Source organism: Bos indicus x Bos taurus, chromosome 6 (genome assembly GCF_003369695.1).
Source record: "Bos indicus x Bos taurus breed Angus x Brahman F1 hybrid chromosome 6, Bos_hybrid_MaternalHap_v2.0, whole genome shotgun sequence".
Taxonomy (NCBI): Eukaryota; Metazoa; Chordata; class Mammalia; order Artiodactyla; family Bovidae; genus Bos; species Bos indicus x Bos taurus.
In genome coordinates this window covers 93,068,391-93,356,748 of record NC_040081.1, presented here as the reverse complement: position 1 = coordinate 93,356,748, position 288,358 = coordinate 93,068,391, and the positions used below count along the sequence as shown (strand labels likewise).

General features: G+C 39.1%; 2 protein-coding genes across 8 annotated transcripts; one reads left to right on the top strand and one right to left on the bottom strand.

Moving 5' to 3' along the window:
* Positions 1-116,688: 116,688 nt before the first annotated feature.
* On the top strand, positions 116,689-149,449 carry PAQR3 (progestin and adipoQ receptor family member 3). Of its 5 annotated transcripts, none has more exons than XM_027544852.1 (8): positions 116,689-117,080; positions 122,519-122,681; positions 127,569-127,724; positions 132,175-132,372; positions 134,717-134,807; positions 138,702-138,850; positions 141,471-141,589; positions 147,315-149,449. In XM_027544852.1, the coding sequence occupies exons 1-6, from the start codon at positions 116,896-116,898 to the stop codon at positions 138,842-138,844; spliced, it is 936 nt and encodes a 311-aa protein (XP_027400653.1). In that variant the 5' UTR covers positions 116,689-116,895; the 3' UTR covers positions 138,845-138,850; positions 141,471-141,589; positions 147,315-149,449. The 5 variants fall into 5 exon arrangements, with proteins under 5 accessions (XP_027400653.1, XP_027400654.1, XP_027400657.1 ...); XM_027544853.1 differs by having other exon boundaries at positions 116,705-117,080; positions 141,452-141,589; positions 147,315-147,612; XM_027544856.1 differs by lacking the exon at positions 141,471-141,589 and having other exon boundaries at positions 116,705-117,080; positions 147,315-147,401.
* On the bottom strand, positions 141,762-265,082 carry BMP2K (BMP2 inducible kinase). 3 transcript variants are annotated; one of them, XM_027544850.1, is made up of 17 exons: positions 264,689-264,765; positions 262,189-262,322; positions 209,967-210,085; positions 207,044-207,149; positions 201,503-201,645; positions 198,514-198,635; positions 196,223-196,304; positions 192,086-192,218; positions 184,899-185,002; positions 182,005-182,084; positions 177,074-177,234; positions 172,604-172,788; positions 171,398-171,496; positions 170,413-170,597; positions 169,499-169,656; positions 162,983-163,093; positions 141,762-148,748 (listed from the first exon to the last, which is right to left on the bottom strand). In XM_027544850.1, exons 2-17 carry the CDS (start codon positions 262,310-262,312, stop codon positions 147,346-147,348), a joined length of 3,315 nt encoding a protein of 1,104 aa, XP_027400651.1. In that variant the 5' UTR covers positions 262,313-262,322; positions 264,689-264,765; the 3' UTR covers positions 141,762-147,345. The 3 variants fall into 3 exon arrangements, with proteins under 3 accessions (XP_027400651.1, XP_027400650.1, XP_027400652.1); XM_027544849.1 differs by lacking the exon at positions 262,189-262,322 and having other exon boundaries at positions 264,689-265,056; XM_027544851.1 differs by lacking the exons at positions 162,983-163,093; positions 262,189-262,322 and having other exon boundaries at positions 264,689-265,082.
* Between the last annotated feature and the right edge of the window lie 23,276 nt (positions 265,083-288,358).

The following is a 288,358-nucleotide window of genomic DNA, read 5'->3' as shown; positions in this document are numbered from 1 at the left end:
TTCCAGGAGGCACTAGTGATAAGAACTCACCTGCCAATGCAGGAGACATAAGAGACGCAGGTTCAATCCCTGAGTTGGGAAGATCCCATGATGGAGGGCAAGGCAATCCACTCCAGTATTCTTGCCTGGAGAATCTCACGGACAAAGGAGTCTGGTGGACTACTGTCCATAAAGTCGAAAAGAGTTAGACAGGACTGAAGCAACTTAGCACACACACCAGCAACCTTAAATCAAAGCTAAGTCACCTTTACACCAGCCCCCTCCTTAGGGAGCAAAGTCAGCCAGCCTCAAACAGCTAGTTGGAGATAACACTCCACCTATTTTATCACAACCCAATACTTTCATTAACATTTCATGAATATCTGTGGTTCCATAAGCAAACTCAGAGTTTAGCACTGCAGATAAAAAATGGATAGCATTTACTTCACTAGTTCCAGCTCATCCTGAAAAAGATCTTTGTTAATTTCTCTAACCAGAGAAAAGGAAAAGAAGATGAACCTCCCAAAAAAGAAGCCAAATTTAAGGGGAAAATGTAAATTCCAGAATATATTTTCAAATATCCGACTTTCTTGACTATTCCTAAGCATTTCTAAGTCCGCCTACTATAGTCCACCAGGCTTCTTTGTCCATGGGATTTTTCAGGCAAGAATACTACAGTGGGTAGCCATTCCCTTCTCCAGGGATCTCCCCAACCCAGGTATCGAACCCAAGTCTCCCCCATTGCAGGCAGTTTTTTTACCATCTGAGCCACCAGGGAAGCCCCACTATAACTACTACATGTTTTAAAGGTGAGAAAAAATGGTAAGAATGTGTTTTCCATGGTTGAAAGGATGCCACAATGCAAGTTCTAATAGGAACTTACCAGAAACTGCTCAGTAACAAAGATTTTGAACACCAAAAAAAAAAAAAAGAGAAAATAAAACAAGTACAAAGTAGCCATAAAATAAATTGATAAATAAATAATTAAACCAAGAATGACTTCAAATGTTAATTTCTTTCAAACAGAGGCTCAGTTTCCATATCTAGTGAAAAATAAAGCTTTCTTGGTTAAGGCAAACAACTGTCATCAACACCCCTAAAATCCATATTTGATTAAGGTCAGGATGACTAGCTCTTGAAATTCGGATCTCTTGAAGATGAAGATCCTTATCTCAAGAACTAAGAGAAAGGAACCCAACAGGTATTATTAGCATATTTTTAAAGAACAACTTTAGCTTTGTATAGTGACTTTCTCATCTTGGAACATCAATTTTTCTCTCAATTTGTTCAGTTTACAGCTAGGAACAAAACAGGAGGTCAAGTACAGTAATGGGTAAGAAAAGCATAAAGGAATATATTTTGCAGTGACGATTCCAACAGACACTTAGAGTCACATACGGATCATGTCTTCTTAGAAAAAATAAAAAGTGTTAGTCGCTCAGTCGTGTCCAACTCTTTGTGACCCCCTGGACTGTAGCCCGCCAGGCTCCTCTGTCCATGGAATTCTCCAGGCAAGAATACTGGAGTGGGTTGCCATGCCCTTCTCCAGGGGATCTTCCCAACCTAGAGATCAAACTCAGATCTCCTATATTGCAGGCAGATTCTTCACTGTCCAAGCCACCTGAGAGTCTTGGGGGAATACAGAACAGTGACATTTTCCGTGAGCATTTCTTTCCTCCCAGGTGGAGCCTTTAGGAACCACAGCACTTGGTAACCTACAGTGAAATCCACATTGGAGGTGCGTCCTGCCCTGAAACGCGTCTCCTTTCTTTAAGTTCCTTTTGCACAGAGCTGAAGGGAGGTTCGGAGAGGTGCAGTGTGGGACAGAGAAAGGGAAAAAACCCTTTCTTCACACTCGTGCTGCTATGAATGCGGACCATCTGTGCCCCAGCTGGAGTGCCGGCAATGGTCTGGCACTTGAACCACACCATATTTACAGATCTAAACACAAATGGCTACTGCCTGATTGTTTCATGATTCATTAGTCAGACAAGCTCTCCTCTCCCGCCAGCACAGCTGTTACAGAGTAAACCTTTGTCACTTAATAGGCCTGATTATTACTTTCCATCAAAGGTATTGATCTGTGTCACCTCTACTTAAGGGAATGGGGGAGAAGAAAATGGGGGAATAAAATGTACCAGGAAAACAGGAACATGAAAAAGAAGAAAATGGGGACAAGAGAGGGACGTTAGGCGGGGTCGGGGACAATGGCTTTCTCCCTTGCTCTCGCTTGCATGACCTGAATATCTGGACCCCGTGTCTTTGGCCGCAGTGACTGACTTTCTCAGAAAGAGGAGCCATGCCTCACACGGTGGGCAGCCCTGAGCCCCCAGACCATGGCAGTCACAGACCCTGACCACACGGATCTCCTTGCTCCACGAGAGGTACACGGTGAACTGAACCAGAAATCTGTATCAATTAATAAACCAAGCCAGTGTGCAGATCAAATACAGGCTCTGGAGGGAATTTTTATAGCTCCTTTAATTATCTCCTTTTATTTAACAAATAAAGTGCAGCTATAACCCTGGGCTGTTCCCTGTGAGGCACAGCATTCGCCCAGGTTGGGGGTGGGGTGGGCTAATGTCCTGTCTGCCTGCCAGGCAGGCACCTGGGGCAGAGCACTGGCTGGGGAAACGATGCACCAGCTCAGAACCCTGACCAGGGCTCCGCCTCGCTCTCACCTCTTCTGACCACTTTCCTCACTTTGTCTTTTTTTCCAAGAACTCAGAGGAACAAAAAGGGAGAGGACTCCCTGGGAGGGGATAGACAAAGACTATCAGAAATTACACCAACTCAGTTAAAAATAAAGGTGGAGTCCCACCAACACTACCACCACGACTATTATTTGGGAAGCAAGACTTTTAGAAAAGGAGATCAGAGGTCATCTATCTAATCTGATTTGCCTATAAGCAAAGGAAGTCCAGAGAGGTTTAGAAGCTTCCTCCTACTACGCAGTGTTTTGTGTGGGACAGCTGAGTCTAAAAGAAAAGTCCTCTGCTAACCTGTCCATTTTAACTGCCAGCCCTCCAAATACCAAAATCTCAATTCAGACGGGGACTGTTTTAAATAATATTGTACCTCTTAGAGCCTGATAGAAAGTGAAAAGTGAAAGTGTTAGTCACTCAGTCGCATCTGACTCTTTGCGACCCCACAGACTGTAGCCCATTGGGCTTCTCTGTCCATGGAATTCTCCAGGCAAGAATACTGGAGTGGGTTGCCATTCTCTTCTCCAGGGGATCTTCACAACCCAGGGATTGAACCCTGGTCTCTGGCATTGCAGGTGGATTCTTTACCATCTGAGCCATCAAGGAAGCCCCTGTTTTAACTGATATTATACCTCCTGCAGCCTGAAAGAAGATAAGATCATAAAAGAATGAGACCTTTGATCAGAGCTGGTGGAATCACCCTTAGTATAGTCACATTTGTAACTATAGAAGAATAGCATTTTATTTTATATAGTATACATACACATATGCATTGGGAAGCCTCTAAAGCAGTTATATAGTATACATACATGTATGCATAAATATCACACACAAGTAACCCCCTACATGCAACCACTTAACAACTCAGTCTTCTGAGACTCCAACACTGGCTGATTCCCTTCTCCTTATCTCCGTAACACTCACTGCAATTATTACCCAAATCTAGCATATTAAAGGGACCTTTATTACTCCTTTTCCCTAGACCTCACTCTTCAATTGTATGCATTGTCATTCCAGTTCACAAGAGGTCAACAGCCTTGCTAAGCCCCTACTGTTTGTTTTATGGTGCTCACCACAGTTGATGGATTGACAAGACTAGACACTGGGACTCTCCACTGAGTGACCAACAATAGAATCAAGAGACAAGTTCACCACCCCTCAACTCAGTCTGTTCAGAATTAAAGGAGATGGTCAGAACTTGATTTGCTTAAGTTCCTGTCTCCAAAGACATTGCTAATGAGTCTAACACTGAAAGATATCTGAAGGGATTGTGGCCCTGGGGAGCTGAACAAGCCCATTTCATACTTATTTTATTCTCAGTAGGCCCTTGGCCAAGGGTAGGATGCTAATGGCTTGAGATCACTTCTGACTCAGCCCAGATTTTAATCAGCAAACTGGCAATGAAAGACCCCTTGTCCCATTTCCATGTGTATATTTCTCCAGGTGGTTTAATTGTTCCACTTGATATCCATATCCAGGGCCATCTAGTCATCTCCCTTTCCATTCCCAGTCACCAAATGGCATTGGAAATTTTACTCTTTGAAAGCACGCAGTCTATGTTTTGGCACCCATAAAACATTTTTTAACAGAAATCATAACCCTAATTCTTCTATATAAAACAGAAATCAGACTTGGATGCAAATGAAATCTTAATGATAGACAACTTTCAGCTTTCCAAACCAGAGTTTCTTTTTGTAATTTACATCTATCAATTGACAGAACCAATATGATTTTATGTGGGCACAGTTTGGCAACTGGGAACTCCATATAATATACTATACTTGAAATTCATATAAAAAGAAAGCTGTCAGCAGTAGAATCTGATTAAAGGGCATTTGTTCTTAACAGGGTGGGGGGTGAGCTGCTGGGGGTGGCAGAGGGAAGGTACCAGCTTATAGTCATAAAAAAAGAAACTGATTGGCAAGAACTCATGTGAAAATGCCAAAGTATTAAAAATACACTTCAATGTTTTCTCTGTTTATATTCCACTTGATAATTTGATTTTGAATCTCAACATGCGTTTCTCCCAACAAATTAACAGTGGACCTTAAAATTAAAAATGGACCTTACCTAGAAATCTAGGTATGATGACAAATAGCATTTGAAAGTATCTTCTAAAAAAAAAATCCTGAAAATTGTCTCCAACATATGACAGATAGTTTGATATGCCTTAACAAATTTTAGTGAGGCAAGAAGGATACGTATATTACTTTAATTTTATAGGCAGGACAATGATGGGTTAAAAGATCAAGAATAGAGAAATATCACCAAACAATGTTTATAAAGCTCCTACTTGTCTGAAATGCAAAAGAGCTGCTGGTTATTTCCCCAGAAAGACCTATGTATAAGGCTTCCCCCATGGCTCAGCAGTAAAGAACCTGCCTGAGATGCAGGAGCTGCAGGAAACATGGGTTCAATCCCTGGGTTGGGAAGGTCCCCTGGAGGAGGGCATGGCGACCCACACCAGTATTCTTGCCTAGAGAATCCTATGGACAGAGGAGCCTGGTGGGCTACAGTCCATGGGGTCACAAAGAGTTAGACATGACTGAAGCATTAAAAAAGCTTCTCTGTTGTCTCAGATGGTAAAGAATCTGCCTGCAATGCAGGAGACCAGCATTTGATCCCTGGGTGGGGAAGATCCCCTGGAGAAGGAAACAGCTCCTACTCCAATATTCTTGCCTGGAGAATTCCATGGAAGCATTAGAAAAATGACCCGAGTTCAATGTCTTATCAACAGCTTTGTTTTGGGGGAAAGCATAAGAGAAAATCCACTCTCTGGCGTCCAGTAGTGCTCACGTGTTCTGGAGGCAGCCATGCACAGGAAGCCCTGAGTCTGAGTACTTTCTACTCAGAATAAAACAAAACATATACGTGCAGCTAATTAAAAAACAATGTGCCTTTAAAAATAGCATAACACTTGTTCTTATAGAGCTACATTATTTAACTAAATATACATGGAACAGCTGGGACTAAAACCCCTAAAATACATTCAGCAGATTGCAATGAAAACCTACGTTTGTATTTAGTTACCTACATGTTTTAATATGGTACACGCAACCAAAGCTAACAGTACTCAAGGTTGAATAATTGTGTTTCTCACTCCTAAAAATGGCAACACCAAAGTATGTTCTAGAAAATGCTTTTTTTGTTAAATATGTTTTCTTTTTTTTTCTTTAAGGGTGAATGCTCACAGAAATTTTAAAACTGGATTGTATTTATATCTGTCTTTTCTAAGTTTAAAACTCATCATAGCACATCCTAAAATGTCTCTAGTCAATGTGCTACAAATGTGGGTTGTAAAATAATAAATAAATAAATGAACAATAGCCAACACGTATGACTCACTATGTGATGGTCATGCATATATCAACTCCATCATCAGCATACCCTATAAGTTAAGTTCTCTTAGTATCCAGATTTTACAGATGAGTGAACTGAGTCACAGAGAGGTACCACAGACAGCTGATACGTGTCAGAGCTGGAATTCAAAATCAGGCTGTCTAGCTCCAGAGTTCTTGATCTTAAAGTTTACAAATAAAGATAACTCTACAGAGGAGGGGGAGAGAGTAAGAAAGAAGGAGGGAAGGGGAAGGTAGGAAGGAAAAGAAAGAGAGAGAAGGGAAGCAAGCAGTGAAGGAAGGGAGGGAGAATAAGAAATACTTTTTAAAAATTGAGTCAAAAAACAGGGGAGGTCGGGAGGGTGGGATAATTTGCCTTTATAATGCAATAGGAAAATCTGAAAAATTCTCTTGAGGAATTACAGGAAGTCTCTTTGACAACTGGAACAGGTTTTTTGGAAGGAAGGAGGGAAGTGGGGGGTGGCTGATGCCAACTGAACCCTGCTATGACCTTGGTGGAGGAGAAATGACTACAGATTCAGTCCTCCTGCGCCAGCTCTCAGGGCCTCCCTTCCAGGAATGCGTCCATCTGCCCCAGCCTCCCGAACATTGCAAACACTGCTCCTCCCCACCTGGACTTAAGAAGATGTCAAGGGATAAGACACCCGGAAACCTAAAATACAAGCGTAGTGATGCATGGTCACTTGGCAACAGTGGGGTGTGCTTTGCTTCATGCCAACAAATGGAGCCTGCCTTCTTGCCAGCAGCCCAGACTTTCAGCAAACAGACGACATGGCAGAAGCAGGGGCACAGAAGCAGAAGGGATCTGTCCAGCAGAGGAGAAATCTTCCACACATTCATGGGGAAAAAAATGCAGGAGAAAAGAATAGATTATCACTGACAGTAACAGCAGGATGTTTGTGATAAAAGAAAGTACTTGTAACTCAGCGATACTGTGGAGCATATTAACTGGGAACAGAAATATTATGTAATGATATGTCACTGAGCGAAAGCTTGGAGGACTAGTCCACAAAAATAAGCAGAGATGCCAGTCTGTATTTTGGACTTAGAGCTGGAAATGAAGGTCATCAAGAACCTTAGCAGAAATACCTTAGAGTTTTGTGGTTTGAACAAGATGAGGGTTTGTTCTATTTTATTTTTTTTTTCCTTTGGTACATTAGCCCTTTTTGGGTGCCTCCCCTGGTATTTAAAGAATAGAAACAAAGATTTGGTAAGCCATGTCAGGAAGGTCCCTGGGAGGAGGGCATGGCAACCTAATCCAGTATTCTTCCCTGGAGAATCCCATGGACAGAGGAGCCAGGCATGCTATGGTCCATAGGGTTGCAGAGTCAGACACAACTGAAGTGACTTAGCATGCATGCACGTGGCCCTATTTGGAAATTTGGAACATTTTACGTATATCTTGGGGCTTCCCTGGTGGTTCCGATGGTAAAGAATCTGCCTGCAATGCAGGAGACATGGGTTCGATCCCTGGATCAGGAACATTCTCTGGACAAGGGATTGGCTACCCACTTCAGTATTCTTGCTTGGAGATTTCATTTGCAAATAGAGCTTGTCAAATAATTTATGACCTTGAACTTCTAGACAGCCATTGTTTTCTAGTAAATGAATTAGAATGTTGAGCATATTATTAATAATATAGTTAATTTAATGAATGCTTACTGTGTGCCTTTGGGGCATGGACTACATGCTCTATGTAGTTAATCTTCACAACAATCTTGAGGGAACTGCTGCTGCCCCTATTTCACAGAAGACGAAACTGAGACTGACAGTGGTTACAGAACCAGTAAAAAAGCAGAGCCAGAATTCGACCCCAGGTTTGTGTTTCTCTGAAGCCTTTGCTCATAAAACGTGTTGCCTTAAGAAATGTCACCCAGAATATCAAAATAACTACACTCCAACCAGCAGACTGAGGTTCACCTTTAGCACACCGTTGGCTCACCAGAACATGTGACTGCTTGAACCCTCAACACTTGAAACAAACAGGAAATGATGACAACGTGACAATAGGAGTAGTGAGAAGTTCAGTTGCTCAGTTGTGTCCGACTCTTTGCAACCCCATGGACTGGAGCACACTAGGCTTCGCTGTCTATCACCAACTCCGGGAGCTTGCGCGAACTCATTGAGTTCAGTGATGCCATCCAACCATCTCATCCTCTGTCTTCCCCTTCTCCTCCTGCCTGCAAACTTTTCCAGTATCAGGGTCTTTTCCAATGAGTCAGTTCTTCTCATTAGGTGGCCAAATTATTGGAGTTTCAGCTTCAGCATCAGTCCTTCCAATGCATATTCAGGACCGATTTTCTTTAGGATTGACTGGTTGTATCCCCTTGCAGTCCAAGGAACTCTCAAGAGTCTTCTCCAACAGTTCAAAAGCATCAACTCTTTAGCCCAGTAGTGAGAAGAGCATTAGACAAATTTGAGAAGAGTTGGGTTTTGCACCTGACACTTCTTCATATTCTAAGCTTCCTTGGGCATGTCCTTCAGCTGTCTGAATCCCTACAAATTAACGAGAGAGAGAACTGCCCTGTAAGCCTCACCATTGGCTAAATTAAATTAAAATATGAAGCAGGAATGCATTTTTAAAACCTCTATACATGTAACACTCAGGTTTATGTAGCCTCAACCACGGGAATGGGGATCAGTGTTTTCCCTTTATCATTACTTGCCCTCAAACAGCAGCCTCAGAGATTAGATGCTGCCATGAGAAACATTCTCCAAATGCTAGAAATGGTGCAGAATGAGCCTAAGCAATATGACCAAAAATTGGGTGTAAGCCCAGCCCCGGTGCAAAGACAGAAGAGAATTCAGTGATTCTTCAAGTGCTCTGTGCCACTAACAAAGGACAGAAAGGGATGACTATTTCCCTATTTTCTAAATGACTGTTATTGACATTGGTATGGGATGAATGCAGGAAAATCAAATCCTATTGCCTTCTGACTTCATCATTTTACACAATGTGAATATTCCATAAATCTATGAGGTATTTAAAAATAGGTAGACTTATCAAAGGGAGAAGGCAATGGCACCCCACTCCAGTACTCTTGCCTGGAAAATCCCATGGATGGAGGAGCCTGGTGGGCTGCAGTCTATGGGGTCTCGAAGAGTCGGACACGACTGAGCGACTTCACTTTCACTTTTCACTTTCATGCATTGGAGAAGGAAATGGCAACCCACTCCAGTGTTCTTGCCTGGAGAATCCCAGGGACGGGGGAGCCTGGTGGGCTGCCGTCTGTGGGGTTGCACAGAGTCGGACACGACTGAAGCGACTTAGCAGCAGTAGCAGCAGCAGCAGACCTATCAAAATTCTATTTTTGTTCTAGTTGCAAAATTATTCGGTCTTTCTTCCTGCGTGCCTGCAAGCTATGTCACTTCAGTCATGTCTGACTCTTTGCAACCCTATGGACTGTAGCCCACCAGGCTCCTCTGTCCTAGGGATTTTCCAGGCAAGATTATTGGAGTGGGTTGCCATTTCCTTCTCCATCTTTCTTCCTAGAAAGTCAGGACTCTTACTAGATCTTGTGGCTCCATATCCTTTGAAATTGCATTTAAAAGTAGTTCCAAAATCCTCAGATTTCTACCAATGTAGTTAGAATTTTGAAGGATTTAACTTTTTGAAATAGAAACTCTTAAAAATCTGATAAAAGCCACGAGTCTGCCCCTTAGATAAAGTACATACATACACACACACATGTGACTACACAGTAAGAAGCTATCCATAGGCCTCTCAAGGTTTATGGAGCCCCAAGGTGAGAACTTCCAGAGCTCACAGCTGGTTGTGCAGATTAACACACTCCATAGACTGCACTGCTATGCTCAGCCAAGGGGTGAACTGGGGACCGAACTCCAATGCCCATACCACGGACTAAGCCATGTTGTACCTGCCTGGAGTGGGTGCTGTGGTCTAATTTGTGCAAAGATACCAAGGAGTCACAGCACTGTCCTGGGACCAGCTCACACCAGATACTAAGCTGAGTCCTTTGGGTGTATCTCATCCCAACTCCACGTTCAATGACAGACATGTTGATAGCGTGAAATCAGCCATAATGTGAATATTTACACCAAGGAAATTAGCAAACTCTACAAGGAAGGGCTGTCCTTAACAAGAGAGCCAGTTGTTAAAGAGTTACTGGCATACCACTGAATACGGTCTAATAGAGACCCCAAGAACCTCTATTCTGTATTATGATATACTTGAAATGAAAAGCAGAAAGCACTATTTAGTTGGAATGTAAATAGGTACAGAATTTTGGAGAACAGTATGGAGGTGCCTTATAAAACTAAAAATAGAGCTACCATATAATCCTGCAGTCTCACTCCTGGACATATACCAGGAGAAAAACATGGTACAAAAGGCTACATGCACCCAGTGTTCATGCAGCGCTGTTTACAAAAGCCAAGACACAGAAGCAACCAAATATACATCAACAAAGGAATGGATAGAGAAGAGGTGGTACATATATACAGTGGAATACTACTCAGCCATTAAAAAGAATGAAATAATGCCACTTGCAGCTACATGGATGGACCTAGAGATTGTTATACCCAGTGAAGTCAGACAGAAACAGAAAATAGTATGATACCACCTACATGCAAAATATTAAAAAATGATGCACATGAACTTATTTACAGAACAGAAAGAGACTCACAGACTTAGAGAAAGAACTTATGGTTACTACAGGGGAAGGGTGGGGGAGAGGGCTAGACTGAGAGTTTGGGACTGACATGTAACAAGACTATATTTAAAATGTATAACCAACAAAAACTTACTGTATAGCATAGGGAACTCTGTTCAATATTATATAACAACCTAAATGGAAAAATTTGAAAAGGAATAGATATATGTATATATATAACTGATCACTCTGCTATACACCTGAAAGTAACACAACATTGTTAATCAACTCTGTGTATGTATGTATATTAGTTGCTCAGTTGCGCCCAACTCTTTGTAACCCCATGGACTGTAGCCCACCAGGCTCCTCTGTCCATGGGATTTTTCCAGGCAAGAATACTGGAATAGGTTGCCATGCCCTACTCCAGGAGATCTTCCCAACCCGGGGATCAAATCCAGGTCTCTTGCATTGTAGGTAGATTCTTTACTGTCTGAGCCACCAAGGAAGCCCCATTAATCAACTATACTCCAATATAAAATGAAACGTTTTTCAAAAAGCAGAAAACACAATTTAAAACCTATATCCTAATTTCCTTTCAGCCTGTACTGATTGATTGCTTTTAGGATGAGGGCATGTGGGCTCTGCCTTGTTTTGAGCACAGACATAACAGTTCACAGATGCTGGAGAAGGTATTCATCTTGGAAAAATTGGTTCCTTTTGGATCGCAGGTGGGTCTAAAGACAGCACCCTGAGCTATAAACCTGTGTTTTAAATGTAGGCAGCACTGAGAGCAGTAACTGCTATAGAACCATTAAGAAAACAAAACTAATGATGGCTGCATATAATTTTTAAGATACGAATTAAAGGGGAGAACTGATGGGGAAAGTAAATCTAAAGTCTCAAGTCTCTTCGCATCGCCAAAGAAGAAAAGCCTTGCCCATAACAGGCACAAATTGCTGTGGGACTGCCGTCAGGTTTCTTCTGTAGGCTTTTTGAAGAACTGCTCCTTACAAATGAACTCTGTCTTGAGCTGATTCTTCTAGGAGGGAAAAAAAAAAGTCAGGTCAAACGATTGATTCCAGTTTTGAATTACAGAGGGCTATTGATTTTTCATTAAGGTTCCTGTGCTGCTCTCAAGAGGAGGGAGAGAGAGAGGAAAGTAATTCATTGATCAGAGCGGAGGGCCATGTTCATTTATTGGCTTCCTGCCACGTCCCATTATTCCCGATTCTAAATGTATATTGAAGTCCGTTTATTTTCATCATTGCCTCCTGTCACCAGAAATGTCTCCCAGTAACTATTAGTTTAATCATCCTTCTCTCACAATGGTAATGAGTGATAATATCCAACATGATCCTGTATTCGTGGATGTTATTCATTGGATTATAGCATTGCTCCTCCCAAGGCTCTAGTTAAGAGTCTGTCAACACTTTAATAGTCTAAAAAAAAGAACATGAACAGTTTGAAGAGTTTTTTTAATGTTTTTGAATTTTTAAAAAACCCTGCAGCCATTTTTACAGTTGTTATTTACAGTAAAAAAAAAAAAAAAAAAGCTTTCCTTCTTTCCTGGAAGATTCATAGATTCATGGATTTTAACCTATCCGTGATGATGATAATTTTACACACTGCATGAAACCCACTCAAATCAGCTATCACATATCTGCCCAAGTCACTGGAACCCACTCTAGAGAACCATCAAGCACACGCAGAATAAACCAGGCATTCCACTTAGTACCTTCATTCCATTTGCAGAAAGAATCTTCAATCCATCTGTACTGTCTTGACTCATACCTGATCCTCTGCTTTACATATTAGCAAACTGAGGTCCTGAAAGACTGAACCACTCAGATCACCCACAAAGTGGCACAGTGGGGAACAGGACCCACGTTCCCCGGCTTCCACATCACTGTTAGTTTCACGACACCATGCTGCCATTTTAATAATCTATCCCCTCAACTCACACGATGTTTATAATGCAAAAAAATCAGAAGCTAACATTAATATCAAGTCCTATAAATGCTGTTAATGATATTTTTCTTTTCCTCATCTTGAGATAGGCTATTTCTCATTAAGTGATGCCTCACATCTAGGGAGCACTTAACACACATCAGGCGCCCACAGTATATAATTTGAATGCCTGTTAGCCCTCTAAGGGTTCCCAATCTCAATCCCGTCAGATCATCTGCCAAGGGGCTTATGGACCTTAATGTTTCTCAGTGAGTTTTCCCAACACCCTGTGAGAGGTGGGAGGGATTTTCCCATTTCATAGATGATTTGATCAAGGCTGCAGGGGAAATTATTTACAGAGCCAAGACTCAGGCCTTAACACTGACAAGATCTCTTTCCACTACACCACAGCTCCCTCTGGTGCCAAAATTGATGGTGTCAACTACTAAAAGCAACTGGAAAAGCTATTTAAAAGATGTACGCCTGTAAATCAAGCTAGAAAATATAACATTCAGAGTAGCAATCAAGAGTACAAAATGATGACAATAACTATGACAAAAAATGTGTGAAACTTGTATGACTAAAACTAGACAACTATTGAAAATGTAAAATAAGATCTAACTAAATGAAGAGACACAAAATAGTTTAAATGCATGAGTTCTTTTCAGTGGGAAAAACATGATAAATTATTCTAAAGCTCCTCTGGATGAGCAGACTATATAAACACAAAGGTTTTTTGAAAAATCAAAACAGTGAACGGGCATTTCCTCCATCAAATATCAAGATGTAATTTAAAACTCATTTCAAACAAATTGAAAGTGAAAATCACTCAGTCCTGTCTGACTCTTTGCATGGACTATACCGTCCATGGAATTCTCCAGGCCAGAATACTGGCATGGGTAGCCTTTCCCTTCTCCAGGAGATCTTCCCAACTCAGGGATCGAACCCAGGTCTCCCACATTGTAGGTGGATTCTTTACCAGCTGAGCCACAAGGGAAGCCCAAGAAAACAGAAGTGGGTAGCCTATTCCTTCTCCAGGGGATCTTCCCAACCCAGGAATCAAACCGGGGTCTCCTGAATTGCAGGAGGATTCTTTATCAACTGAGCTGTCAGGAAAGCCCAAACAAATTGAGAACCTGTGCAAAAATCAACAGACAGATCAATGGAACTGTTAATAATTAACTGGCCATGAAACAGATTAGAACATATACATATGTAAAGAAAACATTAAATAATCAGAGGGAAGATTATTATATATTTGAAAAATTGAATTTGATATTCATTATACAAAGTACACCAAAATATATTTCAGATTAATTAAACAGTTAAATGATTTTTAAAATTCTGTAAAGCAGGAACATCCCCAGTGGTTCAGCAGGTAAAAAGAATCTCCTTGAAATGCAGCAGACACAGGAGACATGGGTTCAATCTCTGAGTCAGGAAGATCCCCTGGACGAGGAAACAGCAACCTACTCAGGCATTCTTGCTTGAAAAATCCCGTGGACAGAGGAGCCTGGCAGGCTACAGTCCAAAGGGTCGCAAGGACTTGGACATGACTGAGTGACCAAGCATGCACAAAGCAAGAATAAAATAAAGTAAATATTTAACTTATAAAAGTATTTTATCAGTATAAAACCAACAAAAATCATGATGGAAAAATAGATTTTACTACATTAAAATGTAAAATGTCTATTCAAACATCACAAACTACAAAAATTAGACTCAAATCACACACAAAGTAAAAATATTCTACCTCACTAGTGTACAAAATCACCAATTATATCATGATAACATTTTTATTAAATTGACAAAACTGTTGTAGATAAGAATAATCAAGGTCCTAGTGAGACAGATCCTATCACAGTACTGATGGGAGAGTAAATTGGTAACCTTTCTGAAAAGAAGAATACTGCTATGTTTCTAGAGTCTTGAAAATATTTTGAGAACTTGTAGCCCAGAAACTGTATTTCTAGAAATCTTGCCCAAGGAAATGACCAGATAGGTTTCTAAATAAGAATTTGTATAAAAAACCATTGATAATAACCAAAAATAGGAAATAATCTAAACAAAGACAAAGGAAAATTATACTTGGGTAGAATCATATAATAAAGTAGCACAGAGACACAAGCATCATGTTTTGAAAGATATTTAATAATATAAATAAATGTTCATTCACAAAAAGAGAAAAACCATGAGGTTCCAAATGTGTAAAAATTCAAACAGCAATGGGAGTGAGGAAAAAGGAATTAATAGGAGAATGATTTAAGACTTAGAGCAAAAGGATAGGAAAGTGAAAGTGTTAGTCAGTCAATCGTGTCTGACTCTTTGTGACCCCATGGACTGTAGCCCACCAGGCTCCTCTGTCCATGGAATTCTCCAGGGAAGAATACTGGAGTGGGTTGCCCTTTCCTTCCCCAGGGGATCTTCCTAAAAGGGTGTGTGGAAATACAGATATCTTCCTAAAAGGGTGTGTGGAAATACAGATGATCATGGATCATCTCAGGACACTAGTTCAGATGTTGGGGTGAGTGAGAGACTATGGCCAAACTAAGCAATATACACAAGGTCAAAAGCTGACCTGGCTGTCTTAGACATAAACACAAGCATCTGCCGTATACCCAATTCTTTTCATCTCATTGAGTTTTCGCCCCTATTACCACTACAGGGGTATAGTAGGTAAAAAAATAATAATTTTAGAAAAACATTCAGAAAATAACTAACCCCCTACAACACACATTGCACTCAATCAGATGGAAGGAGGGTTACAAATCTATAAGGAATGGTGTTTACATGTCATTCATTGGCTTTTCCCACCAAGGATCTTCAGAGTATGAGGAATAGCTTACAAAAGAGAGAAAAATAAGTCAGACAGAGAAAGACAAACACCTTATGTTATCACTTGTATGTACAATCCAAAAAATAAAATAAATAGTGAATGTAGCAACAACAACAAAAATCCAGGTTCACAAATATAGAGAACAAACTAGTGGTTACCAATGGGGAGAGGGCAAAGGAAAGAGGCAAGACACAGGTGGAGGATAACAAGGTGCAAACCACTAAGTACAAAATAAACAAACTACAGGGATATATTGTACAGTACAGGGAATACAGCCAATATTTTGCAGTAACTTTAAATGGAATATAATCTACAAAAAAAATTTTTTTGAAGCACTAATATTGTATACTTTAAACTAGTGTAATATTGTAAATCAACTATACCTCAATTTTAAAAAAGACAATGTAGCAGCTTAGAAAATGTTTTTCATACATCATAAAAAAAATAGGGGACAAAAATTGTATCCATTACAATTACAATTTTAACTGCATTAAAGTAGATTATTTGAGTAGTAATGCTCAAAATTCTCCAAGCCAGGCTTCAGCAATACGTGAACCATGAATTTCCAGGTGTTCAAGCTGGTTTTAGAAAAGCCAGAGGAACCAGAGATCAAATTGCCAACATCCGCTGGATCATCGAAAAAGCAAGAGAGTTCCAGAAAAACATCTATTTCTGCTTTATTGACTATGCCAAAGCCTTTGACTGTGTGGATCACAATAAACTGTGGAAAATTTTGAAAGAGATGGGAATACCAGATCACCTGATCTGCCTCTTGAGAAATTTGTATGCAGGTCAGGAAGCAACAGTTAGAACTGGACGTGGAACAACAGACTGGTTCCAAACAGGAAAAGGAGTACGTCAAGGCTGTATATTGTCACCCTGCTTATTTAACTTATATGCAGAGTACATCATGAGAAACGCTGGGCTGGTGGAAGCACAAGATGGAATCAAGATTGGTGGGAGAAATATCAATAACCTCAGATATGCAGATGACACCACCCTTATGGCAGAAAGTGAAGAGGAACTCAAAAGCCTCTTGATGAAAGTGAAAGTGGAGAGTGAAAAAGTTGGCTTAAAGCTCAACATTCAGAAAACGAAGATCATGGCATCCGGTCCCATCACTTCATGGGAAATAGATGGGGAAACAGTGGAAACAGTGTCAGACTTTATTTTTCTGGGCTCCAAAATCACTGCAGATGGTGACTGCAGCCATGAAATTAAAAGACGCTTACTCCTTGGAAGGAAAATTATGACCAACCTAGATAGCATATTGAAAAGCAGAGACATTACTTCGCCAACAAAGGTCCATCTAGTCAAGGCTATGGTTTTTCCAGTGGTCATGTATGGATGTGAGAGTTGGACTGTGAAGAAAGCTGAGCACCAAAGAATTGATGCTTTTGAACTGTGGTGTTGGAGAAGACTCTTGAGAGTCCCTTGGACTGCAAGGAGATCCAACCAGTCCATTCTGAAGGAGATCAGTCCTGGGTGTTCTTTGGAAGGAATGATGCTAAAGCTGAAACTCCAGTACTTTGGCCACCTCATGCGAAGAGTTGACTCATTGGAAAAGACTCTGATGCTGGGAGGGATTGGGGGCAGGAGGAGAAAGGGACGACAGAGGATGAGATGGCTGGATGGCATCACTGACTTAATGGACGTGAGTCTGAGTGAACTCCGGGAGTTGGTGATGGACAGGGAGGCCTGGCATGCTGCGATTCATGGGGTCGCAAAGATTCGGACACGACTGAGCGACTGAACTGAACGGAACTGAAAGTAGATCTGCATAAGAAAGATGATAAAAATATGTAAAAGACAATTGTATTTAATATCTGTTATGGTCACTAGCATATAACTGATTTCTTCCTCTGTCTTCCAAATATTCTATAATATTACTATAAGGTAAATTTTTATAATAATATTTTTAACAATAGTTAAAACAACAGTTTTAAAACAATAGTTTTAAAAATAGTTTTAAAGAGAAATTTTTTCATACTCTCCATAAATTTTTGATTTAATTTTTTTAAATTGAAGTATAGTTGATTTACAATATTGTGTTAATTTCTGCTCTATAGCCAAGTGATTCAGTTAAACATATATACGTATGTCTGTGTGCTTCTTAGTCATGTCCAACTCTTTGCAACCCTATGGACTGTGACCCACCAGGCTCCTCTGTCCATGGGATTTCCCAGGCAAGAATACTGGAGTGGGTCGCCATTTCCTCCTCCAGGGGATCTTCCTGACCGAGGGATAGAACGCGAATCTTCCGCATTGTAGGCAAATTTTTTTACTACTTGAGCCACTGGGGAAAGGCCCATACACGTGTGTGTGTGTGTGTGTGTGTGTGTGAAGTTTGAAGTGAAATTCACTCAGTTGTGTCTGACTCCTTGCAATCCCATGGACTATAGAGTACAGAATGTTTTCTAATATATTAATTGATGTGTTAATAATGCCTGTTTGTTATATTCTACTTATGCATCTGATATTTTATCGCATTTTATGCAGTTTTGAAATGAAGTGAAAGCTACTCAGTCGTGTTGGACTCTTTGTGACCCCATGGATAGTTCATGGAATTCTCCAGGCCAGAACACTGGAGTGGGAAGCTCTTCCTTCCTCCAGTGGATCTTCCCAAACCACTGACTGAACCCAGGTGGATTCTTTCCCAGATGAGCCACCAGGGAAGCCTGTGTGTGTGTGTGTGTGTGTGTGTGTGTATTCTCCTTTATATTAAAAAGCAGAGACATTACTTTGCCAACAAAGGTCTGTCTAGTCAAGGCTATGGTTTTCCAGTAGTCATGTATGGATGTGAGAGTTGGACTATAAAGAAAGATGAGCACCGAAAAATTGATGCTCTTGAACTATGGTGTTGGAGAAGGCTTTTGGGAGTCCCTTGGACTGCAAGGAGAGCCAACCAGTCCATCTAAAGATCAGTCCTGAGTGTTCATTGGAAGGACTGATGTTGAAGCAGAAGCTCCAATACTTTGGCCACCTGATTCAAAGAACTGACTCATTGGAAAAGACCCTGATGCTGGGAAAGATTGAAGGCAGGAGGAGAAGGGGACAACAGAGGATGAAATAGTTGGATGGCAACACCGACTCAATGGATGTGAGTTTGGGTAAACTCCGGGAGTTGGTGATGGACAGGGAGGCCTGGCGTGCTGCAGCCCATGGGGTCGCAAAGAGTTGGATGACTGAACAACTGATCTGAACTGATATTCTTTTCCATCATGGTTTGTCTCAGGATAATGAATATATTGAATATATTTCCCTGTGTTATACAAAAGAAGTTTGTTGTTTATCCATCCATAAATTATTTAATTAACCAAACTTGGTATTTACAGGAACTTAAAGTAAGATTTACTGAGGTAATACATTGGATAATCAACGTGCATGTAATTAAAATTGGCTGTAGAGAGTGTGTGTTTTTGTGCAGCATCCACGCTCAAATAATTCCTCCAAATTTCTCTAAATTATAAATTCCAACTTACCCCTCTGCATAAATTGTACACTTATGACTTAGTAATAATATTAATCCTTCCTCCCCCGAAACACTTATTTGTAGCCTGGATAATGAGTTCTTTCTGCATACTATATGATATTTGGTTCCATTAGAATTAAAAAATATTCCATGACAAATTAGGACTTAGATATTTCTATAATGTTCCCTTTTTACACTTTCTGCTAAAAAAAGGAAGAATAATAGCTTGAATCCTGAGGCAACAAAATTTATTGAAATTAATTACAGAATGGAAGTCATACACTTAGTGTTTCAATTCCCAATCTGTGCTCATGGCAAATCATTTAACTTCTCTGAGTCTCAGTTCTGCATGTATAATTTGGAGTAATTTGAAGGAGAAATTAACTTGTCAGAGTTGTTGTAAGAACTGGAGATTTTGTAAAGCATCATCATTGAAGTAATAGTTTACTATTCAATGTATTTCTGTATATTATCCCATGTAATCCTTAAAAGTTCTGCAGTCAATATGTCAGAAAGTCAGTATGTCTATGATAAACCTAGACAGTGTATTAAAAAAATTTGAGACATCCCTTTGCCAACAAAGGTCCATATAGTCAAAGCTACTTTTTCCAGTAGTCATGCATGGATCTGAGAGTTGGACAATAAAGAAGGCTGGGTGCCAAAGAATTTATGCTTTTCAACTGTGGTGTTAGAGGAGACTCTTGAGAATCTCTTGGACTGGAAGGAGATCAAACCAGTCAACCTTAAAGGAAATCAGTCCTGAATACGTATTGGAAGCTGAAGCTGAAACTCCAATACTTTGGCCATCTGATGCAAAGAACCGACTCATTTGAAAAGACCCTGATGCTGGGAATGACTGAAGGACAGCGGAGAAGGGGACGACAGAGGATGAGATGGTTGGATGGCATCACCAACTCAATGGACATGAGTCTGAGCAAGCTCTGGGAGTTGGTGATGGACAGGGTAGCCTGGCATGCTGCATGCAGTCCATGGGGTCACAAAGAGTCAAGCATGACTTAGTGACTGAACAATAACAAAAACCCTATTCTTTTTTCCATTAAAAAAAAAAAAAGAAAACCAAGGTAGAAAGAGATTAAACAACTTAGCCAAGGTCACATGCCAAGCAGAGGATTTGAGATCCAAACCTGACTCCAGAGGCTCAGTGCTAAATTATTATACCAACCTATTTCAAAAGGGCACCCTACATGCTGAAGCTGTTAAAAATAATAATTGTTTTTGTTACATCTTGCATCAACAATGCTGCTTGTCAAAAAGGTCCTTACCCATTCACTGTTATCACAAGCTATGCCATTTTATATTTATTTTCTACTCAGAACTAGAATATCATACATATGTGTGAATTGGTTAAAAAATAACTCCTTAAATGGTTAAAAGTCTTACAAATATAAATCCAGCAGTGAATGCACCTTAGAGTTCAAGGTAAGAAAGAATGGCTGATGTAAATTGTGCCGGTACACCATCAACATAAACCATCAGGGCACTATATATTACGGAGCAACCTCCAGTCTGTACATATATCTTGATACAAGCAATGCTTTTGACACCAATCACTTCCTGAGAAAAAATACAGTTTGTAGGGGAGTAATTTCCACACCACATAAAACAGCACCCTCCCACAAAGGAAATATTTATTTTCATACCAAAAAATATGCTCCCAGTGCTGAGTAATACAGTCACCCAACACAAAATAAATGCAGTTCTGTACTTCCCCCCAAATTGCTATATTTAGTCTCATTTTCCAACCTAAATATTAATTTCTTACCCACAACAGAAAGTGAATATTAAGAATCAGTTCTCAAAACTTGAAATAACTATATTTTCTCTATGCTCTTTTTCTCCTTGAGAGTCATCGGAATTTCTTGGCCAAAATAGATTATGATTCTAAACAATAGATATGAGGCTGCTTACTGGCAACAAATAAATTATTTCAATATGTGGTATCTCTTTCCCATGTCCCTAACAAGCCCTAAATGGATAATAGGTACCTAATGTTTATTGCATAATCTAAAAAAGCTTTTCATAATCACTGCATTTAACACACCTCGACTGACATCAAGATTAATGTATTTTCATCTAGTATAACACTCAACATGTGGCATATTTCAAACTTCTAAGAACTCCACAAATGATAAAGGCATACATTATTGCCATCCAGCCACTACCAAGAGGAAATGTGGTCAGGAAATTATTTTCAAAAATAGAAAATGATTTTTGCATATTTAAAATTTTTAATTTAGTTCCATTAAGGTTAAAAAATTCCATAAGAAATTAGGACTTTTATGTATTTTTATGTTGTTCCGTCTTTCAAGTTTCTCTGAAAAAAGGAACAATGATAACTCTAATCCTGAGTGAAAAAAAGATCAGGAATTTAGTGAAATGAATCAGATCATGGAAGCCAATCAGACCTAATTTAGTAGTCGATCCAATTTGTCAGTAAGGTTTTTTAAATGTTATTCCATACCATAGGCTGTATTGGTGAAGCTGAGCTCAAACTACAAATTATCACTGGATTTTATCGGAGTGTTCCTCTGATGTACTTTAAAAACGAAAGTGATAGATCTATTATTCCCATACCTCTCTCATCCTAAGAACACACACATAGGTAAAGCCAAATCAGATCAACTCTGACCACTGACCATTTGCTATGATTTATAGTAGCAATCGCAACAGCTATGCATTTGAAGCAAGAAGAGATATATTTTTAATATTTATTAAAATCAGAAGGTATTCTCAGTTTCAACCCTTTATTTTTTTTAATTTTATTTTATTTTTAAACTTTACATAATTGTATTAGTTTTGCCAAATATCAAAATGAATCCGCCACAGGTATACATGTGTTCCCCATCCTGAACCCTCCTCCCTCCTCCCTCCCCATACCATCCCTCTGGGTCGTCCCAGTGCCTACAAATGAGAATCCATATCGATTCTCACAGTTTTGCCAGAAAAGACCAGCATGAGAACATTATTTCATAAGCTACCAGACCAGGAAAGGAAAAGAACAGATTAGAAGACAGTGGGGTTAAAAACAGTCAGGTCTGACTTTATTACTAATTTATAGTATATATATGTGTGTGTATATATATATATATATATATATGAAAAAACTACAAACTTTTTAAAGGTAGGGCTCTGGAGCATACCACATGCATAACCAAGAATCTAACTAGCCTTTGTCCTTATTCCTAGGAGGGTGACTCTAAATCCTTGGAATTTCCTGAGAAAAAGGAATGTCTTTGTTATTTATGCAATCATTGACTCATACTTGTTGTGTGACTCTTTGCGGCTCCATGGACTGTAACCTGCCAGGCTTCCTCTGTCCATGGAATTTTCCAGGCAAGAATACTGGAGTGGGTTGCCATTCCTTCCTCCAGGGGATCTTCCTGACCCAGGGGTCTAACTCAATGTCTCTTGTTTCCTACATTGGCAGGCAGATTCTTTACCACTAGCGCTTACCTGAGAAGCCCTTGACTCATTTTGAGTTTATGCTAATTAAATGTTAGGGCACTTGATAGTTGGAGGATGAAGGCTGATTCTCTTATTAGAGGACTGAGACTTCAATCTGTAATATCTGCCTGACCTCCCAACCTCTGGTTTCTGGAGATTCAGTTCAGTTATGTGGGCAATCATTCAATCAGCCATGCTTACATAATGAAACCTCAATGAAAACTATCAGCACCAAAGCTTGAGGCACCTTCCTGGTTGGTAAGTGAGTTGATGTGGCAGGAGTTTGATGTGCCCTGAACCCATGGGAAGATAGCATGGAAACTCTGCATTCAGGACCTTCCCAGAGCCAGCCCTATATGTCTCTACATTTGGCGGTTCCTGATGTACATCCTTGATAATAATCTTAATCATAAGTATAGCTCTTTCCTAAGTTCTTGAAGTTGTTCTAGCAAATTATTGAATCTGAGGGAGAGTTGTGAGAATGCCTTAGATTTGTAGCCAGTTGTTCAGATGTGCAGGTGGCCTGGGACCCCTAAATTTACAGCTGGCATCTGAAGGGAGGGCAGTCTTACAGGGGACCATGCCCTTAAACCTATGGTATCTAATGTTATCTCTGTGTGGTTAGCATCATGACCTAGATGGGAGGGATGGTGGGTGGGTGGGAGAAAGGTCCAAGAAGGAAGGGATCTATGTATACATATAGCTGGTTCACTTCATGGTACAACAGAAACTAACACGATATTGTAAAGCAATTATACTCCAGCAAAAAGCAATAATAAATAATTTTTTAAAAACCATATTGCAGTATATCACTGAATGTCCCCAGCAGGTATCTAAATGCCTACATGTCTTTTGTTTTAAACTGGTTAAGGAAAAATCAAGGACAGCGCACCATCATAGTTATACAACTGGAGCATGACAGAAGGGAGAATAAAACCCAACTCTCCAAGGCTATTCTTCCACCCATAAAGATAGAATGTCTTGCCACACATCATGCAATCACTCATGTTGCTATCACCCTGCTTTTAATACCCCAAAAAATACACTGGCAATGTTCTATTACAACCCTGAAAGATATCAAGTTTGATACTTGCCTCCAAAGAAGATTGTTAACACTGTCCCTGAAGAAATCTGAGAGTAAGTAATACAGTTCCCATCTTCACATTTCAGTAAAATACTGATGGGGATGTCTGCTTGCTAGATAAAACATATCTATCTTTTTCATTACCTGGAATTCTTTGGACATATCCACTTGACCTTAGATTCATAAAAATTTTCTGCCTCTTGATTTCATTTTCTAACACTAGCAATATAAAACAAACTGAAACTTTATATTTGTATCACAGATAAATTCTAAATATAAGTCGAATTTATAATCTACAGTCCCTTAGAATATAATGCCTTTGCAAAGAGAGGGACAATATAAACAATACAGGCAGAATGAATTACATCATAATGCCATTTCTTCTGTATTCTTTGGATTTACCTCTTGAAAATTTTTTCTTTTTTTTTCCTTTTCTTTTGAAAGGTTAAGTATATTAAAAGCTAAGCTTATAGTTTAATGGTTCTGAGTGTTACACTGGATCATAATATAAAGCTATCTATACAAAAATATAGTCAATACTAAACTCTTCTTCCTATTAGAAACTACTCATTTATTTTTCCCATGTGATTCCTTTAAGGTAAAAAATTTCTGAATTTTGCATTGTTATTTATAAAATAATTTCTTCCTAAAAGAAAATCCATGTTTAAATGTTCTTTATTTGGTAAGAAAATAATAGAATTGCAAAAAATCTCTGAAATGAACAAAAGGAAATTAAATGATTTACTCTAAATGATGCTAATAATGAGGCTAGTTAAGTGCCAGAATCTGAGTGTTTTCACAAGATTTGGGGCTATTTCTATTACATTACTTCTGCTTCCATCATTGGTATTGTAACCAGTGATTTCAAGGACTATTTAGAAGGAAGCAATTATAGAATACAATCATTAAAAGTAGTGCAAAGAAATAGAGGAAAACAAAAAATGGGAAAGACTAGAGATCTCTTCAAGAAAATTAGAGATACCAAGGGAACATTTCGTGCAAAGATGGGCTCAATAAAGGACAGAAATGGTACGGACCTAACAGAAGCAGAAGATATTAAGAAGAGGTGGCAAGAATACACAGAGGAACTGTACAAAAAAGATCTTCAGGACCCAGATAATCATGATGACATGATCACTCACCTAGAGCCAGACATCCTGGAATGTGAAGTCAAGTGATGCTTAGGAAGCATCACTACGAACAAAGCTAGTGGAGGTGATGGAATTCCTGTTCAGCTATTTCAAATCCTGAAAGATGATGCTGTCAAAGTGCTGCACTCAATATGCCAGCAAATTTGGAAAACTCAGCAGTGGCTAACAGGATAGGAAAAGCTGCAGTTTTCACTCCAATCCCAAAGAAAGGCAATGCCAAAGAATGTTCAAACTACCCCACAATTGCACTCATCCCACAGGCTAGTAAAGTGATGCTCAAAATTCGCTAAGCCAGGCTTCAGCAATACATGAACCATGAACTTCCAGATGTTCAAGCTTGTTTTAGAAAAGCCAGAGGAACCACAGATCAAATTGCCAACATCCGCTGGATCATCAAAAAAGCAAGAGAGTTCCATAAAAACATCTATTTCTGCTTTATTGACTATGCCAAAGCCTTTGACTGTGTGGATCACAATAAACTGTGGAAAATTTCTGAGATGGGAATACCAGACCACCTGACCTGCCTCCTGAGAAATCTGTATGCAGGTCAGGAAGCAACAGTTAGAACTGGACATGGAACAACAGACTGGTTCCAAATAGGAAAAGGAGTCTGTCAAGGCTCTATATTGTCACCCTGTTTATTTAATTTCTATGCAGAGTACATCATGAGAAACGCTGGGCTGGAGGAAGCGCAAGCTGGAATCCAGATTGCCAGGAGAAATATCAATAACCTCGGATATGCAGATGACACCACCCTTATGGCAGAAAGCGAAGACAAACTAAAGAGCCTCTTGATGAAAGTGAAAGAGGAGAGTAAAAAGTTGGCTTAAAGCTCAACATTCACAAAACAAAGATCATGGCATCTGGTCCCATCACTTCATGGGAAATAGATGGGGAAATGGAAACAGTGGCAGACTTTATTTTTTGGGGCTCCAAAATCACTGCAGATGGTGACTACAGCCGTGAAAATAAAAGATGCTTACTCCTTGGAAGGAAAGTTATGACCAACCTAGATAGCATATTCAAAAGCAGAGACATTACCAACAAAGGTTCTTTCAGTCAAGGCTCTGGTTTTTCCAGTAGTCATGTATGGATGTGAGAGTTGGACTATAAAGAAAGCTGAGCACCAAAGAATTGATGCTTTTGAACTGTGGTGTTGGAGAAGACTCTTGAGAATCCCTTGGACAGCAAGGAGATCCAACCAGTCCATCCCAAAGACAATCAGTCCTGAGTGTTCATTGGAAGGATGCTGAAGCTGAAAGTCCAATACTGATGCAAAGAGCAGACTCATTTGAAAAGATCCTGATGCTGGGAAAGACTGAAGGCAGGAGAAGGGGATGACAGAGGATGAGATGGTTGGATGGCATCACCGACTCAATGGACATGAGTTTGGGTAAAGAGAGTTGGTGATGGAGAGGGAGGCCTTGTATGCTGCAGTTCATGGGGTCGCAAAGAGTCGGACACAACTGAGCGACTGAACTGAACTGAACTGAAAGTAATGAAATCTTGCCTTACACAACATACCATTTGACCATTTTCAAATAAGTATAACTGAAAGACAAATCCTGTCAAGTCTTTATATGACATAGAAAAAAATGTAGCAAGATATCCACCAAGTTATCGATGATGAAAAGTCATACTGGGGAATGGAAAACAACTTGAATGTTTTACCTTGCATATTTTTGTAATACCTATGTCTTACTTTTGTAATTATGTCAACTTTGAAATTCAAACATCAGACTTCCGAGATTTTTACTCTTTTTAAACTTTTTAAATTTTCTTGATAATTTCCCAAACCAGGTTGATTTACTTTCACACAATGAAAAAGGATAATTAACAAAAGACACTCTCCTCTGCCATCATGGCGTGCTAATTTCTAGGGCAATGTGTGTGGATGTGGATCAAAAAATGTGGATGTGGATCAAAGTAAACCTAATGACACTTTTAAAGTTTCAGGAATGGATACCTCAAGGGCCAGAGGCACTGGCATATTCCATTCTGTAACTAACAAGCACAGAGGACATAATCACTTAAATCTATAAAATCACAAGACGTATAAATAAGTAGGTGACCACTGATTCATTCCCATACCCTGAAAAACCAGGACTGAATCTCACCAAAGGCAAAAGGAAGACACCTTTATTATAAATAAGATACATTTCAACATAGCTAGTAGCACTGTAACCTCTGTTATTGAGAATATGCTTGGCAGAACATATGAGAATTCAATCTAAACACAAAAAACAGTTCAGATCAACTTACATCAAAAATCTCCAAAAAAGAGGGGATATATGTATACATTTAGCTGATTCACTTTGCTGTACAGCAGAGACTAACATGAACATCATAAAGCAACCACAAATGTGTGTTACTCGCTCAGTGTCCAATTCTTTGAGACCCCATAGACTGTAACTAGCCAGGCTCCTCTGTCCATAGAATTCTCCAGGCAAGAATATGGAAGTGGATAGCCATTCCCTTCTCCAGGGGATCTTCCAATCCAGGGATCAAACTCAGGTCTCTTGCATTGTGGGTGGATTCTTTTCTGTCTGAGCCACCAGGGAAACCCAACTATACTCCAGTAAAAGTTTTTAAAAATAAAATAAAATTTGTAACATGATGTAAGAGAAGTTAAATACAAAATAAATGGATTCTGAAAGTTTAAAACAATCTCTGCCATGTCTTATTGAGGATCTAAGAGCTTTGAAAAATCTTTTTAAAAAGCTAAAACAGGATTGTCATATACATATACAATGCACACATTTGACAAATTTGCACATTTAGCAGAAAAGCATACAGTGTAGACTAGGCTGGCTACAAGAGAATCAAATGATTTAATGGGATGGGGAGGGAGGTGGGAGAGGGGTTCAGGACGAGGGGGGGACATATGTACACCTATGGATGATTCATATCGTTGTATGGCAAAAATCACCACAATATTGTAAAGTAATTAGCCTCCAATTAAAATAAATAAATAATTATTTTTAAAGTACATAGGGCTTTATAGGTACTGAGGTCAGGTCAAGAGACAAAAGGCTATGGTTTGTGATGAACAGCCTTAAATCCTGTCAGCACATCTCTGAGACTCTATACAACTAATCTTGAAAACTAAATTGGGGCCTTTCATGCATGTGATGAAGAAGGCAATGGCACCCCACTCCAGTACTCTTGCCTGGAAAATCCCATGGATGGAGGAGCCTGGTAGGCTCCAGTCCATGGGGTCGCTGGGAGTCGGACACTACTGAGCGACTTCACTTTCACTTTTCACTTTCATGCATTGGAGAAGGAAATGGCAACCCACTCCAGTATTCTTGCCTGGAGAATCCCAGGGATGGGGGAGCCTGGTGGGCTTCTGTCTATGGGGTCGCACAGTCGGACACGACTGAAGCGACTTAGCAGCAGCATGCATGTGAGATCTGAGCCCAGAGTGCCCTCTTCCCACCCCTGAGATAGAGTTTGGTCTACATTTACCTTTTAAAGGTTACCGTGAGACTCTACCAGTATCCTTGACAGAGAACACCACATTAGAGTAACCATGGATCAGAGATATTTCCGTGTCTACACTCTTAGGTAGATGTTGTTAATATGCTCTTTAAGCAACAAACCTTGTTGGGGAACTCAGTGAAGTGTTACAAATTCTATCTCTATTTCATAAGCCTACTTTCTCATTTCGTAAAAAGAGCTACTTTCTAGCTCCAGAAATGGACTCACTTTAATATTCAAATATCCAGGGACAGGCATTTTCATACCATGTCTGATACTATGGTATCAGGATCCAATCATTTCAGCCACCATGTACACTGGCAAGCACAGGTGAAACAGATCCAATAGACTGTCTAATGTAGATGAATGACTTTGTATCTGAATAAATAGAAGAGAAAGAACAAGAGGTAGAGGGAAATAGACGGCACAGGATAGAGGCAGCAAGCAGTGAACGGTGCATTTGGACCAGAGAGTCAAACTGGGGATAATTCACCCCTGAACCCATCAGTCTTCTGGAGCACAAGGCTCAAAAAACCCATAGTGGACATGAGCAGTGTGATTTGGTAGAAAACGTGATTGATTTAACATCAGAAGATTTGGTTCTAACTAGCAGTGTGACCTAAGATGAGTCACTTAACCTTGACCTGAGCTTCATTTTTAAAATAAAGGCATTAGATTAGATTATCTTTATACTTCCTTCAAGATCTAATATACTGGGATTCCATCTCTCTTTTTCCTGTGTAGCAATTGTAATCAAATCAATGGACAGAAAAGAATCTCAGCAGATTATCAAATTAATGAGGATAAAATGAAATCTGAGATTTAAAAGCTCCTCAAAAAGTATTACATGTTTTATGAGAGGTAGGTATTATTATCTCCATTATTGATACAAAGTATCTGATGTAAGAATTCTAAAATAAAAAGCAGTCTAAAGTTTCTGAATATTTAACAGAGAAGCCATGTATTTCTATTTAAGCAAGTGTCAACTTCGATATGTCCTTATACTTTATTATCTTTTTCAAATGTCTACTCAGAGTTATTTTGAAGCTCCATAATGGAGTAGTAAGTCCTTTATGTTCCTGTTTACCATTTCAATTTGATTGGAAGCATCTCCAGAGTAGGAATCATGTCCTCCATCTATGTATGCATGCTGCATGCTAAGTCACTTCAGTCGTGTTCGACTCTTTGTGACCCTGTGGACTGTAGCCCATGAGGCTCCTCTGTCAATGGGGAGTCTCCAGAATACTGGAGTGGGTTGCCATGCCCTTCTCCAGGGACTCTTCCTGACCCAGGGATCGAATCTGTGTCTCTTACATCTCCTGTACAGGCAAGCGGGTTCTTTACCACTGGTGCCACCCGTATGCAAAGCCAATTTCATGGGAGAAAAGACGGACCAAAATTCCTTGGAGACTGTAAAAAGTTATACAGACTCCATATCCTGGTAAACTGTAAAGGGCTCTGTATACTGCCTTGTAAACTAAAGAACAGAAAGAGAAGGAGTAAGTGCTCAATGGACGTTAGTTAAATTCAACTTATTTGAACCAAAGGATTTGGGTTCAAAAGCTATGCAGAACAAGGGTATTACAGATATAACAGTGAGTCTACGATGAACCCCTCTCAGGTTTACTGCCAAGAGTTTGCTGAACAAATTTTAAACCGAAAAACAAAAGGAAGAATTTAACCCCATTTCTACAGTTGGGATCCAAGGAATATTACCTTGCCAAAGATGTCTGGAGTAGATAATAATCTGGTATCCCTGACCCTAATAAGAAGTGTAAAGAGAACTCAGAAAAAAAAATTGTTAATGAAATATTTTTGAAGAGAAAAACTACATTGCACAATAGATGTTTAAGCAATAGTCATTCTCTAGTTTATCAACTGCTTCATCTGTGTCTCTGAAAATGTCTTGAAATAAAACAACCAGAATATAGTTCATTTATGAGCTCCACATTCTGTAATCTCACATTTTACCATTATATCAGTATTGCAATGATATAAATCTGAATCGTTTGGCTTACCATCAATGTAAAATTTTAAAGGAAAAAAAAACTGCAATAGAAGGGAGAGTTTGAAAAAGTAAAATAAAACTTTTTTTCTTATTTACACAGACTTGGTCTCCGATCCACTCTTTACAAGAATCTCTGATTATAACATTCGGCTAAATTTATGTGAGTTTTTTTTTATATTATCAGTCCCTTCCCACAATATTTTAAACACTACAAACTTGAATTCCCTCCTACGATATTCTTGTAGTCCTTTAATTGACAATCCTTAAGTCCTTTAATTGACAATAGTCTTTTTTTCCCCTTCCTATTGTTTTTAATTCATAGTCTTGCTATTAATGTTCAAATTACAACATCCTCTAAAAATAAAAGCAAAGAAAAAAGTACATGACCCTAAAATATCACTATAGACTATTCAGCAGTAAAATTCAACTCATTGAACACTTTCACTAGTAACTGTAATATTTTCCTATTTGCTTTATTGGGCATACTTGGGTGTTCAAAGCACTTTGCTTAACAAAATGTCTGTTACAGTTAGACACAGTAAGTTAGCCTGTAATTAGGAGGTATAGGACCTCACCAGGCTTAATTGGGAATGCCTGCCTTTGATCTGTTTCTTAGATGAGAGACAGCAACCTGCATTAGGGAAGAAGTTCAAAATGTCAACTGGTAGAATGCACATAGTACCTGCGTGATGGCAATCAGTTCATCGTCAACCCCTTCATCATGATGACTTTGTCAACTCTTCATTAGTTTCTCACACACAAACACTGCAGACAGATATCGAGTCATAATAAATGCCAGTTATTTCAGAATAGGAGGGACAATGTAAATAAGACTTCCAAATCAAAAAAGGAATGTAAAAACTAGAAAATTTTAAATTTTTTTATCTTTTCCTTTTGGATTCTACAACCATTCTACAACTATCTAAAGCCTTTTGGATTCTACAACCCCAAAATCTCACTTCAAAAACCTATAACAAAATTGCTTCAGTAATTTATTATTACTAATACTATCCTGCTGATGAACCTTGTATTAATACTGTTAATCTTTATCTTCTTTACCGCCATGACTACAACCACCACTACCACCAACACCATCATTATCATCAATATCATCATCTTTACAGGATACTCCACTGAAACAAAATCTAAATAAATGGAAATGGTACTTCTAAAACAAATAGATTTAGAGATTATATCCTTTAAAATTATGATATTTACATACTGGTTTGCGGGAGGGGGGCCTGCTTTTAATAGAAAAATCACCCCAATGGATTTAGTATAGGGTTTAATTTTTAAACACTTTTAAAATATAACTTTTTAGGAAACATTTATTATTGAAACCTACAATACTAAAATTCCCAGTTTAGTCCAATTATCTACAGGTTTACTTAGCTCTGACCTAGGTCCTGTCTACCACCTTATCACTTCATCATAGCAATCTTGCCTACTTGATCAAGGAAAGACAGACAAGCTCTGGACATTTAATGAGCTCTGTCTTGTAAAGTGAGTCTGAAGGACAAAGGGCTGTTGTTATTGGGTGTGTGTGTGCACACATACATACGCTTACAAGTGTTGACTGACAAACATCTAGTGCTTATTTTCAAACTTACAAAGTATTCTCAACTATGCTTACAGAGAAGAAAAAAACATGGAATATTTTAATACATAATTTACTTCTAAATTCTATTTTAACCATGGAACGTGACCTTTGTCATCTGCTATTAATTTCTGCTAACTAGCAAAGCCAAATGTTACTCCTTATTCCGCGGTGACTAATCAGAAACAAAAGCAACACACCCTAAATGCCGGTGCAGGAGTGAAAAGAAGCCCAAGGAGCACGGATAATCCAAAACTTCTAAATAACCTAATGGTGGCCACATGTTAGTAGGCTCTCCGGAACACAGCTCTATTGAATTCTCAGCCTTCAATTAGGGGCTTTAGAAAAAGAGTGTGCATTTCCTCAAAAAGAAGGAGAACAGAAGTCCCTTATTACCTAAAACTAAAGGAAAAAGTCTTTACCTCCATCATGACAGTATGCCTTCATACGGTTTGAAATCATGACAGTCAGCATATGCACTAACTTTTCTGCCAAATTCTCACAACACCATACATTCTACTTTTTCTGAAAAACCCAAACCAAAAAACACCTGTCTCTCCTTCCAGTGATGAGGCCTAAAACAGGTATTTCCCAAAGTCATTCTGACACGCCTATTCCATCCGTGCTGTGTGTTGCTGGCCACACACACCACATAGCCTAAAACAAAATCTGCATCTCTACACATTGAGTTCAACTGAACAAGCACTTCCTAAATGCAGTGGTTAAAAGCAGGGGTTTTAAACCAGAGAGACTCGGGTTCCAAGTGTGACACGACCTTTTATTATAGTGTGAGCTTGGAAAATTTATTTAACTTCATTGAACCTCACTTTTCTCATTTATAATATGTGAATAATAATCATTGTAAGATTAGATGGAATGATGTCCATAAAGTGCTAACCCTTTAGCTCCTTGATTTCTAGTACAGAGTAATCCTATTCTCTATAGAAGCCTTTGCACCGGTTGGTTTGCTGTTGGGTTTTTTTATCATATATTTATGCTTAATTACACTTTTTCTTCTTTCACTAGTCTGCCTTTTTCTTTTCTTCTTTTCCTTATTTTTTTCACCCACTCCCAAATCTTGCTCTCCCAGGTGAAAGTGGGAGGAATATGGCAACAACGAGGAAGGTTGGTGGAAATGTTCAAAACTTGAAGAAACAGCCAATTAATTTTCCATTCCTCTTCTCTCCATCCACCACACACACACACACACACACACACGCTCATGCACACTGGATACTTCAATTCATTCAAATAAGTGACCAGCATAAGTCTGTTTTAGCTACAACACTGGCCTAGATACCAAAGCAACCAAATCTGAGTCACAAATTTTGCATGTACACCTGTCAGCAGCCTTAAACCTTTGGCTCTACCACCTTTCACCTTTAGCAACAAAACCTCAAAATAAGAAAACCAAGTGGGAAAAATCGCTTTTCAGCTACCAAGTGAGACAAAACCATGTTGTGGTTACACAGAGTATTAAAAGCCAAACATAAATATTTAAGAAATTAAATCCCTGGACCTTTATAGATTTCATTTCAGGGCACAGTAATACACAGAAAGACAGCAATATTTTTAATGTAATTTCTTAGAATGAGAGATAACAACCAGAGAAAACAATCTGCTAGTCACAAAAACAGCAGCATCTGATTCTAAAACAATTTCTACTTTCATATACAAAATATATGAATCAATGCAAATACATCTTCTGAAATATTAGTACAATACAAGATAAACATTTGTAAGACAAATATTGCTAGTAAAAATTTTCATCATGGAAATATTCTGTCCAATAACAAGGAAACAATCTAATCCCTAAAATTAGTATATTTTTTAACTTAATTGAACTATTGTACATTTTAAAAACACCAACTCTAAAAATTGTTTAGTCTGCAAAACTATGAAAGTATAGAATCAGACTTATCTAGTTTCCCTCAAAAGTAAAAATGAAAGTGACCTGATCAATTTAATCTGTTTATACCAAAGATTCTGCACAAAAGAAATTTTCTTTGATTTCAGATCACTGAAATAGGGATCATGGGAGTAATTGTTTAAATTATCTCTTTGCTTAGCTTGCCATGAGCAGACCTAGTATATTAAAATAACCTGACTCAGAAAACTTTGTCCCCTGTGGTTCCCAGAAGTATTGGACCATAAGAAGTTGTTTTTCTGATAGAAGCATACAAAAGTATCTATAATAAAACCCATAATAAAAGAATTATTTATAAATTTCATTTTGCATTTCTGTCCATGAGGGTCTTTTACTGAGGATGACGATAATATTGTACTGTGTGGATAAATTAAAGACTTTAACACTTAGGCTGCCCTCCTTATCCCCTTACTTGTTTAGTGATAAAGACTTGGGATCTATTTTGGCTTTATCTGAGATATTGAGCAAGTCTCTTTATCCCTTTGCTTCTCTCATCTGTACAACTGATAAAATACCTTCTCAACATATATCACAAAGTTGGGAATCTCACAACTCATTTTGAAAAATGTCTACCAGCTAAAGGGGTAGGAGAGCTTTAATAGTCTTGCATGTTCAACAAGAATATATCCTGGGGGTATTTGCCTAGCAAGAACCAACATAAAATCACTGTGCTTGAATTTCTATAGATCAAGGAGTACATTTTCTTTCCTATAGGAATTCTTCAAGAGCCTTCGTTGTACCATGGTATTTCCTTCTTTAATTCATTCCACATTTTGGTAAAAACAGAAGCAACAACAGATTATCTCATAGAAGACATGTGTGCATGGCACATGCTTCTTTTTTCAACTTCTTATATGTAGATCTTTTTTCTGCAATGAAATAACAACCTCCGTCTTCTATATACCATACATTTTAGTCCCTCATGTAGTTCCTGACATAAGAAGTGCTCAAAAAAATTTCTTCACCTGTCAAATATTTATTGAGCACCTACTGCATGGAATACCTTGAGCTCTGCTCAGGAATACAGTGGCCTAAGACAGTCCATAGGCTTTGCTCCGATGGACTTTACAGTCTATAAGAGGCGTGTGTCTGTGCTCAGTTACTCAGTTGTGTCCAACTCTTGTGACCCCATGGACTGCAGCCCACCAGGCTGCTCTGTCCATGGGATTCTCTAGACAGGAAAACTGGAGTGGGTTGCCATTTCCTCCTCCAGGGGAATATTCTCCACATAGGGACTGAATCTGTGTCTCCTGCAAGGGGAGACAAAGCATATATGTGTTTAGCCTTCATTCATCATTGAGAACTCATTGTAGGTCAAGAACAAACAAATACAAATATCTTTATATTTACAATGGTGATCATTCCTCTGAATACGAGAGGCACCAGGAGCTCCTCTATGAGATGCGTTTAGTTATCTCAGCAGGCGTTTATTCAGTTTATTCAGTCAAGAAGTATTTATTGAGCTCTTGTAAGAGTGAGAGCTTTCACAGAAATCTCAGATCCCACATCCCCTGAGTCTGTCCAGTATCTCCCTTCCACTATCCATGCACCCATGTTTCACCATCCTCCACGTCTCCATGACTGTTGCCTCCATGACCCATTTGTCTGCAATGAAACTATTTCCAGAACTATAAAAACAAAATTCACGTATCCGAGTCACGGAACAAAATCTTGCTTTTTAAAAAATGCTATGGGATTTTTGGTTAATTATGAAGTATGTGTGACTTAGAAATTGGTTTAGTGGCTGATATATATATGGCTGTTGAAAGCCCTTCCGAGGTCTGTTATCAAAAGAAAGTGAAAGTGTTAGCCGTTCAGTCATGTCTGACTATAACCCATGGACTGTAGCCCGCCAGGCTCCTCTGTTCATGGGATTTACCAGGCAAGAATACTGAAGTGGGTAGCTATTCCCTTCTCTAGGGGATCTTCCCAACCCAGGGATCAAACCCAGGTCTCCTGCAGTGCAGGCAGATTCTTTACCATCTGAGCCACAAGGGAAGCCCTCTGTTATCAAAGGGGGCAGTGGAAGAAATAACATCCTCTCCAGTTTCTAATGTAAGAGACTGCTTGGGAACCTGATCCACCCAGCTTTCAGATACATCTAGTTCAATGAGGGAGAGGGTGGGCCGAGGGCAGATCCCTACAGATATAAAATATGATTCTAAAGTGAGCTAAACTGCTTCTAATAAGGGCCTTCTATTAATAATCCTTCTGGATTTGATGGATCACATCAGTGGGACAAATAAAAAAGATGTTCTTGTGAATTGAGGGTGGGAGTTCTTCCTTCCCTAGAATCAAAAAAGGAGGGACCTAGTCCCACTTTACCTCCCTCTCTGGCTTATTTACTCGTGTTGGAAAGGAGCCTCCAGGGCGTCCAAAACAATTAAAGCGGAGTCTGCTCTCTCAGGAGGGGAGGTCTGTGTGTGAGAGCCGGCGGGCACGGCGAAGCCCTTCCACCAGCCAAGTGCTGGCATGAGGGCTAAGCTGTGACATTACGTGCTAGAGGACAAAATTCACAAACGCAAAGCGGGGAAAAATTTGAATCCTGGCCTCCTTCTTCCTAGTGCAGCCTCGAATCTCTACTTCAAACACCCCCAACAAATCAAACAAGAAAAGGCAAGCAATAAGCGAAACCCACCACCCAGCAGGCACAGGAAGATGGGCTGGAAGGGTAAGTCGTTTCTTTGAGCTCATCTCAAATGCAGCCAGCTGAATATAAATTTCCCTCTATCTCATCAAGCTCTCACTGTTTGGCCTCCTCTGACTGATATTGGCTCATCATACTTAATCTAGGGTGAAATTTCCTCGTCTGAGCTAAATTACTCGCAGCCATCAAGGGAAGCGATATTTATTTTTCGTGGGGCTAATGACCTGTCCCCCAGACCCACCCACTGATGGTTATTTACTGGGGCCCAGATGCTTGAGCTCAAAATGAGTGCTAATGTCAGCAGGTGCCATCCCTCATTCAGCTCAGTGATTGAATTGGAGCGATCCCATTGACATTGACTCTGTGACTTTTAAGGCCATTACCCTCAGCCAGAGATGAACCTCTCATCATGGCTATGACAGTGACAGCTGATTAGCGACAAATTACAAGCAGGAAGGTGCAGAGGCTTTAGTGGGCAGGGCAGGACCAGTGGTAAGGGTGAGAGGTGTGGGGAGAAAGAATAGTAGGGAGAGAGAGAGATGGAGGGGGAGAGCAGAGAGGAGGCAGAGGGAAAACCTCATACACTCCTCTCCAGTATGTTGTTTAATCAATTTTTAACTATGGCCCCTGAGCATACTTATGTTTTGCATCTATCCGAGTATTACTTTAAACATACAGAAATTCACATGTGTTTAACGGACACTTATGACTCAATGCACAAACCTTGAACAAGCAAGAACGCTTACCTAGGAAACTTAGGTTGTAAAAGAGAATATAATATTTTAAGAAACAATAATATATAGACTATCCAGGCATGAAGAATCTTTCACTAAACAAAGCAAATAACCATTTCTCTCTTATCTTTCTGTGTATTTGAGATTGCACTGACCAAAAAAAAAAAGTTTCCTTTGGAATTTGTTTGTTTAAAAAATGTTTTTATCATCTGTAGCCAGATGGTCTTAATAGAGCCTCATGTGGATTGCTGCTTGAAGAATATGAATGTAAAGTTCTCAATATTATCTTAAATCAAAGCTAGTTCTAGGAAGCCACTCAATTCCTCTGACTTTATTTGGTAGACTTTAAATCAAAGCTTTGGGAGGATTTTTAACTTAAGTATAAGAATTAAAAGTTAATTCCTGAACATCCTTTAAATTGAAATAGTTTTTGCTTTGTTTTCTGTTAGGGGGCATGTGGATTGGCTTGAAGTGTTTTGCAGTTAATCACATGATTCCAAAGGCTCCCTGTAACTCAGATGGTAAAGAATCCACCTGCAATGTGGGAGACCTGAGTTCGATCCCTGGGTCGAGAAGATCCCTGGAGAAGAGAATGGCAACCCACTCCAGTATTCTTGCCTGGAGAATTTCATGGACAGAGGAGCCTAGTGGGCTACAGTCCACGGGGTTGCAGAGAGTCAGACACGACTGAGCGAATAACACACACACACAAATAATTCCAAATTTCAATATCCAGGAAGGGAAAGTTTGATTGAGAATTCTAGTTAACTCAAGATTTTGAAAGTCAAAACCTGAAGACTTAAAGAACACCAACAGTTGTCATTTATACCGCAATTAAAAAAATAATAATAAAACATCAACAGAAACGCTGACACTGATGGTTGAGGCCTTGATACTTTTTAGTTAAGTAGCAGTTTAGGCAAACACCTTGCATTCTGGACACTACAGGTAACAACACACTGAGAATGGGATTCTAGCAGCCGCACCAGTGTTCTGCAGCCTCCACAGCTTCACCGAAGTTAACCCACCAGTAAGAGGGGCAAGACCCAGCACACATCCACTCGCCCCCTGGTGCAATGCAAGGCACTGTGAACAAAACCAAGGGAAAAACTGCAGCATGCTCCTGCCTTTTTTTGTTTTTTTTTTTAATCAAAGTATAGTTTGATTACAATATTGTATTACTTATTACTATACAGCAAATTGACTCAGTTATACATATATATATATATTCTTTTTCATATTCCTTTCCATTATGGTCCTTCTACCTCTTGATCTTTATTATTAATCTCTCCTCTTTCAACCTGCTTCCTTCCACAACTCCTGTTCTCCTTGATTTCACATACGTTCCCTTGGAAGTATTGAGCTGGCCAGAAAGTTTGTTTGCGGTTTTTTCTGTAACATCTTACAAAAAAACTTTTTGGCCAATCTAAGACCTTTCACCTGGCTGGGAACTACACCCAACATATTTGGGAGCAAACAAGATAAAATATGCTTTTTGTCAAAATTATAACAAAATATAACACCTCTTACAAAATATCCTATGCCAGGCTGAAGTTGACTAAAATGTCTGCAGAAATGTGAAGAGAGTGTGTAGCCGGCCCCCACCAGCTGGCAGGTGCTAATTTTACATGTCTCTTCCCAGCTCTGTGGTGAGAGAGGTCAGGCTGAAATCCTGAAATCAACCAACATAGGAATATTGATAACACAGAAATCAACAAGGCTATAAACCAAGATTTGTGTATGTGTTTTGTTGTTGTTGTTGCTGGGTTGTTTTTTACTTTAATCCCACCCCTCTAGGTCATTACAGAGCACTGAACTGAGCTCCCTGTGCTATACCATGGGTTCCCACTAGCTATCTATTTTACACATGACAGTGTATGTGTGTGCTAAGTCGCTTCAGTCGAGTCCAACTCTTTGTGACCCTATGGACTGTACCCCACCAGGCTCCTCTGTCCATGTGATTCTCTAGGCAACAATACTGGGGTGTATTTCCTCCTCCAGGAGATCTTCCTGACCCAGGGATCGAACCCACATCTCTTATGTCTCCTGCACTGGCAGGCAGGTTCTTTACCACTCAGGCCACCTGGGAAGCCAGATAGTGTATACATGCCAACCTTAATCTGCCAATTCATCCCACCCTCCCCTTTGCCAATAAATCTGTACTCTACATTTGCATCTCTATTCCCACCCTGGAACTATGTTTATCTGTAGCATTTTTCTAGATTCCACATACATGCATTAATATATGATACTTGTTTTTATCTTTTTTTCTTTTCCCAGAGAGTCGGTTGTTTAACTTTTACCAGCATACACCACTGCATGTTGTCTGTTGTTCAGAAACACATTTGATTGCTGGGGTAAGGCCAGCTTCTGGGATGTCCGAGAGGGTAGACAGGGAGAAATATGGCCCTGCCACATGCTTTTCTATCTTCTTGCTGATAAATCTGCATTGTGAGTTTCCACAACAGATATACTTTTGAAGACTGATTGCTAAAGAGCAAGAAGCATACTTCCTGCTAAGTGCTCTTACATCAGCACCCATGGTGGAGCCAATAAATACTTAATCATCATTGTCTTATGATAAAACATAAAGTTTATTCACAGCAGCTTTTAGTTTATCTCACGATTGAAAGGGGCCCTTCTTACTGTAATTCATATGTGCATGCTCAGTCACTCAGTCATGTCTGACTCTTTGCGACTCCATGGACTGTAGTCTGTCAGCTCCTCTATCCGTGGGATTCTCCAGGCCAGCTTACTAGAGTGGGTAGCTGTTCCCTTCTCCAGGGGATCTTACCGACTCAGGGCTCAAACCTGGGTCTCCTGCATTGCACGAAGATTCTTTACCATCTGAACCACCAGGGAAGCCCTTTTATTGGAACAGGCATGTTCAAAGTATTCAAATGATAAACAATACCTCAGTCATCCACAGGCAATGAAAGAAATTGACCAATAGACTCATCTTTTTGAAGCTGCATAAATCAATGAGTTTAGAGATCTTCTGTTCATAGTAAAGCACAGAAAACTTTGAAGCTTTATTCAAACAGTGACTATCACTTTTCCTTACTAAAGGCACTAAAAATTATCTTACCCCTACCAGAAACCTACTAGCTCTCCATCTTATCCACTCCTGTGACCTCAGCTGAAAGCGGCATACTCTGGATGGCACAACCCTTTCTCCAGCCAGGCCCACCTTTCAGACTCCACATCCACCTGCTTACTGCACAGGTCCATTTGCTAATCTCACAGGCACCTCACACTCAGCATGGCCCAGGCAGTACCTACAGTCATCAAAGGCCCCTCCTCCCATGCTCTCTGTCACTGGAACCACCCAGGCACCACCCTAGAAATCATCCCTAATGCCTTCCTAGCCCTTACCCTCAATTCCTGCACCAATGAACAACTGAATCCTATAGATCTTACCTTCTAAATTTTCCTGTAGTCCATCCACTGCTGTAGCCTTGCAGCTATTAATACTATGACAATTCAAAGCACTTTGTCACACCTCACTTTGACTTTGCCACAGCCTGTACCCTGATTTTGCCAGTGTCTGAACTTATATTTCTCCACTTTGCTCTCAGAGCAGCCACAGCAATCTCTCTAAAATAAACTCTGGACCAGATCTCTCTCCTGCTCAAAATCCTTCAGTGGCTTCCAGAACCCCAGACATGAGCTTCTTGCTGTCCTTCTCTCAGGGTCACTTCCCAATATCCACCACACCACACTCTATAACATCCTCAGGGAAGGACAGTGTCCTGTGCTCTCTCTTACCCTTTGGGTTCTCATGCATGTTGCCTCCAATACTCTTACTCCTCTCCCCAAACTTAGCTGACTCCTACTTATCCTGCAAATCCAAGACTGGACAACACTACCTCAAGACAGGAAGCTCTCCTTGACCTCTCAAGGACAGCTGGTTGGGTGTCCCTCCCTCCTTGGTGTCCCAGCAGGGCTCTACACTTCCAGCCCTTCCCACAACCTCTGCTGCTGCTGCTGCTGCTGCTGCTGCTGCTGCTAAGTCGCTTCAGTCATGTCCGACTCTGTGCGACCCCATAGACGGCAGCCCACGAGGCCCCCCTGTCCCTGGGATTCTCCAGGCAAGAACACTGGAGTGGGTTGCCATTTCCTTCTCCAATGCATGAAACTGAAAAGTGAAAGTGAAGTCGCTGAGTCTTGTACGACTCTTAGCGATCCCATGGACTGTGGCCCACCAGGCTCCTCCTTCCATGGGATTTTCCAGGCAAGAGTGCTGGAGTGGGGTGCCATTGCCTTCTCCAACAACAACCTCTAATCTCCCTAATTCCCTCACTGCTATATAAGTCTGTTCACTAGTGTATTGTCTACTCCCTGCAAGTGCTGTGCACCTGATGAAGACTTGACAGATTTTCATTGCTTGCCCAGATGAGCAAAATGGATTAAAATTCACAGTGAATCCTAGTCCTAGTACCTAAGTTGTCAAGATTGGGTAGAGAGAGGGCCATGACTTCAAGACAAAGTGGACCTCAGATCTCAAGAGTCTTTGGGCCTCCCCAGCTCCCCAGATCTTCTCCTCTTCATGTACCTCTGCAGACTTTGATTTTACATTTTCCAAAGCTTTGTCCTCATATTTATCAATACCACGTGAAGCAGGTTTCTCTAGGGGATCCACCAACACAGTGTCTAAACTGCTTACACCTTGATGTGGGTGTTTGGTGTCCTCTGTGTTCTCAGAACCTGACTCTGTGCTCAGATATCTCAGCCTCACCTAGATGACTTTTCCATGTGTGTTGACAGCAACTTGTGATCATCTAGGCACTTCTCTCCAAAAGTCAAAAAGGCATCCCTGAGTAGTAAAGCAAAAACTGAAAGGCTATTTCAGAGGATCACAGGATCACATAGCTGTTTTGAACACTGAATACGTAAGATTTACTGTCTAAGTCTCCTCCTTCAATGTCTGTGAATCTTATTCTTCTGGTGAGAAGAGAGAAAGAGACTAAGTTCTAAAGAACTAAAATTGCACCTGATATTTATAACCAAGATAACTGGGACCACAGAGCCAAGGATATGAGCAAAGTAAAATACTGCATGGGAAAGCCAAGGTATTAAAATGTGATAAGGAGAATTCGGAGGATCACCAAAATAGAATGGGATCAGAGGCATCTATCCAAGTCAGGATATGAAACCAGAGAAAAATAAAAGACAAAGAAAGTGTTAGGAAGTCAGAAGGAAGGTAAAGGCACTTTCAAGTTCATACCCTAGAGTGGCCTTGTGTATAAATCACCAGGGAACACTGAGCATGTGAGCTGAACCAACATAAGGAGACAGAAGCAGCATTCAGACATATGAGAAACTGTGTGGCATTAATGACCACCCATAGCAGCAAGACCCTGAGTAAGCTACCCAACCTCTCTAAACCTCAGCTTCCTTACCTGAAAAAAAAAAAAAAAAAAACAATTGGGATCAATCATCATGTATACATAATACATTTGTTGTAAGAACTGATGTAACATACAAAAAGTGATTAGGCCATTGTTTGGCACATGTTAAGTGTTTAATGAATAAGACTGAATATCATTATTAATATTGTTATTATTCAGTTGAAATTAATTCAGAAAGTAGCCCAGATAACAACCATATATTTTCTCCATGTACTAACAGTATTATTTGGGCCTCCTTGGTGGCTCAGAGAGTAAAGAATGTGCCTGCAATGTGGTTAGGAAGATCCCCTGGAGAAGAGCATGGCAACACACTCAGTACTCTTGCCTGGAGAATCCTCATGGACAGAGGAGCCTGGGGTCACAAAGAGTCAGACATGACTGGTGACTAAGCACAGCACAACAGTATTATTTAAAATTTATCCGAAGAATATAAAATTAACACACAGAAATCCCTTGCATTCCTATACACTAACAATGAGAAAACAGAAAGAGAAGGAAACAATTTCATTCACCATTGCAACAAAAAGAATAAAATACTTAGGAATAAATCTACCTAAAGAAACAAAAGACCTATATATAGAAAACTATAAAACACTGATGAAAGAAATCAAAGATGACACAAATAGATGGAGATATATACCATGTTCATGGATGGGAAGAATCAATATAGTGAAAATGAGTACACTACCCAAAGCAATCTAGAGATTCAACATAATCCCTATCAAGCTACCAACAGTATTTTTCACCGAACCAGAACAAATAATTTCATAATTTGTATGGAAATACATAAAACCTCGAATAGCCAAAGCAATCTTGAGACCGAAGAATGGAACTGGAGGAATCAACCTGCCTGACTTCAGACTATACTACAAAGCTACAGTCATCAAGACAGTATGGTACTGGCACAAAAACAGAAATATAGATCAATGGAACAAAATAGAAAGCCCAGAGATAAATTCATGCACCTATGGACATCTTACCTTTGACAAAGGAGGCAAGAATATACAATGGAGAAAAGACAATCTCTTTAACAAGTGGTGCTGGGGAAACTGGTCAACCACTTGTAAAAGAATGAAACTACAACACTTTATAACACCATACACAAACTCAAAATGAATTAAAGATCTAAACGTAAGATCAGAAACTATAAAACTCCTAGAGGAAAACATAGGCAAAACACTCTGACATAAATCACAGCAGGATCCTCTATGACTTACCTCCCAGAGTAATGGAAATAAAAGCAAAAATAAACAAATGGGACCGAATTAAACTTAAAAGCTTTTGCACAATAAAGGAAACTATAAGCAAGGTGAAAGAAAAGCCTTCAGAATGGGAGAAAATAATAGCAAATGAAGCAACTTCAGTTCAGTTGTCGCTCAGTCATGTCCAACTCTTTGCAACCCCATGAAGTGCAGCAGACCAGGCCTCCCTGTCCATCACCAACTCCCAGAGTTCACCCAAACTCATGTCCATCGAGTCAGTGATGCCATCCAGCCATCTCATCCTCTGTCGTCCCCTTCTCCTCCTGCCCCCAATCCCTCCCAATATCAGAGTCTTTTGCAATTAGTCAACTCTTCACATGAGGTGGCCAACGTATTGGAGTTTCAGCTTTAGCATCAGTCTTTCCAATGAACACCTAGGACTGATCTTCTTTAGAATGGACTTGTTGGATCTCCCTGCAGTGCAAGGGACTCTCAAGAGTCTTCTCCAACATTACAGTTCAAAAGCATCAATTCTTCTGCATTCAGCTTTCTTCACAGTCCAACTCTCACATCCATACATGACCACTGGAAAAACCATAGCCTTGACTAGTCGGACCTTTGTTGACAAAGTAATGTCTCTGCTTTTCAATATGCTATCTAGGTTGATCATAACTTTCCTTCCAAGAAGTAAGCGTCTTTTAATTTCATGGCTGCAATCACCATCTGCAGTGATTTTGAAGCCAAGAAAAATAAAGTCAGCCACTGTTTCCCCATCTATTTGCCATGAAGTGATGGAACCAGATGCTATGATTTAGTTTTCTGAATGTTGAGTTTTAAGTCAACTTTTTCACTCTCCTTTTTCACCTTCATCAAGAGGCTCTTTAGTTCTTCACTTTCTGCCATAAGAGTGCTATCATCTGCATATCTGAGGTTATTGATATTTCTCCCGGCAATCTTGATTCCAGCCTATGCTTCCTCCAGCCCAGCGTTTCTCATGATCCTTGGGTCAGGAAGATCCCCTGGAGAAGGAAATGGCAACCCACTCCAGTATTCTTGCCTGGAAAATCCCATGGATGGAGGAGCTTAGTAGGCTATAGTCCATGGGGTTGCAAAGAGTCAGACATGACAGAGTGACTTCACTTTCACTTTACAAATATTATACAGTATGGATATTGATTATTTGTTGATTACAAAGCAACTGCCAAAGAATTAATCTCAAAAATATACAAGCAGCTCCTGTAGCTCAATTCCAGAAAAATAAACGACCCAATCAAAAAATGGGCCAAAGAACTAAAAAGACATTTCTCCAAAGAAGACATACAAATGGCTAACAAACACATGAAAAGATGCTCAACATCACTCATTATCAGAGAAATGCAAATCAAAACCACAATGAGGTACCATCTCACACCAGTCAGGATGGCTGCTATCAAAAAGTCTACAAACAATAAATTCTGGAGAGGGTGTGGAGAAAAAGGAACCCTCTTACACTGTTGGTGGGAATGCAAACTAGTACAGCCACTATGGAGAACAGTGTGGAGATTCCTTAAAAATCTGGAAATAGAACTGCCATATGACCCAGCAATCCCACTGCTGGGCATACACACCAAGGGAACCAGAATTGAAAGAGACATGTACCCCAATGTTCATCGCAGCACTGTTTACAATAGCCAGGACATGGAAGCAACCTAGATGTCCATTGGCAGATGAATGGATAAGAAAGCTGTGGTACATATACACAATGGAATATTACTCAGCCATTAAAAAGAATGCATTTGAATCAGTCCTAATAAGGCGGATGAAACTGGAGCCTATCATGCAGAGTGAAGTAAGTCAGAAAGAAAACACTAATACAGTATACTAACGCATATATGTGGAATTTAGAAAGATGGTAATGATGACACTATAAGAAAGACAGCAAAAGAGACACAGATGTAAAGAACAGTCTTTTGGACTCTGTGGGAGAAGGCGAGGGTGGGATGATTTGAGAGGGTAGTGTTGAAACGTGTATATTATCATATGTGAAAAGGATCTCCGGTCCAGGTTTGATGCATGAGACAGGGTGCTCAGGGCTGGTGCACTGTGATGACCCTGGGGGATGGGATGGGGAGGGAGGTGGGAGGGGGGCTCTGGATGGGAACACATATGTGCCCATGACTGATTCATGTCGATGTATGGCAAAAACCACTACAATATTTTAAAGTAATTAGCCTCCAATTAAAATAAATAAATTAATTTTTTAAATAAAATAAAATTTATCCCAAGAATTCCTAGGTCTGTTGACCTATCTTTGAGAGGTCAATAATAAAACCATCCTGTTCCCCCTTCTGAGTTTGTAACTAAAGGAAAAATACATGTATAATTCAGACAGATGGAGATCAAAACATTTACCGTAAAACATTTACTGGTAAAATTGGGCTGGAGAACACAAGTAAGATTTTCAGCCATAACGCTGGCTGGTGTGCCCCTGAATCAGGCTCATACCCCTGGGTATGGGCAGCTGGACAAGCACAGTGTAGAGCTGCACTGCCAAGTGCTGTGAGCCAAGCGGATTGCACCCTCTGTGCAGACCTGGGAGGGTCTGGGCCATACTCTTTGCTTCTCCTTCCAAGTCACCTTTCAAGCCAGGCTCTCCTCCTTCTCCAGGGTAGAGAGGAGCCAGTAGGGATCCACAGATCCTGAGCAAGCTTCTGCCTGGAGACAGAAGTTGGGGGTAAGAGTTCCTGCCTAGCATGGCCTCAGCTGCTGCACATCCTACTTAAGAATATGTATTTCCACCAAAAACCATGGAACTACAGTATTCATTAGCCTAACTTTCCTTTCTTGAAAGACAGCACTATTATACTACTGAATTGCATAATTTGTTGTGAGAGATGCTGAAGGACTGCAGATTTTTCATGGCAGTCTTTGCATTCCTCATCTCTGGCAGTCACTCCTCCCCACCCTCTAGTACACGGGCTGAGCCCCTAACTGTGCCACTCCAGCCCTCTCAATAAAATCCAAATTGCTCAGTAATCACTGCTCATCCACAGAATAAATTCTATCTCCTCTGAGAACTGTTCTGAACCAAGCATTCCAGAAACTGGATGAACTTCTGCTAGTCCCCTCCCGCTGAAGCCCTACAAAACATTCTACATCTTTCTCCAAGTTACAATGCCCCATCAGAGTCTCTTCAAGCCGACATCCTCAATAAAGACCCAGGCCAATGATGCTCTAGTTTATTTTCCTCCACATTGGCATTCTCTATTGGATTCCATAGGCTTAAACTGGCTCATGTTCAGTATCGTTACAGTGCATTTGAAATGCAATATATGAATGTATCAAACCTTAGAGAAGTATAAAATTCTAGGGCTGAGAGATAAGGGACTATTGGCTTCACAAATAAACCAAGTTACCTTAAATGGCCCTCAGGGTCTGACACTGCTGCTGCTGCTAAGTCACTTCAGTCGTGTCCCACTATGTGCGAACCCATGGACTGCAGCCTACCAGGCTTCTCTGTCCATGGGATTCTCCAAGCAAGAACACTGGAGTGGGTTGCCATTCCCTTCTCCAGGGGATCTGACACTGACAACTGCCTATTTAACTGTGGCCTTCTCAGCAAACTCAAACAGTTCAATGTATTAACTTTAATGTGATTTTTAAGCTTGATATGGCAAAATGATGTATGTTAGAGACCCCACGCAAGAAAAACTCAAGGATGATAAATTTTTTTAAAAATTACTTCTCCAGCATAATAAAATCAACATAATCCATTGCCCACAGTACTTACTGCTTCAAACAAGTCAAAATATCACTTACTCACAACCTATTTTGTGCAGGAAAAAGATCAAACAGTAGAAAATGCCAATAGCAATGCCTTTTGTGGTGCTTCAGATGGTGGTGCAGTAAAACTGTCCCTGAGTGAGTCCAGACTGCTACAAGTCAAAGCAGTAGTGTTATCAGAGAATGAGGAAAGGGAATGAGCCTGTGACCCCATGAGGGGTCCATTCACCATAGAGTGTTTGTGAGATCGAGTATCCGAACAAGATAATGTTCTCCTCACCATTTTGACCGGTCAATTTGGATGACATATTTTGGGCATCTCTGCTGATTCCATGACTGCAACTTGTACACCGTCCACAAATCCCCATCTGCAGCTACAGATGGTCCACAATTTTTTTCCAGTGTTTATAACAGCTCTTGGAGGTGGGGGTGGGGAGAATGAAGGTTTTGCAGCCAAGCTACCCCCATCAGGTGAGCGCTTAGTCCTACTGAACTACAGTGCACCCAAAAAACAAATTCACAGGACTATACTTACTCAGTGCTGGCAAACCATGTCCCAGGAATTCTGCTGTGGATATGCACAAATGCTACCTCGTAGGAAGTCATCTTGGGTGCAGTGCACATCATTGAACTTTAAAAATTGTTGATTGAAAGGATGCTTTCCTTTCAGAAAGAATAATGCACATTTCCAATTACGACCTGGACACTATAAAGTTGTGCCCTCCAATACAATAGCCATCAGCCAACTTTGGTTATTTAAAGTAACTAGCATTAAATATACTAACAATTCAGTTCCTCCATAACACTAGATACGTAAAGTACTCAATAGCCACATGTGATTCATGGCTGCCATACTGGACCACTCAGAAACAGAATCCTTCTATTATCACAGAACTTTCTATTGGATAGCGCTATCTCTGAGGAAAATGGCTTTGTCAACAGTGAATACTTCTGCTATAATTTCATTGAGTCTTAACACCTCTGAAGTTGCCCAATGCTTTTATTCCTGTCCCACAAACATCCTACAAGATATTTTTACAGCAAGATCAATGGCTTCTGTTTTTTTAAGGGAGGTACCAGAATGACTGTCCTAAAATATCTTGCAAACCTCTGGTGACTGTCTCCACATAATTAAAAAACTGAATACTAGATTTTTAGACTCTTGATAGTTCTGTAGAATTTGCTCCAGTAACTGTCTCTACTTTGCCCAGTTCACATTTACAAACACCTGACTGAGAAGGGCTTCCTGTTCTACATTACTTAATGGACAGAATGGCTAGTGGAATGCTAAGCATCCCCTATTCTAATCCTCACAACATGGGTTTATTGCTTTTATCTTGCCCACATCCCAATTTTATTCATGAGAAAATGAACACTGAGAGAAGTTAGCTTATTAACTTATTAAAATAATTCAGCAGAGCCAAGCAAGGAGTCTGGTCTGTCTGACAACACTGCCCCTAACAACTACGGAAGACTGTCCCTTGCTGAGTTAGATGCTTTATGAAAGCTCATGAGAGCATATCCAAACAATGCATCAGTGAGCACACCTGTACTGTAATTTCTTATATTTCCGTGGAGTTTATGATGCAAGAGAGAAACATGCTCTAGAAGCTACACCAATCATTGGCTCTCAAACCTGATACTTTTAACTCTACCCAGAAACATGTGCAAGTGAGGAAGACTTCCCATAAATCCAGGGAAATCCTTAATTGTTCACCTGGCACAGCAAAAAACAATAGTTTACATTCATAAACGCAAAAATGTTTGGCAAACAATGTTTACAGCTTTATTTTTGGTTGGTGGGTGGTTTCCCCTGCTCTCGTTTAAAAAACAACTATCACTGATATTGAAAAATTATCTATAAAAATTATATATACTAAGGACTAACATGTTATGCTAAGAGACGACTGGAAGAGAAGTTTGCTATTTCTCCGTCAAATATTTAGTCATGCAGTTTTTCACAAGAAAACTGACTCACATTGTTGGTGTCATTAACAAAACTTCCTTTCTGCCAAATGTTGTACTTTTTGTTTTGTGCCAGTTGGCTGCTGTCTTCCATAACTAAGGCAGCTGCATTTCAGCAGAGAAAGAAGTACAAAGAGACGAGAAAGGCTACTGGGATTTCTTCAAATGAAAGGAGTTGTGTGTGTGTGTGTGTACACATAGAAAAGGGGTGTAAATCAACCTTCTCTTGCAAAGATAAAGGAATTGTGTCTTAAGAAAGAGTATAGACAAGCTAATGGAAACTCTTACAGAGAAAGTCTCAGAACAGTGTATCTACTTCTAGTGTTTAGGTTTGTTATCTTCAGGTGAAAAGGAGACTTTTATTATTGCTCATGTCGTTATTAAATCTGTTCTAAACACTATTACATAGGACAGCCCTGTACGACTATGAGTGTTGAACACAAGACAACATGAAGGGGAACTAGTCACATGAAAGAGATAATATATCTGTGTATTTATTTAAATAACAGAGTAATGTATCCTTTAAAAAAAGTCAGGATATTATGATAATTTTCCATCAAATAGTAGTAAAGTTTTTGAACACAGGGTGCTATTTTTAATATATTCAAAGTTGCTTTAGGAGCTAGTTAGAGATTGTTTTTTAATAATTATACATTAAGACCTTTTTTAGGATAGAAAAACATACTTGTCAACATCGTGACTGAGCCTTTTATCCCAAGAAGGTACTTTTTAACATTTAATTAAAATATAACATATTCAAGGACATGACTATTTGAGTCAAGCTATAAAACCTGTAAATAATAGAAGTGTTCATTTATTCCTTTATTTGTCCATCCAACAGGTATTTGTTAAATATCTGTTATCAGCCTGGCAACATGCTAGGTGATGGTCACTTAACAATAATTAGAATTCAAGATGGCCTTAAATTGATAAACAATACTAAGAAAAATACCAGCAAGACTTTTTATGGAACTAAACAAGTTTATATGAAACTTCACATTTTAAAAATAAGCATGTAAAAATAATCACAAACATATTGGGAAGAAAAGCTATCTGGGGAGAAGATATGAGATATTACACATACTATAAATAAAAGAGAAGACCCTAATACATGAATATTTAGATAAGATGAACAGAATAGAAATTGCAGAAACAGACTGAAATACACATGGATATTTACTATATAATACAGGTAACATCTCAAATCATGAGCACAGATATAGTTTTTAATAAATTGCTTTGGTTAAACAGAATATATGTTTGTAAAAAGATAAAATATGAATATCCAACATCATATACAAAAGTAAATTATAATAAATCAGAGAGCTAATATTGAAAAATTTAAGCTATACATACACTGCTGCTGCTGCTGCTAAGTCACTTCAGTCGTGTCCGACTCTGTGAGACCCCATAGGCTCCTGCGGCCTCCTACTAGGCTCCCCCGTCCCTGGGATTCTCCAGGCAAGAACACTGGAGTGGGTTGCCATTTCCTTCTCTAATGCATGAAAGTGAAAAGTGAAAGTGAAGTTACTCAGTCGTGTCCGACTCATGGACTCATGAGTCATGGACTCATGGACTCATGGACTCAGTGACCTCATGGACTGCGGCCTACCAGGCTCCTCCACCCATGGGATTTTCCAGGCAAGAGTACTGGAGTGGGGTGCCATTGCCTTCTAGAAAGTAAATGGGAAAAAGCTTTCTAACTATGGCTTAAAATCAAGATTCACTAAAAGAAAATACTGATAAAATTTATTTTCCACATGAGTTTAAGAAAATATCATAACAATATCAAAAACCAAATAAAAATCAGAGGAAAATATTTATAATACATAAAATGGCAAAAGAGCTAATGTCCCTAATAAATAGAGAACTCAAAATCAAGGAAAAGACCCAGAAACCTGGTGGAAAGAAATAGACAAAACAAATAGGTAAGCAATCATTTGAAAATTATTGAAAGGTGGTTCATAAACATATGAAAATATGTTCAATCTCACATATAAAGAAATAAAAATTAAAACAACATTGAATATTTCTCAAAAGAGAAAAAATTCAAAAGTTTGACAACATGTTCTACCGGTTAGAATAAGGGGAAATGGACATTCTAAGACATTACTGCCGAGAATGCAGAATGTTGCTTTATTAGAAGGTAAGTTTAACAATATTGAAAAAAGCTACATATGCACTTAACCTTTAACATGGTAATCATATTTCCAGAAACTTGCCCAGAATACACACTTCTAGCACTACAAAAATACATATATAAAAAGTTATGGCCTTACTTGTAATTGTGAAGTGTGGAAATATCCTAATTGTTCATATATAGGAAACTATTAGACTATGATAAATTCACAGAGTGTAAAAAGGAATAAGAAGGGTCTCTGTGAACTTATAGAAAGAGATCTGTTGTCTATCATGTTAAGTGGGGGAAAGATGGTATAGAATATAAAAATATAAGTTATATAAAATGTGCTGACTTTTGTGAAAAAAGATGGAGAACTATACATATATGAACACTTTGTTTTTCAAAAAGAAACAAAAGGAAGGAAAACCAAAAATTACAAGTGTATGCTAGGACAAAGGAGGGGGGTAAGCAAGATAAAGGAGATGAAGAGGGAATAACAATTTTCTAAATATTTCTTTTTGTAAAGTCTGGGATTTTTGAACCACATTAGTGTTGGAATAAACCTACCTACGTAGGCAAAAGACCTGTACTCAGAAAACTATAAGATACCAATGAAAGAAATTTTAAAATGACAGAAACAGATGGAAAGATATACCATGTTCTTGGGTTAGAAGAATTAATATTGTGAAAATGACTACCCAAAGCAATCTACAGATTTAGTGCAATGCCTATCAAATCACCAATGGCACTCTTCATGAATTAGAACAAAAATTTTGCAATTTGTATCGAAATACAAAAGACCTTGAATAGCAAAAGCAATCTCGAGAAGAAAAACACAGCTGGAGGAATCAGGCTCCCTGACTTCATGCTATACTACAAAGCTACAGTCATCAAGACAGTATGGTACTGGCATAAAAACAGAAATGTAGATCATTGGAACAAGATAGGAAGCCCAGAGATAAACCCACACACCTATGGTCACATAACCTATGACAAAGGAGGCAAGAGCATACACTGGAGAAGATGGCCTCTTCAATAAGCAATACTGGGAAAACTGGACAACTACTTGCATTAAAGGCCTAAATGTAAGACCAGACACTATAAAACTCTTAGAGGAAAACATAGGAAGAACTCTGACATAAATCACAGCAAGATCCTTTTGACTCACCTTCTAGAGTAATGAAAAGAAAAAGAAATAAATAGAACCTAATTAAACTTAAAAGCTTCTGTACAGCAAGGAAACAATACACAAAACAAAAAGATAACCCTCACAATGGGAGAAAATACTTGCAAATGAAGCAGCTGACAAGGGATTAACCTCCAAAACATACAAACAGCTCACGGCAGCTCAATATCAAGAAAACCAAGCAACCCAATCAAAAAATGGGCAGAAGACCTAAACAGACATTTGTGCAAAGAAGACATACAGATGGCCAACAGACTCATGAAAAGATGCTCAACGTCACTCATTATTAGAGAAATGCAAATTAAAACTACAATAAAGTATCAACTCACACAGATCAGAACTGCCATCATCAAAAAATCTGCAAACAATAAATGCTGGAGAGGTGTGGAGAAAAGGGAACCCTCTTGTGCTATTGATGGAAATGCAAATTACTGAAGCCACTATGGAGAACAGTATGGAAGTTCCTTAAAAAAACAAAAAAGAGAACTACCTTATGACCTAGCAATCCCACTACTGGGCATATATCCTAAGAAAACTACAATTCAAAAAGACCATGCACCCCAACAATCATTACAGCACTATCTACTATTTACAATAAATAGTCAGGGCATGAAAGCAAATTCAATGTCAAGTGAAAGATAAATGGACAAAGAATACATAGTATTTATAATAAGTGGAATAACAGCCATAAAAAGGAACAAAGTAGGGTCATTTGTAGAGACATGGATGGACCCAGAGAGTTAGAGAGTAAAATAAGTCAGAAAGGGAAAAATAAATATCATATATCGAAACATGTATATGGAATCTAGAAAAATGGTGATGAACCTCTTTGAAGGGCAGGAATAGACATAGATGTAGAGAACAGACCTGTAGACATCGGGGGAGGAGGGGTGGGATGAATTGGGAGATCAGGGTTGCCGTATATACACTATTACATGTGAAATAGATAGCTAGTGGGAGCCTGCAGTATAGCAAAGGGAGTGCTCTGTGGTGACCTAGAGGGGTGGGATGGTGCAGGGAAGAAGGTCCAAGAGGGAGGGGATATATGTACACATATAGTTGATTCACTTCATTTTACAGCAGAAACCAACACAATATTGTAAAGTAATTACACTCCAAAGCAAATGATGCTATGCAAAGGACATAACAGAAAACTGAATAAATGCATGTTGATAAATTGAATAACTAGAAGAATTGGGTGAATTTATAAAAACATACAGCCTACCAAGACTAAAGAAATAGAATAAACAGAAAATCATGAAGAAATAGAAAATCTGAACAGATCAATAACAAGTAAGGGGACTGAATCAGTAATCAAGAATCTCTTTACAAACAAACACATTGGACCAGATGGATTCACTGGTGATTTCTATCAAACATTAAAGAAAGAACTAATGCTAATTTTTTCTCAAATTCTTCCCCAAAATTAAGGAGGAGGGTATACTATGAAACTCTTTTTATGAAGCCAGTATTACCCTGTTACCAAAGCCACAAGAACACCCCAAGAAAAAAATTATAGGCCAATAATTCTAACGGAAACAGATGCAAAACTCTCAACAAAACACTAACACACTAAATTCAACAAGACGCCAAAAGGAATATATCCATGACCAAGTGGAATTCATCCCTTGGGTGCATGGATGGTTCAATATATGCAAATCAATGAATTGTGACACATGACATTAACAGGATGAAGGATAAAAATTATACAATCATCTCAAGAGATACTGAAAGGCATAAATGAAAGACTTAAACATGGAACCTGGAACCATAAAGCTCCTAGGAGAAAACGTAGGAAAAAGCTACTTGACACTGGCCTATCAGCAATGATTTTTTGGATATAACAGCAAAAGGACAGGCAACAAAAACAAAAGTTAAACAGTGAGATCACATCAAACTAAAAATCTTTTGCACAGCAAAGGAAACAATCAACACTAAGGGAAAAAAAATATCTAACAAAGGGTTAATATTCGAAATATACAAGGAATGCATGCAACACAATAGTAAATAAATAACCTGATTAAAAATGGACAAAGGACATGAATAGACATGGCTCCAAAGACATACAGATGGCAAACAGGCATATGGAAAGGTACTCAATATCACTAATCATCAGGAAACACAAATCAAAACCCTAATGAGATGTTACCTCCCATCTGTTAGGATGGCTATTATGAAAAAAAAAAAGAAAACAAGAACAGTGAGGATATGGAGAAAAAGAAATCCTGGTAAACCATTTGGTGGGAAAGTTAAATTTGTATACCCATTTTGGGAAATAGTATGGAAACTACTAAAAAATTAAATATAGAATTACCATATGAGCCAATAATCTCACGTCTGTGTATTTAGCAAAAGAAACAAAAACACTAACTCAAAAAAGATATATCCACCCCCATGTTCACTGCAGCATTATTTATAATAGCCAAGACACAGAAGAAACAGCTTAAGTGTCCATCTATGGATAAAAGAAAATGTGATAGATAGATACTATATAGCCATGAACAAGAAGGGAAAAAGAAGGCAATTTGATTATATACTCAGTGTAAAGACGAACTACAAAGAAAATCTGAATTCCATTTAGCAAAGTTGCTGTCAGTGATGGTGAAGAAGTATTCTGAAACTACTTTAAGTGTGTGATATAATTTAACAAATGTGTAAACAGAGTGTGTGTCAGTCATCCAGTCATACTCAACTTTTGCAACCCTATGGACTCTAGCCCTCCAGGCTCCTCTGTCCATGGGATTTCCCAGGCAAGAATACTCAAGTGGGCAGCCATTTCCTCCTCCAGGGGATCTTCCTGACCAGGGATTAAACCTGGGTCTCCGGCATTGCAGGAGGATTCTTTGTTATCTGAGCTGGAGCCAAGGTCCTCACGGTCAGAAAAAAGAGCTACAAATAAGGAATGTGTGTGCTAAGTCGTTCAGTCATGTCTGACTCTTTGCGATCCTATGGACTGTAAGCAGTCAGGCTCCTCTGTCCATGGGATTCTCCAGGCAAGAATACTGGAGTGGGTTGCCATTTTCTCCTCCAGGGGATCTTCCCAATGCAGGGATTGAACCCATGTCCTCTGTGTCTCCTGAACTGCAGGTGGATTCTTTACCCACTGAGCCATCGGGGAAGCCCCCACAAATAAGGAATGGGGGAAAGTAATGAATAACCTTGAAGTGGCTTGGACTGGAATTAGAAGTATCCATATGAGGAGGAAAGAAAGGAAGAAAGAGGATCATAAAGAGAGACAGAAAAAGAGATAAATAGATTTCCTATCTTATTCTGCACATACACACACACACATTTAAAAATAAGTGACACTGCAATAGCCATAAGCATAGCAAGTCCCTAGATCTTGGTGTACAAATATCTTCCTCTACTAACAAGAACCAGAGATCCTTGGAATATAGCATTCCAAGAATGCCTTTTTTGTTCCACAAAGTAAAGAAGTTCTCAAAAACTATAGAAATACGAAAAAGAAAAGAACTTAGGAATCAGCTTAAAGGGGCTCCCATCAGCCAAATCTGGGACAATTCAAGCATTAAAATGAATAGTGTTAGCAGTTGATTATAACGAATTTAACTTTAAAAATTTGTAAGATCATATTGCTAATGACATAAGATGATAGAAGGAAAATTCTTCTATGTATTAAAATGCCAGTTAATAACTATTAAAAGACTGATTTTGTTATAAAATATTATTTTACAAATATCATAGAAATGACTGATACACATAAGAACCACAAATAGATGCTAAAGTGAAAGCTTAAAGGGGAATAGAATATCTACAATGTCTTATATTATCTCCCCACAGATAAATTATTAACTAAAAGAGGGAACACCATAACTACACAGTGGAGAAATTAATAAACATCACATTAACTGACCAATTAAATTAATATCAGCAATAATGATACAAACTGACACTGTGCATCCCAGTGTGATACAGTGGGGGACACAACAACAGATATCATACTTTCGATAAAAATGCATAACTTAGACATGAGAAAACAGTCAGACAAATCTTAACTTGAGGAATATCCTTCAAAACAACTGGACTTCCGTCTTCAAAATAAATGCCCATGTTGTGATAAAGACTGAGTCCTGAATCTATACTAGGTTAAACCAAGCTGAAGGGACCTGATATCTGAATGCCACGAAAGATTTTGAATTAGATCCTGAATTTGAAAAATTAAGGCTATTATTTAATTAGCTGACAAAATGTGTATATGCTAGATAACAACATTGTTTCAACATTAAATGTACTGAATTTGATCATTGTACTGTATTTTTCTAAGAGAATTTTCTTATTCCTCAGAAGAAGAGGTTGACGTTTTAAGAAATACAGAGGAATGATAACTGCAATGTATTTTCAAATTGATCAGAAGAAACTATACAAGCAGTAATAAAATACCTGTGTGCACTTGTGCACGTGTATGTGTGTGTGTGTGTATGTGTGTGTGTGTATATGTCTGTAGACAGAGAGAGTAATAAAATAGAAGGGGCAAATGGTAACAATTGGTAAAGCTGGGGAGAAGTTCTACATGAGATTGTTGTATTATACTTACCTTTTTCAGCTTTACTGAGGTGTAACTGACAAACAAAAATTGCATATATTTGAGGTACACAATATGATGATTTAATAGACTTCCCTGGTGGCTCTACAGTAAAGAATCTGCCTGTAATGCAGGAGACACAGGTTCCATCCCTGGGTCAGGAAGATCCCCTGGAGTGGAAAATGGCAACTCACTCCAGTATTCTTGCCTGGGAAATCCCATGGACAGAGGAGATTGGTTACAGAGGGCTACAGTCCACGGGGTCGTAAGACTCTGACATGACTTAGCGGCTAAACCACCATACATTATGAAATGATTACCACAATCAAGCTAACACACGCATCCGTCACCTCAGACACTTACTTTATTTTTGGTATGTACAGCTTTAAATTTACTGTGCACTTGAATTTTTCAAAATAAGCAATTACTTTCTAAAAGAAAGCAATCACTTTCTCAGAATGATGGAAAGATGTTAAATAATTACACATGAGGAATGAGAAAGACACTGGGAAGAAAGAAGATGAAGCAAGACAGTTGTTGTTGTTTTTTTTTTTAATCCACTCCCCCCTCCCATGAAAACAGACACAGAAAATAGAATGGCAAAACCAAAGGCCTATAGACGACATCTACAACAAAACTACGTGATAAGGTATCCTCAGGGACTCCAAAAGATGAGTGGGTGTGGGTGAACACCATCACTGTAACATCCGCTACGGGATCCCTGTGGAATCAAAAACAGTCTAAGGAGAAGCAGAAGGAAGGCCATAGGGATTCTCAGAGCTTCGGATGACAAGACTCTCCGACTTTCCCAACAGTAAATGCAGTGGGGAAAGACGAGAACAGCCACTGAAACGGGAAGCGTGTGCTACAGAATCCAACTCGAGGGTGAATGCAAACAGACAGCAGGAAGTTCCGGTGGTGCTAAAACAGTCTTGGCCCAACAAACTATCAAAATTAGTATACCGGATCTCACTTTCAGGACAAAAATCCCACATCAAAAAAACTGCTTGGAGTAGAATCTAACTGAGCAGGATACAGATCATAAGGGCAAAAAATTAAGAAGGACAAGATAAAAGTGTGGCAGATGAGCAGAAGAAGAACTCAGGAAGTATGGAGAGATCACAGTAAGAAAAAACAGAATGCTCAGAGCAGTGAAGTTAGAACAGATACCAAGTACATAATAAAGTCTTGAAATTATAAGAATATACCATAAAAAAGCAGCAGTAAAGAGTCATGCTCAAATTTCTTTTATGGAAAGTTATTTTATGGAAAAAAATAATAATAAATAATCAAAGAAAGCATGCCAGAAATATATGTTGACAAAAGAGATAAAAATATAGTAGAGTAAAAGGAATTAAAAGAAAGGACAGACATATGCTTGAAAAACAAATAAGAATTAGGAAACCACACAAATGAAATGACTGAAGGAAAGGAACATTTGAAAAGAGGGGTAGCAGAATTTGGGAAAAAATTAGAAAAGGGAAAAACTGAATTTTTAGATTTTAGAACATTAGACACAAAGGCTAAATTTTAAAGGATGCAAGAGTGGGGGCTTCCCTCATGGCTCAGTGGTAAAGAATCTGCCTGCCGATACAGGAGACACGGTTCAGTCCAAGGTCTGGGAAGACCCCACATGCCTCAGGGCAACTAAGCCCATGTGCCACATCTACTGAAACCGCGTGCGGCAACCACTGAAGCCCGTGCACCGGAGTCCAGGCTCTGCAGCAAGAGAAGCCACTGCAATGGGAAACCTGCACATGGGAACGAAGAGCAGCCTCAGCTCAGCAACTAGAGAAAGCCCACACAAAGCAAGGAAGGCCCAGCACCGAAAGACTCACAAATAAACAAATATCATATGGATAAACATACTTGTTGTAAAAGTATGATGAACTGTATCGAAATAATAACCTCAGTTTCAGAACTGTAGCCACCTTTGGGATTAAGAGGAGAATGCAATGGAGGAGGGATACTCAGGATTCTGTAATATTTTATTTCTTAAACTGAATGACGAGTACAAATGTATTCTGTAAATTATCATTTTGATATAAATTAAATATTTTGCCACTCATTTTAATTTAAGAGGGGGAGGCTAGACTGAGTGATTCCAAATCCAGAGGTTACATCTGATGAACAGGCAACAGGAAGTCACTTTCCATCACAATGTAGGGATTCTGGGAGACAGCAATGAGCAGAGCTCCCCAGACAGACCTCAAACGGTGAGGTTCTTCCCTAGGGCTTGAGAAGTGAAAAAGAAGAGAAAATTCAAGACAGTTCGTGGCCTCTGTCCTTTTACTTGTACCGCTGAACTCTTCTTTACACTCAGAAGCACATTCTGAGGAAAACTCAGCCAAGGGGACACTGGATAAACTTCACATGCCAAAATCCAGCAGGGCTGTCTCATGTCATTTAAAAGTTGCCTCAAGGGAACACTAACAAATAGGAAACTTCTCTGCTCCCTCCAACCTGGCAAACCTCAAGCTTTAGACTGTGCCCTTTTTATTTGGGGTGACAAATATGTTGAGTTTTATTACTGCAGCGCATGACTTTTCTACTCTGCCAAGCACATAATATTAGTTTATTTTATACCTAACCAGTTGGTAGTGACTTCTGTTCTCAGCACGGCTGACTAAAATTGAGAGTTCATGCAGAGTATGTCTCTCCCACCCAAGCTAGCCTCTAGCATTCCTGCTGTGAATTCCCATCTATAGAGACATTTGCCTGGGTCTTTGCTTTCTCCGTATTAGAGTTGTATGTATGTGTGCGCTCAGTCATGCCCGACCACATGTGACCCCATGGACTACAGCCCACCAGGCTTCCCTGTCCATGGGATTCTTCAGGCAAGAATACTGGAGTGGGTTGCCATTTCCTTCTCCAGAGGATCTTCCCAACCCAGAGATCCCACCTGGGAAGCCCACAGAGCAGTATATGTAGTTATAACACATAGTTCTTTTGCTATGAAAAACTTAAGTGTTAGACTTTTCTCATCTTTGTAGTTAGAAGGCTGGACTTGAATTAGATGTTTTAAAAGGTTGCATCCAGCATGAAAATTATATTTATTAATTTCTGAACTCTGCAGTTTATAGTTGTCAAAACATTTTAGAATGTATTCTCTCATTAAATCCTAACAATATGCCTGACTAGGCAAAGAGCACTTATTATCTCCACGGTCCTCATGAGAAAACATGCTACAACCCACTCTGCAATGTGGACTGAATTACAGCATAGAAGAGCCTGGAGCCCACCATTTTCAGGTCCTAGACCCAGATCTTTCCACCATACAGAAATTTATGTATTGAATTCTGGGTCTATACAGAGACCCAACAATCAAGGAAATGTAGCTTTACCAGTATTCAGTGCTTGCAATTGACTTAGATACTAAGATTAGACAGTCAATAATCAGGGCTGCTGAGAGACTGTTCTGGTGGGGCGGGGGGGAAAGGTATGTGTCTTAAGGGGTGTGGGAAACGCTGTACCCCGAGGAAGAGGCTGAAATCAGAAACATGAAGCCAGATGTGGATTGATACTCAACATCATCAAATCAAGCCAAAAATTTGTACCACCGGCCCTGATGCCCTAACTGCACCTTCCTCCCATACAAACACCTGCAGACAGTGTTCTCTGTGCATCCTCTAAGCAGAGTTCCAAGACATCCTGTACAGAGGGAGGAATGAGTGAAAAGCCAAAGCTTGGGGGATGCAGGGAATAAGTAAGGAGCATTTGAAAACATTTGGTGCTCTGTGTAAGAAATACAGTGAGTACTTGCAAGTCAGTACTGCTGCAATTAAAGTTTGCTTTCTAACTGTGTCCTTAACAGCTGATGAATGTGTGAGTGCTAAGTCACTTAAGTAGTATCCAGTTCTTGCAACCCCAGTGGACCACAGCCCTTCAGGCTCCTCTGTCCATGGGATTCTCCAGGCAAGAATATTGGAGTGGGTTGCCATTGCCCTCCTTCAGGGGATCTTCCCAAACCCAGGGATCCAACTTGCATCTCTGGTGTCTCCTGCATTGGCAGGCAGGTTCTTTACCACTAGCACCACCTGGGAAGCCCATAGAGATGTATATGTAGATATAATACATTTGCCAACAAGTGTCTGTTGACAGTGAAAAAGTAGGTTGAAATTTTATGAGGTCTTTTTAGACTGCTTTTGAGATTAAAATAAACTTTTGTTATCATGAGAAGTGGACGGTTTGTTACCTGTGTTTGATTTTAAAATTTAAATAAGTAATGGGCAGTTCAGTCACTCAGTTGTGTCCAACTCTTTGAGACCTATGGACTGCAGCACGCCAGGCTTCCCTGTCCATCACCAACTCCCAGAGCTTGCTCAAACCCATGTTCATCAAGTCAGTCATGCTATCAAACCATCACATCCTCTGTCATCCCCTTCTCCTCCTGCCCTCAATCTTTCCCAGCATCAGGGTCTTATCCAATGAGTCAGTTCTTTGCATCAGGTGGCCAAAGTATTGGTGCTTCAGCTTCAGCATCAGTCCTTCAAAGGAATATTCAGGGCTGATTTCCTTTAGGATTAACAGGTTTGATCTCCTTACAGTCCAAGAGACTCTCAAGAGGCTTCTCCAACACCACAGTTAAAAAACATCAATTCTTTGGCAATCAGCTTTCTTTATAGTCCAACTCTCACATCCATACATAACTACTGAAAAACCATAGCCTTGACTAGACAGACCTTTGTTAGCAAAGTAATGTCTCTGCTTTTTAATATGCTGTCTAGGTTGGGCATAGCTTTTCTACCAAGGAGCAAGCGTCTTTTAATTTCATGGCTGCAGTCACCATCTGCAGTGATTTTGGAGCCCCAAAAAATAAAGTCTGCCACTGTTTCCATTTCCCCATCTATTTCCCATGAAGTGATGGGACCAGATGCCATGATCTTCGTTTTGTGAATGTTGAGCTTTAAGCCAACTTTTTCACTCTCCTCTTTCACTTTCATCAAGAGGCTCTTTAGTTTGTCTTCGCTTTCTGCCATAAGGGTGGTGTAATCTGCATATCTGAAGTTATTGATATTTCTCCCAGCAATCTTGATTCCAGCTTGTGCTTCACCCAGCCTGGAATTTCACATGATGTACCCTATATATAAATTAAATAAGCAGGGTGACAATATACAGCCTTGACATGCTCCTTTTCCTATTTGGAACCAGTCTGTTGTTCCATGTCCAGTTCTAACTGTTGCTTCCTGACCTGCATATAGGTTTCTCAAGAGGCAGGTCAGGTGGTCTGGTATTCCCATCTCTATAAGAATTTTCTGCAGTTTATTGTGAGCCACACAGTCAAAGGCTTTGGCATAGTCAATAAAGCAGAAATAGATGTTTTTCTGTAACTCTCTTGCTTTTCCGATGATCCAGCGGATGTTGCAATTTGATCTCTGGTTCCTCTGCCTTTTCTGAATCCAGCTTGAACATCTGGAAGTTCACAGTTCATGTACTGTTGAAGCCTGGCTTGGAGAATTTTGAACATTACTTTGCTCACCTGTGAGATGAGTGCAATTGTGCAGTAGTTTGAGCATTCTTTGGCATTGCCTTTCTTTGGGATTGGAATGAAAACTGACCTTTTCCAGTCCTGTGGCCACTGCTGAGTTTTCCAAATTTGCTGGCATATTGAGTGCAGCACTTTCATAGCATCATCTTTTAGGATTTGAAATAGCTCAATTGGCATTCTGTCACCTCCACTAGCTTTGTTCATAGTGATGCTTCCTAAGACCCACTTGACTTCACATTCCAGGATGTCTGGCTCTAGGTGAGTGATCACACCATCGTGGTTATCTGGGTAATGCAGATCTTTTTTGTATGGTTCTTCTGTGTATTCTTGTCACCTCTTCTTAATATCATCTGCTTCTTTTAGGTACATACCATTTCTGTCCTGTGTTGTGCCATCTTTGCATGAAATGTTCCCTTGGTATGTATAATTTTCTTGAAGAGATCTCTGGTCTTTCCCATTCCATTTTTTTCTCTATTTCTTTGTATTGATCACTGAGGAAGGCTTTCTTATCTCTCCTTGCTATTCTTTGGAATTCTGCATTCAAATGCGTACATCTTTCCTTTTCTCCTTGCCTTTAGCTTCTCTTCTCACTGGTCATAGCAAACACCCTCTTCCAACAACACAAGATAAGGCTCTACACATGGACATCACCAGATGGTCAACACCGAAATCAGATTGATTATATTCTTTGCAGCCAAAGATGGAGAAGCTCTCTACAGTCAGCAAAAAGAAGACTGGGAGCTGACTGTGGCTTAGATCATGAACTCCTTATTGTCAAATTCAGACTTAAATTGAAGAAAGTAGGGAAAACTGCTGGACCATTCAGGTATGGCCTAAATCAAATCCCTTACAACTATACAGTGGAAGTGACAAATAGATTCAAGGGATTAGATGTACACAGAGAGTTAGTGCAGCTAAAACCACCATCCACTGGTTGAGTAGTGGTGACAGCTGATGAAGGGATGACACCTTGAAAAGCAATTTTGTGTGTGTTCTGTCGCTCCGTCATGTCTGACTCTTTGCGAGCCCATGGACTGTAGCCTGCAAGTCTCCTTTGTCCGTGGAATTTTCCAGGCAAGAATACTGGAGTGGATTGCCGTTTCTTCTCCAGGGGATCTTCCCAAACCAGCAACTGAACCGAAGTCTCTTGTATCTCCTGCACTGGCAGGCAGATTCTTTACCACTACGCCACCTGGGAAGTCCAAAGGGCAGGTTGACCCCTAGTGACTGGACTAAGCCACACCCCACCCTGCCACCCTACACTGTAAAATATTCAGCCTTCAGCACCTCAAGTTAGTACATTGATGGTGTATTGATTATGTTGATCTAACAATCACATGAAAATAGGATGATTTTTACCATAGATGAGAAAACCAGAATCTAAAGTGTTCTATACCACCTGAAGTGATGGCCCTCATGCAACAAAATTTTGTTTTATTAGGGATAAATGCAAACTCATTTATCCATCAAACATGCATTTCCTAGATACCTTGCACCACACCCCCAAGTGCCTGTGTTGAGGGAAATCCTGATCTTCACTGCTGACATTTTCTTCCCGGTGGAGGCACATTCATTCATGTAACATCTCTGATCTCCCTCATCTCCTGCTGGGTGGCTGAGTTACTTTTCAGTCTGATGAGCTTGGAAGGAGTCTCATGTTTCCTGCATTGGCAGGCAGGTTCTTTACCACTAGCGCCTCCTGTGTAGGGAATACAGTGAGTACTTGCAAGTCAGTCAGGTGCAATTAGTTTGTTTTGTGTCCTTAAAAGTTGATGAGTAAATCCCGGAATGAATGACTGAGGGTTCAGGGCATCTTCCAAGTCAAAGGAAATATTTAGAGTATCATGATCGTGATAATATCACTAGTTTGCAAAGGATATCACCTGCAGGCCTTTCTTCTTAACCAATCCTCTGATTAAGATAAAGTTGATTAGAAAGTAAACTTACTGGACTTTCATAATGGTAAAAATAAATAAATAAAATATCAGGTTAGAGGTATATGGAAAGCAATATATGGCATCCATACCAATAAAAAAAAAAAGCTGCACATTTTTGCAAAGACTTCTATATAAAATGGGAATGCACATTACCATTTTTTAAATGTTTTCAAATACACTTCTCCCAGTGATCTCATGAAATAGCAGGCATTTGAGGGAAGTTTTTTAACTGAGCTACAAATATAACCAGGAAAGTACCCAGATTACTGGGGCATCAAGCAGGCTGAGGAATTTTCCCAAAGGAAACAGAACTGTGTAAATCACACCCCAGTCAAGTAAGAGACCACTGGCAGCACCCCAGAAGCTGCACAACAACTCAAGTGTCTACCGACACTTCCACACCCAGTAATTCCTGTCCTGACTTCTCACAGAACAGCTGCATTTTGTCTTAAAACTGAGGAAACAGGGATTCAGAAAACTGCAATGCCCTTTCCACAGCTACACAATTCTTTAGCCACCCAGACCTGTGATTCCCAGCTGCCGCTCTGCTTTTTATTCTGTCCTGCTACATTTCCCTTCAATTTCCTAAAAGAGACGTCATTCTTGTACCCTTTGTTGCTCATGTGCACTCAAAACTGAAAGGCAGCTGCAACGATTAACATCAATATGGATGTCAAAATACGATTTGTTATAATATTCCCAGCAGCAGACACCACTCCTGGTTGCCGCCTTTCTGGTGGTGGTTTAGTCGCTTTAGTTGTGTCTGACTCTTTGCGACCCCATGGACTGTAGCCTGCCAGGCTCTCTGTCCATGGGATTTTCCAGGCAAGAATACTGTGGTGGGTTGCCATTTCCTTCTTCAGGGGATCTTCCCCACCCAGGGATTGAACCTGGGTCTCCTGCACTGCAGGCGGATTCTTTACCAACTGAGCCTTTCTATTCTATGTTATAAATGGACTCATACTGAAAAAATAAAATATCTTACTAATTTTCAGCCCTAGGTCACACAGCTAAATAATTACATTCATGTCATCTTCAGAATGCCACATGTTGCCAATATATTCTTCTTTTTCAAATTCTGGTGAAATAGCTATGAAAATGTTCTAAATTTGATTGCAGTGATAGTTGCAAAACTCTGAAAATAATCGTTGAATTGTACAATTGAACTGGGTAAACTACATACTATGTGAATTATATATCCATAAAGCCATTACACCCCAAAAAATCCTGGTGAAATAACTCTAATATTTTCTAAAGAGGAAAGACTTCCTAGCAAGTACAAGAGAAACATAAAAATAGCATAATCCTGATACCTACTGATAATAATAGTCTCTATAGAGAAATAATTCATTTCTTTAGAAAAGTTAATGCAGGGATTCCCTGGTGGCTCAGTGGTAAAGAATCCTCCTGCCAGTTCAGGAGACATGAGTTCAATCCCTGGTCTGGGAGGATCCCACATGTCATGGAGCAACTAAGCCTGTGAACCACAACTATTGAGCCTGTGTTCTGATAAGCTGGGATTCCCTGATTGCTCAGTTGGTAAAGAATCTGCCTGCAATGCAGGAGACCCCAGTTCAATTTCTCGATTGGGAAGATCCCCTGGAGAAGGAATAGGCTACCCACTCCAGTATTCTTGGGCTTCCCTTGTGGCTCAGCTGGTAAAGAATCCTCCTGCAATGCGGGAGACCTGGGTTTGATCCCTGGGTTAGGAAGATCCCCTGGAGGAGGGAAAGGCTACCCACTCCAGTATTCTGGCCTGGAGAATTAGATGGACTGTATAATCCATGGGGTCGCAAAGAGTTAGACATGACTGAGTGACTTTCACTTTCTGATGAGCTGACATTTAAACGAGTTGATCTCTCTCTCTCTGATTTTCCCTCAGTGTGATGAAAAAGAATTTGCTATGACATGATGGTTTTTCAAAGTTATCACCTTACAACTTCCAAGTACAATAGATAGAGTAAGCTTGGTCCAAAAATCACTTTAAAGAACCAAAATATTTTGTTTAGAGCAATTTTGTTTGGAACCAATTTATTTTGTTTAGAGCAATTCTGATACCTCAGAATTCAGTCAACAGATCAGAATTCATCTAAGGCATAGTTTTTTAAAAAGAGAAATGATGGCTGTTCTGCTAACACATTTCACACAACCGCAGATAACAAGCCTACAATAGCTGAAGACTATTAAGACTATGCAGGAAAAAATCTCATCCCTAAAAGAGTGGGGAAGCAAAAGGCTTCACTTCCTTTTTAATGTTAGCATCAGAAACCAACTGGAAAATAGAAAAAGTCAAAACAACTTCTGAATGAGGTAATATAGAAACACCATTCTTACTATTGCACTGAATTATTCAAAAATATAATGAAATTCCAGGAAACATCAGATGCTGCAGGTACATGAAGATAATTTTGTTTTTATAACCAATTTCAGGCAGATAAATACTAGAATCCTTTCCAATTTCTCCCCTATGAAACTGAAGTGTCACCAAGATTTACAGCCCCTCAAGTTCCCTTTTCAGAGGAACATTCATTTACATAAACAGATAATCCTAGATAAAAATTTCCATTAGACAAAGGTGAAATGGATCAATTTTCTCTGCCAAGACAAATCTTAAATCTTGAACAGATAGGGTCATTATTACACCAGCCCCATTTCAGAAATAATGTATTTTTAAAAAATCAGCCGATAGCAGCCATTTCCAGCTTTCCAATTATCTTTAAGAAAAGCTTATTCTGTGGACAATAAAGCACATTACTGCACAATATGATACAGTCCATAAAGATCACAATGTTTTATGAAAGGTTAAAGAAAGCTCAGCACATTTAGGGGAATGTCATAACCCACAAAGTCTTTCAAGACTCAGCTACAGCCATGGGCAGGCTGTGCAAATATTGTGATAGGCAATGCCGTATTCCTTTTTCAGTATCAAAACAGTGAAAAAGAAAGCATATGCCAGGATGATTCTATTGTGAAACCTGGGATTCCTACAGATAAGATGAGAGAGGCAATCAAATCACAAGAAATACCTCTCCTCATTTTTGAAGCAACCAGATTGTCATAGGAGAGTTATTGCCTGACAACAAGGCAACTCCATTTTCTTGGTACCCAGTGCCCGCTTTCTTGTTTTCTCTTCAGGAAACTTTTTCATGCTGCTTCATGAATATTAATTTAAAAAAAAAAAACTATAGCTATTAAGAAACAGTCTCTGATTTTTTCCCATTCTTTAAAAAATGTCTCAGCAGTTTTAAATGACTGGGAAGTAAGGGATGTGTGCAGTGATATTCACTGTTTTAATTAAGTTGTTTTTGCAGTTTAGTCACTAAGTCATGTCTGATTCTTTGCGATCCCACAGACTGCAGCTTACCATGGGATTTCCCAGGCAAGAATACTGGAATGGGTTGCCATTTCCTTCTCCAGGCGTTCTTCCTGACGCAGATATTGAGCCCATGTCTCCTGCTTGGTAGGCAGATTTTTTTTTTAACCACTGAGCCACCTGGGAAGACCAATTATAATTAAGCAAATGTAGTCAAAAATTCTTGGATGCATCACTGAAGATGGTTTTGGTATATGAGCATGGAGATTTGGAGACCAATCCATATTTTCTTCTGTACTAACCAACAACCACATGAAAAAGTTTCAGAGGTTAACATTCTCTTAAATTGAGAGGAAGACCTCACTCTACAGACAGAACTGACCACCTATTACGGGCAAGGCTACAAGAGGGAAAGGGCATAAAGAGACTTAGTCTCAGTCCCTTGAGAAATTTACACATTTCACGGAGGGTAGGAGTGGACCACTTAAAGGAATGCTGTATTTAGCTTCAAATTAGAATGTAGAAAAGAAGATGGAAAACAATCCAGTCAGATTCATTCCATGTACAAGCACCCTAAAAACAAAGTGACCCTGCAAACACCCAAAGTTATAGTTTAAGGTAAACACTTTCAAGAATCTTGAGATAGTCATTGATACTTATTCCACATTATCCAGGGATGGGAAATACAGCAGCATCTTTTACTTTTATTTTTTATTAATGTTTATTGGCGTATAGTTGCTTTACAATGTTGTGTTAGTTTCTTGCTGCAGAGAAAAGTGCATCATTCGATTTCCTCCCCATTTAGGTCATCACAGAGCAGTGAGTAGAGTTCACTGAGCTATACAATATGCTCTCATTACTTATCTATTTTATACATAGCAATGTATATATGTCAGTCCTGATCTCCCAATTTATCCCACCTCTCCTTCCTCCTTTGGTAACCATAAGTTTGTTCTCTACTACTATGAATCTTACTTCTGCCTTCCAAATAAGTTCATCTATACTATATATCTAAATTCCACATATATGCAGTATTATATGATACTTTTTTTTTCTCTTTCTGACTTATTTCACTCTGTATGACAGACTCTAGATCCAGCCATGTCTCTCCAAATGGCACTGTTTCATTATTTCATTCCTTTTTATGGCTGAGTAATATTCCATTGTATTCAGAGAAGGCAATGGCACCCCACTCCAGTACTCTTGCCCGGAAAATCCCATGGGTGGAGGAGCCTGATAGGCTGCAGTCCATGGGATCACAAAGATTCGGAGACGACTGAGCGACTTCACTTTCACTTTTCACTTTCATGCATTGGAGAAGGAAATGGCAACCCACTCCAGTGTTCTTGCCTGGAGAATCCCAGGGATGGGGGAGCCTGGTGGGCTGCTGTCTATGGGGTCGCACAGAGTCAGACACGACTGAAGTGAACAGCAGCAGCAGCAGCAGCATTCCATTGTATTATATATATTATAGATATATATTACACCTTTATCCATTCATCTGTCAATGGACATGTGGGTTGCTTCCCTGTCTTGGCGACTGCGGTACAATGAACTTCCGGGTGCCTGTGCTGTGTGTGCTAAGTCATGTCCAACTCGGTGCAACCCTGTGGCCTGTAGTCTGCCAGATTCCTCTTTCCATGGGATTTTCCAGGCAAGAATACTGGAGTGGGTTGCCATGCCCTTCTCTAGGGTATATTCCCAACCCAGGAATCAAACCCGGGTCTCCTGCACTGCAGGTAGATTCTTTACTGTTTGAGCCACTAGGAAAGCATGGTTCCCCCTTGATACATACCTAGAAGTAGGATTGCTGGGTCATCAGATCAGATCAGATCAGTCGCTCAGTCGTGTCCGACTCTTTGCAACCCCATGAATCACAGCACGCCAGGCCTCCCTGTCCATCACCAACTCCCGGAGTTCACTGAGACTCACGTCCAATGAGTCAGTGATGCCATCCAGCCATCTCATCCTCTGGCGTCCCCTTCTCCTCTTGCCCTCAATCCCTCCCAGCATCAGAGTCTTTTCCAATGAGTCAACTCTTCTCATGAGGTGGCCAAAGTACTGGAGTTTCAGCTTTAGCATCATTCCTTCCAAAGAAATCCCAGGGTTGATCTCCTTCAGAATGGACTTGTCAGATCTCCTTGCAGTCCAAGGGACTCTCAAGAGTCTTCTCCAACACCACAGTTCAAAAGCATCAGTTCTTCGGTGCTCAGCCTTCTTCACAGTCCAACTCTCACATCCATACATGACCACAGGAAAAACCACAGCCTTGACTAGACGAACCTTTGTTGGCAAAGTAATGTCTCTGCTTTTGAATATGCTGTCTAGGGTGGTCATAACTTTCCTTCCAAGGAGTAAGTGTCTTGTAATTTCATGGCTGCAGTCACCATCTGCAGTGATTTTGGAGCCCAGAAAAATAAAGTCTGACACTGTTTCCACTGTTTCCCCATCTATTTCCCATGAAGTGATGGGACCAGATGCCATGATCTTTGTTTTCTGAATGTTGAGCTTTAAGCCAACTTTTTCACTCTCCGCTTTCATATTTCTGGACTTGCTATCTCGTTGCATTGGTCTATATTTCTGTTTTTGTGCCAGTACCATATTGTTTTAATTACTGTACTTTGTGGTATAGTGTGAAGTCAAGGAGCCTGATTCCTCCAGCTCCGTTCTTCTTTCTTAAGATTGTTTTCACTATTCAGGGTCTTTTGTGTTTCCATGCAAAGTGTAAATTTTTTGTTCTTATTCTGTGAAAAATGCCCTTGGTAAGTTGATAGGGATTGCACTGAATCTGTAGACTACAGTAGTATAGTCATTTTCATGATGTTGATCCTTCCAATCCAAGAACATGGTATATCTCTCCATCTCTCTGTGTCACCTTTGATTTCTTTCATCGATGTCTTACAGTTTTCTGAGTACAAGTCTTTTGCCTCCTTAGTAGGTTTATTACTAGGTGTTTTATTCTTTTTGTTGTGATGACAAATGAAACTGTATCCTTAATATCTCTTAGTGTATAGGAATGCAGGAGATTTCTGTGTATTAATTTTGTATCCTGAAACTTAACCAAATTCATTGACAAGCTCTAGTGGTTTTCTGATAGCATCTTTAGGATTTTCTATGTATAGTATCATGTCATCTGCAAATAGTAACAGTTTTACTGTTTCTTCTCTGATTGCTGTGGCTAGGATTGCCAAAACTATGTTGAATATAAGTGGTGAGAATGGAAATGCTTGTCTTGTTCCTAATCTCAGAGAAAATGCTTTTAGCTTTTCACCACTGAGTAGCATCATTTAAAAAACACTGAAAACAAGTTGTCATGGGAAGATCCACTGAAGCCTAAGTTATCATTTTTAAAACTTGGTTGTTAAATAAAATTCAGTTCCTTTATAACAAGTACAGTCTTTAACATTATATAATTAAAACTAGATTTGGTTTGGTTTAGGCTTAAACTAGATTAAGTTTAGGAAATAAATTACCCTTGATATCATAATCCAAGTAGATATTCACGCTATATTTGAGTATTTCATTTAGAGGAAATAGCAGAGCCAAATATGTTCAGTTTATTATTCTAATAACATAAATCACTTAGATGTACCTTAGTCCATTTTGGCTGCTATAACAAAATACCAGACTAGACAGCTTGTAAACAACAGAAATTTATTTCTCACAATTCTGGAGACTGGAAGTCCAAGACCAGGGTACCAACATGGTCAAATGAGGGTCTGCTTTCAGGTCACAGACTTCTCACTATGTCATCATATGGGAAAGGGGTAAGGAAGGTCTCTTGGGCTTCCTTTTTAAGGGCATTAATGTAATTTACAAGGACTCTGCTCTCATGACCTAATTACTTCCCAAAGACTTCACCTCCTAATACCATCATGCTGGACATGAGGATTCAAACATTTGAATTTGTCAGGAACACAAATATTCACGCTACAGTAAGATGTGAGAAGAAAACGGTAGGTATAGGAAAAATCACTCTGCTCTGTATTTCCAAAAAGCCTTGTGGATAAACTTGGACAAAAGCCTTGGACAAACTTGGACAAAAGCCTTGGACAAACTTCCAAAAGTTTCTATGTGATGGGCCAAAGTAGCAAGGGAGATAGATAGAATGAAGCCACTTGGTTGTCATTTGGATGATAGAGATTTACAAGTTTTAAAACAAAGAGAAAAAAAAAAGATGAGATTGGATTGCGTGTTTCCAGGATTGGCCCAGTAAGACTGACCAAAGACAAATCACTTCTCTTGATTGAACATTCTCACGCAGTGCTAGAGAGAGGAAACCAAAAGACCAGCATTTCCTCTTCTAACAGCTGTCCATCCGAAACTTCCTGCTAGAGTACTATTCTTCCTTCCCGCCTGCCTTCCTTTCTTCACTTGCCCAGAAGAGGTACCACCAGGGGAAAGTTCAGGAGAACTTTCCCTTCATTATAACTGGTGAATGCCTGTGAGCAAACTTCTTAGCAGGAATAGAAAATATAAGAAACTATAAGTCTTCAGTGAGAAGGGAAAAATAACTTTTCACTTAAATTGGCACCAGACTTTTTGTCTGAAGGGGAAAAAAAAAACACCTTGAAAAGTACTTGGAATAAGAGATGAGTCCCCAGGGGGCCAAGCTGTGCTCTGAAAAAGACAAGGAAAGAAATGTGTTTGTTTCAGTGATGGGGGGACACCAGGCTAGAAGGGAAGCAAGTAGAGCCAGGGAAATGGGAGAAGGCGGTAAGGTGCACAAAGTGACTTAGTCTTCCAAATTCTTAGTAAAACCCACAGGAGTGTTAGTTGCTCAGTTGTGTCTGACTCTTTGCAACCCCGTGGACTATATAGCCTGCCAGGTTCCTCTATCCATGAAATTCTCCAGGCAAGAATACTGAAGTGAGTAGCCATTCCCTTCTCCAGGGAATCTTCCCGACCCAGGGACTGAACCTGGGTCTTCTGCACTGCAGGCAGATTCTTTACCACCTAAACCACCAAAGAAGCCCACAAAAACCACACCACAAGTTTAATGTGAGCAGATTCCATATAGAAACCAGTAAAAGAACAAAATAGTAACTTGCAAACATTGAAGGCAAAGGTTGGAACAGACCATATACCAGTGAGCCAATGAAATTAGCAGATACCTTTAGGAAGCCTGAACTCTAAAGGCCTGTGGGTTTGAAGGTAGAAGGCAAGCCCATCTTGCTCTCAAGGTTGAAGAGGTCCCAAGGATCAGTATGGAATAAGTTTTGTAAGCTGCCTTTTGGTTTGTAAGGGATCTTTACAGGATAAGTCAATATGGGAAAAATGAATGAGGAACTTGTGGTATAACTTTTACAACCTCACTTTTCTAAGTGTAGGTGCACCTTAAATGTCATTTTCACTTTTTATGCGCATGTAAATAGCTATTATTTCAGTTGCTGGAATATTAGTCATAACATCTAATGATGTGGAGATTGTTGCCTTATAAAACTCACAGCTGGGTGGCTACATGGCTCAAGGCAAAAGCCTATTTTAAAACCCATTGCTTTAGGAGGAGAATGTTTATTAAAACATTATATCTATTAAAAATATATGATGCATCATTGGTCATTCTCTGTGTTGCAATGCCAACCAGTTTTTCCAGCAAGGCATTTTGAGTTGATACCTGGAAACCTGGCAAGGTCCACAGCCTCATAATTTATCAGTCCATCAAAAAATAAATAAATTCCAATAACCAGAAAGTAAATCACCAAAGGCGCCTGCATAGCAGCCCATAAACTCATGTTTACACAGCTCCAGGGGGGTAGCTCTTGCTGTCAGTCAACTATTTCTAAGCTTGTCGGGAAGTAAATGTTCACAAAGGAATAAATGTTTGATCTCTTTGTAACAGAAGTTGAATGAATTAATAATAAAGATATAGGAGATGGGCTTGATATTTGTAAAATATAGAAGTGAGATGAGAAAAAGACAAAAAGCTAACAACCAAAGTGACAAGGGCTAAAAAAACATTTAGAAATGCTGGAAACTCTGTGTAATTAAGCTAGTTCTACCTTAAACAGTTCTCACAATGTTAAGTTATGGAAGAAAATTGATTTTTCATCAACTTGACAGCAACAAACTATGAATAACTTGCATAAAATTAATTTCCAGAGAAACCCCTGACTTCCTTATTGTGCCATCATTCCAACCCAGCTGCCTCCTTGTACTTAAAAGGAGGTCTTATCCATGGATTTTCTAATACCTAAAATAAATATTTCATGAAGATGTATCTGGTCTGGACTTAGTAGGAGTTCCATAAACATGTCACACTGAATCCAGGTCCTTTAATTGCACTGATTTTCTTTCTGCTATCCAACTTTGTACAATTATGTTTGCTTAATGCTATTTCCTTCCGGATAGACAAAGGAAGGCAGAGATGAAAATGTTCAAAGAAGGTAAATGTGACAAGGCACATGGATACTTTTTTTTTTCAACAAGTTTGAAATTTGAGATTTAATGTCAGGTTTATCTTTGGCTTTCAGCTATCTCAATTCTCTATTGTACACCCTCAAGGAGATGCAGAAGCAATGAAAAGGGTTATTACTGGAAAGTGAAACTAAGTAAGTAAGCAACTTTCATTAAGCCAATGGCATAGAAACTATGGGCTTCCCAGGTTGCACTAGTGGTAAAGAACCTGCCCGCCAATGCAGGAAACATAAGAGACAAGGGTTCAATCCCTGGGTCAGGAAGATCTCCTGGAGGAGGGCTTGACAACCCACTCCAGTATTCTTGCCTAGAGAATCCCCACGGGCAGAGAAACCTGGCGGGCTACAGTCCATAGCATCACAGAGTCAGAAAGAGTCAGATATGACTGAAGTGACTGAACACGCATGCACACAGAAACTTATAAACCATTTTTCCAGAATCCAACTGAGCACTCGATATGGTGCTGATCTCAGTCCTCTGCTTTTGCTGTCTCCACATTCACTCACTGTTAAAGGACAGCTCTGGTGGACCACCCAGGTCCTTGCTTCAGGACTGAGCACTCATTTCCCCTGCTCCTTGGATGTGCTGGCTGTGCATACTGCCCTCAGAAAAAGGGAGCTGCATCACCCCAAATCAAGCAAACTTCCCTGGGACATCCACATACCCAGCAACTGGTCAATACAGGAGTACCAAGGCCCAGTCCCTTCATTCCTAGTGGTTCAGATGATAAAGAATCTGCCTGCAATGTGGGAGACCCAGGTTCAGTCCCTGGGCTGGGAAGATCCCCTGGAGGAGGGCAGGGCCACCCACTCCAGTATTCTTGCCTGGAGAATCCCATGAACGAGGAGCCTGGCAGGCTACAGTTCACAGGGTCACAAAGAGTCAGACATGACTGAGCGACTAACACAACACCCCTCACCTCAATTTAGGACCCTCTCTAAAGGGTTTGTCAAGCTTCAGAGTTTCCTGTGGCATCAGCTGAGGGCTCTGTTGAAACTGTATCACAGTTCAACTCTCTTTCTGCCCAACCCTACTTCTCAAACAAGTGTTGTTCCTATAAGACTCTTACAAAATTTGCTGCACACAAATCTCTGCCTCAGAGTTGACTCCCTAGAACCTGATCTACCTGGACTGAAACCTAGAGAGGAAAAACCTCATTGAGAAATACCCAATGGTTATTTTTTTATTCCTTACCCCCTCCTACTGTTCCATCTAAGAGGCGCCCTTTTGCTAACAGCCACCTACCTTTACCAAGGGTGAGAAATCATATTGAACTTTATAGAAAAGTCAGGTTGGGGGAAGGAGATAAGGAATAATGCAGTAGAACAGTAAATGTCTCAATATCACCTTATTCAATACTCAATAGTCTTTCTGGAGCAAGCTTGATCATATTCCTGAAACAGGAAGAGGACATAGAGCTGAAATTGAATAATTCATGAAGATTCCCAACAGGAGACAGATTCATTTCCACCAATTTCCATCTCACTGAATCAGTAACTCCCTCAAGTGAAGCTTTCTGCTTTATCTAGGACCCCACAGTGAATGAAAATTTCAAAGCTTTCATACATCAAAGTGTTGGAAGGTCAGGTCACCTCCTCCCATCAAGGCTTTTCTCCAACTACTGACTGAACCCAGGTGTCCTGCTTTGCAGGCAGATTCTTTACTGTAGGCACCACCAGGGAAGCCCACTAAGCTGTAGTGAGTAAAATTATCCTCCCATCCTTTGAGTTATTCATCCAGACTTATTTGGGAGGAAGAATAAAGGACTTAACATGTAGAGTTTTTGTTTTGGTAGTCGTGGTAGATTAGTTTCCTATTACTCTTTTACCAAATTACAAACATAGTGGCTTCAAACAATAGAAACTTATTATCTTGCCATTCTATGCTGCTGCTGCTAAGTCGCTTCAGTCGTGTCCAACTCTGTGCGACCCCATGACGGCAGCCCATCAGGCTCCTCCGTCCCTGGGATTCTCCAGGCAAGAGTATTGAAGCGGGGTGCCATTGCCTTCTCTGCACCATTCTATAGAAGACTTCATTCATTCAGAAGTTCATTCTGTAGACTTCATTCCAATTGGACTTACAGGCTAAAATGAAGGTGTTGGCAGGGCTGTATTCTTTCTGGAGGTTCTAGGAGAGAGTCCATTTCCTTACCTGTCCAGCTTCTAGAGGCTGCCTATGTTCCTTGGCTTGTGGACCCACCCTCCATCTTCAAAAAGAGAGTGTAGCATCTTCAAACCATCCTCTCTCTCTGCTTGTATCACTACATTATTATTTCCTTCCTCTGACTCTTCTGGTTCCTTCTTACAGTGACATTTATGGTTACATTAGGGTCAATAGATAATCCAAGATAATCTTCCCATCTCAAAACTCTTAACTTATTCACACACAAAATCCCTCTTGTGGTGTAAATTGGACATGTTCACAGGTTTCAGGCATTTAAAAATATGGATATCTTGGGGGAGGAAGGGCATTATGTGGCTGATCATACATGGCTCTTCATTTTTCCAAGGAAATGAAAAAGTATGATCTAAATCCTCCAAGAGAACTTGTTTTAAAGTTCAAGTCACAGTTTCACCTCATTAATACCAGTTCAGTCTCTCTCCCCAGTGCTGCAGCTGCATAATCAAACATCACTGTGCTAATGGAAAGTCATCCATTCAGCTGCCTGGATTCTGTGAACTCAGCTGGGAACCTATAAATTTAGTCAAACTGTTTTTGTGGAAATTTCTCCCAGCTTTACAGGAGTGGAAAGCTAGGGTCACAACCTTCTCCTGGACAAGCAAAAACTGGAACAATTTTGTGACTAAAATTACACTCATTTTCAGGCATAACTCAAGAATCAAAATGATGGATTATAGAATTTGATAACTTGTAGGACTTGTAAGGGGTCTCTTTAACAAATTCTTTCATTTCACCAATGAGAAAACTAAGGAGTAGAAAGATTAAGTCAAGCTCAGCAGTCTCTGGGTGTCAAACCTGAGATATGGCCTCTATACCTTCTGCTCCACTGCCAGGAGGCGATGAAGGGGCGAAGGCAGGAAAAAAGGCAAGCAGGCCAGAAGGAAGGAAGGAAGGGAGAAAGGGAGGGTAAAATGGAGAGAGGAAGGGAAGTTGGAATTTAAAATGATTTTGGTATCCACCCTGTACTAAACTTCACACAAGTCACTTTTCTGCATATTATCTATGTCATCCTTACAAACATCCTGAGTGACAGAGGTATTGCTTCATTTTTCATCAATCAAGAAAACAAAGGTCAAAGCAATCTGGTATGTCTACTCAAGTTCAGACACCATCAGCTCTTGATCAAGAAGGATAAAGGGAGAGACAAATCAAAGTCATGTATAAACCAAAACCCTGATTAAAACAGAGCTCTTCAGAACCTATTACCAAATGGATTTATATAAACATATTTCCTTGTAATCATTTCTAATATTTAGGAATGCACTTAACACTCCACAGATGTCCAAAAATATAAAAATAATTTTAGTGCAACTCATTAGGAACACTAAACACCACATGTATCACTTGATGAGAGATCACTAAAAGCTTGTTAAAAATCTAATTTCTACTTGCTTCCTAGTTAATCTCTTTTTTCTACATATTAGAACAGAATCAAGTTAGGCAGAGAAGGAGTCTCAGGGCTTCAGTCTCCTCTTCCTTCCCTTTCTGAAATTCCTCTACCCTGTCTTTGTAGTACTTGAATCCACAGCCATCCAGGCTCCCTTTGTCTCTGCTTAAACTACAGTTTCCTCTTTAAGGATCCATTGGCTAAAGATTAGGGTCCAGAACTAATCTGACTGTCTAACTAGTGGGCAGAGGGGTAGGAGGTAATGGTTACCTAACAGCTGCAAGCAATGAAAGCCTTCAGATATGCATTTTCAGTACACTTTCTATTTGATAAAAAAAAGAGAGACCACAATCCCAAATAATTATGAAACGACCATGACTATGTAGCTGACTATTAAAAGACACTTGCTCCTTGGAAGAAAAGTTATGACCAAACTAAACAGCATATTAAAAAGCAGAGACATTACCTTGCCAACAAATGTCCATCTAGTCAAAGCTATGGTTTTTCCAATAGTCATGTATAGATGTGAGAGTTGGACTATAAAGAAAGCTGAGCGCCAAAGAATTGATGCTTTTAAACTGTGGTGTTGGTTTGGAGAAGACTCTTGAGAGTCCCTTGGACTGCAAGGAGATCAAACCAGTCAATCCTAAAGGAGGTCAGTCCTGAATATTCATTGGAAGGACTGATGCTGAAGCTGAAACTCAAATACTTTGGCCACCTGATGCAAAGAACTGACTCATTGTAAAAGACCCTGATGCTGGGAAAGATTGAAGGCAGGAGAAGGGGATGATAGAGGATGAGATGGTTAGATGGCATCACCAACTCAATAGACATGAGTTTGAGTAAGCCCCAGGAGTTGGTGATAGACAGGAAAGCCTGATGTGCTGAAATTCATGGGATTAAAAAGAGTCAGACCCTACTGAGCGACTGAACCGAACTGAACTGAACTAAATGAAGCTGAGATGCGAACTTCACTTTCCAGGATTCCCAAATCTTTTCTTCTTTACAATTCACTGCCTAAAAAGCAGGAAGCAGAAGACGTATGTGCTCAACAGCTGGCTTCAAGGCACATACAAACTCAGCATCATTTTGAATCATGCAACAAAATAGAATCTGAAAGTTGTACACAAAGTGAATTTTCATTAAAAAAAAAAATCACACGTTGCCACTGACTTTGAAGATGCTTACAGAGATACTTCTCAACAAGCCCTATTAATGAGCTTCTCCCTTGGCCTGGAATGCTTCTTCAGCTTCTCTGCCAGCCAGCCCACCCTTCACACGTGCACACATACACATACACACCTTTCCTTGGCAGTGTCTTTGTAGCCTTCCTAATCACTTCATCATGCAAGGCTTCCAAGACCCTCCATATTGAGTTCAAAACCCACCTGATCCTTTCATTGTCTCTACAGTTCTCACAGATGTTAGTTGAGTCAGAATTTGTTAGTAGACTAGAACAGTATTTGGGCACCAGGTTCTGGAGCCAGTCTTTCCTAGATTAAAACATCAGCTCTGTCATTTATTAGCTGTGTGATCTTGAGCAAGTTTCTTAACCTCTGGTGCCTCAGTTTCCTCATCTGCAAATTGGAAATCAGAGTATACACCTCCTAGGATTATTGGGTGGAATATGTGAAATAAAGCAAATGGAAAAATGTTCACCAATGAGTTCAAAGTGAAGACCTTGGGAGGAATGAGAAACTTGATTATAAGGGCTGTTGGGAAAGTCATGTCAGAGACCTAATTTGCTTGTGACTTTCCAGGCTGTAATCCAGGCAAGCGCTTACGTGAGGAGACTAAGTATCAGTAGAAGTTCCCCATAGGCTGCTTGGTCAAACGAAATGAATGCCAAAGCAGCAATACAATGGAGTAGCTTAACTAAACTCTGGACAGATACTTCTCCATTATCTTAAAGGACTGGTAAAGAGGGTTCTCCAAACATATGTTGTGTTCACACCCACACACACTCTTTTCCCCACCTCTCATTATCACTACACTTTTAGATAGTAAGTACACACTGTTTCCGTCCTTTTCATGGGGCTCTGGTACAAATCCAAGGACTCGATCTGTTGCTCTGTCCCTCAATGTGACTCTTAATCCTGTTAAGACAGCATCTTGTACCAAGCCAGGCATCACTACCATCTATTCAATGCAGAATACCCGGCAGCCTCAGCTTTTCTTCTCAATTGAGGCCTACCTATGAGCATATGAGCTTTCTATTCATATTTTTTAATAAACACACAAACATCAATCATTTACCCACCTTATAACTCAATGGTTATCAAACATGAATACATCTGCAAATCTACAGAGTTCTACAGACTCCTGTTTAAGAGCCATATCCCAAACTTTAAATGAGTGAAAAAACTTCAACTGGTTTTAAAAATTAGAGCTAATTAAGATTTATAAAATCAGATTCAATTTTCTCTTTGAAATCTCTTTCATTAGTTCACTAACTATCCATTTAATGCCTCGCACATGGGCTTCCCTGGTGGCTCAGACAGTAACAAATCTGCCTGCAATGCAGGAGACCCAGGCTCAATCCCTGGGTTGGGAAGATCCCCTGGAGAAGGGAATACCTACCCACTCCAGTATTCTTGCCTGGAAAATTGTCATGGACAGAGGAGCCTGGCAGGCTACAGTTCATGGGGTCGCAGAGTTGGACACAACTGAGCGACTAACACAAACACACACTCATGCTGGTTAGTTCGCTCGGCACTGAGGATGCAATGGTAATCAAATACAGACCTGGTCTTAGTTCATGTGGAGCTAAAGGTTTACTTTGTGAAGTGGGCATGTCCAGAGAATAGTTTATCCAAGGCTACAGACAGTAACATGTAGAACTCTGTCTGAAAACCCATTCTTCTGACTTGAATACATGCTTGCTTTAAAAAAAATTTTTTAATTAATCAAGAAGATTGAAATTTAGAAATCATGGAGATGACTGTTCAAACTTAAGACTAAGGGAAAAGCCAGATAATATACAAAATCATAGCTTTTTTTAACCTATCGTGAGAACTGAAAACATAAAGCTAAATTAATTAAAAGTAAGTATGACCCTATTCTAAGAGAAAGGAGACCAATAAATGCTTTCATCTGTGGAGAAGTGGTAGGCGGCAGAATGCTTCATAGAGGGGAAAAGGAGAAACTAGCTTAAAATTAAAATAATAAAAACTATTTAAAAAAAAGTCAAACTTGGTTCTTTGAAAAGATTAATTCAATTGATATATGCTTAGCAAGTCTTATCAAGTGAAAAGGAAAATATATATTATTACTACTAAGAACTAAAGAAGGACTATCAGGATAGATGCTCTAGATTTTAAAAGAATGATACTGGAATATTATAAAAACACTTATGTCAATAAAATTTATATCCTTAGTGAAAAGGACACATGTCTTCAAAAACATGAACTTCAAAATTTACACTGGAAGAAACTGAATACCTAAACAGGCCTATATCTATTAAAGATATTAAATAATGTACTCAAAATCTTTCCACAAAAAAAACTCTAAGCAAAGTTTCCCTGACAGGTGAATTCTACTAAATATTCAAGGAAGAAAAAAATACAAATACAAAAACTCAGAAAATAGAGGTTAACATTCCCAACTCTTTTTGTGAAGAGTTGGGAAGTCAGCACAATTCTGGACCAAAAACCTGACAAATATATTACAAGTAAAGAAAACCAAAGGACTAGATCCTTCATAAACTTAAAACAAAACAAAAAAAAAAAAAACCTGAAACCTGCATCAAAAAACAAAAAACACGGTCAAGTAGGGAGTATCCAAGAAAATCAAACCTGGTTTTATATTTAAAAAATAAATCAGCATAATCTGCTACTGGCCATTACAGATTAACATTGTTAGTTACTCAGTCATATCTGACTCTTTGTGACTCCATGGACTGTAGCCTGCCAGGCTCCTCTGTCCATGGCCTTTTTCAGGCAAGAATGCTGGAGTGGGTTGCCATGTCCTCCTTCAGGGGATCCTCCCAACCCAGGGATTGAACCCATGCCTCCTGCGTCTCCTGTATTACAGGCAGATTCTTTACCACTGAGCCACCAGGGAAGCCCCAAGAGAGTAACAAGGACTAGATTTATTCTCCTACTTGAAACAAACTATAGACAAAATATATAAAATATATGAAACAATGGTTTGAAAGACACTCAACATCAGGTAATAAACAGGGACTCCTACAGGGGGAAAAGAGGCATGCCCTAGGATTCAGCTATGTCTTAAGACTCAGAATTTTTAGGAAGAGAGACCCCTGGCAGAGACCAAGAGACTCACTGAGTAGGAAGACACTGCTGAGGGGTCAAGACTCCCAAGGCAGCAAGAGTTTGCTGCAGAACACCAGAGAGGAGAGAGCTGCACAAAGAGAAGACCTAAGAGATCTACCATGAGTCATTCTTGTGTATTTATCAAAGTACTTACCAGCACAGACACATAAGGAAACTACCCAAGTTCCAGGAAAAAAAACACACTGAGGCAAAAATGCCTGGTACCTACACAGGACTGTAAATAAAAATGCCTATTCCCGCCAACCAGACTGGAAAACTTTAAGATCCATGGGGCTTTGATTAGACTATATAGAAGGTCTTACCTAAGCAGTGGTAAACAATCCTTGAATGAACACTGTTCAAGCTCACACCTAACAATTCAAGACCCAAAGGATCAAACAGTTTCCAAGTAATTTAATGACATCCCAGAACAACAACCAGGTATATTTTAAAATACCCATTATGCAACAGGATAAAACTCATACGAAATTAAAAAATTCCAGGCATATAAAAAAGTAGGAAATTATAACCCATAATGAGGAAATAGCTGAATCCTAATAAAAAATAACATAGATCATAGAATTAACAGACAAGGTCATTACAAGAGTTATTTAAAATGCATTCCATAAGTAGGAAAAGTTAAGCAGAGACATGGAAAATATAGAAAAGAACCAAATCAAACTTTTAGAGATGAAAAATACAATATGGAGGGTAAAAAATACTTTGGATTGGACTAATGCGGATTAAACATAACAGGGAATAATAAGATTAGTAAACCTGAAGGTATAGATACTATCCAAAATAGAAGTAGAGAGAAAAGAGAATTTTAAAAGACACAAATAGAGCAATAGTGAGCTGTGAGACACCTTAATGCAGTCTGCTGCTGCTGCTAAGTCACTTCAGTTGTGTCCGACTCTGTGCGACCCCATAGACGGCAGCCCACCAGGCTCCTCCATCCCTGGAATTCTCCAGGCAAGAACACTGGAGTGGGTTGCCATTTCCCTCTCCAATGCATGAAAGTGAAAAGTGAAAGTGAAGTCGCAGTCTAGTACATGTAAAATTGGTGTTCACAAAAGACAGGAGAAAGGCATGGGACAGAAAGATAGTTTGAAGAAATTATGGCAAAAATTTTCCAAATTTGATAAAACTTATAATCTTATAGCTCCAAGCAGCTCAAGAAACATAAACAAATTCAGGCATAAGTAACATGAAAAACTACACCAAGGCACATCAAAATCTCATTGGTCAAAATCGGTTTTATAGAGAAAATTAAAAAAAACACACACACACTAAATGTACACACATACAAACACACACACATTACAAAGAGTGACACAAAAATAAAGCTGATGACAGATTTTCTGTGGGAAACAGTGCGAGCAAGAAGACAATGAAGCAACATCTTCAAAGTATAAAAGAAAACTGTCAATCTAAATTCTGTATCCAGTGAGCATATCTTCCAAAAACAAAGGTGAAATAGACCTTTTCAGACACAGGAAGGAATTCATTACCAACAAACTGAAAGTTTGGTGATGAAAAAATTTATCACCAACAAACTCACACCATAAGAAATGTTAAAGAAAGTCCTTCAGGAAAAGAAAACTGATGCAATATGGAAATATGGCTCTATTAATACATAAGGGAATGAAAAGCACAAGAAAAGTAACTACTCAATTGAAGCTATTAGATATTTTTCTTATTTAAATCTTCTTAAAAGATAATAGCAATGTAGTGTGCAGTCTACAGAATACATGAGAACAAAATATATGATAACAATAGCATAAAGATTGGGGAATACAAGAAATATACTATTTTCAAATGCTTATACTATATGTGAAATGGTCGGAAAGTGAAAAAGGCAAACTTTTATAAGTTAAAGATGTGTACTATAAACCTTAAAGCAAAACTAAAATTGCAAAACAAAGAGTTATAGCCTTAAGCCCAAACAAAAGGAGATAAAATAGGTTATGAAAAAATGTTCAATTAATTCAAAAGAAGGCAGAAAAAGAACAAAGAACAGGTGGGACAAACAGAAAATATCAAGATAATAGGGTTAAATCTAACCATATCAACAAACTTAATGAAAATAAATGGTCTGGACAAAGTTTGTCAAACTGAATTAAAAAAAAGAAAAAGCAAGACCAAATTAAAACATTGTCAACAAGAAACAATTTATCAAATATGAAGACTTGAATAAGCTAAAAGTAAAAGAATGTAACAAGATAAAATTACTAATAAAAATAAAAGCTGTGTGAATACATTGATATAAGACAAAATAGGATTTAGAGGGAAGAAAATTATCAGAAATAAACTGTTATTTTGCAATGATAAGCAGATCCAATCAGCAAAAGGACATAATAATCCTAATATTTATAGATTTAATAACAGAGGCCAAAATACATAAAGCAAAACTGATGAAACTACAAGGGGAATTAGACAAATACATACTTATAGACTGAGATTTTAATACTCCACTCCCAATAACAGAAAGGGAAATTATATTGAAGATTAGGGTAAGTACAGAGGAAATTTGATCATGGATGAATTTCAAAATATACTGTATGAAAGAAGCCAGACCAAAAAAAAGAGTACAAACTATATAATTTTGTTAAAGCAGAACTTGGGGGAAACTTAAAGTAATTAATATGTATATTACAAACCAATAATCTAATCAATAATCTGAGTTCTTACCTTAACCAACAAAAAAAAAGAGTTAAAATAAAATGACTTAAATAGAAAAAGAAACACTAAATATCAAAAAGTGACATTATCAGTGATGCTATGCATATTAAAATAATAGGGGAAAGTCTAAACAACTTAATGCCAATAAATTTCTCAAGTTAGATGAAATGAACCAAAAATTTTTTAAGATATGACAACAAAAGCTCACTCAAGAAGAAGCGGATAACATGGGCAGCCCTATATCCATTAAAAAAATTAGATTTGTAGTTAGAAACCTTCTGTCTAAAGAAACTTCAGTTACAGGTGGTTTCGCTGGGGAATTTTACCAAGTATTTAAGACAGAAGAATGCCAATCCTAAATAATCTCATCCAGAAAATTGAAAAAGAGGGAATACTTCACAATTTATACTATGAGATCAGCATTACCCTGATATCAAAATTAAAAACATTACAAGAAAATTGCAGACCAATATTTTTCATGAAAAGAGATGTAAAAAATATAAGAAAACTTTAGAAACTGAATCCAATAATATTAAAAAAGATTATATACCATGACAAACTTATATTTATCCCAGGAATGTAACACTGCTTTAACATGAGAAATCTATCCATGCTATTCAGTCTATAAACAAATGAAATAAGATCTTTGCAGAATAGGCACATAAAGCATTTGACAAAACTCATCATCCATTCGTGATAAAATCAAGCAGCAAAGTAGGAATTGAAGGGAATTTTCTCAACCTTATATGATGCACCTATGAAAAACTTAGAGCTAACATCATACTTACAGATGAAAGTCTGGAACAAGACAAGAATATTCACTCTCATCTCCTCTATTCAACTCGGTAATGAGATTCTAGCTAGTGAAATAAAGTAAGAAAAAGAAATAAAAGGCATACAAACCAGAATAAATAGCATATAAAACTGTCTCTATTCACAAAAAACATGATCATCTGTGTAAAAGTTTGATGAAACGTAGAGTAAAAGCTACTAATAAGTGAGTTTATGAAAGTTTTAGGACTTAAGCTCAGCATACAAGAACCAATTGAATACCTATACACCAGCAACAAGTAATCAGAAACTGAATGTTTAAAATGTCATTTATGATAGCATTGAAAATACACAATACTTAGGAATAAATCACACAAAAATGTAGAAATCTCGAACACTGAAACCCTGAAAACATTATTGAATAGAATTAAAGAAAAACAAAATAGAAAGAGATAACACATACATTGATCAGAAAGTATCAAGACAGTGTGTTACTGACTTAAAATGAATATGAACAAACAGAACAGACAGTTCAGAAATATACCTACAACATATATGGTCAATTGATTATCAACAAAGGTGGCACATAAATTTACTGAGGAAAGAAATTCTTTTTTGCAAATTATACTGGAATGATTAGATGTCCATGTGAGAAATAAAAAGGTAAACCTCACCTCCTACCTCAATGCATGCACAAAAATTGACATGAGATGTAACACAGATTCTCACGTAGATACTACAACTACAAAGCTTCTAGAAGAAAGCCTAGGACAATATTTTCATAATCATAGACTTGGTAAAGATTTCATAGAACAAATAAAACTGCTAAAACCATAAAAAGAACGTCTTGTTCTTTTAAAGTAGGAAACATTATGTTAAAAGTCCCTTTACTGCCATCCACAATACTGTCTCCCCACTCTCTTCTTCAATACAATAAGCTCTTTATAATTAATCATTGCTGGTAGTGGCATCAATATTGTGTGTGGTGGTGGCTGTAGCACTGGTGGTACGAAAGAAAGGAGTACTACTAGAGGAAGATACAGAGGAGGAGGGCAAAGAGAGAACAGGAGTTCAGCTGTTCCTCTACTAAGGACTATGAATACTTCCAGCTTCTTATCATTGCAAACAAGCTATAATAAACAGCCTTGTACATGTTTCCTTGTACATTTGAGCTAGTATATCTTTTACAAAAGTGGGATTTAGGGATCACAAAAATTGCTCTCAAAGAGCTTATACCTAATTAAAGTCTATGAGTACCGAAGGTATTTGCTGTTGGGGGATGGAGATGGAGCTTCTGTAATACCACTGCAATTGATTCCCTTCTTAAGAGTATAATAAACGCTTAGCTGTGGTTTTGAAAAGTGAAAGTATTAGTCGCTCAGTTGTCTCCAACTCTTTGTGACCCCATGGACTGTAGCTCACCAGGCTCCTCTGTCCATGAAATTCTCCAGGTAAAGATGCTGGAGTAGGTTGCCATTCCCTTCTCCATGGGATCTAACCAACTGAGGGACTGAACCTGGGTCTCCTGCATTGCAGGCAGATACTAAACCATCTGAGCCTGTGGTTTTGAAAACGTCCACAATTGTGAGAGATAGACAAAGATGACGCTGTGAAAGTGCTGCACTCAGTATGTCAGCAAACTTGGAAAACTCAGCAGTGGCCACAGGACTGGAAAAGGTCAGTTTTCATTCCGATCTCAAAGAAAGGCAATGCAAAAGAATGCTCAAACGACCGCACAATTACACTCATCTCACACACTAGTAAAGTAATGCTCAAAATTCTCCAAGCCAGGCTTCAGCAATACCTGAACCGTGAACTTCCGGATGTTCAAGCTGGTTTTACAAAAGGCAGAGGAACCAGAGATCAAATTGCCAACATCCATTGGATCATTGAAAAAGCAAAAGAGTTCCAGAAAAACATCTATTTCTGCTTTATTGACTATGCCAAAGCCTTTGACCATGTGGATCACAATAAACTGTGGAAAATTCTTCAAGAGATGGGAATACCAGACCACCTGACCTGCCTCTTGAGAAACCTTTATGCAGATCAGGAAGCAACAGTTAGAACTGGACATGGAACAACAGACTGGTTCCAAATAGGAAAAGGAGTACATCAAGGCTGTATGTTGTCACCCTGCTTATTTAACTTCTATGCAGAGTACACCATGAGAAATGCTGGGCTGGAAGAAGCACAAGCTGGAGTCAAGATTGCCAGGAGAAATATCAATAACCTCAGATATGCAGATGACACCACCCTTATGGCAGAAAGTGAAGAGGAACTAAAAAGCCTCTTGATGAAAGTGAAAGAGGAGAGTGACAAAGTTGGCTTAAAGCTCAACATTCAGAAAACTAAGATCTTGGCATCTGGTCCCATTACTTCATGGCAAATAGGTAGGGGAACAGTGGAAACAGTGTCAGACTTTATTTTGGGGGGCTCCATTATCACTATAGATGGTGATTGCAGCCATGAAATTAAACGACGCTTACTCCTTGGAAGGAAAGTTATGACCAACCTAGATAGCATATTCAAAAGCAGAGACATTACTTTGCCAACAAAATTCTGTCTAGTCAAGGCTATGGTTTTTCCAGTGGTCATGTATGGATGTGAGAGTTGGACTGTGAAGAAAGCTGAGCACCAAAGAATTGACACTTTTGAACTGTGGTGTTGGAGAAGACTCTTGAGAGTCCCTTGGACCGCAAGGAGATCCAACCAGTCCATCCTAAAGGAGATCAGTCCTGGGTGTTCATTGGAAGGACTGATGCTGAAGCTGAAACTCCAATACTTTGGCCACCTCATGGAAAAACTGACTCATTGAAAAAGACTCTGATGCTGGGAGGGATTGAGGGCAGGAGGAGAAGAGGACAACAGAGAATGAAAAGGCTGGATGGCACCATTGACTCGATGAACATGAGTTTGGGTGAACTCCAAGAGTTGGTGATGGACAGGGAGGCCTGGCGTGCTGCGATTCATGGGGTCGCAGAGTCGGACACGACTGAGTGACTGAACTGAACTGAACTGAGACAAAGATACAAATGATCACATATGACAGAGTAAAAATTATAGTATAGGCATGTGAAGTAGGAGTAAAAAGTAGGAAACTGTCTGAGAAAGCCAGGGAAGTTTCTCTTTCTCACACACACACACACACACACGCACAGAAAGGTATCTGAACTGAATCCTAAAGAACAAGTGCAATACTGAGAAACAGAAAAAAGAAAGTCTTGGAAGAGGGAGAGGGCAGAACATGTCATGAAAAGGGTGCCTACAACTCTGTCTTCAAATGCCACCTGGATACGGGTTCCCCAGAAACTTCAGGAAAATGTTAATAGGGGTAGATATATCCTTCAACCAATTTTGCATTTTACATATGATGTGTCTGAAGCTCAAGCCCAAACTGATTTTCCCCAGATCATAAGTAAAATTGTTAGTGAAAAACTCAAGTGCAGAATTCAGGTTCACTTATTTTTAGCTCACTATTTTTCCGCTACAATGAGCTTTCTCCATTAAGCAACAAAGAGAACTTAAAAAAAAAAAAAAAAAGTACTTCTTCTGTAATAAATATCCTTTTATTCCAAATTCTTCAGATTCAAAAACTACTACTTTCAAACAACATACCAGCAATTAATACACATATGTGAAATCTAGAAAAACGGTACAAACTAATCTATTTGCAGGGCAGGAATAGAGATGCAATGTGGAGAAGAGGCCAACAGACATGGTTAGGGGAGAGGGCTGCCATGAACTGGGAGATTAGTATTGATGTACATGCACTGCCATGTGTATAAGAGATAGCTGGTGGGAACCTTCCCTGGGCTTCCCTGGTGGCTCAGACAGTAAAGAATCTGCATACAATGCAGGAGACACAGGTTCAATCCCTGACTGGGAAGATTACTTGAAGAAGAGAATGGCAACCCACTTCAATATTCTTAGAGAATTCCACTCCAGTATTCTTGCCGGGAAATCTCATGGACAGAGGAGCCTGGCAGGCTACAGGCCATGGGGTTGCAAAGAGTCAGACATGACTGAGCGACTAAACAACAGTGGGAACCTGTGGGTTCCCACAGGCAGCTCAGCTCAGTTGCTCTGGGGTGACCTAGAAGGGTGGGATGGGGTGGGGGAGGAAGGTCCCAGAAGGAGGGGATCTATGTACACATATAGCTGATGCAATTCGTTGTACAGCAGAAACTAACACAACATTGTAAAGCAATTGTATCTCATTTTTTTTTAAAGCCCTATAAAATTCTAAAAGATTTCTGATTCAGAACATGTTTTATTACTAACAATGACTCGGTTTAATTTTTAAAACTGACAATCCATGAATACTAGTAGAGTAATTTTAGGTTTACCATATTGTTAATAAGTGAAATTTTAAACTATTTATAAAATCAATGCACTGTATTGCATACAGTGTACATTTACTATGTATTGGGTTGGCTGAAAACTTCATTTGGGTTTTTCTGTAAAATGTTATGGAAAATCCCATTTGGATTTGTTTTTTTTTTTTTTTTTTTCCCTGAAAAATCTGATCAAACTTTTTGGCCAACCCCTTATAAAATCAATAAATTACTGGGTTGGCCAAAAAGTTTGATCAAATTTTTCAGGAAAAAAAAATGGGATTTTCCATAATATCTTACAGAAAAACCCAAACGAACTTTTTGGCCAACCCAATACATAGTAAATGTACACTGTATACAATACTGTGTTGGGTGCTCTGGAGCACAGATGATGCAATTTGTCACCTATTACCTACCCTGCAGTTTATTTGTGCTACTTAGTGGTTAACTCATATGACATTCGAAATATCTGGACTTGATGCTGGCTCCACTTACTTGCTATGTGATCTTGGCCAAATAACCAAACCTCTTGAGGCTTTGATTTCCTCCTCTATAAAATGAAGTAACAATGTTACCCAGTTTATGAGCTGTCATGAGTATTAAGTGAAATGAATTCAAAGCAGTCATCATATTGCTTAATACACAGTAAGTGGTCATCAATATGTAATGGCTGAGATCATTGTCATCACCATTTTTATCATTTTAATCTTGCCTGGGTGATTAAGGTCTACACCTTAGCTTGGGTCTCTAGAAGACAGATACTGGATCAAGAGTAAGTGCTGGTGCTTTCTTTGGGATGTAAAAAATTAAAACCAAGCCAGTGAAAGCCATACTGGGCTCCCTCAGATGAGCTACGTGGCTGTGTGGTTGGAATTGTTCATGGGAAAGCAGAAGAAGAGGGCAGGGATGTTTACTTTCTCCTTCCCATCTTCAGTTTCCCATGGCTTAAGTTTGTTCCATGGGAATTAGCACATCACACTTCTGGACTGTGTCACCCAGCTCTTTAGGTGGCCACTTAAGATGGGAAGCGCCACACCCAGGACAGTGGGATTCCATTCAAGTCTAAAGTGACGCGAGGAGTCAGAAACTCAGAGTTGTAGCCAGAAAACCTGATTGTACTGCAGCAACCACAGACTGTGACAGCAGTTTCTATCTGAGACTGTACATATCTATGTCAGATAATCTCTGGTTCTCACATACCAACAGGATAAAATCAGATACCTCTAATAAAAGTGCATTAGTTAGGCTTTACTGCAATAATGCTGCATAACAAATAATCATTAAAGTTTAAAACAAACAAAAAAAATTATTTCTTCCACAAGTCTGCAGGCTGGGAGTGAATTAAGTTCAATTTCCAATGGTTATGTATGGATGTGAGAGCTGGACTGTAAAGAAAGCTGAATGCTGAAGAATTGATGCTTTTGAACCATGGTGTTGGAGAAGACTCTTGAGAGTCCCTTGGACTGCAAAGAGATCCAACCAGTCCATTCTAAAGGAGATCAGTCCTGAGTGTTCATTGGAAACACTGATGCTGAAGCTGAAACTCCAATACTTTGGCCACCTCATGTGAAGAGTTGACTCATTGGAAAAGACCCTGATTCTGGGAGGGATTGGGGGCAGGAGGAGAAAGGGACGACAGAGGATGAGATGGCTGGATGGCATCACCGACTCGATGGACATGAGTTTGAGTAAACTCCAGAAGTTGGTGATGGACAGGGAGGCCTGGTGTGCTGTAATTCATGGGGTTGCAAAGAGTCAGACACGACTGAGCAACTGAATTGGAACTGGGAACTGGAAGCTCAGCTTGGCCAACGTTCAGGCTGGTTCCTTGCATCTCTGATTCTTGGACCCAGAAAAAGGGCTGTTGCTACCTATGACCTGTTCTTCTCATGACAGATTGCGGGTGCTTAAGAGAGGCAGAAGGAAGCCTGCCATGCCTCTTAAAGCCCTAGCTCAAAGCTGGCACACTGTAGCTTCTATGATAAACAGAGACGATAACTCACAAAACCAAGCTTATAACCCACATTGTCCTTCTAAAATCCCTAGCAGTGCCCCTAATCAAACCAATCCCTATCTTTGATATTTCCTATTTCTTCAGGATAATCTGTATTTATTAATACCGACAGTTGCATGGGTATTTAACAAATTTGGTTTCCATAATCACATTCTGAATCCTTTGAGGTATCGCATCATCATCTTCCTGGTACTGAAATTTGACTATTGAACACAACTTGAATTTTGCTTCATTAGCCACACCATTTGTTCTTATTAACACCCCCAGAGATAAAGGGCATCTAGAGAAATGCAGAACTCCAAGTAGGATGTATTCATGAACTGGAATTCAAAGTTCCTAAGCAATAGGGTTCTCGATACCAAGAATAGCCTAGCTGTTCCCTAGCCTTCTTCCAAGCCCCATGTGTTTGCTTAGCTAACACACTCAACTTTTTTTTTTTCTTTTTACTACTGCCAGCATTGCAAAGTCAAAATAGCTGTGGAGGAACAAGCTGTTCTGCCTCATGTCTCATCAACATTCCTTGCTCAGTGTATCAAAACACAGAGAGCACACAGCGCAGAGGCAACAACTCCAAAAAGTTCCCTATTGGGGATTTGCTTCCTGTGAAACTATCCACAGCTGCCTACTCAGAACAGAAGAAGAAAGGTGGGTCTCCCAGTTAAATCCAAATGAAGTCACAGCAAGCAAGTATGGATTAGTCTCACTGTGTCACCTGAAAAACAAAAATCATTGTGTAGGCCCGCATGAACTAACAGCAAGTCAAAACGTGCACAAAGTTTCCTTTCCAAAGAATCAATTTAAAATTATTCAATTCAGTTCAGTTACTCAGTCGTGTCTGACTTTTTGCAACCCCATGGACTGCAGTACACCAGGCTTCCCTGTCCATCCCAACTCCCAGAGCTCCCTCAAACTCATGCCCACTGAGTCGGTGATGCCATCCAACCATTTCATCCTCTGTCGTCCCCTTCTCCTCCTGCCTTTAGTCTTTCTCAGCATCAGAGCCTTTTCCAATGAGTCAGTTCTTCACATCAGGTGGCCAAAGCATTGGAGCTTCAGCTCCAGCATCAGTCCTCCCAATGAATATTCAGGACTGATTTCCTTTAGGATTGACCGGTTTGATCTCCTTGCTATCCAAGGGACTCTCAAGAGTCTTCTCCAACACCACAGTTCAAAAGCATCAGTTCTTTGGCATTCAGCTTTCTTTATGGTCCAACTCTCACATCCATACATGACTACTGGAAAAACTATAGCTTTGACTAGATGGACCTTTGTCGGTAATGTCTCTGCTTTTTAACATGCTGTCAAGGTTAGTCATAGCTTTTCTTCCAAGAAGCAAGTGTCTTTTAATTTCAGGGTTGTAGTCACCATCTGCAGTGATTTTGGAGCCCAAGAAAATAAAGTCTGTCAATGTTTCCATTGTTTCCCCTCCTATTTGCCAAGAAATGATGTTAGGGGAAGTTATATCTGAAAGTTCATTTTTTTAAAAAGTCACTGAACTAACATTCTAACCCAAATCACCTTACAAACCTCAGAAGGATGTTCATTTCAAATAGCATTCATATTGTAAGCCATCCTATGCCAAGTACATAAGTCCATTTAAAGAGAGCTAGGAAGAAAGATTGATAAGATGATCACTGCCATTTTCATTCAGGCCACAGTTAAGCTAATCAACTTTGCCTTTAAGACAGAAAAAAAATCAATGGGAGAAAGACTAATCTATTTTTCCATATTTGAACATATGCACACATGCATGCTCAGTCGCATCCAACTCTATGCGACCCCATGAACTGTAGCCCATGAGGCTTTGCTGTCTACAGAATTTTCCAGTGGGTTGCTGGAAAATACTGGAGTGGGTTGCTATTTCCGACTCCAGGGGATCTTCTTCACCCAGGGATGGAACCCACATCTCCTGCATTAGCAGGCAGATTCTTTACCACTGAGCCACCTGGATAGCCCATTTGAACATATATAAAATTAAATATTCAATTTATAGTCTTTCTCTTATACATGATCTTATAATTCAATGAATATCTATCCCAACAAAATAGTTTCTATTAATATGCATAGTTAAACATGAAATCAGAGTTAGAATTAGGATAACACTTGAACTAATACTTAATAATTACTAATACTATAATTTACAGAGGAGTCACAATGAAAATAGCCAGAGAGAACATTTGTGAGATGGCAGTGATTTTTATAGAATACTGGCAAGAAGTCGCTGCCTTCCCAATAAAAGCCAAGGTGATCTAGACCACCAGTCCCCTTTACCTCTGCTTCTATCTTCCTACATCATACAGAAGAAAACTTTCCCTGGCATTCTTTCCAAACGGCTAACGTAGACAATTGTGCTAGACACACGGGCGATAGCCACATGCCCTACATCAGTCATGCATTAAGGCCAGAAAATGAGAGAGCTATAAGAAGAACTGTATGGTAGGAAAGACAATACACTAAGCCTAAAACTTGTGCAACTGCAGATAGAGAAAATGATAATTCTCTGACCACAGAGGTCATGTTTAACACAAGAAAACATCTACTCAAAGTAGACTATGAGGATTATTATTTAGTACAGTACTCACAAGAGAAAATGGTACAGAGCCAGGTGACAAAAATAAAGAGATTATGAATAAGATAGACCTAATCGTATCCATATTCTCTCTTTGCTCTAAAATGTTTTGCTTACATTTTGGTGATGAAATATTAAGAGTCAATGCTAGTACTTCATAGTGGCTATAACAGCATTTTTGAAATTTGCTGTTTTAGTCATTATGTGGAGAATTCCTCTATTTATTATGGCTAAAAGCTATGCTGCTATAATAAAAACACCTGCATACTCAGTTGCTCAGTCATATCCAACTCTTTGCAAGTGCATGGACTCTAGGCCACCAGGCTGCTCTGTCCATGGGACTTCCCAGCCAAGAATACTAGAGTAGGTTGCCATTTCCCTCTCCAGGGGATCTCCCCAACCCAGAGATCGAACCCACGTCTCCTGCAGCTCCTGCACTGACAGGCAGATTCCTTACCACTGAGCTACCTGGGAAGCCCAATAAAAACTCCTAACAGCGTTTTTATTAACAGCGTTTAATAGCCATTTGTCTTCCATTAAACAGCTCTGAGGACAGCAATGCATTTTGATGGGACAGTTCTGTTCCATTCCATCATTTGAGTTTCCAGACCCCTTTCATTCTGCTATCTCATCATCCTCCAGGGCATCACTGTTACCTGGCATGGTTGAAGCTGGATGACCTGGGATTCCAGTCAGAGGAAAAGGAAAGGCATGAAAGAGGCGCACCCACCACTGACTTCAGGACTGGGGTAAGAGTTTAGACACCTCACCCTTCTTTATCTTCTGTTAGTGAGAACTTAATCACATACAAACGCAAAGGAATATGGGAAATGTGGTCTGATCTTGTTTTTTTAGAGTCACTGTATTATTTGTGGATCACTTCATTATAGAAACTTATCCTTTTACTCTAATTTCTGGGCATGCGAAAGAAGAGGAGAATAAATTTTGTTGAACAACTAGAAATCCCCATATTTATAAAAATAGCATCAAAACAAGATGATTTTTATTTGTACCTTTAAAATCAATAAAAAATCAATTCTATTCACAATCTATTCCTAAATCACAGGGAAAAATTCAATGGAAAGAATTTCAGAGATAACCAGGTTTAAATCTCTAACACATGAGAAATTGAGGCCCAGAGGTGTGAAGTTGCCTGCTTAACTAGCAGTTAAGAAAAACTAGACTGGAATCCATGTTCATACAGTCTCAGCCCAACATTCCTCTGAGAATGGCATGAATTAGCTAAAATATGCACTTGACTAAGTCAGGAGACTTAAGAGATGCAGGTTTGATCCCTGGATCAGGAAGATCCCCTGGAGGAGGGCATGACAACACACTCTAGTATTCCTGCCCAGAGAATCCCATGGGCAGAGGAGCCTGAAAGGCTACAGTCCACAGGGTTGCAAAGGGTTGGACACAAGTGAAGCCACTTAGTACACACACAAGTCATTTGAACACCTCTAGTCAATTAAAAAAGGTCGGGGTCCAAAGTAGATATTTTTTTCCTCCTAATTCAGTGGTTTGGCTATCTAACAAATTCAGAAGATCCAATAAATGCTATGCATTTACATATTTTATATTTTAATGTAAATAATTTACTTACATGAAAGAGGATTTGGGAAGGACTGGGGACTGTTCTCTATGCATTTAGCAGCATGCTGGCCTCTACCCACCAGATAATAGTATCAACCCTCCAACTCCCCAGTTGTGACAACCAAAACTGTGTCCAGACATTTTTAAATGACCCCTGGGGAGAAAATTACCTCCAGCTGAGAGTCACTAATTGAGCCTGTCAGAGGGGTTACAAAGAAGCAGGACATGGACAAAAGATCTCAGAGAAAGCTGTAAGAATGAACAGGAATTGAAGTAGGCTAGAAAAATAATCCTCAGTAACTGAGTAACTTAAAACAACAGAAACGTTTTCTCACAGTTCTGGAAGCTAAAGTTCTGAAATTAAGATGTCAGCAGGGCTGAAGTCTCCAGGGAAGAATCTTTTTTTTTTGCCTCTTCCAGCATCTGATCGTGGCCAGCAAGGCTGTCCTTCTTTGACTTGAAGATGCATCTCTCCAGCCTCTTCCCCTGCCCCCATATGCACGTTACTTCTCTGTGTTCACATCTTCTACTCTGCTTATTAGAGCTTCCCTAGTCTTTTGACTGCAAGGAGATCAAATCAGTCAATCCTAAAGGAAATCAGTCCTGAATATTCATTAAAAGGACTGATGCTGAAGCTGAAACTCCAATAGTTTGGCCACCTGATGGGAAGAACCCACTCATTAGAAAATACCCTGATGCTGGGAAAGATTGAAGGCAAAAAGAGAAAGGGGTGGCAGAGGATGAAATGGTTAGATAGAAGCACCAACTCAGTGGGTATGAATTTGAGCAAACTCCAGGATAGTGAAGGACAGAGGAGCCTGTGGTAGGTACTGCAGTCTACGGGGGTCACAAAGAGTTGAACACAACTTAGCAACCGAAAAACGACTAATCCAGTATGACATCATCTTAAGTCGATTATGTCTGCAAAAACCCTATCTTCATAGAGGGTTCAACTCAGTTACAGGTTATAATAGTAGTCAAGCAAGCTTTAGAAAAATGAAATTTATCTTTCATCTGCCTGAGTTTGTGGCTTACAGTTTGTACCAATCACAGTCAATAAAGAAAAAAGTAAAGGCTAAAAACTGTATATTCCAGATCTTGACTAATAAACTATGTCTCTACTATGGCTCTGAGGAAAATTTAGAATCTTCTTCCAGCATAAAAGACAGCTATATCCGAACATGTGCTAAAACCATCCACTAATAAAGGAAAACCACTGACAGACATAATTGACCCTTAAAACCTTTTTTGAAAAATTAACTAACTTGAGTTAAAATAAAAAGAAGAAAGTATGAAGAACTTTCCCTCACTTTCTAGCAGAAACTTTTCTGCTTCAATGTGCTTTTCTTCTCCTGTAAAACTGATTGGGAATATCATGGTAACAGCACTAACAGAGGGCATTCACATCTAATATGTGATTTTGAGCAAAGCCCAAAGAAAAAGAGAGAAGAGCAAGACACAGAAAATGATCCTATTAACAAAAACTACACGTTCAGATAATTCATTGGTGGACTCAAAAATATGCCCACATTTACAGAAATTCATATTTCCTTCTATTCGACTCACATCATTAAAAAAAATCATGCACTGTTGAGAATGTCAGCAATGCACCAAGCTGAATTTGATGTGAAAACTCTAATGGAAAAAACACAGGATTTATTACAGTATCCAACCTGTCTTTTTGTCTAGTTTTTAAAATTGTTTGTTGTGGTTAAAGTCACATAATATAACACATACTATTTTAACCATATTTAACCGTGTGGTTCAGTGGCACTAAGTACACTCACATGATAGAACAACTCTCAACGACATGCATCTCCCGAATTTTTCATTTTCCTAAACTGAAACTCTGTCCCCACCCATTATGCACCAACTCCCCATTCCCCCTCCCCACCGCCCATCCCCCAGCCCCTGGCACTTGCTAACGTACTTTCTGACATATACACACTACTATGTATAAAGCGGATGACTAGGGAGAACGTACTATTATAGCACATGGGGGAAAAAAAGAAGGTACAATCTGTGTGTAGGGCATATATATAGTAAGTTAACCTTAAAAAAGGTGAAAAGTGTTAGTTGTTCAATCATGTCCAACTCTTTGGGACCCTATGAACTTTAGCCCACCAGGAACCTCTGTTCCTGGAATTTTCCAGGCAAGCATACTGGAGTGGGTTGCCATTTCCTCTTCCAGGGGATCTTCCTGACCCAGGGATGGAACTTAGATATCCAGGGATCAAACGTGGATCTCCTGCATTGCAGGCAGATACTTTACCAATTGAGCCACCGGGGAAGTCCTTAAAAATGCCTTCCAATATACATTGAAAGTGCGAGTCGCTCAGTCTAACACTCTTTGTGACCCCATGGCCTGTAGCCTGCCAGGATCCCCCTGTCCATGGGATTCTCCAGGGAAGAATGTTGGAGTTGGATGCCACGTCAAACTCCAGGCGATCTTCCTGACCCAGGGATTGAACCTGGGTCTCCCACATTGCAGGCAGATTCTTTAACATCTGAATACACCAGGGAATACATTCGTTCAGTTCAGTCGCTCAGTCACGTCTGACTCTTTGTGACCCCATGGACTGCAGCACGCCAGGCTTCCCTGTCCATCACCAACTCCCTGAGCTTGCTCAAACTCATGCTCATTGAGTTGGTGATGCCATCCAACCATCTCATCCTCTGTCGTCCCCTTCTCCTCCTGCCTTTAATCTTTCCCAGCATCAGGGTCTTTTCCAATGAGTTAGTTCTTCGCATCAGGGGGCCAAAGTATTGGAGTTTCAGCTTCAGCATCAGTCCTCCCAATGACTATTCAGGACTGATTTCCTTTAGGATTGACTGGTTTGATCTCCTTGCAGTCCAAGGGACTCTCAAGAGTCTTCTTCAACATCAGGCAATATATTAGGCAGGGAATATATTAGGTGCAGACAAATACTGTTTGATTCCACTAATTCAAGGTACCTAGAAGAGTCAGATCCTTCTTCTCTATCTTTGGACACAAAGAAGACAAGGCTGAAGAAGACAACTGTCATTCCCCCGCCACCAGGCAGACAGGCGGTGCTGAACAGAACCACCTGACCAAGCCACGTGGCTGAGGGATGCAGAGATCCTGGTCCCCTCCCAGCTCTGCCCTGGCTGGCATGTGGCTAACACCTCCACCACCAAAGACACGGTACATCTGTATGTACATGAGCACAAACTACACAGAGAAGATATGCTTCACACACAGAAGTTTTTGAGTTCCTACTATATACTAGGCTCTGTTTACATAGCTGTAAAAGTGAATATCAGGATGACAGCAACATAGGAAAGAATCGGGCACAGGAGAGGTGGTATGAAGATTGAGCCAGGGACACTGTTGCTTGGCATTGACCCTGAGTCCCCTCACCATTACCTTAAAGAGTTGGGGGTGAGAAGACTAATGTTGTTGGGGGGGGTCAATATTTCAGTTGAATATGAGCCACACAAACCTTTTTTAATTAAATTATTTATTTGTATTATCATAAACTGTTAGCTGTTAAATTCAAACCTTTCATTTTTAAAAAAAATTTATTTATTTATTTTTGGCCATACCACACCACACCGCATGTGGGATTAGTTCCCCGACTGGGGATCAAACCTCTGCCGCCTGCACTAGAAACACTGAGTCTTAACCACTGAACTGCTAGCGAAGTCCCCACACAAACCTTTTAAGGACTTTTCTTCTCCCCTTACTTCTTCATCCCTGATCAGGTATTGCTCTAACCACATGACTTTCTCCCCAAAGGGCAAAGAAATATAAAGAAATCTAAACATAGATGGTTGTGGAGATCATGTCATTTGATAAACCCTAGACAGGATTCTAATAATATTTAGGAGTAATAAATCCTGGGGAACAGAGTTACATAAAATTTCTCGATCATATTACCATTTATTTTTGGTAATCCATCAATCTGGTAGATTGTTGAAAAATGTGGCAAGCTGAATCAGTTTTTAATTCATCCAATCATAACATCTAGATCAATTCCCAGCATCTAGTTGTTTGATCACCCCCAATGTGTTCTTAGTACCCAAAGTATTTACTAAATGGTAACTTAAGATAACCATCTACTCAAAAAGAGAAACACTTACATGATTTATTAATGTATCCATCAATCCAGCAAGCCAGCCAGCCAACAATACTTATTAACCACCTATTATATGCCAGACACTGTGCTAAGCAATTAGGGATATCAATAAGAAACTAATGAGCCAAGTCCATGAGGAATTCATAATATTGTACACTGGTCTCAAATACTTTTTGTCATACACCACAATCAGGAAAGGGCTTCCTGGTAGCTCAGTGGTAAAGAATCTGCCTGCAATGCAAGAGATGCAGGTTCGAGCCCTGAGTCATGAAGATTCCCTGGAGAAGAGAATGGCAACACACTCCAGTATTCTTGCCTGGAAAATTCCATGGACAGAGTAGCCTGCCAGGCACAGTCCATGGTGTCACAAAGAGTCAGACTCAACTTGAGCATGCACGGAACACAACAATCAGGAAAAAAATTTTGAGCACATATACCCAGTACCAAAAATGTATATTTCCTAATTTATAAATTATGAACAAGTATTGGAAAGACTGATGTTGAAGCTGAAACTCCAATGCTTTGGCCACCTGATGCAAAGAGCTGACTCACTGGAAAAGACCCTGATGCTGGGAAAGATTGAGGGCAGGAGGAGAAGGGGGTGACAGAGGATGAGATGGTTGGATGGCATCACCAACTCAATGGACATGGGTTTGGGTGGACTCTGGGAGCTGGTGATGGACAGGGAGGCCTGGTGTGCTGTGGTTCATGGCGTCCCAAAGAATCGAATGTGGCTGAGCGACTGAACTGAAATGAACTGAATACTATAGTAGTAAAGTATGTGTGTGTATATAATACATACTACTATATTCACAGAATGTATATCTATATGTAGCTAGAGAGATAAATTATATAAAAAATCAATTAAAGATAATGAAACGAAAAATAAATAGTTCTAAACTGAGTAAAAGAGAGTTCAGAGGAAAGAACCAGGCCCTTGAGTTAGTAACAGCAGGGGCTAGCCCTGCTCTTTCACAAAGGTAGTCCTGAGCTCTTCTAAGCACTCAGGGGCCCCAGTCTGGCTCCATCCACGTTGGTCCCAGCCATTGCTCATGCCAGTCTGCCCTGTTCCATCATGATGACTGCAGCCTATAAGATGCCCAAGTGTGGGAGGGTAGTGTCAGCCAGTCCTACATAAATGGTTTGGAATAAAATTTGGGGGACAGAGAAAAATAGTTTTGCTTTGGAAAATCCAAAGCCACCTTAATTTTAACTTTGTGCAAAAATTTAAAAGAGATTTCAGGTTACTAACTGGAAGCTTAAGTAGAAAAAAAAACAAAAAACAATTTTACCCATGAGCTCTTTTTTGTAGTCATTAATAACACAACAATGAAAAGCCAAATTCTGCCACATTATTGGCAACCATCCTTATATCACTAAAAAGAATGATCTTATCATTGACAGATGCTAAGACTCAGTGGTTTGAATCGCACCATGTGTTACAAATTAAAAGGGCTAAAACCACAATAATGCTAATCTAGAAAAGAACAGGAGAAAAACAATTGTTAGAGGATGCAGGACCAGCATTTAAAAGTAACCACAAAAAAGTTGTGCATAAACATATTAGTCCAGTATGCATTGAGCAAGTCTTGGTCTAGTCTGCACAAACCTTTCAATGGAAAAAAGTATCCATAATATGTTTCTATTTCTATTAAATATTTATAATATGTTTATACATATGAAAACGTATAAGAATATATTGTTGTTATTATTTAGTTGCTAAGTTATGTCTGACTCTTCCAGACCCCATGGACTGTAGCCCACCAGGCTCCTCTGTCCATGGGATTTCCCAGGCAAGAATACAGGAGTGGGCTGTCATTCCCTTTTCCAGGGATCTTCCCAACCTACGGACTGAACCCACATCTCCTGCTTGGTAGGCAGATTCTTTACCACTGAGTTACCTGGGAAGCCCATATAAGAATAAATACTGAACTGTTATCATTATTTGTACATGGAAGGAAGTTGGGAAAATGGAAACTTCTACCTTCTTAAATATCCATGTTTCTAAGTTTGAATTTTATAAGGATAATTTTACTGTGCTTGTAATCTGGAAAAATATGTAATTATTTTCAACAAACAAAACCTATTCAAAGAAATCATATTATGGTGTAATAAAAGACATACTGAACTAGAAATCAGTAGGGCGTGCTTAGTCACTCAGTCATGTCCAACTCTTTGTGACTCCGTGGAGGGTACCTCTCCAGGATCCTCTGTCCGTGGGATTCTGCAGGCAAGAATACTAGGAATACTAGAATAGGTTGTCGTTCCCTTCTCTAGGGGATCTTCCCAACCCAGGGGTTGAAACTGCACCTCCTGTATTGGCAAGTGGTTTCTTTACCATCTGAGCCACCAGGAAAGCTTTGGGTTCAAAAATCAATGCTGTCACTCAGCAGCCATGAAATAGATGGTCATTAATACTGGTGCTGGTGCTAGTAGTGAATGCTGTTAGAGCAAGAAAATTAAATCAATTGACTCCAAAGAACCCCTTACATTTGCCTGAGTCACTTCTTTTGTAATTCAGCCTCTTTAATATATATTGTATTCCAGCACTGCCCTCTACCCACTTATATGCTACATTACAACCTACTCGAAAAGATGGGCTTTTCTTCCACCTGTGATAGAGTAATGCATGTATTAAAGATATCATATAATGAACTTTCATCTTTACAAGACCTCATAGATTTTTCGCTAGAGTATGGGCAAGCAAAACCGCTTGGTAGAAGATAAAACAAAGTAAAAGCTTTAGTCACTCAGTTGTGTCCAACTCTTTGCGACCCCGTGGTCCAAGCCCACCAGGCTCCTCTGTCCAGGGAAGTCTCTAGGCAAAAATACTGGAGTGGGTTGCCATTCCTTTTTCCAGGGGATCTTCCCAACTCAGGGATCAAACCCTGGTCACCTGCACTGCAGGTGGATTTTTTACCATCTGAGCTGTGAAAGATGACATGTATGCACTGAATGGTCATCTCTGGAAAGTGAGAACTATCTTCAAATCCTCACTGGGATTTGAAGTCACTCCCCAGCCAGTGACTCAAGAGAGCACTGCATCTCTCTGTTCTGTTGCAGAATGGCTCCTCCAAAGACCCGAGAAACCCTGGGTTCTAGTCTTGTATCCATTTCTACCCTGTGCAGCACCCAGGAAAGTCCTTTAACTCTGCCTGGGAGAACATTCCAGGTGCATATGTAAAAGTGAGGGTAACTTTTCTGTACCACATGAGTTCATGGAAAGGGATTCCTAGGGAGCTTCTTGAATTTTATTTCAGCAAACATTTAGCAAGTGCTTTTATATGCTAGGTATCATGTCAAGAACTGGACACGAGTGAGACACAGCCCCTCCCCTTAGTGTCTATCCCCTATCATAGTATCTCAAATTGATACATGGAAACAGACATGAAAGACATGCATTTCCATTCATAGATTCATTTCTTCACGTTAAAGATGAAGCATCCCTGGGCCTTATCCTCAAGGAGGTATTTATTATTAATATTTGGTTTACACTGATTTACAGAGATAGAAGTGAGAGTGGGATTTTTGAAACATCGTTTTGTGAGTCAGCATATAGGAAGCACCTACAATGCCCGAGTCACTAGGCTCGAGGCCAGGAATACAAAAAAGATAAAAGTTACTTCCAAGAAGCTGACAGGAATCAAATTAGAGAACAAGGCAACATGTGCTGGACTCTGTGAGCAATCAACCACTCTCCTGGTAGACTTGAATTTGTCCCTGAGGAAGGACACAGGATCAGATCTTAAGAGATCATTTCTTACTCGGTAAAGAACAGAAGAGAAGAAGGGTAGCTAAGAATACCACTTGACAAACGGGGCAGAAAAGGAAAAAGGTTAAGAAAAGGTCCTGACTGTGCCAGGCTTCACCTAGCACAAGCATGCTGGAATTTAGGTTTCCCCTGACACCATCAGTTCATGGGAAATAGATGGGGAAACAGTGGAAACAGTGTCAGACTTTATTTTTGGGGGCTCCAAAATCACTGCAGATGGTGATTGTAGCCATGAAATTAAAAGACGCTTACTCCTTGGAAGGAAAGTTATGACCAACCTAGATAGCATATTCAAAAGCAGAGACATTACTTCGCCAACAAAGGTTCATCTAGTCAAGGCTATGGTTTTTCCAGTGGTCATGTATGGATGTGAGAGTTGGACTGTGAAGAAGGCTGAGCGCCGAAGAATTGATGCTTTTGAACTGTGGTGTTGGAGAAGACTCTTGAGAGTCCCTTGGACTGCAAGGAGATCCAACCAGTCCATTCTGAAGGAGATCAGCCCTGGGATTTCTTTGGAAGGAATGATGCTAAAGCTGAAACTCCAGTACTTTGGCCACCTCGAGCAAAGAGTTGACTCATTGGAAAAGACTCTGATGCTGGGAGGGATTGGGGGCAGGAGGACAAGGGGACGACAGAGGATGAGATGGCTGGATGGCATCACCGACTTGATGAACGTGAGTTTAAGTGAACTCCGGGAGTTGGTGATGGACAGGGAGGGCTGGCGTGCTGCAATTCATGGGGTCGCAAAGAGTTGGACACGACTGAGCTATTGAACTGAACTGAACTGAATTGACACTAGCAGTGGGGGCTTTATTCAACCACTGTCTTCTGGGAGAGTCTCAGAACATCTTTAGTGAATAAAGCCTCTGGGGATAAATTTCAACTGAGAACAAGGAATGGGGGAAAGCTCTGAAGATACCCACATGAACAGGGATAGCAGTGGATGCCTAGGACCAAATCAGACTTGTAATCTGGGCTCAGGAACTGAGGGGTCCTGGGAGCACTGCTTCTGAGTGTGTGTGCTCAGTCACTCAGTCGTGTCTGACTCTTTTCGGCCCCGCGGGCTGTAGCTCACCGGGCTCCATTGCCCATGGAATTTTCCAGGCAAGAATACTGGAGTGGAGACCCATTCCCTTCTCTAGAGGATCTTCCTGACCCAGGAATTGAACCTGCATCTCTTGCATCTCCTGCATTGACAGATGGGTTCTTTACCACTAGAGCCATCTGGAAGCCCTGCACTGCTTTTGAGTATTTCTCAAACTTCAGTGCAGAAAAAAAATCAATATAATTTCTTGTACATCCTCCAGAGAATCTGGTTCTATAGTTCTGGAGAGAGGTAAGTCAAAGACTTTGCTTTTTCTTTTTTCCCCTTAACTAAGATCCCCTAGAGTCCGATGCACATGATCAACAGACCACACTCTAAGAAGTACTGCCATCAGAGCTGGTCTGATGGAAGAGGTAAAATTTCCACAGCTCTGAGATATGAAACTCTACATGTTTCAAAAGTGTACAAGAAAATCAGATGCTGTCTCTGTGTATGACACACTGCCTCACCAGAGCTGCAGGGGTAAAAATATTTTGCGCATTTGCCCAGAAGCAACAAGAAAGTGATGGAAGCCTAGAAGAGTGTTTTTGTAAATACCATGGGATAGTCATTTTAAAATTGCTATTTCTGGGCATGCTGCTAACTCTGCTTTACTCTTCCATCCTGTCCTGGCATGTCTCTGAAGGGCTATACCCTGAGCATGGGGCTTCCCAGGTGGCACTAGAGGTAAAGAACCTCCTTGCCAATGCAGGTAGATGCCAGAGACAAGGGTTCAACCCCTGGGTTGAGGAGATCCCCTGAAGCAGGGCATGGAAACCCACTCCCAGTATTCTTGCCTGGAGAAACCCATGGACCAAGGAGCCTGGTGGGTCCATAGAGTTGCAGAGTCGGATATGACTGAAGCGACTTAGCACACACACATAAATCTAAGCACGACTGGTAAAGAATCCTCCTGCCAATGCAGGAGACGTGAGTTTGATCCCTGGGTCGGGAAGATACCCTAGAGGAGGGCATGGCAACCAACTCTGGTATTCTTGCCTGGGAAATCCCATAGACAGAGGAGCCTGGTGGGCTACAGTCCACGGGGTCGCAAAGAGTTGGACACAACTGAGTGACCGAGCATGCACGCACGCTAAGCATCTGCCGCAGCACACGCTGGAAGGTCAAGCTGAGGCCCAGGTGGAGGTGAGTAAGGCTGATGAACTGTGCCTCTACCCAGGAACCAATCTGATTTGACCAGTCATTTTCCCAAGCTCAGTCACACTAGCCCTTCCGAGAAAACATAAATGAGGTGGAGAGGACAGTTCAAAATGAGGCATAAGCAGAGGCCAGAAGCTTTTCATTCATCTGAGCTGGAGCTTGCCTTTCAAAAAAAGTCTTTGTTTCGGTTTTCCTAAAGAAAATAATACAACAAATTATCTTCTTTTAAGCTAAAGGTAAGGTCAAACTGCAAAGCTATTCAAAAAGTATGTGAACTTAATCATCAAGGTTTCTTTTTTTTTTTTTAATGCCGTTAATTTAACTTTCTAAGGGCTTCCCTGGTAGCTCAAATGGTAAAGAATCTGCCTGCAATGCAGGAGACCTGGGTTCAATCCCTGGGTCAGGAAGATTCCCTGGAGGAGGAAATGGCAATCCACTCTAGTATTCTGGCCTAGAAAATTCCATGGACATGAGGAACCTGGTGGGTTACAGTCCACAGGGTCGCAACTAACTTTCTTAACTTTTAATTTTACCTTACTGTCAGGCTGATTCATATGTAGGAAATCAGCTCAGATATAGGTAATAAATAAATCTTTTTTTTTTTTTAACCTTAGAGTACAAACTTTAAAAACCACTGTTTTCTCAGGCCCTATCTCAGAACAAGGCTCAAGTCAAGGGCTCAATGGGTAACATTCTGCAGGGAAAGACTGACACCTGCAGGAGTACTGTGTCACTACATGGCAGAATCCACAGGAATTCTCAAAAATCTGCCAGTTCCGCAATGTTCAGGTTTCATACTCAGCGTGCTGCCTGGCATACAATGGACTCTCAACAAATGATGGCTGTCATTTGCAAGATGGTCATGTTAGTCATAAATGCATTTTTGCACTTCTTGAAATTAAAAAACGAAAATTTAAAAATCTCAAAGATGAAAAGAGTCAGAGGTTCATCAAATTATTCTGATCATTCTTATTTTTTCATAGAAACCCTTCCAGACAGACAAGAATCTTGTTTCTAAAGATATTACAGAAAGAATTCCATAACCTCATCCATCCACACTGTGGCTCGACAATCTCCAGCAGGGCCAGGCTCAAGCAAACTTTGGTTAGGTACATAAATTTAAGAAGCTCCAGTTCTCTTTTCAGAATAGACACACCTCCCAATTTTAGAACAGGCTTCCCAGTTGGCTCAGCAATAAAGAATCAGCCTGCCAATGCAGGAGATGCAGGAGATGTGGGTTCAGTCCCTGAATGGGAAGATCCCCGAGAGGAGTAAATGGCAACCCACTCCAGTATTCTTGCCTGGGAAATCCCATGGATAGAGGACCTGGCGGGTTACGTCCATGGGGTCACAATGATTCAGACACAATTTAGCGACTAAGCACAATTTTAGAATATCTATTCAATAGATTTGCTGTGCACCTACTGTGTTCCAGGCTTCTCAGTTACCACTAGGTAAAGTACCCACTTGCTAATACAAGAGATTTAAAAGACTTGGGTTTGATCCCTGGGATGGGAAGATCCCCTGGAGAGGAAATGACAGCCCACTCCAGTATTCTGGCCTGGAAAATCCTATGGACAGAGGAGCCCGGCAGGCTACAGTCCATGGGAACAAGTTGGACACGACTAATGCAACTTTGCACATGCTACGTTCCAGGCACTCTGGTATTCAGTCTGTGGTATTCATCATGGTGTACAATGGGAACTAGACATATTTCATGCTCTTGAAAAGTTCCCAGTCTGCTGATCCTGCAAGACCCCAGGGGGCTCCTGCTTCCTTTTCCCTGTCTCCCACCTCTTTTTTTTAGCTCCTCATTTGTTTTTCCTTATAAGCACTTGATGCCAGCTTCCCGTAATCTTCCTCACTTTCAACAAAACTAAACTTCCTGTACTTCATTTTCACAGGGCTCCAATCTAGGTAGATACTAGCTGACCTGGTAAACTACTCCAGGTCAAGGGCTAATGGATCCTATCACCAAGGTGATTTGAACATATATTTTAGTGGGGTCTTCCTGCTACTGCTAAGTCACTTCAGTCGTGTCCGACTCTGTGCGACCCCATAGACGGCAGCCCATCAGGCTCCCCCGTCCCTGGGATTCTCCAGGCAAGAACACTGGAGTGGGTTGCCATTTCCTTCTCCAATGCATGAAAGTGAAAAGTGAAAGTGAAGTCACTCAGTCGTGAAGTCACTCAGTCGTGTCTGACTCTTAGCGACCCCATGGACTGGAGCCTACCAGGCTCCTCCATCCATGGGATCCTCCAGGCAAGAGTACTGGAGTAGGGTGCCATTGCCTTCTCCAGGGGTCTTCCTGAAGAAGACTAAAATCACTTAGACCTTTGTGTTGGGCTCATGGAAACAAGTGATGCAGTCCTATCTCACCCATGTGCTAACTAGTTGCCAGAGGACAGAGTCAAACCTTGATGTTTTTGGTTTAATGCCACTATTTAAATCTATTTCTTTATTAGCCTCAATAGAGTTGAAACACCCAATCACTTTTTATCGTAGAGTAGCTCCTTTCTGTTCCTGGTCAATGTCTCTTCTCATTCTTCTTTATGACATACAGAGGCCCCTCAGAGTAATGCAAAGCTGCCATTGAAAAATACAAAATGAGGTCAACTTGCATTTTTCATCAATTACACTTATTTTCCTAAATTCTGCAGAGCAAGTAGTCAGATGGAATGGCTACCACTATCAAATGTATCAATTCAAATCAGATACAAAATGATCGGAAAGCTACTATTCCTGCTTGTTATACATGGTGATCACTCCAAGCAGGTCTTGATCTGTGCTCCTGGCCATTTGCCAAGTGGGTGTTTGTTTAAAATTTTGGCTCTGTCAGTGTTGATCTTGTTTCTGATAGCATGTAATTATTCAAAATAAAAATATATTAGTCCAAATTAAGAAACACAACTCCTTCACTTAGTTGAACTGAATTATAGTGGATATATATTCAATAACAAGAAAAAGAAGTCAAGAAATATGAAAATAGAGTTTGTGTCCCAAGAAGTCAACTTTTTCAATGGTACATAATTGTTTTTCTTCATACTAATATCTACCTTTAATATTAAGAAGGCCCTTTAGCAGATTATACCAGCTACCCTTCAATATTTCCTTGGATTTGATTTTTTTTAACTTACTCTCATATCTCCTGGACAATATGAACAAAGTGTATAAATAAACCTTAGGAATTTACACCTCAGGAAATTAAAAGTGCCATAAAAGAGTCTGGGATTAGCAGATGCAAACTATTATATATAGAATAGATAAAAAAGGTCCTACTCTATAGCACAGGGAACTATATTCAATATCCTGTAAAAACCATTATGGAAAAGATATGAAAAAGAATGTATGTGTGTGAAGCACTTGCTGTATAGCAGAAATTATCACAATATTATAAATCAACTATACTTCAACAAAAAAATTTTTTTAAGATAAATCCAAATTTTTTTAAATGCCATAGGAAAAAGGAACTGAACAGTATTGATGCTTTTTACATAGTACACTTTGTACATGTTATTTCATGTTTCTCTTGAGAGCCCTGTCAAATCACGTAGATTGCTTAGAATTATCCTCACCTAACAGATGAGGAAAATAAAAGCCAGGAGAGACTCTGAAACTTGTCAGTAAGTGACATTGTTCATATTCAGCCTCATGTCCATCTGGGTCTAGATCACAAGCACCTTCCATGACACCCGAAAAACATTATTCTAAGTGCAGGGTATGAATTTCAAATGAAAAGACAGACTTGGTATGAAATGAGAATGCTATCAAGGATGTAGCACCTTATGGTGTCCAGTAGAACACAATAAAAATAGAAAAAATTTAAAGGGCTTTGTGGTTACACATTTAATGTACATTAGTGATTAACAAACTGTGTTGATCATTTGTGGAGGCTTTTAAATGTAATTTTCAAAGAACAGCCATTTAGAGATTAAACATTATAGTGCAGTGTGTGCACGTCATTGGTGAGAAATTTAACCTCACTATTGCTATAAACAGTTTAGGATAAAAACCCTGACTCTGAGAGTAATGGAGAAGCTTATCACATTTAAGCTTTATTGATTTCTGCTCCACAGTATGTTTCAGTGTATTTAGAATATCGTTCTTGTGGCTAATATGATTGATTGTGCAATTAGTTAAAAACAGATTTATTTGATCCTAATCTTCACTCTAAAGATTTTGAACAATGCTATTAGGTCATTCCTTTATCCATTAAAAATTTTTGTAAAACAGATTGGGGTTCCATGCTGCTGCTGCTGCTGCTAAGTCGCTTCAGTCGTGTCCGACTCTGTGCAACCCCATAGACGGCCTCCTACCAGGCTCCTCTGTTCCTGGGATTCTCCAGGCAAGAACACTGGAGTGGGTTGCCATTTCCTTCTCCAATGCATGAAAGTGAAAAGTGAAAGTGAAGTCGCTCAGTCGTGTCCAACTCTTAGCGACCTCATGGACTGCAGCCTACCAGGCTCCTCCAGGTTCCATATAAGCATGCAATTGCCATATGACCATGTCAAACACTGCATTTGGGAGCATTTACGCCCAGTAAACAAAAAAAATATGTTTACCTGAAAATCTGTATACTATTGTTCCTACAGCTATATTTGTAATAGCCCCAAACTGGAAAAAACTCAGATGTCCTTCAGCTGGTAGCTGGTTAAACAAACTGTGGTACATCCATACTATGGAGTACTATTCAACCATAAAAAGAAACAAATTATTGCTGGGTAAAACAATCTGAATGAATCGCCAGGGAATTATCCAGAGTTGAAAAAGGCAACTCTAAAAGGTTACACAATGTATGGTTCCATTTACATAATATACTTAAAATGACACAATTGCAGAACTGGAGAACAGATTCCTGGTTGCCAGAGGTTAAGGAGAGGGTGAGAATAAGAGCGAAGTAGGTGTGGCATTAAAAGACAAGAGGAGAGACCCCTGTGGTGATGAAAACATTCCATACCTGGACGACTTTGATATTATAAACCAGTGTTATCACTGAAGAAATAATACTATTATTTCTTACAACTGCATGGGAGTCTTCAACAATCTCCAAAAAAAAAGTTTACTGAAAAAAAAAGATGCTGAATACCTAAGGCACTGGAACTACAGAAAGAATAAAGATTCCTCAAAGGACACTAAATACCTACAAGAAAGAAGGTAATTCCACAGTTGTGTGGTAAATTCTCTATTCTGCATACATGTCATGGAGATACAGAGACAAAGCACTGTTGAACTTATACATGGAACAGGGTAAATGAAAAGATTTCCAGAGAAGGGGATGCTACAGCAGAGGCTTGAAAAATTACTAGGAGGTATTCTGGCAAAGAAAGGGGAGAAATTGGTGAAGGGCATTCCAGCCAGAGGGAGCAGCAAGTGCCAAGGCAAGGAGATTGGAAACAAAGTAATGCCTTTAGGAAACTATGAAGTTCGGGATGTCCTGTGTCTGGTGGGTCAAGTTGCCGGGAGAGACAAGGCTCGTGTCAGTCCTAAAGCACAGTCCAGGTCTCGAGATATATTATTTTAAGAGGCTTGAAGTATATCCTGTAGGGCATAGCTAGAGATTATAGGTCTGTCTGTCTGTTTATAGCAATAAATAAGATGTAGCTTTTAAAGGCCATGGAGGTGGAGACTGAACTGTGGGCTGATGGTGGGGACCAGAGGTAGCCAGTGATACATGATAAAGATTTAAAATACAGCAGTGACAGGACTTCCCTGGTGATCCAGTAGTTAAGAATCTGTCTTCTGAAGCAGGGGATGTAGGTTTGATTCCTGCTCAGGGAACTAAGATCCCACATGCTGCAGGGACAACCCGGCCCACCCGCCACAACTAAAGAAGTGCACGTGCCACCACTAGAGAGCCTGTGCAGCACAACTACTGAGCCCACATGCTCTAGAGCCCGTGGTTCACAAGAGAAGCCTGTGTGCTGCAACTGGAGAAGTGCCCGCACGCTGCAACGAAGACCCAGCACAGCCAAAAAAATAATCAGATCAGATCAGATCAGTCGCTCAGTCGTGTCCGACTCTTTGCGACCCCATGAATCGCAGCACACCAGGCCTCCCTGTCCATCACCAACTCCTGGAGTTCACTCAGACTCACGTCCATCGAGTCAGTGATGCCATCCAGCCATCTCATCCTCTGTCGTCCCCTTCTCTTGCCCCCATCCCTCCCAGCATCAGAGTCTTTTCCAATGAGTCAACTCTTCACATGAGGTGGCCAAAGTACTGGAGTTTCAGCTTTAGCATCATTCCTTCCAAAGAAATCCTAGGGCTAACCCACAGAGCTTCCCTGATAGCTGAGTTGGTAAGGAATCCACCCGCAATGCAGGAGACCCTGGTTTGATTCCTCGGTCAGGAAGATCCCTTGGAGAAGGGAAAGGCTACCCACTCCAGGATTCTGGCCTGGAGAATTTTATGGACTGTGTAGTCCATGGGGTCACAAAGAGTCAGACACAATTGAGGGACTTTCACTTCACTTCACAGCAGTGACAACAGGAATGTAGAAAAAGGGTGGATCTGAGACACTAAACAGAGACATAATCCAACAGTATATGGTCACCGAGTGTGATAAAGGAAAACTCTAGGCATGACTGAAAATGAGCAGGGTTAGAATGTTGCTTCCCAGCCAAGAACAGACATCCCTAATGAATAATCATGCAAGTGTTGAAAAGTGAAAGTGTTAGTTGCTCAGTCATGTCTTGACTCTGTGCAACCCCATCGACTGTAGGCCCCTGGGCTCTTCTGTCCATGGAATTCTCCAGGCAAGAATACTGGAGTTGGTTGCCATGCCCTTCTCCAGGGGATTTTCCCAACCTGGGAGCAGTGTGTGTCATGAGACATATCCAAGTGGAAATATGTAATAAGAAACTGGATATTTCAGTATATAACTTAGGATGAAAATTGGGACCTGGCATTGTAATAGCATATATGTGGTATTAATAGCATATATGTGGAAATTAAATCAAGACAGTTACAGTCTAACTATAGTATGTAAAAGGACAAGAAAAAAAAGATTAAGAGCAGAACCCTTAAGAACATGGATACAGGAATTTCCTTGAAGGTCCACTGGTTAAGACTCCACACTGCTAGTGCAGGGGACATGGGTTTGATCCCTGGTCAAAGAACTAAGATACCATATGCTGCTGCTGCTACTGCTAAGTCGCTTCAATCATGTCGGACTCTGTACAACCCCATAGATGGCAGCCAACCAGGCTCCACCGTCCCTGGATTCTCCAAGCAAGAACACTGGATTGGGTTGCCATTTCCTTCTCCAATGCATGAAAGTGAAAAGTGAAAGTGAAGTCGCTCAGTCGTGTCCGACTCTTCACGACCCCATGGACTGCAGCCTACTAGGCTCCTCCGTCTATGGGATTTTCCAGGGAAGAGTACTGGATACCATATAAGAGTGTGGCAAAAAAAGAAGAAAAAATGGCAAAGGCCATTCTTTCAAATAAGGTCATATTCACAGGTTCCAACAGAATAAAAAATTTATATGCTACCTGATAATAAAATTATTTTCTGTTAAGTGAATTCCATGTTTCATTTTTAAGTGAACCCATTCACTTACAAAAAAGTAATGTCTCTGCTTTTTAATACACTGTCTAGATTTGTAAGAATATACAAGAAGGAAGGAGGGAAGGAAAGGAAAGGAAAAACATCTCACTCATCCACAATGCTTCATGGAGCCCCAATGTCTCCCCATTCCAGATCACGGAAAGTCATCCTATAAAATAAGGCACAATCTGAGTTTCCCCAAACTTCAAATGCCCATGTGATACGACTTCCCATCCTGTCCCTTCGAGGGCACTGAGATTTCTGCTAGATGCAGCTACGGATGTCCCCACCAGGCATTATTCCTCCATCCGGCATGCCACTGAAGCCTTCTATCAAGCATCATAACTAAAGAGCCAGAGTCCTCAAAGTACTAAAAATCCACTGCTACGTGAGGGGAACTGTGCCCTCTCCCCTCCCTGTTGTCACTGTTAGAGGTGCTCCCAATGCAGCGCTGCTCCTGTTTCCACTGCCTTACAGACCCGAGTGAAAGAACGCTTTCCCTTTTTTTTTTTTTTTTTAATTCACAGACTTCTTTTTCTCTCTAGGATTCAGACATAGATTGTTGTATATCTATCTTTTTATATTTGTCCATTCATTTCAAAAGTGGGTGGTTAAGTATTTAGTGTTAAAGAAGGCTTAATTTAAAAATCAAAACACATAAATATTTAATTAGAACTGACATGAGTTATAAATTATTGAAGTCAGTCCAGAAGTCATTTTGCAGCAGGTCTCATGACAATCAACATAGCTTCCATTCTCAGTGTTTCATTCCAGTGGTCCCACTATTACCATGATACAGTCCTCTGCCTCTGATGATCTCTGGGCATCTTCCTACTTCTGTTTCAAATACTGGGCTGGAAGCACTCTTCCCACATCTCCAGGCCAAATTCCCAAGAAAGAAACTGACTGAAGAAAGCTAATTACCATGACACTTGCATGGACATTTGTGTTACATCTCATGGGCCACTGATCCACCTTTGGGTCAGCTGTGGCCACATGGTAATCTCAGGTGGCACCAGCATGAATACATTCAGAAGAGCCTCCCAGAAGGGGGGCGAGAGGAGAGATGGTTGGATGGCATTACTGATTCAATGGACATAAGTTTGAGCAAATTCCATGATATGGTGAAGGATAGAGAAGGCGATGGCACCCCACTCCAGTACTGTTGCCTGGAAAACCCCATGGATGGAGGAGCCTGGTGGGCTACAGTCCATGGGGTCGCTGAGGGTCAGACACGACTGAGCAACTTCACTTTCACTTTTCAGTTTCATGCATTGGAGAAGGAAATGGCAACCCACTCCAGTGATCTTGCCTAGAGAATCTCAGGGACGGAGGAGCCTGGTGGGCTGCTGTCTATGGGGTCGCACAGAGTGGGACACGACTGAAGCGACTTAGCAGCAGCAGCAGAGAAGCCTTGTGGGCTGCAGTTCATGCAGTTGCAAACAGTCAGATGCAACTTAGCAACTGAATAGCAACAATACACAGAAAACTTCAGCAGAGCTAAGGTACTGGCCACAGAGTAAGTTTTTAAATATTAGTTTTAGCTTCATGGCTTAAAGAAGATTCCCCACATTTCCTTTTACACAATGTTTAAGTCCATTTAGGATTTATTTAAATTTTTCTAGTTTTACTTATAATATATCTTCCCTTGAACCCTAATAATAGATAAAGCTTTTGGGGGCTAACAATATGTTTGGCAGTTTTCTAAGAATGTTTTATGGATTCACTGACTTAACCCTCACAACACAAAGTTCTGTTATTATCCCTATTTTACTAGTAAGAAAACTGAGACACAAAAAGGTTAAATACTTGTACAAGGACACATAGCTAGTAAATGGTTGAATTTAAATTCGGGTAGTTTATAAAGGCTTCAAAGCCTAGAAGTTATAAGTAAACCATACAGCCTTTCAAACATCAACTTATACTACTTGTACAATAACGATACACAAATCACTGGCATCATGAGTGACTGTTACCATACATGTAGCAAAACACAGGCTAAGGATTCTACAAACATGGATGCAAAACTGACGTTCTCCCCAGTTGCCATTATAACTAAACATTCGCATTATAATTTGAAGTCTGTGACGAAGATATAACATTTGCTCTAAGCATTATATAAGCTACACCCCAAATTTTGATATATTCCACCTTTTATCGTTCATTTCACTAGATTTTCTCATTTCATTGCAATTTCTTCATCAATCCACTAAACATTTAGAAGCGTTTGTTTCAATTCCAGACATCTGGGGATTTTCCGTTTTCTTGTTAATTTCTAGTTTAAGTCTATCATGGTCAGAGAAAATACTCCGTGGTTTTGGTGCTTTGAATGTGTTAGGGCTTTCTTTACGGCTCAGTGTATGCTCGATTTTGGTAAAATCCTATGTACATTAGATTTCTCTATCTCTAACTATTTCAAAAGACTGACCTTAGCCGAGAAAACCTCGAAGGTCCCTTCTGACACCAAGTGTGTGAGATGCCAAGAATAAAGTAACCGGTGAGAGTTACTTCTAGTTCTTGTTTTTCTTCCAGTTAGTCTTTTCTCTTTGATTTTCACAATGAAACATATATTGCTTCTAATTAAACACAGAATAAGAAAAAACCCGCTGTACTTGCTATACAGTTTTGCACTCTTGTCATCGATATGTAGACGCGGCCCGCCGCCCCTACGCGCTCAGGTAGCGGAGCTCCTACGGAGACCCACCTCCCCGGCACAAAGGCGCGCCCGCGCGGACCCTGGCCCCGCCCCCTTTCCTTCATAACCACGCCCCCTACACTCCCCAACCACGCCCCCTCCAGTCGCCAACCACACCGATCGAAGCCAGGGCCGAGGGGTGGAGCCCGCAGCGGCGTGCTGACGTCAGAGAGGGCTGCGACACCGCCCGGTCCGCCCGGGCGCTGACGGCGGTGGACGCTCAGTTCGCGGAGCCGGGCCTGGGTAGCGGCGGGGCCGTAGGACCTCGCGCGGTGTCCGCGGGCTCCGGGGCGGGGGCTGCGGCGGCGGCGAAGCCCCCTCCCCGGGGAGGCGGGGCCTGGGTGAGCTCCCCGCTTGGGGAGCGGCGGCGGCCGGGAAGGATGCATCAGAAGCTGCTGAAAAGCGCACATTATATCGAGCTGGGCAGCTACCAGTACTGGCCGGTCCTGGTGCCCCGCGGCATCCGCCTCTACACCTACGAGCAGATCCCTGTGTCCCTCAAGGACAACCCGTACATCACCGACGGCTACCGGGCCTACCTGCCTTCCAGGCTGTGTATCAAAAGGTACAGACTGGCCGCCTCCGCTGGGTGCGCCAGTGGGGAGCGCCGGCGGCTCCTCCTCCTCTAAACCCTTTTTGTCTGGTCCGCCTGCTGCTTTCCCCGCTGTTCTCCGCGCCCCTTGTTCCCTAGCTGCTCCATCCTTTTCTGCCACCTCTCCTCTCTTCGTGATCTTTCTTTCTCCCCCGCCGGGGTACTTGATCCATGGACTAATGACGGTAACAATGATCATAGTCACTAACTCCAGTGGGGCTTTGCTGTTTACAAAGGGTTCACATCCTTTATTCCATTCGGTGTTTATTGGGGGTACATGTTGGAATCGACCCCACTGGCAATGGAGAGGACATACTTGCTCCTATGTATACCTAAGCTTTGTTTATTTTTAAGGCAGCCGTATGGAAATTCAGATATTTGGGGCCAGATAAATGCTGGTATAATAAGAAACAAGTTCACATTGGCATAGAAATTTTTAAAAATTCCTGATTCATGCATTTAGTAGATAGTATGGAGCCCCCTCAGTATGGCCCTTGTTCTCGTGAATCTACTGAACTCTAGCCTGGATGACACACATTAAAGAGCTAATTACACTATTACGTAATAACCATTGTGAAAAACGCTGTGTGGGAAAAGCACAATGGCAGAGGGGGCCTATAAGGTGGTGCCGCCCTTCATTAGAGCACTATAGAAACATCTTTAAAAAAAGGAATGTCTTCATCTACATTCTTAAAATTGAGTCCCTTGAAAGCCTGAGTTTAAAAAGAAAACAAAACTGAAAAATTAGCGTTCTAGTTCTTAGACTAGATTTCTGTTAAAACTCACTTGCCTGCATGCTCAGTCTTTAAGTCCTATACAACTCTTTTGCGACCTTATGGACTGTAGCCCACCAGGCTCCTCTGTTCATGGACGTCTCCAGGCAAGAATATTGGAGTGGGTTGCCATTTCCTTCTCCAGGAGATCTTCCTGACCCAGGGATCAAACCTCCATCTCCTGCATTGGCAGGCAGATTCTTTACCACCGAGCCACCTAGGAAGCCCTACAACTCACTATATGTACTTAATTACAGGACCCCACTTTAAGACAATTGAGATACTGATGTTGGTTAGCTCTAGGTCAGTGTAGTGACAGACCCCACTGCTGGAATGTGAGCTATTGAGTTGCTTAAGCAGCAACCATGTGTTTGATTCTTGATCTTCTTTTTGGCACCGTCTTTCTGCTGTTCCTTCACCCTGCCTGCCTTTGAAGTTCTTCTCTAACTCAGAGTCACAAGGTGACATCACTGTCCATCTCTGCTTGGCTTCAATAAATGGCCCAGGGCATTTGACAGTTTGAATCCTGAGTGCCATTTCCTCCCCATCACCTTCTTTGCATAAGTTATTACACAAGAAATCAGAGCTAGCCCCTGCTGTGGATGTGAAGTTCCACATGGATAGAGCGGGTAATGAACTATCTTAAATAATAGCTTTAAACCCACCTCTGCATTCTTATGTTAAGGTCTAAATCTCATAGATCAAGGAGTGAAAATACAGTGCTTTAGATCTCAGGCCGTTGAGTGAAAAAGACTTGAGTATGCAGATCTGCCACTTCACAGCTGTGGGACCTTGAACAAAAGTTAACCTCTCTCTGCCTTACTCTCCCTGTTTGTAAGAATGAGGGTAATTATAGTATCTACTTCAGAAAGTAGTAAGGACTAAATGAGTCCTTGTGTATGTAAATACTACACCCAGCCTGGCACATAATAAACACTCAGTAAATGGTGACTTGTTAACACCATGACCTTTGAATTTGAAGCCGGATAGATGCTGATGAAGAAATTGATTGTTGATTTTGCAGCTGATCAGAGTATGTGTCTAACTTCTCATTGATTAAGAGTAGCTCCCCTCCTAGGGATATTCTTCTAAGTGCCCTTCCTACCAGCTTGGTGTTTTCCAGGTTCAGCTTTTGCCCTCTCTTCTTTTAGCTGCCTAGAAGGCCAGCTGTGTGTCTATATCTATATAGATACCGATATCTATCTCTTAGATATAAGGAGAGGTTTAGTAGGTCACAGCTGTTCTGCCAGTACTGTTAGTTGGAAGGAACGTGCCATGATTGTGCCTCTCTGCTCACTTAACCAGGTTACCCTGGGTTTCACCACATGAAAAGTTCTGAGGTAACGGATGTGTACTGGCTGTCAAACAGTCCTGGGCTTAGATATGTTTCCTCACATTCCTGAATCTCTTCTCCCCCTCCCCAGTATAAGTAGTGTTTATACTTGGAGCTTGTACAGGATAAAGGCTGACATTAATGATACGAGATCCACTCTATCCTTGATATAGTTTGATTGTGTGAGACTCTGCTGTGTTTATGGCATGGGAATATGGGAACCATGGTGACTGCTGCAAATTCTGTGTTAGAGTTATACATTTGCGTGCGTGCTCCCTCATGTCTGACTCTTTGCAACCCCACGGAATGTAGCCTGCAGCCCCTTCTGTCCTTGGGATTTCCCAGGCAAAAATACTGGAGTGGGTTGCCATTTCCTCCTCCAGGGGATCATCCTGACCCAAGGATGGAACCCAAGTCTCTTGCATTGGCAGGTGGGTTCTTTACCACTGAGCCACCTGGGAAGCCCTATTTAAACTCAAAACCAGTTAGGGCATATTGAAAGATGACAACAAGTACTGATACTAAAAGTTCAGTTTAGTTCAGTCGCTCAGTCGTGTCCGACTCTTTGCGACCCCATGAATCGCAGCACGCCAGGCCTCCCTGTCCATCCCCAACTCCCGGAGTTCACTCAGACTCATGTCCATCAAGTCAGTGATGCCATCCAGCCATTACATCCTCTGTCGTCCCCTTCTCCTCCTGCCCCCAATCCCTCCCAGCATCAGGGTCATTTCCAATGAGTCAACTCTTTGCATGAGGTGGCCAAACTATTAGAGTTTCAGCTTTAGCATCAGTGTTTCCAATGAACACCCAGGACTGATCTCCTTTAGAATGGACTGGTTGGGTCTCCTTGCAGTCCAAGGGGCTCTCAAGAGTCTTCCCCAACACCACATTTCAAAAGCATCAATTCTTCGGCGCTCAGCTTTCTTCACAGTCCAACTCTCACATCCATACATGACCACTGGAAAAACCATAGCCTTGACTAGACGGACCTTTGTTGGCGAAGTAATGTCTCTGCTTTTGAATATGCTATCTAGGTTGGTCATAACTTTCCTTCCAAGGAGTAAGCATATTTTAATTTCATGGCTGCAGTCACCATCTGCAGTGATTTTGGAGCCCAGAAAAATAAAGTCTGACACTGTTTCCACTGTTTCCCCATCTATTTGCCATGAAGTGATGGGGCCAGATGCCATGATCTTCGTTTTCTGAATGTTGAGCTTTAAGCCAACTTTTTCACTCTCCTCTTTCACTTTCATCAAGAGGCTTTTTAGTTCCTCTTCACTTTCTGCCATAAGGGTGGTGTCATCTGCATATCTGAGGTTATTGATATTTCTCCTGGCAATCTTGATTCCAGTTGTGCTTCTTCCAGCCCAGCGTTTGTCATGATGTACTCTGTATAGAAGTTAAATAAGCACGGTGACAATATACAGCCTTGACGTACTCCTTTTCCTATTTGGAACCAGTCTGTTGTTCCATGTCCAGTTCTAACTGTTGCTTCCTGACCTGCATATAGGTTTCTCAAGAGGCAGGTCAGGTGGTCTGGTATTCCCATCTCTTTCAGAATTTTCCAGTTTTTGTGATCCACACAGTCAAAGGCTTTGGCATAGTCAATAAAGCAGAAATATATGCTTTTCTGGAACTCTCCTGCTTTTTCCATGATCCAGCAGATGTTGGCAATCTGATCTCTGGTTCCTCTGCCTTTTCTAAAACCAGCTTGAACATCAGGAAGTTCACGATTCACGTATTGCTGAAGCCTGGCTTGGAGAATTTTGAGCATTACTTTACTAGTGTGTGAGATGAGTGCAATTATGCGGTAGTTTGAGCATTCTTTGGCAATGCCTTTCTTTGGGATTGGAATGAAAACTGACCTTTTCCAGTCCTGTGGCCACTGCTGAGTTTTCCAAATTTGCTGGCGTATTGAGTGCAGCACTTTCACAGCATCATCTTTCAGGATTTGAAATAGCTCAACTGGAATTCCATCACCTCCACTAGCTTTGTTTGTAGTGATGCTTTCTAAGGCCCAGTTGACTTCACATTCCAGGATGTCTGGCTCTAGGTCAGTGATAACATCATCATGATTATCTGAGTCATGAAGATCTTTTTTGTACAGTTCTTCTGTGTTTTCTTGCCACCTCTTCTTAATATCTTCTGCTTCTCTTAGATCCATACCATTTCTGTCCTTTATCAAGCCCATCTTTGCATGAAATGTTCCCTTGGTATCTCTCATTTTCTTGAAGAGATCTCTAGTCTTTCCCATTCTGTTGTTTTCTCTGTTTCTTTGCACTGATCGCTGAGGAAGGCTTTTTCATCTCTTCTTGCTATTTTTTGGAACTCTGCATTCAGATGCTTATATCTTTCCTTTATGGCTTCCCTGGTAGCTCAGCTGGGAAAGATACTAAAAGTAACCTCCTGTTATTCCAACAAAGAATAAACTCATGCCACCTGGAAACTAGTTTGATTTCAGAACAACCTCAGCAAAGTTGTTGGAGCATGCCTGTCTTAAAGAACATCTCCGGTGGATCCATTTGTATTTATCCTGCTTGTCTCAAGTCCATTTAACTTTGCACTTGCCTGTTATATATACTGAAGTGAAAGTGTTAGTTGCTCAGTCATGTCCGACTCTTTGTGACTCCATGGACTGTAGCCTGCCATGCTCTTCTGTCCATGGAATTTTCCAGGCAAGAATACTGGAGTGGGTAGCCATTCATTCCCTTCTCCAGGGCATCTTCCCAACCCAGGGATCGAACCTGGGTCTCTTGCATTGCAGGCAGGTTCTTTACCATCTGAGCTGCCAGGGAAACCCAGTGTATACTAAAAAGGTATTTTGAAGTATGCCTAAGCTTAGCAGGTTTTCAGATGCCTATTACTGAATGTCAGACTGTGTTAGCTAGCACACAGTTTTAATCTGTATGTTTATTTCTGTAGACACGTAGCATCTAATCTGAGCAGGACCCTGTGCTGAGAACAGTGGTATCATAAAGATTAATGGTGCCAGTTGTCAGGGAATTGATATGCTAGAGAATGAGATGGAATTTATACATAAATAACTGAAATGGTAAATATAATAAGAGATGGGAAGGGGAAAAAAAAAACAAAAAACTGTAAGATCCCAGGATTGATGGAGTTGTGGAAAAACTTAAACTAAATGGTACATCAAATTTAAAAAGGCCAAGATGGAGTTAAGGGCTTAAAGTAGCGAGTATTTGATAACGTCCGCCACCAACCAAATTGTCCCTACCCTTATAAATGCCTCCAGTGAGCCAGCAGATCTGAATCTGAGCTGCATGTTTGTCTGTTTGTTTTTCCAGTTTGTTCATTTTATCTAATGAGACAGTAAACATCTGGAGTCATTTGTTAGGTTTCTTCCTCTTCTTCACGCTGGGAATATATGACATGACATCTGTGTTACCTTCAGCAAGTGCATCCAGAGAAGATTTTGTAATTTGTTCCATTTGTCTCTTCTGCTTCCAGGTAAGTCTCGTTTCACAAGCACTATTGTTGCTAAAGAGAACTTTGGTCCCACAGGCTTGGGCAGGTGGCCTTACTCCACACCCACCACTTGCTACAAAGAGCCCCAAAGCAGCGTGTAAGCTAGCTTATTCGATTTCCTAATAGAAGCACCCAAAGTATGTTTTTCTGAGAGTGTATTTGAAATCCATGAAGTTTGAAAGATTGAGAAAATTTCTTTTTTCTTCCTTTCTCTAGACATCTGTGCTATAAGATTAATCCAGAGATAGAAATCTCTCATTGTGTTCTATTTGCCAACTGAAGTAGAACCCTATTGTGTGCTTAAAACTTGTTTGGGAACATTTCTCACCTTTTATATGTCTATGACTTTTGTACTTGTTTCCTTATTGTCTTAATTCTGTTGCCTCGTTTTGCTGGTATTAATCTTTTCTCTCACTTTAATGTTAATCTCCTTTGGGCCTTTTGCACTTTCCTGATTTGAAATACTTTGTTTCTTCTCTGTGCTGTTTCCTCCATTGACCTAACCTGTTGGTCCCTCAGCACTTTTACTTTTCTTCAGCAATCTGTAAAAAGGCCTTTAAAAGTCATGTTTAATAATTTTTCAAACACGAGTTTCTAAAGAAGAAAGCTAATATGGACCAAAATCCAGATGATATTTTTTAAATTAAAAAAAAAAAACGCAAAGTACAGATAAAACATAAAAATGTAAAGAAAAAAGTATCATCCTTCCTCCCCCAGACATAGGCCAGCACTTCCAGCAGTTAACCTGCTGCTGCCTGAAAGGGGAATCCATAAGTCAACCACACAGCTGTGCTTTCGTTGTGTGTTAATCCATTTCAGGCCTTCATCATCTGACTCAAAACTTTGGACTTAAATGATTAAGAAACACAATGGAAACATCCCCTTCTCCCTTTTCTTCTAATTCTAGTTTCTAGAATAAGATTTTAATTTCTTTGAGGGAAAGAATATTCTGTATTTTCGTGTTATTATTAGAAAATTATTTTTTCTTTCTTTTTTTTTTTACAGTATACTCATTCTCAGGTTTAATTTTTGTCCTGATCAGAGCCTAAACATCTCTTTAAAACCTATCTCTATTTTTAAAATGGAAATGAATCCATTTGCCCATACTTACCTGTCTCAGATGGTAAAGAATCCGCCTGCCATGCAGGAGACCCGACTTTGACCTGTGGATCAGAAAGATCCCCTGGAGAAAGGAATGGCAACCCACTTCAGTATTCTTGCCTGGAGAATTCCATGGACAAAGGAGCCTGGTGGGCTACAGTCCATGGGGTCTCGAGTCAGAGTCAGACACGACTAAGTGACTAACACACACGCCCACTATTAAGATGCTCTTATAATCAATAATCAGAAAAACTGGTTTATGCTCTACTGCTAGTTATATGGATACTATCTCCTTTGAGGATCCCACAAGCTTTCCTCTGACCCTCGGCCTGCCCGTTATCCCCCCAGCCACAGCTGATGTTAGTTCAGGGAATATATGTTTATTTTCATAGTGGTTTAAGAAAGTACTGCATTACAAAACTGAGAAGATGAAATAATTAAAACACCTGCCAATGAAGAAATGCCTAAAGTGTTAGAGTCACTTGCTCAAGGCTGTTCAGTAGGCCAGTAAAGTCCTGTTCTCCTAACTGCTGGTGCAGTGATCTTTCTGTTACACACAGCACAGCTTGCTGAAGTCACATGAGCACACCTGCCCTACTTACAAATACCATTTTTGTTATTTTTATGATATAACTTGTTCACCCAGTTTCTCCAGATTCTTCGAGTCAGCAGGCAGCATGGTAAATCATCAGTGTATGTATTAATACTGATATACATTTAATTTTTTAAAGACATATAACATTTTTTTTCTCTTTCCTGAACTTTTTAAATGCTCATGCTTTCCTACCAATAAGATTAATATAGTGCATTCTAAATAGTAGAGTGTAATTTCAGGGGCTTTGCGCTTTCTCAGAAATCTTTCTATCTTAGAGAAAAATAAAATTTGAGAATGCCTTTCCCTATATTCAGTTCCTTAACATTCAGTTCCAGAAATATTTTTTTCATATCTCCTGTCTATATCCAGGCGCTAAGCCAGGTATTGGGACTCTGGTGCAGAACAAAACCAGCCTGACATCAAGATCACATCCCAGAGGGAGAGTGAGGCAGGGCATTGAAGCATGAAAAATGTGTGGACAGGCCCGGAAGCAAGAGACAGCTTAGCACTTTCTGGACTTGTAGGTGGTGGTTGTCTGTCTACCTGGATGGAGTGAGATATTCCACAGAAGGAAACTTCCCAGAAAACAGACATACTCAATATGTCAGATAATTTTTCAGCCAGTTTTTTTTAAGCAACTCTAACAACATGTCCCTTTCAAAACAGAACATACTTTAGTTTAGGCTAACTCTTCAAACATTCACATGTCCTCTGTGAATACCCTATATTTTATTAATCTTTTCCACTTGATACTGTTATATTTCTCTTTCCAGTTTTACTTTCCTTTTCACAATGAAAGTAGCTTTCTTGTTGTTTCTTTTTATTACTATAAGATACGCTTATGTAGAAATTCGAGCAAACAAGTGGTATTTGGAAGAAAGTATTATAAAAAGCCATTTGAAATTCCACTTGCACGGTGGACATTTGGGGTAAAATCGCTCCAGATGTTTGTGGATGCACACGTGCCTCACACTTGCCTGCCTACCTTTCTACCTCCTCCTGAGAGGCATCGACTCTGCTTATGTCACTCAGCACTGTGGCAGTGAGGTCTTTTCCAGGCAGTGAGAAGGTACCCCTTCATGTTCTCTGGATGTATCCTTTTATCTCAAGGATAATAGAAAACATAACTTCTTAAAGTTACGTTTAATTGGGTCAGTGCACTCTGACTTGCAGTTTAGTAGCCAAAGCCACAGAGCATTAAGGATTTTAGATAGCAGAAGAAGAAATCAGACTCTAGTTAGGAACCTTGTTTTGAACGTTGATATTGAGGCTGTGGGGACTGATTTGTATATTGTTGTTTGTTTTTAGTTGCTAAGTTGGGTCCAGCTGTTTGGAACCCATGGACTGTAGCCTGCCAGGCTCCTCTGTCCATGGGATTCTCCAGGCAAGAATACTGAAGTGGGTTGCCTTTTCCTTCTTCAGAGGATCTCCCAACCCCGGGATCAAACCCGCATCTCTTAAGTCTCCTGCATTGGCAAGGGGATTCTTTACCACTAGCACCACCTAGGAACCCCATAGAATGGCTGCTGCTGTTAAGTCACGTCAGCCATGTCCGACTCTGTGTGACCCCATAGACGGCAGCCCAACAGGCTCCCCTGTCCCTGGGATTCTCCAGGCAAGAATACTAGAGTGGGCTGCCATTTCCTTCTCCAGTGCATGAAAGTGAAAAGTGAAAGTGAAGTTGCTCAGTCGTGTCCGACTCTTCGTGCCCCGTGGACTGTAGCCTACTAGGCTCCTCTGTCCATGGGATTTCCCAGGCACGAGTACTGGAGTGGGTTGCCATTGCCTTCTCCAATAGAATGGCTAGATGACCATTTATCTGGCCCATTTTCCCCATCCCCACTGTCCTTGCCTTAGTGTAGGCTCTAGTCATTGTTTCCTAAGGCTAGTGTTGTAACCTCTCATGTCAACCTTTCTATAAAGGTGCATTAAAATCTTCAGTAGTATCACAGAGTCCATAATATTGAAGTTAAGACTCCTGATGTATAGGACTTGTCCTAATCATATCATGAAGAAGACCACATGGCATTCATTGCTTAGGGTGTTGTGTTCAATATGCTGCTTTTGCTGTGGACCCACCCGTAACCCTGCGCACACCTTTGTTTCTGTCCTTGATGAATGCCAGAGCAACTGAGGTGCCGCTCAAGCGGCAGCCCTCCTATGAAATATGTGACTTTCTTCCTCCTGCAGCTCCCACCCTCCAGGGTACGCATGCACCCACAGACCCAGTTCCCTCCCTCCTCTGTTTTCTAACTGTGCTCTGCACGGTTCCTATAGGACTTCCAACATCACCATTTGCTCACTTGCCCCAAAAAAATCTCTTTGATAGTAGAGGCTTCATCTTTGTATCCCCAGTACATGACACACAGCTGGTATTTAATGACTAGAGGGAGTTCAGCTACAGAAACCTTATCAATCTTCACAGCACCCGATTGAATTAGATAAGCTTTGCTCTCAATTTGGCAACATATAGTCAGCATAAGTCACAATTATTTTTCCTTGAATGCACCAAAGCCATGTTTAACTTTAACTTAAACTCTATACAATGAAGTCTCATACAGGCATAAAAGATCTTAAATTAAGTGAAAAAAAACAAATAGCAGAGCAAACTATATAATATGATTTTATCTGATTAATTTAAAATGTGTTCTCATGTGTGTATATATAGACTTCTGTATCATAGGTGTTTGATACGTTCATTGAAAATATCTGGACAGGCACATAAAAGGTAGTACCAGTGGCTATCACTGAAGAGTAGATTGGGTGGGGCTTATTTTTTTATATCATCAAATTGCATTTTTTTCTTTTCATCTTTCTAAGGACATGCCTTACTTCTATAGTAAGTAGTTTTTAAAAGGAAACTTATTCATGGGTCAAAATAAGATGCAATAGATAGATTTCCTTCTATTGTACTACTCATTTAAATTGTTTGTCTTATAAAATAGCTATCAGTATAGATTTCTTTCTTTATGGTTTTTGTCCCCATTTTACCCATGAGGAAACTGAGGCTTAAGAAAATGACACATAGTCACGCACAAAGCCAGCGTCCTCGTCTAGGTCTGTTTGGCTGAAAAACCTGGACTTCACCTGGCCACCTCCCTGAACGTCATGCCTGAGTTGCTTTTATCATTTTGTTTGTTTCACTTTGATAATGTTTGTTTTATTTTCCCTAGGTCTGTATGCTTTGCTCCGTGGGCTATCATCTCTTTTCCTGCCATCGATCAGAAAAAACCTGTCGAAGATGGATGGCATTAGATTATGCAGGAATTTCTATTGGAATACTGGGCTGCTATGTCTCCGGTGTATTTTATGCATTTTATTGTAATAATGTAAGTAACTTAAAAACATTTTACATACTCCCTTTCAGGTATAGGTCTTTTATCTTTCCATGATTCCCTTGAACTTCTGAATAGACACATAATTAACTAATTGAAGAAACAGTAAAGTCTAGTGGAGTCATAAACTCATTTTTCAAAAGGGACCCATGATCTCTAACATCTGTTATCAGCTCCTACTCCTTTACTGATTTTCCGTGGAAAATATATATATGTTGTCTTCTGAAACTTAAACATTCAGTTCAGTTCAGTTCAGTCGCTCAGTCATGTCCGACTCTTTTCGACCCCATGAATTGCAGCATGCCAGGCCTCCCTGTCCATCACCAACTCCTGGAGTTTACTCAGACTCACGTCTATTGAGTCAGTGATGCCATCCAGCCATCTCATCTTCAGTCGTCCCCTTCTCCTCCTGCCCCTAATCCCTCCCAGCATCAGAGTCCTTTCCAATGAGTCAACTCTTCGCATGAGGTGGCCAAACTATTAGAGTTTCAGCTTTAGCATCATTCCTTCCAGAGAACACCCAGGGCTGATCTCCTTCAGAATGGACTGGTTGGATCTCCTTGCAGTCCAAGGGACTCTCAAGAGTCTTCTCCAAAACCACAGTTCAAAAGCATCAATTCTTCGGCGCTCAGCTTTCTTCACAGTCCAACTCTCACATCCATACATGACCACTGGAAAAACCATAGCCTTGACTAGACAGACCTTTGTCGGCAAAGTAATGTCTCTGCTTTTGAATATGCTATCTAGGTTGGTCATAACTTTCCTTCCAAGGAGTAAGCATATTTTAATTTCATGGCTGCAGTCACCATCTGCAGTGATTTTGGAGCCCAGAAAAATAAAGTCTGACACTGTTTCCACTGTTTCCCCATCTATTTGCCATGAAGTGATGGGGCCAGATGCCATGATCTTCGTTTTCTGAATGTTGAGCTTTAAGCCAACTTTTTCACTCTCCTCTTTCACTTTCATCAAGAGGCTTTTGAGTTCCTTTTCACTTTCTGCCATAAGGGTGGTGTCATCTGCGTATCTGAGGTTATTGATATTTCTCCCACCAATCTTGATTCCAGCTTGTGCTTCTTCCAGCCCAGCATTGCTCATGATGTACTCTGCATATAAGTTAAATAAGCAGGGTGATAATATACAGCCTTGACATACTCCTTTTCCTATTTGGAACCAGTCTGTTGTTCCATGTCCAGTTCTAACTGTTGCTTCCTGACCTGCATATAGATTTCTCAAGAGGCAGGTCAGGTGGTCTGCTATTCCCATCTCTTTCAGAATTTTCCACAGTTTATTGTGAAATATTAAATTTTACTATTTCCTCACTAAAACCATATAGCTATCTGAGTCCTCAGATGCGCATTACACATCTTTTATTTTTGTGTTGCTGGAGTTGAAGATCAAGTTAGTACTGGTTAAAATTATGAAGCTAGGTGCTACTTTCCATTTTCCCTTCTTATCCTTTATTCCTCTCTCAATGGAAAAAAAAGAAAAGTATATCTGTGAATGTGTTGACCAATATTCTTATACAAGAAATATATTTTCCTTTCCTTAGTCTTATAGTTAGAGTCAGACCTAGAGACAGACCAGATGAGTGGTGAGTGTTTTTAACATGTGTCTGCTCTGAATGCTAACATATCTTGTAGCTCAAATGGTAAAGTATCTGCCTGCAACGCAGGACACCCAGGTTCAGTCCCTGGGTTGGAAAGATCCCTTGGAGAAGGGAATGGCAACCCACTCCAGTATCCTTGCCTGGAGAATCCCACGGATAGAGGAGCCTGACAGACTACAGTCCATGGGGTCGCAAAGAGTCTAACACGACTGAGCAACTAACACTACTACTACTATCTGACTTCTTGATCACCGCTGCTTTCTGAGCCTCAAGTTAGAAAAGTCAGTTTTTGCCTTGGGTAAGCAGCATTTGAAACACTGTGATCAAATTATAGAGCAGCTGATCTGAATTTATTGGCCAACTCCCTCCTCATCTCATGTCTCAGTCAAGTCCATCTCAAGACCTCCCATTCAGAAAGTCCCCATCGACCCGCCTCTCTTTTTCTCCTGCCCCCCACCAAACCATTTTCTCTTTTCCTTTTATCCTTTTAGTTCCTTCCCTTTCAGAGCCAAAACTGAGCCACTCTCCCAGGAACAGCAGACCTGCTAGTCACAGGACGAGAGTCTGTCCTGTCTGAGCCCTCCCCTTGGAAGGAGGGGTCCAGACCATATCCCCAGCCTTCACTCCCTGGGAGGGTAGGCTGCAGCACAGGAGACCTCTGATTGTTGGGAATTCTTAAGTAGGATCTTTGTCACTCCACAGTAATGGAGAAAAATGGCAACACTGCTAGAGTGTAAAACTAGCAATGTGAAAAATCAGAATTTGGTTTGAATGTAAGAACATTATTAATGATAGCCACTTGCTCATAAGCCATTTGTTCCTCAGGCCTGATTACATTGGAATGGAAGCATATAATTAAATATATATGCCATTTACCCTGTTGTAAATTGATTTGATTTTAGTAGTAAACTGCCCATATCTGCTCACCTTTCACAACTTACTCATTTTACATGAAAATGTTGACATCTTTAAAAATAGGCTTTTGAGTATGTAATACTAGAAATGTTTTGCTTATCTTATTCTGTATTTCTCTGAAACTGGTTTTTTGTTTACCTCTTCCCAAGCATTCTGATCATCAGAGAGACTAGTGGGAGGACTGTAAATCTTTTTTCAGGAGAACCAGAACTCCAAGGTAGATTAAAGAGAAAAAAAACAAAAATCTGCTAGAACTAATATAGTCCATAATCATTTAAAGGAAAAACTGTTTTCTTACCTCTGATATCTCATCATTTAACCAAATATTCAGTTGCTCTAATGGCGCTTTACCTTTTAAGGAACACAGGCTGCTTTGAGAATGAGATTGAAAACTGTGGACCCTCCATCCCAGATAATATGCATTTGGGTGCAGACTGACCAGTCATTTTGACATGTGAGTTTCAGCAAGTTGTAATGGTCCCAGAGAAGTCCTTGCAGCCCAGGTTAAGAATTCTGTGCTAACTGAGTTGTTAGGACAACTAACAACTTTTGAGCTTTAGGACTAGCTTTTCAACCTCTCGTTTAGATACCTAAATAATTCTGTAAGCCCTTCACACTTGATGTATTTTGAAATGAATGATATTTCATGTTTCACCATTTTCTACCCCCAGTACACACACACCCTCATGCTGGGTCACCTGTTCATTTGCTCCACTAGTAGAAGCCATCTGCGTGGCCTTTTCTACAGCAAACAGTTGACCCATCCTCTGCTGCCCTATCCCATAGACAGTCAACCATTAAAATTTTAGTTTACTTCAAAAATGCCTCCTGAATCTGGTGCTCACATCTGTCTTTCTTGTTCAGCAACAGTCCAAGCCATTTTCTCTTTGAATCAAATATTTAATACCCTCCTAGCTAGCTTCCTGTCACCTCTTTTTTTTTTTCTTTCTTTACACTGATGTCAGAGTTATTCTAATAAGTTAGTTTGAAAAATAACCACATCATCTTTTTCTTCAAGAGCTCTGCTACTCCCTCAGCGCCAGCTTGGAAAAGTTACAAATACATAGCCCAACAGCGTATCTGCCTTTCAAGTTCCCTTCACAAAGCTTCCTTGCTCCATTGTGCTTCCTTTTCCTTGAGAGCTCCCTCCTCTCACAAAATCTTACATATTCCTCAGGACCCAGATTAGTTGTCATTTCCTCTATGAAGCGTTTTTTAACTCTTTCAGGTAGCAATTGCTCCCTCTTCTGTGGTCCTACAACATTCTGTTCATAACTCAACTGCAGTCCTTATCCTTTGATTATAATCATCTCGTTATACGTCTGCCCCCCTCATAGCCTGTGAGCTCGCCCATTGAGCTTTGTCTTTGTTTCCATAGGACTTTAGTTGCCCCTGGCATATAATAGGCAATGGCACCCCACTCCAGTACTCTTGCCTGGAAAATCCCATGGACAGAGGAGCCTGGTGGGCTGCAGTCCATGGGGTCGCTAGGAGTCGGACACGACTGAGTGACTTCACTTTCACTTTCCACTTTCATGCATTGGAGAAGGAAATGGCAACCCACTCCAGTGTTCTTGCCTGGAGAATCCCAGGGAAGGGGGAGCCTGGTGGGCTGCCGTCTATGGTGTCGCACAGAGTCGGACACAACTGAAACGACTTAGCAGCAGCAGCAGCATGCTTTTGTGTGAATAAATGTGTTCTTTACCGCTTCACTTTGGGGTCTGGTTTGTCATCCTAAGAGACCTAACAATTGTATGCAACGTGCATTTTTTTAAGGAAGGAAGGAAGTTAATTGTGTTTGGAAGTGAAAATACCAAAGTAAGTACAGTTTGGAATGCATTCCTTAGAAGCCAAAATTGAAAATTGCTCATTCCCTTCCCTTATTGTCAGTGATAATTGAAATGCGATGTCCTTTCATTCTAGTATTGGCGTCAGGTGTACCTGATCACCGTGCTTGCTATGATCCTGGCCGTGTTCTTTGCTCAGATCCATCCCAATTACCTCACACAGCAGTGGCAGAGGCTGCGTTCTATCATCTTCTGTTCTGTTTCCGGGTATGGAGTCATCCCTACTCTCCACTGGGTGTGGCTCAATGGAGGAATTGGTGCTCCTATCGTCCAGGTAGGCTGAGTGTGGTCAGTATGTTCCCGTTCTTTTTGTCCTTTTAATTTCATTCCTTCGGGTAAAATAGTGTACTCCGGCCAAGCGGGTGGGTCTTTGTCATTTGAGGGCACATTTATAATTGCATAATGATGCAGTAATTTTTCACATCTATAGTTAATAAATAAAACATACTCTGCAGCATAGATTCTAACTACTATTTTCTTCTGAGATGTATTTCTGTAAGATGATACATTCTTAACTGTTTTCTGTTCCCCTTGGAATGTAAATATCCAAGTCCTCCCTGTAGAGGAGGACTCCTAAGTTTCCAGCTTTGTCAGCTGGGGCAAGGTCAGTGCCAGGAGAAGCAGCTGATTTGCTTGTTTGTGGAAGGGAAGGAGTTGGGAAGGATTTATTCTTGGACCTCTTGAGTCTGCAGTACCTGTGGGGTGTTAAAGTGGAGATCAGGTGTGGATTTAGCTCAGAGATTGAGACTAGTAATAGAGATTTGAAAATCTCTTGGCAGCTAGAGCCATGGGACCATATTCTACCCCGCAGGGAAAATATATTGAGAAATAAAAGACCATTAGTTGTTACAGGGAGAGCTGGAGTACATTAGGGAGAACCTCAGAATTCCTCAGCATTCTTGAGAAGGGAGTTAGAAGTAAGATCTAAATTCTTAGAGATTTGTATATAAATGCTCTAAGTATGTGCTAGGGAGTAAACAAGAATTTTTAACATAATTATGCTGAGAAATCTAGAAGAAATTGCATACACTTGTTACAATAGGACCTTTGAAATATGGAGATTTAAATGCAGGTTTTATTCAAAAGAATTATATTTTTTTAGAAGAGAAGAGTAATGGTAGGCTTATATACTATTGCTAACAGCATGGTGGAAATCATCTGCATATAAAACTAAAAAGAAAGGAAGTCTGGTGTAGTGAATTGAGTGATATGATTTGGCTGTATTGCCAACTTGAGAATGAGGGTGATGCTTTATAAGACTAAAAAATTGGGATAAAGGTGTGATAGTGGTGATAAGTAACTTCAGTGATCCTGGTATCTGTGAAAACATCATTTTTGTGACAGTTTTGATGCCCAGGAAATAGAATGGAGAAGTGCCACTCTCTTAATAGATTCAATCCTAACCAGAAGTGAGTAATTGTTGATACAGAAGTGAATGTTTTGGGATGAGGGAAATGCATCTTTTTAAGCTTATCATATGGAGAAGGAAATGGCAACCCACACCAGTACTCTTGCCTGGATAATCCCATGGATGGAGGAGCATGGTAGGCTACAGTCCATGGGGTCGCAAAGAGTCAGACACAACTAAGCCACTTCACTTTCACTTTCAAGCTTACCATAAGCTTATCTTGTTATTAAAGAAAGAGAACCAGACCTATTAGGCCAGTAGATTTTTAAGAAATTGAAAAAAATAAGTGTGGGGGAGGGCGGGGGGACACTTTCCTGTGTTCAGCAGTCTTGAAATATGGCTTAGGAAGACTGGTTCTCTAAGATGGAAATCTAATATAAACAGAGATCATCCCAGTACAGAAACAAAGGGAGACTTCCAGAGAAGTTCTCCAGTAAGGTCTAGTTTTAAAAAGATGGAGAGAGAGGTGCTTGACCAAAGATGCAAAGTTCCAAACAGCTATCCTGGAGGTACAGTGGAGCTTTGTTCTAGAATGTTTGTAGAATCTGAGGTTGATTGTCTGAGAACATAGGTTTCAGGGGAGAGGGGCTCCATGATGGTTCTCGAATATGTGTAGAGGGGAGAAAAGTCATTTGTTTTATTTCTTAAATGGCGTCTTAGTAAATTAGGTTTATAATCAGAATTAGGAACAGGGTGTATAAATTAGAGCTGGCTGATTTTCTTAGGACAAGGAAAGCTTTCCAAGAGATCTTTGCACAGTAGTATTCAAGAGAATCATTTATCTGGGATGGTGGAACAGATATCACTGTTGGGCTGAGCCTCTTGGGTCTTTTCCAGCCACAGATCCCTGTTTAGTCTCTTTGCTTATTCAGCTGGTTACTCCATTCCCACATGTATTCCACGCAGGCACCCATGTTGTAAAAATGGGAGTTGGCTGCCCTTCGCACTTTCACCCTGTTGAAGGTTTAGCTGCTCTAGTGCCCTGACTCTTAGGGCAGTCTCTGTGTTCCACTCCTATGAAACGCTTCCTAAAGTATTGAGAGCTAGGTTTCTATTACTGGAGACTGTCTGTAAGATTCAATAGACTTAAATCCCACCTATGAATTCTAATTCTCTGTGTTTAATTATATTAATTAGATTTATAATATCAGTAAGTTGGAAGTTCAGTCACAGTCGGGAGATCTGTGAAAAACTGTGTTTTGCTTTTCAGGACTTTGCACCCCGTGTAGTTGTGATGTATGTGATTGCTCTTCTTGCTTTCCTGTTCTACATTTCCAAAGTTCCAGAAAGGTATTTTCCAGGTAGGTATATGTTTTTAGAATGGATTTATGACTTTAGTCTAAATGGTGGAGGTATATACGTCAGAGTATCAAAACAGTTTTTTTTTTCCAATATTACTGATTATAGAATGGCTTTTCTCAAATGTTATCTAAAATTTGAACTCTCTGATGGCTTTCACAAACTTTTTCTTTCATTGTCACAATAGAAGTTGAGTCCAGTAGATAGGGTTACCACCATTTCACCGCACCATTTCACGTCACCATTTCACGTCACCATTTCACTTCACCATTTCAATAGTGAGTTCTCAACCACTGCTTTTTTGTGGAGCGCTTTGTTCCACAAAAGTTGCTTATGCTTAAAAATTAATTTATATATGCAAGATTCATAAAACAAACTAGAAGCAAAGGAAAATAATAGGATAATGGAAATAAGCCAGGTTTAGGATTACTTCATAAGTATCTGTGGTAAGTTTCTATATAAGGCCCATCAGTCTGACTTTCAGCTTCCTGGCACCCAGTGGTGAGAGGAAATTAAGGATCTTCATGTCCCCAAGATTTACACAAGCCAGGAACTTAAGGACAGATTTCCCTGCTTCAGTTTAGGTAAAAAAAAGCCTTCTGATAGAAAAGAGCTAAGAGGACACTGGGTAAAGAGAATAATGTTCACCAAAGCATGTATTTGCTTGTTTCGGAGCTTCAGCTCTAGAGTCAGATGCTGCTGCTGCTGCGCTGCTGCTAAGTCGCTTCAGTCGTGTCCGACTCTGGAGTGTCCCCCTGGAGTGGGTTGCCATTTCCTTCTCCAATGCATGAAAGTGAAAAGTGAAAGTGAAGTCGCTCAGTCGTGTCCAACTCTTCGTGACCCCATGGACGGCAGCCCACCAGGCTCCTCCATCCATGGGATTTGCCAGGCAAGAGTACTGGAGTGGGGTGCCATTGCAGTCAGATGACTTAGGTTGAAATCCCCGGTCAGCCCCTCATTAGCTGTTTGCACTGAAGTCACACAAGATTTCTCAGGCCAGTTTCCTTCTCTGAAACGTGAAGATGATGCTTTTCTCTCGTGGGTATTAGATGAGAACGTGCACGTGAAACATTTAGCTCAGTTCCTCAACAGGTAGTGAGCCCTCAGTAAATGTTAGCAGCTGTAGTTCCAGTGCCCCCGCCCCAGCCCATAAATGAAGTAAGTGCCTTAGGAAGGGACAGAGTGGGGCAAGCGCAGGTGAGCTTTGGCGCCACTCAAGAATAACAGGAGACAGAGCCTATATAGTGGTTTTCTGGTGTGGGGGCTGGGAGTGGGGAGCTGTTTAAGTTCAAATTGAAAATTGTCCTCCCTCTCTCTTGGGTTAAGAACCTCTTCCACAGTGAATTGAAGATAGTGTGCCATTTGTCACATGAGTTGGGGAAGAAAAAAGGAAGAGAAACCATGAAGTAGAGAATGAATAGACCGCAGAACCTCAGGCATTCCTCTGTGCACATGACCTTTCGCTGTTTTAAATAAGGGTGGAATACAGAGAACTTATGTATAAACATTTGGATTTGGGAACATAACTCGGACATCTCCCTGAATTGAAGACCCACCCATGTTCTAGGCAGAGTCAGAATTCTCCTCAGAAAACCGTTCTGGTGAAATACATTTTCATATCACTTTATTAATAATGATTTTATTATGAATTTCTTCTTTTTCATACATACAGGTAGAAAATTAACTAACGAAAGTTCTCTACACTAGTGATTATAGCCATCATGTTTTTACGCCCTAAAATATTCAGATCAAAAGTTCTCAGTTGTCTCATACAGGACACCTATAAAAGGTCAAATGTTATGTAACTTAACTTTTCTCAAGATGAGCTTGACATAAAACGTGCCCCATGTAGCTGAGTGTGTGCTACATTTGTGCAGGGGAGAAAACAGAGTCCATGAAAAATGAAAAGTCTCTACAGATAAAAGTGTCAGGTGTTCATGAATGCATGGCTTAGAAACCTTGTCTGGCTGGTCCTCACTGAGGACCTGGCTCTAAAGAGAAGCACATTGTAGTCGTGGGGAGACGGGGGGTGAATACTGTGAAATCAAAAACCTTTCAAACCTAAGAGCTTCCTCTCAGCTTATGTCAGTTTGTTGTTGTTGTTGTTTTTTAATGTAAACATCACAGTGGCATTTGTTGGGTTCAACGATCCCCAAGTTCTCCATGGACAGAATTCAGTGAATCTGTGATATTTGCATTACAACCGATCAGGTTTATGATCCTCAGTATTTTATGCTTTAAAAATGAGTCTGCCTTCTGATGCCTATGTCAGAAGCTTTCTCTATCTCCTTTATACTTTAATAAAACTTTATTACACACACACACACAAAAAAAAAATGAGTCTGAACTTCACTAGGCTGTTAAACGGTTCCATGGCACCAAAAATAAGTAAATAAATAAAAGTCTAAGAACAGAAAGGATTCTGTTGACTTACACTTTAAAATCTACATACTATACTGATTATTGTTCTTGGTAGAGAAGACAGAAGGTTAGAGAATATTTATGTGACCATAGATGCACCAGGAATTACATTTCAATTTCTATAGTTCGGTATTTTGTTATTTTTCAGTATGCTTCTTACCTGTTATTTAATCTCCTTGGAATTTATACTGTAACCAGAGAGAAATTAATTCTCCTAAGTTGTCATTCTCTTTTCCAGGGGATCTTCCCAACCCAGGGGTCAAACCTAGGTCTCCTGCACTGCAGACCGATTCTTTACTGTCTGAGCCACCAAGGAAGCCCATAGAGAAACTAACCAGCCTTAGTTAATTAACCTATTTTTTGTTCTTGTTAATCAGTTGCTCAGTCATGTCCTACTCTTTACGACCCCATGGACTGCAGCACGCCAGGTTTCCCTGTCCTTCACTATCTCCCGGAGCTTACTCAGACTCATGCCCACTGAGTCAGTGATGCCACCCAACCATCTCATCCTCTGTCATCCCCTTCTCCTCCTGCTTTTAATCTTTGCGAGCATCAAGGACTTTTCCAAGCAGTTGACTTCGCATCAGGTGGCCAAAGTATTAGAGCTTCAGCATTACTAATTAAATTTTTCTATTTGTTCCATTTGTCTGATAGTACAAGATGCAGGTCTGAGCTGTCTCCTTACATACCTGCTTAAAATTAAAAATGCTTCAAACAGACTTACACCCAAAAACAGCTGTGTCTCTGCTTCATGCCTAATCAACTCCATGATTTGTAGCACTAATTTCCATTGCTTCTCTTACATGTTGTCTTTTCCTCACCAGATATATATGTTGAGACATGGGAGACAAAAGGTCAAATTCCTGAAATTAACCACATCTAGATTTTGAAAAGACATTTAGAATAGTATTTCTGAAATTCACCAGTACTCTTCATGAATACAACCTTAAAGTCAGACTCAATATGAATTAATCTTTTTTTTAGAAAACATTTGGGTCTGAATTAATCTCAGTTTCTGAGACTGCCAAAATCTTTTTGCTGCTCAGTCATATTTCCAAGGTGAGAGATGGAAGTATATTTTTATTTAAAGTCAAAATCAGTTCAGTTCAGTCATTCAGTTGTGTCTGACTCTTTGTGACCCCGTGGACTGCAGCATGCCAGGCTTCCATGTCCATCACCAACTCCTGGAGCTTGCTCAAACTCATGTCCATTGAGTCAGTAATGCCATCCAACCATCTCTCATCCTCTGTTGTTCCCTTCTCCTCCTGCCTTCAATCTTTCCCAGCAACAGGGTCTTTTCCAAAGAGTCAGTTCTTTGTATCAGGCGGCCAAAGTATTGGAGTTTCAGCTTCAGCATCAGTCCTTCCAATGCATCGTCACGACTGATTTCCTTTAGGATGGACTGGTTTGATCTCCTTGCTGTCCAAGGGACTCTAGCCTAATCAGTACTCTTTTCTCTTTACCTTCCCTTGCAGGACAACTAAACTACCTCGGATCAAGCCACCAAATCTGGCACATCCTTGCAGTCGTGATGTTATATTGGTGGCATCAGTCGACGGTGTATGTCATGCAGTATAGACACAGCAAACCCTGTCCTGACTATGTTTCACATTTGTGAATTCAGGTATGGCCGCCTGGGTGTATTCAGTTGTTAAGCAATATATAATGGGGAGCTCTAGACCCCACCATTTCTAAGATTCCCATTCATTTTTCCTTTTCCCTCTGATTGGGTAATATCGTGAGTAATATTTTATAAATATGGAAATATATACTTGGGGATCAGTAATAGTAACTGCTTTGTGGGCCCTTAAGACTACTAACTTGCTGCTTGTACAGAAAGTGAAAATTTTAGTTGGCATTCCCTAAGAATCATCTGAATAACCTGAATGTGAAGCCAGTACTCTCTTTCCTGAGCACCAGCTTAACTTCTTAGGAAGGGCTCACCTCTGTTATAAAGTGGAGTTCTCCTGTATGGTTCCTTTAATAGAAGACAGAGTAGATGATCAAGTTTAAGTGCCTAATCAAGGCAGTGTTTGTGATGGCCTGTGCTCAAAGCAAGCTGATCGTGATTCTGAGTAATCACTAGCCTTTCTATGGCTGGTTTGTGAGAAACCAGCACTTCAGATCTTATTTCCGGTAGGTTCTCTTCTTAGGAGCACTAGACTTTTTAGTTTGCTAGAACAAAACTTTAAACCTCTTCTTCAAGTTGAGAGAGGTGTTGAGAAAGGGAAAAGAACTGCATTGTCATTTCCCATCCAATAAAAATCATACTAAGAACCAAGTACATGACCAGGTGACAAATTCTGTGGTCTAATTACCAAGTTATTGGCCATTTAAGCTTTTCAGTTTCCAGTATTATGATTTAATCCCATATAGAAGAGTTGAGCTCCTGCCCATAGATGGCAGATTTGGGGCTCCAGAATTCCTATAACAGCAGACTTTTCACCTCTCTGTTTGCGGTCTTAATTTCTTGATTGATGGGTATTCCCAGGTATATGGTGCTACTTTCAAGGCCACAGAATCCACATGGCCCAGTTCTTGACACTGAAATGAACCTTAAGCCTTAGAACAAAGTCATGCAGATGCCCCATTTGATGACATGATTAATCCACCTGCGTTCTGGCCTTTCCCTCTGTATGCATGTGTTAGTATTGCGCTGAGAACTCAAACAGTATTGATATACACTAGCTAACATTTGGGTCTGATACTTTATTGTATATATTAAAAAATAGATCTCGCTGCCCTATACCACAGCTTCGCACCCTTGTTTTCTGGTCTTCTCATTTGCATAAGTTAAATCCCTTAAAGCAGTCATTCATAAAAACATGTTGTTTTTTGGAATATAAAATATTATCCAAGTTTCTGAATGGGTTGATATCAGCTGCTTTAATTACTGGTGTATATTCAAAACATTGAACTTTCTAAGTATCAGGAAGTGTTGATTGATAGTAAAGTTTATTCCCAAAATGCCACTTAAACATTCGATATTTAGAATGTTACTTTAATGTGCCCTAGTTTATGCATCTGTAAAATTTTGTATCTCTTTTCAGTGTAGTGTTGCTGGAATATGAATTTCCCATGCTAGTATCTCAGCAAGGCAAATTCTCCCCCAGTAGACTAAGGGCACACCACATTATACCCATTATTCTGATGGAACACCACTTTGAAAATGGCTATTTTAAAAGAACTGGCCAAAAGAAAATGGCCAGAAATTTGATCCGTATGCTTAGTGAAAGAAGATTTTGGTGAAATGATAATAGGATATATTTTCTCTAAAGTATCCCTATTGACTTACATGATACTATTGCTTTTAAATAGATATTTTGTCATTTTTGCTAAACAATATACTGAGTAGTTATAATTAATTTAAAAATGAAGGAAAAGTCTACTTTAGGTCTGGCACCATTTTTAATTACAAAATCTCAAAAACATTAAAGTTTCATTTTTTTCCAATTTTTAGAAAAAGTCCTTTTTTGTTACAGTGTATGAGTTATTTAATCCTTGACTTCTGAATTAATTGATAAAAATGACCAATTTTAAGACTTCTTGAACTTAAAAAGCATACAGGTCTGACTGAAAGGAGAACTAAATTATACCATTGTAAACATTTCATCTTTTTATGAAAATATAAAATATTTTAAGAAAGTTTTTTTTATCTTTACTATGATGTACTTACTATAAAGTAGGGAATGAACAAATGTGGATTGCTGTCAACTATAAGCACTTCTGTATATCAGCATTTATTGACCACCTACTGTGTGCACATCACTACTGGCAAAAATTTTAAGACATTGTAAACATTAAAGAATAAATATTTAAAAATTGCCTATGAATCTGAGCCTTGTAATAATGTATATTTTTGTTTTTGTAGATTTATTAAAATAAGATTTTAAAAGTACACTAGTCAGCTACAGTATTAAAAGTACTAAAAAAGACTGCTTTTAATTTTACCAATGTGTAAACTATAAAAGCTCTTTACTTATAGACTTTACATTTTAAAATTATTCATGGCTGTTTTAAATTGTCTATAGTGATTTGTAAGGTTGTAGTTAACTCATTTAAGGGAATTATCTTTCTACATAAAACCGCTTTCAAATAGCAAGGTAGTGCTTGTCTTTTTTGTTACACTAAGAGCAATTCAGTGAGCTGCATGGCAAAATGTGTAAATAAACTGGGTTTACTAAATATATAAGTGCTGTTTGTCTTTTTTTATAATACATAACAGCTTCACAATCATGTTTTAGAATCAGGAATGAAGCTTCAGGGAGTATGTGTCACATCTTTGGCATCCCACCTGGACAGAGTAACCGATTTGAAGATTGGCATTGACTGGCATAAAGCTGTACAGCTCTCCACTTGGCAGGTACCGACCTAGAGATAACCTTTGCTTGCCCTGCATTAAGTATCAAGGGGCATAGCCTGCACATCTAGATTCCTGGTGAGCCGAATAGATCTGTATTCCCTTGTAATGATCATTCTGGGCAGTTTCACCCTTGCCAGAATATGTGCAATGAAGAGTCAGCTCAGCTCTTTGGGGAGGGGCAGAAGTGTCTTTTATTTATGTGCATTATCACAGTAACTGTGTTTATACTGAGAAGAGGTACAGATGCAATTGGGTACCAACATCCCCTGAAATTCTTTACCATACTTGCTGAGTAGGAGAGTGAGAGAATGATCCCAAACTTGAAACTACCTTTGAGAAAACATTTTCAGGAAGGAGAAGCAGTAACACTGTGGGTGGGGGTCTCTTGTGAACAGTGAAACTTCCATCCTTAGAGGGCAGGCATGATAGCACTAAAGTCTAGTTATACTCTGCAACCCCGGGATCAAAAACACTGCAGAGCACACATGTAAATTCAGTAGTGTCAACAATCTGCAGCAAAAGTGAACTGTCTTTCAAATGTGCAACAAAGAAAACTTCAAAAGCTCATGCTTTCAGTAGGAAAATATTAACTTCATCTTACATACAATGCTGGAGTTGGACTTTCTTAAAACAAAATTAGCTTGCTCAAAGTAAACAGCTCTAACTGAAGCATATATTCTTCTCTTAAGTTAAAACTATAACCAAATTTGCACAGTGGCACGGTCCACACTATGCATTTTATATAACTTATATGTGATATTTTGCTCCTTTGTACCATTAATTTATTAAAAAGAAACAGGACCCTTATTTTTCCATATAACCTTAGATAAATGTTACAGTTTCTGAGGGGGAGGGGGGGGGGAGGAGTGCATATCTAACAAATAAGTTGAATCTTTCCACAAGCCACCAATCTGAAACTCCAGTTTGTGGACTAATACATAATATTGTGATCTCAACACCAAACTTAGTCCATCAATCCAATAAATAGGTTTTCTGTTTAACATGCCAAAGCCTCACATCTGTAATCAAGTTATTTTATTTAACTAAATACTTATTAACAGTGAAAAATGGTATCAGTTTTTAAAGAGTTTAAAAAATAAATTTTATATAATGCAAAAACTATGCTAAATATTCAAAAGTTACTTCAGAGTCTTATGTTTTTACCATACCTTCATCACTGTATCAGTAATTATAATCCTTGAACAAATTGTATGATCATTTTGGTTGTGCAGATGCTAGGGCAAATGTACAAACACAAAATGTATTTTCTTACTTAAATCCAAAACTGGGAGCTCCTTAGACCAGAGATCTAATCTTACTCATTTTTCTCCTCCGTTAGCTCATGCATAATAGATGCTTAAATGTCTGTGGTGTGAATGAAAGAACTGACTAGAAGTTGGCATCCAAAACTTTTAATAAGACGACAAATAATGAAAAACTCAAAGTCACTGATTATAAAGAATATGCAATCCATTTGGGATTTATTGCATTTAAAGAAAGCAGATTATTAAAACAGTAGGTATGATAAATACAGTAAGAAAATAACTTTAAATTTCAAACAAAACAAAGTGAATGAGGGATAGGATTCAGTCAATAAGAATAAGCAGTGTAAAGGCAATATAGTACTAAAATCAGTTAGTGCTTAATTAGATATAGGAAGGAGGGAAAAAAAAGCAACTGATGCTGTTTCATAACAGTTTCCCAGCTGTATCTGAGGATTGAAGTTAACTTTAGAAAGTATGATCTTAACAATTAGAAATATAATAAAGATGAAAATCAGGTTTATTAAAAGTTAAAATTATTTGCTTAGTGGTACATAAAAGGCTTCAGAAAATTCAAGTTTAACAAAAAATGGAAGTGTAATCAAAGAAAGTGCACTTAAAGCTGTTTGCCAGCAATTAAAAAGTAGCCTATTATTATTACTATACTGCTTACTATTAGATGACTTTTCAATCACAAAAAGAGCATAGTCATAAAAACAATTCTCTTTCAAAAGTAGCACAATAAATTTTTAAATAAAAATAACCCCAAATGATGGCCCTTTGCATTTTCATCTGTCTACCTTATTCTTTTAGTGGCTTTTGTAAACCCTCACGAGGAGTGAATGTTCTTTTAGCAATGATTGTGGTTGCAATTCCATTCAAAATGTAAAAATTCACATTAACTCCACACTAGAGAGATGTGACATGTGCATGCAAGTGCGGATTTATATATTTACCCTAATGTGTAAACCCCACTGTGTATAAAAGTTTTCATATAAACTATCGTTATGTTATTCTCACAGTAGATCTGTCAGTTCATTCTCACAGTAGATCTGTCAGCTCAACACTGGACCTAAAATGATAAATGATAAGTAATTTTGCTTAAAAAAAAAGAAAATGTTTACTGCACAGTCTACACATATTAAAACAAATGTACCCAAACTCCTCAGAACCAGTGATAAGAATACACATGTACCTTCTCTCAATGCTGATATGAAGTACCACAACCTAAAATAAGCTAAGCAGAGAGGAGGAAAGGGCTCTGCCTGCTGCACACCAGAGTAGAGGAGGGTTTCCCACCAGAGTAGAGGAGGGTTTCCCACCAGCAAGATGAGGACAGCGGTCTGTCCCTGTCACACGACAAATGGGAGGATCCAAAGCTGCTTCTGTCTACGATTCCAAATAATGGCATAACTGGGCCCAAGTACACACACACACACACACACACACACACACACACACACGGGGCGGAGGTCACATCAGTGGAAGAATCACACTTTCCTGATGGAAATATTCTAGTCAGTTTCACCCAGCCCACCACCTTTTCTCCTCCACCTAAAACATATATACCAAGCAACTTTTGTGTCCTAGCAGAATGTCTAACATTCCTCAGTGCCATAGAAGCTGGTCTTTTCAACACTTAACATTTTGCTGAAGTGGTAACATTAAAATAATTAAGCATATGGTCCGCTTTTTAAAAGATAATTCAAAACCAAGAAGCATGATTAAAGCTGTTAGGACAGAAATAACTTTGGCCTCAGACTTTTGCTAGCTTTGTAATATGTCACTTCCCTTTGTGATGTTCAAGTATTACAGGTTTAGAGTTATGACGACTTTACATGCTAAAAAAGCACAGAGGATAGCTGATTAATAGAGACATGATTTCTTTTCAGCGTTCCTTCCTTATACAAGAACTGGACCATCCCATAATAGAGCCAAACCGAGTGCTGTGTGCCAAGTATGCATTAAGCTCTCTCACACGTCTTGGGAGCTTTATTCTCATAAGGGAATTAGCCAGGCATCAACTGTGTAGAGTGACCTACAGTCTAACAGTAGTGGGAAAACATGATGGGAAACAGAAAGCGACCCTAATCCTATACTCCTTGGGAAAATTCCTCCACTTCAACACAAAGGAATCTCCCCATTTCTATCCCATTGGGTCCCCTATAAGTACTAAATGTTTCCTCTTGGCTGTAATCTCCAGAGGAAAGTCATTTGTGATATAACAAACGTATGACTGTCAATATTTTAAACAATGTCAAAGTGTTTCTTTAGAATTTATCCAGAATTATAAGCCAAAGTGTCTGTCAGTGTCTAAATCATTTAAAATTATTCAGTGTATTGAAAATGAGTGTAAGCAAGGCCTTGGTATCTGACAGACTCTAGATATTTCATATTACATCCCAAGGGGACCACACTGATTCATCTGTACCCCTTCTAAATTATGAAACTCATGAGGTCTAGCAGAGACAAAGGCTAATAAGGACTAAAATAGTCAAAGAAGCATCTTGTATATACATCAACCAACAGATTTTCATTAACAGACTGTTTGATACAAACCTACTGTAGTTCATGAATTAACTATGTGTAATCATCAACTCTTCACTTTTAAAAGAAAGTATCACTTGAATCTACTTTGTAAAGTTTTAAAGAACATCTACTTGAGCATTTGCATTAGCAGTATTAATCAACCTGAGAATCAGAAAGAGAAAAAAAAAGGTGCAAACATAACATTTGCCTTTGGCACAAGGACAAGTAAAACTGGTGCAGCTGGGCTCTAACGTTTACGCAGAAATGACTCTCATGATCGATCTGTCTCTGCTACACATCATTCACACATTGCTTTCCTGTTTGTCCACAAATCTGTATCTGATTTAAAACATAGAAGAGAGAAGCAAGAAAACATAAGAGGGTTTAGAGGGTTTAGTTACAGATACTTTGTTTCTTTCCAAGTTTAGACTGTGAAAACAGGCAAATAGCTCATCCCAGTTGGGGCACTATAATTGAGATTCTAATAAGATTACTGATAAAATTTTAATTGGGCTCAAAGCATTAATTTAAAATACAGCAATCAAGGAGAGTGCAAGCTGATAGGAGTTTCTACCCTTTTCTGTAAATAGCTTTAATGGTTCTAGAAACTTCTAAGTGTTCACTTGCAAGGCAGGGACAGTTGGAGACACAGGAGAAACAGACTGTATTCACATTAATGATTTCTACCTTATTAAACAACTTCTATAAAATCTCAAGTTTCTAATTAGGATTTGTAATGTAAAAATCAAAAGGCAATTTGGTAGCTGGGTTCTTTTCACTAAAGTCACAATCAGCTAACTAGCAGAGTTGAGATGCTAGCCCCTCATCACCTTGACACCTTACAGCCACTCTCAGATCTCAGGTATTAGTGCAGAGGTACTTGCGGCAGGATGTGCAAGGCCTGCCCATAAGGCTTTGTGGGATTTGCTCTTCTGTTCTCTGTATTAAAACTACTCCACCCTTCAGACCTAACTCCAACACTGCTGCTCACCAGACAACTTGGGGAATAGTTGGTGAAGGTGGTTATGTAATAAAGCACATTATTAAATGCAACATGATTTTACATTGTAAACGTCTCAGAAACTCAGGGTTTCAGCTACATATTTTTCCCTAGAATAATATTTCTCTATGAACCTTGTCCTCACTCCCAGTTTTCCCAATAATTGTTTTACTAGAGACATGATAAAAGTTTTGAGCTAGAAGCCATTCAAAATCAGAACATAAAGTGTTCCTGAAGTACTACTGAATGTTTTTTCCTCTCCTCTATATCATTCCTTTTTTCTCTCCATTTTTCTGCCCATCAACTAGCTATCTCTAGTTTTTGTTCTAGGCTTCTATGTAATAGTCCATATTAATGGCACTTGTTTTTTTTTAATGAAACAGTTTTAGGCACAACAGTCAGTGACTTCTGGCTCCTCTTTGTGGAGAAAGGTGTAAGGACAAAATCTCTGCACTCTCTGGATAACTTTCTCATTCTTTATGAGAAATGAATTTTTTTTTTTTTAACCTCGTGGAAATTAGAAGAGATATTAAAAAAAAATCCACAAATGCAATTTGTGTATATACAAGTAACCTTAGTTTTAAATGCTAGATTCTGGAATGAGCCTGGGATGTGCGCACAAAAGTGATTGTTATAAAAGTAACGCCACAGCTCCCGGTCACTTTTCAGGGGCCACACGCGTTCCCTAGATTTCTGTGCGGTCAGGTGGGGAGCTGAAACCCCAGGTTAGAACCTGCCACCTTCGCTTCCTTTGCGCCTGCGTGGAAAGACGTGGAGTCACTACCCTGTGCAGATACTTCCTTTTTCTATTTGGTTTATTTAAAAATCGCCTATTCTGATTGACCTGTAAGAATGAATGATATAAAGAGCTATACAAATAAATTTTCTTTCAAATTCATAAAACTATTCATACTTTTTTTTTCCTTTGAAACAGGAGTTAATACCAAGAGTCCGTCAGAAGTCCTCTACTGTTTAGAAGGAAACGGAGCAGCACCGAAGGGGTCTAATTCGACGGGCTGGGGCTGTTGGGGCTGATGGGAGGTGATGCTCTGCACCACGAGTTCTGTGAAGGGCACGGCACCAAAATCATCCATTTTCAACGCCTCTGCCCCATGGAAGGAGCCGTGCAGTGAATTCGGCCGGGGCCTCCCGGGCAGGACCGGGTTGTGGTCGGTGCTCAGGCCCTGGTGCGGGGAGTGCCATGGCAGGTCCGGAGGGTGGAAAGGCTTGGCCCCGAAGGGGTCCAATAGACCCTCCTCGGCTTGCAGGACGTGCCCGCGGTCCTTCCCATCGGTCAGGGCCACGCTGATGTTCTCCTTGGAGTCCGAGATGGTCAGGAACTCGTTGCTGCTCTGCGAGTCCCGGCGGCCCACCCTCCTGTGCCGGCGGGCCCGCTCGGGGGTGCGGAAGGCGGGCTTGGCTGGCTTCTTGGCACCGGTCGGGGTGCCGTGGTGCCGCTTCCCATTGCTCTTGGCCGCGTCCTGCTTGGTGCGCCTCTGCCGGGAGGACAGTTTCTGTAGGCTGCGCTGCTTGACTTTCTGTTGCGGACTCCCAGTTATCTCCTCGAAGGGCACCAGCCCAAAAAGGTCCTCGCCGCTGTCACTTTTACTGGCAGACGGAGGGAAGGGCTGGAACGGCGTGGAGCCAAAGACATCCACGCTGGGGGGGCCAGCTGGCGCGGCGTGCGCATCGCGCGCCATCACCTTCTTGCTGAAGGGTGCCTTGGTGAAGACATCGAATTCCTCCGGTTCGAGCCCCGTGGCGGGAAGCCGGCTGTGCGGAGAGAGGTCCTTCTGCTCCCCCTGGCGGGGCAGCTGAGCCCGCGCTGCGAAGAAGGGGACAGCGCCAAAGACATCAAACTCGGGTCTGGGAGTCCCTGCTCCCACATCCGAGGGCGCCCGGGCGGGCGTGAGGAGTGCTGCGCTAGGACCCTGGACCGCTCCACCGCCGGAGTCCCTGTAGCCCGGGCTCGTGTCGCTGTACTTTGTTTTGGCCTGTTCGTAGTCTGAATCAGAGCTGTGCTTCTCCTCCTCTTCCTCATCTTCAGAATCCATGAGCAGAGGCCTGTGCCCCAGGTTTTCCGGTTCAGTGTCGTCGTCATTAAAATCTCCTTGTTCTCCCTGGAGAACTTCCTCATCCTCCTGCTCTTCCTCTTCGCTGCTCTTCGGAGAAGGGGGATCGGACTCAAAATCACTCTCGGATTCGTCGTTCCCCTTTTGCACTTGAGCACGTACTAATGAATTCTCTGAGGTTTTCTTTCCAGTCCGGTGGTCTTTAGAGACTGGACTTCCTTTTGTATTCTTGATAGGGTTTGCAGTGCCATTTTCTTGATTCATGGAGGGATGTTCAATTTTCTTTTCAGGAGAACCTGCCAATTCAAACGAAAATTGTATCATCTCAAAGCATCTCAAAAACCATTTGCAGTAAACATCATGTACTAATACAAAGGCCTTACAGATCGCTCATATCAGTTCCCTTACAGGAAAACTTACTGGCACTTGGTCATTAGGCTCCGGGGGAGGGCGGGGGGATGATGCACTTGGCCCCTAGTTGATGGTTAGGTCCTTCAAGTGCAGACCGACTGACTTGTGTCTCTACCCTACACACTACCTACTCACCACAGGTGGTCACTGACAGCTGTCTTACTTATAGTACCCAGAATAGGACTCTGAATATGGTACACAAGCAAATTTTCTTCTCCCAGCTTCAAAATAAGATTTTCCAGCCAATTGCCCTGCCCAGATCCCCCCATTCACCCCAACCTTATGCTTCTATTTCGACTCTGTTATAAAGTTTTCCTGTGGAGATCAACAAGCATGAATAGCTTATCTGCTTAGATATGTTTCACTGTACTATTTATATTTGGCATTCTGGGATTTTATTGTGAACAAGTATCTTATGGGCTGGGTGAACATGAGCACATCCCCATAGTCTGATCCAAGCTGAGGTACTGAACTGAGACCGTATCGAGGACATCTGCCTTCCCAAGAGGATACATCTTCCTTTAACTGTCATACCTGTACTAGTAGACCCTGTATTAAAAGCACTCTACCTTAATGAAAATCTTAACTGTCAGTATGTTTACTGTATGGTAGGTGACAAAAATGCATCAAACACGGTGTTCTCCAATTTCACCGCATGCACATACATAGTAAAGATAGAGTGTGTTAGTTCATATGAAAATATATGGCCCTCCCAATACACGGGTGTACTGATTTTCCAGAAGTAGGAAACAATTTGAATTGATCCAATTACATATCCATTCATCCCTTCCCCTCTAACATCAGATATTTTCAAGACAATTAGCTAGGCTTGGAAGTAGTCTTCAGTCATGAAAACTAAATACCTTATGATGGATGGGCTACTACTCTCCCATGATTAAATGGTGGTCCCCATGGCACAGGACACCTCTGCGTTATTTCCTTCTCTTTGAAAGTCAGCACTGTTGTCTTCCTACCTCTCTGACTATTCCCTCTTGTTCAAATTTGTTAGCAACTTCCCTTTCACAAACATCTCCTTAAACACAGATGCTCCGCAGGGTCCTAACCTTGACTGCCTTTCTCCCTCTGTATGTCCTGCCCTGGGTCCTAACTACTTGTATGTTAATCAACGTTTGTACCATGATGACTGGATCTCTAATAGTTACCATACATACTCACCTACCCTAGTCACCTAATACTCTTTTATATATATATATATATATATATATATATATATATATATATATATATATTTTCTACCATTACTTTAAACTCAGTAATTTCAAGAGAGTTAATCTTTTCTCTTAAAATGTGCTCCTCACCAGTTCCCTCTAAAGTAATGAATAATATCTCCATCTACCAAATTCTGCAAACTAGCAGAAATCTGGAAACCATCTTCCCCTTCCACCAGTGTTTTTAAAATCTCAAGGATCTGGTCCCTCTTCTCCCTCCACCAGCTGTGCATCCCACCCACCCTCTCCTTATCTTCACTTACCAACTCCTCAGGCTCTCAACTTGCCTGCCTGCCTCCAGTCCCATATCCCTCAAATCAGATCCTCTACACTGTCACCAGAATGACCTTGCCGAAGTACTCATCACGTGGCTACTGCTGAAAACCCTTCGGTGTCTCTCTAAAGTCTCCACCCACAGCCCAACACAGAGGCCCTTCTCTACCTGGCTTCTGTCCTCTGACACCATGAGCCTCAAACCCTGATGTCTCCCATGGGTATTCCTCATTATAGCCACACCAAAACTCTCCCTGCTCAAATTCAGAAACGGAATAGCTGTGGACAAGGGTTTTGGGGCTCTTGCTACCTAAACTGTTAAGGTTTACTCTCAAAAACCAAGGAAACGAATAGAGCTGGGGATCAAGGAGCACCATGCTACTTTAGCCTCTCACACATAATACTGGCCCTTGGCGTGAACGCCCTTCTAGCACTCCACTCCCACCTGACTTGCCCAGCGTGCCTGGCTGTGTTCTAAAACCTAGCCCATGTCAGAGCCCTTTTGAGGCACCCCTCGAAAAACACCCATATTTGGTGGTCCTGATGAACCTCGTACAAGCCTTAATTGTAGCACCTACTTTAGACACAGGCCTATTTATCATTTACCTCATAGATCATTCCCTAATGCTGTGCTGAACCAATCAATATATGTTAAGCAAAACAAGTAACTACTGTAAGCTCACAGCTACGGACATACATCAAATACATTCAGGATACAATCAAGAAAGCTACATAGAAAAAGAAACTTCACGTTCAGAGTTCTTAGCTTCGAATCCAGTCACATTTTTTTGATTCAACGAAACATTCTATAGGGTAGTTGGTTATTTAGTCGCTAAGTCATGTCCCACTCTCTGCGACCCCATGGACCATAGGCTGCCAGGCTCCTCTCTGTCCATGGAATTTTCTGGGCAAGAATACTGAAGTGGGCTCCCATTTCCTTCTCCAGGGGATTTTCCTGACCCAGGGATCAAACCCATGTCTCCTGCATTGGCAGGGGGATTCTTAACCACTGAGCCACCAGGGAAGCCCTTTACTATATGATATATACTGAGCATAACACTGGTGAATAAAATAAACTTGGTCCCTGCCTTCAAGAATTTCAGAGAGTATAAAGAAACCTAAACTGTGACTAGCACTCTGAAATAATAGAGCAGAGGTGTTAAGTCATGGGGCAGGGGGCAAGGGTGCATGAAGCTAGTCTGGACAGTTGCCCAAGGCCTCCCTAAGAAGATGACAGTTAAGACAGTTATGTGAGAAGCCGGCCACACAAAGTGCAGGCAAAGAGGTGCTCCAAGTAACAGCTACGGCATGTGTGAAGACCAAGTCAAGAAAGACGGTGGCTGGCATGTTTGAAGGACTGAAAATAGACCAGTGTGCTCAGGGCACAGTGAACAAAGGCGATACTACTCAAGATGAGGAGGGAAAGAAAGGGGAAAGGACCAGATCATGAGGGTCCCTCTAAGGCCATGATAAGAAATCTGGGTTTTGTTCTAAATTCAGTGTGTAGTAGGGAACTGTCATGAATTATTTAAAGTGCAATGATCAGATTTAGATCTCAAAAAGATTAAGTGAATACCATATAGAAAAAAGACTGAAGCGGGTGGCTGCAAAAGTACCAATCAAGGAGAGGAAACTGTCATTTAAGTTAGAAGTTGGGTTTCCCTGATGGCTCAGACAGTAAAGAATCTGCCTGAAATGCAGGAGACCCAGGTTCAATCCCTTGGTCAGGAAGATCCTCTGGAGAAGGAAATGGCAACACACTCCGGTATTCTTGCCTAGGGAATTCCATGGACAGAGGAGCCTGGCGGGCTACAGTCCATGATGTCACAAAGAGTCAGATGCAACTGAGCAACTAACACCAAGTTAGAAGTTATGGTGGCAGGGAAAACACAAGTGGCAGAATCAGAGACGGGCGGAAAACTCTGGATGGATGGCAATGCCTTTAATACAGAAAAGAGTCAAGAATACACTGGGAAGTAGAGGAGAATTTGGTCTGGACACAAAGTTTGAAGTATCTGTGAGACACCTGAGTGTGAGCAAAGTATCTGTGGCTTGAGCACCACGATTAGTTTCTGGCTGGAGAAAACAGACTCGGGAGTCATCACTGTACAGAGAAAGGCACAAGTCTGAAGGAAATTGCTGATGAAGAGAGTACAAGAAGAAAAGGGATCCATCACTCAGGTATAAAACTTTCAGAAGTCAACAGAGGAACCTGCAATGCAAACAGGAAAGTGCCAGAGAGGAGGACCACAGCCAGCTGAGTGCCATGTCGCCTAAGCTGAAGAGAGGAGAGTGTTCCCAGGGGAGGGAACTGACAACAGGGCTGGGTGATGCAAAGAGGCCCAACAAACTGAGGATGGAAATGGCCGCTGGCTCTAGTCAGCTCACAAAGGTTGTTGACAGCCTTGAAGTGGGGAGTGGGGAGGAAGCCTAGTGGGGCTGAGCAGTGAGGGGGAGAGAAGATGCGGAGATTTCCATCAGTTATACTTAAACACAAATATAATCTTCATGCATTATTCATCTGCCAGTTCCCTGAAACCAGCCAAGAGCTATATGCTGTATCTTTACATATTCATAATAAGCTTATCTTAAATCCTAACAGATTAAAATCGAGTCAAATGAGGATTCTCACTTGACTTCTCCATATAGCAGACTTCTGATATTAAAAAGAAAGCTTGCTTTTAGATTAGCCAGAGCATTTATTTCCATGAATTTTTATCTCAAAGCAAAAACGTAATGGCAAAGACTTGCAACCATCCCTCACTATCTTTAGTGAGATAGTCCCTCTAAGAGACATGCTAACATATTACTCCTCAGGCGACTTGCCCACCAGAGCCACAACACGCACCCCTCATTCCTGCTCGTGGACACCTCCAGGGACAGTCCAATATCTTCCCTAAAGTGTCTTCTGCAGAATGCTATTCCCATAAGAACCTAACAGTTCTGTGGTCTCAAGCAACTGAGTGTACATTTATAATGTAACCCCCCACCACCACTCATCTGCAAAGTGCTCATCAAACCAAAGGTGCGGACGTGTCGTACACAAAAGAATGTGACTTAATGAAACCTAGTTTCCCCAACTTCCTTCACTACGAACACTTTTGTTTACACGTTAACACCTATTAACCTTTATATACAATTCTGCACAAAGCACTCAGGGAAAATGCTGCTCTGTTAATTCCCCTGGAAAATTTTCCATTTCTAGGGCACAGAGTTCTGTTCCTAGAAGTCTTCTGGAACATTTAACACAGGACAGAGGTCCTCCCACTGACCTTCTTTGGGTACTCTTACATTAACTCTAGTCTTCTAAATTGTTTCCTTTACCCAAATTGTCAACACTGCTTTCCAAAACACATTTGTCACCTACTTCCTACTCTGCCTTTTGTCAGCTTCTCAATGGCACCCCACTCCAGTACTCTTGCCTGGAAAACCCCATGGGCGGAGGAACCTGGTAGGCTGCAGTCCATGGGGTCGGTGAGAGTCTGACACAACTGAGCGACTTCACTTTGACTTTTCACTTTTATGCATTGGAGAAGGAAATGGCAACCCACTCCAGTGTTCTTGCCTGGAGAATCCCAGGGACGGGGGAGCCTGGTGGGCTGCCGTCTATGGGGTCACACAGAGTCGGACACGACTGAAGTGACTTAGCAGCAGCAGCAAAGTTGTATTGATACAGACTGTGTATTTCTTTGTTGTAAAGCGCTATACAGATCTACTTTTTAAACTATCAGTATGGATATAAATTTGTGGGGATTTCCACTTACCATTTTTAAAGCATCTTTACAGGTTTCGATATAGTCCATTAGTAATTCTGATAGAGATGTAATAAAATATTGTATAACATTTAACTATAAACCTATAGAATGAACCTCTAGGTTGTTTCTAGTTATTCTGGATTTTAAATAGAACTATGAAAGTGAAGTGAAAGTGAAGTAGCTCAGTCATGTCCGAACCAGGCTCCTCCGTCCATGGGATTCTCCAGGCAAGAATACTGGAGTGTGTTGCCGTTTCCTTCTCCAGGGGATCTTCCCAACCCAGGGATTGAACCCAAGTCTCCCACATTGCAGGCAGACACTTTAACCTCTGACCCACCAGGGAAGCGGGGGTGGGAAGCATGTTTTTACTAATAATTTCAATTTAGTGATTTACTGTTATTCCTTCCTTATGCATGTTTAATACACAGCTAATAAAGTTAACCTAGTTACCAGGTTAACTGTTAACTACTAAGACCACAGCTAAATCCTCTGGTCTGTTCCCGAGGGAACACATATTATCATATTACAAGAGAATAATACAGTAATAACAGGCTCTGTGTATAGGACTACTGTAAAGTAAGGACTTAAAATAGTGCCTGACACAAAAGCACTAAAGTGTTTAACTGCCATCTCCAGGACAAGGCCAAACTCAATAATCTCACACATCATACTCCAACTTCCCACCTACTTCTCTGGACTCAATGGTTGAAGACAGACCTAAATGAGAGGAAGAACAGGGAGAAGATACAAGAGGGTGCAATTCTATGGATAATTCAAGAGTGACTCTGGTCCAAACAAATCACCAGGCAAACAAATGTATATTCACACACCACAAGGGTACATTTCGGATCCTGGAAACATTATCTCTGGTTTTTAAATAGCTATAGTTAAGAGCACAATATAGGAAATTGAAAGGAATGCTTTCAAAAAGAACATGAAAAGACACATGCAATGATCTATACTAGCTTTATGGCTTCAGGTTACATTTCTGCAAAGTATGGGCAACTGGGGAAATTTCTGGTTGGTGTAGACAGACTGGTTTTATTTCTTTTATCGTCACCTCTTCACAAAACTAAAACAAGCGATCAAAAATATTTTCCAAATTCCTTTTTCCTCCCATATGATCATAACCCACCCTGACCCTGCTGAAATGTTTCTCTGCTTCTTCATCCTTCCATTCCTTCATAACCTAGTGTGGAGACAAGAGCAGCAACAGGCCTCTCTGCCAGCATCCTAAGAGCAACGCAAATACTAAGCATCATGAAGCCCAAAGTTAAACACAAGTGGTCACTGCTCTGCACCACCCCTTGCTAGGGAAAAGGTAAATTCCAAAGCTTCAAGTTTCAACCATCCCAGGTAAGGTTTTACTCTCTGTAACAACAGCCATCTACTTAATTGTCCTCTCTTTGATGCAAAACGATAAAAAAAAACTGAGAAAGAAATGGAAATTAAAGGAGGGAGAGATAAATGAGAGATTGGGATCGACATATTCACACTACTATATATAAAATAAATAACTAATAAAATCTTACTGTATAGCACAGGGAACTCTACTCAATACTCTGTAATGGTCTTTATGGGAAAATCTAAAAAACAGTAGATGTATGTACACGTGTAACGATTCACTTTGCTGTGCAGCAGAAAGTAACACAACACTGTAACTCAAATACACTCCAATAAAATTTTTTTAAAATCATTTCAATATATTCTAAGACTTTTAGTCCTGTTCCACAGGCACAAAAGACTCAAAATAAGAATTACCAAGTTATAAAATTGGTTACCAACTGTACAATTTACAGTACTTTAAAATGTAACTTATAGCTGAGTGCCATCAACTTTTTCAACCCATTTCTTTGCCTAAACATATTCCTGTAATTAAAAAAATTCAGATATTCCTACTGCTTGTTCTTGGTGCCAGATTGCTTTTTCCAAGTTGTTAGAGCAAATATTACACATTTGATTTGCTATAAAATTTAAATCAGGATTATTCCACTGCTTAAGTTAATTTCCCAAAAGGACAGCCTAAATATGTTGCTTTATAATTCAATATATCCCAAATCCTAATAATCCCTTTACTTACTGAGATTTGTATGATTAATGTAAAAATGGCTGGTTTTCAGGTAGGAAGAAGGGGAGTTACAGTATTTTTAATAACCACCAGGAACATGTATTTAAAGCATAAACAAATGTCTACAATGTGTTCAGTATCACATCTCAGTTACATTCTTCTTCATTAACTGATATCAGTAATACACTGTAAAATGTCATATACTGACTAATTTTTATTTTGGGCTCTGAGTAGCACAGTCTTCTTTGCTTAAACTAAATATAGTAGATTTGCTGGCTTCCAGTCAAGGTACTTTTTTCTCCGCTTTGTGCCTTGGAACTACAAACTGTAAAAATTTCAGCTTTTTGAGTAATCTTCATCTTTTGAGGTTGGGTTTGATTACTGGAACCATCTAAAATCTGACTGGAGCCCAATCCTGAAAAGAGGGTGAGTGACTAAGACAGACAGGGCAGATACAGGTAAAGTATGAAGAGCAGCAGTGACTCTATAAAGTTAAACTCTCATGTGGCATATGAACTTGTCTCCTCGGGGAAATTCCGTCCATGTATTGGGGGAAAAGAAACCATGGAAGTCACCGAAGTATCAACAGAATCAGCGCCTACTGACACATAAATTCTCACTGCTTTATGGCTTAATTATGCATCTCTGTATGAAATGTCAAAACAGTAATTCAAAGCTAACAAACCGTGCTTCAATTATTTAGTACTATGCATAAAATAACAAGTATTTACTAAGTAAGTTAAATACCAAATTAACCATTTGGCAACTGCCCATATCAAAATATACAGCATACTTCCCTCCCTTCATCAAAGTGTCATTTGATGACTCAAGTTCTCATTTGGAGTCAGGTATGACTTATTGTTTCAGTTTCCTCATCTGTAAAGTAGGGACAGCAGTAGTGTCCGCCTTAGGGAACTGCAGCAGAGATTAAAGCGAGAGTACAGGTGAAGAGCTTGCAACAGTGCCGGCACATTGCAGGCGCTCAGTAGAGGGCTGTCTTATTGTGCTGGCTTACACCATCATTTCATGAGTATGGAGTACCTACCACACACTGCTAACGGTCCTGAGAAACCAATCAGAGAAGATAGTAACTAATACTGTCCTGAGTGCGAATGAAGTGCCGAGGGGTTTTCACACATTCTCTTAACTCCCCACCATTTAAGCTCCCACAGTAACATTAGGGTGAAAATGCTCTGTAAGCTAGCTCTGCTACAATCTTTCCCCTTCAGCCTTATGAACCACGTCTTCAAAAATGTTCCCCTTGCTTTCTATGTCAGCTTACTGTCATGACTTCCTACCATTTTGAAGATACGCCACGTTACCAACCAATGCTCATTCCCTGGCTTTCTCGTTTCTCTTCTTGTTTCTTTCTTTTGGTGATCTTAATCCTATTTCATAATTTCAACTATATGTTGAAATCAAAAAAACAAGAAGAGATTTTTAAAGACAAGTCCAATCTCTTTTAACACAAAAGTAATTTGAAATTAGAGAAAAGCTGAAAGACCTGTCCAAGTTTAAGGCCGATGACACTAATCTAAAACTCTCTTCTGTAAATCCTATAAACTACCAGGAGAATATCATCACCAGCAAACATTCAGTACAGCTTAGAACCGACCCCTTTCAAAACATAACCACAGGCTTGCCTTACGTTTCTTTTGTATCCCCCTTTACAAACCTATGCCTGAACATTTTTAAAAAAGAAACAAAAAACTAACAGAATGAGAATGATATTGCTTCTATTTCAGCAAACAGTGTTTGTTGAACACTATCATAAATATCTTAATCATACAGGGCTTCCTTGGTGGTTCTGCTGGTAAAGAATCTACCTGAAATGCAGGAGACCCTGGTTTGATTCCTGGGTCAGGAAGATCCCCTGGAGAAGGGACAGGCTACCCATTCCAGTATTCTCGGGCTTCCCTGGTGGCTCAAATGCCAAAGAATCTGCCTGCAATGTGGCAGACCTGGGTTTGATCCCTGGGTTGGGAAGATCCCCTGGAGAAGAGAACGGTTACCCACTCCACTATTCTGGCCTGGAGAATTCCATGGACTATATTGTCCATGGGTTCACAAGGAGTTGGACACAACTGAGCGACTTTCACTCACCATAGGGTTAAGTTCTAGAAATACTATAAGGCTTTATCAACAAATGAAAGCACATACAACTTTACAAAATCCATGGAAGACAGACATCCAAAAAAGTCTCAACTTCCTCACATACGGAATGAGGAAATAAAGGCAATAATGGAACTTACCTGATAGAGCTAAACATTTATAAAATCCATCTTATCTAGTGAAAACTCAAATATTAGGGTATGTGATAGAAAGTTTATATTAGATTACCAAAGTACACTTCAATAGTGAATTCATTCAACAAGGTATTATACAGCATGCAAAGATATGATTAATTCCTAACTTCAAGGAACTTATCATTCATTTAAACAGTTGCGAAAGTGTGTTAAGTTGCTCAGTTGAATCAGACTCTTTGCAACCCCATGGACCATAGCCTGCCAGGCTCTTCTGTCCATGGAATTTTCCAGGCAAGAATACTGGAGTGGGTTGCCATTCCCTTCTCCAGGGGATCTTCCTAACCCAGGGATTGAATCCAGGTCTCCCACATTGCAGGCAGATTCTTTACCATCTAAGCCAACAGTTGTGAAAAACACATACTAATCTGATTCTAGTGATCTGGAAAATGACTGAACAAGGTAAAAACTATTAAAAGATTCTGGAAAACAAGCTTACCTAAACAAATGAATTTAAGAACATGAATTCATCTATTCCAAGCTTGAATTTTCATAAAAAGATATTTCTAGGTATTAAAATTTCAAAGACATCATGGTCTTTCAGTGTCCAAAAGAGGATTCCAAACTCAAAAGCTAAAATTTCTCAATTTTCATAGACTTTCATACAGTTTATTAGTATTTTTAAAACAAAAAATTTATATAAAGAATGAACTCCTAGTTAATGCCACACTATATATACATTATATATATATATATATATATATATATTTTTTTTTTTTTTTTTTTTTTTTTTAATTTCTTGACTGAGCCACATGACATGTGGGATCTTAGGTCCTCAACCAGGGATCAAACCCACACCCCTTGCATTGGAAGTGCGAAGTTTTAACCCACTGGACTGCTAGGAAAGTCCCAATGCCACACTATTTTAAATAAATATTGCAAATGTATTCCTAAATCACATAAATGAACCTTTACATAAACTGTGTCTTTAGTTTTATATATAAACTAATATATATATTTTATATATAAATGAATATATATATTTTATATGTATAGTTTATATATAAAACTGCCTATATATATATATGAATAATTTTAAAAACTTAAAATATTTAGAATACGTCCAAACCAGTGTGAGGAGAGGGGAATATTTGCATCTTACCATTCATGTTACCACTCTTTTAATCAGGTTTCCATCTTCGAGAGGACAGTTCTTTTACTTATAAAGCAGGTGGTACTTTTTAATCATATAAGAAGCTTCCAGTTTCAAGAAAATTTTGATGTTCTTTTCCTTGCTATCGGATTATAGAGGATGAATGGCTTGAAACTGCTATTGTAATTACATGCCTTCTGTTGTCTCATCATTTAGGGTATAAAGGAGGGGCTGTAAGACTTGGAATTGGAAGCATACTGCCTGCCATCATTTCTCAGCAATTTATCCCACCAGACTCAAGGATTACTGGATTAGAAGGTTTTATCAAAATCTGTACAATTTCTCAGAACACGAGCCAAGCAACAAGGCCTGAGTATAAGAAGAGAATCATACTAGAGGTGGGTAATATTTGCCAGCCAGATTAAAAATGCCATAGAACTGACATTTCTATTATGTTACTCCTCTTACTGTAGGTTTTTATTTAGAACAAGACACTTGACACTTGGGAAATCAAGATGGTGGAGAATTAGGACATGGAGTTCACTTCTTTCCACAGTACATCAAAAACTCATCTACAAGTGGAACAATTCACACAGAACAGAATATATACTGAACACTGGTTAAAAAAAAAAAAAAGTCATGCAACAGTTTCATTTTGCTATTTTTACAGAACAGAGTTTAGCATCAGACAGAGCTGGATTATAAACTATCTGACCTTAGGCAAGTCACTTGCCCCCGCTTCAGAGCCTCAGTTTCCACTGTGTGTATACAGTAGTATACACACAACAATAGTAACCACTGCTGACACTCTAGAAGAAGAAAATCCTTGATCTTCAAGAATCAGTAGAATCTACAAGTTCTAATTAGAACCTGAAGGTAGGGAGCATTCCAAGGAAGTGCTCAAAATTAAAGACTGTGCTTGATTTCTTAAAAGTTGTTCATACTTATTCATTATAGAATAACTTCATAACTCATATTCATATGTGGAGAAATTAAGAGCATCAGCCATGAAATTAAAAGACGCTTGCTCCTTGGAAGAAAAGCTATGACAAACAGACAGCATATTAAAAAGCAGAGACATTACTTTGCCAATAAAGGTCCGTCTAGTCAAAGCTATGGTTTTTCCAGTGGTCATGTATGGATATGAGAGTTGGACCATAAAGAAGGCTGAGTGCTGAAGAATTGATGGTTTTGAACTGTGCTGTTGGAACAGACTCTTGAGAGTCCCTTGGACTGCAAGGAGATCAAACCAGTCAGTCCTAAAGGAAATCAATCCTGACTATCCATTGGAAGGACTGATGGTAAAGCTCCAGTACTTTGGCCACCTGATGCAAAGATCTGACTCGTTAGAAAAGACCCTGATGCTGGGAAAAGTTTGAAGGTAGGAGGAGAAGGGGATGACAGAGGATGAAATGGTTGGATGGCATCACCGACCAGATGGACATAAGTTTGAGCAAGCTCCAGGAACTGATGATGGATAGGAAAGCCTGGCGTGCTGCAGTCCATGGGGTCACAAAGTCAGACATGAATGAGTGACTGAACAACAACAACAATTTCAAGGAAAAAACTTAAAAAAAAAAAGAATCACTAGACTCTAAAGGTATAAATGATACACCTCATCATGGCTTATATAATGATCCAGCATTTGGACTGACAATCTGTAATAATTTATGTTTCAGTAAGTATTTGCTATATACCATGTGAACTTTCCCATCCTTAAATTCAATTTAACTTCATATTAGATAACAAGATCCAAGAGGTAGGTTAAGGTTAGGGAGAGTAAAGGAAGTTCACCAAACCTAATTAAAAATGAAATGCAACACAAGAAATCCAGAATTTCATTGACAGAACTGTTCAAACTCTGTATGTTTCAGAAGTTGAGGGTGTTTATTAAAATGAGATAGTCCAAGCTGTAACTCACAGAGTCACACATCCCATGTTAGTATACAAACTAACAACCATGTCTCAGGGAGAAGGAAAGCTGGGTGCATTTCAAGACCAGGAACAAATACCATGCTTTTAACAGATATGTATATATGTATACTGTACTGAATACTGGTAGTGAATGCTTTAATAAAAATACAAATGGCACTGTTAAAACTGTCCTTGGTGGAGGAGCAGCTTCATAACCTGGGTCTACACTTTATGAAAAGATTTCATTCAGTAGTTAATTAGCTTATTATTATTGGAACTCTGTACTACTACTAGCTGGATAGCAGCTACAAAACTTACTGAACACTAAGATTTTGGAATTTAGTAGTAAGTAGTAAAAATACTATTTAATAACATACCAATAACAACAGCCACAACAGCAACCAACACGGAGGAACTTTGTGTTTTCTATAAACATGCTCTCATTTAATCCTTTCAATAATCTCATCAAGTATCTACTATCATCCCCAATATAAGATAAAGAAACCCTCCAGGAAACACTCTTAGTTACTGTGTTGTGTTCTGGATAACCAAATCTGAAAGGCCGTAACACTGCCTCGGTGCATTATCAGAAATCCTGAACACCTATATCTTATTTTGGTTTTATATTCACGTTTTTCTTTTGTTATTGCTCTCTCTTATATGAATTTTTCTAAATGGCTGTGATGAAGTCACATATGTAACTTGCCTGAGTGAGAAATAAACAAAACAGAACCAAAGAACATGGTCAACAATTACCTTGAATACATTAAACAAAATCTTTACCTTCTGGTAAAGCGTGATTTCTTCTACTGCACTTCCTTTCTCTAAGATTAAACTCAGTTTTTCCACTATAATGTAAGCATACACACAAATTCATTTATGCCAAAGTGGGATCCTATTCCATCCTTGTATTTTCAACAGTGTTAACTAGGCAATCACTTTGAAAATATTATTACAAGTATTCTTAAATGGTGAATAATAACAATATTTAAATTCTGGATTGAAATCAAAGAAGGAATAAGAAGAAAAGAATAGGTAATTTGTTACAAGTTGTGACAAACAGAAAATCACTAATACTTTTAAAATGCAGCTACAAGAGAGCATGTATCAACTAGGAAAATGGGATTTTTAAGCAAAAGCTAAGTATAAAAATGTCTTTAAAAGTATTTCAAGTATATAAAAGTGGAGACAGTTTCATGCATGAAAACAGTATCCAATGATAAAGGTAGAAAGAAAGAGTTAATATTCTACTACGCAAATCAGCATTTTTAGGTGTCAGCAAAAGGCAGATATTAAATAACCCAGTGGAAAAAACATTAGGAAAACTAGGATAGCTAGAGGCTAAAATAATTTTCTGTTCTATTTTCTGTAACTAACATCTGATTTCGACTTCGACTTTATAATAAGGGTTTTTGCCTTTGTTACTACTGTTGTTCTTGTGTGTTCTTTTTAATGATAGTGATGATGTTCCATATGTAACTTGCCTGAGTGGGAAATGAAAGGAACAGAACCAAAAGGATCCTCTGGAGGATGGTTATATGGAGCAGAAAGTGGCTCTACATTCTTATCTGAGGCTGCTCTTTCCTCGAGCCTGTCTGCAAAAATAAGATGAACAAAACAAAAAATAAAATAAAAACAAAATGATCTTTAAATTTTAAAAAAAGTGGCACACAGTACAAATAAAAGTGAAAATTAAGCAAAGCAACAGCCTTCTTGAAAAATATGAGATTCAAAGTTCATTTGTTTAAGTATCAGGGGGTAGTCCTGAGTTTAAATACGTATCTGTTTCTACAAAGGCAAGTTTAACAAAATAATCACAGTGCTAGATTTCACTAAATATAATTAACCTAACAAATAACTTAGGTTGACTTATTTAAACAACAGTTATCTTTTAACTTGTAACATATTAGGTCTGAAGTTAAACCCCAATTATTAAACAAAGACATATTTGGCAAACTTTCTCTAAAAATACACACAGAAAAAAAACAGTCATTTATTCATAAAAGAGATAAATCATATTTTTCAATAGCAATAAAATATAATTCACTGTATGTTAATTTGTGTTACTGTTCATTTCTCATATTACTTGGTTAAACCATCCTCATACATACAAATATATAGACATTTCTCTACTAAATTAAAAGACTTAACAGAATTCATTTTTTCCATTCAATAAATAGCTGAGCATCTAGTATGTGCCAGGCACTGTTCTAGAGCATGGGCATACAACAGCAAACAAAAAGAAGACTCCTGCCCTCATGGAGGTTACATGCTAGCATGGAAGAACGACTAATAAGAAAGAAACACGAGGAATACCGACTTAAAAACAAAGTGAGAGAGAAATATGTAGAGCACGATAAAAGGAAATAAGGGAGCAGGCACAGGTTGCAGTAATAAATAGAGTGAATGGAGTGATGCCAACAGGTGCCTGGTGAGAAAAGATTCCCAGGAGGTGGAAGTGGATTCCTGGGAAAGAACAGACAGGCAGAGAAAGTGCCAGAGCAGAGGCTCAAAGGTAGAAGCAGGTCTGGTATGTGTGAAGATTTAGTGTATCCTGATTCCCTAGTAGTGATTATTTTTCCCTGCCCTTAAACTCTGCACAACCCAGGCACTTTATCAGTTGACAACTTCTGGATTTCTGTAAAATGTCTCTTTATCCTCTGATTCCTGATAATCAGATCCACTCTACCCTTACAGATATTTTAAGCATTCCCAGGACTATTCTTTTCATGTTTGAGGAATTCTGTGGGTAAACTGGCTTCTTCCCAGGCCAGGTGGCTCAACAGTAAAGAATCTGCCTGCCAATGCAGGAGAAGCAGGAGACATGGATTCGATCCCTGGGTCGGGAAGATCCCCTGGAGAAGCAAACAGCAATCCACTCTGGTATTCTTGCCTGGAAAATTCCATGGACAGAGGAACCTGGTGGGCTACAGTCCATGGAGTTGCAGAGTCAGCCAGGACTAATCGTCCGCACACATGCGCACACACACACACAATGGGTAAACTATGCTGATTTCATGTGAGTTCTAAGGGATGGCAGGAGGGGAGGGGAAATCCAGATCGAATTAGACTTCTCTAAAAAGACTATTAACTGCAGAGTGAGGTAAAAAGCCCCAAGTTAAAGCAGCAATCTCTTAGGACAGCGCTTCTCAAATTTAATGTGCATTCTAAACACCTAGGGAGTTGTTAAAATGCAGATCAGACTGGGTGGTTCTGCAATGGATCTTGAGATTCTCAATTCAACAGGCTCCCAGATGCCAGGACACTGCTGGTCCAGAGAGTGCAGGTTTGAGAAGACAAGGCCCTAAAGTCTAAGGTATTTTGAAAATACTTAATTATTGCTATGGACAACTGACCCTTGGAACACCTTTATGATATAATTATCAGTTTTATGGCTAAAACTAAGTCTATTAATATACACATGAAACTTCAGGTTGTTTAAATTTTTACTTAAAATTTTGAATGAAACACTAATATTTTAAGGCAACAAACCTGACAACTGATTTATGTACAAATAAAACTTTCAAAACTCAAGAGGTTATTTTCAAATCCAATATAGAAATAGAAAGCAATGAAAATTCAATTTAGATGTTCTTTTTCAAAATAGTCATTGTATCCTTAATTCAGGAAATCAGTAACAAATGCTGTTTGTACTATGAAAAAAATATAAAGGCTACCATGTAGGAGTAATATTTTTTTATATATGGGGTCCCCACAATTTAAAATATGAAGATACTGTTCTGTACAAAGTTCATGTATCCAATTATTTCAAAACAGGAAGCAGAATAAACTCACTATCAAGTGAATCATGTTCTCATTGTTCCACAAAATAGGATAAATTTTTCCAAGAAGGATTTTTTTTTTTTAATCATTTAGATTTCTAAAGTTCTCATGATAATCTGAATCCCAGGGCACAACTATGTATAAATAAAAACTAATGAAATGGTATGTAGAGTTACTTTTCAAATACAGTCACCCCTAAAATGTATTTAAGCTCCATTTTCAAAGAACTTTTGTTTTCTTTTTCTGAATTGTTTTCTTTTCATTAGAGTAAAACTTAAGCTTGATTTGTAACTTACCTCTTCCTGCCTTCCCAAAATATTTGTGCTGAATGAAGACAGCATTTTTTCAAGAATTTTAATAGATACAGATGGCAAAAATAGACAATTTTAAAATTTTAGAATCAAATTATATTCCATAATATCATCAGAAAAATGAATATACTCTAAAAAGTTAATTCAACAGCTTATATGGATGGATAATGGCTTGAATAGCCAAAAGGTTAAAGAATAACATTTAAAAGTAGAGTCATCATCTGATACTTTGACACCATTCTAATATGCCTGAAAAGTTCTGTTATTCTGCCCTAAAAGAACAGCAATAGGTCTGAATCAGGTTAAAATGGTGAGAGGTAATGTTTTACCACAAACTAACTTTATATACTGATACTAATATCTACTTCATACTGTGGCTTCAGTCAGAGAAAAAAAACGCACATTCAGTAGAATACGCAAAGGAGCCACAGACTTTAGTTTTTTCGACTCTTCCTTTTAGTTATTTTGATGCAATTTTAAACAGAAATAAACAATAAATCCATAAACAAGAAAATATATCAAGTACTACTTGTAATTAATGTGTAGAGCTATACGACTATTCAAAGGCAAGTTAAATTTTCCCAAAGCAAACACCCATATTCTAATTAGTGCTTAATGTATTAAAGATTATGACAATTAGATTTCTAAAGTTAACATATGAATCTGAATGTTTTGATACAAAAGACCATGAAAAATACAAGTTTAAATTTTAAAAAAATATTGAGACTAGCTTTATTAATAATGCTTAATTTCAATGTAATATTTTGGTCTTAAATAGGAACAGGTTAAAAATCCCAAACCATAAATACTGTTATACTGAAAGCAAAAGCAAGAAGATTTTGACTCATATTTTATGTTAACTCCCTTGGCCAGGTGGATTCCACTGTTTTCTTAAAAATGATTAAAAAACGGGTTTTTAAATTACCAATTATGAATATCTTAGAATTGTAACATCTCAAAATTTTAGAATTACTGCCTGCAAAATACAAGTAGAGTATTTCCTAGACAGTACATCTTTTTTCTTTTTTTTTAAAATAAATAACCACATACTATTTTAAAAATAAAACTTCAAATGGCAATGTTTTATTCTGAACAATCATTATATGGGCAATGCCAGTATTTTTAAGGTCCAAACATAAAAGTATTCAGTTTCTCACTGGAAAGCTTTCATAAGCCAAATATAAAAAATCTTTAAAAAGACTTTGAAAATTTGTTGATAAATATCTGTGCTGATAAAAAAGATAAATTTGGCATTTCATATTCATTGGTAATTTATTTCTTCAATTTGGAAAATGTTGATAGAGACAGAGGAACCAACCAGTAATGACCAACAATCATTTTCCACTACACCATTAGTGTATTGAAACTCAAGGTTCTAGAAGAGATCCATCTGTGTAATTTAAATCTTATCAAGTAGATCAAATCTTAGATACCTTATTGCTTGTGAGTGAAAGGAGTGCTAACGATGACTCAGCTTTACAATTAAGTCAAATGCGGGAGGAAATCTTTCTAAACTATATTCTATACATTACTGATTTCTTCATAAACTTTATTAAAGACATTTCACTTTTTTTGAAGCCCATTACTGTGCCTATCAATTATTAGAAGCTTCCCTGGTGGCTCAGTTGGTAAAAAATCTGTCTGCAATGCAGAAGACCTAGGTTAGATCCCTGGGCTGGGAAGATCCCCTGGAGAAGGGAACGGCAACACACTCCAATATTCTTGCCTGGAGTAGTCAATCTCTTTCCATGCTGTCATAAATCACTTCTGCTGTTGACATGTTTGCCCAAAAAACCCCTTCCATTTGTTTTTTTAATTGCCAGCTGAGAAACCTGACAGCTTAGATATAATTTTTAAATGATTTTTATAGAAAAAATAACCTCAGAAATAAGACCCCAAAGACTTACACAGAAGGTAAAAAAAGTGGAAGTGGCATTTATGGAGTGCAGACTATTGAACCTTCTTGACAACCCTATGAGATAAGCATCATTATAACCAGTTTAGAAATGAGCAAGTGAACAGCAGTTAAGTAACTTTACAGAGTTACACCTAGTTAAATGGCACGGCCAGGTATCAGAATTCATGCTTTCTGCTGCTATGTGCTAACTTAAGTAAATCATCCTTGTGACAATGAGTTCAATAGCTCAGGAACCATCTAGGCGGTTTTCCAAATGGCTGAGTTGTTTCCAAGTCTGACCTTTAGATAAAGTTCCTCCTGCACTTTCATTTGGAACCTAATATCTTTTCATAACTAATACTGCAGTGAACTCTCTCTTTGGCATACACATGTATACAAATACAAACACAAATTACACATGTGAGCAGACCTTTAAGTTTGAAAGCAAATATTTAGCTGGTTAAGAGTTTTACAAGCTAAATCCAATTTTTATGAAGTATATACCTGTATGCCATTCCTGCCTGTGCAAAGTAACTAACACGTGGTGTTATCATCAATTCTAGGGAGCTTAGAATAACATTTTTATGAGGTATAGAATAATGTGAATACTTTACCCATTCCATAAACTGATTGATGTTTTTAAAACAGTGTGGACAGGAGTTTTCACCCAAAGAGTAGAAAATACTGATTTAGCAAACCTTTATTACTATCCTGCTTAGAATACATTAAAATGAATACTTTAATTTTATCTTTTGCTTTAAAAATAATCCTATAAATTACAATGATTGGTTACCCCCTATATCTCCCTACCATCTCTCTAAAGGAAAGAGATACTTTTCTTTTTTAAAAACCCTGCTTTTTAGCCAACTCAACATAAATTGTAGGAAAAATGCCAAACAAAAAATGTTGTGGTTTAAAAATAATTTTTTTAATGAAAAAATGTAAATTGGTTTTACCAAAGTTAACAAACCTTTATTAAAGGCTCAGAACTCATTTTTATATCTGTATTTAATCAATTTAATTTTTCATAATCATATAACCAATAAGTAAAATACAAATTTAAATTCCAAACAACTATTCTTACATGAATTCAGGGCATTTATAAACTTTAACATAAAATATATATCAATTTGAAACAAAGTACTTCACCTAATAAATGTTCTCATAAGGCCAGCTATCGAAAACAAAATAGAAACTAGGAACTGTAACTAATGACCTTTTCACATGCAAAATGGGGAAAAACACTTGGCACAGGCACTCATGCGCACACACACACCCAAGACTCAGAGAACTGATCATTAAAATTTCAGGAGCGAGTTTTCACTACTGTTTCGCAAGCTCCTCAAAACACTCCACATATCTCTTTTCCAAAAAATAATTTCTAAAATATGTACGGTGAGGTTTGACAAATGTATTAGGTAGTTTAATAAAAGGCAATGACTGCAAGTAAAAACATTGAGATATCTGATATAAGATGGAAAAGAATTTATTTCACTTTTGCCATACCAGGATAACAAAGCAGCCCTTTTATGTCACCACTCATTCAAAGGGCATTACAAAACATTAACATAATGTAGTAGCCCATGTTTTCTTTCAGGCACTTTCAAAGGGCATCTCAGACCCACAAAATCTTCTAATGAGTGTGCAAGAAAACAGAGCTGCAAAATGATTAGTAAGGCAAGATACTAATGTCTCCCTTTTTATTTGAACATTAACTTTCCATTTTTTGGAGGTTTCTGAATTAACATTCAAAGATATACAGTATTTAAGTGTTAGGAATCAACATATTATCAGTAATCTTAGGTTTAATAGCTACCATCAAGCAACTGATTTCTAGTGCACACAAGATAGTATGATAGTATATGTAAAAGAAGATGGCCTGAATTTTGCCCTCAAATGCGCAAAAAGAATTTTCTCTTTACCATCCCAAAACAGTCTTTGGCCTTGCTGAATAATTACAGAGCTGTTATTTTACTGTGAAGCAAAATAAGCCTTCAAGTGTCCCTTACTTGATCTGAGAAGGTCAAATTCTCTGTCCAACAGTTCCTCTTCTGTTAACTTGGAGAAATTGTCCTCTCCAAAAGGATTCCACCCTGACATATCAGGTGGGTTACTGATGTTCTTCTGATTTGTCATATTTGCAACTGCCTCTTTACCAGCAATTGACCTAGAGTAAAAATTAAAAGACGAAAAAAAATTATAACTGAAAACTTTTAAGTGTCCTGGTTCATACTTTATAAATACTTGATAAAGCAAATCATTTTATTATGATGGAGGTGGTAGATAAGGACATGCATTGGGAGAGGGACCACATGGGATTTGAATCACCTCCATAAAGGTCACTAGCTGTTCACCCTTGGGCAAGTTCCTTGACCTCTGTAGGTCTCAACTTCCTCATCTGTGAAACAGAAGAAGCAGTATCTACCTCATAGGGTTACTGAGAAGATTAAATGATTTAATACATGTAAAGCAAAGAGAACATAAATAAGTAAGCCTTCAATAAATATTAACTATTATTATCAGAGTGAATAAACCTTAAAGTGAAAATCAGCTGCCATAACAAACAGTACCACTCTAAAATCACTACTTAATAAAGTGATTTTATGCCCTGGTTGTGCTGAGACACCACAATAGCTTTGCTTTTGACAATAATTTTCCTTTTCCTTTTCTTAGCCTTAAATGCTGCTGGATGTTGCTAAGCCTTATCTGCAGATAGCAGTTAGCAGAATTAACAGATGAAAATGGAAAGGAGGACAGAGACGCACAGGGACCAGAGGAGAGGACTAGTAAGAGAAAAGGGGGAACTCGAAAAAAAGATGGGCTCCAAATTCAGGAGCCACTTGAATTGATGAAATGACTCCAACTCCATGATAACACCCATTCCCACAATGATTTCCTTTGTATTCAGTGGAAAAATACTTGCCTATTGGCACTATAAGAGGAGTCCATCATGGGTCCAACCTGAGCTGGAAGTGACGAAGAGTAGGACACTAAGGCTGGGGAGAACTCTTGAGGGGAGGTGAGATACTCTGGTGATGCCTGTGGTTGAGACTGCGGATGCTGAGCGAGCATCTGCTGCTGCAAGAAAGCCTGCTGGTACTGCTGCATCTGAAACAAAACATGCCATCATACAAAACAACGCCCAAGGGCACTAAGCACCATCAGCAGTGCACCTATTTACTTCAGTGCCCCTATTTACTTCACTCCTTCCTTTTAACACTGGCAACAAATCAGAAACTGGAAAATCAACTTTTATCTGAAGGAGCAGCTTCTGCAGAACACTACAACAAGGTAAAATAAATCTATTTAAGAAGCTGTTTAACTGGACTTATTGTAGTGATCATTCTGTAATATAGACACACAACAAATTATTACATTATCTACCTGAAACTAACATAATCTTATGTCAATTATACCTCAATTTTTAAGAAACTGGAAAGTTAGGCTCACCTAGCAGGATTCAAAAATTCTCCTTTAAATAGTTTAAGAAAAAAACAATACAGTAGTTTAAAGTCACTTGGTATGGTGGTTGCTATAAAAAAAGGTCAAACTATTTCTCTGAAGCAAATGTAATTTTCCTTTGGGCTTCCTTCCTTACTTTTTTTTATTCAACAGACATTTGTCAAATGAAAGAAACATATGACAAGATATCCTGGGTGAGCAGTCATCTCCTTATACTATGAGATAAGAGAAAAATACTATCAGTCAATTATGATCTGCCAAATCCAGGTTCAACCCAATGTAAAACTGCTTGAGCATACATAACTGGCTTTGATAAAATATACGTTCATTAATTAACTTGAGTTAATTCTGAATTATTAAATTCTAGAAAATACTATTCACACTGTGAATCCCAACACTGGAGTGTATACTCCAAAAGCAACCTCTGAAAGTTATGTAACACTTACCATTGCAGGATATTGTGATGCAGAAGGTTGTGGCTGATACACCGAATGCACTAACAACTGCTGCTGAAGCATCTGTTGCTGCTGCACTGCATGCTGATACTGCAATTTGAAAAACAAATTCAGTAATATTACTCATGCCACTTTTGTCCCATAGCCTTTTATTCTGAAGTATTGATCCTACCGTAACAATGACTTGGGTATTCAATAGTCAAACACTAATGTGAAATACCTATAATCAGTAAGTGACTGGAACTTACATCTGCTTATTGGAACTGGTTTCAAAATTATCAATGCAACATAATAGATTCAACTAAAAGCAACTTCCAGCACAGTTTAAGGATGTCTGGAAGAAACCTAAACCCATTTACTAGTTGATGAAGACCCCTGAAGTGATTTGTCTGCAGGAATTATAACGGTAAATTCCCACTCTCCTCTGTCTCCCCTTCAATGATATCTTCTGGCCATCCAATGGCACCCCTATTTAACTCCTCTTCACTCTGGGTCTATCAGTCAAGAGCAGACCACAAGTACACCCATAAGAAGTGTTATGCATACAATTGGCTCAAAAATAGTTCAGGAAATGATAGAAAGATGATAACAACAGCCATTAATTTAAAATAGCTTAGTGACACTAGAAATCTGCAGGTTCTGATGAGGCAAAGGACAAAACAGAAGTCAAGGTCATTTTTTTCTATGTCCCTTCTAAATGCTGACCCCCATACACCTACACACATACATAACACACACATAACCCAACACAGGCAAAAAAAGAAAAATATAAAAATAAGAACAAGAACCCAAGACAATGCTACCTCTGAAAGCCTAATACCACCTTTTCAACAACATTATTAGTCTATATATATATATATATATATATATATATATGAACTCAAAAGATACTGCTCATCATAAACTGCAGTACTTTTTTGTGGTGCCAAATGACTGGGTGAACATTCTTTGCTTCGTAAAGCCAAAATGCAGCCTATTTCCACAGAGCATTCTGAAGTATCTCACAGAATGCAAATAAAATGCATTTTCTTTAATAAGCAGGAAACTGAGCAAACTGTTTATTTCAGTCCACCGTTTAACGCACCCATGATACAAAAGGGAATTCACTGCTTTTTACAATTGGCAAGAATCTCACAGCTATATAAGCTATATATACAAAAGATACAGATACTTCTGCATCTCAAGTAACAGAATCACCTGCTGCATATAAGCATCCTGAAGAAGCTGCTGCTGCTGGTGAGGATGGCGGTGCTGCAGATGAAGCTGCTGCAGTCTCCAGTCTCCCTGCTGTAGCTGCTGAAGGACTCGATGCTGCTGTGGAGGCTGCTGAGTGGGCCCCTGACCCAGTAAAATCTCAGGGCCATTTCCAGGTTTCAGTGGTCCTAAAAGAGGTTTTCAAAAACTTATATGAATATAATCATGATTTCAAGGGGGTAGGATGGATAGGAAAATTGGAACTGAAATACATACACTATCACGTATAAAACAGATAACTAATGAGAAGCTACTGTATAGCACAGGGCACTCTGCTCAATGTTCTGTGCTGACCTAAATGAGAAGGACGGCAAAAAAGGGCCGATGTATGTATAGGTAGAGCTGATTCACCTCGTTGCATAGCAGAAACTAATACAACACTGCAAAGCAAATATACTCCATTTCATGGAGTAAAAATGAAAAATACTCATGATTTCAATAAAATGGTTGGATTTCAAAACACTCATTTCAGTAGTCATTAACCAAGGCATTATATCCTTATTTTATAGAAACTTCCATATGAATGTAGTCTAAATAGATTATTTACTATAGCAAAAGAATTCATGAAAGTTAATTTGGACAGTTACAACTCATGAACAAGTCGCTATCTTAGAAACACGTCATTTTCCACTCTCTCTCCATGGACACACCAGCCAGGCCAGTTTGAAACGTTCCACATTTCTCAACTGTATGATGAGTCTGAGTCTGCATCCTGAGTCTGCGTGTTTGCTGACAGGATTCTCTAACCAAAATGCCAGTTTCCACACACTGCAACTGTTGTTATCCTTTAAAATTATCTCAAATCTCTCCTCCTTGTTCTTTCATCTAAAGCTTCCACTTGGTTTTATAACATTTATTTCCGCACTGCACACATTAACTGTTTACATGGCTATTTCCTAACTAGTACCCCTGAGAGATGGGGTGAAGTCTTATTATTTATTTTAGCGCCCCAAAGAACTTTTTAAATAACAGATATTCAAAATTAAATGCTACTGTAGAAAAATCTACTAACACTGGCTCCTAAATAGGCATTTATTTATAAGCTTTATAAACCGTACCATAGGAAAACCCTACAAATAAACTTCGGAAATAACCTAAAGAGGATGAAATACACAACTTCAAAAGAGGAAATGACGATAATTTCTATATTCTCTTCCAACAAGTTACTGTAAATTCATATGTGACTATTCAATCCTAAGGGGGAAAAGGAGGGAGCATGCAAGGAGAAAGAGAAGAACTCTTTCTCATCAATGTTAATGTCCTCAAACCTCCATAGGCCTTAAATACAGCATCTCTATGAAGATAGTTTTATGACTATTTCTAACTCTTCTAAAGAAAAGTTATGACCAACCTAGATAGCATATTAAAAAGCAGAGACATTACTTTGTCAACAAAGTTCCGTCTAGTCAAGGCTATGGTTTTTCCAGTGGTCATGTATGGATGTGAGAGTTGGACTGTGAAGAAAGCTGAGCACTGAAGAATTGATGCTTTTGAACTGTGGTGTTGGAGAAGACTCTTGAGAGTCCCTTGGACTGCAAGGAGATCCAAGCAGTCCATCCTAAAGGAGATCAGTCCTGGCTGTTCATTGGAAGGACTGATGTTGCAGCTGAAACTCCAATACTTTGGTCACCTGATGCAAAGAGCTGACTCATTAGAAAAGACCCTGATGCTGGGAAAGATTGAAGGCAGGAGGATAAGGGGATGACAGAGGATGAGATGGTTGGATAGCATCACCAACTCAATGGACATGGGTTTGGGTGGACTCTAGGAGTTGGTGACGGACAGGGAGGCCTGGTGTGCTGCAGTTCATGGGGTCGCAAAGAGTCAGACACGACTGAGCGACTGAACTGAAATGAACTGAACTCTTCCAATTATAAGAAAATGCATGTTTCTTTTAATTATTCTTGAAAATGTTTATAAAATACAAGGAACCTGTATGCACCTTTGGCCACGTGATGCAAAGAGCCGACTCATTAGAAAAGACCCTGATGCTGGGAAAGACTGAAGGCAGGAGGAGGGGACGACAGAGGACAAGATGGTTGGGTGGCATCACCGACTCGATGGACATGGGTTTGAGCAAGCTCTGGGAGACGGTGAAGGACGGGGAAGCCTGCCATGCTGCAGTCCATGGGGTCACAAGGAGTCAGACATGACTGAAAAATGACTCTTAAAATTATAAGAATATGCATGTTCCTTTTAAATTATTCTTAAAAGTGTTTATAAAAATACAAGGAAGCTCTATGCACTATGCATACAGATTTATGCATAGCTCTCCAAAGTTTATTGTTGTTACTGAATCTCTAAGTCATGTCCCACTCTTCTGTGACCCCATGGACTATAGTTGGCCAGGATCCTCCGTCCATGGGATTTCCCAAGCAAGAATACTGGAGTGGGTTGCCATTTCTTTCTCCAGGGGATCTTCCCAATCCTGGAATCAAACCCAGGTCTCCTGTATTGGCAGGCAGATTCTCTACCACTGAGCCACCTGGGAGGCCCCCGCAAAGCATACTAAGTTTATAAAAAATCAAGCTGTAGAGAAGTGTATCAAGTATGAATGCATTTGTATTTAACCCAACATGAATTTTTTACATCTGTGTTGACACATGCAAAAACACAAAAAGGACTGGGAGGAGGTACACCAAACTGTTGCTAGTCTACTCCAGGAAGAAAAAGAATGGAGATATCTACAGTTTTCTGAATATTACTTCTTTGTATGAATTTTTTTTTAATTTTATTCATGTGTTACTTTTATGTAAGATTTAATGGGAAAAGAAATCTTAAGAGATGTATACATATGGGGGAAGGGGTTTTTTTTCCCCAACTTAAACTGGAAGCATGTAAGAAGAAGTACTGCCCCTGACATGGGGAGACAAGCCTGACACCCCTGCATGGAAGATTCTCCTGATAAATGTGAACAGTTTTACAGAACAGCAGCATCAGACAAGGCTATCCTGTGACAGTGATGGATCATGACAAGCCCACTCCATAATCATGTCTCAACACTGGCAAAATCAGGAACACTGTCCAAATCACAAAAATGACCAAACTTCTCTCAATCCTGGTCAATGTGACTGAATGCTGCTTCATTTCCAAATGAGGCTTTTCCATCTCTCCTTCTACATAATGATATTATATCCCTACCTCCCCCAAATTACCAAAAACAAGCCCAACCCCTTTCATAAGTCTTTTCAGATACCTTCTTACTGAGATACTCCCACAGATTTCCAGGGTATCTGAGTAATAAAATTTATTCAAATATAAGTGTGTTCCTAGTGGTCTCTGGCTGAAGGGCTGAAATAAATGATAAGTAGCATCCCCAACCCAGAAAGGTATAAAAAGGGAAATTAACATTGAATGCTTACTATGAAACAGAATTTTCCAAGATACAATACACCTTGTTATTTACTCTTTAAAACAGAATAGCTGTTTTCCCATTTTACAGAAGAGACAACAGTGAAGCTAAGAAATGGTAAAACGGGAATGAGACATAAAGACTTCGTATTTCCCTATTTTCCCTTTTCAATAGAATACTCCTCCGTCGGGTATACCTGATCACCACAGGCATATGTGACATCAGATAATATACTGTCTTCTTGAGCATATATTTTACTTAATAGTAGTAATAATAGTTAATAGTGAACATTTCTGAAGGACATATTACATGGCAAGCATTACAATGAGCAGTCATTTAATCTTCACAGCAATCCTATATTTTCATAATACATGTTACTAAAAAGCAGAAGATACAGGACTGAAATTCAGGTTCACGAGACTCCACACGTGGGTTTTTAAGCACTGTGTGTGAGTGCTCAGTTGTTTAGTCATGCTCGACTCTGCAACCTCATGGACTGCAGCCTTTCAGGCTCCTCTGTCCATGGAATTTTCCAGGCAAGGATACTACACTGGGTTGCCATTTCCTACTCCAGCAGATCTTCCCAACCCAGGGACTGAATCCACATCTTCTGCATCTCCTGCACTGGCAAGCAGATTCTTTACCACTGCACCACCGAGGAAGCCCGTTAAGAATATCCTAATTTAAAACATACTGGTTGAAAACAATTTTACACAAATGCTTTGTAAGGCTAGAGTTTCAAATTCTTCCTTTCCAATATAACACAAGAACTTTAGTATCAACTTCAAACCCTACTAGTTGATGATGACTCTAGGGATGAGCAAGTTGTAAGCTTTTTGTACCATACTTTTATACTGCCAGTAACTTAACATTGCTGAGAACATTAGGAAAATAACTAACAGAGTTTATTACACATTAGTAGCTTTATGTTTTTTAAAGTACTATGTAATATACCTGCTTCACAATAAGTCTGCCAATAATTTACACTGCTAAGTAACCAAGCCATAAAAGGTTTATGTAAACCAACTATAAAGGGGACGAGGATGGCAGGGCTGTATTACCTTTTGGTCTGTGATTACCGAATTCACCGGGAGCAGGGACTTTAACAGGTGTTGCTGAACTTTGAATGGTCAGCACACTGGGAGTGGCAGTAGTAGAATTGGCCTTTGGTCTCTGCCTTGGTGCAATTGAGGTTTCTGTTGGTCCAATGGTGTCTGTTATTCTACAACAGAAGAGGACATGTCATTCCAAATACTGGGATTATTTCTAACTTACTATTTGTTCTATGAAGCATCTATTTCAGCAGGTGCATATTTATTATTATTGATGATCATGTTAGTCCTCTTGGCTTCTTCCTAAGTCTCATTATCAAGTATTAAATGTTAATAAAGATAAGGAAGTAAATGAAATAAAATGAACCAACTTCCTCAAACCAGATTGCTTCCACTCATAGTCTGCCACTGAAGCTGGCAGGAAAAAAAGACCTCAGGATTGCTCTTAAGGAGATAAAATAAACACACAGAAGCCTTCTCAGTAAGGTTTTAGACAAAATTGAGAGCCAACTTTCTAAACCAGTCAGAAAAATAAAAATAAACAACAAGTAACAGTCTTCCTTAGCTTGGACTCGGCCTAAGAAAGAAGGAATATGCCCTAGGGCACATAAAACAAAAGAAACCAAAACTTGTAACAGGTGGAGCTACCGGCTCACCTTCATCTTTTTGAATCTTTATCGTCGCTTGACTTAAAACACTGAATGGAAATTATATAAAAGTTTTCACACTAGAACCTAGTTTAGGTCACAGATTTGAGTGGTTAAATGGAAATCAGGAAACACTAAATATAATCTGAGAAGACACTTCTTTTTCCAAAAAAGCCACAAAAAATGTTTAACTTACGTAATTATCAACTCTGCTTTTTATAAATTCAGTACAAAAACTCATACTTTTTAATAGGTCTAAGTTCATTTTTCAAAAGGACTGCAATAAAATCTCTTTACCAAGTTCCCTTAGCACATTTTCAAATGACCTGACACTTAAAATTTCTGCGTATGAATGATTCGTCAAGGAGACATCTGCGGCATGTAGAGAAAGTCCTGTCTACCTTACTAAGCTAAGTCACTTCAGTTGTGTCTGACTCTGTGCAACCCCATGGACGGCAGCCCACCAGGCTCCGCCGTCCCTAGGATTCTCCAGGCAAGAACACTGGAGTGGGTTGCCATTTCCTTCTCCAATGCATGAAAATGGAAAGTGAAAGTGAAGTCGCTCAGTCATGTCCGACTCTTGGCGACCCCGTGGACTGCAGCCTGCCAGGCTCCTCCATCCATGGGATTTTCCAGGCAAGAGTACTGGAGTGGGTTGCCATTGCCTTCTCCCCTGTCTACCTTAACAGACCTATAGATCTGTCTACTGCACAGATTTGTCATTTTCTCCTCTATCTGTAGACACCACAAGAGGGAGCCCTGTCAACAACTATCTTCTCAGAAAGAAAGGAAGTGAAATTGAATAGAAAGACTTTGGAAAATCATAGAAACACATTGCATACGGGCAGTTTTCTGAAAATAGTATTTATGTTTTAGACGGAATGCAGATGATACAATGAAAACTGAACTAAACTTAAGGCAATAAAAGATCATATGTGCATATAACCAATTATCTCATTTAATCTAAACAAGTATTTATTGAGTTCAAATTATGGATGTGGCAGGCACTAAAGCCCATGCTATACTCTCTAAACTCAAGCAATCTGGTGGAAATATTATATACAGTCTTTCTATTGTCTAACCATTCTTTATTCAGGGGTAGTATAGGCAAAGCCTCATCCTGCCTTGTTCTGATTTTATTATAAATCACTCCACAGAGGATTCACAACACACACAAGCACAACAAACCTCTAAAAACCATATCGAAAAGCTGTGCAGACTTCCCTGGTGGCTCAATTGTTTTAGTCTAGCGTTGCCTAATTTATTTCCCTAATGCAAAGAATTGATGCTTTTGAACTGTGGTGTTGGAGAAGACTCGAGAGTCCCTTGGACTGCAAGGAGATCCAAGCAGTCCATTCTAAAGGAGATCCGTCCTGGGTGTTCTTTGGAAGGACTGATGCTAAAGCTGAAACTCCAGTACTTTGGCCACCTCATGAGAAGAGCTGACTCATGAGAAAAGATTCTGATGCTGGGAGGGGTTGGGGGCAGGAGGAGAAGGGGACGCCAGAGGATGAGATGGCTGGATGGCATCACCGACTCGATGGACATGAGTTTGAGTGAACTCCGGGAGCTGGTGATTGACAGGAAGGCCTGGTGTGCTGCCATTCATGGGGTCGCAAAGAGTCAGATACGACTCAGAGACTGAACTGAACTGAATGCACCAGTATCTATTATACAATCACTGTTACTGATACCCTGCAAACATGACAGTACCCAGTCTTCAAAGAATTTATAGTCTCCCTAGGAAGATATGGCACATGTTCATGAAAATAAAACACAGAAAAAATAATTAGCACTAACACTAGTAATGTCAAGAGTTCGACAGAGGAGTTATTCTACCTTTAACCTAACTTGGCTAGAGAAGGCTCAGGTGAGAACTGGAGGTACAAAAATAAATACGACTTAATCAGATAGTAAAAGACATTAAACAGCCTGTGAAAAAAATGGGAAGAAAATGCCTAGATGAATTAGGCAAAGTGAAAATACAAATTTAACTGAAATGAAAAACTGAGTAATTATTGGTATCAACACTGCTATACAACCTCATTTGCACTATTGTAGTTGACACAGAGCTGATTTTTCTTTTGTTTTGCTTTCTTTTCTTTCCTGCTCACTAACCTGAACAATCTTCCTAAAATATAAACTCCCTCTTCTCTTAAAATCCTTCAGTGTTTCCATCTGCCAGGACAGTGATTCTCAACCCTGCCATCCTGAAGATACAAATCATATAAGTTTCACATGTGTAACAGTCCCAAGAGCAGATGCAAATTTGGGAGGATGGAAAGGAACTTTTAAGAAGTAAAACAAAAAGTTCACAGATTGAAGGTAGGGCAGGCAGATAAAAGTTTTAAAACTTCATAAAAGTTTTAAAACATGTAAATAATACTGGCTATTTAAAGACTCCCCTTCTTCCCCTCATTGGAATACGCCTTTTACATGGAAAAAAAAGATTAATTTTTTACCATTTATAATTTTTCAAGTTCTTTACTGATACTATCAATAAAAAGTAAATTTATATTATTGACCAGTAAGGATCAATGAACCCTATTATGTAGTATACATAATATATAGTTTAACATACTATGAATAGCACTGTGAATTTTTGTTAACTATTTCATTTGTTTGTAACTATATAGCTATAGCTTGTGTCATGGTGAAAAGACATTCAAAGCATTATTTTTCAACTGACTCATGCTTTTTAAAAAATTTATACTTACTTAAAGATTTAATCATTGACAAAATAATTATTTTAAAAGACAACAATAAAACTAGCTGACAAGTCTGACAATAATTCATAATGACCATTCAACTATAACAGCAGCTGTTAACTCCAGCTATATTATGAGTAAGACAGTCAGTCGTGCTGGATCCCTCCCTGCAAGTTAGATGTAACTTTACTCCTTTGTCTCTTACTCAAGAGTATTTTAAATTCAAATGAATGAGATAACAGTTTTAGAGTGATGCTATATCTTTTTTAAAAATTAAGTCATTCCCAATGGATATTTCAACAATTTACAAATAGCAGATTATTTCTAACACATCTCACAACCAAGTTCCAAAAAGCAAACTGATTATAAGGTTGAAAATTCACCTGCCTAAGGGCCAAAATCCAAACTTCTCAGAATAAAGTTGCTCATGACTGACATTCACCTACCTCCTCAGCTTCATTTCCCAACCTCCTATAGATGTGCCCTTATTATGCTCCAGTCTTGCAGCTTCACAAAGGCTATTCTCACCTGAAAGGTCTGCCTGTCATAGCTTCCTACCCATTACTCCAAATGACTATTCATTCTTCAAGAAAGAGTTTAGCAACCCCCACCCCCAGGGAAAGGATTCCCCTGTGCTCCTGTCCTCTGTGCCCAGTCTTTCCCTTCCTCCACTCTCACAGCTGCCTGATCACCTGCAAGTTGTAACTGTTCGCTGGTGTATCTTCACTTGATTATGAACTCCTTAGAAATACACTGCTGCTTTTTCTTTGTGTTCTCCATATCTAGATCCTGCATATAACAAGTGTGTGACAAATGGTTTTATGTATTTCATGTCAAAATACTTTGCATAAGTGAAATACAATACAAAAATCAGCTGTGATCGAGAAATCTCCCCAAATATAAAACTATACCTATGTGATAATCTAAAATACAGTCCTGTCTATTCACTTTTAAACTCAAAAAAAAAGCATGAGGAGAAAAAGTTATCATTAATTCAATCATTACTCAAATTTAGGCCTTAACCTACATAATCTGATCAAACACTAATGCAGTGAATAACTATAAAATTATTCAAAACACTGTAATATTCCATGAGTCTCAAAGAGTCAGACACGACTGAGAGACTGAACAACAAATATTCCTCTATTGGTCTTAAAAATGTTGCCACTGTAACTATTCATTGTAAATTACATACAGCTCTTCTTTTCGTAAATCAATAAAAGGTCATTGCAAATAAAATAAAACATAATATTTCATAAATTAGTTGTCATGTGATGAAATAATGACAAGTGCCACTCATAAGATGACCCAACATAACATCACCAATTACACAATCACCTCATGAAGGTGGAGAGGGAGAAGTTCAAGTGAAACTACTGTCAAACCCTGTTATCTCATACAAAAAAGCTTATTTCGAACTTGCTGTCTCAACATCATACCACATGCAGTAAGGAATACAGTATTTTTTGTGGGTGAAGACGCTATTTAATCAATGACATCTGCTAGGATTAAAAATGAGTACTGTTCCCCCTCCCTTTTTTTTTTTAATAAATGCCTTTTCAAATTTCAGCATAGCTTTGCCTACCTGGCTTTTATTTGGCTTTTCCTAGAAGCTGCTTCACTAGCAGTCATCGGCTCAGGAAGAGTTGAAGGAATAGGAGAATTCTTGGAAAAAAAAAATAAAACTTTTCATTTGTTTTCATTTCAATTGCAGAAAGTTTTACTGAAACACTACAAATATATTCTTAAACTTTAAGAGCACTGTCTGTGAAAAACTATTTCTTCACCTCTTCACTTTGTACAAATTGACACATATTTTGCCCAATCTAATCTGCAAACATCACTATGTGTTACACACAAATGTCACTTCCTTATTTGTGTTCCAGAGAAACCCTTGGAAAATAAACAGAACGATATTATAATATATATTTAGTATACCCACTTTACCAATGGGTATAATATATATACCCCATAATCTGGGTATAAAGGATCACACAATGACTATTTCACACACTGGAAAAAGCAGCAAACACCAAGGACATGAATAAAGTGTTGTTTCACAGACTGGTGGTAATTTTCATGACATTGCTTGTCAAGTCCAGGAAACAAGAGCAGAGGCTTCACTCATTTGCTTCTGCTCTCTAGTGTTCAGTTTACAATAATTACTCAAAAAATGTCACAGTAAGTATTCAATAAATGTTTGCAGAGTGAAAAGCTAAAAATCCAGGCAAATGTTAAATAAAATTCATTACTAGAATGTGAGCAACGACTTTCAGCTTCAACCAAGAATATATTACACTGACATAACAAGAATTTCAAAAATCGAAAAGGAAAGGCACCAAATTTCTTCTTTTTTCTTAGTGGAGTGGATTAAGTTATTCACAAAGGACACCTATAAGAAAAAGTCAGGCCACTCAAGTTGAAAACAGTTTAAAAATCAGTGTTTGATTCTAGACCTTTAATAAACTTACCAGACTTGCCACGTACTGTTAATCCAATATAGTTAAGGACAGGGTGCAGACAACAGATACAATTCAAAGCCTTTTAATGGTATCAGCTATAATACATCTTCCCTGAACTACACACTGCGTTTTATAGTTATTATTTCTAATCCTCATAATTACCATCCTTGTTTTACAGAAAAAGTAACAAAAGTAACTTCCCAAAATATACAAAACCAGTCACTGATAAACACAACCAAGCCCAGTTCAGTTCAGTCCCTCAGTTGTGTCTGACTCTTGGTGATCCCATGGACTGCAGCATGCCAGGCCTCCCTGTCCATCACCAGCTCCTGGAACTTGCTCAAACTAATGTCCATCGAGTCAGTGATGCCATCCAATCATCTCATCCTCTGCCATCCCCTTCTCCTCCTGCCTTCAATCTTTCCCAGCATCAGGGTCTTTTCCAATGAGTGAGCTCTTCGCATCAGGTGGCAAAAGTATTGGAGTTTCAGCTTCAACATCAGCCCTCCCAATGAACACCCAGGACTGATCTCCTTTAGGAGGAACTGTCTGGATCTCCTTGCAGTCCAAGGGACTCGCAAGAGTCTTCTCCAATACCACAGTTCAAAAGCATCAATTCTTCGGCACTTGGTTTTCTTTCTGGTCCAACTCTCACATCCATACATGACTACTGGAAAAACCATAGCTTTGACTAGACAGACCTTTGTTGACAAAGTAATGTCTCTGCTTTTTAATATGCTGTCTAGCTTGCACACAGCTTTTCTTTCAAGGAGTAAGCATCTTTTAATTTCATGGCTGCAGTCACCATTTGCAGTGATTTTGCAGCCCATGAAAATAGTCTCTTACTGTTTCCATTGTTTCCCCATCTGTTTGCCATGAAGTGATGGGACTGGATACCATGATCTTAGTCTTCTGAATGGAGTTTTAAGCCAGCTTTTTTACTCTCCTCTTTCACTTTCATCAAGAGGCTCTTTAGTTCCTCTTTGCTTTCTGCCAAAGGGTGGTGTCATCTGAATATTTGAGGTTACTGATATTTCTCCTAGGAATCTTCATTCCAGCTCGTGCTTCATCCAGCCAGCATTTCACATGATGTACCCTGCATAGAAGTTAAATAAGCAGGGTGACAATATACAGCCTCAATGTACTCCTTTTTCAATTTGGAACCAGTCTGTTGTTCCATGTCCAGTTCTAACTGTTGCTTCTTGACCTGCATACAGATTTCTCAGGATGCAGGTCAGGTGGTCTGGTATTCCCACCTCTTTGAGAATTTTTCCAGTTTGTTGTGATCCACACAGTCAAAGGCTTTGGTGTAGTCAATAAAGCCGAAGTAAATGTTTTTCTGGAAGTCTGTTGCTTTTTCTGTGATCCAACAGATATTGGCAATTTGATCTCTAGTTCCTTTGCCTTTTCTAAATCCAGCTTGAACATCTGGAAGTTCACAGTTCATACACTGTTGAAGCCTGGCTTGGAGAATTCTGAGCATTACTTTGCTAGCATGTGAGATGACTGCAATTGTGTGGAAGTTTGAACATTCTTTGGCATTGCCTTTCTTTGGGACGGGAATGAAAACTGACCTTTTCCAGTCCTGTGGAAATGAACCCACTTCTCTCCATTTACAATGCCTATGCTCTGTACACCAAGGGCAACCAAACTTTCTCGGTTTACAGAATACTGAGTACCTCAGCCATTTTTCATGACACCCCCGGCCCCACTATGCTCCTCAAAAATCTAACAGTCCTGCTTTTTCAATAGTTAATAATAGTCTGTGCTATTTCAGAGATGTCACTGCGATCCCCTCAATGATGTAAAGTGTCCTGCAGTGCCATCAAGTCCACTGTAGCTCCCCAGCACATATACTTTGTATCTGCAGCTTTGCATCAAAAGTACTAATTACATATATACCATTAGGTCACCTGTCATGAAACAAGTGACTTTGAAAGTATATATACCCACACATGATGAAATGGATTTTAAATTCATATATACTTATGATACTTATAATACACAAACTACTTACATTGATGTTGGAGACTGGACAATCCTTTTTGGCAAATTTAAATGCAAAATATGACACCTGAAATATATCGGGTCTCCGCTCTGGATCTGGTTCAAGCATGAACCCTACAAGAATAAATCAAAATGTTAAGAAGTTTCACTGAACACAGAAGCAATTAGAGGTACATTAAAAAGACATATACTCCCATTCTAAGATTAGTGATGCTTCCAGTAAACTTTGGGAATGTTTATAGAAAATACAAAAATGGTTATTTTATACATTATCCTAAAGATCGGAGAAGGCAATGGCATCCCACTCCAGTACTCTTGCCTGGAAAATCCCATGGATGGAGGAGCCTGGTAGGCTGCAATCCATGGGGTCGCTAAGAGTCGGACATGACTGAGCGACTTCACTTTCATTTTTCACTTTCATGCATTGGAGAAGGGAATGGCAACCCACTCCAGTGTTCTTGCCTGGAGAATCCCAGGGATGGGGGAACCTGGTGGGCTGCCGTCTCTGGGATTGCACAGAGTCGGACACAACTGAAGTGACTTAGCAGCAGCAGCAAGCTAAAGATAAATGAGTCCCTAGGACAGGTCAGTACTGAAAGCATGAATTACAAATATGAATACTCTTCTGAGACTCTGACACAAAACAAAAAGCGAGTTTAGTCAACACTGGGGAATTATTCAAGAAAATTTCTGGGCTATAGTAGGGGTCCTTATTTTCACTATTATCTAAAATAATTTTTACATATCTACTAATATTTTTAGATATCTATTAATTTTTAAGGGCTTCTGAATTATGAAGAGAAGACTAAACTGTATGCATTACAATCTATTTAACAAAGTAGTATAGGGAAGTAGCACAGGGTTGGCACTATAGTTTTCTTAAAACACATTTTCTTCCCACACTGATGACAGCAATATTCATCATAACCTCAGATATGCAGATGACACCACCTTTATGGCAGAAAGTGAAGAGGAACTCAAAAGCCTCTTGACGAAAGTGAAAGTGGAAAGTGAAAAAGTTGGCTTGAAGCTCAACATTCAGAAAACGAAGATCATGGCATCCGGTCCCACCACTTCATGGGAAATAGATGGGGAAACAGTGGAAACAGCGCCAGACTTTATTTTTCTGGGCTCCAAAATCACTGCAGATGGTGACTGCAGCCATGAAATTAAAAGACGCTTACTCCTTGGAAGGAAAGTTATGACCAACCTAGATAACATATTCAAAAGCAGAGACATTACTTTGCCAACAAAGGTCCGTCTAGTCAAGGCTATGGTTTTTCCAGTGGTCATGTATGGATGTGAGAGTTGGACTGTAAAGAAGGCTGAGCGCCGAAGAATTGATGCTTTTGAACTGTGGTGTTGGAGAAGACTCTTGAGAGTCCCTTGGACTGCAAGGAGATCCAACCAGTCCATTCTGAAGGAGATCAGCCCTGGGATGTCTTTGGAAGGAATGATGATAAAGCTGAAACTCCAGTACTTTGGCCACCTCATGTGAAGAGTTGACTCATTGGAAAAGACTCTGATGCTGGGAGGGATTGGGGGCAGGAAGAGAAGGGGACGCCAGAGGATGAGATGGCTGGATGGCATCACTGACTCGATGGACTTGAGTCTAAGTGAACTCCGGGAGTTGGTGAGGGACAGGGAGGCCTGGCGCGCTGCGATTCATGGGGTCGCAAAGAGTCGGACACGACTGAGCAACTGATCTGATCTGATCTGATCTGATCCACAACATGTTTAGAAATACAAGCATAGTTTGACGGTTCTATCATGAACCGTTTTCACACCAATCCTACAGCACTGCTTGAAAGGCCTGACATTTTTTCTAACCAAAATGGCCACTACATTTCTTGAACTACTTGCTAAATTACAATTTTACAAGAAAGCCGACATTTATACTCCATCCTATACATGAAAAAACCATATTTTGTTATGGTATTCTTCATGTTCTAACTCTGCTTCATTGATTAAATTCTTATCGTGTTCTAATCATTTGTAAACCTATTTGCAATGTAAAATTTACAGCATTAATTAGACAATATTCTGAAATTTGCTAACAAAATTGTGTTCAGAGATAAAAGTATATAAATAACTACCTTAATATTACAAATCAAAATTATATCCTCCTTTCAATCATAAGTAATATTACAAATCAAAATTAAATCCTTTCAATCATAAGTAACATTTGAACAAATAATGTGTAATACATCTCCGACAGCATGATAAGTTAACTTGGTTAAAAACACGGTTGTATGGCAAGTGACACTAAGCACAATTTATTTGGGAGATTCTGAATTCAGTTTTATTATATTCTGCATGTCACTTGGTTTTATACACTTAAAAAGGCTAACATATACCACTTATAAAATTGATATTTTATTATTTTATCATCTGTTAGAATGAAATAACTCAAAACATTTAATTCTAATATTTATTAGTTGATATTCAACCTCATTCCAGAAAAGATCTGAAAAATCTACAAGGTTTATTTTATCGGCCAAAATCATATTTTATCTTGATAGCAACAGACATTGTTTAAGAAGCAACAACAGTACATGATATGGGAATACATTTATACAAACTTTTATACATGCTTATCCATGTAATTTGTAAAAATGAAACAAATCACAAGAAACTTATAAAATTCATAAACTTATAACTTTCTATCCTAATAATTCAGTTTATTTGGCCTTTAAAATCTTATTTCAATACTAGCTAATTATAAATATTTTCCTATAGAGGACTTGAAGTGGCATACAAAACTGTAATTCTTTTTTAGTATGTGAGAAAATTAAGACTAATGAAAAAGTAATGGCTGAAAGGGAAAAAAAAAAAAGAGGGATAATGTTGTCAGTAAAGAAATTACATATGTTTGGTCCTACAATGCGGGGCCAAAACTGGCAAAACTTAGCTCTCTAGCTGTCAACACAGATAGGGCAACATGATCCATTATATGAATTGCAATATTCTTAAAAACAAACCAGGTGCTAAGAAAAAGCACCACGTCTAATACTGAAAGCAAAGCGTAAATTCTCCTTTGATTCTTTCTAAAGATGGTTCACACTGAGTGAACAATGTCCCTAAGAAGCTACAATGAGTGACATACAGTCAGGTCTTACACCTGCCTTCGTGCAGACCAGTGACACAACAACAAAATGCAGTTCAGGAGAAGAAATTCTACAGGAGTAGAGAACAGTGAGGGTATGAAAATACACTTCCCTGGCACGGCATAATCTTGGGAAAGGTTTGTTGAGTATCTAGAGAGGAATGGCAATCCTTTAGGCAATCCTATATATATTTCTTTTCTTTTACAGTAGATGAGAAGCATTGAAGAGAAATAAATAAATTTGAGCTTTTATGTTTTCTAACCAATATCTGTACAGGTAACTCTCTCTCTCAAGTTAAGCATAGCATATCTCCTAATGATCAAGTAACCAGGCTGTCGGTGGATTGACATCATCTTACAAGCAAACAAAAGGACCTCTAACTCCCCTAGCTCATGTTTTCATGTGGGAATACATTTTCTGGAGGCTGTTTAGTTTGTCTGTTGTTGTTGTTGCTGTTTACTCGCCAAGTTGTGTCCAACTCTTTTGCAATCCCATGGACTATAGCCTGCCAGGCTCTTCTGTCCATGGGATTGTCCAGGCAAAAATACTGGAGTAGGTTGCCACTTCCTTCTCCAGGGGATCTTCCTGACCCAGGGATTGAACCCAGGTCACCTGTTTGGCAGGCGGATTCTTTACTGTCTGAGCCACTAGGGAAGCTGTCCCTGGTAACAAAAAGGTTGGGGACTGCTGATTAATGAATACACACGTCTAATTGATCTAAAAGTGAATCAAGTTACTAAGTTTTTTAGAAAAGACAAAGAAGCTAGAATACACCCCTGTTTACCCAACTTAAAATGATCATGTGAGTCACCACAAGACCACTCCCATTAACTTTGCTTCTATTGCAGATATAAAATCAACTTTTAAAAGTATACATGTATGTGTGTGTTAGTTGCTCAGTCATGTCTGACTCTCTGTGACACCACAGATTGTTGCCTGCCATGCTCCTCTGTCCATGGGATTTCCCAGGCAAGAATACTGGCATCGGCTGCCATTTTCTCCTCCAAGGGATCTTCCTGACCCAGGGATAGAACTTGCATCTCCTGTGTCTTCTTGCATTGACAGAAAGATTCTTTATCACTAAGCCACTTGGGAAGCCCAACAGGTGTTGGTAGAATGCGGAAACAAGGAAACCCTTGTGCAATGTTGGTGGGAATGTAAATTGGTACAGCCACTATGGAAAACAGTATGGAGGTATGTCCAAAAGTTGAAAAAAGAACTACCATATAATTCATCAATCCTACTTCTGAGTATGTATCTGAAAGAAACAAAAACTCAAAAAAATATGTGCACCCCTAAGTTCGCTGCAGCATTGTTTACAATAGCCAAGGCAAGAAAGCAACTTGTGTCCATCAATGGATGAATGCAAATAGAAAATGTGAAGTGTCTGTGTGTGTGTGTGTGTGTGTGTACCAATGGAATATTATTCAGTCATTAAAAAAGAGAGAAAGAAATCTTGCCATTTGCAACATGAATAAACATGAGGGTAGCATAATATGCTAAGTAAAATATGTCAGACAGCACTGTGCTGTGCTTAGTCACTCAGTCGTGTCTACTCTTCGCAACCCCATGGACAGTAGCCCGCCAGGCTGCTCTGTCCATGGGATTCTCCAGGCAAGAATACTGGAGTGGGTTGCCATGCCCTCCTCCAGGGGAATCTTCCCAACCCAGGGACTGAACCCAGGTCTCCCGCATTGTAGGCGGATTCTCTACCAACTGAACCACCAGGGAAGTGGGTAGCCTATCCCTTATCCAGAGGATTTTCCTGACCCAGGAATCGAACCAGGGTCTCCTGCATTGCAGGCAGATTCTTTACCAACTGAGCTACCAGGAAAGCCCAGGTCAGACAGAGAAGTTCATTATGTGAGTAACATAATGATTTTATGTATATATGTATTATGAAATGGGTCACTACAGTAGATATAGTAAATATCTATCACCTCACAGAATTAAACATTGTTTTCCCTTGGGATGAGAACTCTTTAAGATCTACTGTCTTAGCAACCTTGAAATATACAGTACACAGTACAGTATTTTTAACTATAGTCACATGCTGTATATTACATCCTCAGGACTTACTTTATAACTCTAAGTTTATACCTTTTGACCACCTTCATCTCTTTTGCCCATCTCCCACCTTTGGCAATCAGCAGACACTGCAAGATTCTCAATAAAATCCTCAGTCCAATTGTGATAAAAACATTATACTTAACAACAAAACCATGCCACTGATAAGGTGATTTATAACAAGGGCTTCAAAGAAAGGTTAAATTTCAACTGGCTAGAACACTCAACAGCCAAAGGAAATTTCTCAATCTATTTTTTGAGCATTCCAATTAATCAGAGTTCTTTCATGCTTCTAATGCCCTAAATTTTGCAATGAAGGAAGAAAGCAACTGGTTAAGACAAAGCAGCTGATGGGTCTGATGTTTATTCATATATACTCAAAAGGTATACTTGTTCTTTAAAAAAACATTCTGCAAAATGGCAAGCTAAAAATAACAAGGCTAATGGGGAAAAGAGAGCTGGGACAAACCACTGAAAACCTATACAGCTCAATCACCAGAACACTGACAAAAACATCAATTGGTATCTGAAAAGGTAACTTGGACTGCCCAGGCAGGTAGCTTATTTGGCTGAAAGCTGTCAGAAGGACAGAAAAACATATCAAAACAAGACTAGGAGGTTCTCCACCAATCAAGATAAAAGTGCAGTTCTGAGCCAGCAAGGATGCTCTTCAGGAGGCCATCCATTAGCAGAGAGTCACACAAAAGCTGAGAGGTAGACCTCTCTGTGAAGGAAACCCCAGGTGCAAGCGCTCATGTTTAATATTCTCCAATTAGAGCTGAAAGTTCAGGCTGGCAGTGAAGCAGCCAAGCTTAGGGTTATTTCCTTTTCCCTGTAAGTTATAACACCACCTCCCCTACGCCATTACTCTGGTTCCCCTCACCTAGGAAAAACACTCTATGTGAAGCAGTGTAATTTTTGTGTTCAGTTGACGCAGTGTAATTTTTGTGTTCAGTTGACATAATCCTCTAATTTCCAACATGTATGAGCAAATCCACATTAAAGAAATGTGGATTTCTTTAAAGAAACAAAGAAGATTATGCTTTAAATAAGTTTGCCAAGTGAAGCAACATATATCCTTTTATGCTCCATTTTGATTGCTTTTCTTTTGGAGTGTTTGCTCTGTTTTTGTTTTTTTTTTCTTTTTGAGTTAAATGAGCCTCATAAATTACAAAAGTTAGTCAATCACCAAATGTATAACAAATTATCTTTTGCAGAAATTATACAATGTGCATAGTCAAGAAATTAAGTTACAGTATCTGTCAAAAAGGAAGAAAAAACTCTTAAAAGAGACTATAAGAAAAACTGAGGCATTCTTTTGGAATGAAAGGTCCACAAGATTATGCCTTCTGATTATTACACTTTAGGTTGCTTTCTTGTTTTATAATCAACAAGGAATAAACAGTAAAAAAAAAAAAAGTGGCAAATAAACTACAATTTTAAATTGGAAATAGTTTGATCTAAAGAAGAAACAGATCAGGTTATTTTGACTTCAAAAGTACAAAGACTGAATAATGAAACGTTATGCTGTTAAGTTTTTCCACAAATTCCAGTTTCCTTAATTACATAATCTCTATGTTCTATAAAAGCTTATCTAGAGCTTAAAAACATCCATATACTAATCAGTAATTAGGCTACTTTCATTCCTATAAAAATCTTATAAGCATCTTTTCTTGAAGTTTTTTTTGATGTAGATAAATTTTAAAGTCTTTATTGAATCTGTTACAATATTGCTTCTGTTTTATGTTTTTATGTTTTGGTTTCATGGCCCTGAGATATGTGGAATCCTAGCTCCCCAACCAGAGGTCAAACCAGCACCCTCTGCATTGGAGGCAGAGTCTCAACCACTGGACCACCAGGGAAGTCCCTGAACATCCTCTTCAATGTATTTCTTCACTATAGTAGTTTTACAAAATTATAATAACATGAAATTAAAAGACTAGTTTTAGGTAAAGGAACGGAAATATCAGGCCCTACAATATAGTACCTTACAATTCTTTTCATAAATTGTCCAAGTACTTACTTATTAAGCAATGTATGTTATGGGAGTAACGAGAGTTGTCTGGGATGGTAAAGCTGCCGTCACAGATGGCAACCTGGCTCTCACCAAAAGGAAGAGTGAAGAAACAAAGTTTATACAGTAAACATCCCAGGGCCTGGAAAACAAAGCAGGAATATCATCAGAACTCAAGTATCAACTTAATCACAAGAGCAAACAAACAAAAAAAAGCCACAAATGAAAAACTAAATATCTTATTAAAAAAACAAAAGCTTAATGTTCCTATATTGGCTCAATCTTTTCACAAATTACAATTTAAATTAATGCGTATGGCTAGATGGCTGAATTCATGCTCTCATAGAACACTAGATCATGAATGACAGAACTAAAATTAGAAGTGACTGCTTCCCTTTGGGAGAAAAATTACATTTTTATTTCTTTCACAAAGAAAATATATATTTAGTACACAGCTAACATGTAACAACCAACAAACCAAGCACAAAGCTCCTTGTAGTAGAATATTTTAAAAATTCACTATAAAACACATTTTAAAATTCCAGGTTTCAAACAGGAGTTAGCCAGCACAGTTAAATTTATCAGACACCCATCAACAATGATTATTCACTGTGCACATGTCATTATTTTACACTATAAAAATTAGTTCTCAACTTCTAAACATAATCCTACAATTTCCATTTGACATTATACTAGTCATATTTGTACCTGAGTAATCTATATAAAATTCAGAAAGAAAGGGCTCTGTCTGCTTTGCTTGTACAGATTCATAGTCATCACAGTGCCAATAAATCTACTTTCTGACAACGAATATAAAACACCCTAAGGACACAAATTGTGTCTGGAAAAGTAGCACAGGAAATTTTTAGCTAAACTGCCAACAGCTCAAATCTGAGATGTGGTAATAAAATGTGATTTTCTCTCAAGAGATCATTATGCTGTCACAAGAAGTGTCGCCTACAAAGCGTTATGAGTGTAAGGGACAATTCTAACTCTTAATTGATTATATAAAATTATCCAGTAGTTACTATACAGTTACATTAGCCATAACTGAAATCTAGCCTATCTAAACACTAGCACATCAGCTTTCCTTTGTTGGCTTTTTCTTCACACAGCAACCTGGCAAGCCAGTTAACAAATACACTAGTTATAACTGCTACAAAGATGACAAAATACAGAATTACCTTTCTGAGTTCAACAGTATTAATTTATAAAACATTATTTTCAATATTACAATAGTCCTTTAATGAAAAAAGTTTAAAGACTCTAGAAATTTCAATATATTAGCTCAAAAACATTACTAGATTATTTACTATGTGACTAACAAAACTACAAAGATTCTGAATGGAAGTAATGAGTTCAATGTGGCTTTAAAAAATTTATGATGCATTTTTCTCTAAGGAAGATATTCTCAGCTTCTATACTGCAAATTGAGCATAAGGCTTCCTTAACAGCACTAAAAAAATGACTATTAATGGTGTAATATCTGCATTAAATTACACCTTTCTTCTGCCCAGATGACAGTGAGGCAAAGGAGATCTGCCTTTTAGCCAGTTTTATCTTGTCAATCAAACCTTCAGTAATGTGTCTTTTGTTAAGAGTATATGTTGTGGGAGTTCCCAGGTAACAATTTTAGATAGCAATGCCAGTGTACTTCAAAAACATTCATCTAAAACACTCCACTTCACAGAGTATGAACACAAGGAGGTGTCCTAATTTTTTTCACACCAAAGGCATTTCCCTCTTTTTCCATTTGATACAATGAGAACTGTTCAGGAAACAGGAGGGAATGAATGACCTCATTTTGAGGGTTGAGTATCACCATCTTCCATTTTCCCCATTAAATGGTAACATGAAGCATCTCTCACTGAATTTCCTATTGGTCAATAAAATCAGCATCCTAGTTCTCAGGATAAAAATAACCTACAGTAGAAATTTCAAAGTAAAAAATAAATTTCTCCAAAATACACATGCTAAATGAATACTTTAACCTCAATATCGTAACTCTCTAAATACTATTCTGAAATAAGATCAAAATATAGCTCTTAACTGCTATGAACTGATTTTTTTTTTCTGAATAGTCTCAAATTCACACCTAAAATGTTGTAGGCATTTCATCTGAGCTATGACAAGCATAAAAATGGTATCATGGAAATTAAAACTCTATCTCTGTCAAGCATATAAATATACATTCTGTTTTCTGATAATTTTTCTGGCTTCTTTTTTATCTTTGAGTATCTATTTGTCATCCCACAGCTATATCCAGTTACCCATTACAGAAATGCTACTCCATATAACTAACCTGTAAATGGAATACATTTTAAACTTATTGCTGTTTAGTTGCTAAATTATGTCCGACTCTTTTGTGACCCCATGGATTGCAGCCCTCCAGGCTCCTCTGTCTATGGGACTTCCCAGGCAAGAATACTGGAGTGGGTTGCCATTTCCTTCTCCAGGGGAGCTTCCCTGACCCAGGGATCAAACTCATGTCTCCTGCATTAGCAGATGTACTCTTTACCACTGAGCCACCTATCACTGACAATTTAGCCATCCTGGCACAAATTCTAAGCCTGGGGAAAAACAAAAAAAGACTCCCTCCTTTTTGTTAAGACACTGGGTAACAAACATGTTCTTAAAAGACTTTTTAAAAACCAACCCTTGATGATTTCAAAACAGTAGTTAAGGTATGAGTCTTGTTTCCTCCACTGTTGAAATACTTTTAGGTAATGTGGGTTTCAACACTAGTCACAAAATTAGGCCAGGAAAAGACTTCCACAATCACCTCCTCTCATTAATACCTTCATTTTATAAATTAAGATTCAACTGAATTTGTTTTCTATATTATACTACAAGCCATTTACTATAGCCATTTAATGAATCAAATGTCAATGCTGAGAAGAACCAACTGAATTTGAGTCATACAAGCTGGGGATCTGTAAGCAGGAGCAAATTAACTAAATCAAACCTATCTGTGGTTTCATTAAATTACATATATGGTTAAAAATTCAACTACCACAAGATTTAAGAACCACTGATGAAAAAGTATGTATTAGTAGACAGAGGGAAAAATATTGTAGATACTCTTTTTTTATTACCTTGCAAGAATATTTCCCAATCTCTATAAAAATTCTGGCCAGGAGAGGAGCACCAAGAAGATACTCTGGTTTCACCCGTTACGCTTGACTGCTTTCTAAATATTATGCTTTAAAATGAAACCAAATGACTTTTCTTGTAAACTCTAGAAATACTTCTGAATGTTTTTCCTCAATTCCTAATATGGCCACTGGTGGCAGATATGGCTGAATGCTTGTTAAATTTAAATGAATTCACATTTAAAATAGTTTCCTGCCAGTTTATTAAATACAGACAAAACACATTTTACTTATGAAATAACCTCAAAAGAGGTATTGACATTCTAACATAAAGTTCAACTCTATAGAAACATGTGTTTGTTAGTTACTCAGTCGTGTCCAATTCTTTGAGACCCCCTGGACTGTAGACCCCCAGGCTTCTCCATCCATGGAATTCTCCAAGCAAGAATACTGGAGTGGGTTGCCATTTCCTTCTCCAGGGGATCTTCCTGACCCAGGGATTGAACCTGGGTCTTCTGCACTGCAGGCAGATTCTTTACCATCTGAGCCACCAGGGAAGCCATAGAAACATGTTATACCTCAATAATTTAATCTAGATATAGATGCTAAAGAACCTCAATATACAGAGGTTAGTCAACGGTATGTTTATATTTTTTAAAAAATTTTACTCATGTTAGTTTCCACTAAAAAGATCCTAAAATACTTGAGAAAATTATAAGCATAACCAGTTAAGAGTTATGGCCAGCTTTTCCAAAACTGCACTCAAATCAAAAAAATTTTAACAATCATATATAATTTAAATTCTAAAAAATACTGTGGTAAAAAGTTGCATTATGTGGAAACTGTTTACTTGCTTTTTTATACCTAAGTTTTCCATCTCCGGATCAAGAAGGTATATGCTAATATTTTTCTTCTGCTATTAGTAAGCTTTACTGTCCACCACTCTCTTCTACTTATTAGGAAATAACCTTGTGGAGGACAGGGGGAAGATAATCAACTGAACTCAGATTTTGTTAATTTGGTTAGTGAAAATGTCAGCCTTTCTTGGCCTTACCCAGATATCAGCCTTGGTGGTGATAGGCTTCCCTCCATAAAGGTTGATCATTTCAGGGGCTCTGTATGACAGAGTTGTATACCTGGCAGTAAATAAGTAAAATGGAGTGGAGATATAAAAAAAAAGACATACTACATTGTTTCTACATAAAATACTACAAAAACTTTTAGGTTCAATAACATTATAGAGAAATAATACTATTTTAAAAGCTCATTAAAAGCCCATCAAGGATTAAACAATACAAAGCATTATACACGTTTTTATTCAACAAGTGCAATTGCATCTTTAATAATAAACACAATTTTTAATAGAAAAAATTAAATAAAGACAATGTACTGGAAACATGGTTTTCCTTGAATTTCTTAAATGAAATAATACAATTTAACTATAAAAATATCCTTATCAAAATATTTTAGTCAACTAATTTAAAAGTAAAACTTCTACCCTCTCAAAAAATTAATTTATATGTTTATTAAGCAGTTTGCTTTTATGAATCCTAACATAATTCCTTACACATGGTAGTAAATGTCCTCGAGGTTTGTTTTTATAATTATTCTTTTAAAAGTAATCTAATTGTCATAATTAATTATTAATTACATTAAGTACACTTCCAAAACTGTTAGCATAAGTAGTCTGGAATTAAAAGATACGGTGAATAAATATTTACAAGTATAAAAACTCCAAATCCACTATGAACAGGACAAAGTATTGCTCAATTTCATGGGAGAAATTATTAGAATATCAAGGAATTCCTGTATTATGGCATAATTTAAGATTCACTTTAAGTGCTTTTATGTTTTATTTTACATGAAGTATCTTAAAACTCAATATTCTACCATCTTATTTTTTTTCAAATCACCCTAACTGTGATACATTCTGAATGATACTACTACAGAGGAGTGATCTAAGAAACCAGAATATAAACTACATAAGGACAGGCCTTTTTTTTTGTTCACTGCTATACTGTAGCATCAACAACAGTGTCTAATATGTTGTACACCCTGTTAACTGAATAAACAATTAGACCATTAATTCCTGTGAGCCACTAAGTACAAGAACCCATGAGCTTATTACGTTCATCACTAGTGTACAATTCTGCTAAACTTAAGCTATACTTCAGATCTGAACAGCAAAAAATTAAACTTTCAGCAAGCCAAAGATGCTTGAGCAGAATTCTGTAACAGTCATTATATATCACAACCCAGTAACTTTTAAAATTATATGTATATACATATACCCACAAGAAGCCAATTCAATACTTCATTGTTCTGGTGTTCTTCAGGATGTTTATATGTTTACTAAGGAATTTGTTTTTATGAAATCTTAACATAACCATCAGAGGCTGTTCCTGAGTAGAAATACACAAGTCTAGAAAACCATAGTTTTATACAAATGGACCAGAGTAAGACCAGCTCTGCTGCTGCTGCTGCTGCTAAGTCGCTTCAGTCGTGTCTGACTCTGTGCGACCCCACAGACGGAAGCCCACCAGGCTCCCCTGTCCCTGGGATTCTCCAGGCAAGAACACTGCTCTATTTGAGCCTATTTCAAAATACATGTCGTAGTTCAAACAAAAGCTCATAGGTAGCCTTAAACAAGCGAGAATCTGTGAGGAAGTGAAGAAAAGTAACTTAGAAAAAGGGAGCTACTTAGAAAATCTTATTCTTACAGATCTTTCTGCATTCTGCTTCATTTTATTAAGATGATCAAAGATTTACAAACAGTACTATTTTCTAAAACTAGAAAACAGAAAAGCCAGGGAAAAGTCCTTACAATACTCTAGCAACCATGGAAAATACAAGGTTAAGAAAACATAAGGCAGATATGATTTATATTTCTACCAAAGAGTTCTCCAAAACAGCATTAGAAAGTACCAAGTTTTCCACACAGTTTTCAATGCAATAATATCGACTTCTTAATAGTAAATACAAGGTCAAAGTTTAAATATTTTTCCTAACAAGCACAAATCCTCACTCAGTATCAATAAACACAAAGATGTTTAATTGAACTCAATAATAACTTCAAACTCCCTTTAATGAGTCCACTAATTACTACAGCTTATTTAACAAATTTGTTAAATTTGACTAATTTGTTTACAATGTAGATGAAAGTTTGCTTCCATGGTAAAATGTATTTCCTATTGAACTAGATGAGATGTAAACTAATCAATTATATCACACAGAAATATCTTAAAGAGATCTATTAATGGAATACCTAAAGTTTAAGCTAGCAAAGCTGGTCACAGACTCAAGTTACCTAAAATCCTCATGAGACAAAACAAAATTAACACTTACTTTTTAATTTCTTCTTCTACTGTATTAACTCCATCTTTTTGAGGATTAAGAAATTTATTTGTGGCACTGCCAAAGTCACAAAGTACATAGTTTCCACCATCATTCAACAAAATATTTTCTACCTTCAGAAAAGAAAATCAATAATTAGTAGTATTTTCTAAGTGAAATTGTCTTTTTACAACAATGATTTGACACAATAAACACCAAAGGACTTGTTTTATATACATACACACACACCCCTACACATACACATACACAAGTATATAGAGAGAGAAGGTACCTCAAACTGTGAGAAAGGACAAATGATTCAGAACAAAAATACATGTTACTTTATCTACTGCTTCTCTCACTAAGAACAGAGGAGTGCTTCTTCCAACCCAGGATAACTTTTGCCAAGAGTCAAGTAACCCTTTTTGTTGTAACACGTTGAGTGACTAAGTTGTGTCCGACGATTTGTGACTCTATGGACTGTAGCCTGCCAGGCTCCACTGTTCATGGGATTTCCCAGGCAAGACTACTGGAGTGGTTGCCATTTCCTTCTCCTGGGGATCTTTCCAACTCAGGAATCAAATCTGCGTTTCCTGCATTAGCAGCTGGATTCCTTACCACTGAGCCGTCTGGGAAGCCCTCAGTAACTGTAAGTCCTCTCTATAACTGCTTCGATAAGAGAGAACAGCTAGTGGGAATGAGCCTATACCCTACCTCCAATTTCCTTCTTTTCTGACACTTCAGTTTTTCTACAGAAAAAACATAAACCATTCCAATTCTACCTCTGATTAACTCCTAACTCCATTTTTATCTAAAACATTACACTGAAAAACACAGATCTAACTTTGTGTCTTAACTTAAGAGATCGCAGTCGTAATAATTTAAAAGTTATGTGCACAGTTTCTAAAACAGGAGAGTGTGGGTTCACAGCCCAACTGTGCTACTTATTACCGCATGTACCCTGGACAATTTGCTTAACCACTCTGTGCTTCAGTCTCCTTACCTATAAACTGGGGGAAATAACATCTGCTACATGACATTGTTGTAAAAACTGTAAAAGCTGAATGTATTAAAACATGTAAAAAGCTTAGAATACAACTGATACAAGGTAAGCATTCAATAAATGACACTATTATTAACTTTTTTACAGTATTTTTATGATATAGCCTTGAATGAGTAACTAAATTTCTCTCCACACTACCAAAATACATTAGTTTCTTTATAATTTTTATTCTATATTTCATTTTAGTTTACTTTTAAACATACTTGTAAAAAATAAAGATTTATACAAGAAATCTACTTAAAAAAAGCTACTTAAGCAGGTATGAATAAATTTCCACATGTAAAAAGAACTAACTCTATTCAATATGGTCTATATAAAAGTATGCAATTCAATGACTTTGTTTTAAAGCCAAGGAAGACCTGGCTGAAAACATCAACTTTACATTAAAAAAGTTAATGAGCTAAAATAGCACAAAAACATCTGACCAAATTATTAGGGAAAATATAAAAGAGCTACATATCCAGAAGAACTGAAATGAAAGATGCTACACTGATTATCCAAATTAAGTGACAGATGAGGAGTCAAACACTGTGATCTTACCTTAAGTTTGTATTCTTTAGCATAAGTTTCCCTAAAAGATGCTTTCATGGTTAACAACCTATATTATGAGTAACATCTTCTATTTTCTTGTATCTTAAGAGCATTTTATTATCACTTTTCAAAGCTGTATGTGCTAAGTGCTCAACTGCTTCAGTCGTGTCTCACTTTTTGCAACCCTATGGACTATAGCCTGCCAGGCTCCTCTGTCCATGGGGATTCTCCAGGCAAGAATACTGGAGTGGGTTGCCATGCCTTCCTCCAGGGGATCTTCCCAACCCAGGGATCAAACCCACCTCTCTTATGTCTCCTGCACTGGCAGGCAGGTTCTTTACCACTAGTGGCACCTGGGAAGCCCAAGAATAAGTCAGAACTGGGATTCATTCATTCAGTAAATATTTACTGAGACTCTGTTATGTGCCAGACACTGTACTAAATGCTTGGATACATCATAACAAAAGAGAGAAATCCCTGCTCACAGAGAGCTTACCTTCCAATGGATGAGGACAGAAAATAAAACAATAGTCTTAACACATAAGCAAATTACATAGTATCTGAGAAACTGACAAATAATAATAAACAGTAGAACAAGTAGAAAATGGAAAGATTATGTTGTAATTATAAATACGGTGGTACTAGCACAGGACTCTGAGAAAGTGAATCTGAGTGAACTTGAAGTGGGGGAAAGGTTTACCTTGGGATATCTGGGCATAGAACATTTCAGGAAGAGGAATTTTTGTAATCCTAGTGTTTGCAAGTATCAAAGAAGACACCTATGTTTCTAAAGAATGTAGTGATAGCTCAAGCAATATAATTCCAGGAATATTCAACCCCCTTTGGGCACTTTTTCCAGTGTAACAGGTGGGTACCATATACGAAAGGTCAGATTCCATGAATATGAAAGACAAAGTAACCTTAAAGTGACAATCACCACCAAATTATAAGAAATTATCTAAAACTGTAGTGAATTATAAATAAATCAGTAAAGAGACCCATTTACAGTGAGCTCCAATATCTCTGGAAAATTCCTTGATGCTTAAAATGAATTATAGGAAACAGGAGGAGTGTTGGAAGGACAGTGTGGAGAGACATCCAACCTGCGTCAGTGACGTTCATATTCTTGTTCATATGAAACCTTTTAAAGAAGCCTGCTCAGTACAACAGAAGCAGAGTAGGCAGTACAAAATCCATCTCTACAACCATGCGAGAAACTGTCAGGGTCATGGAAAGCACAGTTTCAATTCTAGAGTCAGTCTCTACATGGCCTCAGGAAACGCAGCAGAGAATGGAGAGACCGATGTCAGTCCTGGTACAAGAACTGCTTTAGATGAAGACAGTCCAAGGACATTTTAACTCTAAAGTTTAAAAGGCAGTAATCCATAAGGAGTCTGAAGTTCATACCTTGAGATCCCGGTGAATTATCGGAGTCTTACACTGATGCAACCTTGCAACAGCTTCACAGGTATCACAGAATATCTGTAACACTTCTGCTTCTGTAAAGCCAGTCTGCAGCTTCTTATTCATCTGATTCACTACCTGCCCAGCTAACCAAAAAAAGTAATTTTGATGACATTTTTAATAAACGAAGACTACCACAGACAAAGAAATTAAGAAATGACTTTATGGTCTCAGGTAATGGGAAACTGGCTTTTTAATAATTTTCCTGTAAGGATGCTTATTATACACCATATTCTGTTGATTCAATGACATACTTTTTTTTTTCACTTTTTTCATCTTTGAAATGAGAACATCTGATGTTCTCATTTCAAATAACTGATGTTCTGCTAATACCATTGGCCATATTTTAACATTTTAACAATTCCAAAATCAAGATGTACCTTGTAACTGACGGCATCATAAATTTGAAGCAACAGTTATTCAACTATGCTAATTTTGGGGGTAAACATAGTGAACGAAAATAGTCTCTACTATCACAAAATTTGTAACTGAAGGCAGAGATAAATTACTAAATAATCACACACATAAGTATTTATCAAAGTTACATACAACAAGGATAGTATAAGAAAAACCCAAATTTAAATTGGTAAAAGATAGGAAGAAGAGACTGGCAGAGAAGGCCTATCTAAGGAAGTGATTATTTATGTTTAAACTGAAGGTTAATTACAAATTAACCTGGCAGAGATTTAGGAGAACACCCTAGTGACAGCAAGTGACATGTAAAAAGGCCTCTAGTTTGGGAAAGAGTTTGATGATTTTGAATAACTAAAAGAGAACCAATGTGAGTATGGTCTAGAAAGCATCAAGAAGAGAGTAAAATAAGATGATACTGATGAGAGAGAGAAATTTTAGATTTTATCTTGAGAATCAAGAAAACTTCCTGATCTGATTTTGAAACGATCTCCTTGACTGGGGGATGGAGGAATCTCAAGAGAGAAAAAGAGATGTATAAGAGTCATGTTCTAAACCAGGTTAAGAGATAACTTACCAGGGCAGAGTAACTTACCAAAGTCAAACAGCCACACCAACAAGCCCTGAGAGAGTCGTTAAATAAGTATTGAGTGGACTACAATAACTGATATCATAATGGTGACAATTCCTATACTAAGAGAAAGTTTACTATCATATTCTCAGAATACAAATACATGATTCATTCAGAAAACATTCTAACCTAAATAAAGTTTGGAAATTTAAAAAGGCAAGCTTGTGTTTAAGTTTGAAACTTTCTTTTAATAAGTTTGAATAAATGAATGTCTGTTATTTTGTGATGTGTAAGAAGGTGCATGGAACAACACCAGGTTCCAAATCGGGAAAGGAGAACATCAAGGCTGCATATTGTCACCCTGCTTATGTAACTTATACGCAGAGTACATCATGAGAAACGCTGGGCTGGATGAAGCACAAGCTGCAATCAAGACTGCCGGGAGAAATATCAGTAACCTCAGATATGCAGATGACACCACCCTTATGGCAGGAAGTGAAGGAGAACTAAAGAGCCTCTTGATGAAAGTGAAAGAGAAGTAAAAAAGTTGGCTTAAAACTCAACATTCAAAAAACTAAGATTATGGCATCCGATCCCATCACTTCATGGTAAATAGATGGGGAAACAATGGAAACAGTGACAGACTTTATTTTGGGGAGCTCCAAAATCATTCCAGATGGTGATAGAAGCCATGAAATGAAAAGACACTTGCTCCTTGGAAGAAAAGCTATGACAAACCTAGACAGCATATTAAAAAGCAGGAACATTACTTTGCCAACAAAGGTCCCTCTAGTCAAAGCTATGTTTTTTCCAGTAGTCATACATAGATGTGAGAGTTGGACTATAAAGAAAGCTGAGTGCCGAAGAATTGATGCTTTCAAGCTGTATGTTAGACAAGACTCTTGAGAGTCCCTTGGACTGCAAGGAGATCAAATCCCAAAGGAAATCAGTTCTGAACGTTCACTGGAAGGACTGATGCTGAAGCTGAAACTCCAATACTTTGGCCACCTGGTACAAAGAACTGACTCATTGGAAAAGACCCCAATGCTCGGAAGTTGAAGGCAGGAGGAGAAGGGGATGACACAGGATGAGATGGTTGGGCAGCATCACCAAGTTGATGGACATGAGTCTGAGCAAGCTCTGGGAGTTGGTGATGGACAGAAAGCCTGGTGTGCTGAAGTCCATGGGGACACAAAGAGTCGGGCACGACTGAGTGACTGAACTGAAGAAGGGGCATACACACTTGTTCCTTCTATTATTACTATCTAAACAGCATTCTCGTATGTTTTCTGAAATAGCTAGTTTTTCCTTAGAACTTTAAAGCAGAGGGAAAAAACATTAATTTTGCCCATGAATCCTCAATTTTGAGAAAACTCAGGTCTATTTGGTTATAATCTGTTCAAAGTATCTCATATAAGACTGAGGCATCTGACTATGAAGCAATTTTCTCCATACTTTGTCAAATGTCTTGGTTCATTTTACGCAAAAATTAAACAGTAAAAGAAGTGGTTTATTGGTGTTTATTCATATTATTCAAGCTTCTCTGATGGCTCAGATGGGAAAAAAATCTGCCTGCAATGCAGGAGACCTGGGTTTGATCCCTAAGTCAGGAAGATCCCCTGGAGAAGAGAATGGCTACAGACTCCAGTATTCTTGCCTGGAAGAACTCCACGAACAAAGGAGCCTGGTTGGCTACAGTCTATGTGGTCACAAGTCAGACATGACTGAGCAAGTCACACACACACACACACACACACACTCTTAAGAGTCCCTTGGACTGCAAGGAAATCAAACCAGTAAATCCTAAAGGAAATCAATCCTGAATACTCATTCAAAGGATTGATGCTGAAGCTCCAATACTTTGGCCACCTGATATGAAGAGTCAACTCATTGGAAAAGACCCTAATGCTGGGAAAGATTGAGGGCAAGAGGAGAAGAGGGCAGCAGAGAATGAGATGGTTAGACAGCATCACCGATTCAATGGACATGAACGTGAGCAAACTCCAGGAGATGGTGAAGGACAGGGAAACCAGGCATGCGTAGTTCATGGTGTCACAAAGAGTCGGACACAACTTAGCGGATGAACAACAACATTCACGTTATTCAACTATCAGTTCACAGTTAAACAAATCATACCCTTGAATTCATTCTGCCTCTTGCAAACTTTCAATGTTTCAATGAGTAGAATAAATTTTAAACAAAGAGTATTTTTTCCCTTTAGAGATCTTTGGGTTAGAAGCCCTGAATCACAAAATCTAAGTTCCCATAAAAAGCTAAAAGCTCTATCTGAGCTACACTTCAAATGTAGAAACAAATGAAATTTAATTATTCAAAACCGAAGTCTTCTAAACAGACAACGTATTAAAAAGTAGAGACGTTACTTTGCCCACAAATGTCAAACAGTCAAGGCTGTGGTTTCTCCAGTAGTCATGTACAGATGTGAGAGCTGGACAATAAAAAAGGCTGAGCCCGAAGAATTGATGCCTTTGAACCGTGGTGCTGGAGAAGACTCTCGAGAGTCCCTTGGACAGCAAGGGAATCAAACCAGTCAATCCTAAAGGAAATCAACCCTGAATATTCATAAGAAGGACTGATGCTGAAGCTGAAACTCCAGTACTTTGGCCACCTGATGCAAAGAGCTGACTCGTTCACTGGAAAAGATCCTGACGCTGGGAAAGAGTGAAGGCGGGAGGAGAAGGGGACGACAGAGGATGAGATGGTTGGATGATAGCACCAACTCAAGAGACATGAGTTTGAGCAAACTCTTGTGAGACAGTGAAGGACAGGGAAGCCTGGTGTGCTTCAGTCCATGGGATCGCAAAATGTCAGAAACAACTGAGCAACAATAAGACATAAAGTAAAATTATTCTAATGAAAAATTTAAAAATCATATCCTAAAAGCAAATATTGCCGAAGACTGAACATCTTTTAAAGTAAGATGTGGGTAACTTCCAGATCTTCACATATTTTTCAAACAGATATCATCCCCTAAACAAAACTTTTATCCTCTGCCCAATTTCATGATTAAAATTTAAACAGTCACCATTTTTCTGGCCTCAACAATCTTCATATCTCTGAGATTGCACTCATTACCATTTAATTTAAAATGCCAAACAGTGCAACCTACCATCTTATTTAAATGCTGATACGACTTTATTTTTTACAAGATAATTAGATTTCATCTGCCACAGACTGTACCATTGCCCCCTCCCCAAATACTCACTTCCTTAAAAACTGAAGCTCATTTGGTTCCCCTTTTCAAATGTCCTCTGAATGACAATTTTAATTAAACTCATTCAGGGTTATGATTATGTTCAATTATTTTTAAAAAGTTATCAATAGTCAAGGGCTATTAGTCAACTCTAATCGAGCTAAGAATTAGTATCTTAAATGCTAGAATTCAGGAAAGTAAGGAAAATCAGTATTGTCTCCTTCAAGGGATCATAATGCTTTACAGTAGAAAAGATAAAAATAAGGAAGAACGATCACAAAAATATCTAATTGTTTATGTAAGTTACAAACATATCACAATAGATATTATAATACTGATTCACTTCATTTTCCTCTGTCCTTCCCTTCTTACAAGACTGGAGTAAAATAAGACTAAATCTTTTCAATTACTATCACCATCCTCCTCCTCTTCCAAACTTCAGGAACTGACCAGAATTCCTGGTATGATAGTTAACAATCATAACTGCTGCTGCTAAGTCGCTTCAGTCGCGTCTGACTCTGTGCGACCCCATAGACGGCCGCCCACCAGGCTCCTCAGTCCATGGGATTTTCCAGGCAAGAACACTGGAGTGGGTTGCCATTCATTGCCTTCTCTGCATAACTGTCTTAAGAGAATCTAAATATAAAACAGGTCTCCCTAGAACCCAATCTGCCAGTTACAGTCTGGGGGGGCCAGGTGTGAGTGGGGGGAAGAAGGCAAGTTTGCAGGAAAGTGACTAATTGACCCCTTCACACATGTTAAAGTTTAAAAAAAAAAGTCAAGACTTTAATTCTTAAGCATATGCTAGAAGTAAATATTTCTTTGAAAATACCACATTAAATCCAAATAAAAAGTAGTTTTCTATCTTCTGATGTTTACAAAAGACCACATAAATTTATAAAAATTATAGATCAAAATGTATCCTTTAAATTTATTATACTCAATACGCTCAAGGATAACACAGTATAATACTAATACGGACACAGCATGTTCTTCCTGGTTAGGCTGTAAATGAAATGTACAGGGATCAGGAAATGTGATTGCTTAGATTTCCTATTTTAAACCCAAAGGCATTTTTCTATTTGTCCATTTACATGTGCTCATATCACCAAAGCAATAATATTATAAATTATTTTTCAACAGCATTTCTTAATTAGGCAAATAATTAAAGCTGAGGTGCAATGAGTGTCCAGAATTAGATAACAGCTGCCCAGGGAGAGACCAAGACACCTAATAACCCATTTTATGAACAAATTCTTTTGGCATAAAACAAATGCAGAGAAATACTTACCTCGACAATACTCCATTAAGATAAGCACTTCCCATACATTATCACTAATTGAATTTACAGCACAGTCCAAATAACCCACGATATTTTTGTGACCAGATAGCTCTTTCTGCAAAAAATAAACAAAATTTTAAAAACTGGAAAACATGTATTTTAAACATCTATTGTTAATGATTTGAAGTTTAAACTAATATATTTAAAGAATTTCCAAAATTAAGATTTAAGTATGGAATGTGACATGTTTAAAAAATTTTCTGCAGTTTCAATGGAAAGTTTAGTTACACATGACTGTCATTTTCTAATAGAAAGTTAATGAATACTCATTTTTAAACTCAATAGAGATGAAAGACATCACTTTTGTTCATTCAAAACAATACTCTTCAAAAGTGAATACACAAGATAGCACTTTGGGACTCAAGAATAAAATACCAGATTTTATATGGTATTTTAAATTCATATTTTATTTAAAAATATGAATTGTTAGTTCATAAACTAACAACTATACTCTTATTTGTCTGTTTTCTCTGCAAGAGACTGCAATTTATATCCACCTAGTTAAAAGAATTTATGAATGTACGTACTTTCAACTAAATAACCTAAAAAATAAACAAGTAGCTAAATAGGATTCCTATAAAGAAACTACAGATTAAATATAGTACTAGCATAATGAGTACAAGGAAATAAGAAGAAAATGGGAAATCTGACACTTTGCTCCTAGTATAAAACAATCATCAATATACAATAAGGTTAAAAACAAAAATTATCTAAATTCATTTTGTCTTTAAATTTTAAAACTCTTAAAGAATTCTGTTTAAAATAAATTGCATCCACTATCATTAAAGAAAAATCTAGTTTTAACTATGCAATATAATTTGAGATGTTAGCTAATGGCAGTTGAACATGTGAATAATTCACAAATAAACATAAATAATGGAGGATTAGTCATCAAAAAACAGTTGGAAGACAACTGCTCATCTTACCAAACTATCTTCTTTCAAAGCATAAGATCTGAGTGTTAACTGAGATTGATGATGACTACGTCTTATATATCTCAAACTTAAACAAATTCTATTGAAGGAACTATTACAATATAATAGTAACGTATCTGGGCTCAAGCTAGAAAACATTCTAAGGTTTCCTGTTATCTCAGAGTAAATCTTTTCCCTCTGTGACAGCCTTACCTGAAAAAAAGCAAGTCTCAAAGTCTAATCAACTCTAGTCTAGCTGAGGGATAGGGACGATAAAAGCAGAATTCAGGTAAGTCATATTGTATAAATGTGCCTGTCTTAAAACACAAAGGATCAAACCACATGTGTGTTGATAGAGATGTTGATCCAGAATAAGAAAATCTCCCTCTTAGCAGTTGGGGAGGACTGACAATAACAAGCGTCTACAAGGAAGTGAAAAAACTAGAACCCTCCTACACTGCTAGTGTGAATATAAAATGGATCAACTGCTGTAGAAAACAGTTTAATGGTTCCTTAAAAAGTTACACATGGAATTATCGTATGACCCAGCAATTCCACTCTTAGATATATAGCAAATGAACTGAAAATAAATACTCAAATACATATATATACATATATATAGCAACAATCACAATAGCCCAAAAGTACAGAGTCCAAATGACCATCACAATGGTTTTTTAAAAGTCCATCAATAGATGAATAAACAAATGTTGATATATATGCATAGCATATATTATGGAATATTATTCAGCCATAAAAAGGAATCAAGTGCTAATAAGTGCTACAATGTGGATGAATCTTAAAAATATACTAAGTGAAAAGAAGCCAGACACAAAAGGTCACATACTGCATGATTCCATGGATATAAAATATCCAAAAGACACAAATCCATAGAGACATAGCATAGACTGGGTGGTTGCCAGGCCTTTAACAAGAGTGGGATGGGGAGTAACTGCTTCATGGGCAGGCGTTTCCTCCTGGAGGGATGAAATGCTTTGGAACAACAGGAGCAGTCTGTACACACACTGTGAATGCGTTCAATACCACTTAATTGTTCACTTTAAAGTGTGAATTTTAAAATGTATATTGTGTGAATTTTGACACAATATAACAAAAACATTAAATATATATATATATATATATTAGCACTTGATAAAGAATGGATGAGGAGGAGGAAGCAGAGGAGAACAGAGAGAAGGAGTGGGGAACAAGAATAAGAAACTACCCAGAGCGATGACAACAAGCAACTCTAGACAAAAAGGAAACTTTTATTCTGTAGTTTCCTTGAACTGGTTAGTCTAGTTAACTGAATTACTGAAATTTTCTTTAATGGCCTAGTAAAGTATTTTTCACTTTTCCTAATATTTAAGAAGAAATTTTTTCCTTACTGAAGCATACCTTACCACATAACTAAAGTACACACCTACACAAAAATATCAATTCTACAGCATGACTTTTAAAATGAAAAGCAAAACTAACTTTTGCCTGTGAATACAAGCACATACTTTTATTAAATACCCATGGGGATGGTAAGCACCAAATTCAGGATAAGGGCTTCTTTCTGGATGAGCATAACAGTATAAAGATGACATTGGAGAGGAATACACAGAAGGCTTCAACTGTATCTGTAAGCTTTTAATTCTTAAGTTGAGTAGGGGGTGAAGGGGTATTCACCAGTCCTCTCAATTTTTCGATCCTCAGAATATTCCATAATTAAAATGTATTTTAAATAGAAAAAAAAAGAAAGCAGAGAAGCCTCCCTGTTGAACTTCTAAAAGCAAGGAAGAAGAGGCAGGAGTTGGCTGTATTTAGCCCTGAGTGTGGCTTTAAAGAGTACACTTCAAAAGTTTTCAAGATGTGCGTGAGCCAATAAGCAGCTTGCCTAAAAGCTGGTTAATGTTATGCTGCAAAACTGAAAGAAAATACAAGTTTTTCCAAATGGAATTAGTCTCACTTACCATAATTGTAATTTCCCTTTTACAAATGTTGAGGTCTGTCGTGTTATTGACATACATTCGCTTCAATGCATAACGGTGTCCACCATGAGTCCGCACCACGAAAACAGTGGAGAAGCCACCTACGAGAACAAGTACCAATTAAATATAAAGAATTTGAAACTACCACTAAAATTATGTAACATCACTGGGGAGCTTAATCTCAGAGGGAAACAAAGTGACTGTACACAACACAAAAGTAAGGACAGTAAGCAACTAATATATTAAATTATAGCCAAAACACTGGCTTCCTATACCAATCACAAACTAGCACATATAGGATAATATGCTTCTCAGGTTACATGCTTCTCTTTTAAAGGCTAAAATATTAAAATAGCATCTGAATGGGAATATTCCTTATATGGGATATGGAAAATATTACAACATAACTATATCACTGTATCTGGCATATACTACTGATAGTCTACCCATCAGCCTCCCCCTCTCCATGATGACAAAACACTGACACGATCCGATACAAAACACCAACAGGCTCACATGAGTGGGTCCCTCATCCACTCCTAGGGGGTGAACTGACATTGTATTAAGGCGATAACGAGAACCTCATTTCCTCTTGTCAGCAACTGTTTTAGGATTGACTGTGCTAATGGGACATATGGGAAAGTCTGCTGAGGGTTGCAGGAAAGATTTTCCATCCAGGGGGTGGGGGGTGGAAGGGGGGGTTGGGGAGAGAGTTTTATGAAGAATGCCTTTCTCTTCCTTCGAGCTTTTGGATTTTGTTGTGTAAGACGGTAATGTTTAGACCTAAGGCAACCATACGTGGCTATGATGGAAAAAAGAATCAGAGAAAAAAATGACCCAGAATACTAACATAGTTAGGCTACTGAATTAGACAAGCCTTTGGGATCTCTCATGCTAGATAACAAATGCCTTCATTATTTATGCCACAGTCTGTTCACTGTACCTGAGAAAGCATCAGTATCTGAAATATACAGGTATTCTAAAGAACAATTACCTCTGTTACATTTAAACAAAGATTTCCACCTTAAGTTTTTAAAACTCACTTTGGCATAGGATATTTTATGTCACTTTCATCAATTTGATTGTCCTTCTAAAACAACGCTTCCCTTGTGGCTCAGCTGGTAAAGGACCCACCTGCAATTCAGGAGACCTGGGTTCGATCCCTGGGTTGAGAAGATACCTGGAGAAGGTAATGGCTACCCACTCCAGTACTCTGACCTGGAGAATTGCCATGGACAGAGGACAAGTAATTAATGTGTTTAGAACATAACTGTTAAGTCACTTTTGAATTAACTAAGTGCTCTGCGCAGGGGTGGTGGGGCAGGGGGGGTGGTATTTTTTAGTCCCTTGTTAAATCTAACATCTAACATTATTTAACTTACATGCAGAGTACATCATGAGAAACGCTGGGCTGGAGGAAGTACAAGCTGGAATCAAGATTGCCAGGAGAAATATCAATAACCTCAGATATGCAGATAACACAATTCTTATGGCAGAAAGTGAAGAAGAACTAAAGAGCCTCTTGATGAAAGTGAAAGAGGAGAGTGAAAAAGTTGGCTTAGAGCTCAGCATTCAGAAAACTAAGATCATGGCACCTGGTCCCATCACTTCATGGGAAATAGATGGGAAAACAGTAGAAACAGTGGTTGACTTTATTTTGGGGGGCTCCAAAATCACTGCAGATGGTGACTGCAGCCATGAAATTAAAAGACGCTTACTCCTTGGAAGGAAAGTTATGACCAACCTAGACAGCATATGAAAAAGCAGAGACATCACTTTGTCAACAAAGGTCTGTCTAGTCAAGGCTATGGTTTTTCCAGTTGTCATGTATGGATGTGAGAGTTGGGACTATAAAGAGGGCTGAGCGCAGAAGAATTCATGCTTTTGAACTGTGGTGTTGGAGAAGACTCTTGAGAGTCCCTTGGACTGCAAGGAGATCCAACCAGTCCATCCTAAGGGAAATTGGTCCTGGGTGTTTATTGGAAGGACTGATGTTGAAGGTGAAACTCCAATATTTTGGCCACCTGATGCAAAGAGCTGACTCATTTGAAAAGACCCTGATGTTGGGAAAGATTGAAGGCAGGAGGAGAAGGGGACGACAGAGGATGAGATGGTTAGGTGGTATCACCAACTCAATGCACCTGAGTTTGGGTAAACTCCAGGAGTTGGTGATGGACAGGGAGGCCTGGCGTGCTGCAGTTCATGGGGTGACAAAGAGTCAGACACAACTGAGTGACTGAACTGAACTGAAATCTAACATGCACTAATTTATTTGACGTAACCTGATTACAAGTGTAAAAATTTTCCAATCACTACCAAGAAGTCAATTCATCAGACATAATTTGTTAATTACGTCTGTCAGCTCCTAATCAGTATTTTCTTTCCAAAGAACTGAAAATCCAACTTCAAAAGTGACATAAAATTAGATACCATTATCAGTTTCCTGTAACTGAGATCCTCATTTTTTTGCCCAACACACTGATGGACCCTACTCATTCCCCAAGTGACAGAGATTGTCAATGGAATTGTGAGAAAGGCATCAAAGCTGAGAAATATGATATTATGAAACTGATTCTGCAAGGATCATCACTGTATGCTAAAATCCATGAAAGGTTTATGAAAAATAGGATATTCACATGGTGTCGAAGCATCAAAAGGAAAAGCATTTCTTTTCACAGAAGAAATTTGGGGGTCACTAATACTGGCATTAATATTGACATTACATGCTTCCTGATGTGATAGAAAATGAATTAAACAGCATCACCTGTGAAATATCTTTAACCTAATAAACCTTAAAGGCCTAAATTCCACTTTACAGATAACAGGGGCTAAAAGAATATGGAAAACAACACCAAGTGACACCAGGACAAAGTCTGGGATCCTGACTCTGGTTAGTTGTCTTGTACAGTATTCCATATGTGGAGTACAAAAATGGAGCAGAATCACATTACAATCAAGTGTAATACATAGTTCTTGATTAATTACTAGTTTTAGAAGAAACTATAAAACATGATTTTTGTTGGTCAACTATGTGAAAGTTGTTGTTGCTGTTATTGTTTAGTCACTAAGTTGTGTCTAATTCATTTGCTACCCTATGGCCTGTAGCCTGTCAGACTCCTCTGTCTATGGGATCTTCTAGGCAAGAATATTGGGAGTGGGTTGCCATTCCCTTCTCCAGGGAATCTTCCTGACCCAAGGACTGAATGCATGTGTCCTGCACTGGCAGGTAGGTTCTTTACCACTGAGCGACCAGGGAAGCCCATTTGAAAGTAAGGTCATTTTCTTCATTAGTGGGTAATGGGCACACCCAAGTCTTTCTGTGAAGGCGGCCTCTTTATTTGTTCTGGAGCTTCACCCTAAGGGGCAATCTTCAGGTGTGACCCACATTTGGTGGCCTACAAAGGAACACAGGCTTTGGATGCCATCTTAGCATTCTCCCTCTGCCCTGCTCCAGCTCACTGGTATCACCCAGAGAAGAGCTTATACCCTCATCTGGAGTCCCAGTTTCTGACACTGCTACTCAGGGGAGACTTCCAGATCACCTGGTTCTGGTGGCCAGCAGAGCTGATACTTTTAGTCTCATAAGCTTGTACATATCTGCATACTTTTAAAAGCTGGTGTCTGAGGATTTGACTTCCAGGAAGCCTGCAGCCAGGTGCTGAGATTCTGCCCTTTGGGACAATGACAAGTCATAGCACACCCACAACTACTGGTAGGTATTAAAAATGTAACAGGCTACCTGGACAAGGACAGACGTTTAAAAGATAAGCAAAAGCTGAGGCAGGATTGAATCACAAAGTTCATCTCTTACACAGGGCCACTCTTTCCAAACTGACCGGCTATTCATCTATGGTATAGAGAGACAAGCAAAATGAAGAAACAGAGGAATATGTTCCAAATAAAAGAACAAGATAAAACCTCAGGAAAACAAAAACCCTTAATGAAAGAGAGATAAGTAACTTATTTGATAAAGAGCAATAATCATAAAGATGCTTACCGAACTGAACAGATGAACTGTGAGAACTTCATCAGAGATTTTAAAATTTAAGAAAATACCAAACAGAAGTCACAGACCTGAAGAATACAATAACTGAACTGAAAAATACACTAGAGGGGTTCAACAGCAGACTGGATGAAGTATAACAGAGAGTTCAGTCAACTCTAAGACAAGGCAGCGGAACTCAGCCAATCACAGCAGCAAAAAGAAAAAAGAATGGAAAACAGTGGAGACAGTTTAAGAGGTATATGGGACAACATCAAACGAACTAAAATTCACAAAACAGAGCTCCCAGAAGGAAAAGAGATAGAAAGGAGCAGAAATCTTATTTGAAGAGATAATAGCTGAATTCTCCTTAATCTAAGGGAAAAAACAGACATGCAAATCCAGGAAACCCAGAGTTCCAAATAAAAGGAACCCAAAGATACCCACATCAAGACACATTATAATTAAAATGTCAAAAGTTTAAGACAAGGAGAGAACATTAAAAGCACCAAGAGGAAAACAACCTGTTGTTGTACAAGAGAACCTCCAATAAGACTATAAGCAGATTTTTCAGGAGAAACTTTGCAAGCCAAAGGGAGTGGCATGATATATTCAAAGTGCTGAAAGAAAAAAACTTCTAACCAATAAAACTCTACCTGGCAAAGTTATCACTTGTAAGTGAGAGAGATAAAGCAAAAGCTAAACATGCTTATTACCACTAAATGGATCTTAGAAGAAATTTGCTAAAGGGACTTCTTTCAGCTGAAAAGAAAGGGTACTAATTAGTAACAAGAACACATAAATGAACAAGTCTCACTGGAAACATACATTCATAGTAAAGGTAAAGGTTTAATTATTTATAAACTAGTATGATGCTTGAAAGAAAAAAGTAAGAAAAATAACTATGATTACAATAATTAGTTAAATGATACACAAGAGAAAAAGATGTAAAATGTAAGTCAATAATATAACATGTGGAGGGGAGGGAGCAATAATGTTGAGCTTCACAATGGGATTAAACTTCAGCGTTTTCAATTTAAAATAGACTACTGCAGATATAAGTTGTCATATGTTAAGACTTGGTAACCACAAAGCAAAGAGCCTATATAGGCATATCTTGGAGATATTGCACATTCAGTTCCAGAACACTGTAACAAAGCATACTTCAATAAAACTAGTCATACAAATTTGTTGGATTCCCATTATATAAAAAGCTATGTTTACTAAACTATAGTTTATTAATAGTAGAGCAGCATCATGTCTTTTAAAAATGTGCACACTAATTAAAAAAATACTTCATTGTAAAAATATACTAACTACCATCTCAGCCTTCAGGGAGTCTTACTAATAACAGCAAATAACACTGATCACAAATCATCAAGGAAAATATAATGATGAAAAAGTTTAAAATATTGAAAGAATTACCAAAATGTGACACAGAGATACAAAGTGAGCAAAAGATGTTAGAAAAAATGGTCCTGGTGGGCTTGCTCAATGCAAAGGTGCTACCAATCTTCCATTTGTAAAAAAAAAAAAAAAAAAAAAGGGCAGTATCTGGGAAATGCAATAAAACAAGGTATCCCTGTAGTAAATACAGACAGAAAATACAAAGAGAAATATAAGCACACCATTAAAGAAAATCATCAAACCATAAAACCATCATAGAAGAAAACAAGAGAAGACAGGCACAAAGAACAAAAAACATGAAAAAAAAAATTAGTGAGATGGCAGTAAGCACCTACTTAACTGAAATGTAAATGAACTAAACTCCCTAACCAAAGACACAGAGTGGCTGAATAAATTTTTTAAAAGACCAACCTATATGCTCTCTACTAAAGGCTCACATTAGATGTAAGGACACCCAGAATCAAAGTGAAGGGATTAAAAAAATATTCCATGCAAATAAAAACCAAAAGAAAGCTGGAGTAGCTACACTTACATTAGACAAAACAAACTTGAAAACAAAGACTGTAATAAGAGACAGTGAAGGATGCTACATGATAAAGCGGTCAATCCAATAAGAAGATATAACATTTGTAAATATTTCTGCACCCAAAATAGGACAGCCTAAATATATAAAGCAAATATTAACAGACTTAAAAGGAGAAATAGACAGTAACAAAATAATATTAGATGACTCATAGCTCAGTTGATAAAGAATCTGCCTGTAAGGCAGGAGACCCCGGTTCAATTCCCGGGTTGGGAAGATTCCCTGGAAAAGGGAAAGGCTACCCACTCCACAGTTTTCTGGCCTGGAGAATTCCATGGACTGTATAGTCCATGGGGTCACAAAGAATCAGACACAACTGAGGGACTTTCACTTCACTTCAAAAGTCAAAGAAAAGTTGAAAGCTCTTCCACTACGATCTGGAATAAGACAAGGATGTCCACTCTCACCACTCCTATTCAACATAAAACTGTCACTATTCACAGATGATATGATATTATATATATAAAAAAAAACCCTAATAAAGACTTCATTTAAAAAATTGTTAGAATAAATGAACTCAGTAAAGTTGCAGGATACAAAATCAATATATAAAAATATGCTCTATTTCTATGCACTAATAATGAATTACCAGAAGAGAAATTAAGGGAACAACCTCATTCACAACTGCATAAAAAATAAAATACCTAGAAAAAATTTTAGCCAAGAAAGTGTAATATCTGTATCTTGAAAACTACAAGACATTAATGAAAGTAACTGAAGAAAGCACAAACGGAAGATACTTCATACTCATGAACTGGAAGAATTAGTACGGTTTGAAGGTCCGTACTGTTCAAAGCAATCTACAGATTCAATGCAATCTCTATCAATTCCAGTGGCATTTTTCACAAAAATAGGACCAAAAATTCTAAAATTTGTATGGAACTTAAAAGTTTCCCATGGAGCCAAAGCAATCTCAAGAAAGAAGAGCAAAGCTGGACACATCAGACTCCTTAATTCCAAACTATATTTCAAAAGCATCGTAATGAAAACAGTATGTTATTGGCATAAAGACAAATTAAGCAGTGGAACAGAATAGAGAGCCCAGATTAATTAAATAAACCCAGACATGCATGGTCAATTAATTTATGACAAAAGAAATAAGAATATACAATGGGAAAAAGTCTCTTCAATAAATGGTGTTGGGAAAATTGAACAGTCACATGCAAAAGAATGAAACTGGACCACTATCTTACACCATATACAATAATTAACTCAAAATGGATTAAAGACTTGAACGTAAGACCTGAAACCGTAAAACTTTTAGAAGAAAACAGAGGCAGTAACCTCCTTGACATAGGTTTTGACAACAGTTTTTTGAACCTGACATCAAAAACAAAGGCAACAAAAGCAAAACTAAACAAGTGGGGCTGTATCAAACTAAAAAGTTCTCACAGCAAAGGAAACTATCAACAAAATGAAAAGGCAACATACTGAATAGGAGAAAATATCTGCACATCATGTGATAGAAGCTAATGTCCAAAATACATAAAGAATTTGTACAATTCAAGTTTTTAAAAAATCTGATTTTAAAATGGGCAGAAGATTTGAATAATCTTCATTTTTCTAATGAAGACACAGACGGTCAACAGGTACATGAAAATATGCTTCATGTTATTAATCACAAGGGAAATGCAAATCAAAACCATGAGATATCACCTCATACTTGTTAGGACATTATCAAAATGACTAGAAATAGCAAGTGCTGCAAAGAATGCAGACAAAAGGGAACCCTTGTGCACTGTTGGAATGAATAAAAATTGGGGGCAGTCACTATGGAAAATGGTATGGAGGTCCCTCAAATGATTAAAAATAGAACTACAGTATAATCCAGCAATTCCACTTCTGGGTATTTATTGGCAGTAAATAAAAACAGTAATTTGAAAAGATATAGATGGACACAACTTAGCAACTAAACCACCATACTACATGTATTCCCATAGCCACTGCAGCATTATTCACAATAGCCAAGATATGGAAACAGCGTGGCCATTGATGGATGAATAGATTTAAAATCTGAGCCACACACACAAACACAGAGAAATAGTACTCATCCATGAAAAAGAAGGAAATCATGCCATCTGTAACAACATGGAGGAACCTCAAGGGCATTATGCTGAGTGAAATAAGTCAGATGGAGAAAGGCAAATACTATATGATCTTTCTCACATGTAGAATCTAAAAATATTTTTTAAATAAATATAAAAAAAACTAAGCTCACAGACAGAATAAATTGGTAGTTGCCAGAAGTGAAGGGTGGGGGATTGGAAGAACTGGGTGAATCACTTTGGTTTGTTTTTTGTTTTTTTGTTTTTTGTTTTTTGTTTTTTTTCAGTTTAAAAAAACTGAATTTTTTTTAATGAGGGGGGTATGGTTATCCTAGATTTTAAATGAGATTATAATCAAATACATAATTCTTGATTAAACTCTATTTTGAAAGAAATCATAAAACTTGCTTCTGGCTAGCAGTGAATTACTTGAAAATGAGTTGTGGATTCATGTCATTTTATTCTTACTATTAATATTTCATGAGTATTTAAACACATATACATTCTTAAAATACATACATTATCCTATATAATATCTTTGTTCCACCTAAGAAAATGAACATAATTCTTCTAATGCACAGTCCTGACTCAAAATTATCCATGTTTTTAAAACATGTATAAAGAATGGAATGGTAAAATGTTATCAGTAGTTGAATCTAGATGATTTTCATATGCTTATTCACAGTACTACTCCTTCAAACTTTCTGTACATTTTGAAATCTTTCATAATAAACTTGGAAGAAAAAGAACAAGAGACTCAGGATGTTTTTCTCCAAGTAATTCCTCTCTCCCTTGCCACCCAACAACCCCACCACCACCACTGAGAATTATTATTTTACAAGAATAACAATGCTGCTGCTGATTAGCCAGACTCACAACTTCCCCAAAGGCACCATAAGTCTCCTGCCACAGAAAATGTTTATGGTATCTTAGATACCTACGGTTCCAGTATCCTGATACACACAAGCACTTCATGTTTATGACAGACTGGGCTTTAGCAGTGTTTACTTCTATCAAGTTTGTTTCCCTGGGGCATGGAGAGAGCTGAGAGGAATGGGTAAAATTACACATGGACTTTTTCTGTATTGTGTGTATCATCAGACATCATGCTCGTCAACAAGATAGAAAAAATACTAAGCTGTCAGCAACTTCTGGTTTCAACCACTGCCAAAGAAAACAATGTCATTTGAAAACTATCTTCAAGTTAAGTGGAACAGGCATTTATTTGGCTGCAGGATTTGAGCCAATGACCACTGGCCTATGATACATCAGACTTTCGTTACTCTAGGTTAAAGCAAGGACTCCAGAAGTTTTATTTTTAAAAGTGAAAATATCTCTAAAAACAATTACTAACTTAAATTCATGCTAAAGTTATCATATCCGTTTGTGCTATCTGGTACAAGGTAATGAAAGAATAAGTCACTTACATTTGACTGGCTGGAGAAAAAAGGGAGGGGGGAGTTGGAAAGAGAAAAAGCAAGAGCACTACATTCACACAGCCCTAACCACAGACAGCATTGCTAAGTGCACTATCTTACTTGGTTCTCGTAACGTTATGAAGCAATTTAACTTGTGCCCATTCTGCAGATGAGGAATACGCTAAACACTGAGAAAGAAGGTAAGCACCTGGCCCAGTTACACAACACTGGTAAGATGAAGCCAGAGGGGGTTTTCTCAAAACCTCACGTTATGATGTTTTTATATCCACACCTGTCTTTGTTACTCCAGAAGAAAAGTCTATGCAGGATCTGGGAATAACATTACAATTTAGGAGGAACAAGAAAAACGGGGTTACTGAGAGGAAATAATGTCCTCCCCGCCAATACCCAGAGTTTTCTTCTTGATATACCTTACTTAATAAGCAGTATTTCTTACACAGAAGAGGCTTGTGAGTCAAAACCAGGTTTGCTTTGGACTGCACAGTACCTCAGAAGGTCGGTATATTTAAGATGACAATCTTGATTTTCCTGTTTTTCTTGAAAAATGTGGAAATGAGACAGAGGATTTTTACTCCTATATGATGTCAGTCAGTTGCCACTCCTTTATACAGGGCATGTGCTCTGTAGCTCAGCATAGCTCCCTCTCTTCTTGAAGTTTCGATGAGGTACTGGCCCACCCTGCTCTTTTACATTAAGCGCCTGGCTTGTGTAGGCATCTGAGTCTGCAACCCCTGCAACATTGAACTTTTAAAAATTTACCCATCACAGTAATTATACCTATTATACTTAGTGCCTCTCCCTTCAACTGGGTCATAAGCTCTATAAGGAAGAAACTACATACACCTCACTTATCCCAGCATCATCAATGCCTACCACCTTGCCTGGCACTCAAATATTTACTGACTGAATGACTTCACATTAATAAACTGGTTCTGCTGGAAACAGTTTAACTGACAAATTACAATTACTACATTGATCTTCTGTGAATAAAAAGCAATTAACCGCTGATTCATCATTTTCCCTTGGTGTTGACTGGACTTTTAATATACACTACAAATTTAGAAAACAGAATTTCACTTCTTTACCATGTAAATCATTCATTCATTGGACAATATATATTAATCGCTCACAAGGTGCCAAGTACTGTTTTATGTGCTAGAAACAAAACTATAAGTAATTCAAAGAAATCCCTGTACCCTTTGTGAGCTTATGTCCTAGAGAGGCTGAAACAAGATATACAAGTAAAATACATGCCATATAAAAGATGATGACACATTCTGAGGAGAGAAAAAATTGAAGTCGAGATGGATGGTAGACTGTAAAACTGTGTTGGGCGGAGGGAGGGATGAGGTTAAAATGCTTAATCTAGATGCTAGATGCCTATAGAAGGCCTGGCGTGACTTTGAATAAAGATGGGAAGTGAGGGAATGAGCCACAGAGATAACAGGGCAAGTTCATTCCAGGGAGATAAAAGAAGGTATGCAAAAGCCCTAAGGAAGAAGCCTATTGATACATTTGAAAAATAGCAAAGGGACCAGAAAGCCTAGAGCCGAATGGACTAAGGGCAGTGTAACAGAAAAAGAGGTCAAGGGTTAAAAGAGAGCCAGATCACATAGGCTCTTGGCACCCAGTCCCATCACTTTATGTCAAATAGATAGGGAAAAGTGGAAAAAGTCACAGATTTTCTTTTCTTGGACTCCAAAATCACTGTGGATGGTGACTGCAGTTATGAAATTCAAAGACGCTTGCTCCTTGGAAGAAAAGCTATGACAAACCTAGACAGCATATTAAAAAGCAGAGACATCACTTTGCTGACAAAGGTCCATATAGTGAAAGCCATAGTTTTCAAGCAGTCACGTACAAATCTGACAGCTGGACCATCCAGAAGCTGAGCACCGAAAAAACTGATGCTTTCAAACTGTGGTGTTGGAGAAGACTCTTAAGAGTCCCTAGCACAGCAAGGAGATCAAACTAATCAATCCTAAAGGAAATCAGTCCTGAATTCATTGGAAGGACTGATGCTGAAGCTGAAGCACCAACACTTTGGCCACATGATGCAAAGAGCTAACTCACTGGTAAAGACTGATGCTGGGAAAGACTGAAGGCAAGAGGAGAAGTGGGAGACAGAGGATGAGATGGTTGGATAGCATCGCTGAATCAGTGGACATGTTTCTGAGCAAACTCCGGGAGACAGTGAAGGAGAAGGAAGCCTGGTGTGCTGCAGTTCATGGAGTCGCAAAGAGTCGAACACGACTCAGAAACAGAAAACACCACCAAAGGGACCAGAAATTCTGCAGCAGAATGAACAAAGGTAAGTGTAACAAAAAAAGAGGCCAAAGGATTAAAAGGGAGCCAGATCACACAGGCTCTTGGGTAGGGATGAGGGTAAAGACGTTGCCTTTTGCTCTAAGTAAAATGGGAAGCCACGGAGCAGGAGTGACGTACCTGGATCCGTATTTCAACATGGCTGCTCCAGCTATCATGTGGAAACCGAATGAGACAGGCAGCACTGGAGGTAGGGAAGCCAGCTGGTAGGCTACTACACTAATTCTGCTGAAAGATAACAGTGCTTTTGAGCAGGGCAGTGGGACTAGTGAAAAATGGAAAAAAAAAAAAAAAAGAGAGAGAGAGAGAGAAATCTAGATACAATTTTAAGATAGAGCTGACAGGATTTCTTGACAACCCTGGATGTGAGAAAAATAGGAGCTAAAAATGACTTCAAGGTTTTTGGGGCTGAGAAGTTAGAAGGATGAAGTCACCGCTGAGATGGAGAAGACTGTGCTGGAAAACAATTTAATACGCATCTCTCACATTTCTGCCTATTTGCAGGCAGAGGCACTGACTGTCTTTGCTCTGGACAATCTTTTCAAGACTGTCTACATCAGGAACAGCCTCAGAAGACAAGAGCCCACAGATAAATAGCCTGGAGACAAGGATTGAGAAGATGCAAGAAAGGTTTAACAAGGACCTAGAAGAAATAAAAAAGAGTCAATATATAATGAATAATGCAATAAGTGAAATTAAAAACACTCTGGAGGCAACAAATAGTAGAATAACAGAGGCAGAAGATAGGATTAGTGAATTAGAAGATAGAATGGTAGAAATAAATGAATCAGAGAGGATAAAAGAAAAACGAATTAAAAGAAATGAGGACAATCTCAGAGACCTCCAGGACAATATTAAACGCTACAACATTCGAATCATAGGGGTTCCAGAAGAAGAAGACAAAAAGAAAGACCATGAGAAAATACTTGAGGAGATAATAGTGGAAAACTTCCCTAAAATGGGGAAGGAAATAATCACCCAAGTCCAAGAAACCCAGAGAGTACCAAACAGGATAAACCCAAGGTGAAACACCCCAAGACACATATTAATCAAATTAACAAAGATCAAACACAAAGAACAAATATTAAAAGCAGCAAGGGAAAAACAACAAATAACACACAAGGGAATTCCCATAAGGATAACAGCTGATCTTTCAATAGAAACTCTTCAAGCCAGGAGGGAATGGCAAGACATACTTAAAATGATGAAAGAAAATAACCTACAGCCCAGATTATTGTACCCAGCAAGGATCTCATTCAAGTATGAAGGAGAAATCAAAAGCTTTTCAGACAAGCAAAAGCTGAGAGAATTCTGCACCACCAAACCAGCTCTCCAACAAATACTAAAGGATATTCTCTAGACAGGAAACACAAAAACGGTGTATAAACTCGAACCCAAAACAATAAAGTAAATGGCAACGGGAACATACTTATCAGTAATTACCTTAAACGTAAATGGGTTGAATGCCCCAACCAAAAGACAAAGACTGGCTGAATGGATACAAAAACAAGACCCCTACATATGTTGTCTACAAGAGACCCACCTCAAAACAGGGGACACATACAGACTGAAGGGCTGGAAAAAGATTTTCCATGCAAATAGGGACCAAAAGAAAGCAGGAGTAGCAATACTCATATCAGATAAAATAGACTTTAAAACAAAGGCTGTGAAAAGAGACAAAGAAGGTCACTACATAATGATCAAAGGATCAATCCAAGAAGAAGATATAACAATTATAAATATATATGCACCCAACACGGGAGCACCACAGTACATAAGACAACTGCTAACAAGTATGAAAGGAGAAATTAACAATAACACAATAATAGTGGGAGACTTTAATACCCACTTACACCTATGGATAGATCAACTAAACAGAAAATTAACAAGGAAACACAAACTTTAAACGATACAATAGACCAGTTAGACCTAATTGATATCTATACGTCATTTCATCCCAAAACAATGAATTTCACCTTTTTCTCAAGCGCACATGGAACCTTCTCCAGGATAGATCACATCCTGGGCCATAAAGCTAGCCTTGGTAAATTCAAAAAGATAGAAATCATTCCAAGCATTTTTTCTGACCACAATGCAGTAAGATTAGATCTCAATTACAGGAGAAAAACTATTAAAAATTCCAACATATGGAGGCTGAACAACACGCTGCTGAATAACCAACAAATCACAGAAGAAATCAAAAAAGAAATCAAAATTTGCATAGAAACGAATGAAAATGAAAACACAACAACCCAAAACCTGTGGGACACGGTAAAAGCAGTCCTAAGGGGAAAGTTCATAGCAATACAGGCACACCTCAAGAAACAAGAAAAAAGTCAAATAAATAACCTAACTCTACACCTAAAGCAACTAGAAAAGGAAGAAATGAAGAACCCCAGGGTTAGTAGAAGGAAAGAAATCTTAAAAATTAGAGCAGAAATAAATGCAAAAGAAACAAAAGAGACCATAGCAAAAATCAACAAAACCAAAAGCTGGTTCTTTGAAAGGATAAATAAAATTGACAAACCATTAGCCAGACTCATCAAGAAACAAAGGGAGAAAAATCAAATCAACAAAATTAGAAACGAAAATGGAGAGATCACAACAGACAACACAGAAATACAAAGGATCATAAGAGACTACTATCAACAATTATATGCCAATAAAATGGACAACGTGGAAGAAATGGACAAATTCTTAGAAAAGTACAACTTTCCAAAACTGGACCAGGAAGAAATAGAAAATCTTAACAGACCCATCACAAGCATGGAAATTGAAACTGTAATCAAAAATCTTCCAGCAAACAAAAGCCCCGGTCCAGACGGCTTCACAGCTGAATTCTACCAAAAATTTAGAGAAGAGCTAACACCTATCCTGCTCAAACTCTTCCAGAAAATTGCAGAGGAAGGTAAACTTCCAAACTCATTCTATGAGGCCACCATCACCCTAATACCAAAACCTGACAAAGATCCCACAAAAAAAGAAAACTACAGGCCAATATCACTGATGAACATAGATGCAAAAATCCTTAACAAAATTCTAGCAATCAGAATCCAACAACACATTAAAAAGATCATACACCATGATCAAGTGGGCTTTATCCCAGGGATGCAAGGATTCTTCAATATCCGCAAATCAATCAATGTAATACACCACATTAACAAATTGAAAAATAAAAACCATATGATTATCTCAATAGATGCAGAGAAAGCCTTTGACAAAATTCAACATCCATTTATGATAAAAACTCTCCAGAAAGCAGGAATAGAAGGAACATACCTCAACATAATAAAAGCTATATATGACAAACCCACTGCAAACATTATCCTCAATGGTGAAAAATTGAAAGCATTTCCTCTAAAGTCAGGAACAAGACAAGGGTGCCCACTTTCACCATTACTATTCAACATAGTTTTGGAAGTTTTGGCCACAGCAATCAGAGCAGAAAAAGAAATCAAAGGAATCCAAATTGGAAAAGAAGAAGTAAAACTCTCACTATTTGCAGATGACATGATCCTCTACATAGAAAACCCTAAAGAGTCCACCAGAAAATTACTAGAAATAATCAATGACTACAGTAAAGTTGCAGGATATAAAATCAACACACAGAAATCCCTTGCATTCCTATACACTAATAATGAGAAAACAGAAAGAGAAATTAAGGAAATAATTCCATTCACCATTGCAACAGAAAGAATAAAATACTTAGGAATATATCTACCTAAAGAAACTAAAGACCTATATATAGAAAACTATAAAACACTGGTGAAAGAAATCAAAGAGGACACTAATAGATGGAGAAATATACCATGTTCATGGATTGGAAGAATCAATATAGTGAAAATGAGTATACTACCCAAAGCAATTTATAGATTCAACGCAATCCCTATCAAGCTACCAACAGTATTCTTCACAGAGCTAGAACAAATAATTTCACAATTTGTATGGAAATACAAAAAACCTCGAATAGCCAAAGCGATCTTGAGAAAGAAGAATGGAACTGGAGGAATCAACCTACCTGACTTCAGGCTCTACTACAAAGCCACAGTTATCAAGACAGTATGGTACTGGCACAAAGACAGAAATATAGATCAATGGAACAAAATAGAAAGCCCAGAGATAAATCCACGCACATATGGACACCTTATCTTCGACAAAGGAGGCAAGAATATACAATGGATTAAAGACAATCTCTTTAACAAGTGGTGCTGGGAAATCTGGTAACCACTTGTAAAAGAATGAAACTGGACCACTTTCTAACACCATACACAAAAATAAACTCAAAATGGATTAAAGATCTAAACATAAGACCAGAAACTATAAAACTCCTAGAGGAGAACATAGGCAAAACACTCTCCGACATACATCACAGCAGGATCCTCTATGACCCACCTCCCAGAATATTGGAAATAAAAACAAAAATAAACAAATGGGACCTAATTAACCTTAAAAGCTTCTGCACATCAAAGGAAACTATTAGCAAGGTGAAAAGACAGCCTTCAGAATGGGAGAAAATAATAGCAAATGAAGCAACCGACAAACAACTAATCTCAAAAATATACAAGCAACTCCTACAGCTCAACTCCAGAAAAATAAACGACCCAATCAAAAAATGGGCCAAAGAACTAAATAGACATTTCTCCAAAAAAGACATACAGATGGCTAACAAACACATGAAAAGATGCTCAACATCACTCATTATCAGAGAAATGCAAATCAAAACCACTATGAGGTACCATTTCACACCAGTCAGAATGGCTGCGATCCAAAAGTCTACAAATAATAAATGCTGGAGAGGGTGTGGAGAAAAGGGAACCCTCTTACACTGTTGGTGGGAATGCAAACTAGTACAGCCACTATGGAGAACAGTGTGGAGATTCCTTAAAAAACTGGAAATAGAACTGCCTTATGATCCAGCAACCCCACTGCTGGGCATACACACTGAGGAAACCAGAAGGGAAAGAGACACGTGTACCCCAATGTTCATCGCAGCACTGTTTATAATAGCCAAGACATGGAAGCAACCTAGATGTCCATCAGCAGATGAATGGATAAGAAAGCTGTGGTACATATACACAATGGAGTATTACTCAGCCATTAAAAAGAATACATTTGAATCAGTTCTAATGAGGCGGATGAAACTGGAGCCTATTATACAGAGTGAAGTAAGCCAGAAGGAAAAACATAAATACAGTATTCTAACGCATATATATGGAATTTAGAAAGATGGTAACAATAACCCGGTGTACGAGACAGCAAAAGAGACACTGATGTATAGAACAGTCTTATGGACTCTGTGGGAGAGGGAGAGGGTGGGAAGATTTGGGAGAATGACATTGTAACATGTAAAATATCATGTAAGAAACGAGTTGCCAGTCCAGGTTCGATGCACGATACTGGATGCTTGGGGCTAGTGCACTGGGACGACCCAGAGGGATGGTATGGGGAGGGAGGAGGGAGGAGGGTTCAGGATGGGGAACACATGTATACCTGTGGTGGATAAAAAAAAAAAAAAAAAAGAAGACAAGAGCCCCTGTATCTCCTTTGGAGCAAAGGGAAGGTTTGTTTACTGCCCAGCATAATAATGATAATACCTGGCCCCCAACTCTCCTGGAGCAAATACAATAACCATTATAAAAACATCTGGTTCCCTAAACTCAGTGTTCCTCTCCTGTAAAACTGAGTTGGCCAAAAAGTTCATTTGGGTTTTGAACCTTTGCCAACTCAATGCAATCGCACCACATGCACAGGCATCAGCTGGCCCTTTCACGGTGCCCTGTGGGAATGGAGGCTCTACAAAGTGGAGCAAACCCTGGTAGTCTGGACACAGAAACTGCAGTAACAAAATCCTTTCTCTCATGTCTTCTGCCAGAATCTATGAAACTATAGCAGGCTAACTCAACTGGTTGTTTAGTCACTAAGTCATGTCCAACTTTTTGCAACCCCACAGACTGTAGCCTACCAGGCTCTGTCCCGGAGATTTCCCAGGCAAGAATACTGGAGTGCGTTGCCATTTCCTTCTTCAGGGGATCTTCCCAACCCAGGGACTGAACCTGCATCTCCTGCATTGGGAAGTTAGCTCTTTACTACTGAGCCACCAGGGAAGTTCCAACTTACAAGTAAGGTAAATCTCAAAATCTTAACAGTTCTTAACCGACAACAGGCAAGGTTTGAAGTAGAATAAGTTCTCAGTCTGGGACATGTTAAGTTAGAGATGCCTGTTGGACATTCAGTTGAGATGTGGAATTGGCAATTAGATTTCCTAGTATAAACTCCAGAGAAAGGATCAAAGGGAAAGAGATATATTTAAGAGCTATCCTTATTTATACCTTAGTTTTTAATCAATCTATCATTAGCTATAGACAAGGGGATAATTGTGTTCCTGTATCCTAAAAAAATTTCCCACACACAAAAAAAGGATTATTAAAAAGTAAAGCCTCATTAAACTTGTCATCAAGGATGCTCTAAAATCAATAATCTTTTATATGCTCTTGGTGGATGTGGAAATTAGTAAAATATTTCCACCATAACCATACTTTAAGATTATATATCATGTATTAAGAGCCTTAAAAATATTTATATTCTTCTTCTCATGATTTTATTCATAGAATTCTACCATAAAAAAATTATTAGTGAAGAAGCAGAAACCTGTATTTCAAGCCACATGCAAATAAATATGCAAATAATGTCATATAGGACAACAGTTTGTGGAAGCATTAAAGATGCTTGTAATAACACTAATATAATTTTAAACATATAATAGACTACACTAGGCCCTCCATATCCACAGCTTCCACATTTGCAGATTCAACCAACCACAGATTGAAACATCCCGCCCCCCAAAAAAACTCCATAAAGTTCCAAAAGGCAAAAGTTGAATTTGCCACATGCTGACAACTATTCCCACAGCATTTACATTGTATTAGGTATTATATCTAGAGATGATTTAAAGATTACAAGATGTACATAGGTTACATGCAAATGCTATCTCCCATTTTATATAAGGGACTTGAGCATCCTCAGATTTTGGTGACCCCAAGTGGTCCTGGAACCAATCTCCTGTGGGTACAAAGGATTACTATATATACAAAGCAAGCTCAATTGACTTCAGGTACAGATGCTTTCAGGACAGTCTCTTGTCTTTCAAAGAATAAAATTCCTTTTTTTAGTACACCAAGTTGAGATGTATTCAACTGTAAACTTTTGTTTGTAGTTAAGAGAGTCCTACATAGGCATCAAGTACATGGGCAGTAGGATCAAGCTTTAGAAGCTAGCCCTCATCTATAAGCTTATTTCTATAGAATGCAAAGATCATGCATTTCTCATTAACTAAGAACGATATAAAATGTTTCCAAAGCAGAAGCTTACAAACAAAAATCAGTGATTTAGCACTGTGATACTCCTGTGTTCGGGGTGTTAGGTAACAGTAAGATAAAGTGGGTTAATACCGTATGATGTGAATGAAGCTTGCTCAGTTGTTTCCAACTGTTTGCGACCCCACGGACTATACAGTCCATGGAATTCTCCAGGCCAGAATACTGGAGTGGGTAGCCTCTCCCTTCTCCAGGGGATATTCTCAACCCAGGGATCAAATCTAGGTCTCCCGCATTGCAGGTACATTCTTTACCAGCTGAGCCACAACAGAAGCCCACCATATAGATAGTTCCCTGCAATACTCAATACCACTTTAAGATCCAGCTTATACTAAACAAAAGAAATTATATTTTGCAGGTATAGACATTATATACCCAGACTCAAAATATGAATATTGTCAAAGTTACTAACAGTGATTTTTTTCCACAACTTTGCTAAAAATGTAACACAGTCCTCTAATACAGTTTGAAAAAGACTTCAGAGACCCATCATAAATTTTTTGATAACTATGAGAAATTTCCCACTTTTGAGATGGAACAGAATTTGAAAAATAGTTACAATCTGCCCCTAACCAAGTCAACTAAATTAGATAAAAGTCTTTGATAGGTTTCAATGTTTTGAGATGGAAAGAAAAAACAGTATGTGGAAGCCAGTACATGAAAGGTTAAAAAATTAATGTGTATTTTATAAAATGGTCCTAAAATTTTTAATGACTTCTGAAACATGTTAAAAGAAAACTACTTATCAATGGACGAAACATTTATTTATAATTTTCATCAAAAAGATCAAACTCATTACTTATACATATACACTAATTTCTAAACTATTTTTATGAAGTTCAGAAAGAAAGAAGCTATTATGTTTAAAATTAACTAGCCTTATATTTGGAGAAGGAAATGGCAACCCACTCCAGTGTTCTTGCCTGGAGAATCCCATGGACGGAGAAGCCTGGTAGGCTGCAGTCCATGGGGTCGCACAGAGTCGGACACGACTGAAGCAACTTAGCAGCAGTAGCAGCCTTATATTTGTCATCTCTTAATCTTATTTCACATGTATATATGAAATTCTAATAAGATAGACTTGTTTTCACCTACAAATATCTAGCAATGCATAACATTATATTACATAATCCTATATAATATTAATAGTTAAGTGCATAATGATTATATACTGCACAAATAGCAGAAGTGGGTTTTAGAAACATACTTAGTTAAGTATTTACTCTCTTACCCTTCTAGGCCTGTATCATTTATAAAATTATGTTAACAGTTACAGATAATCTCCAGGGATTCTTCAACTTTCAGGAACATGAGATAAAAAGTAGTCTCAAATACCCAACAAGCTTGTAAGAAATATGGATAAACAAACTATTGTAACAAGTGGGATAAAAACACTATGTTCAAAGCATATGGAAACCAATAAAGTTGTAGTATATGGAGAAAAATCAGAATAGCTGTCACTGTAGAAGTAATAGGGCTTCCCTGGTGCCTAAGCAATAAAGAATCCGCCTGCAATGCAGGAGACATAAGAGAACGAGGTTGGATCTTTGGGTCAGGAAAATCCCCTAGACAAGGGCATGGCAACCCACTCCAGTATTCTTACCTGGAGAATTCCACGGACAGAGGAGCCGAGTAGGCAACAGTCCATGGGGTCACAAAGAATTGGACACGACTGAAGCAACTAAGCAGAAGAAAGAAGTAATGTATGAGCTGAATATTGAAGATGTGTAGTAGTTCCCCAAAAACAAGTATAAAAAACAAGTGGGACACTTCCAAAAGAGAAAGTTAAGAACCTTCAAAAATCTATACCTCCATAAAAGCAATAAGAACACTGGCAAAAATTGTCAACACCTATATTTTCACAACTCAGGAAATTACACAAAGACTTGCAATAATTCAAAGAGTTTTTATTCAAGAAAAATGACAATCTCAGTAAAAAGAGTGAGCTTTGTGACAACTTATCCTATTCTCATTATTCTCTCCCAGCTCCACAGCAGTCTTGAAAAGAAAGCTCACAACTACAGCAAATGCAAAACTACTAGCCTTGCAGTCCTGAAGACAATGGAAGAAATAAAACAGGCTTAGGCAGGGGCACAACTGAGGGACTCTGGAGAGGCTGCTCCTCAGCATGTCCCAAGGGCGCTATCTGCTGAGCCCCAGTAGCTGTTTACCCAAGCCGGTGGGGGTTCTTCTGTCCTTTCTCTTCTCTGTGCCAAGGCTCAGACCAATGAAATTGTGAGCACCAGTCAGATGTTTAGCAAATTTTCCAGTAGGCTATGAAGGGGATTCCTTGGCATGTTTTTCCCACTGCTTTTTCCTCCTGTCCTTCAGCTCTCTCCAGGGACTCATGCCCAGCCAAAACTAATGAAACTCAGGCTCTGATGTCTCATTGCAAAAATTCATTTAGAGACAAAGCAATAAGAGGTGGATTTGTTAAGATCCAGAGAGAAGCCACTCTTCAGGGAGTGAACCATTGCTGAGGGCAAGGGCTGGGGCCATGCAATTAGGCCTGGCTAGGTTTTGTGGGTGGCTTAGATGGAGCATCTGTCTACAATGCGGGAGACCTGGGTTTGATCCCTGGGTCGGAAAGACCCCCTGGAGAAGGAAATGGCAATCCACTCCAGTACTATTGCCTGGAAAATCCCATGGACAGAGGAACCTGGTAGGCTACAGTCCATGGGGTCGCAAAGAGTCGGACACGACTGAGTGACTCCACTTCACTTCTTCAGAGCTACCAAAAAGCCCAAGACTCCTCACTATCAGATCTGTCAGGCAGCTCTCCGGAAAAGCTCCATTCTCAGGGTTTGTTTTTATTTAACCCGACTCATTCTAGTTCTATAACTAGAGAGCTTGTTTAAAACAATCAACAGCAATTGTATAACATTGCAGCCATCTTTGGCAGTGAAACAAGTTGGGGATAAGAAGAAGTTGACCAAAAATATTTACACAGAAAAATTAGAAATGAGATGTCTATAGAGGGCTTTGAAAAGCTATTACACATTCATGAGAACTGAGAAGGCCACACACATACAGAGTAAAATGGCACACCAGGGCAGAACTGAGAAGGCCCTAGCCTCTCATCCCTTATTATCCCCAACTAGCCCTAGCATTCTATAGAACGCTGAGGTTCTATAGAAGATGGAAGACCAGGTTAAAGTAGAGTAGAGTTGTAAATTGCATGAGAGAACTGAATTTATGCCAACACATACATAAAGTCCTTTGGCAAAAGCTGGAAGACTTATGGATTCCAGGTGTTTAAGGAAATATCTGTTCTATCATTATCTGACTATTTACATAACAGAGCAAAGACCAGTCTTTTTCTCATTAAAGAAAAAATAATTCAGGCTTTATACAATTACTGAAGAAAAGTCACTAAATGAAAAAAAAAAACCAGTAAATCCTAGGGAGTGGAGGAATCTGATTTCCACAATTGCCACCTATGTCATTTAAACATGTAGTTTTCAACAAAAATTTATCAGCATGGGAAGAAACAGGAAATTATGGCCCATATGAAAAGTTATGGAGTGGGTTGCCATTTCCTTCTCCAATGCATGAAAGTGAAAAGTGAAAGGGAAGTTGCTCAGTCGTGTCCAACCCTCAGCAACCCCATGGACTGCAGCCTTCCAGGCTCCTCCATCCATGGGATTTTCCAGGCAAGAGTACTGGAGTGGGGTGCCATTGCCTTCTCCGATGACAAACCTAGACAGCCTATTAAAAAGCAAAGACATCACTTTGCTGACAAAGGTCTGTATAGTCAAAGCTATAGATTATCCAGTAGCCATGTACAGATGAAAAAGTTGGATGGTAACTACAATTACTGAAGCCCATGTGCCTAAAGTCTGCGCTCTGCAACAAGGTAAGTCACTGCAATGAGAAGCCTGCACACTGCAACAAAGAGTAGCTCTGCCCACACATAGAAACGAAGACCCAGCACAACAAAAAATAAATTAAAAAAAATAATAACTGTAGCAAATAAAGATACTGCCATCCATCCATGTCCATTCTCAGTCACTAAGTCACGTCCGACTTTTTGTGACCCCATGAACTGTATCCTGCCAGGTCCCTCTGTCCATGGGATTCTCCAGGCAAGAATAGTGGAGTGGGCTGCCATTTCCTCCTCCAGTGGATCTTCCTGACCCAGGGATCAAACCCGAGTCTCTTGGGTCTCCTACATTGATTGGTAGATGGATTTTTTACCACCATACCACCTGGGAAGCTTCCAAAGATAACTGCATTAGTAATCAAAAAACATCCAACCAAGAAAAGCCCATGACCAAATGACTTCACTAGTGAATTGTGTCAAATATTTAAAGATGAATTACACCAATCCTTCACAAATTCCAAGAGGAGGAAACACTTTTAATGCATTCTATTAAACCAAACATGTCACAAGAAATTACAAGCCAATGTCCCTGATGAATACAAATGTGAAAATTTTCAACAAAACCATAGCAAACCAAATCCAGGAATGTAAAGGATTATACACTGTGACCAAGTGGGCAGGTGTGCAGAAGGCTGGATCAACATATAAAAATCACATAATAAAACATGTTAATAGAATAAACAAACAAACAAAAAGCACATGATCATCTCAATAAAAAAAAAGAAAACCATGTGAAAAATCCACTCAATAGTGAAAGATGAAAACTTTCCCTGTGCAATCAGGAACAAGACAAGAACGTTTGTTCTTTCCACTTCTATTCAATATGGTGCTGACTCTAGCCAGGGTAACTTAAGTAAGAAAAATAAATGAAAGATCATTCAAATTTAAAAGTGAAATTATCTATTTGTAAAGGACATAATCTGGTACACAGAAAAACCCGAAACACCCACACAAAAAAAGAGCTAATAAACAAGTTCAACAGGTTACATGATACCCAATCATTATTGTAAAAATGAATTGTATTTCTATACACTAGCAATGAACAATCTGAGAAATTAAGAAAACAATTCCACTGACAACAGCAGCAATAATCTTTAAAAAAAAAAAAAAAAAGTAAATTTAAGAGATGAAAGACTTGTATACAGAAGAGTACAGAATGTCACTGAAAGAAATTAAAGATCTAAATAAGTGTCAAGGCATCCCTCATTCATGGACTAGAAGAATGAACTCTTAAGACAGTAATATTCCCCAAGTAGTATCAAAATTTCTATTAAAAAAGAAAAAACAAACTCACAATATCCCTATCAAGCCCCCCCCCCCTTTTTTTTTCAGAACTAGACAAGTTGATCTTAAAATTCATACAGAAACTCAAGGGACTTAAAAACAGTCTCGAAAAGAAAAAAGTTGAAGGACTCACTCACACTTTCCAAATGCAAAACTACTGGACTTCCCTGGTGGTAGAGCTGTTGGGAATCTGCCTGCCAATGCAAGGGACAGAGATTCAATCCCTGTTACAGGAAGATTCCACATGTGGTTGGGCAACTAACCCCATGTGCCACACTACTGAGCCTGCCCTCTAGAGCCCGTGAGACACACTTCATACTGAAGCTCACACCTAGAGTCGTGCTCTGCAACAGGAGAACCACCATAATGAGAAGCCTGCACACTGCAAGGAAGAGTAGCCGCTGTTCATGGCGACTAGAGAAAGCCCACACACAATGAAGACCTAGCATAGCCAAAAAAAAAACGTTTTAGAATAAAAAAATTTAAAAACTATCTACCAAGCTACAACAATCAAAACAGTGTGGCACTCGTAGAAGGACAGACATATATAGATCAGTGGAACAGACCTGAGAGTCAAAAATAAGCCCATACATTTATGGTCAATTGATATCCAGCAAGAATGACAACAGAATAAGAAAAGTCTTTTCGATAAATGGTGCTAGGACAACTGAATATTCACATGTAAGTGAATAAAGTTGGACTTCCACCTCACCCCACATAAAAGTTAACTCAAAATGGATGAACGACCTAAACATAAGAGCAAAAACTATAAAACACAGAAGAAGAAATTCCCTGGCAGTCCAGTGACTTAGACTCTACCTTCTGACTCAGGGGATGTGGTCTGATCCCTAGCTGGAGAACATGCTGCACAGTGTGGTCAAAAAATAACTAAATAATAAATAAAATCACTTCATAAAAAAAAAAAAAAACTCAAAAAATAAAATAAGGTAATATAGGTGTATGTCATCATGACCTTGGACTAGGCAATGGTGTTAACATGACACCAAAGTACAATCAACCAAAGGGGAAAAAAATTGGAAATTTATCAAATTTTAAACGTTTATGCTTCAAAGAACACTATTAAGGTAAAAAAGACAACTGTGCTGTTAATAAAATTATTCAATTTGAAACTCTCAAAAAATGTGAAAGATAATCCAAAGAAAGGGAGAAGATACTTACAAATCCTTCACCTGATAAAAATCTAGTATCTAGAATCTATGAAGAACTCTTACAATTGAACAATAAAAGACTAATAATGCAATTAAAGAGCAAAAGATTTTAACAGCAGTTTCCCCAAGTGAAAGTCACTCAGTCATGTCTGACTCTTTGCAACCCCACGGACTATACAGTCCATGGAATTCTCCAGGCCAGAATACAGGAGTGGGTATCTGTTCCCTTCTCCAGGGGATCTTCCCAACCCAGGGATCGAACCCAGGTCTCCCACATTGCAGGTAGATTCTTTACCAGCTGAGGCATCAGGGAAGCCCAAAAGAAGACATATAAATGACTAATAAGCACAGGAAGAGTTGCCCAGGACCATTAGTAATTAAGGAAATACAAATCAAAACCATAATGAGATACCTCTTCACACCCTCTGCTGCTGCTGCTGCTAAGTTGCTTCAGTCGTGTCCGACTCTATGCAACCCCATAGACGGCAGCCCACCAGGCTCCCCCGTCCCTGGGATTCTCCAGGCAAGAACATTGGAGTGGGTTGCCACTGCCTTCTCCAATGCATGAAAGGGAAAAGTGAAAGGGAAGTCGCTCAGTCATGTCCAACTCTTAGCGACCCCATGGACTGCAGTCTACCAGGCTCCTCCATCCATGGGATTTTCCAGGCAAGAGTACTGGAGTGGGGTGCAATTGCCTTCTCCTCACACTCTCTAGGATGGCTTTAATCAAAAAGACAATGCACTGGTGAAAACACAGAAAAACTGGAAACCTTCATAAATTTCAAGAGAATACAGTCACTCTGGCAAACTCTGGCAGTTCCCCAAGAAGTTAAACATGGAGTTATCATACAATCCAGTAACTCTATTCCTAAAAATATACCCTGAAGAACTGAAAATATACATTTACACAAAAACTTGTACACAAATGTTCATAACAGCATTACTGATGATAGCCAAAAAGTGGAAACAACATGTATGTCCATCAACTGATATAAAATGTAGTATTACCCAAAGAATGTAATATGATTCAGCAGTAAAAATAAATGACATAGGATACGTGCTAAGACATGAATGAAATTTGAAAATATGCTAAGTGAAAGAAGTCAGACACAAAGGCTACATATGACCCCATTTGCATGAAATGCCCAGAACAGGCAAATCCATAAAGAAAAGAAACAGACTGCTCACTGCAAGGGTTTGGAACCAGGAAGGCAAAGTGGGAAGTGACTGACCATGAGTACAGGGCTTCTCTGGGGTTGATGAAAACAGTCTAGAATTAGACAGTTGTGGTGATCCAAATACATTAAATATACAGACAGTCCCTGACTTACTATGTTTCAACTCAGGACTTTATTTATGACGGTGCAAAAGGAATAGACATTCAGTAGGAAACATATTTCAAATTTCAAACTTTGATATTTTCCTGAGGTAGGGTTATACAGGACATTCTTTTGTGCTGTAGGACAACAGCAGGGAGTCCCAGATCCCAGTCAGCCCAATGATCACAAGAGTAAACAACCGAAACACTGAAAACCATTCAATAAATTACACGACATTCAATACTTCATTACAAAACACGTTTTGTGTTAGATGATTCTGCCCAACTGTAAGTGCACAAATGTAAGTATTTTGAGCATGTTCAACGTAAGGCAGGCTAAGTTATGATGTTTGATAGGTTAGGTGTATTAAAATGCTTTCAACTTACATTTTCAACATACAATAGGTTTACTGGGACACGGCCCTGTTGTAAGCTGACAAAGATCTATATACTAAAATTTACTAAACTTCATTAAATCATACATTTTAAATTAAATTCAATTATATGTAAATTATATTCCAATAAAGCTTTTATTTTAAAAACCAGAGTATATTCAACGAATTACAACTAGCTCCTTACAGCTGAAACACAGGTCCCAAAACATGAAGTTATGGGTGAGGCATGGTAAAGAGTCAGAAATAATCCTCATCATGAAAGATTATTCCTAAGATCATTATGCTAAGATGCCTAAACCCTGCCCTGCAGAAGATAAAGAAACCACAGAAGGATTTTAGGCAAAGGTTTCTATTCATCAGATTTACATCAGAAAGTAATTCTCTAGTAATTATATTCCTATACAGGAGCAACTAAGAGAAAAAAAGATATTATTTACGATATCAATAATATAACCAACAAAAGCACCAAGGAATAAATCAACTAGAAAATGTGTGCGAGACGTATGAGGTAAATCATAAAACATTAATACAAGACACAGGAAACTTAAGTGCAGCTTTCTATATAAGGCTCCATGTTAGAAAGCTTTCAATTTCCCACAGATGTGATAAATTCAATATCATTTAAATAAAACCTTAATAGTGTTTCATGGAACTAGATGTCCTGATTCTAAGACTCACATGAAGTACAAAGAACTAAGACTAGCTAACAATTATTTTTTAAGAAATTAGATAAAGGATTGGGGTTAATCACTTTCCCAATTATCAAAATTATAAACTCTGATGATATTATATGGTAATGGCATAGAAACAAAGAACCACTGAATAACAAACTCAGAAACAAATCTACTTATATATGAAAGCTATCTAAAAAATGCATAAATGGCATCAGAAACACTGCATATATATCACTGGGAAAAGGATACATCAATTAGAGCACTATCCCATAACACATCAAATAGAAGTTTGATAACAAAGATATAAATATTAAAAAATAAAACATTAAAAGTTTTAAAAGAATATGTAAGTAAAGGTATGTATGATTGAATTTCTTACGTTAGCTATTTTAAAGACTAAAAAGATGAAAACTAATAAATTTTACAATATTAAAATTTAAATGACAATTTCTGCTTCTAGCAACATGTTAGGCAGACTACAGAGGCAAGGTAGATGACCTTTCCTAGTTATCAGTCCACTTCAGCCGCTCAGTCGTGTCCGACTCTTTGCAATCCCATGGACTGCAGCACGCCAAGGCCTCCCTGTCCCTCACCAACTCCTGAAGTTTACTCAAACTCATGTCCACTGAGTCAGTGATGCCATCCAACCCTCTCATACTCTGTCATCCCCTTCTCCTGCCACCTTCAATCTTTCCCAGCATCGGGGTCTTTTCAAATGAGTCAGTTCTTCACATCAGGTGGCTAAAGTACCGGAGTTTCAGCTTCAGTTTCAGTCCGTCCAATGAATATTCAGGACTGATTTCCTTTAGGATGGACTGGTTGGATGTCCTTGCAGTCCAAGGGACTCTCAAGAGTCTTCTCCAACACCACAGTTCAAAAGCATCAATTCTTCGGCACTCAGCTTTCTTTATAGTCCAACTCTCACATCCATACATGACCACTGGAAAAACCATAGCCTTGACTAGACAAACCTTTGTTGGCAAAGTAATGCCTCTGCTTTTTAATATGCTGTCTAGGTTGATCATAACTTTTCTTCCAAGGAACGAGCATCTTTTAATTTCATGGCTGCAGTCACCATCTGCAGTGATTTTGGAGTCCCAAAAAATAAAGTCTCTCACTGTTTCCACTGTTTCCCCATCTATTTGCCATGAAGTGATGGGACCAGATGTCATGATCTTAGTTTTCTGAATGTTGAGCTTTAAGCCAACTTTTTCACTCTCTTTTCACTTTCATCAAGAGGCTCTTTAGTTATTCCTCGCTTTCTGCCATAAGGGTGATGTCATCTGCATGTCTGAGGTTACTGATACTTCTCCCAGCAATCTTGATTCCAGCTTGTGCTTCCTCCAGCCCAGCATTTCTCATGATGTACTCCGCATATAAGTCAAACAAGCAGGGTGACAGTATACAGCCTTGACATACTCCTTTCCCTATTTGGAACCAGTCTGTTGTTCCATGTCCAGTTCTAACTGTTGCTTCCTGACCTGCTTACAGATTTCTTAAGAGGCAAGTCAGGTGGCCTGATATTCCCATCTCTTTAAGAATTTTCCCTAGTTTGCTGTGACCCTAGTTTCCTAGTATAGTACAGTTTATAGTATGTTTAGTATACTATAGTATGTTTCCTGGTATGCTGCTGCTAAGTCGCTTCAGTCGTGTCCGACTCTGTGCGACCCCATAGACGGCAGCCCACCAGGTTTCCCCGTCCCTGGGATTCTCCAGGCAAGAACACTGGAGTGGGTTGCCATTTCATTCTCCAATGCATGAAAGTGAAAAGTGAAAGTGAAGTTGCTCAGTCGTGTCCAACCCTTAGCATGGACTGCAGCCTACCAGGCTCCTCTGTCCATGGGATTTTCCAGGCAAGAGTACTGGAGTGGGGTGCCATTGCCTTCTCCAGTTTCCTAGTATAGTAGTCCTTAAAATGCTGGAACATAATCATGGAGAAAGATCAAGACAATTCCTTGAAGCAAAAAGAAACAAGAAAAATGCATGAATCCATAAGCTTCACTGGACACAGGCCCACACTGGAATAAAGCAGAAGGCCACAATGGGACCACCACATAAAGCCTGGATCCATCCACAAAGCACCCTCAATGTAAAACAGAAACCAGTGCATCCCACAGATGATGCTAAAGAGATACATGCACTGGCCTTAGTTAGCCTCAGCTCTGAATAAAGTGGGAGAGTCGCCTGAAACTTTTCAAGAAAAAAAAATTCTAAACCAACAATTTATTAATAGCTCAGATGGGTACACCCAGAATTCTGGCAGAGAGAAACTCATATTCTCTAGAGGAAGGCACTCAAACCTCAAAAAACTCTAGCCAGTGAGATTCTACAGACTGTGAGCACAGAACAAACAAACATTTTTAAAAGAAGGAAGGAAATCACTGAGCATTCAAGAAACCAGCCACCATGAACAAAAGTCAGAAGGAACAATCAAACTACACAATGAGACCAGAAAAGATTAAAAAATACTGGAATTACCAAACATGGTATATCAAATAACAATGTTCCACTTTTTATTTTGTTTAAAGAAACAAAATAGGAAAATAAAAGTATAAAAAGGGACTAAGAGATTATCAAAATTGACAAGGCCAAAAGAACTGACCAGCCAATTTTATAATACAAATTGAATTTCTAATATGAAAAATACAGTAACTGAAAAGGGGAAACCGCAGATGAAGTACACATGAAGGAGCAGAACCGGGAAGAGAAGCTGAATGCACACAATGATGGCACTACCAAAATGCAGGACAAAGGGTCAAAGATGGGAAATGAGAAAGAGAAGTTATGAGACTCGGAGGACACGGTGAAAAGATTCAACATACATCCATCACCTAAGAGAACTGAGAAAAGGCATTATTAGAAAGGATATCATTGAGAATTGTCCACAACTGATGAAAAACACCAATCAGCAGATTCAGAAAACTCAAGGACTCCACAATAACAGAAAACCAAACTTACACCATCACAGTAAAAGAACACAGCAACAAACAGAAAATATCAAAGCCACCAGTAAGAAAATGCAGATTACCCACAAAAGTGATCACAGTGACTACCAACCTCTCAAAAATAAAAGGAAGAAGGCAGAGAAATGATACCTAAATGCTGAAAGAAACAAACTATCTGCCTATAATTCTGTATCAAGTAAGAGTCTTTTTAGAATGAAGACAAAATAAAAAATTTTTCAAGCTAACAAAATGACCTTGATTAAAATAACTTAAAAGGAAGAATGTTTCAGAGTAAAAGCAGCTGAGTCTGGATGGAAACCCCAACATACAAGAAAGAAAAGAAGAGGGGAAAAAAAAGAAAATAACTGTTAAACACTAACAGGCAAGTTTGGCCTTGGAGTACAAAACAAAGCAGGACAAAGGTTAATAGAGTTTTGTCAAGAAAACACAATCGTCACAACAAATACCCTTTTCCAACAACACAAGAGAGGACTCTACACATGGACATGACCATATGATCAATACTGAAATCAGATTTATTATGTTCTTTGCAGCCAAAGATAGAGAAGCCCTATACAGTCAGCAAAAACAAAACTTGGGAGCTGACTGTGGCTCAAATCACGAACTCCTTATTGCAAAACTCAGGCTTAAAACTGAAGAAGTTAAGGAAAACCACTAAGCGATTAAGGTATGACATAAATCAAATCCCTTATGATTATACAGAGGAGGTGACGAATAGATTCAAGGGATTAGATCTGGTAGACCGAGTGCCTGAAGAACTATGGACAAAGGTTTGTGTTGCGGTACAGGAGGCAGTGACTAAAATCATCCCAAAGAAAAAGAAACGCAAGAAGGCAAAGTAGTTGTCTGAGAAGGCTTTACAAATAGCTGAGGAAAAAAAAGTTAAACGCAAGGGAGAAAGGGAAAGACAGACCCCATTGAGTGCAGAGTTCAAGAAAATGGCAAGGAGAGGTAAGAAATGAACAATGCAAAGAAACGGGGAAAACAACAGAATGGGAAAGGCTAGAAATCTCATCAGGAAAACTGGAGAGATCATGGGATCATTTCATGCAAGGGTGGGCATGATAAAGGACAGAAATGGTAAGGACCTAACAGAAGCAGAAGAGATTAAGAAGAGGTGGCAAGAACTATACAAAAAAGGTCTTAATGACATGCATAACCACAACGGTAGGGTCACTAACCTAGAGCAGGACATCCTGGAGTTTGAAGTCATGGGGGCCTTAAGAGGCACACAGTCAGTGTGAACACAGTCAGTGGAAGTGACAGAATTTCAGCCAAGCTATTTCAAATCCTAAAAAGATGCTGCTGCTAAAGTGCTGTACTCAATATGTCAGCAAATCTGGAAAACAGCAGTGGCCACAAGACTGGAAAAGGTCATTTTCATTCCAATCCCAAAGAACGGCAATGAGAAAGAATGTTCAAACTACCAGACAATTGAGCTCATTTCACATGCTAGCAAGGTTATGCTCAACATCCTTCAAGCAAGGCTTCAGCAGTACCTGAACCGAGAACAGATATACAAGATGGGTTTCAAAGAGGCAGAGGAACCAGAGATCAAATAATCAATATTCACTGCATCATGGAGAAAGCAAGGGAATTCCAGAGAAACATCTACTTCTGCTTCATTGACTACACTTTAGTGTAGCCTTTGATTGTGTGGATCATAACAAGCTGTGGAAAATTCTTCAAGAGATGGACATACCAGACCACCTTATCTGTCTCCTAAGAAACCTGTATGTGGGTCAAGAAGCAACAGTTAGAACTGGATGTGGAACAACTGGTTCAAAATTCAGAAAGCAGTATAACAAGGCTGTATATTGTCATCCTGCTTTTTTCACTTCTATGCAGAGTATATCATGTGCAATACGGGGAAGGATGAATCACAAGCTGGAATCAAGATTGCTGGGAGAAACATCAACAATCTCAGATATGCAGATGCTATCACTCTAATGGCAGAAAGTGAAGAAGAATTAAAGAGCCTCTTGATAAGGATGAAAGAAAGGAGTGAATAGGCTGGCTTAAAACTCAACATTAAAAAAACGAAGATCATGGCATCGGTCCCAACACTTCACAGCAAACAGAAGGGGGAAAAGCAGAAACAGTGACAGATCACTGTGAACACTGCCTGAAGCCATAAAATTCAAAGACATTTGTTCCTTGGAAGGAAAGCTATGACCAACCTGCAGAGTGTATTAAAAAGCAGAAACATTACTTTGCTGACAAAAGTCTGTACATTCAAAGCTATAGTTTTTCCAGTAATCATGTATGGATGTGAGAGTTGGACCATAAAGAAGGCTGAGTGCAGAAGAATTGATGCTTTCGAACTGCAGTGCTAGAGAAGACTCTTGAGAGTCCCTTGGACTGCAAGGAGATCAAACCAGTCAATTCTAAAGGAAATCAACCTTGAACATGCACTGGAAGAACTGATACTGAAGCTCCAATACCGAGGCCACCTGATGCAAAGAGCTGACTCACTGGAAAAGACCCTGATGCTGGGAAAGATTGAAGGCAACAGAAGAAGAAGGCAGCAGAGAATGAGATGGTTGAATGGCATCAGCGACTCAGTGAACATGAATTTGACCAAACTCCAAGAGATAGTTGAGGACTGAGGAGCCTGGTGTGCTGCAGTCCATGGTGTCACAAAAAGTCAGACACAACTTACCAACTGAACAATATAAAATACTAAGTATAATTCCAATTTATAATGAAAAGAGACAATAGTTGCAAAATCCTGGACAATGACATCATAAATCAGGAAGAGATAATGGTGATACTATGTAGGAGTTAGAGCATTCTACAGTTCTCATAATATTCGTGCATTAAAGAAATATTAACTATAGTCTTCTGTTGTTGTGCCCAGTTCCTCAGCCATGTCTGACTCTTTGTAGCCCCATGGGCTGCAGTCCGCCAGGCTCCTCTGTCCATGGAATGTTCCAAGCAAGAATTTTGGAGTGGGTTGCCATTTCCTACTCCAGGGGATCTTCCTGACCCAGGATTCGATCGGCGTCTCTTGGATCTCCTTCATTGGCAGGCAGATTATTTACCACTGTGCCACCTGGGAAGTAGTCTTCTATTAAACAACTACTAAAAAAATAGAGGAAAGAAAATATATATAGCTTCCAATTAATGGGAGGTGGGAGAATAAGATAGAGAGAACCTAAATCAGTCCAAAAAGATAAAAAAAAGAGTTTTTATAAAAGATAATAATTAACCAGCATTGTTTGACGAGTGAAGAGAAGTCAAGAGCAGAAGAGACAAATTACAAAGGAATTTCAGGATGGAGCCAAATTAGAAAGGAATTTCAGTATGAAGAAAAAAGTCTCAAACAGATACAGGAAGAGGATTAACACAAGGTTACTGGGACATTCATACATACACTCTCACACCCCCACAGAGCTACTTTAACAGTCCAGGCAAAAAAGATATTTATAGAAAGGAGATGACAAACTCATCTCTTGTTTCTCACCTGGGTGACTATGAGTGGGCTTCCCTTCCAATGGAGTCAGAGAAGTTGATTTGGGGAGTTCAGGTTTTTTAGATCATGTCTACAACAGAGGCAAGGAGGAGTATACTACAGAGATAGAGATTTGGGGAATTTGTGTTTGTGAATAAATCCATCACACAGATACTGAGGGGGAGTAAAGGACAGGTAAAATAAGAACACTAGGCAAATGAAAATGAGCTCTATGGAATGTTTTAACTCTATCTTAAAATATTTTGGACAACTGCCGTTAGGAAAAAAAATACTAAAACTCTTTTTTTAAAAAACTTTTGAAATACTGTTTGTGTTAGTTGCTCAATTGTGTCCGACTCTTTGCGACCCCATAGACTGCCAGGCTACTCTGTCCATGGAATGCTCCAGGCAAGAATACTGGAGTGGGTAGCCATTCCCTTCTCCAGGAGATCTTTCCAATCGAGGGATCGAACCCAGGTCTCCTGCATTGCTGGCTGATTCTTTACCTTGAAAGGTTTACAAAGTCTTTAAAACACTCACCCTCGGAAAACTTGTTTATAATTCCAGTATCAGATATTTATTGTAGATAAGCAAGGCAATTCAATCTAAACTCCATTAGCAAGTGAATTCTTCCCCATTTTTTATTTTCGATATTTACAATATAAATTATTTTTTATTAAATGAAAACAGCTTTATTTCCAAATTTTGAAGACAGCTGCAGTTCAAGCCATTACAATTTAAGACGTTAACATGAAATGATGAGAGAAGGCAAAACCCATTTTTTTCAACACATAGAAATTAAGCTAACTTAACACTACACAACTTATATCCATAACTACATTCCACTATCTGGTTCATTAAAGCAGAATTAAAATCATACATAACAGCTATGGTTAGCAAATAAAAACCACAAAAAAATAGTTATGACTGTGCATGACAGTTGGGAAGCATGGTAATTCCACATGATTCAAAACAAGAGAAACATCTTCTTTAAAGTCACAGAAGATAGAGTGTACTGAACAGGATATGTTAACTTCTCCTGGTATTATCCCTTATCACTACACTGGCCCTAACATGTTGATGCTTATGCATGCACTTTGTCTAACGAGTTCAAAGTGTGCCAAGTAAACACAGCGCCTTCTGTAATTACTTCAGAAGAGGAGGAGGGAACTGCTGAGAAAAATCACCCCATGGAGCCAAAGTATCAGCAGAGGGCCAGTATCTATTACTTCAAGGCCTGATAGCAAAACCTTGGCTCAGAAAACAGATACATATTTAAACATTCTGTGTAAGGCTAAGAAAAGCATACCCTACAAGTTTGAAGTTGGTTTATCTTGATGTTACTAAACACAAACAAGACTCAAACTGAAAGACTAGCCTGCATAATTCCTCCTTTTTAAAGACAGCTCAAATTTATCTCCTGATTAATTAGGCCTGTCAGGTCGAGTGGAGCATATTTTCCTCACGGGCCTCTAACACTCCCTGGGCTTAATATTCCATTGACTGAATCCGTATTTATCCTACTAATAGAAAACCATCCAGTATTATTATCCAACTCAGTGCTTCCCAACCACCTGGCCAGCGCCCTGGGGAAATGATGTGAATGACAGAGTCTGCTTTCAGTCTGAGTTGACCAGCAGGGACCTCCAACCACAACAGGGCCACTTTGAGGGCTGAGGGGAACCATCTGGGCACACCTACAACCCATCTGTGCATACTGTTAATGACCACAGCACATCGGTAAGGAAGAATTTGGTCAAGCTCTTCTGATACTCAGCGAAAAGGTTGAACACAGCCTTACAAATATTTTACGCACTTTTAATAGAGTGGCCAATCTTACTGAGAGAAACTGTACACAAAACTCTTTAAATACAGACACACACACACACAAATATTGGCATCAGCAGCAGAATCTCCTCCTCAAAATCAAGTTAAGTGTATATAGGTTAGAAAAATGAATTCTCTATATTCTTTGACTTTATTTTCATGTATTAGTACCTATAGCCACTACTATCTAAGCTACTAAAACACAAAAGCTTGAATACATTTTTAAATTATAAAAATCAAGGAATATACCACAGGGGTAATTTGCATAATACATATATACTCTCTGAAATCTGCACAATTTGTATATATGCAAATTCTCCTGAGGAAAGTATCTATATAACTTCTCAAAGAAATGTGCTATCCAAAAAGTTTTGGTTTTTTTTTTTTTTTTTTTTTTACTACTTCTACTGGAATATACAACAACTATAACTTTTTCAAATTCTGGTACGCTCTGTGTGTGTGTGTGTGTATCTCCCCTTCCTTACACTGTCTATGAACTGGCTTCTAAAGGTACCTGACCTTTGTTAGCCTCACATACCTTCTCTTTAAAAATGGACATAGTTATGTTGCCCTGTCTACTTAAGAACTGGTGAATACATTAAATTTGGCTATGTAGAAGAAAGTTCTCTAGATAATTAGAAGTCTCTATCAAAATATGTCAATATGAAATAACTTTATAATGTTTATCATTGATATTTTTATGTTACAATGGTCTATAAAAAGATATTTTAAATTTCATTCAGAACAAGTACTATTAAAAAATTAAAACAAGTTTTGTCTTAAAAGCACTGATACCAAGTTTTCTCATACAGATTGTGGATCTTTAAGACATGTAGGTTTATATTCGAATATACTTTATCTGAAAGAGCATAATAATGTGTACTTCTGGTTAACAATGACTAAAGTGAAACCCTCGGGTAAGAGATTTCAGATACCCACTGGAACTTTCCTAAAAATATTCCCACCTGAAGTAATCTGTTCAGAGACTACTGTTAGAAAGTCACACCTTTGAAAGTATATGATCACAGCTTTTCTAAGAACAAATTCTTTTCAAAGTGAAATAATTTATAGAAATGCAATAGAAAGAAAGCTAAGGAAAGAAGTAAAACTAGTTATTTCCTTCCATGGTGAGGTTCTATATATACTAACAATAGTTCTAAAAAATTTCCCCATAAACCATAAATTACTTAATGCACTGTCCCCCTTGACCTTAAAGGACCTTTGTTATAAAGATCAGCCTTTCAACAGTCTAGGCAAGTTTCCCATAGGCACCCAACAAGTACTATGTCCCCTTATCCTTTGTTTCTTTCAAACAAAATCTAACAAGGTTTCTAGTCATTCTCACACATATGACTTCAATAAAATAGAGATGCTATGCTCTTGGAAAGGAATGCTCAATACTATCAATATGCTCAACCCCAAGTTAACAGGCAGTTTTGAGTAATGTCAATCAAAATCCCAACACAACAGAATTATATGGAGTGCTTATTAAACTTGATGTTTTCCCAAAAGATCTCTAAACCTAAGATTATATCTCTGGGATTTATGCCCAGAAATGTGTTCAATAGCACTCCAGGTAAAATTTAAGAACCCCTGCATTAGTCCTGCTGTCTCCTAATGATCAATCTGAAGGCCATTAATAAAACAGATATTCATCATGAACTGCTTTGATCACTTCAGAGGGTATTTTTTTCTCTCTCCCTCTCCTAGGAGACTGGCTAAAGGAGAATGTGACCTGTGGAAACAGCAGCACTGGCATCACTTAAGAGCGTGCTGGTAATGTAGAACCCCAGGCCCTACCCCAGATGCTCTGAGTCAGAAGCTACTTTTTAACAAATCCCCAAGTGATTCATATACTTATTAAGAGTCTGAGAAGCAGTATATTAGAGAATAAGACTCCTCAAAATTACTTTTAAAAAATTAATACACTTAATATGAACCGGGCTTCCCTGGTGGCTCACCTGATAAAGAATCCTCCTGCCAATGCGGGAAATGCAAGAGATGCTGGTTCACTGGTTCAGTCCCTAGGTTGGGAAGATCCCCTGCAGAAGGAAACGGCAACCCACTCCCATATTCTTGTCTGGAAAATTCTGTGTTCAGAGGAGCCTGGTGGGCTACTGTCCATGAGGTCGCAAAAACTCAAGACACAACTGAACGTGCACACACACACTCTAAAGTGAACCAGCTATTTGAGTCCAAAGGAATACTTCTTTCAAACTTCCCTGCTCTGTCACCGGTACCTCGGACACCTCATCACAACTCCTGTTCATAAGACTGTAATGAAGTAAAGATAGAGGACTATTTTAATAGGCCTTTCACATACCTATGGATATTCTTCTCTGCTATTGTAGCAAAACATAACAATTACTTCTTAAAGGTCACTGCAACATGGTATCTCAAACCACATCACTGAATTCTTTGCCCTCTTACATTAAAATCAAATGGTCAATCTTATATTAGTAACATCATGTATTAGGAACATAACATTTCACCGAGTTTAAGAAATCATGTTACCCTTTTTAAAAATTGTATTTGTAAACATTATCACCTATCTCCTCAGAAAAGCCTTTAAGGGGTAGGAAGCTATCAAGTTCAAACCGGCAGATACAAGTTTTCCAAAATTCTAACTTTCTTTTGAAAAATCAAATTCTGTCATTAATAACACTTGTCTTCCTTGAAGTGACAGTCTCACTTCATTTTTTGAGAAAATGTGAGCCAAATATCCAGATCTAATGAATACCCATAGTTTGTCAATCACTTTCAAATAAAAAGTGTTCCACGAAAAAAGCAGCAGGTTCAGCACACAACTGAATCACCTAAGTGCTTTTCCTCAATTATACCACCATAAACTTCACCATGCAGCAAGTGCTTGATGTATACTTCCCATTTCTTCACATATTAAAAAGATGTCAACTTATGAATGGCCAATAATAAGCACATGAAAAGATGTTCAACACCACTTATCTTTGGGAAAATGCAAATCAAAACCACAGTGATACACCACTTCATACCCATCTTGGATGGTCATTATAAAATTTTAAAAAGAAAAAAGCAGAAAATACCAAGTGTTGGTGAGGACATGAGAACTTAAAATGATATAGCTTGCCACTATGGAAAACAGGAGGACAATTCCTCAAAGAATTAAACATAGAATCATTCATACATAATGCAGCAGTTCTGCTTCTGGGTCCATACCAAAAAGAAATGAAAGCATGGGCTTGAGTAGATATTTATACACTTATATTCAGAGCAGCATTACTCACAATAGTCAGAAGGTGGAAATGACCAAACCGTGTCCACTGATGGTGACTAAACAAAATGTGACATTCCACTCATGGATTACTCAGACTTAAATTCTGATACATGCTACAACATGCATGAACCTCGAAAATGTTATGGTAAGTGAAACAAGCCAATGAAAAAGGGGCAATTATTGTATGATTCCAGTTATATGAGGTACTTATAATAGTCAAATTCATAGGGTCAGTAAGTAGAGTAGTGGTTACTGGGACTGGGGAAAAGGAAGAATGTGGAGTTAGTGCTTAATGGATACAGAGTTTCAATTTGGGAAGATGAAGAAGTTCTGGAAATGGATAGTGGTGATGATGGCCTAACAATGTGAATGCCACTGAACTATAAACTTAAAAATAGTTAAAACGGTAAATTTTATGTGTATTTTACCACTATCAGAAAAAAAAAAAAAAAGACACGTACTTTTGAGATTGAGAAAAGACTTTTTCCAGCTGCATCAAAGACATTAAGAGAAAGCAGCTTTAAAAACAAAACAAAACAAAACTGAGCGCATGTGACAGTGAAGAACTCAATGACTACTAATACATTTTGGTGCGAACTGCGCAGATTCATGTTAAAGCAGTTTTAACTAGCATTGCTTTCAAACTGTCAATGAAAATGCCAATGAAGTGTAAAAGGCAATTATGTCTTAAAAGTATTATGAAAATAATTTTGACCTGATAAACCCCATCAAAAGGTTTTGAGGACCCACCCCCCTGGAGCCCACAAACAACACTTTGAGAACCATTACTGAAGCCTGTTCTTTCAGAAGTCAGTGATGGAAGAAGGAAAGACACACAAAAGACCATGAAAAACCTTTATTCTTGTTTTGTCTTTTAAAATGAGATAAACAGGCAGATATGTTGAATAGAAAGAATAAGTAATAAGGCACAAGTAGAAATGGGGGAGGGGGAAGTCTCAAGTTGGAAGTAAAGGAGAGACCCATATTAGAGGTAGATGGGGGATGGGCAAGGTTGTATTTTGGCTTTAAAAAGGCTCTAAGTGCTGGGAATGTAATGTACAGCCTGCGACAACAGTTAATAATCCTGTATGTATATCTAAAAGTTGCCAAGAGAAGAGATCTTAAAAGGTCTCATCAGAGGGAAAAAAATTTGTAACTATATGTGGTGATGGATAGACATTCTGGTGATCATTTCACAATGTATACAAATGTGGACTCATGTTGCATATCTGAAACTAATATAATGTTATATGTCAACTCTATCTCAATTAAAAAAAAACTCTTTACTTAAAAAAATACAATGTTTCTTGATAATGATGTTGACAGTCCCATAGTTTAACAAAAAATATTAAGAAATTTTCTTTTAATATTATTAAATCACAGATCAAGGACCATTCCATTCTAATTTTTGACTTGCATGGGTATAAAAATATGCCACATATATCACAGAAGTAATGTCATGTCATTTTTAATAAAATTCATATGACATCACATGATCTTATTTCCTGCAAAGACTCAGAAGTGTAGTATTTTCAGGTTTAAGACAAATGTATACATGCTACTATCTAAAGATGAAAATTTGAAAGATCCTGTGTCTTTTCATTTTGAATAAATGTAGCACAAATTGGTTAAGCGAAATGCAAAAGGGGATTTGATACTATAGCACATTAGACTCTAAGCTTTAAAGTTCCCATAACTTTGAACTAGGAACAGAAGGAAGTAGGGGGTAAGAATTCATCTGTTTCTCTTCACTTTCTTTCCTCCCTACCAGGAGGTCCCAGATATTGCTAAGCTAGATTCACAAGAAGATGCTAAAGTAATGTGAATTTATCTTACTTCACAGTTCACAAATACATTATTTCACTCAGGGCTGAATCTTTCTAAACTGAGATAAGACTAATTTGGGGGAAAGTGTAATTTTAAACCTTTTAATGTTAATTCTGACACCTTAAACAACTGCAACACATGGTTTCATGGCCTTAGCAAAGAGCAAAGTGAAAAAATTCAAAAATGTTTGGGAATACCTCCTTCCACCTCAGACTCCTCAGGTACCCACTAATACTCCAGCTGCCTCCAGAATATTAAAAGTCCTCTGATCCCTTAAGTCTGCTCAAAGTCCCACTCCAACCAAAGGCCAAAATTTGAATGTGAACAAGTGCCAATTAAAGAGCCCACATGTAGTGGAAAGAGTGCTAAGTTAAAGTCCTGAGACTGAAGCCCTCCACAACCAACACTAACAGTGTGACTTGGAGGGCTCATCCCTTAATCTATTTTCTCATAGTTAAATAAGGGAGCTAAAATTGGATAACTGCTGCAATTACAGGAGATTTAATGAGGCTCTAACATTTTAAAAGATAGACTGTTAGTCCAGCACCACCAACTCCAATTAATAGACCACTGGGAATATTCTCTGAAGGAAGCTGAGAAGGCCTTTGCCTTCATGCAGATTCTTGTACACCACCCACCACTCCATCCCTATATTTAGTCTTCCAAAAGAGCAAAACTCAACAGAATTGACCTCATAATATCCATAATGGCCCACCGTAACCTTTTAAAATACCTGTAACCTTTAAGACAGCTACTATTTTAAAGTGAGGACAAATGTGAACCTTAACTCTGTAAACAGGAGTTTCTCATGCTAGAAATTTATGGGCCATCAAAATGGTTACATCCAACTCTGAATAAGATGGATTCATACAGCACCTTGCAAACTCACTTCTAACATGATACTACGGGCAAAATGCCATATACAAACACATGCTTTCTTTCAATCCATGGATTTGCAACATTTCTCAAGTCCCCACTTCAGTGAGCTGAAAAACAAAGATGTAACAGCTAGTTCACCGGATTTTAAATACATACATATAACTATCAATATGAATTGAGATCCTCAGAATTTTATAAATAATATATTGAAAGATAAAAAATGAACAAAGATTTAACAATCTAGTTAACTATTCACCAGGATTTGAACTAGGCTAGTTGGAAAACAAAATCTTCTTTTTTAGGTCTACATTTATGCACTACAGCACTAGTTAACTGTCTTACAAACTTCTCTCATTGATCACAAAACAGACCATTAAAATCCTAAGCACAGCTGAATACATACTCATCCTACTTCTGGAAAAATATCTCAAAATCCATGTCCTACTGGTCATGAGTCAGTGGCATCTTTTTTGTTGCTGTTACACAAAGAACAGACAGACCATTAATATTCAGAAGGAGAGATTCTGTTATGCAGGAAAGAGAATGGAAAAGTGGGTCATGGTCAGTGATGCATAATCCTACTCCCTAGAAAAATAGTCCTGACAACATTCATTAAGTAAAATAGTTTACGTATTATAAGTACTAATATCTTAATGATTCCAGAATGAATATCAAAATTTAGACTAACCACTGACCACCTCATTCAAAAGACCATAGTTAAGTATGTAAAAAATCTCCATCAGCTCAAACAATGGCCCAGCCACACACACACACACAAAATCTAAGGAAAACAAGTAAATATAGCAATTAGGCAAGGGAAGGAACCTCTCTTCCAGAAAACCAAAGAAGAAATACAAGAATGCTAAGGGTGGTAATGATGAGTTACTAAGAAACCTGCATAAAGACTTAGTTTGCTACCCTCTGATCTGTTATGCTAACGCTTACAAATTTCCCAATCAACAAAAAGTCAATGCTTCTCTGCTAGAAAATGAGCACCTCCAATATCACAGACTAATTAGAGAGGTCCTTCAAAGAAATGATCATATGTTCCTCCAAGCAAAGCATTAAGGAGATGCCCCTCTTGCTAATCTCTCCTTCTCTTAGATTCCAGCTGTCACATTAAACCTTGGTACTATCAGTCACTGAAGAGAAAGCCTTAGCCTTTTGATCATTTCCAACACTGATACCTCCTTAAAATTTGTTACTCAGAGCACATAACATTAGGCCTCTTCAGCTCACTCTCTGTCCTACAGTCGTGGCTTTCTTAAAGATGACATGGGTCAGGGAAATTTAGGCTAGAGTATTTGAGAGTCATACCTAATAAGGGCAACGCAGTAGCCACGAAATAAAAATGCACTATTTGTGTAATCATAACAGAAGTAAAACAGGCTAGAAATTCCAAAATTAATCTGGTTGTGTTTTTTTCATCTACTAGACAATATTGTACCTACATTATTATAAATGCATCTACTTATTTTAATTTCTATAAAGGGACATAACTTGAAAAACAGGGCCAATCTGTTCCTAAATATCAACTGAACAACAGGATACGTCAAGTCTAGTTTGCTATCCAACTGTTTAACAGTAAATTTTTACAGGCCTTCAGACTGTTTTCAATTCAAAAACCTCAATCTCTTATATGTATCACAAGTATAGCACTGCAAGAGATAAATGATGAATATAAGCCAAATTTTATTTATTTTTTTTTAAGCCAAATTTTAAAGGAGCTTTTAATCGTGCAGTAGAGGAAACTTTTTATCAGCCATTTTCTTGGAATAGAACAAAGCCATGTAAAGTAAGTGCAACATGAGAAACAGCTGCTACACAAGGCATCAAAGGAAGACATAACTGCACTCATTTGGTTGCACATAGGGTTTCATGGAAAAATAAAGATTGCAATTAACTGACTGTACATTAAATGAGTGCTGCAAGATCCCGTTTCAACAGACCTGGAGAGGCAGGCATCTGCATTCCGGCAAATGTAACAACATAAACTGAAAACCGGGAATGAAAGCATGACAGAAGTGCAGGAGACAGAAGCACATGCGCAGTAGTGACACACACCCAGGGGTACAGTGAGAGATGCAGGTGGAAAGGGCTTTCGAGTCCCGTCACAGAGGACCTTGAATCCCAGAGTACTGAGTCCGAATTTCATTTACTTAAGCAAATAAGAGGGTGACAAAATCAGAAGTCCACTTCCAGAAGAACAAATTAGAAGGAATACAAGAGTTGCTTTGATGAGTAAAGAGCCTAAAAGGGGAGGAATAGCCCACATGAGAATGTATTTTTTTAAGAAGTATTGGGGACCCAAATGGAGAAGGCAATGGCACCCCACTCCAGTACTCTTGCCTGGAAAATCCCATGGACAGAGGAGCCTGGTGGGCTGCAGTCCATGGGGTAGCTAGGAGTCGGGTACGACTGAGCGACTTCACTTTCACTTTTCACCTTCATGCACTGGAGAAGGAAATGGCACACCACTCCAGTACTCTTGCCTGGAAAATCCCATGGACAGAGGAGCCTGGTAGGCTGCACTCCATGGGGTCGCGACTGAGAGACTTAACTGTCACTTTTCACTTTCATGCACTGGAGAAGGAAATGGCAACCCACTCCAGTGTTCTTGCCTGGAGAATTCCAGGGCCGTCTATGTGGTTGCACAGAGTCAGACACAACTGAAGCGACTTAGCAGCAGTAGCAGCAGCAGGGACCCAAACTAGAGCTGACAGCAATGGAAACAAAAAGTAGCAAGTTCTTCACACATACCACAGTTAAACTTTCTAGCCATAAGCTTGCTCAGAGAAAATATTACTATAACTCTTCCTCATATATTCTTTGTAAGCAAACATTTGTAAAACGAGTTTACTTCCAGATACTCTTCAAAAAACATATATAAACGAATCACTTGGAGATAATAAATTAAAATGACAAAAGCAGCAACTAAGGTGCCTCGGCCCTTGAAATTGAACTGGGCTCTGAAATGCCACGTTATTTCACCTGAGTATCAGTCCTCTACCTTGAGGCTAACACACAAGGTAACTTCTTATAAAAGAGTCTTTCCCAATGCTTAAGAAATAGCTTTATACTATGTAATAAGAAATAAATTGCTACCCTATACTGAAGTTTGCCAAAGAACACAAATGTATAATAACCACGCACAATCCTTTCATTACAGTCTCAATCCTAAAACTGCTCACCATTAGCCCTCCTTTCCCATGCTCCACTCCTATGGGCAGGAGCAGTAAGATTCAGTTACACAGGTAGAATCAGCAAAAGTCAAACAGAAAAAGATGTTACAGATTTATCTTAACCCACTTCATTTTTTTCCTTGAGGGAACTGAGGTCAAAATGTCACAATGTGAGTTAGTGGCATTAACTGGGATTAGCAGATGGTCTAAGTTCGAAGTTTCCCCTTTTTTAATAGTTGCCTCCAAGAAGGCACCATTTCAAAATCTAATTAAATTTAAAACAGGAAAACTAGTAACAACAAATATTTCACATTTTAAAACAATATCCATTGCAAAGTGCCTCTCCAAAAGTTACATCCCAAACTATGCCCTCAAGGTTACTGGAATTCTAGGACAAACCCAAAATTCGATAAACAAAGTCCCTCTATAAAAGGTCTGACAACCACTTTCCTAAGTCTTGAAACTTAGCAGAAATGTGCTGACTGATCTCAACTGTAAACATGATACATACAGACTGAGAATCTCCAAATTAACTAAGCACCCAACTATTTAAAACAGCTCAGTCATTAACCACTCAACGTCCCAACCGAGTCCCCTAAAAATAGTGGCTTGTGGGTACATAAATGGCTCACCAGATGGATGCAGGATAAAAATCAAGGAATAAGCAGCCTCAAGCCCTTGCAGATGAAACCTTGTGAAGCTCTGAAACTGCCATTCAGACTCTTAATTTCAGAATTCCAGATCAAGGCTTTAATCACTTGATAGCTATCAAATGTGTTCTAATAAATATGTATGTTCTACTTTGAGTTTTGACAACAAAAGGAAAAAAAACAAGGAGAGAAGGGTGAAAGAGAACCCCAGATAATACACAAGATCAGTAAAGAACACCAAAGAAGATCAGGAATCAACGTAAGGACAGACATCAATTCTACCTCCTAGTATGTTACTTAATACTTCTAATACAAATTTTCTATTTTTCTCTCTTGCAAACTCCATAATGGAAAGATACTAACAAATATTAATTTATTCCCATTATTTTTAAAATAACCGAAGACAACCTTTCCAATTTGCTCAGCATGAAAATGTCAGTACTAACCCCACAAAGTTGACTACAGCTAAAATCACAGAAATTTGACGTATCAGTGTAATTTAGCACCTTTACTGGAGATAAATGGGCTTCCCAGGTGGTTCAATGGTAAAAAATCCACCTGCCAATGCAGGAGACATGGGTTTGGTCCCTGAGTTGGGAAGCTCCCCGAAGAAGCAAACGGTAACCCACTCCACTATTCTTGCCTAGGAATCCCATGGACAGAGGAGCCTTGCGGGCTACAGTTCATGGGGTCTCAAAAAACATGACAGCGACTGAGCTCACACACATTGGAGGCAAATGTACAATTTCCACTACGTATTTTTGAAGTACTGGAAATTTAGCATTAGTATCTTGTCCTTGAATAAACTGCCACATCTAAAGAAAATACATCAGCGATCAAAATTACATCCTAGGAGCTGTCCCTACAATGATAACATAACCCAAAACAGAAGCATGTGTTAACAGGATTCTATGTAATACCCTTTGCTGCAAATTACTTGCACATTATTGTGAAAGCACATGCTGCTATCAAGGTCAAAATTCTATACAGCTAACAGGAACCTAAAAATTATATGTGGCTGAATGCCATATAATAATTATCTGATCAAAATGATTTGGAATTTTTACAAACATGTGGCACTTACTTCAGGATAAATGTACAACCTAATCTAAAAGCAAGTTACTACAATGCCAGAATCAGATTTCACTGAAAGCTTACAACTAAATCTGAACCAGAAATTAATCCATATTTATTGAGAGATTTGGCATGCACTGTTAGGTACTGTCACAAATTATCTTGTCAGTATCACACATTATCTATTGATTTTCATACTAGGTATTAGCTATGTGTTAACAGAAAAGGAAACAATGTTTCCTGACAGTTTAATTTCAACAACTGAAAATTACTGCACAGAACTAAAGATACAGAGATAAATAAATAAGACACTGTCCTCAACATACTCTCCATCCAAAAAAAAAAAAAGACTGTCAAAATCAACTGCAGAATATAAAGCAGTTTCACAATGGCATGTAAAAATGCTTTTCTTTTTTTTTAATTCGGCCACTTTTGCTAAATAAAGAAAAATATAATGTGAACAGAGAAAGGTGACTTAAGAGGGTATCCATGTTGTTCTTTCTTTGCTGTTTCAAAGAAGCTAAATGAAATGCCACTTTGCAAATGTGTCTTCACCAAAAGTAGAAAATTCAGGGTCCCCAGCCTAAGCAGAAGACCTCTGAGGGGACAAGAACTAAAGAGTCCTCCAATGGTACTTCTTAATTTGCAAATTAGGTCCTAAATTCTACTGAAGAATTCTGGTTTCCCAAAAAAAGTCAAAAATCATTTCCTTTGAAAAGTATCTGAATGCCTATGGTGAGGCAATTTTTGTGACACAAAAAGCAATTAACGGAGTGTCCTTCTGCCTCCAGAATTTCACTATCTGCTAGGGGCATTGAGACAGGAAGAATAATTAATCACCTGTTTCCAAGTGCTTACATAATTTTATCTCAAAAGATTAAATGTGATAAGAGAAGAAAAAGCAAACAGCTACAAATGTCCACAGGAAGAAGGGCGTGATCAGAGCCAGCAGTTCGGAAGCTAAGGTTAGAGAGGCAGAGTGAAAGGCAAACAGGAGATTCAACCCCGGAACCAGGAGGCCAGAAGCACACTGTGGCTGGAGCAAAGAGCATTACCAGAAAATAATCACAGCTACGTTTCATAAGGTAGGTGAATGACTGAGCATGCATAATCATGAACTTGTTGTTTAGTTGCTAAGTTGTGTCTAACTCTTTGCAACACCATGGACCATAGCCTGCCAGCCTCCTCTGTCCATGGGATTTCCCAGGCAAGAATACTGGAGTGGGTTGCCATTTACTCCTCCAGGGGATCTTCCCAACGCAGGGATTGAACCCTTGTCTCCTGCACTGGCAGGAGGATTCTTTACCTGAGCCACCAGGGAAGCCCATTATAATCACAAATGCCTGACCAAAAAAATATAACCAAGTAAGATGACTTCTCAGCAACACAACTGTTCCCTCCCTCCCTTCACTCCTCAGTTTCAAGGCATCAGATTCTCCTGTATTCCCCTGCCTCCCTGGCAGCTCCTTTTTATAGTCTTCTCAGTCTCTGCCTACTCTTAAATCTCAAGGCATGCTTCCTGGACCAGCAGTATCTGCACTGATGAGCAAGTTGGTAGAAATGAAAATTACGGGCTCTGCCCAGCCATACAAAATCAAACTCTGGATGTCAGGCTCAGCAATCTGTGGTTTACCAAGCTCTCCAAATAATGATTCTAATAAACTCTAATGTCTGAAACCAATGTTCCACAGGAGTCCTTCATGAGAGCCTTGCCCTTCTCATTCTACACGCTCTCCTTCACCCATCCTCTCCCAGGGCTTAAAATAACAGTCAAATAAATGCTCACTAATCATAAGTACCTGTCTCTAAGCCCAAACACCTTTGCTGAGTACCAGACCATATATACTCAGCATCCCACTTGACAAGTATTTCCTCCCAGATTTCTCAACTAAACATGTCCAGAATTACTGGATATTCTTCCAATCTCCACCCCCAACTCCCAAATTCTGTTCTCTACTCTTCCCACCTCAATAAAAGCACGTCCATCCAAGAGGTGCATAAGCAAGTCATTCTTCAGACTTCCTACAACACCCACCTCCACGTAATCCACACCAGGTCCTCCCAGTCAAGCATCAGTAACATTAGGCTCTGTCCCCGCTGCCACCCTCTTAACTCATCATCTAACTTGTATACCTCTCAGTCACCACACAGCAAACACCATGATCTTACGAAAACACAAATCAGATCATGTCACAGCCCAAATTTAAATCCTTCACTAGCTTCCCACCGCATTTTCAGATAAAAATCTAAATGCCCAACATGCCATACAAAGACCTGGATCCTAAGTCACCACTCCGAAACCATCCTGGTTCTTCTTTCACATGATTCATTCACTATGGTCGATGGCTCTGATGTACTTCAGTTTCTGAAACTCTTCCCTACAGAGGAATTTCTCTTCATGACATACTCCACACCACCCCCACCTTCACACCTCTGCCTTTACTTAACTCTCCTCATACTTCAGATTTCTGCTAAAATGTCAAAAAAAAAAGGGGGGGGTGGGGGCTTCCTAATCCACCAATATAAATGGAATCAGTTATTTGCTCATAAAACCCTTTCTTGTCACAACAATTATCTAAACTGCTAACTACATTAACCTGACTGATTTTATCATCTACACTAGATTGTAAGTTCCATAAGGCCAAAGAAATATGTTTTGTTCTCCTAGTACAGAGCTTGTCGTTTTTTTAAAAGAAGGCATTTCATAAATAGGGAATAGGAACAGTTGTTGATATCTTTATTAAATCCTCCCCTTCTGCTGTCTCTCTTAGGAACTTTAACTTACATGTTACTGGGTAGCTACAGAAATTCCTACATGAAACATCATGCTTAAATACATCATTTTTCTTACTGATTTATATTGCAAAATCAGACGTACTTTAGCACCTTTCTGTAAAATTAACATTGAGAATTAACTGGCACCTGGGCTAAATTCACCCTACTCCAAGCAGTTAACTCTGAAAGAGTTACTGAGCTACTTTTACAGAAATCTGTAGTAAATTCCTGGCCTCCAATTTCTGACATGCCAACAACCCCCACCCCCCACCATGCCCATGTCAGAAAGTCCTATGCACCCAATTATATTCAAAATATCATTCCTATCCAGCCCCATAACCTCAAGATTAGATTACGTCAACAATTTATGGATGGTGTCCTGCCCTCTACACTGCTCCCCATTTAAGTCCACTTTTTACCAAAGACATTTAAAGGGAAAGGTCACCTACTGGAGAACCCACTCTTCCCATTATCAATCAACATTAAATTCTTCTGACTAGACTGAAGTCATGTTATCCAAAAGTGGTCCTATGTTTTAGTAAAAAGTTGGAAGGTGACATTGAATTATATGTGCTTGACAATTTGATACTGTTTCAAGCTAAAATTTACATATGGCTCTAGCTCATTTCTACAGCCTAACCTAAAACTGAACTTGCATTCCTGAAACTAAACAAAACTGTTTTTTGAGGAAAACCATGAAAATGCCTGTCATATCAGCTGTTTCGACTTTTAGTGAGAACTAAAAAGGTGCAAGTTCTCAGCATCTTCCAACACATATATTCTTAACTCGAAAGAGATTATGCTATCAAGTGTATAACATTTCAGAAAGGAAACTACATCAACACACAAGTATACCCCTAAGAATCTGGTTTTTAAAATTACGTATACTATATAAAACATATATGTACATGTATATATTCACACACAGCTGATCTTCATTATTTGAGTTCATATTTATAAACTTGCTTACTTGCCAAAATTTATTTGTATCCCTGAAATCAATACAATATCCCAAAATCAAAACAATGGCACTTTCATAGTCATTTGCAGACTGTGCAGTGGCGAAAATTTTGAGTAGGCCAGCTGGCATCAACGAGGTATTACTCTGCCTTCTTTCAGCTCTCATACTGTAAGCAAGGGCCCTTTTCAAGGTCTATATAGTGTCATGTTTTTCTCATTTTTGTGTTTTTTACTGACAATTCTCAAGCATAGTGCCAAAATGTTGTCCACCTAGCATTCCTTAGAGCAAGAAGGCTATGATGACCCTTACAGAGAAAATCTGTGTGTTCGCTAAGCTTCATTTAGGCACGAGCTACAGTACTGTCACCCTGCTTATTTAACTTCTATGCAGAGTACATCATGAGAAACGCTGGGCTGGAGGAAGCACAAGCTGGAATCAAGATTGCTGGGAGAAATATCAATAACCTCAGATATGCAGATGACACCACCCTTATGGTAGAAAGTGAAGAACTAACGGCCTCTTGATGAAAGTGAAAGAGGAGAGTGAAAAAGTTGGCTTAAAGCTCAACATTCAGAAAACGAAGATCATGGCATCCAGTCCCACCACTTCATGACAGATAGATGCGGAAACAGTGGTTGACTTTATTCTTCTGGGCTCCAAAATCACTGCAGATGGTGATTCCAGCCATGAAATTAAAAGATGCTTACTCCTTGGAAGGAAGGTTATGACCAACCTAGACAGCATATGAAAAAGCAGAGACATTACTTGATCAACAAAGGTCCGTCTAGTCAAGGCTATGGTTTTTCCAGTGGTCATGTATGGATGTGAGAGTTGGACTATAAAGAAAGCTGAGTGCCGAAGAATTGATGCTTTTGAACTGTGGTGTTGGAGAAGACTCTTGAGAGTCCCTTGGACTGCAAAGAGATCCAACCAGTCCATTCTAAAAGAGATCAGTCCTGGGTATCATTGGAAGGACTGATGTTGAAGCTGAAACTCCAATATTTTAGCCACCTGATGCGAAGAGCTGACTCAATGAAAAAGACCCTGATGCTGGGAAAGATTAAGGGCAGGAGGAGAAGGGGACAACAGAGGATGAGTTGGTTGGATGGCATCATCGACTCAATGGACATGGATTTGGGTGGACTCAGGGAGTTGGTGATGGACAGGGAGGCCTGGCGTGCTGCGGTTCATGGGGTTGCAAAGAGTCTGACACGATTGAGCGACTGAACTGAACAGTACTGTTGGCCATGAATTCAATGTTAATGAGTGAATGAACAATATACATACTAAACAAGGTGTCTTTAAACAGAAACACACATAAAACAAGGTTTATATTGATTGGCAAAAATGTGAACAGAGACTTGTGGCACCCTAATACTGTATTTCCCCTAGGCACAATGATTCCATATTTGCTAAATCACGGTTGACGACAACTTTAAAGAACGTAAGTTCTATGAATAATGAGAATCAAATACGTACATGGGAAGGGAGACAGGTAGCACTCCCACCAGGTTGACTGAAGACTCAAAGACACTGCAGAAGTCATTCTGAGCAGTAGCATGGCAAAACACTCAGGACACAGCATCCAGAGTCCTGGCTCCATTTAAACAACACTGACACAAAACAAAAATGTAAAACCCACTAAGCTTGTTTTTTGCTATCTTTGCTTCTACCTTTTTCCCACTCAATGGTAAACCTCTCCTCAATTCAGGTGCTCTAAACGCTAACACCTTTTCATAAGCACTTGCCATAATCTTACAACTGGGCAAATATATCTGTAAATTAAAGGAATGATCATTCTTGAATGTAAACCACATTTGTGCTTAAATATCTACACTGTGGCATATCTGGAAAGAAGAGATCATATGAAGCATATGAAATGACAATGTATCGCCAGAATCAGAGAAAGCCGAATATAGATAATTTCAGTGGTGTGTGTGCTGGAAAGAGAAGAAATACACAAGGGAACAAGACCAAGGACCCGGCCTTCCCTCCACAGAAGGCCAAAAGCCTAGGTTCAGGAGCTGGGGTGTTGGGGGCAGGGTTGGGCTGGGGGGTGGGGAGTAATGCCATCTTTCAAGAGTTTGTTCAATGCTTGCTTCCTCCTAACACTTGACTGCAGGTTTTTCCAAGAGAAATGACAAATAATGGCAAAAGGCAGCAGAACATTAACAGTGACATTAGTGACTGAAAAAATTTTTCTTTTAAATTTTTTTGTGTGTGGTTGAGCACTCCCCTTTTGAAATTTTTTTACTTGCATTTTCCAAAATTATTTTGTTGAAAATAGCTTGCTCAGAAGTAATCATAGGACATGCATGGAGCAGTGGCAAAAGCTACAAATCCAAAGTCCAGTTTCATGAAATGTTGATGATTTCCTTCTATTAAATAAAAGACTCATCTAGGGTTTAGTGAAATGAAGTGAGTGTAATATTACTCAAGTCACACTTGAATTAGTTACTACAGTTCAAAAGACAGAAGTACAGCATGTGAGTTAACAGCCATGTCTTCTGAAAACCTACAGCTCCAGCTACAACTCAAACATTTGAAATTCCTGTAAAATAATGTGATAGCAACTTTCACAGCGTAGTAAATCTGTCTGTCAACACCCATTACCATACACTCATTATTTGACAAGCTAAGGATCCTCCTCCCACCTCTCTAAGATTCAGCCAGGCTCATTACTAGGGGCAATGGCTTGCCGAACAATGCATCCATCCCTGAACCATTCAAATCTTCTTTCCCTTTAGAGTATTTAATAGACAATAACCTTTCATTTTTCCTCTTGTACTCATTTGCTATTGTTTACAGCATTTCAAAAGGCACAAGTGGAATCTCAGTCTACTGTCTCCAAACCACATCAACAACTAGCTCTCAGAGAACCAAAACTGTCTTTGATTTCTTCCCTCTTAATCTCGGAACTTAAAAGGGCCATTTACCAAGAAATCTGAAGGAGGAAAATGGCAACCCACTCCAGTATTCCTGCCTGGAGAATCCCATGGACAGAGGAGCCTGGTGGGCTACGGTTCACGGGGTCACAAAGAGTCGGACACAAGTGAGGGACTGAGCACACCAACAAATTATTTCTTGAGAAGTATTTAAGTATTTTTTTTGGTAATATCATTCTGCGATTAAAAGCTCAAAAGCCAGTGAAACATGCGACAAAACAAGAGTTATCTCCTACAAGCCAATTATACACGATACACAAAACTAAAGTGTAGAATCTTTTTCTTTTTTTTAAGAGAGTAAACTTTTTTGTAAGCAGCCTTGCAACTGTTGACATAACCCGGTAAAGATTATGAGGGTTCCCAAACAAAACTTCTCAAGTGAAAGTTAACCTTTCCTACGGCTTTTTAAAGTACTATCAAGAGACGTCCTGCAAGGATATGACTGGTCTCATAGAGAAGATTCTAAATAACAAGGCGGACTTCCAAGTTTACCTGTTCCCCCAATGGCAACCCACTGACTGAAATCTGGGGCAAAGCATCACCTCCAGCGCGCGCACACACAGAAATAAATTGTTTTTCAACTGATGACTGAGCAGGAGCAAACCCAGGCGGAACACCCGGGGCTGCAGGGTCCTGAGCCCTGCGGCGCGGGTGGAGAAGCTAGTGCAGGACAGCCGCCTGAGCCACAGCGGGGAGACAGGAGACCCAATCCTGCTCGATATGAACCTCTAATGAGTCACTGGTTCAATCATGACACCGCAGCCCTCGCTAAGACGTTTCCTATTTATCTCCCAGCCTCAAGAGGGAGTGAAAATGACAAACTCGTACAGAAAGAACTGTGCACGGGTCAGAGCTGCCGGCGGCAAGAAAAGCCGACTTAGGCGCGAGCCCCCGCCGGCCTGGCCGAGGAAGCAGGAGAGGGAAGAAGAGTGAGCCGCGAGGGCGCGGAAAGAAGCGGGAGAGAACGGGAGAAGCTACCGCCACACCCCAGCCCTCCCTCACCTGCCTGCCCGAGACTCCCCGGGCGCCCGTACCTTCGGCCAGCGACTCCTCCAGCGTGACCTGGTAGCGGCCGACCGCGAACACCCGGACCCCCACGGACGAGCTACCGGCCCCGGCCCCGCCGGCCCCGCCACCCGCCGCTCCACCGCCGCCGCCGCCGCCCTCCGACTTGGGCATTCGAGAGAACTTCTTCATGGTCCCGCCGGCGCGCTGGAGGGCGCGGGACGCGCCTAAGGGCGAGCGAGAGGGCGAGTGCCCGGCCCGGCGTGCGCGGCCGGGGCGTCCGCGAGGGGTCACCGCCCCTCGCCTGTCCGAGCGTCCGTGCGCGCTGCGGCCCTCCGAGCCTCACATTCCGCGCGCCCCGAGCGCACTGCCCCGGCCCAGCCGCCCGCTCCGCGGCTCCGCTGCAGCTGCCGGGCTCCTGCAGAGGGCGGCGAGGAGGGCGGGGACGGGGCGGGGCGCGAGGGGGCGGGCCCGAGTGCGGGAGCGACGCGGCCGCCTCCGCCAGTGCCTCGGGAGCCCTCGCCGCCGCGCTAGGCGCCCGAAGCGCGAACCCCGGAGGAAGGCGCCTGGGAGGGAGAGGGTCAAGGGGGCGGGGCGGCCGGTCCCTCCGGGGAGTGGGCTGGACCACTCAGGCCTCACACCCGCTGGGCCGCACCACCGCCACCCCGGCCGAACCCGCGCCGCCCGCCACTGGCGGCCGTTGGCGGCGCGGCGCCCCTGCCAACCGCTCACTGAGGCAAGGCGCCCCGCGCAGGCGCGTTGCCTGCGCCGCCGGAAGTGACGGTTCCGGCTCTTGTCACGTGGAGGGGGGGACGGGGGAGGCGATAGTGGGGGTTGGGGACGAGGGCGAGGTCCGCAATCCCGGGTCGGGGGTCCCGGCTGGGACGATTCAGGCCGATTTCCCGAGGTCCCTGCTTCGAGCAGGGAGGTAGTCAGGGGACCGGTTTTGGCTCCGGCTGTGCGGCGAGAGATTGGTATGTCACTCGGGGGCTTAAAAATGCCGCCAACAACTTCACCCCTGTGAAGGGACTTTTCTCCCTGCATTTCGAAGTCGTTTTTCCAGAAATTCTCCCCTGAGAACCTTCTTCCGCTCGCCCACCCTCGAGCGTGGGAGGTGGGAGCAGCATAAAACTAGAGCGGATTTCAGTAACCTAACTTCTAAAGCTGTGGTGTCGCACTCTGTGTAACAGCCGCTTGTGCTGGGAGCGTTTTGCGGTTTACAAATGACTTAGGAGTACTTTCAGAATCTCGTGTGTGCTCTGCAACAACCTTGCGAAGTGTTCAGAACAGGTATTCAGTCCGTTTCAAGACCTTTCATCACCTTTGGGCAAGAGAGTTTAACGGCCTTGCCCAAGGTCACATGGCTGGCTTGTGACAGAGCTGCGACTGCAAGGGCCATCCTTTGATACTTAGTTTCATACTTCGGGCCATTCGGGAAAAGTAGGTTAGGCTCAGATCGTTGAAAAACGACAGATTTAGGACTATTTGCAAGCAAAACCAGTCATTGGCCCCCCGGCCCTTAACAAAGAGATTTGCCCATTAAAAAAAAAAAAAAAAAGACCCGTTGCATCCATTTCATAAACTGCAGGAATCTCAGTGCCTGCGGCGTGAGGCAGGCAGTGAACGTTGATGTAAGGCGTTCAGAATGGTAAGGAATGGGAAATCACAGAGCTCAGTCTCAAATCCAGCCTGCTTCCCATCCATCCCCACCCGCGCAGCACCACCACCCTGTATGAATACAGGCCCACTGTGGCCAAACGTTCCATTTGTAAAGGAAACATCTAGATTTTTTTTTCCCTTAATACGGCATTTCCCAAGTTTTTTAAATGTAGGCCAAATAAATTGTGCCTGCAATATGCACCTTCTGTCAAATTAGATACTGTGGTTCTGTCCCCACCACGCCCCGCCCCTCATTTCTTAATCCAGCTTTTTAATGAGATACAGGCAGAAACGTTAGGAAATGTACTTAGGCAAAAGTTTTGGGGCTTAAAATCTTCCGTTTTTTTTTCTTCCCGTCTGCTATTTCGAGAGAAGCTCTTTCTGCCAACACAGTGCTCTGGATTTGGGGCATTTTTACTGCATAACACTAAGATTCTTCATCTAGAGATGTGACCTTTGAAGCACATTCCAGCTCTATGGAACTCAGATTTATATGCAGATCATTGATGTGGTGTGACAATAGGGGATTTCCATTTAGAAATAAGCAGACCATTCTAACTGTGGGGGTTCACTATGGAGTTTCATTCCTACGGTATTCGAATTACAGTTTTTCAAGCTGAATAATTGAAAATTTTAGTTATTTCATACAATGGCAAAACTGCAGTCAGCCTGATATGCAAAGTTTGGGCCTAATACGGCTTCACCTGATGACCACACAAGAGTAAGTGAGGTCTCTTGTGATCAGTTTGGCAGCCAATTGACCACAATGCTGTGGTTAAAAAAAAAAAATCACTTCTGTGTACCCAAATAACCTGACTTCTGACGTGGAAGTTGATCATTAAAGACATAGGCCCCGTCTCAAAACTTATGGGTAACACTAAGCAATATATTCTTCAATTTTTCACCAAGCACATAATAAAAAATAGGAATATTGTTTGATCTCTGTTTACTCCACAATATTCTGTGACAAATAAAAATGCAGAAACATTGTGTTACTAATAAGAATGCCAACATTTACAAACAGTACCAAAAGATGTTGATATTAACTGTCAGATTGTATACTTCTAGCAACTCTAAGTTAAAATTGAGTGTCCTTAAACCAATTTGTAGGCAGAAAATGAGATACTAATCAGTGGAAAAACTATACTGAGAATTCTAGTCTTAGTTTTGCACTCCTTTCACTTGGGCTACCTGTTGGAAAATCTCTAGGAAAAAAAACTGTGGATAATGTACATTCTGACCATGCTAACCACTGTCATCAAGGTGTCTTAACAGAACACAGGTATAAAATAGTTTAATAAAAGTAAAATTTACATTTCAGGGTTTTTTTTGATACGTATGTCAATCTTTCAAATGTTCATAGTTGTACTGCAATGAAAATAGTTGGAAACTAGCCACATGATAAAGACTTTTTTAAAAAGCAGATGGTTTCAGCTTGCAAGGTTTCATGTTACAGTATACCTATAAAGTGAACAAATCATTGTGGCCAAATGAAGCATTCTGAGATCCTCAAATGGGAAGGAATTTGACAAGGGATGGGGGTGGGGGAGATTATTGTTATATTTTTGTCTTCTTGAAAGTTATAACGCTTCTTGTTACTTTGATTCTCATCTTTTTTGTACTAAGGTGGCTCTCAAAGACATATGTGAAGAAAGACTGGCATGAACAAAGTATGCTCATCCCAAAAGGCTTATTCATACCAGTGCCTTAATTACTTTTATAAGTCATCTCTTCCAAAGCCTGATTGATCATTTTTCCTCCCAAGTCAATGTTTTCCTTTGATGATGTGTCTTCAATCATTATTAGCCTCATTATGTTTTACTAGCAGGAAAAATTATCCTCCCTGCCTAACAATTATTTTATACCTATGCCTGTATCTTTGCCTTCCAAAAAAAGGTAGTCCTAAAGTCCATTGGAGAAGGAAATGGCAACCCACTCCAGTGTTCTTGCCTGGAGAATCCTAGGGACAGAGGAGCCTGTTGGGCTGCCGTCTATGGGGTCGCACAGAGTCAGACACGACTGACGCGACTTAGCAGTAGCAGCAAAGTCCATTAAAAGAATATATGCATATATATATTGGAGAAGGAAATAGCACCCCACTCCAGTATTCTTGCCTGGAAAATCTCATGGACAGAGGAGCCTGGTGGGGTACAGTCCATAGGGTCACAGAGTCCACATGACTGTGTGCGTGTGCACATGCACATGGGTATATCCATTTAAAAAGCAATTCTTTTAAAGTATCAGTAATATTTAAATCCTCTGTTAAGACTACTCAGCATCATGAATATACCTGTAAAATATGTATATATGCATGTAAGAAAGATCACTCTCATAGCTTAAAATACCAAGATGCTCAAGAATATTCTTAAGAGAAATGACTCATGTGACATATATTATTTTTCTGTGATAGAATTTTTCCTATAACTGTTACTATGCTTTTAAAAAAGACTGCAAGAAGTAGGCAACTTTACCACCAAGAGAGGTACTTTGATCCCTGACAGTATGGTTGATGTTATGATCATCAAAACTTCTGGGAACAGAAAAACAGCTCTTCTGGATTTGGAAGCAGGTGGGCAATTCCTATGGACACGTAGTGAATTGTGTCCCCATGTATTGAACTGATGCTGAATCTCTGCATTTGCACAATATTCAGATTTACTCAAGCAACACTCTTTAGGTTACTATAGAGGAACACAGAGAAAGAAAAGATTGAAGCTAAACTCAGCTTTTGCATCAATCCCTTATCAAAATTCACTTCTTATTTACCCACACTTCTGTCATCTGTGATAGAGACTATTCATTGATACAATGTGCTGCTGCTGCTAAGTTGTTTCAGTCGTGTCCGACTCTGTGTGACCCCATGGACGGCAGCCCACCAGGCTCCCTGTCCCTGGGATTCTCCAGGCAAGAACACTGGAGTGGGTAGCCATTTCCTTCTTCAATGCATGAATAGTGCTAAATATGAACCAACATACAATAACACATACAATATTGTAAGTCACGGAATTTCAAGCTGGAAGGTGATATAATAAATGAAAAAACTGAAGAAGGAACAGGAACATTTATTGAGCACCTAGTATGTCTCTGGCATTGTGCTTAACACTGTATGTATTCAATCCTTTCACAAGGGAAGTAGGTACTACTTTGCCTGACTTTACAGCTCTCTCACTCCAGCCACCCTGAACCATTTTCATTTCTTCCAAAGCTGTTTTAGGCCCCAAGGCTCATGCAAGATAGAATGTCTTGTTCTTTCTCACAATCACCTGATTCAGAGGATGACTATATGGAACTCAAGGGCCATGTCCCTGTGAAAGCTTTCCTGACCTCTGCCATCTGCCAGTCCCAGGTAGAAGGGACTCATTTGTCCCCCACACGACTCTTCACAGACATCTAGAACCACACTGATCACTTAATTATAAAGGCTTCATGCCATGCCTGTCACCCTCTGCTGCCGTTGAAGAGGTTTAAGGAAAGGCACTGTGCCACATTGTTTTCTTAAAACCCAGGTCCAAGTAACATGCTTATAGTGAGATTTGAATAAATCAGTGAATAACTTAGCCAAAATCTAGTAAGTGGTAGGGTTAGGGGGTTGAGGCCAGGCTCAAATGTCAAGTGTGTCTGAAATCCCAAGCGTCTTAGCTGTTCTACACCTGAGTCTTATTCATCTTTAAAATAGGAAGAATACGGGTTGTGGGGGATATTTTTTGGCTCTGCTGCATGGCCACAGGATCAGTTCCTCAAGCGAAGTCTAACATACTGTGTCCTTTAATTGCAGAGTGTATATAAATCTTACTGTCAAATAAAATATAGTTTTCATGTTTATTTCCATTGCATAAATAACCCAACACCAGGCACATTACAGGTATTAAATACTTACTAAGGACTTTCCTGGTGGGGCAGTGGATAAAAATCCAACTGCAAATGCAGGGGACGCGGTTTCGATCCCTAGTTCGGGAAGATTCCACATGCCACAGAGCAACTAAGCCAGTGGGCCACAACTACTGAAGCCCATGTGGCTAGACCCAGAGCTCTGTAATTAGAGAAGCCACTGCAATGAGAAGCAAGTCCATCGCAATGAAGAGTAGCCCCTGCTCACCACAATAGGAGAAAGTCCACACAAAGCAACAAAGATCCAACACGGCCAAAAATAATAAATAATTTTTTTTTATTTTTTAAAGAATAAAAAAATACTTACTGAATTAAACAAAGTGCCTGGAAAATAAATGCCACTTTGGATTGGTATTTTGAAATGTTTTTTAAATTACATTTTGGATTCACAGAAAGGAGTAACAGACAGATGTTATGAGGGAAGAGTTGCAATCAGTGTATAGGTAAACAAAGACAAATTTGACTGTACTTTGGTTTAAAGGTAAAATAGAGGTTTCCTATTATAGATCTTTCCTTGGAAAAATCTTAATGAAGTGTAACCCAATGTTACATAAAACCTATTTTTTTATCATTTATTTTCATCATGGGGAATATCAAACACCACCTTAGTGCATATTTCAAGATAACATGGAAAATTTTTATGTACCCACTTCTTAAGTTATAATATTTATAAACTGCTTTTTGTTGGCCTTATCCAATTATATAATTTGCCTTTTGCTCTAAATATATTCAAGGAAATCATTCTTAAAGGATAAGTGTACTTTTTTAACCTTTTAATTTTTCATACTTCAACAGACACCTTGTATCTGTTCTGTCTTATCAGCTGACAACACTGGGCCCGCTTATAGGGACCGATTAAAAACATTTTTCCCATTTACCATGACAACACCCAGCTAATGTTTGCTGATAAACTAGTAGCAAGTCAGAACATCTACAAGATGCAAGAGGAAACAGCACTCCTGAGTAAAAACTTTAACTCAAAAGTGGAAAAAATATTTATAGCTAAAATAAATTTATACATTGTTAACATTTTATTAAAATTCTTGTCATTTTTATCCAAATGAAATTTTTTTTATAAGTCCCCATTTACATCCTTTTCATAAACTAGTACATTTTTATAAATCTAAACATAAATTTGACATATGTGTGTGTATTTAAGCAGCTTTTTGCTAAAATGTTCATTTGGTATTGACAAATATTAAACTCAAATTTTGCACACATATGTAAATAGGCTTGGTCTTTGAAATATGTCTCACAGTACATTTTAAGCAAAATAGTTATCATAAGAGGTATTTTATACCAAAGAGGATTAACCAACTATAAATTTGGCCCATTTAAACTTGGAACTTTTTTATGTCGATATGACAAAAAATACTTATCAAACCTTAAAAAATTAAAACTGAAGTAATATTACATAACAATTTTTTTTAATTTATCACTTGTTTTGATAGCATTTACACACAGCCTCAAAGAGTTATTTTAGCAACTTGGCTGTCCTTTATATAAAAAATTAATTAAATAGAGCTTTTTGCAGGCCCATACATACACATGCACACAGCCTTATAGTACTCACACAGGAAAACAGAGTTAAGACTTAAGATCCAAACTTTACGCCAGACATTGAATCTCGTGGGTATAGGCATGTTTTCTTGTGTTCATGCTCATTGTGTGTGTGTTTTTAAACATTTCTTCTGTTCTGACCTGCACGTTTTCTCTTTGACTCACCGTTGTTGCCTTCCTCACTTACAACCCATCGGCTTTCCTATAGTAGTCATAATGAGTAGTCAATCCCTGTTTCTCTAATAATGAAAATTCTAATTATTATCCTCTATAGTGATGCCCTGCACATCAGGGTAAATTTTAATTGAAATGCACAGTATATGTGCATCTCAGATAAAAATAATGACCTCTAAGAGAAACATCAATGTGTCAGTCTAATAAAAATTTCAAAAATGTAAGCACATTCCCTTATTTAAAAGAGATTTGTTTTAAGTTCTTCTTCATCAGAAGAATCCATCATTAGCAATTCCAGTAGAACATTCATTAATATTTCATGTCGTCACATCTCTATTCAAAAAAGTGACACTAATTCAACCAATTCAATATATCTGAATTACTGAGATTTTATAAACACCTTACATTTATGCACTAACCAAATCTAAAACTGATTTTTAAAAAGAATTAAACTGCAAAAACTATATGTACTTTTAGTTATATGAATGTTTAGGTTTATTCATACCTACTGATTAGAATACCTACAGAATGTATAATCAAAATCAAATTCATAGCTATCTATGCTTTATTCAATACTTATGAATGTAGTAAATATTGTTTATAACAGCACATTCAAGATGGTATGTTATTATGTTGTAAAAAATACATTTCTTAACCAAGCCCTATTGGTTCTTGGACATGTAAAGCAGTATATTTCATGAAAGAAACAGAATATAGCTTGATTATTTCTGTGTTTTTAATTGATTGGCAAAAAGAGAAACGAAAATTGACAATTTTACATAAATCTTATTTTCTCAGAGAAGTGTGTGATATCATATAAGGGCTATAGTGTTGGTTGAGTTGCCTAAATTCTAATGTATAACAGTTAATTTATGGATTGTGCATAATGCATGACAGCTCTGAAGACAAATTTAGGGTTTTCACCATGCCACTATTTTGCTTGATTTCAGTCTGTTAATATGTGGTATTTGTTTTATTAGAAATCCAGCAAGAGCAGAAAATAAAGGCTTTCTCCAACAAAACTGAAAACCTTCTCTCTAGCCACATAGGTTTGGGCAGAAGGGAATAAAATTAGCATTGACAGAACATTGGCACCCAATATCCACATGCTGAATTTATATTTCTGAATTCTAATATCAGGATTACCTTTTATAAACAATCTGGGTCTTTGTCAATTCATTTAATTTAGCCTTCACTATTAAACAAATGCTTATTACGCCTACCACCACATGTGATTCTTTTAAGATGTTGATGTGATTAATAAGGCACATTCTCTTTATTCAGGAATTACAGCCTAATGAAAAGAAAGATACTTTTATATCTTACACAAGGCAGAATGCTAAGTGCTGGAATAGAGATAGGAAGAGCTAAAGGAACATAGCAGAAAAGATAAATTTTAGCTAAGGTATTAAGGAGGGCTTCATAGAGGAGGTGGCATTTGAAATGGATATTGGAAAAGAGTTGAGATTCCATCAGATGGTTACAATAGATTCTGTAAGAATGACTTACCTCCCATCTCATTCCCCTTTAACCGGTACTACATTTTCTTTTTTTCATAGTATCCATCTTCTAATTTATTATATTTTATATATATATATATATATATATATACTTTTTTTTTTACCATCATTAGAATATAAGTGTTCAGACACAGATATTTGTTTTATTCACTGATGTACTTTAGTGCCTGGCTCATTGTAGGCACTAGGTAAATAAATGTGGAATGAATGAATTAGAGGGAAAAATATAAGTTAATCATGGAGTCAGAAAGTCCAAGGTTGTTTTTTTTTTTCCAAAGTTATGTGGCTGACATGACTATGAAAGACATTTAACAGCCACATGATGTAAATCAAAAAGAAACTAGATGTAGAATGAAATGACCTAAGTTTTTTTATTTTTTTTTTGTTTTCCCATTAAGTAATGAAGCCAGTTTCTCTGTAGCTCAGTTTCTCACCTGAGAAATTGATGGTTAAACTGTAATAACATGAGTTGATAAATACTTGTGGAATAAATTATACAGCAAGAAGCTCTTGTTCTAAAATCTTTATGATCTTTAGCCATTTTACATTTATTTGTATATATTTTATCTTTATTTGGGCTTTGCTGCCCTGAAATTGTACTCTCTTGCCAAAGTCATCTCTGTATCATTTCAGCTTATTGTTTTAAAAAGTTGAATTCTAGGGCTTCCCTGGTGGCTCAGTGGTAAAGAATCTGCCTGCCAAAGCAGGAGATATGGGTTTGATCCCTAATTCGGGAAGATCCCACATGCCGCAGAGCAAGTAAGCCTGCTGGCCACAGCCACTGAAACTGTGCTCTAGGGCCCAGGAACCGCATGAGCCCACGTGCTGCGACTACTGACGCCCACGCGCCCATGCTCTGCAACAAAAGAAGCCATTGCAATGAGGAGCCTCTGCACCACACTAGAGAGCAGTCCTCGCAGCAACGAAGACACAGCACAGCCAAAAATAAATAAAATAGAAAGGAAGTCACATGATCTTTAAAAAAAACTGACTCCTAAGAAGTAGATGTAACCTCTCTATCAAATAAAATGATATTGAATGAATATGTCCAGCATTTGCTAAAGTCAGATATATCTCAGTGTAACATAACACACAATGTCAGGGTCAATACACACTGATCTCAGCTGTCACAACAATTAGCTTTACTATTCCAAATTGCATCAGCTCATAGAAAAAGGGATTCTTTTTCTTTTTTAGGGACAGACCCATGCAACTAGAGTCGCTAAAAATTCAGTCCATGGTATGATAGTATTAATAGGTTGGTATCTATTTTGTAGATTTTCCTTTTGAATAAATCTACATGTTTCCTTCCCTGTAATTCATAGTGTTCATCATTCACTCATGTCCGACTCTTTGTGACCTCATGAACTGTAGCCCACCAGGCTCCTCTGTCCATGGAAATATCTGGGCAAGAATACTCGAGTGTGTTGCCATTTCCTTCTCCAGGGGATCTTCCCGACCCAGGGATCGAACCCAGGTCTCCCGCATTTCAGGCAGATTCTTTATTTCTGAGCTACCAGGGAAGTTATTCATAGGTTCATTTATTTATCTTCCTCATATTTTTGTTCTTTCCCTTGTATTTTAATCAATATTTAGTAGTATCATCAGCCATTTTTCTCACTGTTTCACCCTTTTCCAGTAGATTTCTGAGATGTTCAAATGTTCTGTATCTGACAGTCCAATATGATAGGCACTAGACACATATGGCTATTATTGAGCACAGGTTTAAATAAGCTCAAGAATACAAAAATATTCAAGTTTCATTTTTTAAAAATGACTTACCACACCAAGAAGTGGGAAGAACTCAAACTGATACTGTTCTTTCAGAGGTTCCATAATGAATGAAACTAAGTTGACTGAGTGAATCTCAAACTTGTATTTCAAAAATAAGACAAAAGATGCCAACAGTAAGGTGACAAAGATATTAAAATTATCTAACAGAGACTTTAAAACAGTCATAATTAAAAGCTTCAGTGAGCCATTAAAAACACTCTTGAAACAAATGGAAGGATATAGAAAGTCTCAGAAATTAAACAGAAGATACAAAGAACCAATTGGTAATTTTAGAAAATTGTGGGAAAATATGATAACCAAAATAGAAAATGCAGTAGATGGATTCAACAGCAGAAATAAGGGCACAGAGGAGAGAATTAATGAGCTGGAAGATACAGCAGTAGAAGTTATTCAATCTGAACAGTAAGGAAAAAATAAATTTTAAAAAATGATCAGAGTCTCAGGGACCAGTGACACTAAAACAAAAGACAACACTGTGTCATTAGAGTCCCAGAAGGCTAGGAGAAACAGGAGCCTGAAACAGGACTTGAAGAAATAATTACTGAAAACTGGCCACATTTGGAAGAGGCAAAAACCTGTAGATTCAGGAAGCTCAGCAAACTCCAAACAAACTAAGCTCAAAGAAACCTATACCACCACACAGAAAACTTACACTTCTAGTAATAAAAACTTTTGAAAGCAGCCAGAGAAAATGACATTTTACTGTAGAGGGAAAATAATTCAAATGATAGCAAATGTGTCATCAGAAATCATAGAGGTTGGAAGAGTAGTCTATCATATTTCAAGCGCTAAAAGAGAAGAACTGTCAATCCAGAATGCTTTAATATCCCTGGGGAATTAAGGAAAAAGGCAAGAAATTCTCAAATAAAGGAAAACTAAAAGAGTTTATCATCAACAAACCTACTCTAATAGAATGACTGAAGGAAGTTCTCTAAACAGGAAGGGAATGATAAAAAAGAAAACTTAGACCATCAGAAGAACACGATAAGCGAAAATATACGGTAGGTTTTCTTCCTCCTCTTGGTTCTAAATTAAGATTGATGGTGGAAGCCAAAAATTATAACACTGTCTGTTGTGGTTCTACATAGGAAATATTTAAGTTATGTGTACTGTAAATAAGGAAGAACAAAGGAACACACAGGGAGGTAAGTCTCACATAATACACAACAGTCAACTCAAAATGGATCTTGGAGTCAGATAGAAAGCTTAAAACGATAAAACTTTTTTTTAAATGTAGGAGAAAATATTTGGTATGTAGGGCTATGCAATGTGTTCTTAGATTTGACACCAAAAACATGATGAATCAATGAAAAACTGATGACTTGGACTTCGTCAAGATTTTAAATTTTGCTTGGGAAAAGCCCTGTTAAAGATAAGCTCCAGACGGGAAGAAAATATTTGTAAACCACATATGTGATAAAGAACTAGTATCTAGAATATATAAGGAATGTTCCAAATTCAATAGTAAAAAACAAAATAGTCTGATTGAAAAATGAACAAAAGATACGAACAGACATCTCATGAAAAGGATATGAAAATGCACACACATGATAGATATATAATTTTATAAACCATCAGGGAAGTGTACATTTAAACCACAATGTAGGTAAATACCTACCTACTGGAGTGACTAAAATTAAAAAATAGTGACAACACCAAATACTGGCAAGAATGCAGAGAAAGTAAATTACTCAGTACATTGCTGGTGGGAATGTAAAATGGTACAGCCACTCTGAAAACCAGTTTGGCAGTTTCTTTAAAAACTAAACATGCAACTACTATACAACCCAGCCTTTGTGTTCCTGAGCAACTATCCCAGAGAACTGGACTTTACATGAAAACCTGTACATGAATATTTATAGTAGCTTTATTCATATTTTCTGAAACTGGAAATAACCAGATGTTAAAGACGTCCTTTAACATGTGAAGCTATCAGGGCTTCCCTGATAGCTCAGTTTGTAAAGAATTGGCCTGCAATGAAAGAGACCCTAGTTCGATTCCTGGGTTGGGAAGATCCCCGGCCCCACCGCGAAGGGAAGGCTACCCACTCCAGTATTCTTGGGCTTCCCTTGTGGCTCAGCTGGTAAAGAATCCGCCGGCAGTGTGGGAGACCTGAGTCCGATCCCTGGGTTGGGAAGATCCCCTGGAGAAGGGAAAGGCTATCCACTCAAGGAGAATACCAGAATACTGGGTCGCATAGAGTCCAACACGACTGAGCAACTTTCACTTAACATGTGTAAGGTAAACAAATTATGGTACATCCATAGCAAGGAGTATTATTTAATAAAAAAAGGAAGGTATTCTTGATGCATTCAAAGACCTATATGAACCTTCAGAGAATTATGCTGAGTAAAAAATGCTGATCCCCAAAATTGCAAACTGTAACCTTAGAACAAATTATTCTATTTATGTAACATTACTGTGAGTTCCTTTGTAGCCTAGTGGTCAGCATTGCAGCCTTTCACTGCTGGGACCTGGGTTTAACCTCTGATCAGGGGTGTGATCCCACAAGCTGCATGGCACAGCTGAAAAAAATAAAGTGTGCGTGTGTGTCAGTGTGTGTGTGTTTATGTAACCTTATGGAAATGACAAAATTATAGAAATGTAGAAGGTACTAGTGGTTCCCAGGAGCTGAGGAGAGTTGAGAGTAGGATGAAAGTAGATGTGGTCCTGAGGGTTCCCTGTGGTGATGGAAATATTGTATGAACTGACTGGATCAATGTCAGTGATAGCCTACTATAGTTTTGTAAGGTGTTACCAAAAGATACATGGGATCTCTCAGTATTATTTCTTACCACTGCCTGTAAATTCACACTTATAAAAGTTTAACTAAAAATAAACAATTGTATGAGTCAATTCATGTTCAACATTAAATTATTTAAGTTTAGGATTTTTTGTGAAATAAAATGGGACTTTATTTTAGCTTCTAGCTGATCAATAAAAATGAATTCATCTTAGTTTCATCCTTTCATTCTTAATGCTGTAGTTCAGATGAATGTTTTATTACTCTCAGTAGAATTACTACTCTCTTGTTTACTAATATAACTAATCTGACAATTGATGATTAGTTTTCCTTTAAAAGATGTTGATTTGAGAAGTGCTCCTATCTTCAAAAGCTCTTGGAATTTATATATTATTCAAGTCTTTGAAAAATATTGTATCTTACTCTAATTTGTCAGGCAGAGAAAAGAACCACCGTATTCAATGGTTTGTCTTCTATCACTGCTCTGTTTTTACTTTTGGACTAACATGTTTTAGATTGTTGGCTGTTTTTACTTCATCATCCAGGTTTGTTTCAATAAAAGCAAGAATTTAAATATAAATAAAAACTACTGCAGTGTCTTCATGAGAGCAAAACTTTCCATACTATTCATTCATTCAACAAACGTTTACTGAGTGTCTGTTATATTTCGGGCACTATTCTAGAGGTGGGGGAAACAGTAGACAAAAAATTCCTGTCTTCATGGAGTATTTATATTATAGAAGGAAAATGGAAACAGGTAACTGAAATATATAGCATGTCGGATAGAGATAATTGCTATAGAGAAAAAGGCAAAAAAAGGGACTAAGGAATGTAGGTTAGTTAGGTGCATGATTAAATAATTTCAGCAGGGAAGCTCTTGTCTTATTTATAACAGTGAATAATCACACTGTAACATGTTTAAATGTAAGTTTCTTAACTGCTGCTGCTGCTGCTGCTGCTGCTAAGTCGCTAGTTACTAGTTAACCAGTCAGTCCTGTCCGACTCTGCGATCCCACAGCCTGCAGCCTGTCCAACTCTTTTGTCAATGGATTCTCCAAGAGTACTGGAGTGGGTTGCCATTTCTTTTTCCCAGTTTCCCAAAGGTACTTACAATTCTCAGTAAAAGATTATGGCTATAGAACAGGAATTTGCAACCTTTTGCTCTACTGATGACTAATGATATTCGTATGTGTGACACACTCCCATAAGTGAACCAGTGACGAGTGACTTCTTGTGTGCCATGAGTAATTCCTGGTACCTGGCTATAATTCCACCTTTCACTCAGGAAAAGCAACTCAAATGTCATTGAGAATGAGTGAGAATATATGCTTCTGGGATTGTCTTAGATTTGAATATGCATTTAAAATACTTTGGATCCCCTGGAGAAGGGAATGGCTACTCACTCCTGTATTCTTGCCTAGAGAATTCCATGAACAGAGGAGTCTGGTGGGCTACAGGCCATGGGGTTTCAAAGAGTTGGATACGACTGAGCAACTAATTTTTTTTTATTTTTAAAATGTAGTCCTTTATTGCTTGCAGTACACAATTTATTTCAACACATTTTCATGTTGAATCATCGACATTTAAAGTAATAGCAATTACATGTAATTTCTAGTTGGTAGTTAGTAATATCTAGTTGGTAACTCATAAAACTTCTACCTATTTCTAGGGAATAGGCAGCTACAACGTTGATTTTACAAACTGGAATGTTGAGTCAAAGGGCAAAAATTATAAAGTCAATAGTTTTAGAATAGTTTCAGAGGAACACTCCTGATGGATACATCAATAGAAGCTGAAATTTTGGCATTAAAGCAAGCAAATACTCAGTAGGCTGAATGACTAAATTTGCTGCCTAAGCAGGCAAATATTTGTAGCTTAGAAGTTAAGTAAATCCATTGTTATTCTATTGGTACTCAGTATTACTACTCATTGGTTCAAAACATTTCAAATGAGAAAATACCAAAAAATAACTCCATCCAGCCAAAAAAGATAAAGGTAAAAGTCCTTGCCATAGGAGTTATTTTCAATGCAATAAGCATTTATGAAATGTCCACTATGGAATAAGCCTGTGCTATGCACTGGAGGCCAAAGAGAATTCTTTTACTGATTTAAAATAGATCTAGTTTTTATTGATTAGTATATAGTCTAACGGTGTTAGCCTTGATATGTCCTATATGGTAGACGTATCATGAGATTATGTAATTAGATCTTGGCTTAGAAATTTTCAAGAGGAAAAAAATCCAATAAAAATGAATATGATGTCAAATGCCTCATTTATTTGGGGGAATGAGTGAAGTACAAGACAGGGATTTAAGTAAGGAATCACTTGGCCCCATACTCAGCGGAGCGTGTGAACTATGCTGGTTATCACTCACAATTCCAAGTCCTCATTTCATCCCTAATGAAAGGAATCTTGAAAATTACCTGTCTCTGCACATTTTCAGGAATCAGATTCAGTTTGATCATGTTTCTTATGCAAACCCAAGCCTTAATGGGAAACTCCTCAACATGGAACATGAATTCCCATCTTAATATGTTGTATCTTGGTCTACAGGGTAGATGAGGGATTCTCTGAGGTTCCCACCTCCATGCCTGCCTTTCAAAAGCATTATATGGACTTCTTCAGCATTTGGGCTGAATCCACAGAACACCATTCTCTTTCTGTTCTCCTCACCCTCCAAAAAAAATAAATAATTAAATGACTCCTTACTCATTTTTCTAGTCAACAGGAGATGCAATTATAGATACAGAAGTATCGAGTTGGCCAAAAAGTTCTTTCAGATTTTCCATATGCCGTTACAGGAAAATCCGAACGAACTTTGTGGCCAACCCTATACTTGGAAATGCTGAGAATATCCTTTAGTCTTAATTCTAATTCTTGGAAGTGTGTTCCAGAGCATGCATAAAGAGAGCTATCTGCCAAGGTTATTGTGGTTAATAAGAATTTTCACCTCCCCTCATGAAGTTAGCATAATTCTGGACTTAATTGAGCTCCCTGGTGGCAAAAAGGCTCAGTAACATAAAATTTTTTTCAAATGCTGAGTCTGGAAAAAAGCCAAATGAATGATACTCATTCTTAAGACTTAATCACTACATGTACTATGTCTATAGTAGCATTTTTGAACATTTTCATTTCACATCTATATTTAATGGCAGGACTTAGTTGACCAAAATGTAACCTTGTGAGTTATCTCATGGTTAAGCATTTTCATAGGTCTTCAGGATTCATTTCTTGAACAAGAAAAGAAGCATGTTTCCCATGTGATGATGAGTAACATAAAATCAGGGATTCATTCATTCTTTTAGTACTTGACTGTTGAGTGCTTACTACATACAAAAACACTGAAATGAAATTAACTGTATTTTGGGGTCTTTATTCCTATTTATTGTTCTTCATTTGTCATGGATGATTGAGTTGACTGAGCTAGAGTTTGTCACACTCAGGTACTTTGCTGGTTTGATCTGGCTGTGGTTTCTTCTCTTTTTCTACACTGGCAATAGTGGCTATGTCCTATCTTTTGCTTTAAGCAAACACTTCTAGGGCTAGAGCAATGCAAGCATTTAGAATTTTAAGTCAGACACTACCTCTAAGTTTTCTCATTTACTAAAAAGAAGATAAACTTTAAGACTCTTTTTGCTTAGCCGTTTAGGATTTTATGATGTTAGTTTATAAATGCTGACTCTAAGGGGAAATGTTTTTGCAACCAAAGTTCCAGGGAGCCTATGGGTTTCCCAGGTGGCTCAGCAAGAATCTGCCTGCCAGCACAGGAGATGCAGGAAACACAAGTTCGATCCCTGGGTTGGGCAGATCCCCTGGAGAAGGAAATGGCAATCCACTTCAGTATTCTTGCTTGGAAATCCCATGGACAAAGGGGTCTGGTAGGCTACAGTCTATGGGGCAGCACAGAGTTGGACATGACTGAACACGCACACATGGTAAAATTAAGTAGGTGAAATTTATCTTCTGTTATCCCGTTCCTCTGACATTTCTCTCTCTCTTTTCAGCACCCATACCTCCCACAAAGGCTTTGGTATTCATGCCCTAAAAGTTGGGAATAAGGAGGACAAATTACCTCCTGCTACTCAGTAGCTATATAACCTTGGGTAAGTTATTTATCCTCCAGGCCTGAGACTCCTCATCTATAAAGTAGGAATTATCACAGTATATTCCACATATAGTCACTATGGAGACTGAATAAACTATTGAATGTGAAGTATTTAGCATATGTGTATGTACACATTAAAGATTAACAAAAAGTTGGCTAGCTTTTTATTTTGCTAAGTAAAGACATGAAGGAAAAAGCAGAAGCTCCATCTACTATCACAATCATTTCATAAAAGAAATGACATAGTACCATCCAAAAAGGAGATCGTAACCTCTGAATTTACAATTTTAATTTGAAAAGTTACTACATTGTCTTTGTTGCTCATGTTTCACCATAAATCAATGAAAACTTCACCTTGTGCCAATCTCAGTCTACAGATCTGTATTTGGAAACCAGTGTAGTGACTTTCCAGTTGTCTTATTCATCAAAATTTACCTACCATGGTCTCATTCCCTTGAAGCCCAGTTCTCTTTTCTAACATTATAGCTCACTGGTCTATAGTGGATTCAGATGGATAAATGTATTCATCTTTTCAAGAACATGTGCATGTTCTAACCAATTTTGAAAGGAGTGGTAAGAATTTCAGACCAGTTGTCAGTTCTAGGGAAAAACACTGTGGATTCTGGTGCCCTTTTCAGCATCCTGAAAGTCCACCTGCTTTATTCATGCTTACATCTGGCCCTATGCTCAACCTTCCTTGTGTTGAGGAAAGTTACACCTGCCACAGATAGTCTGGACCTTTGAGAGGTTTTCTCAGCAGCACCTGAGCACCACACTTAACTATCACTGTAAATGAAATAATGATCAGACAATTTTCCTAATTATATTTCAATTTATGCCACTTCTGATCAAAGCTAATCATCTTTAGTAGATCTTTGACTATCATGGCCCTAATGGGAAAACTTATCTGGGGGTAGTTTTCTTCCAAGGATTAACATGAATGAGGCCTGTCATGCCCTAGGAACTGGTCATTGGAGGTGGCAAATGATGGGCTTTTTTAGGGGCTAAGGCAGCAGCACTGAGGCAACAAGACTGGGTTTCATTTCAGATGTCATGAGTGGAAATGACAGTATAGCCTACAGGGCCCTATGATGACAAGTATGGATCTGGCATCAGAAAGCATTAATTCAAACCTAAAGTTAGACACCTATCACCTATGGAAAGTAGTTAATCTTTCTATATTTCAGTTTCCTGAAAACAGGTTAAGAATAGTACCTACCTCACAAGTCTGTTAAGAGGATTAAACAAGTTAACTCATGTGAAACGTTTCAGCACGGTGTCTGCCGTGGTGAACGTTGGTTAATGTCAGCTCTGTGTTGTTATGCACACTGTAACAGGATGTGCCCACTTAACTGCCAGCCTCATTAACCACTAGTACTGAGTATGTTTGCTGTTTTAGTCAGAGCCTACCCTGAAATCACAAAATATGCAAACTCAGGTCCAAATCTGAGCAAGTGCAAGACATCTCTTGGAGTTCCCCTTTTAATCGGTTCCACAGAAATATCCCAGCCTTTTCTGAACTTTATTTTACTTCCGCAAATCACCTCTCACTTCTCTTTTGTTGCTAATGTCAGTCCTATTTCACTTAGATTGTTTCTAAGAGAGGACTTTCTTTGTTGTTGTTTTCGGTTTGGGGTATTGTGATTGACAGCACCTTCTTCCATCATGAGCAATATTACTTGGATTGCCTAGTGGATGGAACATCTCAGTCCACATTATTTCTCGAGTGATGCTCAACAAGTTTGTCTTCAGTGGTCAGATTTCATCATTGCAGCCAATTTTGAATTATCAACATGAAAATTTGTTGGCCCAGATAACAGAAAATTACAGATCCTAAAATTATGATTAACCATGCAATAGAGTTGCTATGACCAGTGCATTTTCTTGGCAAAACTCTATTAGTCTTTGCCCTGCTTCATTCCATATTCCAAGGCCAAATTTGCCTGTTACTCCAGGTGTTTCTTCTCCAGTACTCTTGACTGGAGAATCCCATGGATGGAGGAGCCTGGTGGGCCGCAGTCCATGGGGTCGCTAAGAGTCGGACAAGACTCAACGACTTCACTTTCACTTTTCACTTTCCTGCATTGGAGAAGGCAATGGCAACCCACTCCAGTGTTCTTGCCTGGAGAATCCCAGGGATGGGGGAGCCTCGTGGGCTGCCATCTGTGGGGTCTCACAGAGTCGGACACAACTGAAGTGACTTAGCAGCCAGGTGTTTCTTGACTTCCTACTTTTGCATTCCAGTCCCCTATAATGAAAAGGACATCTTTTTTGGGTGTTAGTTCTAAAAGGTCTTGTAGGTCTTCATAAACCATTCAATTTCAGCTTCTTCAGCATTACTGGTTGGGGCATAGACTTGGATTACTGTGATATTGAATGATTTGCCTTGGAAACGAAGAGAGATCATTCTGTTGTTTTTGAGATGGCATCCAAGTACTGCATTTCAGACTTTTTTGTTGACCATGATGGCTACTCCATTTCTTCTAAGGTATTCCTGCCCGCAGTAGTAGATATAATGGTAATCTGAGTTAAATTCACCCATTCCAGTCCATTTTAGTTCTCTGATTCCTAGAATGTTGACGTTCACTCTTGCCATCTCCTGTTTGACCACTTCCAATTTGCCTTGATTCATGGACCTGACATTCCCGGTTCCTATGCAATATTGCTCTTTACAGCATTGGACCTTGCTTCTATCACCAGTCACATCCACAACTGGGTATTGTTTTGGCTTTGGCTCCATCCCTTCATTCTTTCTGGAGTTATTTCTCCACTGATCTCCAGTAGCATATTGGGCACCTACTGACCTGGGGAATTCCTCTTTCAGTATTCTATCATTTTGCCTTACAACAATCAATGCAAAGAAATAGAGGAAAACAACAGAATGGGAAAGACTAGAGATCTCTTCAAGAAAATTAGAGATACCAAGGGAACATTTCATGCAAAGATGGGCTCGATAAAGGACAGAAATGGTATGGACCTAACAGAAGCAGAAGATATTAAGAAGAGGTGGCAAGAATACATAGAAGAACTATACAAAAAAGATCTTCACAACCCAGATAATCACGATGGTGTGATTACTCATCTAGAGCCAGATACAAATGTGAAGTCAAGTGGGCCTTAGAAAGCATCACTACAAACAAAGCTAGTGGAGGTGATGGAATTCCAGTGGAGCTATTTCAAATCCTGAAAGATGATGCTGTGAAAGTGCTGCACTCAATATGCCAGCAAATTTGGAAAACTCAGCAGTGACCACAGGACTGGAAAAGGTCAGTTTTCATTCCAATCCCAAAGAAAGGCAATGCCAAAGAATGCTCAAACTACCACACAATTGCACTCATCTCTCACGCTAGTAAAGTAATGCTCAAAATTCTCCAAGCCAGACTTCAGCAATACATGAACCGTGAACTTCCAGATGTTCAAGCTGGTTTTAGAAAAGGCAGAGGAACCAGATGTCAAATTGCCAACATCCACTGGATCATGGAAAAAGCAAGAGAGTTCCAGAAGAACATCTATTTCTGCTTTATTGACTATGCCAAAGCCTTTGACTGTGTGGATCACAATAAACTGGAAAATTCTTCAAGAGATGGGAATACCAAACCACCTGACCTGCCTCTTGAGAAATCTATATGCAGGTCAGGAAGCAACAGTTAGAACTGGACATGGAACAACAGACTGGTTCCAAATAGGAAAAGGAGTACGTCAAGGCTGTATATTGTCACCCTGCTTATTTAACTTCTATGCAGAGTACATCATGAGAAACGCTGGACTGGAAGAAGCACAAGCTGGAATCAAGATTGCCGGGAGAAATATCAATAACCTCAGATATGCAGATGACACCACCCTTATGGCAGAAAGTGAAGAGGAACTAAAAAGCCTCTTGATGCAAGTGAAAGTGGAGAGTGAAAAAGTTGGCTTAAAGCTCAACATTCAGAAAACTAAGATCATGGCATCTGGTCCCATCACTTCATGGCAAATAGATGGGGAAACAGTGGAAACAGTGTCAGACTTTATTTTTTGGGGATCCAAAAATCACTGCAGATGGTGACTGCAGCCATGAAATTAAAAGACGCTTACTCCTTGGAAGGAAAGTTATGACCAACCTAGATAGTATATTGAAAAGCAGAGACATTACTTTGCCAACAAAGGTCCGTCTAGTCAAGGCTATGGTTTTTCCAGTGGTCATGTATGGATGTGAGAGTTGGACTGTGAAGAAAGCTGAGCGCCAAAGAATTGTTGCTTTTGAACTGTGGTGCTGGAGAAGACTCTTGAGAGTCCCTTGGACTGCAAGGAGATCCAACCAGTCCATTCTGAAGGAGATCAGCCCTGGGATTTCTTTGGAAAGAATGATGCTAAAGCTGAAACTCCAGTACTTTGGCCACCTCATGCGAAGAGTTGACTCATTGGAAAAGACTCTGATGCTGGGAGGAATGGGGGCAAGAGAAGGGGATGACAGAGGATGAGATGGCTGGATGGCATCACCGACTCGATGGACATGAGTCTGAGTGAATTCTGGGAGTTGGTGATGGACAGGGAGGCCTGGCGTGCTGCAATTCATGGGGTCGCAAAGAGTCGGACACGACTGAGCAAATGAACTGAACTAACTGATGCAGTAGAGTTGAGCCAAAGGTCAATGTATACCCAGTGACAATGCCAGTCTAGTTAAAGGAATATAGTCTCCCTATAATCTCCTTGAAAACCTATCCTTTGATATGGATACTTGACATATTCTCAATTTTATGTAAAGTGCTGAGAAATTAAAGCTTTAAGTCTTTGCTTCCAGTGAGATGGTGGCTTCTACATTCCTGTAAAATAGAAGTTCTAGAGCTAGCTCTGTCATAGGTCTGGGCTCATCTCAGGTAATATGTCAAACATGTGGCTAAGTCATGACTATGGCCAGGCCATTATGCACACAACTCATCTCCAATGCGTACACCCCAGGGAGTGATCAGTGTACATCTGGCCTGCTTTATCTTCCTAGAGCTAGCTTCAGTACATTCAACCGGGAAATGCAGCCCATTTCAACAGGGGAAGGATGAGACTTTTAGACATGTCTTCTTCACATCATCTGCTCTACCTTTCACCATTGCTTTTGTCCCCTGAGGCCATACAAGACAAATCCATTCTCCTTCTTTGAATATTTGGAGAAAGCTATTACTTCCTGCCTGCCATTGCCATTAAGAACAGCATGAGCTTGGCAAAATTACTTCAACCCTCTGAGCTTTTTCTTTTTTTTCACTTTTTTTTTTTTTTAATTCTGGGAAGGAGGGAATTGGACGTCATGATCTTTAACAGATTATTTAATTTCAACATTATATAATTCTATGAAAAATCTCTTTTGATGCCAGTGTAGAATGGTTTATAAACTGCATTGTTGTTGTTCTTTTGTCGCTAAATTGTGTCCAACTTATTTGCAACACCATGGACTGTAGCCCTCCAAGCTCCTCTGCTCAGGGCATCTCCCAGGCAAGAATATTGCAGTGGATTGCCATTTTCTCCTCCAGGAGATCTTCCCGACCCAGGGATCAAACCCACGTCTCTGTGTCCCCTTCACTGGCAGCCAGGCTCTTTACCACTAATGCCACCTGAAAAGCCTCCTATTAACTGTATACTATATCCTATAACATACAATGTGCTTACCATACATAATTTCAAATTTCTCATAATAATCCTATGGGAAAATTATTATTTTTACTTACAAGTGAAGAAGCAAAGGGTCAAAGAAATTAAACAAGCCATGTTCTGAATTTCTGATACTAGCCCTCTGCTCTGTGATAGGTTTTATCTCCATTTTATATTTTCTTGAGAAATTAACTTTAAAATCTCTGAACTTGGTTGTCTTTCAAATGGGTCTGAAAACAAAATCGAGCTGACCTTCAGTTCAGCAGACAATGTGCCATGTTCTGTGGTCATTGCCATGAGATATAGAGAGGCTGCAGGGGTTGATTTTTGGAGAACTGGACCTAGGCTTAGCAAGCAGAGTGAAGGTTTGGAAGTTGAGAAGAAATCAGCACCAGAATTCTCACCAGTACTTTTACTTTTTTATTTTTTTAATTTATTTCTAATCAGAGGATAATTGCTTTGCAATGTTGTGTTACTTTCTGCTGTACAACACTGTGTGTCAGCCATACATATATATGTATCCCCTCCCTCTTGAACCTCTCTCCTCTCACCAGTACCCTAAAAAAACTGAAGATGGGCTTCTCTGGTGGCTCAGATAGTAAAGAATCTGCCTGCAATGAGGGAGATATGGGTGTG

What these genes read in the sequence shown, in the direction of transcription:
- PAQR3 (XM_027544852.1), top strand. Translation starts at nt 116,896, where the DNA reads ATGCATCAGAAGCTGCTGAAAAGCGCACATTATATCGAGCTGGGCAGC. An exon ending in TTTGTCTCTTCTGCTTCCAG is followed by an intron (nt 122,682 to 127,568) that starts GTAAGTCTCGTT and finishes TATTTTCCCTAG; the next exon opens with GTCTGTATGCTTTGCTCCGT. An exon ending in TTGGTGCTCCTATCGTCCAG is followed by an intron (nt 132,373 to 134,716) that starts GTAGGCTGAGTG and finishes TTTGCTTTTCAG; the next exon opens with GACTTTGCACCCCGTGTAGT.
- BMP2K (XM_027544849.1), bottom strand. Translation starts at nt 264,851, where the DNA reads ATGAAGAAGTTCTCTCGAATGCCCAAGTCGGAGGGCGGCGGCGGCGGC. An exon ending in CTTAATGGAGTATTGTCGAG is followed by an intron (nt 201,646 to 207,043) that starts GTAAGTATTTCT and finishes TTTTTTGGTTAG; the next exon opens with CTGGGCAGGTAGTGAATCAG. An exon ending in TCCTCTTATAGTGCCAATAG is followed by an intron (nt 169,657 to 170,412) that starts GCAAGTATTTTT and finishes TTTTTACTCTAG; the next exon opens with GTCAATTGCTGGTAAAGAGG.